This window comes from Bombina bombina, chromosome 4 (genome assembly GCF_027579735.1).
Source record: "Bombina bombina isolate aBomBom1 chromosome 4, aBomBom1.pri, whole genome shotgun sequence".
Taxonomy (NCBI): Eukaryota; Metazoa; Chordata; class Amphibia; order Anura; family Bombinatoridae; genus Bombina; species Bombina bombina.
The window spans coordinates 561,761,724-562,050,081 of NC_069502.1; the positions used below are offsets into that span (position 1 = coordinate 561,761,724).

Here is a 288,358-nt window from a genome sequence, read left to right on the forward strand (position 1 = left end):
ATATATATATATATATATATATATATATATATATATATATATATTTGTTGTTTGTTACAGTGTGTTGTTTTGATTTTTCTGGATAACATGCCAATGGAAATGCAGAACCTCCCCCGATACTAAGATCAGAGACCTGGTAAAGAACGAGTCAATTAAACCAAATGCTAAAGGCAAAGATGGGAATGACCTCAGAATAACCTAGTTACAATACAAATAAATTAGCTAGTTGGGCATAGGAAAATGAAGCATAGTATACTGCTGTAATGGTGAATTTGAAATGCAACATTCTGACTACAAAATGCTTACCTGATAAATTTCTTTCTTTCCTGGCATGGAGAGTCCACAAACCCATTCCAATTACTAGTGGGAATTCAACTCCTGGCCGGCAGGGGGAGGCAAAGAACACCCCAGCAGAGCTGATAAGTGTCATTCCCATTACCCATAATCCCCAGTCATTCAGCTGAAGGAAAATGAAAAAAGAAGATGACACAAGGGTATAGAGGTGCCTGAGGTTTATACAAAAAAGCCATCTAAACTCAAATTAAGGATGGGTCATGGACTCACCATGCCAGGAAAGAAAGAAATTTATCAGATAAGCATAAATTTTGTTTTCTTTCTATTGGCATGGAGAGTCCACTAATCCATTCCAATTACTTATGGGAACCAATACCCAAGCTAGAGGACACAGAATGGAAGGGAGGGAGAACAAGACAGGCAAACCTACACAGAAGGCACCACCGCTTGAAGAACTTTTCTCCCAAAGAAAGTCTCAGCTGAGGCAACAGATCAAATTTGTAGAATTTGGAAAATGTATGCAATGAGAACCAAGTGGTCACCTTGCAGATTAGCTCCACAGAAGCTTAATTTCTGGAAACCCAGGAAGAAGAGACATCCCTAGTGGAATAAGCCATAATTCTCTTAGGAGGTTGTTGTCCAAATAACCGGATAACGCTTCTCAACCAGACAGAAAAAGTAGTAGAAGTGGCTTTCTGACCCTTACCAGCAAAAACAACGAATAGGGCAGAAGATTTCTAAAAAACTTTAGATGCTAGCAGATAAAATTCTAAAGCACGCACAACATCCAGGTTGTGCAACAGATGTTCCTTCTGAGAAGCAAGGTTAGGACAAAAGGAAGGAAAAACAATTTCTTGATTGTCGTTGCGATCCAACACTACCTTAGTAAGAAATCCTAACTTAGTACAAAGGACCGCTTTATCCGCATGAAAAATAAGGAAAGGAGAATTACATTGTAGAGCTGAAAGTTCAGAGACTCTACGAGGAGAAGAAATAGCGAGGATAAATAAAACTTTCCAGGATAGTAAATTAATATCAACCAAATGCATAGGCTCAAACGGAGCCTGAGATAAAACTCTAAGAACAAGGATAAGACTCCATAGAGGATCAACAGGATTAAACACAGGCCTGATTCTGACCAAGGCCTGTACAAAAAATTAAACCTCTGGCAGATCTGCCAAACGTTTGTAAAAAAGAATAGACATTGCAGAAATCTGACACTTTAGAGTACTGACTGACAAACCTTTCTCCAGACCATCCTGAAGAAAAGATAAAATGTGGGGGATCCTCACCTAACTTCACACCAATAAAGGTATTTACACCATTCAATATGGTAAATCATACACGTAACAGGTTTACAAGCTTGGAGCATGGTATCAAAGACCTGATCAGAAAAACCATGCCTATCTAAGACTAGGCATTCAATCTCCAAGCATTCAGCTTCAAAGAATCTAGATTTGGGTGGAGGAAGGGACACTGAAGAGAAAGTCCTTCTGCAGAAGCAACCTCTAAGGGGGAAGAGATGACATCTTCACCAGATTCACAAATCAGATCCTGCAAGACCAGGTAGGAGCTATTAGAATCACAGGCGCCATTTCCTGTTTGATACAAGCAATTACTCGAGGTAAGAAGGATAAAGGGAGCAAATTAGAATGCTAAATCGAAGTCCTAAGGAATGCTTGAGGATCTCTAGATCTTGACCCATACCTTGGAAGCTTGGCGTTTAGACGAGTTGCCATCAGATTCAACTCCGTAACCCCCACCTGAGGGACATCATTGTGAATACTTCCGGATGGAGAGCCCACTCCCATGGATGAGAGGACTGCCTGCTCAGAAAATCCGCTTCAAAGTAATCCATCCCAGGGAAGTGGAAGGCAGAAAAGTGACAAACGAGAGATTCCATCTACTGGAGAATGCGAGTCACCTCCTTTATATTTAAATAACTCAGAGAATCTCCATAGTGGTTGATAAACACCACTGAGGTGATGTTGTCCGACTGAAATCTGATAAATTGGACCGAACCTAGTTGAGGCCAAGCTATAGAGCATTGAAGATTGCTCTCAGTTCCAAGATGTTTATTGGGAGAGAAGATTCCACTGGGGTCTTCTCGGGTCCCTGAGTCTTGAAAGAACCTAAAACTGCTCGAGACGCTGGCATCCGTGGTCACAGTCTCCCAAGATGGACTCAGGAAACAAGTGCCCTGAGACAAATGATCCTAAGAAATGCACCAAGATAGTCTATCTATATTTCTATCATCAATGCTACCCCTTTAATAGAAAACCAGAGTTGGTTACTCTGTTTTTCTTTTTTCATAATGTCATTGTCAGAGATCGGCTGAGTCTGGCATACCTGACACACTGCTTCTGCCCTGCAGCTGAAGCTCCTAAAGGTAAGTGCTTTTATTCCTTCTAGGTGAGAAGGCCCAAGCACTTTGTGGGTTAATTCCCTCTCCTTTTTAGATGTAGCTGGGTATGTTAGAAATCTCCTCATGATTGGGATTTATAGAAGGGCAGTAAGTATTGGGCAGCCAATCGGATTTAACTTGATTCTGATTGGCTGATTCCATCAGCCAATCAGAATATTCCTACCTTAATTCCGATTGGCTGATAGAATCCTATCAGCCAATCGGAATTCGAGGGACGCCATCTTGGATGACGTCATTTAAAGGAACCGTCATTCGTCGTTCAGTCGTCGGCCAGGATGGATGTTCCGCGTCGGAGGTCTTCAGGATGCTGCCGCTCCGCTCCGGATGGATGACTATAGAAGATCCCGCTTGGATGAAGACTTCAATCGGATGGAAGACCTCTTCTGCCCCGCTTGGATGAAGACTTCTACCGGATGGAGGACCTCTTCTTGCTCCGCTTGGATCAAGACTTCAGACCCTCTTCTGGACCGATCGCTGAACCCGGTGAGGTGAAGACAAGGTAGGGAGATCTTCAGGGGCTTAGTGTTAGGTTTATTTAAGGGGGGTTTGGGTTAGATTAGGGGTATGTGGGTGGTGGGTTGTAATGTTGGGGGGGGTATTGTATGTTTTTTTTTTACAGGCAAAAGAGCTGAACTTCTTGGGGCATGCCCCGCAAAGGGCCCTGTTCAGGGCTGGTAAGGTAAAAGAGCTTTGAACTTTAGTAATCTAGAATAGGGTAGGGCATTTTTTTATTTTGGGGGGCTTTGTTATTTTATTAGGGGGCTTAGAGTAGGTGTAATTAGTTTAAAATTGTTGTAATTTTTTTCTTATGTTTGTAAATATTTTTTTATTTTTTGTAACTTAGTTCTTTTTTATTTTTTGTACTTTAGTTAGTTTATTTCATTGTAGTTATTTGTAGGCATTGTATTTAATTTATTTATTGATAGTGTAGTGTTAGGTTTAATTGTAGGTAATTGTAGGTATTTTATTTAATTAATTTATTGATAGTGTAGTGTTAGGTTTAATTGTAACTTAGGTTAGGATTTATTTTACAGGTAAATTTGTAATTATTTTAACTATTTTAGCTATTAAATAGTTCTTAACTATTTAATAGCTATTGTACCTGGTTAAAATAAATACAAAGTTACCTGTAAAATAAATATTAATCCTAAAATAGCTATAATATAATTATAATTTATGTTGTAGCTATATTAGGATTTATTTTACAGGTAAGTATTTAGCTTTAAATAGGAATAATTTATTTAATAAGAGTTAATTAATTTCGTTAGATGTAAATTATATTTAACTTAGGGGGGTGTTAGTGTTAGGGTTAGACTTAACTTTAGGGGTTAATACATTTATTAGAATAGTGGCGAGATTCGGTCGGCAGATTAGGGGTTAATAATTGAAGTTAGGTGTCGGCAATGTTAGGGAGGGCAGGTTAGGGGTTAATAAATATAATATAGGGGTTGGCGGTGTTAGGGGCAGCAGATTAGGGGTACATAAGGATAGCGTAGGTGGCGGTCGGCAGATTAGGGGTTAAAAAAAATTAATCGAGTTGCGGCGATGTGGGGGGACCTCGGTTTAGGGGTACATAGGTAGTTTATGGGTGTTAGTGTACTTTAGAGTACAGTAGTTAAGAGCTTTATGAACCGGCGTTAGCCCAGAAAGCTCTTAACTACTGACTTTTTTCTGTGGCTGGAGTTTGGTCGTTAGATTTCTAACGCTCACTTCAGCCACGACTCTAAATACCGGAGTTAGAAAAATCCCATTGAAAAGATAGGATACGCAATTTACGTAAGGGGATCTGCGGTATGGAAAAGTCGCGGCTGAAAAGTGAGCGTTAGACCCTTTTTTGAGTGACTCCAAATACCGGAGGTAGCCTAAAACCAGCGTTAGGAGCCTCTAACGCTGGTTTTCACGGCTACCGCCAAACTCCAAATCTAGGCCTAAGTGCATGAAAAATTGATTACTATACTATATATATATATATATATGTATGTATGTAGAGACTGCACTCACTGAATTTTACAGTTAAAAAAACAAAACATGGATTGTGCACCTAAATGAATCACATTTGTGCTTTTTCAACTGTAAAATCCAGTGAGTGGGGTTTCTACTTATTGTTATTTAGATACTTTAGCAGCACCCTGGTAGCTGTTCCCGTTTTGTTTGTGAGAGTGCAGATCACTGTGGGCGATAATACATCTAGAAAATAAATGTGTGTATTAAGCATATGTTTGACATCCTGTCAGTAAACAGATGTTTTATTTCAATAAGTTGTAAATGAGCTAACAACAATAATGCTCACTTTTTTAAAATAAAATTGTGAAACTGACACCTTATTGAAAGAAATCAGAACACTCATCATGTATATAGTATTCTGATTATTTTTTTAATGCAAAACCCCTTCTAAAATGTTTAAAAAACATAGGCCTAGATTATGAGTGAAGCACAAAACTGCGCTTTCGGGAGCGCAATATTTGCGCTACACTCAGTAATAACAGCGCTCGCAAGTTAAGTGCAATGCAAATGCGACCTTGAGTTCACATTGCCTGGAAGCTTTGTGCTTAATAGAGCACGCTTCAATAGGCTCCAATGGGAGCCTCGTTCTGATGCTGTGAGACATGACAAAGAACCGAGCTCAGCGCAGGGGGTAAGTCGCGCAGCAAATTAAAAATATATATATGTATATGAATATATACATATATGTTTATGTGAAACAAAACAATATATACATTTGCTTAAATCACAATCCAATAAACAGAAACACAAAAACAATGTGATAGTGCACAAAAGGATATGTACAAGATGTCCCAAAGGTGGCAACTGCTGCTGATGTTTCCAGACAAAACCTTAGGGAAAAGGAGGAAAGTCCTGCTAATTACTAGCTCATAGTTAAAGGGACACTGAACCCATATTTTTCCTTTCGTGATTCAGATAGAGCATTCAATTTTAAGCAACTTTCTAATTTACTCCTATTATTATTTTTTCTTCGTTCTCTTTCTATCTTTATTTGAAAAAGAAGGCATCTAAGCTAAGGATCCAGCCAATGTTTGGTTCAGTACACTGGACAGCACTTAATTATTGGTGCGTGAATTTATCCAGCAATCAGCAAGAACAACCCAGGTTGTTCACCAAAAATGGGCCGGCATCTAAACTTACATTCTTGCTTTTCAAATAAAGATACCAAGAGAATGAAAATAATTTGATAATAGGAGTAAATTAGAAAGTAGCTTAAAATTGCATGCTCTATCTGAATCATGAAAGAAATAATTTGGTGTTCAGTGTCTCTTTAAAGCAGAGAGGTACTCACATACTCTAGAGCTTCAAAATCAAGCTTTCCAGACACAGGAAGACTCCAATTGTGGTGACATCACACAATAGGCGGGGTCTTGTGCCATACTGAACCGAAAAACTGCATTCATAAGATATTGTGAAAACACGTTCTTTGATTGTGCTAGTTGTTTGCTTTGCACAGTCTCTTATTAATGCCTTGTGGCCTTAATAATCCGCTATAAACAAATTGTTCATTTTTTATCCACTTCTGAGTCCTTCCATTCGGAGCTTTAACCTATTTGGGACTTCAGTCTTTGCCTTCGTCTCCAACTTGGAGTCTTCCTGTGTCTGGAAATCTAGAGCTTGATTTTGAAGCTCTAGAGTATGTGAGTACCTTTCTGCTTTAACTATAGGCTATTAATTATTAGCAGGACTTCACTATCTGTGTTTTTTCCTTCTTTTCCCTGGAAACATCAACAGCAGTTGCCACCTTTGGGACATCTTGTACATATCCTTTTGTGCACTATCACATTGTTTTTTGTATATATGTTTATGTGTTTATATGTGTATATACACATACTAACACATAAATATGTATGTATATAAGCATACACATATATATTTCAAGTAAAAAGACAGTCCACATAGACCACAATGTAAAGGCACTTTTCATTCCCTTTTTTATTTCAATCACCCCACATCCCCTAACTTTAACCCCTTATAACTGCTTGTACAGTTATTTTTTTTAAAAAAAAGATGCTCATATTTTTTATTTTATAATAGTACACTTTATTTTGGGAGCAATCACGGGAACATTAAGCAGCCACTTGTTATTTCATAAGCGCCTGTAAACGGGCAAATTTAAAATAGCGCTCCTCTTGTAATCTAGCCCAAAATTTATAAATCATCATAAAATGTTTAATTTTTTTCCTGTAAATAAAATTAGAATTTTAGATGTGCAACTAATTAAATACTGTGCCAGTCACAGTTATAGGATTCTCTTAGAGTCTAGCGGAGATGCCTCTAGTCAGAATCTGCAATCCTGTTTAATTCCGTAGTATTACTTTGCTCTTATTTATTATTGAATTTGCTATAAAAAGCTCACACAGTGTTAATTAAATCTAAGGTAAGCAGTATGTGAAATAACACTTTTTTTTTACACTTTTTTTTTTTTGAATGGTATTAACACTGAGCTAGATTACAAGTTTGTGCGTTTGTCTTCTAACGCTGAAAATATGGTATATTCAGTGTTAAAACAGCACCGCAGCCATTACAAGTCTTGTCAGAATAGGTGTAACGCAAGCTTTTTAGCCTGTAACGCAACATCAGTACCGCACACATAAAAATTGCTTTTTTTTCATGGGATTCCCATAGTGCCAGTATTACGAGTTTTGCGGCCAGGGTAAAAAGCGAGCATTACAGTCTAATACGACAAGCTCTGTACCGCCATCTAAAGTCAGTAGTTATGAGTTTTGCGGTCAGGGTAAAAAGCGAGCATTACAGTCTAAAATGACAAGCTCTGTACCGCCATCTAAAGTCAGTAGTTATGAGTTTTGCGGTCAGGGTAAAAAGCGAGCATTACAGTCTAAAATGACAAGATCCGTACCGCCATCTAAAGTCAGTAGTTATGAGTTTTACGCTACAAATCTGTAACATAAAACTCATAACTAAACTGCTACAAAGTGCACTAAACACCCATAAACTACCTAATAACTCCTAAACCAAGACCCACCCGCATTGCAAATACTATAATAAATTTGTTAACCCCTAATCTGCCACTCCCGACATCTCCGCCACAAATTTTTTTTATTAACCCCTATTCCGCCGCTCCCCGACATTGTCACCACTATACTAAAGTTATTAACCCCTAAACCGCCGCCCTCCCACATCGCAAACACTATTTAAATATTATTAACCACTAATCTGCAGTCCGCCCACATCGCCCCCACTATACTAAAGTTATTAAGCCCTACACTGCCACCACTATAATAAACCTCTTAACCCCTAAACCGAAAGCCCCCCACAACGAAATATAATAAATTAAACTATTAACCCTAAACCAAAAGCCCCCCACATTGCAATAAACTAATTTAAACTAGTAACCCCTAAACCTAGCCCCCCCAACGTTATATTAAAATTAAAATTTTCCTATCTTAAATTAAATTTTAACTTACCTAAACTAAAAATTAAACTAACAATTAAACTAATATAATTATTAAACTAAAATTAAACTAACTACCAATTAAATAAACTAAACTACACATTAAAAAATCCTAACACTACTCTAAAAATTACAAACTAATTAAAAAAAAAAAAACTGCATTACAAAAAATAACAAACACTAAATTACGGAAAATAACAATCGAAATGATCAAAAATAAAAAAGAATTACACCTAATCTAATAGCCCTATCAAAATTAAAAATCCCACCCAAAATAAAAAAAACCTAGTCTGCAATAAACTTCCAATGGTCCTTAAAAGGGCCTTTTGTAGGGCATTGCCCTAAGTTAAACAATTCTTTTACCTGTAAAAAAAAATTACAAAGATCCCCCCAAACAGTAACACCCACCACCCAACCATCCCCCCAAAATAAAAAACCTAATTCTAAAAAATAATAAGCTACCCATTGCCCTGAAAAATGCATTTGGATGGGCATTGCCTTTAAAAGGGCATTTAGCTCTTTTACATGCCCAAACCCTAATCTAAAAATAAAACCCACCCACAAAACTCTTAAAGAAACCTAACACTAACCCCCGAAGATCAACTTAAAGTTTTTGAAGTCCCGCTTGAATGATCTTCATCCCAGCGGAGAAATTCTCATCCAGGCGGCGAGAAGTCTTCATCCAGATGGCCTCTTCAATCTTCATCCCGGCTGCGAAGTCCTCATCCAAGCAGTGAGTAGTCTTCATCCAGACGGTCTCTTCAACCTTCATCCAGACGGCATCTTCTATCTTGATCCCGGCGGCGTGGAGCGGGTTCATCCTGAAGACATCCTCTTCATACGGTCGCCGCCATACAGTGAATCTTCAATGCAAGGTATGCGATCCAAGATGGCATCCCTTGCATTCCTATTGGCTGAAAAATTTGAATCAGCCAATAGGAATTTGAGCTGCTAAAATCCTACTGGTTGTTCAAATCAGCCAATAGGATTTAAGCAGCTCTAATTCTATTGGATGATGAATCAGCCAATAGAATGAGAGCTGCTTAAATCCTGCTGGCTGATTTTAATAGCTAATAGGATTTTAGCCGCTTTTATTCCTATTGGCTGATTCAAATGTTTCAGCCAATAGGAATGCAAGGGATGCCATTTTGGATCGTGTACCTTGCATTGAAGATTTAGTATACGGCGGCGACCGTATGAAGAGGATGCTTCATGCTCGATGTCTTCAGGATGGACCTGCTCCGCACCGCCGGGATCAAGATAGAAAATGCCCCCTGGATGAAGATTGAAGAGGCCGTCTGGATGAAGACTTCTCGCAGCATGGATGAGGACTTCTCTGCCAGGATGAAGATTGAAGAGACCGTCTGGATGAAGACTTCTCCACTGGGATGAAGATCGTTCAAGTGGGACTTCAAAAACTGTAAGTGGATCATCTTAGGGTTAGTGTTAGGTTTTTTTAAGGTTTTTTTTGGGTGGGTTTTATTTTTAGATTAGGGTTTGGGCAGTAAAGAGCTAAATGCCCATCCAAATGCCCTTTTCAGGGCAATGAATAGCTTAGGTTTTATAGATAGTTTTTTTATTTTGTGGGTTTGGAGGGGTGGGGGTTTGTAATGTGAGTGGGTATTTGTATTTTTTTTTTCACCAAAAGAGCTGATATTTTTAGGCCAATCCCCTACAAAAGGCCCTTTTAAGGGCCATTGGTAGTTTATTCTAGATTTGTTTTTTTATTTTGAGGGTTTTTTTTAATGGGTATTAGAGTAGGAATAATTTTTATAATTTTTTTATGGGGTGTTTGTTTTTCATTTGTAGGAAAAGAGCTATTATCTTTAAGGCAATGCCCTACAAAAGGCCCTTTTAATGGCCCCCAAAAGGCTGTTTTAAGAACCCTTGGTAGTTTGTTTTAGATTAGTATTCTTTAGTTTGGGGTGTTTTTTTTTTTTTTTTTTTTTTTTAAAGGGTATTAGAATAGGAATAATGTTTGTTTTCTGTAATGGTAGTTTTTTTTTGTAATGGTAGGTTTTTTTATTTTTTTGTCATTTTAGGTTATAGCGTTCAAAACTCGTAATCTAGACGTTTGATTTTAGACCCTTTAATGTTTCTTCATTTATTCCTAAATTTTAATTTTAGTAATAAAATAAAAACATACATTGCTTGTTTTGTTAAAGGGATAGGAAAGTTAACATTAAACTTGTATTATTCAGATAGAGCATGTTATTTTAAGACACTTATTTTCAAATATACTTTGTTCTCTTGGTATCTAGTGTTGAAAAATAATATGTACATATCCTACACTAGAAACAACAATATATACTGGTGCTCTTTTCATAAGAGACTAACGCCTAGATTACGAGTCTTGCATTAGCCTTAAAAAGCAGCATTGAGGGGTCCCAACGCTGCTTTTTAACGTCCGCTGGTATTAGGAGTCAGGCAGGTACAGGTGTACCGCTCACTTTTTTTCCGCGATTTTCGCATACCGCAAATCCCCTTACGTCAATTGTGTATCTGGTATTACGATTTTTGGAAAAAGTGAGCTGTATACCCTCTCCTGTCCAGACTCTTACCGCATTTAAAAGTCAGTAGTTAAGAGTTTTATGGGCTAATGCCGTAACATAAAACTCTTAACTAAAGTGCTACAAAGTAAACTAACACCCATAAACTACCTATTAACCCCTAAACCGAGCCCCCCCCCCCCACATCGCAAACACTTAATTAAAATTTGTAACCCCTAATATGCCGACCGGACATCGCCGCCACTGTAATAAATATATTAACCCCTAAACCGCCGCACTCCCGCCTCACAAACACTAGTTAAATTTTATTAACCCCTAATATGCCATCCCTAACATCGCCGACACCTATCTACATTTATTAAACCCTAATCTGCCGCCCCCAACATCGCCGCTACTATATTCAATTTAATAACCCTAAAGCTAAGTCTAACCCTAAGTCTAACCCCCCTAACTTAAATATAATTTAAATAAATAAAATTACTACTATTAAATAAATTAATCCTATTTAAAACTAAATACTTACCGATAACATAAACCCTAAAATAGCTACAATATAACTAATAGCTACATTGTAGCTAGCTTAGGATTTATATTTATTTTACAGGCAACTTTGTTATTAAATAGTTATTAACTATTTAATAGCTACCTAGTTAAAATAAGTACAAATTTACCTGTAAAATAAATCCTAACCTAAATTACAATTACACCTAACACTACACTATCATTAAATTAATTACATAAACTATCTACAATTAACTACAATTAAATTAAATAATCTAAAGTACAAAAAAACAAAACACTAAATTACAGAAAATAAAAATATAATTACAATTTTTTAAAGCTAATTACACCTACTCTAATCCCCCTAATAAAATAAAAAAGCCCCCCAAAATAATAAAATTCCCTACCCTATACTAAATTACAAATAGCCCTTAAAAGGGCGTTTTGCGGGGCATTGCTCCAAAGTAATCAGCTCTTTTACCTGTAAAAAAAAAATACAATACCCCCCAACATTACAACCCACCACCCACACACCCCTACTCTAAAACCCACCCAATCCCCCCTTAAAAAAACCTAACACTACCCCCTTGAAGATCACCCTACCTTGAGACGTCCACCCAGCCAGGCACAAGTGGACCTCCAGAGGGGCAGAAGTCTTCATCCGATCCGGCCAGAAGAGGACATCCAGACCGGCAGAAGTCTTCATCCAGGCAGCATCTTCTATCTTTTTCCATCCGGAGCGGGTCCATCTTGAAGACATCTGACGTGGAGCATCCTCTTCCATCCGACAGCGACTGAAGAATGAAGGTTCCTTTAAGTGACGTCATCCAAGATGGCATCCCTTCAATTCCGATTGGCTGATAGAATCCTATCAGCCAATCGGAATTAAGGTAGGAAAAATCGTATTGGCTAATAAAATAAAAAAAGCCCCCCAAAATAATAAAATTCCCTACCCTACACTAAATTACAAATAGCTCTTAAAAGGGCCTTTTGTGGGGCATTGCCCCAAAGTAATCAGTTCTTTTACCAGCCCTTAAAAGGGCCTTTTGCGGGGCATTGCCCCAAAGTAATCAGCTCTTTTACCTGTAAAAACAAAAAATACAATACCCCCCCAAAATTACAACCCACCACCCACACACCCCTACTCTAAAACCCACCCAATCCCCCCTTAAAAAAACCTAGCACTAACCACCTGAAGATCACCCTACCTTGAGCCGGGCCGAACTCTTCATCCAATCCGGCAAGAAGAGGTCTTCCAGAGGGTCTGAAGTCTTCATCCTATCCGGGCAGAAGAGGACATCCAGACCGGAAGAAATCTTCATCCAAGCGGCATCTTCTTTCTTCATCCTTCCGGAGCGGAGCGGCACCATCTTGAAGACCTCCGACGCAGAACATCCTCCTTGCCCGACGACTAGACGACGAATGACGGTTCCTTTAAATGAGGTCATCCAAGATGGCATCCCTCGAATTCCGATTGGCTGATAGGATTCTATCAGCCAATTGGAATTAAGGTAGGAAAAATCCTATTGGCTGATTCAATCAGCCAATCGGATTGAAGTTCAATCCGATTGGCTGATCCAATCAGCCAATCGGATTGACCTTGCATTCTATTGGCTGTTCCGATCATCCAATAGAATGCAAGGTCAATCCGATTGGCTGATTGGATCAGCCAATCGGATTTTTCTTACCTTAATTTCGAATGGCTGATAGAATCCTATCAGCCAATCAGAATTCGAGGGACACCATCTTAGATGACGTCATTTAAAGGAACCACCATTCGTCGTCTAGTCATCGGGCAAGGAGGATGTTCCACGTCGGAGGTCTTCAAGATGGTGCCGCTCCACTCCGGAAGGATGAAGAAAGAAGATGCTGCTTGGATGAAGATTTCTTCCAGTCTGAATGTCCTCTTCTGCCCGGATAGGATGAAGACTTTTTGTTAGTGATTTTTAAGGGGGGATTGGGTGGGTTTTAGAGTAGGGGTATGTGGGTGCTGGGTTTTACTGTTGGGGGGTATTGTATTTTTTTACAGGTAAAAGAGCTGATTACTTTGGGGCAATGCCCCGCAAAAGGCCCTTTTAAGGGCTATTTGTAATTTAGTGTGGGGTAGGGAATTTTATTATTTTGGGGGGATTTTTTATTTTATTAGGGGGATTAGAATAGGTGTAATTAGTTTAAAATATTGTAATTTCTTTTTTTTCTGTAATTTAGTGTTTTTTTCGTAATTTAATTTAATTGTATTTATTTGTAGGTAGTTTAGGTAATTAATTTGAATTATAGAGTAGTATTAGGTGTAATTGTAACTTAGGTTAGGGTTTATTTTACAGGTATATTTGTATTTATTTTATCTAGGTATTTATTAAATAGTTAATAACTATTTAATAACTATTGTGCTTAGTTAAAATAAATACAAAGTAAAATAAAAATAAATACTAAAATAGCTACAATGTAACTATTAGTTATATTGTAGCTATATTAGGGTTTATTTTACAGGTAAGTATTTAGTTTTAAATAGGAATAATTTATTTAATTATAGTAATTTTATTTAGATTTATTAAAAATAGATTTAAGTTAGGGGGGTGTTAGGGTTAGACTTAGGTTTAGGGGTTAATAACTTTATTATAGTTATAGCGGAGAAGTTGGGGTCGGAAGATTAGGGGTTAATAATTGTAGGTAGGTGGCGGCGACATTGGGGGCGGCAGATTAGGGGTTAATAAATATAATGTAGGTGTCGGCGATGTTCGGTCAGCAGATTAGGGGTTAAATAATTTTATTATAGTGTTTGCGATGTTGGGGGGCCTTGGTTTAGGGGTTTATAGGTAGTTTATGGGTGTTAGTGTACTTTTTAGCACTTTAGTTAAGAGCTTTATGTTGCGGCGTTAGCCCATAAAACTCTTAACTGCTGACTTTTATATGCGGTAGAAGTCTTGGAGGTAGAGGCTGTACCGCTCACTTCTTCCAAGACTTGTAATACCAGCGTTAGCCAAATCCCATTAAAAAATAGGATACGCAATTGACGTAAGGGGATTTGCGGTATGGAAAAGTCGTGGAAGAAAAGTGAGCGGTACACCTGTACCTGCCAAACTTGTAATACCAGCGGGCATTAAAAAGCAGCGTTAGGACCCCTTAACGCTGCTTTTTAAGGCTAACGCCGAACTCGTAATCTAGCCGTTAGGGTTTATTTTACAGATAAGTATTTTTTTTTAAATAGGAAAAATTTAGTTAATTATAGTAAATTTAATTTAGATGTATTTAAATTATATTTAAGTTAGGGGGGTGTTAGGGTTAGACTTAGGTTTAGGGGTTAATAAATTTATTATAGTGGCGGCGACAGATTAGGGGTTAATAAATAAAATGTAGGGTTCGGCGATGTTGGGGGCATCAGATTAAGGGTTCATAAGTATAATGTAGGTGGCGGCGGTGTCCGGAGCGGCAGATTAGGGGTTAATAATATAATGTAGGTGGCGACGATGTTGGGGGCAGCATATTAGGGGTTAATAAGTGTAATATTAGGGGTGTTTAGACTCAGGGTTCATATTAGAATGTTAGGTGTAGACATAACTTTTATTTCCCCATAGGAAACAATGGGGCTGCGTTAGGAGCTGAACGCTGCTTTTTTGCAGGTGTTAGGCTTTTTTCAGCCAGCTCAGCCCCATTGTTTCCTATGGGGAAATTGAGCACAAGCACGTTTAGCCAGCTCACGGCTGACTTAAGCAACGCTGGTATTGAGGTGAGATGTGGAGCTAAATTTTGCTCAATGCTCACTTTTCCGAGGCTAATCCTGGCTTGCAGAAAACTCGTAATACCAGCGTTGTCTTAAGTGAGCGGTGAGAAAAAAAGCTTGTTAGCCCCGCACACCATTACCGACAAAAACTCGTAATCTAGCCATAAGTATTTTATATGAATTTATAGGTAAACAGAGAGTCCCTTTTGGAGGAGTCTTTTAGTAAATATAATCGTCGTGAAAACTGTGCAAGGGGCTCCAAAACAACAGTTTACTTAGTCCCAAATGGATAAAGTACTTTTCTCCAGCGGATAGTGCTGTTGCTGCAAGGCAGCTAGGTGAACACGTCTGCGTTATCTCCTCCTTGTTTGTGGGGCTGAAAGAAGATCCGGACAACTTCTGAGGGTGAGATTCGTAAGGCGAGAAACCCTCCCAAGATTCTCCTCCAGGGAATGTGCCAGGGTAAAACCAACTTCTCAATACTGATCATAGTAGCTTGTCTGTGCTGTCTCAGCTCCACATAAAATGTACAATGATTCCTCGTCTGCTCCGAGGTTCTGGCGTCAGCTGTTCAATACACCTATGATAGGCTCAGGAGGAGGGTATATATAATCTGTAATATGCAAGGAATTTACAGGTAGCGTCCGCTGTATAGGAGAATAGTGAGGGGTCTAATGGCTCAAGCGGTAATTCCGTCCGCTATACAAAGCAATAATTAAAGACAAAAAAGAGCCACAAAAGATCCGTTCTTGATAAGCAAAGAATGTTCTTATTTATTCAGAGGTGTGGTATCAGGTACTTACAAAAGAATACCTGACGTGTTTCACGCATGTGTGCATGCGCTTCATCAGAGGCTAGTGATTCACAAGGTGTGGAGACTTTTCAAGAGCGGAGTGGCCAATCAGGATTTATAGTGTACTAACCAATCAGGTATTGTAAAACCCTAATTAGATGGCCTATCCTCTCTCTTTGTACTCCAATTCATTGTAAAAGTCAATAGGCATAATCATTGTATAGCTGTATATGATATATATGGTATATAATTTTAACATATAGCAACATAAATAACAGCATGAAAATAAAATAAAATAATCCTACACTAGTGGAAGCTAGCTGGTGATTGGTGCCTGCATACATTTGTATTTTGTGATTGGCTGACTAGATGTGTTCAGCAAAGGTTATCAAGGGAAATAAGCAGATTTGATAATTGAAGTAAATTGGAAAGTTGTTTAAAATCACATGCTCTATCTAAATCCTGAAAGAAAAAAATTGGGTTAATTTCCCATTTCGAAATAATGAGTAGATTCTATTATTTTTGTGTTTAAAAAGTCTCAAATCAAGTACAAATCAAGCTCACGTACATAAAACAATGTTGAACAAAGGATGTCAATCAGAAAACATTCAACCTATCATTATTTAACAAAAAGTAATATTATGTTTTAAACTTGCCACATTCACCAGGAACATTTGTTTTGTTTTGAAGGTGAATGGAGTAAAAATATTGTTTGGAGGATATAGTTTTATTACGAATGCTTACAATTTAAAGAGACAGTGTAGTCAAAATTAAACTTTCAGATAGGGCATGCAATTTTTAACTACTTCCAAATGTACTTTTATCATCAAATTTCCTTTGTTATCTTGGTATACTTTGTTGAAAGATAAACCTAGGTAGGCTCATATGCTAACTTCTAAGCCCTTGAAGGCCACCTCTTATCTCAGTGCACTTTTGACAGTTTTTCAAAGGTAGGCAGCACTAGTTTATGTGTGCCATATAGATAACATTGTGCTCACCGTGGAGTTACCAACGAGTCAGCACTGATTGGCTAAAGTGCATGTCTGTCAAAATAACTGCAATAAGGAGGCAGTCTGCAGAGGCTTAGACCCAAGGTAATCAAAGAGGTAAATAGTATAATAATGTAACAGTGTTTGTTATGCAAAACAGGGGGATGGGTAATAAAGGGATGATGAATCTTATTAAACAATAAAAATTCTGGAACAGACTGTTCCTGTCCCTTTAATAATGTTTTTTTTTTTATCAGGGATATTAACAATTTTTATTAGCTACTGACACATATTTTGATGCAGAAGAAATTCTGCATAAAGCTTGCTTCTTATACAACATTATGCTAGTAATGCATCTGTAGTTTAATGTTGAAATGTTATAATATTATTATATTATACTGCCATGTTTATGTTTGTCTGCTCCTAATAAGAAGGATTGCCGGGGGAAATGCCTGTCAATGAAGTGGCTGAACTTTATGGAATTTTGTGGCTGTACATCACAGTGCTGAACTAATATGTGGGAGATCACGTGTTTTGGATGAAAGTAATATTCCTGACATTGAAATTCTAGCACTTTGACTTTGAGGTATCGCAATGTGATTGAGCCATAAGGTTTCTTAAGGCATATGCATTTGTGATTAGTTTTTATTGGGATCTTTAACTGGCAGCTGCTATCTGTAATCACTACTGTACAACAGTAATTACTCTCACGTTTGCTTCAGTCTCTTATACTACTTGGACAGTTACAGCCAATGGAATTACATTTATTATTAATCATAGAACTCTTCATGCCAGTCTGACCTCTACACTGACTCCCTCATAAAATGACACTGCAAAAATCCAAACTTTGCATTTTTGACATTGTAATATTACTAAGTAATTTCTGACATATTATTCAGATGTGACACAGTTATTTGCAATCTTGAGTTCACTTTACCTTTAGACATCATGGTAAAAGCTATTAGACTGTTGTGAAATATCCTACGGACAGTAGTGTTATGTTTGCACTTACTTTAATGGTATTGATACTATTTTAAGGTGATAGTGTGATTTTTATATACAGTATATTTGTGTGTGACTAAACTGCACTTAGTCACTCTCAAATGTTTACAAACCTATGTATTTACTGCCAATTTCCATACTCCGATTGTGCTGAATTCATACACAATCCTTTCTATTCATGAATAGGTTTTATATTTTTATGGATGTCTGAACCAGTATTTTGTTACAATCTATATGAAATATAACTTTGGAGCAACAGCACCTTTCTTTTTTGATCTATTATTAGTGTAATTTATTTTCTTTCTAATTGTATCTCATGACTTTGCACTACGCAGAACAATCACATTATCTGCATTAAGAACTATACCTACCTGTATTCCAATAAGTGTTCACATGATTATTGGATATATTTAATTGAGCAGCTTTACCATTTGGATGCCCATTTTAACCCATTTCTCATTAAAATAGATTTTTAAAAATGTTTTGTGCAGGCTCGGTTCACATTATATTAAAGGGACATGCCACCCACATTTTTTCTTTTATGATTTAGAAAGAGAATGTTAAACATCTTTGTAATTTACTTATATTATCTAATTTGTTTTATTCTCTTGATATTCTTTGATGAAAAGCATATCTAGATATGCTCACTAGCTGCTGATTGGTTGCTGCACATAGAAGCATCATGTGATTGGCTCACCATGTACATTGCTTTTTCGTCAAATAAGGATATTTTAAAAATGAAGCAAAATAAATTATGGAAGTAAATTGGAATGTTGTTTAAATTTCTATTCTCTATCTGAATCATGAAAGAAAGATGTTTTGGTTTAGTGGCCCTTTAAACATCATCATATGCTAAAAAATAAAAATATTACTTGAATCCCCCCTAAAAATGATCATGTGAATTCTCAAGCATGTATACAATTAAGGGCTAAATTACAAGTAGCGTGTTATTCGAGCGTAAACATAGCTAGAAGTAATCTTTTTATGTGCGCAGGTTGGTGCGCGTATTACAAGTTGAAAGTATATTTTTTGTGAGCAAGCTAAACCCAACACATACTAACTTCAGGAATTCAGATATTGTGACCACATTACCTTATTCTTCCCATAGGATTTTTCTTCTGCACTCTCCATTGAAGTCTAACACTTATCGCTTGTGCACTAACCCGACAGGAGTTATACATATTTCTCATTCCAATGTTCTTCACATACAAGAAAATGTTATTTTTATTTGAAATACATATATATATATATATATATACCATTTTAATCAACTTTCCAGTTTACTTCTATTATCAAATTTGTTTAATTATCTTGGTATCATTTGTTGAAGGAGCAGCAATGTTCTACTGGTTTCTAACTGGACACATGGGTGAGCCAATCACTATCAGTATATATATGCAGCTACCAATCAACAGCTAGAACCTAGGTTCTTTGCTGCTCCTGAGCTTACCTAGATAAACCTTTCAGCAAAGCGTAACAAGAGAAGGAAGCAAATTAAATAATAGAAGTAAATTGGAAAGTTGTTTAAAATTGTATGTTGTCTCAATCATAAAAAAAAAAAATAACTTGTGTTTCATGTTCCTTTAAGGAGCATTATGGTAACATTAAATATTGAAAAATCTAACACCTAGATTATGAGTTTTGCGTTAGAGGCTGTGCGGTGCTAAAGAGCAGTTTATGCTCACCGCTCACTTGCAGACAGCACTGGTATTACGGGTTTTTACAAACCCGGCGTTAGCCGCAAAAAAAGTGAGCGTAGAGCAAAATTTAGCTGTACATCTCACCTCAATACCAGCGCTGCTTACGTTAGTGGTGAGCTGGTAAAACATGCTCATGCACGATTTCCCCATAGGAATCAATGGGGGAGAGTTGGCTGAAAAAAAACCTAACACCTGCAAAAAAAGCAGCGTAACGCTCCTAACGCAGCCCCATTGATTTCTATGGGGAAATAAAATGTATGTCTACACCTAACACCCTAACATGAACCCCGAGTCTAAACACCCCTAATATTACACTTATTAACCCCTAATCTGCCGCCCCCGACATTGCTGACACCTATATTATACTTATGAACCCCTAATCTGCCGCCCCCAACATCGCCGACACCTACATTTTATTTATTAAGCCCTAATCTGCCGCCCCCTATGTCGTCGCAACCTACCTACATTTATTAACCCCTAATCTGCCGCCCCTAACGTTGCCGCCACTATAATAAAGTTATTAACCCCTAAACCTAAGTCTAACCCTAACACCCCCTAACTTAAATATAATTTCAATAAATCTAAATAAAATTACTACAATCAACTAAATAATTCCTATTTAAAACTAAATACTTACCTATAAAATAAAACCTAAGCTAGCTACAATATAACTAATAGTTACATTGTAGCTATCTTAGGGTTTATTTTTATTTTACAGGCAACTTTGTATTTATTTTAAATACTGTAGGTAGAATAGTTATTAAATAGTTATTAACTATTTAATAACTACCTAGCTAAAATAAATACAAATTTACCTGTAAAATAAAACCTAACCTAAGTGACAATTACACCTAACACTACACTACAATTAAATTAATTACCTAAATTAAATACAATTAATTACAATTAAATAAAATTATCTAAAGTACGAAACCCCCCCCACTAAATTACAGAAAATAATAAACAAATTACAAGATTTTTAAACTAATTACACCTACTCTAATCCCCCTAACAAAATAAAAATGCCCCCAAAATAAAAAAAGCCCTACCCTACACTAAATTACAAATAGCCCTTAAAAGAGCCTTTTGCAGAGCATTGCCCCAAAGTAATCAGCTCTTTTACCTGTTAAAAAAGTATAAATACCCTCCAACATTAAAACCCACCACCCACACAACCAACCCTATTCTAAAACCGACCCAATCCCCCCTTAAAAAAAATTAACACTAACCCCTTGAAGATCACCTTACCGGGAGACATCTTCACCCGACTGGCAGAAGTGGTCCTCCAGACGGGCAGAAGTCTTCATCCAACTGGGCAGAAGTGGTCCTCCAGACGGGCAGAAGTCTTCATCCAGACGGCATCTTCTATCTTCATCCATCCGACGCGGAGCGGGTCCATCTTCAAGACATCCGACGCGGAGCATCCTCTTCTTTACACGGCTTCTTGTTGAATGAAGGTTCCTTTAAATGACGTCATCCAAGATGGCATCCCTTCAATTCCGTTTGGCTGATAGAATTCTATCAGGCAATAGGAATTAAGGTAGAAAAAATCCTATTGGCTGATGCAAGTGTAAAACTCTTAACTACTGACTTTTAAATGTGGTACCAGGCTTGACAGGAGAGAGTGTACCGCTTTTGTTCAGACTCGTAATACCGGCGCTATGCAAGTCCCATTGAAAATATAGGATACGCAATTGACGTAAGTGAATTTACGGTATTTCCGAGTCTGGCCAAAAAAGTGAGCGGTACACCTGTATATACCAGCGGGAGTTAAAAAGCAGCGTTAGGACCTCTTAACGCTGCATTTTAACCCTAACGCACAACTCGTAATCTAGGCCTATGTTTTTAGAAATTAAGTTCTGCCTCCCACTGTGCATCAGAGAATACATATGCAATTTCCGAATTTCACCCAGGAATTAAAATGATAAACGAGAAATGCATATAAACCAGACTTGATTACTAATCTTTGCTATACCCTTCTATAGGAATGAGGAATCCTCCTAGAATCTTCCTAGAATCTCTTGATTAGTAATGTAGTCTGGTTTATATGCATTTTTCATTTATCATTTGAATTCCTGGGTGAAATTCTGAAATGGCATATGTATTTTCTGACGCACAGTGGGAGGCAGAACTTAAGAAATCGCTAACTAAAAGTAGCGGCTCAGAAAACATAGACATAGAAGATCAATTTTTTTTTTGGTTTTAATAAAATACAGAAACAATTTAACTAGACAAATTAAAATTAGAGCTAAGAATTCCATCTTAACTAGGGGCCTGTGGTTACATTTGGATCCCGGGCCCAGTACAAAATAAGACGAGGAGGTAGTAAATTTATTAGTGAGTGGAACAATAAACTTTTAAAGGATACATTGGATTTGATGGGGATGTTAATTAAGAGAAATAACAAACGGCTAGAGAAATTGAAGGAAGATATTGACAAAACATTAGAGGATGTAAACAAGTTTGAAAGTGACCCCAACTTTAGCAAACTAAATGATGAAACAAAAACTATCATTGCAAGGTTGCAGGCTGAGATTAAAACAAGGAAGGTCAGAAAGTTACATAGAGACCAGGACGATTATAAGCAACAAAAGGTGTACACATATTGGTCTCAGAAAGGGCTATGATTCAGGGACAGATGCTTCTGAATCTGAAGGGGAAGGAGTGAGTAGGACCCAAAGCTCAAATTTTCAGCAGTGAGATATAGAGGATGGGGGAGGAGGAGAGGGGGTAGAAAGAGCAAGAGACAGAACAAATATAACTTCAGAAGAGAGGATGTACCCCACGAGACAACAATGGGGGAGACAGTCTTATCAGATGCAGGACAGATTCGCAAACAGGGGGAGGTCCAAGAGATGGTTTCACAGGGGATACTAGGCAGACATACAGATGAAGAATTACAGATAGTTAATTGCTCTTCTTTAGCTTAAATCAGGCACATATTTCACTTTTAAAAAGAGGTTTATCTTATTGTCCGATGAATCAAATGGATAAATTTGAGGTCATTAAGGATCTCTATATGTTTGCTCAAAAACTTGTGCTTTCTCAGACAATGGGAAAAACCTCAGATGGAAGTGAGGGTTTTGATAAGGAGGATAAAGAGACATTGGATGTCTTAGAGACATTGTAAGTGAGGGATCAGAACTTGATTCTGAAAGTAAAATATCTCAAGTTATTAACTCTCACTTCAAATTAAGGTCTTCCTTTATGCTGATTTTGTCCCAGGTACCGGTGGTAAATATATTTGTCAAAACAATAGAGAAAGAAATAGAAAATCTACAAGTTAACACTGCTACAGGGGACAATTTGACAAAAAGTGAAAGAAGGGCCCTCAATGAATTATCTAGGGCCACAAACCTGATAATAAACCTTGTATTACTAGATGAAACAAACTATATTATGGAGGTGTTACGCCAGCTGGGTATGAGAGACCAATATAAAAGGCTGGCAGGCAATCCATTAATAAAAATTCAGAATGAATTATTTAAGGTTTTCAATGAGGCTAGAAGAGGAGGGCTGATCTCAAATCAAGAGTTTGCCTATTTGTATCCTAAATTTCCTGTACTACCGGTATTTTATACCAAAATTACATAAAAACATGAAAATACCCCCAGGTAGGCCTATAGTCTCGGGCATAGGGAGTGCGACTGAGAAAATTGGCCAATATGTGGACTTTGTATTATGCCCCTTTTTGTTCTCCCTCCCTTCCTATATCAAGGATACAACAGATTTGTTGAAAAAGCTGGATGGCATAAGGGTATCAGATAACACTATTTTAGCATCCCTAGATGTTGAAAGTCTGTATAGCTTGATTCCCCATGAGTTAGGCATTAGAGTGATAAGGTCCTTTTTGGATACCAGGGATAGGAAATTTGATAAACATACTGACTTTGTAATCCAATTGTTGAGATTCATTCTCGAATAATGTTTTTTCATTTTAAAACAAAATATACAGGCAGATCAGAGGTACGGCTATGGGGGCGGTTTGCGCCCCAAACTATGCTTGTCTCCATTTAGGAGCTTGGGAAATGTTTGATGTGTATGAGGAACATATCGATACCTATGATCAGCATGTGTTGTTATGGGTCAGATATGTTGACGATATTCTGGTACTCTGGGATGGTCCTGAAGAGGTACTCAGAAGTTTTGTCTCTGAACTTAAAGGGACAGTTTATTATAAAATTGCTTTTCCAATTAGTTTTTTTACCATCTGCAGAGTATAAAATGTATGAGAATTGCTTTTTAAGGGTTATTTGTGCACATGAATTAGCTGATTTTGTGTTTTGAAGCCACAACCTAATAAAATGGGTTGAGCTTGTAGGTATAATCAGATCTCATTACTTTATCACATTGTGTACGTATACCTGCTTCTTTATCTTATATCTGTCCATAAACAATGGAAATTTAACATTTTATTACTTTATCTCTTCTATACCCCACAGGGAGTGCAATTTCTTCTACTGGCTGTGTTAACACAGTATACATGACTAAGGTCATAAGACAGACCTGAAACGTTGTATGTTTTTGTTCTCTGGACCCCATGTGAAACAATAAAGGTCTTTTTTATCTTGGAGGCTGGAATATACTTTTTGTTACTGGATTACAATTGGACTTGGCAAGTCCTGCATTCTGTGCCACTCAACAAAAGATTGGTGTGCTGTTTTCCAAACTTTTTTGAAGTTTACACAGCTTGGCCTTGAGGCCAAAAACTTTCAGGATGTGTGGGGATACCACAGGCTAAATAAACTATTTCAAATGCCAATATAAGGGTAATGGAAATACTTGTAAAAAATGTAATACACTCCAGCAGGTAAAGTGGATAATTGTGAACAAATTAAAGGGGAGAATTTTTTGGGGGTAAACTGTCCCTTTAACAACAATCAAATAAATATTTTTCTGACCTTAGAAACAAGCTTCACAGATCTTCCCTTTTTAGATAGAATCGGGAAGGAAGGTGGAGCAATCGTGACAAAAAAAAATAACAGAAAACAAATAGCGACAAATAGTATATTAGAAGCCTCAAGTTCTCATCCGTCAGCACTGGTAAAGGGTATCCCTGTAGGTCAATTCCTAAGACTTTGGAGAGATTGCTCTTAGATTGCAAAATTTGATAAGCATGCAACCTTAATGAAAGATAGGTTCCACAAAAGAGGATTCTCAAATAAATGCGTGAACAAAGCTCTGTCTAGAGCAAGACATAAAAGCAGGGATGATCTGCTATACAGCAAAAAAGTTGTAGAAAAACAAAATGCAATAAGGTTTATCTCCACATATAATAATACATGGGTAGATTTAAGGTTTATACTGAAAAAGAATTGGCATATCTTGCACTTCGATGAAAGGGTTGGAAAATCAGTAGGTGATTACTCCCTACTTTTAGAGAGAAAGGATCCTAGTTTGACAGATAGGCTTTGGAAAAGCAGGTTCATAAGAAGCCCCTTAATTTCAGATAGCCTAGATAGTTTAGATGGCCTAGAAAGGATAGAGGAGTTAAAGGAAGCCACCATTGTGGCAAATGTGTATATTGCCCGTATATGGAAAGAAAACATGCCATGGTAATAGGCAAAAGTGTTATGATATAAGATTCTTTATGACTTGTGATTCAGTTGGGGTGATATACATGTTGCACTGCTCATGTCCTCATTTCTATATTGAGAAAACAAAGCAGTTTCTTAAGGACAAAATACAGGAGCATCGTGATGATGTAACGAATAATAAGGATACAAATGTAGCAAGACACGTGAGGGTAAGTGGGTAATCGCAGCTGTAGCGTCCTCGGAGTGAACCGGAAGTGCAAACCTCGAGAAGAGGTCACTGAAAAGTCCCCAGGATACTCACGGAGTGCCGTAGCCAAAGAACGGAGGATTAGCCCGTGAAGCAATACCGAAGAAGAGGAGGCGGCAGGCACTACTTATCAGACCCACAAACGTAAGTAGTAAAAAACAAAAGTCTTTATTGAAGGCACTTGGCCATATTTAAAAGGCAGACTGACAGGCAGGGGAAACAGAACAACAAGGTCTTACGCGTTTCGCGCCCCCTAGTGGCGCTTACTCATAGACTGTTGTCTATGTTACAACCTTAACAATTTATAGGCTAAACAGGAAAAAGGTTAACCCTTCAGCAGCCAAATAAAAACAGGTTAAAAACATAGATAGTACTGGGTATATACAGGACAATTGTGATTAACAGTTGATAAACAGAGTTACAAAGTACACAGTCACAAAATGTAAGAGCTAATAATGGAGCTACTAAATGCATCAAGATACAAAATTCAAAAACCAAGTATTATGAAGTTAAGCAAAAAGAAAAATATATATATATTTTCTTTAAGATGAAGAAATGTGCACCATTGATTAGAAAAAGGATTAATTTGTATGGTTTTCTATATTTTTGCTGGCAGAAAAAACTAATGTGAAACATTGTACAGTTAGCTAATGCACAGTAATATTAAGCTAAAAAAGGAAAAGCAAATAAGCTGAAAGTACAAGCCATAGATATCAAGCATTGATAATTTAACATAATCTAGTTATCAATAAAATAACTGATATCACATTCCCTATTCATGCCAATGGGATGGCGTGTTTTGAGTTTTAAAATCCAATATAATTCTTTCTTCTCTAATATCTTGGATTTATTACCTCCTCTAGGGGGAACTATAGCTATGTCTATGATTTGCAGAGCCAATTCTGCTTGATTAAAGATTGCAATAACAATGAAATGGGTCTAAAATTTACTGGGGTCTTTAGTAGAGTAAGTGTGAATTACTTGGACTTAACCCTTCAAATTATTGATAATCATATAGTGACCAAAACATTCAGAAAGACCACAGCTGGCAACACAATACTTCACGCCACCTCTCAACACCCACAACACCTTATTGAATCTATACCCAAATCACAATTTTTAAGACTCAGACGCAATACCAAATCTGATGAGATCTATGAACAGCAGTCCATAGAACTCAGAAATAGATTAACTAGAAGAGGATATAAGTTTCAGAAGTTAGAAAAATGTAGAAAAATGGTTAGTACTCATCATCAAAATGTTCTACACACTAGGCCAAAGGAAAATAGCTTTGAAGACTCAATAGTATTTACGACTGAATACAGTCAGCAATATCAGGATATAATAAACATCTTAAAAAAGCATTTACCAATACTGGCCACAGATGATGTACTTGATGAACACATTCACAAATTCAAATTTGTCCCTAAAAAGTCTAAAACACTGGGACAAATACTGTCTCCTAGTATGGTTAAGAATATATCCCAAGGTACACCAAAAAACTGGCTGTCCAAAAAAGGTACTTATAAATGTGGGGCCAAAATTTGTTATGCGTGTCCTAACATCCTACAGGGTGACACTTTTCACTGCTCTGCTGATAACAACACTTATAATATAGACTTTTATGCCAACTGTTCTACTCAATATGCAGTTTATTTACTTACATGCAAACTTTGTTTCTGCCAATATGTAGGCATGACATCACGCCATGTCAGAACTAGATTCAATGAACATATTAGGGATACTAAAAATTATGAATCTGACTCTGCTGTTGCTAACCATTTTAATTATGTTCATTTCTCTAATCAAGCAGAATTGGCTCTGCAAATCATAGACATAGCTATAGTTCCCCCTAGAGGAGGTAATAAATCCAAGATATTAGAGAAGAAAGAATTATATTGGATTTTAAAACTCAAAACACGCCATCCCATTGGCATGAATAGGGAATGTGATATCAGTTATTTTATTGATAACTAGATTATGTTAAATTATCAATGCTTGATATCTATGGCTTGTACTTTCAGCTTATTTGCTTTTCCTTTTTTAGCTTAATATTACTGTGCATTAGCTAACTGTACAATGTTTCACATTAGTTTTTTCTGCCAGCAAAAATATAGAAAACCATACAAATTAATCCTTTTTCTAATCAATGGTGCACATTTCTTCATCTTAAAGAAAATATATATATATTTTTCTTTTTGCTTAACTTCATAATACTTGGTTTTTGAATTTTGTATCTTGATGCATTTAGTAGCTCCATTATTAGCTCTTACATTTTGTGACTGTGTACTTTGTAACTCTGTTTATCAACTGTTAATCACAATTGTCCTGTATCTACCCAGTACTATCTATGTTTTTAACCTGTTTTTATTTGGCTGCTGAAGGGCTAACCTTTTTCCTGTTTAGCCTATAAATTGTTAAGGTTGTAACATAGACAACAGTCTATGAGTAAGCGCCACTAGGGGGCGCGAAACGCGTAAGACCTTGTTGTTCTGTTTCCCCTGCCTGTCAGTCTGCCTTTTAAATATGGCCAAGTGCCTTCAATAAAGACTTTTGTTTTTTACTACTTACGTTTGTGGGTCTGATAAGTAGTGCCTGCCGCCTCCTCTTCAAATGTAGCAAGACACTTTGGGGCATATGTATCAAGCTCCATATGGAGCTTGATGCCCCGTGTTTCTGGCCAGCCTGCAGGTTCGCCAGAAACACCAGTTATGAAGCAGCGGTCACAAAGACCACTGCTCCATAACCTGTCTGCCTGCTCTGAGCAGGCGGACACACATCGCCGGATATCAACCCGATCGAGTACGATTGGGTTGATTGACAGCCCCCTGCTGGCGGCCCATTGGCTGCGAGTCTGCAGGGGGCGGCGTTGCACCAACAGCTCTTGTGAGCTACTGGTGCAATGCTGAATACGGCGAGCGTATTGCTCGCCGTATTCAGCGATGTCTGTCGGACCTGATCCGCACTGTCGGATCAGATCCAACAGACATTTTAACTAGGGGCCTTTGGCTCTTTCCATAACAGTGAAGTATCAAGCCTTAAATTTGTGGCGATTGATAAGGGTGATCCCCATGGCAGGGGAGGAAATTTTAACAGGATCCTGATACAGAAAGAGGCAAAATGGATCGTCAAGCTTAGGACTAGACACCCACTGGGTCTAAATGACAAAATGGACTTTGCTTGTTTTGTATAATGAAACATTTAAAGTTGTCTCTGTGAATATTGACTAGTGAAATGAAACATTAAAATGTAAATGTAAATAATTACATGTAATCTATGCCCTGAAATACGTATAAGAATGTTAATCTAGGTTTGTACATATACCTTTCAGTGCCAATTGAGATTAGATTAAGATTTGTAATTTAACACATATAATGTGTAACATATAGATTGTGTGTAGGTAAATGTCCCTTTAAGAGAGAAAGAAGGTGATGAGTTGTTGAGGGTTGGGCCTAAGATGTATAAAGGAAAGCACACAGGTGTCAAGCAACACAGCCCTGATGAGGGCCCCAGTTTGATGATTTTGAAGGGGTGAAATGTACATGGTGTTGGCTTGCTAAAGATCTTGTAAATATTATTGATGGCACGTTGATATACTTATCATCCAACTGCTGAGCCGAGGACCTGAGCTCCTGTATACACATTATTGTATTGGGCATATGAATTGCTTTAAACTCCAATGGATTGTATCGCATGCACTGTTTGCTAATGCTACACTTGAGCACAGTGACAGAGGCAGCGACATCAGACAGCCTGTTTAATCTGAGGATACGCTGAAGCAACCTGTTTGTGAGAGAGGCCAGGTAAATCCTGCTATGAGAGCGGTTGGTGTTCGGAGAGCTAATATACTGACCATACCAAACTGTGAGCGAGTTCGACTGAATGAGAGTAGTGTGACCTTAAGAGCGGTTGTATACCGCGGTCGTAGGCTACATTTTTCAAGCCGGATAAATTACATTCCTAAACAGCCAAGTTAAAGTGGAATACTCATATGCTAATATGGCTCTGAATGATATTAGAGCATTACAAGGAACTGTGAAAAAGGCTCATTGTGAAGCATTGTGTTTTCTTTAAAACATATGGATAGACAATCCTTAAGTATAATCTTTGGAAGCTATAACAAGAATATGATACATGGACTATTTAAAATGTGCCTATTGAATAATATTGTAAGGTCTTAAAGGGACATATTACAAGTTGACATGTTCAGTGGTTAGCTTTCAAAAGAATTGTTGAGAACTATTTAATTGAGATATTGGTGAAATTTTTACGTGGGAATTCCTCTGTGTCTGGGAAATGCATATATATGGATAATAAATATCTAATGGTTTGAAATGAAAAGAGTGCTGTTTTCCCTTACTTTTTGGAAAGAGGTTTAACTGTGCCCCTTTCATTTGTCTCTCCTGTCCTTTGGTAATAATAATAATAATAATAATATATATATATATATATATATATATATATATATATATATATATATGTATAATAACATTTTAGTGTACGTGAACAACATTGGAATGAGAAATATAAACAGAAAATACATAGTAAAACAACACATTATTAAATACTAATATTGAATATTTAGATTTTTCATGTTTTCAGGTATTTGACTGCAAAGCACTCCAATGCATGTGTGTGTGTGTGTGTTTATATGTATATATGTATATATATATATATACACACATATTTAGATATGTATGTATATATACAATATAGCCCTTTGCAGTAAAACATCTAGTCATATACCATATACCTTTGTGCCCTTAAAACTTAAAAATATTTATATGAATACTTTTTATCAGAGAGTATTTATATAAGAGTAACTGTAATTTTAAATGTATCTATGTTGTGTTTAGTGAGACTTTTTTTTAACTTACTACCAAATTGTTCAGTTGGGTTAACCTGACAAGCATTAAATGCGATTGTGTTTACTTCCAACTTGTAATATGAGGGGTCTTTAACTTGTGTGCAAAAACCTAATGTTGCTCACACGCAAATATGAGCGCGCCACTTGTTGTCTAGCCTTAGTATTTAGACACAAAATAATATGGAAATGCTAATCTGAACATCATGAACTAGTAAAAAAACAAAAAAAACTACAATTAAACACATAAGACAGTCATCGTTAATATTGAATCAATTTGTTTGTCATGATTTGCTTTGGCATTGGCTGTGTATATTTTGTTCCCTTGTAAAAAGTCCTGAAGAAAGATTGTTTATTTTGTAGTTTTACATACATTTACAGCTGCACCTCAAATAGGATAACTAATTCAAATAAGCATAATACTAATGGATTGGCATGACACAGATAAAGAAGAAAAACATTTCTATGTTGTATTCAACATTTTTGCTGGGCAAAATCTAATAGATTTGAAAGGGGACATTATGGGGTAGATTTATCATACCCAGGCGGACATGATTCACTATAGCAAATCATGTCTGCCCTGCATCACTAAATGCTGTCGGCATTTAACATTGCACAAGCAGTTCTGGTGAACTGTTTGTGCAATGCTGCCCCTTGCAGATTTGCGGCCTATCGGCTCCTAGCAGGGGTAGTCAATCAACCCGATCGTATTCGATCAGGCGGATTGATGTCCACAGCCTAAGAGGCAGCGGACGAGTTAAGGAGCAGTGGTCTTAAGACCGCTGCTTCTTAACTCCTGTTTCCGGAAAACATGAAGGCTCATGTGGAAATAGGTGCATTAGGCACTATATGGGGCATGTTAAATCAGACCCTATGAGTTAAACGAGCATTTTAACACACCTACAGCCAAATCTACTAAATGGAGAAAGCCTAATATAAGTTACTATATAACACATGAATTTGAGGAACATTTATGGAGGGTTATGACTGGACTCATAGATTAATTATGACATTTCCATTGTTAGCTCTTAAACTGGGCATTTCCCAGCTAACACAATAAAATTATATATTAATGCAATGTTTCTATCACTCAAGAAATTGCATTATTCCCCCTCTATTTAAGATTCCAGAACTATGTTTGTCTCATAGGATAAATAAGATTTCTTCAGGAATCAGTATTGTATATTGGGGATGCTAAGATAAAAAAAACAAAAGCCGGTTTTGTAAAATGGGAGGGAGGTGAAAAATATGTTTGTAAAAGCCTTAGCTTCATCATCTTGATAATTACCAGATAATTTTAGTTGACTGCATATTTTATTGTGATGGCTCAATAAACTACTGAAAAGTAAAGAACAGGTTTACTTAACACATTGTAATCACGACAAAATAAGGCACTAAACATATTATCGTTTGAATAAATAACTGTTTAATTACATAGTATAAATAAAATATGATATGGTAGTTTTACATTGTTAATATTACAGAAATACACTTTCCTACAGAGAGTGAAAATACTTTGAAAGACAATTATACTAGTACTTGTGTACATTGTTTGAAACAGGTTACTGAACAAAATATATTGTAGCAGTTACACAGGGTGTTACTAGTTCAACAAACATCAAAATACATACTATTTTGCTCAAACAAAGTGTAATGTTTGAGCCACGTACAATATTGAATAGTCATCAAGATTCACCAAAATTCATTGCAAGACATCAGAACCCAATTGAACACATTAATACAAATATCATATAAAGAGTATTGTGCAAGTGATAAAATGCAATGATGTTTTATGAATCTTGTCCAATGTTTACACAGCCATTGGATTTATAGTTTGGCTATTTAATTTGTTTTATCAGTTTTATTGAAGAACAGGCTTTAGTTTTACTAAGTGCTTTTAGCAGGCCTACATAAAGCAACTGGTCAAAAGACACAGCACCATTTTTTATCAGTCCAATCCTTTAAGTAATACTCGTAGTCTCAAAAAAAATATGTCTCACATATTTACATACATTCATTTCTCTAAGAGCAAATAACTAGTATGTCCACCAAAGTCCATTTCAACAGTTTTATCAAAAGGCCAGTTTAAAGAAAACATTTACAGCAACTGCAATAACAGAAGAATTTCTATATGATACAAATATACATTTTAGAATATTTAGATTTTACCTTTACACAATATATGATCAGTTTGTATGGACAATTAACATTTTTAATAACATAATTGTAACTAGTACACTTCTTATAAATGTAAAGTCATAATATGGTTAGGTGTAGACACAAAACACTACGATTTGTTTTTACTATTATTTTTAGAAAGGTGTATTCTCTTTTACTATTGTATGCTGAGCAGCTCATCTGCATTATTTAATGTTTGCATTCAAAGAAGTGTGATTAAACTAATTCATGATTATGGTTGACTGAAATCTTCACTAACCTAATTAGAGCACTCCACAGAGTAACCATAACAACTTGCATATTATGTAGTTCACTTTAAGAAAATATGCCCCAAGGTAAAATGTACGCAATTAAATTTAAGAAATTAAAAAGCAAATGTTAAACACTAATAATTAAATATGACAATATATCTGTTGTCCTGATTTCATTTTGTACACTTTGTTGACTTTCACAGAATAAATATGGAGATACTAATACTTTGTCAATTTTGTTTCTAATATACCATGACCAAGTTATTTTCCAGCTTTATATAATGTGTTGTATAGCTGCAGAGGAACAGATGACAAGTAAAGGTAGTACCTACTCAAGACTGAGTAAATGTATGTTGCAAACTGCCTTGACACTGCTAAAATTCTCCAATCTATTCTGCTTTAACATTCACTAAAGACTAAACTGATGAAGCTTTTGAGGATGATGATACTGGAGAAGCTAGTAAAGCTGAAAACACTTCTGAAAACACAAATCTGTCTTTTTTATCATTTGCTTAAAAAGGAACTCAGTGATCAGAAGGTTTAGAAGTTAAAACTACTCAGTTAACTATTAAAAGGTATAACACTGTGTCCTAAAATGCCAGCTATTGCATCATGAAGGCCAGGGTTTTAGTGCATGTTGGGTGTGCACATGTGTATGTTATTTAGTTAGACAGTCTGTCAGGTCTATCTGACAACATCCTGGCTAAGTTTTTGCTAAGGGCCTGAATACTGCTAGTAAAAGTAAACACACCTTTAAAACATCTAAACAAATGGAATAAAATGTTAACAAGAAAATCCAAAGAAAAGTTAAAAATGTCCTATTTTGCATTTTACTATAATAATGAAAATGTTTATTATATTTTGTAAGACCCTGGGTCCTAATCTTTAAACAACACTCAACTAATTTACATATACACATCTATGATGCACCATTAGGTATGATAATGAGTCTCAGGGCCTTTGCACAGGGTGTTTATGGAAGCTTTACGGAAGCAACCATAGAGGAAAAGGGAAACAAAGTACAATGATACATGCAAATTGCTAATGAAGAGATACAATACATTTTCACAGAATGGTATTATATATCACGTGAATAAGCACTATTTTAGTGCTAGACAGCCCCATTGTCCCGTGATTTATTAAATACAAGTTAAATCTTAATTGTATAAAACAACCTGTAAAAGTTTGTTGCTTGTACAAGAAAACAGTTTCAAAAATGGCTCTTATTGGGTTTTTCAATTTGCTTTAAGAATTCCAAGCAGGCTATTAAGCAATTCACTTAATAAATTTATAATCCATCTAAGAATGCCATTTCTAATAACTTAGACTGAAGAAAAAAAATGAAGTGCAAACCATTTCAATGGTTAGTAAAACCATGCTCTATTAAAATGATTCATTTTTTTATGAATTATTTTTTAATAATATATTGTGCTTTTTTGTATATTCAAGTAACATTACTTAGAATTTGTATGCTGCTCCATTTGTATGTCTATATATTTCAGAATTGGATTAGGTATCAACATATTTTAAGACAGGGATACACAGAGAAAAATGTTGCAAGTTAAGTTCATAAATCTGTATACAAGTTATTTGTAAATGAATTATCTTCTAATTGAGATTCTATGTACTGCTTTATAGTGAAATAAAAAGTCATCCCACATTTTTTTAAGAGGGTTTTGATAATAAAATAAATGCATTTGTACTGTAAAGATTCACAGTGTTGTTGCAAATTCCAAATTAATCAAAGGATAATGTGACCACACTTCTTCTAGAAGTTTAAAGTGTTAAAAATGTACCTGTTAACCCTTTAAGGACACAGCTTTCAGTTTTATGACGAAAAATTCCGTCATATGTCCTTAAGAGGTTAAATTAATGATCAACATGTTTGTTTACTCTTCTTTAATGCATTAATTACATCAAGTGAACATCATTTCATCAAATATATTAAATATATCTGGTAATATGCATAACGTTTTCAAAATGAATGATATTCTAAAAATCATAAGCATACATATGCCATTTATCAATGTTTTATAACACTGATTTAGAAATATGTGTACAACTTCAATTCAGATTCTAATAAGTTAAAAGGAAATTATTACAAAAAAACAAAACAAATTGCAATTTATTTCAGTAAAATAAAGAACACTTGCTTTGTAATATGGTAAATGAATGATGCTTTGAAAAACAATTAAAAATTTATTTAGGATTCTGTATGCCGGGAAGGCATTATCAGAATATTACATTTCTGTTCAAATTCTAAATCAGTCTTAACATTTAATTTTTTTTATATAATTTATCATTTAAAATGATGAAAAACCTACATAATTTGAATGTTTCTATTGCACTTTCGCTTCAAAGCCAAGACAATAATGTCTGTAAAGCCCCTGTAATACCATATTCATTCTGTCAAATTTTGCCAGCTAAGTAGCTTGTTTCAGGTTTTAAATAGTGGACCAGTTTTTGTTTTTTTAGCTGCAATTTTTGCACTAGTGATGTAGTAAAACTGGATTTATTTTGCAATACAAAACCCTTTTCTCCATTAACTTTATACAATTATGACTTTTTCTCTGTGAATACTAGGCTGATTGATACAGCATTATTTTACATTAAAGTGAGCTTTGCTCTCAAGTAATACTTAATGTAACAGCATTAAAAATGTAATGCTCTGAAAAATAATACCTTGGTAGAACTCAATTTTAGAAACTGAATTCATGTGCAAAGAGTGCAACAAGAGCTATAAGTTATATTTAGTCATAGTTAGCGGTCACTATTAAATGCTATGACCAATTTATTTACAATATCTATGAACAATTAGACATGCACATTACATTAATGTACGCACACAAAAAACACTGTTAGCTCTGACAATACTTTGAACCTCATCAAAAAAGATTTACCTTTTGTTGATAAAATGTGATATTCTGCATATATAGCACACTTAGGATACCAGTATCTACTGGCTTAAATCTACTCCTTAGTAAGAACATGAAATCACTATGATACGGTTACATCATGTTATGTACCATTATACAGTTTATATGGGCCGTCATTTCTCATAGTTCTAAAATCCAAAGTGGAATTTCCTAAAAAGTCCTTGGCCCTTTATAACACAACTCAGTAGATGTTCCCATGTGATATTTAGCACAAGATACAATTAAGCAAGAGATCTAAAATTGTAAGCAGTGGTGCACTTCACTAGTATTGTAAATGCAGTACTATAATCAACCTCATCCCCTACAATAAGTTCATGTGCACACATAGATTTCCTTTAAAGGTAACCATAAACATCTTGTAAGAAATCAAATTCCTTATTCACCAGTAGACTAGATAACTTTATACATTTACTCCAATACATTTTAAAAGAGTAGATGTCATGCGAAGTGTGAGGTATAGAAAGTGCTTCCAATGAAAGCTAAACATATTTCAATGTGACATTTACAAAACATATTGTAACCAATCAGAAGAGGTCTAAAAGGACAACACAAAATATCCCAGAGACTATGAACAACGCTATAAAAATGTAAATCTATATCAGAATTGCGTAATACATTTCTTAAAATAAATTAAACTATATAATTAAAAATATTCTTGTATAATAAAATGAGTGCTTTTATATTTTGTTTCTAAAATCAAGGGTTCTCATGAAGAGTTATAATTCAAGAACACACACACGCATATATACCGGTATATATATATATATATATATATATATATATATATATATTTAATATGTGTGTTCTTTATTTATAAAGCACACACAGACACCATATATATATATATATATATATATATATATATACAGATATATTTATATATATATATGTCTGTGTGTATGTGTGTATATATATATATTATATATATATATATATATATATATATATATATATATATACATATATATATATATTAAATCATTGAAGTGTTTTGTTTTTTTAATCAATTTTTGCTGAATGGTTACATATTTATTATCTTTAATGAAGCCTACTGACTTGGAAGGAATAAACTCCTTCATATATTCCGTTAAATCAATATCAACTTACACTGCCTCAGCAGTTGTATCTGTAGAAACAGACATGGTCACTTTGGCGATTTTAACAGTGCTTTTAATGCAGCTCTCAGCTGCCCTGTGGACATTACTATTATTTGCATGTCTATTCTGGAAGTCAGATTCCATGCTGTTATCAAGGGGTTGTGACGTCCCCTCACATGCAGGAAACATGCTACAGAAAGCATTTCTTAAGTCTTGGCTCCTTAGAGCATATATTATGGGATTCACAGTTGAATTAAGCAAGCAAAGCATGCAGCAAAAGGCAAACACAGTCTTTATGAGCTTGTTCATTTTTCCAAAGACATCATAGACCATAATTGCAAGAAGAGGACCCCAACAGATTATTAGCACTACTAAAATAAGGACCAGTGTCTTTGCTAATCTAATATCCATACGAGTTTGATCCGGTCTAGTGATGTGTACTTTTCCATCTTCTGATGTGTGAACAATGATGCTCTTTTGTGTACCACGCTGCAGCATCCTTACAGCATGGGTGTGAGCTTTCCATAAAATATATACATAGGCATAAACTATAAATAACAATAAAACACTAGTAACCCCAATCCAAAACATTAGATATGTTTCATCAATAAGAGGGAAAATATCTGAGCACACTGAGTTAAGTTTCTTGCAATTCCACCCCAGAAGAGGAAGTACTGCAATGATAATAGCTATTGTCCACATCATGCAAAATGCTATTACTGCTTTTGTCCTTGTGACTATTCGTTTATATGACAAAGGTCTGTGTATAGAGATATATCTGTCTATTGCAGTTAAGAAAAGACTTCCAACTGAGGCTGTAAAAGAGGCTGTCACTCCACCCAGTTTAAAAAGAAAAACATTTGGGCTGTCCTTTCGATGAAACACATGAAAATCTACAAAACTGTAAACAAAAATGACACTGCCAAGGAGATCAGCAACTGCCAAGCTGCCAATAAAGTGGTATGAAGGCCTACACCGTAAGCTGCGAGAGTGCAATATAACACAAAGCACAAGCATGTTCTCCAAGACAGTAAATGTACCCAAGATTATTGAGAGTGCTGCTATGGCTAGTTGTTGGCTTGGGTTAAGAATCATAAAGCACTCCATATCCATGAAGTTTTCCCCACATTGTGCACTGTTCTCATGATTTTTGAAAGAAGGAATTGAATTGTTGTAAAGCGCAGTTGCGTTTATTTGATTCAGGGGACTGGCATTTAATAAGGTATTGTCTATTATTAGGAATTTTTCTTGACCTGCCCTTACGGAGGACAAAGGTAGCTTCTGTGGGAAATATCCCAGTTTGGATATATCTCCCTTAGTGTCTTCATACTGTACATCATTTGATCCCATGTTTAAAAGGTCAGTTGTGATTGTTCGGAATGTAGTATCCGCTAGGCCATCCAGAATTGACTTCATTACCCCAGGTTTTTATGGAACAGTAAAGATGAAATCAAAGAAAATGTAAAGGAGATCCTGCAGTGAAAGAAACAGAAAAGTGTGATAAGAAACAAGAAGCAATTATGTCTCTAAATGTAATTATCTATGTATTAGAAACAGTAACACAATTATGGCAATACATTTTTACTCAATAACTGAAAAAAAAAAAAACACTTTACATCTGTACACCTAATAAACTGTGTTCTGAAAATATTTTAGTACTAATGAAGACTTTAAGAAAATGTAACTGCACAAAAATTTCAATAAAAAGGAAAACAGTAATTAAATCATTCAAAGATACTAAACTTAAAATTAAATTTAGTGGTATTTTAGTTAACACTTTGGTTCTACATATGTATTGCGTTAATGACAAAATTTCCAAATAATATTTTGGTGAGCATTCTCTACAGTAAGGAGGGCTCATGTACAGCCAAACCAAGATTAACATTTAAATTAAGCAATTATTATAAAGAGGATGGTTAAGTAAGGGTCTCTATAATTTAACAGACTTAATACCCATTGATTTCAGCCTAATTTCTTCATGAATTTTTATCATAGCTTATTCTGTATCTTTGAATTATTTAAAACCACTGTGCTGCCCTATACACTATATTCCTGAATATTATCCAGTTTCATCCAATTAGAACAAAGCACACATGAAACTCAATATCAAAGACACTAGACTACATCAGAGGATTTTTTTATCCTCCTAGATGCATCCCGTGGGCGTGGTAATGTTGGCAAAAGCATTATCAGCTGAAATGAAAAAATAAATTAGGATATTTACAATGTAATCACTGTTCTTTTATAATTCACAAAAAGCAAACAGAAAGATTTTAGTACACTTGGTAATATAAGTATTTAATGATAATTTCCCATCGATTCTTGAAATGTATTGATATAAGAAAACTATATCGGCAGAGATCAAATGCATGTCATAAAGGCAATTTTTCAATTGCTGTAAAACCTACATTTAGCTAAAAAAGAAAACACAAATCACTCACTAATAAACAGCATAAATATATATGCTTATTTGTGAGCATTGCAGTATCTCTTTATGGATATTCTTCTATTCCAAACATGATAACATATATACAGTGATTTGTGCTACCTCTGTAATCTATTTATACTTTAACATAAGGATGCAAACATCATAGACAAGCAACATTCATACATTTTGTTCTTTTGTAATCTTAAAATGATTAACTTTATATTTCAATTAAAAAAAAAACTTTCCTCTTGAAACAGGTAATATCAACCACATTACTGGTACAGCCATATATTCTTGAAATAATCCTCACTATTAATATTTCAATCAGGTCAGGGTATTATATTTATTTTAAGAAATAGATCCAGAAAATACTTTCAGAGGAATCCTGCAATAACGCTAACAATTTTCTTGTACAGCTCTAACCCTAGAAAATGCCATTAATCTTATTCTATCCTTAGATATGGCCTGATAACAGTATTCAGCATAAAAATATTCACTTTTTGTTCAATGAATTTTATTTTTTCATGTTCAGTTTTCTGTTTTCTTCAGTATCTTAACACAAATAGTCTAAAACCACAATTTTTGGATAGTGACTACAAGGAGAGACTATATGAGTAAAAAGTCAAAAATCCTATCTTACAGTAATTATAAATCCTGTCTAGTTAGAGTATACAAAGCACTAAATAGGCAGATAGATTGTAGTTGACCATTACAGGTAGATTGCTCAGTGCATCAATCAGAAATTATATTAAGTTGACATAACTAATTTTAAACTGCTTGCTTAAATGGACAGTCTGGTCAAAATTAAACATTCATGATTCAGATAGGGTATGTCATTTTAATCATCAAATTTGCTTTGTTTTCTTGTTATTATTTGTTGAAATCTAAATCTAGGTAGGCTCATGCTCTAATTTCTAAGCGCTTGATGGCCACCTCTTATCTCAGTGCATTTCAACAGTTTTTCACAAATAGACAGTGCTAGTTCATGTGCGCTATATAGATAACATTGTGCTCACTCCGTGGAGTTATTTAAGAGTCAGCACTGATTGGCTAAAATGTCAAAAGAACTGAAATAAGGGGGCAGTCTGCAGAGGCTTAGATATAAGGTAATCACAGAGGTAAAAGGTGTATTAATATAACCATGTTGGTTATTCTAAACGGAGAAATGGGTAATAAAGGGATTATCTATCATTTTAAGCAATACAAATTCTAGAGTAGACTGTCCGTTTAAGTCATGTTAATAAAAATCTATATTTAAGAATATCTCATGCTGCTACTGGAGGACTTGGTAATGAATGGATGAAGAATGTACTGATAACCCTTCTAATGATGACAAGAATATTTCAAGTAAAGAGCATGTTGTAAGCAGCTTTATCCTCAAAGGAAATATAATTAAGGAAATATGACAAAGAAAAATCAACAGTTTTCAGCAGCACTTAAAATGTGGTAAACTGTCCTTAATAAATAAAATTTATTACACAAAATAACACCTCTTAAGACTTCTTCAATCCTGTAGAAAAAGTTATCAATTTATTTATCTACAAACATTCTCATAGGGCTCCATTTATCAAGCAGCGGATGCTGCTTCAAAGAACCATCATTTCAGACTCATAGTTGCTAGTACAGACTCTATTTTCTCTAACATTTCCATTTGTATTGACAAAATCCTCAATCCCTTGGCATCTGTCCAAAAATCATATTTAAATCACACTGGTGATTTTTGGATAAACTAGCACACACATCTAGTGAGAATAGTGATATACTCTTTACTCTTGACATTGTTAGCCTTTATACTTGCATCCCCCATGAGGCAGATATACAATCAGCATTAGAATTAACAAAACAAGAAACTTCTATATTGCAATGTATTTTATTGAAGACATGTTGAATATACTGTTGTATCTCAAGTATTTCTTCTTTCAAGATACTTTCTACTTACAAAAGAAAGGGACCGCCATGGGTTCTAATATGGCCCCTTCATACACCAACATCTTTGTCAGCCAAAAAGGGACAGAATCAGCAGCCACAAATCCTCAATTAGGTGTGAGGACAAGTCCCTTCCTGTTTCATCACATGTTATTGAAATGGGACACACGGTCAGTCAATTAAGATTTCAGATAATTGACCACATTCCAAAACTAAGGAGAGATGGTAATGGGAGCTAGAGCTCAAAAAAAGAGAGGTTTAGGGAATTAAACACCTTAAAACTTTGCATCCAATAGACCTTAATAAAGATTATGATCTCCATTTGTTTTTATAAGTAATTCTTTATGTAACTTTTTTCTTTTAAATGTTGCAATATTTTAATTATATTGCATGGTTTTAATCTTGCTATGTATCACTTTCTGCTAGCATATAATCTGTGTTAGAGATAATAATTTTCTTTAGGTATTATGTTAATTTTTTGTCAGTAGATGGCAGTGTTGTAATGTCATATGATAGTATTCAAGACCTCAAAGGGTTAATGATTAGTATTTAAGACACAGGTGCTATATAAGGCAGTGTTTCATAGCATTCCATAGCATGACTAAGGGTCTGTGGGACCCAACATTGCTGTTCCTCTATGTCACAATAAAGATGCTTGTTTAACTAAAGAAGCAGTGCTGACGCCATCTTTGTTCCTTTAGATATACATATTTGAGGAGTTGCAGGACCCTCAGATGGACGTGCACTTAATATATGGGCTTGAATTGCCTTTGTACATACTGGTGCTGAACCTACTACTACCTTTGTATGTAAGCACATACATATATATTTACAGGGTACACACAGTTCTCCATAGACCACAATGTAAAGAAACTTTTCAGTGACATTTTTTTCTAACATCCCGGCAACTTTAACCCCTAAAAACTGCTTTGTTCAGTTTTTTTTATTAAAAAAATAAGCTATATTTTTTTAGATAAAAAAAATACAATATACTTTATTTTGGGGGCAATTGGCTCACTTTTTGAAAATTAACCAGAGATCTGATCTCTGGTTAATATTCAGAGGGATAACTGCTACCGCAAGTTTGTGAATTTTACCATTTACAGGCGCGCAATAAATTAGTGCTCCACTTGTAATCTAGCCCTGTGTATCTCAAGATACTATATACAACGGTTTATATGGGACTCTTTCTTATTGGTGTCCAGCTATATTTAAAAAAAAAATACTCAGTAAGAAAAAGTTGTCAAAAGTATGAAATGCAGCAATTTTAAGTTGTTTTAAAGCAAATCTATTGTTAGAAAGGGGACTATTTTAAAAGTAAAATCCTTATACACTAGCCTTGTTAGCCTTGAGTTGAAAGTCTACTTGTACTAAAGACTGGGTGATGAAATATGTTAATATAGTGATCATTTTAAGTATATTATCTGTTATTATTGTATAAGCTTTTGTTACTGTATCTTGCTTGAAATGTGATAATGATTTGTCATCTGTAAATACTTGGATAATAAATAAAAACATTTTTTAAATGAAACCAACGTTGCTCAACTTGAAAATCTTCAGATTTTGACAGACTTGTTCACTGACTTGTCTGAGCTTAAATCTGATTATCTTCAAAACCTCTCTACCACATCAGATGTAACAAAGTTAAATCATCCCAGATTGATTTGTCCTGGGTGATTCACAAGCCCTGCTCTTATATGATTTGCTGATTAAGAAAATGGGTTGTGGTTGCACAAGCATTTGCTAGTTTAATAATAAATGTGGACAGCAAATGCTGTTTATTCGCTCCAAATGAAGGTAGACAGGTTTCTAGGCTAGGAACCTTGTCAGACCACAGGTTGATAAATGAAGTCCATTAACTGAAAAATATTGACTCTTGTATTTAAGTGGCTCTTGGGCCTAGAGTTGGCCTGCCCAGTTCTGGTCTGTATAGCATAAAATAAAAGTACTGTAAAGGTGATATATTTAAAGGACAACTAAGAAAAAAAGAAAATATGAAAGGCTAGCAAAGAAAGAGCATTAATAGTTTACCAACAATAGGCCAGATTACCAGAGGAGAATATTTAACACTCCCGCTTGCATGCTTACTCCACTAGAAATAAGATTTGTGTGCGTCGAGTACCGCTCGTATTACAAGTTGAAAGTAAAACGTTGCTCTCTCAATAGCGTGAAAAAAACCCTAGCATCCTACTTGCACGCAAGTAATTAATATTTCCCATTCCAATGTTCTTAACATAGCAGATTATGTTATATTTATTCATACATAAACACACATTATATATATACACACGTTATTATATATAGGTATAGATATAACGTAGCAGGGATGTGCACTCTCGCCTTGAAAACATCTACCAGGGTGCTAGTGAATAATTATGAACAGCATAAAAGAAAACTTGCACTCACTGTATTTTTAAACTTGATTTTTACTGTGACCGTGTGACATTTCGGGGATAATATATCCCCTTCCTCAGGTCTGAGGAAGGGGATATATTATTCCCGAAACGTCACACGGTCACAGTAAAAATCAAGTTTAAAAATACAGTGAGTGCAAGTTTTCTTTTATGCTAGGTATAGATATATAGGAATATCTATTTATAAATACTTAGAAAATATTCTGCTATGTGCAAAACATTGGAATGTGACATACATAGTTAAACACTTTATTAAATATGAATATTGCAAAAACATTCTTTTTCATGTTTTAATCTACTTGACTGTAAAGGGCTCCAATGCATAAATACATAATATATATATATATATATATATATATATATATATATATATATATATATATATATATATATATATAAAATTGTATATATGTATATTTAGAGATGTATATATATGTATCTCTATGTTAAATCCCATTGTATTTTTTCTGACTTCTGAGACCTCATATATTTGAGCCCTTATAACTTTTTTGTGCAATATTTCTTTAAAATAATTTTTATTAGATGTGGTTTTTATGAGTGTAACTATACTTTGTAATGCATTTTTAATGTGTCTTGTGACACTTTTTTGTCCCAAGTAACAGTTAACCAGAGCTCTGAAGTCGCGATATCCCAGCACATTTACATTCAACTCGTAATAAGCTCCCTACTTCCAACGTGCGTAAAGAGCCGCAATAAACCCCCTTTTGCTTGTGTGCAACAGTTAGCAAGCCACTCATAGAAACATAGAAACATAGATATTGACGGCAGATAAGAGCCATAGGCCCAGCAAGTCTGCCCCACCTTACCTAACAGTATAAACTTATCTAGTTCGTAGGATAGCCCTATGCTTGTCCCATTAATCTAGCTCTTAATGTACTAAGTGGACAACTTTGTACAGAGCTGGTAAAATGTTTCATGTTAAAAATTATAAGCCTGTCTTAAAAAAGCCACATTCATTAAATATAAATTAATTAAAAAGCACATTGTACAGTAGCATTTTTCTACTTTAATGTGTTTCTAAATATCCATTTGTTGATTTTTTTCCTGCTGGTCTGTACTTATTTGTTTCCCAATAGCTAATTTACCTTTATTCTGTTATTGGAATTAGCTGTTTATGCCTGTTGAATCTGCAACCTATTCAGAAAATATCAATAGCGCAGAACCGACTATAGAAAAAATATATAAACAAGAGCCAGCAGCAGAAATCAACCCATGATTGGGGGAGATGTTAAAGAGAGCCAGCCATATGAATGGATGTTCCTGCATCCTATAATGAACTCAGTTTGCCTTTAACTATGGCTTGTGTATATAAGATATTTGTTACTATTATATACATTATCTGTACATGAAAATAAAATAAAACATAATTACCAGCAGCATTGTTGACACATAGAAAATGATCTTTCACACATTGTAATTAAGGTTATATTAACAAGCCTTAAAATATGCTCTCACAATGTATATGCCAGGACTTTATGTAATATAACACTTATCTTTTCAACAAATAAATCATGCACATTTATAAAAAGAAAGCCATTTAATATTCTGAATTTCTGAAGATACTGCCTTTTCTGATAGCCTTAAAATGTTAGCATTTTTAAAATTTAAAATAAAGTAAGAGTGCCAGTATCATGTTTCCAAAGTCTAAACAGGGAAGCATGTCTCCATCTAAGGCACTTAAAACAGAAAAGACTACACTGATCAAAATAGCTAACCGGTTGAAATGTACCAGAGGCAAGTGAGGTTTTTTTATTGTTTTTTTTTTTAATACACTTTGGGCTAGATTACTATTGTTAGCTTGAGTCACGATAAGCAATATTGCGACCAGGGTAACTTGGGCCTGTATTACAAGTTGAAATTAAATGCGTTTAGTTGAGCGCAAACAAGATTTGTGCTTTTCAGGTTAGCGCAACTGTGTAAATGCTAAGGGTTAAAAAATAATGTGCCCCAAACACAACATAAATACATTAAAATAAACTGTTATATGTACACTATGTGAAAAAAATATTCATATAAATATTAATATTTTTTTTTATAAGGGTTAAAAGTTATAGCTATATATGTGTGTATAAATATATATATATATATATATATATATATATATATTATATGTATATATGTATTTACACACACACACATATATATATATATATATATGCACACTGGCTGTAATGTGCAATGATAAATGCGGACCACTAGATGCGATGCTGGGCAGAGAGGGGTGAAGGTGTATGCCCTATCTGCCAGGTCTTTGTTAAATCTGGGTCATAGTAGAAAATGTTCTTAGTATAAATATATATATATATATATATATATATATATATATATATATATATATATATATTCCCATTTACATGTTACATTTTTTAGTATACCTGGGTGACTAGGAATAGAATGACTAAGGCCAATTCCCTTAGTCATTCATCACAATGGGTAAAACCACGGAATATAGCTGGGATGTGTGGCAAAAGGTTGTTGAGCTTCACAAAATGGGAAGTGACTATAAGAAATTAGCAAAAGCATTGAAAATGGCAATTTCCACCATCAGGGCAATAATGAAGAACTTCACAGAGAGCACACAGAGAGGTAGCCATATGGAAAAGTAACTCATGCCTATGGTTAATTATAGTGGTTATCCTCTAATATTTTGGGGCTGTTTTCCTGCCTAGACTCTATCAAATATCAACAGATATTAAATGAAAACCTGACTAACTCTGCCAGAAAGCTTAAAATGGGCCATTGTTGGATTATCAAGCAGGACAATTATACAAAACATACATCAAAATCAACACAAAAATTGTTTACTGACAACAAAAGTCCTTCCTTGGCCATCCCAGTCCCCTGACTTGAACTCCATAAAAAAACTGTGGGGTGAACTGAAGAGGAGGGTCCACCAGCGTCAACCTCAAAATGTTAAGGATCTGGAGAGATTTTGTATGGAGGAATGGTCTCAGAACCCTTGCCATGTATTCTCAAACCTCATCAGGCATTATAGGGGAAGACTCAGAGCTGTTATCTTGGCAAAAGGAGGTAGCCAAAGTATTGACTAAAAGGGTGCCAATAATTGTGCCACACATATATTTAACAAAGATTATTTTTTTTTTATAAACCTGTGTTGTGTTTGCAATTTTTTGATATCCATGAGAGCAGAGTATTTTTGGGTATTTTTTGAACCAAATATCAAAAGGTTAACCAATGAGGATAATTTTTCACAGCCTTCATTGCTCATAATTACCAAGGGCGCCAATATTAGTGGAGGACACTGTATCTGCACCTCTATATATTCATATAGATATACTGTATATTTAAAATATCTCTCTCTCTCTCTCTCTCTCTCTCTCTCTCTCTCTCTATATATATATATATATATATATATATATATATATAGAGAGAGAGAGAGAGAGAGAGAGAGAGAGAGAGAAAGAGAGAGAGAGAGAGAGAGAGAGAGAGATATTTAAAAATAAAAATAATATTTTCTTCTATGTGAAGAACATTCGGATGTGAAATATTATTATTATCAGGTATTTGTAGAGCGCCAACAGATTCTGCAGCGCTATGACATAGGTGGTTTACAAAATAATATTTACAGGGGTCAAGTGGGTAGAGGTCAAGTGGATAGAGGGCCCTGCCGAGAGTTGTTCTGTTGTTGTCCACTCTTATGAATGTGAACTACAAACAGCTGGGCTCATAGGCTTACATGCTATGGTGTGTAAGGGGATAGCAGTGGAGATATCAAGGTTAATGTAGGTTGTATATATCTCTGAATAGTATAGTCTTCAGGGAGTGCTTCAAGCTTTCAAAGCTAGGGGAGAGTCTTGTGGAGCAAGGCAGAGAGTTCCATAAGATGGGAGCCAGTCTGGAAAAGTCTTGTAAACGGGAATGTGAGGAGGTAACAAGAGGGGAGGAGAGTAGGAGATCATGAGCAGAGTGAAGGGGACGGGAGGGAGAGTATCTAGAGACAACGTCTGAGATGTAGAAGGTATTCATAACTACCTTCGGGCTTAGCTCTGTAGGTCTAATGCGATATGTGCTATATTTTTAACAGTGTGCTCTATTAAAGTCTATCAGAGAAGGAGTAAATGCAGCACTTGTATTACATGTGCTAATCAGCCCATGTAAAAATTTACTTCCAGATGTGTTTGCACACAAGTAAAAGTGCTAAATAACCTACCAGTTATAATCTGGCGTATTGTGCTTGTCTACATTGTATACTGGCAGTATTATGTGAATACAATTTTAATTGTTTTATTTGGAGCAGCTAAGAAAATGCCATAATTAAAAAAAAAAAAATACTCAACATCAGTATATTTTTCCAAAGAAAAGTTGCAGTCATAGGAAAAAATAACATTTAATAAAAGTAGTGATTTCATTGAAAAAATATATATCAGTGGCAATAAAGTTTCAAGCATATAAATAAACGTTTTCTTGCCATTCATTAAAACACGTTTTAGCCATTTTTTATATATACAAAATTAAATACATTCGCCTAGATTACGAGTCTTGCGGTAGCCTTAAAAAGCAGTGTTGAGAGGTCCCAAATGCTGATTTTTAACACCCGCTGGTATTACGAGTCTGGCAGGTACAGGTGTACCGCTCACTTTTTTTCCGCAACTCGAGCATACCGCAATTCCACTTACATCAATTGAATATCCCATCTTTTCAATGGGACTTGCATAACGCCGGTATTGCGAGTCTTGCAAAAAGTGAGCGGTACAGCCTCTCCTGTCAAGACTGATACCACATTTAACTAACGCCGTAGTATAAAACTCTTAACTAAAGTGCTAAAAAGTACACTAACACCCATAAACTACCTATTAACCCCTAAACCGAGGCCCCCCCCACATCGCAAACACTATATTAAAAATTTTAACCCCTAATCTGCCTAACCGGACATAGCCGCCACTTCAATTAAATGTATTAAACCCTAAACTGCCGCACTCCCGCCTCGCAAACACTAGTTAAATATTATTAATCCCTAATCTGCCGTCCCTAACATCGCCGACACCTACCTACATTTATTAACCCCTAATCTGCCAACCCCAACGTCGCCGCCACTATATTAAATTTATTAACCCCAAAATCTAAGTCTAACCCTAACCCTAACACCCCCTAACTTAAATATAATTTAAATAAATCAAAATAAAATTACTACAATTAAAAAAATTATTCCTTTTTAAAACTAAATACTTACCTATAAAATAAACCCTAAAATAGCTACAATATAACTAATATTTACATTGTAGCTAGCTTAGGGTTTATTTGTATTTTACAGGCAACTTTGTATTTATTTTAACTAGGTACAATAGTTATTAAATAGTTATTAACTATTTAATAACTTCCTAATTAAAATAAATACAAATATATCTGTAAAATAAATCCTAACCTAAGTTACAATTACACCTAACACTACACTATAATGAAATAAATTACCTAAATTAACTACAATTAATTACAATTAAATTAAATAAACTAAATTATGAAAAAAAACAAATACTAAATTACATAAAATAATAAAATAATTACAAGTTTGTTAAATTAATTACACCTATTCTAATCCCCCTAATAAAATAAAAAAGCCCCCCAAAATAATAAAAATCCCTACCCTATACTAAATTACAAATAGCCCTTAAAAGGGCTTTTTGCAAGGCATTGCCCCAAAGTAATCAGCTCTTTTACCTGTAAAAAAAAGACAATACCCCCCAACATTACAACCCACCACCCACACAACCAACCCTACTCTATAACCCACCCAATCCCCCCTTAATAAAACCTAACACTACCCCCTTGAAGATCACCCTACCTTGAGACGTCTTCACCCAACCGGGCAGAAGTGGTAATCCAGACAGTCCGAAGTCTTCATCCTATCCGGGCAGAAGAGGTCCTCCAGACGGGAAGAAGTCTTCATCCAGGCGGCATCTTCTATCTTCATCCATCCGGAGCGGGTCCATCTTCAAGACATCTGATGCAGAGCATCCTCTTCCATCGATGGCGACTGGAACAATGACGGGTCCTTTAAATGATGTCATTCAAGATGGCATCCCTTCAATTCCGATTGGCTGATAGAATTCTATCAGCCAATCAGAATTAAGGTAGAAAAAATCCTATTGGCTGATCCAATCAGCCAATAGGATTGAAGTTCAATCCTATTGGCTGATTAGAACAGCCAATAGGATTGATCTTGTGTACTATTGGCTGATTGGAACAGCCAATAGAATGCGAACTCAATCTTATTGGCTGATTGGATCAGTCAATAGGATTTTTTCTACCTTAATTCCGATTGGCTGATAGAATTCTATCAGCCAATCGGAATTGAAGGGACGCCATCTTGGATGATGGCATTTAAAGGACCCGTCATTGTTCCAGTCGCCGTCGATGGAAGAGGATGCTCTGCGTCCGATGTCTTGAAGATGGACCCGTTCCGCTCCGGATGGATGAAGATAGAAGATGCCGCCTGGATGAAGACTTCTGTCCATCTGGAGAAAACTTCTGCCCAGTTGGGTGAAGACTTCTTAAAGTAGGGTGATCTTCAAGGGGGTAGTGTTAGGTTTTATTAAGGGGGGATTGGGTGGGTTTTAGAGTAGGGTTGGGTGTGTGGGTGGTGGGTTGTAATGTTGGTGGGTTTTGTCTTTTTTTTTACAGGTAAAAGAGCTGATTACTTTGGGGCAATGTCCCGCAAAAAGCCCTTTTAAGGGCTATTTTTAATTTAGTATAGGGTAGGGATTTTTATCATTTTGGGGGGCTTTTTTATTTTATTAGGGGGATTAGATTAGGTGTAATTAGTTTAAAAAACTTGTAATTATTTTATTATTTTCTGTAATTGAGTGTTTGTTTTCGTAATTTAGTTTATTTAATTTAATTGTAATTAATTGTAGTTAATTTAGGTAATTTATTTCATTATAGTGTAGTGTTAGGTGTAATTGTAACTTAGGTTAGGATTTATTTTACAGGTATATTTGTATTTTTTTTAACTAGGAAGTTATTCAATAGTTAATAACTATTTAATAACTATTGTACCTAGTTAAAAGAAAAACAAAGTTGCCTGTAAAATAAAAATAAATCCTAAGCTAGCTACAATTTAACTATTAGTTATATTGTAGCTATCTTAGGGTTTATTTTATAGGTAAGTATTTAGTTTTAAATAGGAATATTTTATTTAATAATAGTAATTTTATTTAGATTTATTTAAATTATTTTTAAGTTAGGGGGTGTTAGGGTTAGAGTTAGACTTAGGTTTAGGGGTTAATAACTTTATTATAGTGGCGGCGATGTTGGGGGCGGCAGATTAGGGGTTAATAATTGTAGGTAGGTTGCAACAACATTGGGGAAGGCAGAATAGGGGTTAATAACTATAATGTAGGTGTCGGCGATGTTGGGGGCAACAGATTAGGGGTTCATAAGTATAATGTAGGTGGCGGCGGTGTCCGGAGCGGCAGATTAGGGGTTAATAATATAATGTAGGTTGCGGCGATGTCGGGGGCGGCAGATTAGGGGTTAATAAGTGTAAGATTAGGGGTGTTTAGACTCGGGGTTCATGTTAGGGTGTTAGGTGTAGGCATAAAAAGTCTTTCCCCATAGAAATTAAATGGGGCTGCATTAGCAGCTGAACGCTGCTTTTTTGCAGGTGTTAGACTTTTATTTCAGCTGAATCAGCCCTATTGATTCCTATGGGGAAATCGTGCATGAGCATGTTTTTCCAGCTTACCGCTACGGTAAGCAGCGCTGTTATTGAGGTGAGATGTGGAGCTAAATTTTGCTCTACACTCACTTTTTTGCGGCTAACGCCGGGTTTCTAAAGACCCGTAATACCAGCGCTGTCTGGGGTGAGCGGTAAGGAAAAACTGTGCGTTAGCACCGCACACAATTACCGACAAAAACTCGTAATCTAGGTGATTGTTTTGACATAAGCATTCCGATACTAGTTGCACACACATATAACAAGATTCAAGCATGTACCGATACCCTAGATCTGTCTAACATAAATTTTATGTTTTGAAATCATACTCTTGTGGAAAATTGAATGTTACTTATATAAGTTAGCACTCCATATCCATCCCTTTTGTAAAAACCTCCCTATTACTTGAGGCAATTAGCTTTTTCAGTCTGATTCTAGTAACATGTTTGTCAGTTCAATGTAAATTACCCAATATCTCACTAGTAAACTGGATTATTTTGGAATCATTACAGAAAAGGTTGAAGGGTCAGTCTAGGCAAAAAAAAACTTTCATGATTCAGATAGGGCATGTAATTTTAAACAATTTTCAATTTACTTTTATCACCAAGTTTGCTTTGTCTCTTGGTATTCTTAGTTGAAAGCTTAACCTAGGAGGTTCATATGCTAATTTCTTAGACCTTGAAGGCCACCTCATTTCAAAATGCATTTTAACTGTTTTTCACCACTAGAGGGTGTTAGTTCATGTGTTTCATATAGATAACACTGTGCTCGTGCACGTGAAGTTATCTGGGAGCAGGCACTGATTGGCTAAACTGCAAGTCTGTCAAAAGAACTGAAATAAAGGAGCAGTTTGCAGAGGCTTAGATACAAGATAATCACAGAGGTTAAAAGTATATTAATATAACTGTGTTGGTTATGCAAAACTGGGGAATGGGTAATAAAGGGATTATCTATCTTTTAAAACAATAAAAATTCTGGTGTAGACTGTCCCTTTAATTCTTAAAAAATTGGCAACAATGTAACAGACTATAAAACAGAATTTTGATAAGCAGATTGATGGTATTTCAGGTGCCTTACATTTTACTAAAGTGTTAAAACGTGTAAATAAATCACAATAAAAAATGTGAACAATAATGTGATATCTAACAAACAAATAATATATAATAATGTCACTATGCTTCAACCTTTATAGAAAGATAGAAATAAATGAGATTCAATAGTGATAGTTACCCATCACCTTTTCATAAACAATTAAAAACCAACATAGCTCCTCTCACAAAAATAAAAAGTTAGACAAAGAAAAAAATCATGAGTGTAGGGGGTTCAACCAAGGTTCAACCAAAACCTCTATCAAAATAAGCATGTGGGAAAACCACTTAGTGCAGACAATGTTCCATTTACAAGCAGTATGACTATTCCAAATCTTTTACAAGCAGATATAATACAAAATATATTGTTAAAATCACTTGAGAAAGCAGAGAGTCAAATTGCATTATTTAAACATCCTACTTCATGGATTGTATTTTATTAGGTTTGAATACTGGTTATCCCTGTTGATTATTGTTGGATAGTATTTCATTTGTTGTCATCTCCATGCAAAAACGGTAAAGAATGGTCACATATAACATATTATAATTATATATTAGTATTATCTATTATTTTTTTCGCTATCACATTTTATTAAAATGTGTGTATCTTTTATTTAGTTATAGAGGATTCAAATATGAACATGATGCCTGATAAAACAGCACTTATAGCTGAGAAACGCGTTGCAGTTTTGTTATATCACAGAGGGTAACTTTGTTGTTCCCTTAATGTGTTTTTAAGTTGTAATAAAATTTTTAAAATGGAGGCACGACTGATTCCTGTGTACCTTGAACTGGTAGCTGCTGTTGTTGATTATTCCACCTGGAGATGGTGTATACTGAACCGGCAGCTGCTGTGTGTAATTACCGGTGCTCTGACAAAATGCAGAAGGACATTTGGCAGAAGGACATTTGGCCGACAGACATTTGGCCGACGGACATTTGGCTGACAGACAGAAAGCTAAAGAATGTTCCGATTTCGGCCGAGGGCAGATACGTTCCAGAGTGCTCTGTTCTAATCTGAGCCTCGGGCGCCGCAACAGCCTCTGGGAACCTTACCATGGGTCCCAGGCCGCACGTTTTGTAATTCTCTGTCTGGGAAATTATCTATCTATCAAATCTATCTATTTATCTATCAAATCTATCCATCTATCGTATCTATCAAATGTATCTATTGCATCTATTGATCTATATATCTAATCTATGTATCTATCTATCAAATTTATCTATCTCGTGGCCGGACTGTTATCTGACAGCCACTTGTGTTTCGGCCAAATGTCCGTCGGCCAAATGTCTGTCGGCCAAGTGTCCGTCGGCCAAGTGTCCGTCGGCTAAAAGTCCGGCCACGGTAATTACCACTACATGGTGTTAGTGAGCTGGTGTTAGTGAGCTGGGACACTGAAAGTTCCCAGACTATGTGAATCACCACAACTGAGTGCTGCCGGCTTTGTGAGTACATATCTTTATGCACTGAAATAGTTTGGAGCTGAATATTACAGTATTGCACTAGGAGGCGCCTTCTGTTGTTTCTGTATTTCAGAGTGGAAGTGGAGTCTTTTAACCCTAAGAAGAGGGACCTTGGTGGAACATATGGACTGTTTATTAGAACTATTTGGACATTAGTTCTTAATTGTGACTCTTGCCTTTGTGAAATAGAATATCATTATAGACTTTATTGTTATTCTGTGCACCCCCTAATACCTAGAGTGTTGTGTTCTTTTTGATTAACTGCTTATTTTTGTTTTCCCTATCCTCTTCTGAGCCAGTGTGATTTAATTTTTTTATAGACTGTATTTTTTTTCTTAACTGCATGTGCTACTTTAAAACCATATTGGCTTTTTTTTTTTACTTTTACAAACAAGCCTAATACTCGGCTAGATTACGAGTTTTGCGTTATGAGGGAAAAAGCTTCATAACGCTGCTTTTTCACTAAGGCTGCTATTACGAGTCTTGTAGGTATAGCTGTACCGCACACTTTTTTGGCTGTCAAGCAACGTAACTACCGCACCTTTCAAAAAGTCCTTTTTCAATAGGAATTCCATAGTGCTGGTATTACAAATTTTGCCTATCCGGCCAAAAAATGAGCAGTACAGCCTATATCGGCAAGATTAGTGCCGTCATCTAAAGTCAGTAGTTATGGGTTTTGCGCTACAAAGCTGTAGCATAAAACTCAAAGTATACTAACACCCATAAACTACCTATTAATCAATAAACCGAGGCCCTCCTGCATCGCAAACACTAAAATAAAAATATTAACCCCTAATCTGCCGCTCTGGACATCGCCGCCACTATAATAAACATATTAACCCCTAAACCGCCACACTCCCACATCGCAAACACTAGTAAAATATTATTAACCCCTAATCTGCTGCCCCCAATGTCGCCGCCACCAACATACATTTATTAAACCCTAATCTGCCGCCCCCAACGTTACCGCCGCCACTATACTAAAGTTATTAACCCCTAAACCTAACCCTAACACCCCTAACTTTAATATAATTAATATAAATCTAAATAAAACTTACTGTAATTGCATAAATAATTCCTATTTAAAACTAAATACTTACCAGTAAAATAAACCCTAAGCTAGCTACACTATAACTAATAGTTACATTGTAGCTATCTTAGGCCTAGATTTAGAGTTTTGTCAGTAACGACCTGCGTAGCTAACGCTGGCTTTTTCTGGCTGCACCTTTTAAATACCTCTGGTATTGAGAGTTCACAGAATGGCTGCGTTATGCTCCAAAAAGGGAGCGTACAGGCATATTTAACGCCACTGCAACTCTCGATACCAGAGTTGCTTACGGACGCGGCCAGCTTCAAAAATGTGCTCGTGCATGATTCCCCAATAGAAAACAATGGGGCTGTTTGAGCTGAAAAAAAACCTAACACCTGCAAAAAAGCTGCGTTCAGCTCCTAACGCAGCCCCATTGTTTGCTATGGGGAAACACTTCCTACGTCTGCACCTAACACTCTAACATGTACCCCTAGTCTAAACACCCCTAACCTTACACTTATTAACCCCTAATCTGCCGACCCCGCTATCGCTGACCCCTGCATATTATTATTAACCCCTAATCTGCCGCTCCGTAAACCGCCGCTACTTACATTATCCCTATGTACCCCTAATCTGCTGCCCTAACATCGCCGACCCCTATATTATATTTATTAACCCCTAATCTGCCCCCCACAATGTCGCCTCCACCTGCCTACACTTATTAACCCCTAATCTGCCGAGCGGACCGCACCGCTATTATAATAAAGTTATTAACCACTAATCCGCCTCACTAACCCTATAATAAATAGTATTAACCCCTAATCTGCCCTCCCTAACATCGCCGACACCTAACTTCAAACATTAACCCCTAATCTGCCGACTGGAGCTCACCGCTATTCTAATAAATGTATTAACCCCTAAAGCTAAGTCTAACCCTAACACTAACACCCCCCTAAGTTAAATATAATTTAAATCTAACAAAATTAATTAACTCTTATTAAATAAATTATTCCTATTTAAAGCTAAATACTTACCTGTAAAATAAATCCTAATATAGCTACAATATAAATTATATTTATATTATAGCTATTTTAGGATTTATATTTATTTTACAGATAACTTTGTATTTATTTTAACCAGGTACAATAGCTATTAAATAGTTAAGAATTATTTAATAGCTAAAATAGTTAAAATAATTACAAAATTACCTGTAAAATAAATCCTAACCTAAGTTACAATTAAACCTAACACTACACTATCAATAAATAAATTAAATAAACTACCTACAATTATCTACAATTAAACCTAACACTAAACTATCAATACATTAATTAAATACAATACCTACAAATAACTACAATGAAATAAACTAACTAAAGTACAAAAAATAAAAAAGAACTAAGTTACAAAAAATAAAAAAATATTTACAAACATCAGAAAAATATTACAACAATTTTAAACTAATTACACCTACTCTAAGCCCCCTAATAAAATAACAAAGCCCCCCAAAATAAAAAAATGCCCTACCCTATTCTAAATTACTAAAGTTCAAAGCTCTTTTACCTTACCAGCCCTGAACAGGGCCCTTTGCGGGGCATGCCCCAAAGAATTCAGCTCTTTTGCCTGTAAAAAAAACACATACAATACCCCCCCAACATTACATCCCACCACCCACATACCCCTAATCTAACCCAAACCCCCCTTAAATAAACCTAACACTAAGCCCCTGAAGATCTTCCTACCTTATCTTCACCATACCAGGTTCACCGATCGATCCAAAAGAGCTCCTCCGATGTCTTGATCCAAGCCCAAGCGGGGGGCTGAAGATGTCCATGATCTGGCTGAAGTCTTCATCCAAGCAGGAGCTGAAGAGGTCCATGATCCGGCTGAAGTCTTCTATCAACGGCATCTTCAATCTTCTTTCTTCCAGATCCATCTTGCAGACCTCCGACGCGGAACATCCTGCTGGCCCGACGGACTACCGACGAATGAAGGCTCCTTTAAGGGACGTCATCCAAGATGGTTTTTCTCGAATTCCGATTGGCTGATAGGATTCTATCAGCCAATCGGAATTAAGGTAGGAATATTCTGATTGGCTGATGGAATCAGCCAATCAGAATCAAGTTCAATCCGATTGGCTGATCCGATCAGCCAATCAGATTGAGCTCGCATTCTATTGGCTGTTCCGGCTGTTCTGATTGTTCCGATCAGCCAATAGAATGTGAGCTCAATCTGATTGGCTGATCAGATCGGCCAATCGGATTGAACTTGATTCTGATTGGCTGATTCCATCAGCCAATCAGAATATTCCTACCTTAATTCCGATTGGCTGATAGAATCCTATCAGCCAATCGGAATTCGAGGGACGCCATCTTGGATGACGTCCCTTAAAGGAGCCTTCATTCGTCGGTAGTCTGTCAGGCCAGCAGGATGTTCCGCGTGGGAGGTCTGCAAGATGGATCCGGAAGAAAGAAGATTGAAGATGCCGTTGATAGAAGACTTCAGCCGGATCATGGACCTCTTCAGCTCCCGCTTGGATGAAGACTTCAGCCAGATCATGGACATATTCAGCCCCCCGCTTGGGCTTGGATCAAGACATCGGAGGAGCTCTTCTGGATCGATCGGTGAACCTGGTATGGTGAAGATAAAGTAGGAAGATCTTCAGGGGCTTAGTGTTAGGTTTATTTAAGTGGGGGTTTGGGTTAGATTAGGGGGTGGTGGGTTGTAATGTTGGGGGGGGTATTGTATGTGTTTTTTTTACAGAGCTGAATTCTTTGGGGCATGCCCCGCAAAGGGCCCTGTTCAGGGCTGGTAAGGTTTTATTTTACAGGTAATTTTGTAATTATTTTAACTATTTTAGCTATTAAATAGTTCTTAACTATTTAATAGCTATTGTACCTGGTTAAAATAAATACAAAGTTACCTGTAAAATAAATATAAATCCTAAAATAGCTATAATATAAATATAATTTATATTGTAGCTATATTAGGATTTATTTTACAGGTAAGTATTTAGCTTTAAATAGGAATAATTTATTTAATAAGAGTTAATTAATTTTGTTAGATTTAAATTATATTTAACTTAGGGGGGTGTTAGTGTTAGGGTTAGACTTAGCTTTAGGGGTTAATACATTTATTAGAATAGCGGTGAGCTCCAAGTCGGCAGATTAGGGGTTAATGTTTGAAGTTAGGTGTTGGCGATGTTAGGGAGGGCAGATTAGGGGTTAATACTATTTATTATAGGGTTAGTGAGGCAGATTAGGGGTTAATAACTTTATTATAATAGCGGTGCGGTCCGCTCGGCAGTTTAGGGGTTAATAAGTGTAGGCAGGTGGAGGCGACGTTGTTGGGGGGCAGATTTGGGGTTAATAAATATAATATAGGGGTCGGCGGTGTTAGGGGCAGCAGATTAGGGGTACATAAGGATAACGTAAGTAGCGGCGCTTTGCGGTCGGCAGATTAGGGGTTAATTATTGTAGGTAGCTGGCGGCGACGTTGTGGGGGGCAGGTTAGGGGTTAATAAATATAATATAGGGGTCGGCGGTGTTAGGGGCAGCAGATTAGGGGTACATAAGGATAACGTAGGTGGCGGTCGGCAGATTAGGGGTTAAAAAAATTTAATAGAGTGGCGGCGATGTGGGGGGACCTCGGTTTAGGGGTACATAGCTAGTTTATGGGTGTTAGTGTACTTTAGAGCACAGTAGTTAAGGGCTTTATGAACCGGCGTTAGCCCAGAAAGCTCTTAACTACTGACTTTTTTCTGCGGCTGGAGTTTTGTCGTTAGAATTCTAACGCTCACTTCAGACACGACTCTAAATACCGGAGTTAGAAAGATCTGATTTAAAAGATAGGATACGTAATTGACGTAAGGGGATCTGCGGTATGGAAAAGTCGCGGCTGAAAAGTGAGCGTTAGACCCTTTCCTGACTGACTCCAAATACCGGCAGTAGCCTAAAACCAGTGTTAGGAGCCTCTAACGCTGGTTTTCACGGCTACCGACAAACTCTAAATCTAGGCCTTAGGTTTTATTTTTATTTCACAGCTAAGTTTGTATTTATTTTAACTAGGTAGACTAGTTAGCAAATAGTTATTAACTATTTACTAACTATCTAGTTAAAATAAATACAAATTTACCTGCAAAATAAAACCTAACCTGAGTTACAAGAACACCTAACATTACACTAAAATTAAATAAATTACATTAATTAAATACAATTCACTAAATTACAAAAAAAAATGAACACTAAATTATACAAAATAAAAAAGAAATTATCAAACATTTAAACTAATTACACCTAATCTAATAGCCCTATCAAAATAAAAAAGCCCACCCAAAATAAAAAAAAAACCTAGCCTACACTAAACTACCAATAGCCCTTAAAAGGGCCTTTTTGAGGGGCATTGCCCCAAAGAAATCAGCTCTTTTACCTGTAAAAAAAAATACAAACAACCCCCCAACAGTAAAACCCACCACCCACTCAACCAAACCCCCCCCAAATAAAATCCTATCTAAAAAAACCTAAGCTCCCCATTGCCCTGAAAAGGGCATTTGGATGGGCATTGCCCTTAAAAAAGAAAAAGCCCACCAAAATAAAAAAAAAAACCTAGCCTACACTAAACTGCCAATAGCCCATAAAAGGGCCTTTTTGCGGGGAATTTCCCCAAAGAAATCAGCTTTTACCTGTAAAAAAAAATACAAACAACCCCCCAACAGTAAAACCCACCACCCACACAACCAAACCCCCCAAATAAAATCCTATCTAAAAAACCTAATCTCCCCATTGCCCTGAAAAGGGCATTTGGATGGGCATTGCCCTTAAAAGGGCATTAAGCTCTTTTTCGGTGCCCAAAACCCTAATCTAAAAATAAAACCCACCCAATAAACCCTTAATAAAACCTAACACTAACCCCCGAAGATCCACTTACAGTTTTTGAAGACTGGACATCCATCCTCATCCACCCGGGAGAAGTCTTCATCCAAGTGGGCAGAAGTCCTCAACTAAGCTGGGAGAAGTCTTCATCCAAGCGGCAAGAAGTCATCCTCAAGGCGGCAGAAGTTTTCATCCAGACGGCATCTTCTATCTTCATCCTTCTGACGTGGAGCAGGTCCATCTTCAAGACATCCGGCGCAGAGCATCCTCTTCTTTCGCTGGCTATTGAAGAATGAAGTTTCCTTTAAATTATGTCATCCAAGATGGCGTCCCTTGAATTCCGATTGGCTGATATAATTCTATCAGCCAATCAGAATTAAAGGGTAAAATATCTATTGGCTGATTGGAACAGTCAATGGAACAGCCAATGGAACAGTCAATAGAATTCAAGCTCAATCCTATTGGCTGATTGGATCAGCCGATAGGATTGAAGCTCAATCCTATTGGCTGATTGCATCAGCCAATAGGATTTTTTACCCTTTAAATCGGATTGGCTGATAGAATTCTATCAGCCAATCAGAATTCAAGGACACCATCTTGAATGATGTAATTTAAAAGAAACTTCATTCTTCATTAGCCAGCGAAAGAAGAGGATGCTCTGCGCCAGATGTCTTGAAGATGGACCTGCTCCGTGTCAGAAGGATGAAGATAGAAGATGCCATCTGGATGAAGACTTCTTCCCGTCTTGAGGACGACTTCTTGCCGCTTGGATGAAGACTTCTCCCGGCATCGTTGAGGACTTCTGCCTGTTTGGATGAAGACTTCTCCCAGCTGGATGAGGATAGATGTCCGGTCTTCAAAAATTGTAAGTGGATCTTCGGGGGTTAGCGTTAGGTTTTATTTAGGTTTTATTGGGTGGGTTTTATTTTTAGATTAGGGTTTTAGGCACTGAAAAAGAGCTAAATGCCCTTTTAAGGGCAATGCCCATCCAAATGCCCTTTTCAGGGCAATGGGGAGATTAGGTTTTTTAGATAGGATTTTATTTGGGGGGTTTGGTTGTGTGGGTGGTGGGTTTTACTGTTGGGGGGTTGTTTGTATTTTTTTTTACAGGTAAAAGCTGATTTCTTTGGGGAAATTCCCCGCAAAAAGGCCCTTTTATGGGCTATTGGCAGTTTAGTGTAGGCTAGGTTTTTTTTTTTTTTTTGGTGGGCTTTTTTATTTTGATAGAGCTATTTGGTGTAATTAGTTTAAATATTTGATAATTTCTTTTTTATTTTGTGTAATTTAGTGTTTATTTTTTTGTAATTTAGTTAATTGTATTTAATTAATGTAATTTATTTAATTTTAGTGTAATGTTAGGTGTTATTGTAACTCAGGTTAGGTTTTATTTTACAGGTAAGTTTGTATTTATTTTAACTAAATAGTTAGAAAATAGTTAATAACATTTTTACTAACTAGTCTACCTAGTTAAAATAAATACAAACTTAGCTGTGAAATAAAAATAAAACCTAAGATAGCTACAATGTAACTATTATTTATATTGTAGCTAGCTTAGGGTTTATTTTATAGTATTTTGTTTTAAATAGGAATTATTTAGGTAAAGATAGTAATTTTTATTTAGATTTATTTTAATTATATTAAAGTTAGGGGTGTTTAGGGGTTAATATTTGTATTTCGTGTAAGTGATGTGGGAGGCCAGAGGTTTAGGGGTTAATAACTTTAGTATAGTGGTGGCGGCGACATTGGGGGCGGCAGATTAGGGCTTAATAAGTGTAGTTAGGTGGCAGCGACATTGGGGGCTGCAGATTAAGGGTTAATAAGTGTAGGTAGGTGGCGGCGATATCGGGGCAGCAGATTAGGGGTTAATAACATTATGCAGGTGTCGGCGATGTCAGGGGCAGCAGATCAGGGGTGTTTAGACTTGGGGGTTTATGTTAGGGTGTTAGGTTTAAACATACATTTTGTTTCCCCATAGCAATTAATGGGGCTGTGTTATGGAGCTTTACGCTCCGTTATTGCAGGTGTTAGACTTTTTTTTAGCCGGCTCTCCCCATTGATGACTATGGGGAAATCGTGCACGAGCATGTAAAACCAGATCAAAGCAGCGCTGGTATTTGTGTGCGGTATGGAGCTTAAAGCCATATTGCCCGCTAATGCAAGTTTTTGGAAAAATTGTAATAGCAGTGCTATTAAAGGTGAGCAGTGGAAATAACTTGCAAGTTATTACCGAGCCGCTCATAACGCAAAACTCGTAATCTGGCCGACTGTGTTAAGTTGCATCTAAAATAGCATTCTTAAAATATTCTCACTGTTTTTTCACTTCTGTAATCTGTGCCTTCCCTTTTATATAAAAATGTAGGTATCTGCCCATTTAAGAAAAATCAGTCTTTCTAAAATCTAAAACTTTACTATGGTTGCACAATACATTTGCATGAATATTAAACCATACAGACTGATGATTACTAGTAATTACCCACAGACACTTCAGATACTATATCACTTTTTGTAAGTACAAAATCTAATATAGCTTGTTTATGTTTTGTTGTTCAAGAGATTCTTCTTGCAAAGTTTACAGTATATACTTACTTTTAGTTGATTTAGGAACTGGTACCTCACAGTCTACATCAGGCATATTAAAGTACCCCACAACTATAACCTAGCCATTCATTGTCATTTTGACAATGCCATCAGTCAATAGTTGATCTAATACTTCATCCTGTAATGAAGGCCTATATACTACCCCTATTCAAAACATTGGTTTCCCTTCAGTTTCTATAGATGCTTAAACACTGATGATTACTACAATTTTAGATACTTTAATATTTTCTTTCACGTACAGAGTCACCCCCTCCATTTTTCCTACTCTGATTTTTTTCAACAAAATGTAACCAGGTTACATTCTCTGGTTATTCAGTTTTACTACTGACTTTTAATATCAATTTATATGCTAATCCTAATGCGGTCAAGTGATATTGACAGCGCACCCTGCGTTTTTGATAGTGCTCAACTTGTAATATAGGCAAATATGTTTATAGTGAAGTTATTTGAAAGAACCTCAGAATTTTGGATGCTACACAAGGCACAAAGTGTTTTCCTTTCAGCTGAATGAGGCCACTGTGGGACCTTGTGACATATATATATACACCAAAATAGCAATTGAGCAATAATACTTTTTTTATTAGACTAACTATACATTTATAAGCAGACAAGCTTTTGGAAAAATTCCTTCCTTTCTCAAGTCCGAAGTAATACTGACCAATTCAATGGAATTTACAGATATCTTGGAACATAGGATGGCTAAAAGGACAAAGTGTCACATAGGTCTGAGTGCAAGGAAAGGAGCGGCGTCATAAAAATCATGAGGGTGGCTTAAGTGACAGAGGCAGACTGCATCCAGTGTAGGAGAACAGACAATGGGTAATATTTATGAAGCTCCGTACGGAAGCCTTAAGGCTCGCCGGAAACAGAAGTTATGAAGCAGCGGTCTAAAGACCGCTGCTCCATAACCTGTCTGCCTGCTCTGAGGCGGAGGACAGAAATCAACCCGATCGAATACAATCGGGATTGACACCCCCTGCTAGCAGCTGATTGGCCGTGAATCTGCAGGGGGCGGCATTGCACCAGCAGTTCACTAGAACTGCTGGTGCAATGATAAATGCCGAAAGTGTATAACAATATCGGATCATGTTCGCTCACACCATCATAAATAGGCCCCAATATAGTTTTACATAGAGCATATACTGACATAAATTTATATATCCACATGGAATCAATATGTATTAAAATGTGTTATTGTGTATACAGAGAGAATTTAAAATAATCAAAAAAGAAGAAATGGAAAAAAAAGGAAATAATAATAATGGCAAAAGTGTGGACATAAGTTTATCTGTGTCCCTATGTATAAAGAGTGTGGAATATATAATGTAACTGACTATATGAAAGTAAATTACAAAAGAATTTGCTAATATGTGTTGAGAGTCAGCATTTAGTTAAAAATTTAGCAAGTTGAAATGTATTATCATTTTCATTTCAAATGTTTTTCTTTCCATGCTGTTTTTGAAGTTGTCTCTGAGAATATATATAGTTCATTTGTGGTAAATAAAATAATGCTATACATAGTTGGCTTCCTAAATAGTATCGGCTAGATTACGAGTCTTGCGTTAGCCTTAAAAGCAGCATTGAGTGGTCCCAACACTGCTTTTTAACGCCCGCTGGTATTACGAGTCTTGAAATGACAGGCTCACCGCTCACTTTTTTGGTCAGACTCGAAAATACAGCAAATCCACTTACGTCAATTGCGTATCCTATATTTTCAATGGGACTTGCATAATGCCGGTATTACGAGTCTTCTAAAAAGTGAGCAGTACAGCCTCTCCTGTCAAGACTGATACAGAATTTAAAAGTCAGTAGTTAAAAGTTTTATGGGCTAATGCCGTAGTATAAACTCTTAACTAAAGTGCTAAAAAGTACACTAACACCATAAACTACCTATTAACCCCTAAACCGAGGCCCCCCTCACATCGCAAAAACGTAAAAATATTTTTTAACCCCTAATCTGCCGAACTGGACATCGCAGCCACTATAAAAATATATTAATCCCTAATCCGCCGCCCTCCCGCATTGCAAACACTAGTTACATTTTATTAACCCCTATTCTGCCGTCCCTAACATCGCCGACACCTACCTACATTTATTAACCCCTAATCTGCCGCCCCCAACATCGCCGCAACTATATTAAATGTATTAACCCCTAAACCTAAGTCTAACCCTAACACCCCCTAACTTAAATATAATTTAAATATATCTAAATAAAATTACTACAATTCACTAAATTATTCCTATTTAAAACTAAATACTTACCTATAAAATAAAACCTAAGCTAGCTACAATATAACAAATATATTTTACAGGCAAGTTTGTATTTATTTTAACTAGGTAGAATAGTTATTAAATAGTTATTAACTATTTAATAGCTACCTAGTTAAAATAAATTCAAATTTACCTGTAAAATAAATCCTAACCTAAGTTACAATTACACCTAAGACTACACTATAATTAAATGAATTACCTAAACTAAATACAATTAAATACAATTTAAAAAATTAAGTACGAAAAAAACAAACACTAAATTACAGAAAATAATAAAATAATTACAAGTTTTTTAAACTAATTACACTTAATCTAATCCCCCTAACAAAATAAAAAAGCTCCACAAAAAAATAAAAAGCCCTACCCTATGCTAAATTACAAATAGCCCTTAAAAGGGCCTTTTGCTGGGAATTGCCCCAAAGTAATCAGCTCTTTTACCTGTAAAAAAAAGTACAATACCCCCCAACATTAAAACCCACCACCCACACACCCAACCCTACTCTAAAACCCACCCAATACCCCTTAATAAAACCTAACACTAACCCCTTGAAGATCACCCTACCTTGAGAAGTCTTCACCCAACCGGGCTGAAGTCCTCAACGAAGCCAGGTGAAGTGGTCCTCCAGACGGGCAGAAGTCTTCACCCAGGGGGCATCTTCTATCTTCATCCATCCGGCATGGAGCGGCTCCATCTTCAAGACATCCGATGTGGAGCATCCGCTTAAAACGAAGCTCAACTGAAGAATGAAGGTTCCTTTAAATGACGTCATCCAAGATGGCGTCCCTTGAATTCCGATTGGCTGATAGAATTCTATCAGCCAATCGGAATTAAGGTAGAAAAAATCCTATTGGCTGATGCAATCAGCCAATAGGATTGAAGTTCAATCCTATTGGCTGATCCAATCAGAAAATAGGATTGAGCTTGCATTCTATTGGCTGATTGCTCCGCGTCGGATGTCTTGAAGATGGAGCCGCTCTGCGCCGGATGGATGAAGATAGAAGATGCTGCCTGGATGAAGACTTCTGCACGTCTGGAGGACCACTTCTTCCCAGCTTGGAGTAAGACTTCTGCCCATCTGGAGGACCACTTTGCCCGGCTTCGTTGAGGACTTCGGCCCGGTTGGGTGAAGACTTCTTAAGGTAGGGTGATCTTCAAGGGGTTAGTGTTAGGTTCTATTAAGGGGTATTGGGTGGGTTTTAGAGTAGGGTTGGGTGTGTGGGTTTTAATGTTGAGGGGGTATTGTACTTTTTTTACAGGTAAAAGAGCTGATTACTTTGGGGCAATGCCCCGCAAAAGACCCTTTTAAGGGCTATTTGTAATTTAGTATAGGGTAGGGCTTTTTATTATTTTGGGGGGCTTTTTATTTTATTAGGGGGATTAGATTAAGTGTAATTAATTTTAAAAACGTAATTATTTTATTATTTTCTGTAATTTAGTGGGGGGGTTTTCCGTACTTTAGATAATTTTTTTAAATTGTATTTAATTTAGGTAATTAATTTAATTATAGTGTAGTGTTAGGTGTAATTGTAACTTAGGTTAGGATTTATTTTAAAGGTAAATTTGAATTTATAGGTAGCTATTAAATAGTTAATAACTATTTAATAACTATTCTACCTAGTTAAAATAAATACAAACTTGACTGTAAAATAAAAATAAACCCTAAGCTAGCTACGATGTAACTATTAGTTATATTGTAGCTAGTTTAAGGTTAATTTTATAGGTAAGTATTTAGTTTTAAATAGGAATTATTTAGTTAATGATAGGAATATTTATTTAGATATATTTAAATTATATTTATGTTAGGGGGAGTTAGGTTTAGGGTTAGACTTAGGTTTATGGGTTAATACATTTAATATAGTGGCAGCGACATTGGGGGCGGCAGATTAGGGGTTAATAAATATAATGTAGGGCTTGGCGATGTTGGGGGCAGCAGATTAGGGGTTAATAAGTATAATGTAGGTGGCGGCGGTGTCCGGAGCGGCAGATTAGGGGTTAATAATATTATGCAGGTGTCGGCGATGTTGGGGGCTGCAAATTAGGGGTTAATAAGTGTAATATTAGGGGTGTTTAGACTCGGGGTTCATGTTAGGGTGTTAGGTGTAGACATAAAATGTAGTGTAGTGTTAGGTGTAATTGTAACTTAGGTTAGGATTTATTTTAAAGGTAAATTTGAATTTATAGGTAGCTATTAAATAGTTAATAACTATTTAATAACTATTCTACCTAGTTAAAATAAATACAAACTTGCCTGTAAAATAAAAATAAACCCTAAGCTAGCTACGATGTAACTATTAGTTATATTGTAGCTAGTTTAAGGTTAATTTTATAGGTAAGTATTTAGTTTTAAATAGGAATTATTTAGTTAATGATAGGAATATTTATTTAGATATATTTAAATTATATTTATGTTAGGGGGAGTTAGGTTTAGGGTTAATACATTTAATATAGTGGCAGCGACATTGGGGGCGGCAGATTAGGGGTTAATAAATATAATGTAGGGCTTGGCGATGTTGGGGGCAGCAGATTAGGGGTTAATAAGTATAATGTAGGTGGCGGCGGTGTCCGGAGCGGCAGATTAGGGGTTAATAATATTATGCAGGTGTCGGCGATGTTGGGGGCTGCAAATTAGGGGTTAATAAGTGTAATATTAGGGGTGTTTAGACTCTGGGTTCATGTTAGGGTGTTAGGTGTAGACATAAAATGTATTTCCCCATAGGAATCAATGGGGCTGCGTTAAGAGCTTTACGCTGCTTTTTTGCAGGTGTTAGGTTTTTTCAGCCGGCTCTTCCCCATTGATTCCTATGGGGAAATTGTGCACGAGCACGTTTTGCCAGCTCACCGCTACTGTAAGCAGCGCTGGTATTGAGGTGAGATGTGGAGCTAAATTTTGCTCTCCGCTCACTTTTATGCGGCTAATGCCGGGTTTCTAAAAACCCGTAATACCAGCGTTGTCTCTAGGTGAGTGGTGAGGGAAAACTGCTCGTTAGCACCGCACCCCTGTTAATGCAAAACTCGTAATCTAGGTGTATGTTTCTACACTGGTAAATAAAAGGAGGATTCATTTACACAACCACTAAATTCAAAATGAAACATTCATGATTCATTTAGAGCACAAAATTTCCAATTACTTTCCAATTAATATACATTATCTAAATATGTACAATATTTTCATATGCACACTTTCTGAGGCAACAGCTCCTACTGAGCATGTTCAAAATTCACAAAATATACGTATATGGATTTTATAATTGACTGATGGCTGTTACATGATGCAGTGGGAAGGAAAATAAAACCAAATTTGAAATAATCTATGAGTTATGTGAAATTCAAAGTGTTTTTGCATTGACTATTTATTATGCATTTATTGATTATGCTATTCTACTTTGTTTAATGGTCTCTTAAGACATATTCCTTGTGCCAACTAACTAGTACACATATCCCAGCAAGAAGATGATCTTTATACCATAAAGAAATGTAAATTACCAATACTTGTAAGGATAACTCACTGCTACATATCCACCAAAATAATTCCTCCTATAAAGGATCTGTAGAGACCAGACTAGGGTATTGTGTAAGATGTAACATTTAGGAAATTTCAGCTCATCATACACTAAAATGTTTCCTACATGTAAAGCCAATAAGGCCAGACAATGCATAGTTCTTTCAATGTAGGTCATGCCTACTAAATGATAGAGGCCAAGACTGAAGCTCCAAAATAATATGCTGCTGATTTCTAAGATTTCCGATCAGTGAACTAGCAAGCACAATTTACAGCAGATCATAGTTTCCAGATAGCAGTCACTAAACTAATGGGAGAAGCCATAAACTCAAATAGTTTGTGTGAAGCAGAATTGGTTTGCTGTTAATCAGAATCCCCTAAGTGTAACCCCATCTGAGGACCTGCAATCAGCCACAGGCCCAAGATCCCTGATGTCTTCTTCATGGCAAGGACTGAATGTCTAACTGGGTGACTCTCCTCTACTAGTGTGTCCGACTAATTCATCCAAGAAATCAGATTTGATTAAGGTATCGTCACACAAACAGAACAGTAATTCTGATTAACTTTATATTTCTAGATTAAGGCAAGAGGAACAATTACTTAAAACATGCTGATCTAACTAAAATGAATAAAAGTTACCTGTATATAGACTTTTAGTTTATCTATTGTTTTATAGATATTTTTTAAAGTTCATCAAAATAATTCTACATTTTAAATATAATTGTGTGTCTATTGCAGCTGAGTTGATCATTGGTGATGGTGGTATGCACAAAACAAGTGTTGCTGCTAAGCAACATGCTCTGAAATGCTAATTTTATTCTAAGAACACATTTATGACCAAATGTAATACATTTAATACCTAGCAAGTATTTCTGTCCAAGTAAAGTGGAATGAGAAAGAATGTAAACCTAGTGAAAAAACAGAAGCTGATATCACTTTACACCACCTAAAAAGTTTAAAACTTGGAGCCTTGAAATTAACTCCAAATACACAAATGTTTACTTACTGTAATACAGATAGAATGTATAAAAATTGACAATCAACAAGTAGAATGCAATATATAAAGTCTTTGTTTTTAATTAAATTTCTTTTTTTAATATTCCTAATTCCCCATAACTGTTCAAAAGAGTCCACATGAGGGAAGGACAGCAGTAGAAGTAGGGTATGGGATTGTAGAGGGCAGCAAATCTATCTATGCCTACATAGCTTGCACCAGCCCTGTGTGCAAAATAAAAAGCAATGGAGAGCTAATGTGTAGCTCCCACATCTTAGTTTGGGAACAAAGGCTATTGTCTAATGCTTCTACTACTCAGGTGAATCTATTTTTTATTTTTGCTGCACTCCATTTACTTTATTTACAAAGCCATATTATATTGCCTATTTGAACAATAATTACATTACCATACTGCAGGATTGAACGTTATCATGCTTGACTCATCAATCAATTTATTTCCATAATCACTTTTTTTCTTTTTGAGCAGAGTCTTTAGGTAGCAGTCATCTTTAGCTTGACACAGTAACACTCTTGTTTTCACCTTTCTCCTCAGAAAATATATAATAAATGGTTCAATGATAATACAAATATCATCAAAACAGTTCTGGTATGTTTCCCATGCATAACTTGCTTTATTTATTGTTACATTCTCATCAAGTTCTTCAACATTATTCCCTTCTGGGGTTCTCCTAAGAATCTGCTAGCAACTTTTATTTCCTGGCTTGCCTCTATCATTCAGTTTAGTAACACTTCCTCTGAGCTCAGGTTTACTTCTGATAACATCCATATAATCTCACAACACAATTTGAAATATAAGTAAAATTCATGTTACACTCCTAATGGTATATGATATTACTTGGTGATAGATCAGCCCATACATTTCTAGTATCATATAAAGCTTAGATTAAAATCACTTAAGGACAAACCACTCTTAATTGTCTCTATGTGCAATGATATTTATTTATACTGCTGTGTTATTACCATTGTGAACCACAGAACAACTTAATGTATAATCTACTCTGGCTATCAGTTTAGATATGTTGGATAGGTTATACAAGCATGGAAGGACTAGTATGTTATGCAGTTAAAAGTTAAAGTATATATATATATATATATATATATATATATATATATATATATATATATATATACAGTATATAAATATATATAAAAATAAAGAGTCGATTATCCATGAAAACCCCACAGAATTTGGTAGATAAGCATTAGATAAACTTCTCTAAAGTTTTTTGAGCAACGCCTACATATTTCAGGAAAAATAAATAATGAAAAGTGCCCTGCTCATTCCTTAATATGCACTATCAACAATATTATAGGGAGTATAATTTTGAGTTTAATTTTCATTTCTTGCTCATTGAAGGACCAGTCAATACAGTAGATTTGCATAATCAACAAATGCATGATAAGAAGACAATGCAATAGCACAAAGGGGCCTATTTAAGAACGAGCCAGCGGACATGATGCGATATTGCAGATCATGTCCACTGCACATCGATAAATGCTGACAGCATACGCTCTCGGCATTTATCATTGCACCAGCAGTTCTTGTGAACTGCTGGTGCAATACCGTCCCCTGCAGATTCACGGCCAATCGGTCGCTAGCAGAGGGTGTCAATCAACCCGATCGTATTGGATCGGGTTGATTTCCGGCGATTTCTGTCCGCCGCCTCAGAGCAGGCGGACAGGTTATGGAGCAGTGGTCTTTAGACCGCTGCTTCATAACTTGTGTTTCTGGCGAGCCTGAAGTCTCACCAGAAACACGGGGCATCAAGCTCCATACGTCAATTGAGTAGTAGATTTTTTTTAAATAAATTACAAAGTTATGTATCATGTGACAACCATCAGCTAATCACAAATGCATATATGTATATACTGTGAACTCTTGCTAATGCTCAGTAGGAGTTGGTGACTCAAAAAGTGTAAATATTAAAAGACTGTGCTCATTTTGTTAATGGAAGTAAATTGGAAAGTTGTTTAAAATTGCATGCTCTATCTGAATTATGAAGTTTAATTTTGACTTGAGTGTCTCTTTAACTGTCCTTTGGAAACTGTGAGATGCAAGACCCTATTTGAATCCTTTAATCTAGCTGAAACCACATTATTTATAGAGTTTTAGAATAATTTGTTGTTTGTATCTGCCAGCCCCACACCTCAGTAATCTTTGAAAATAGTGAGTTTCTCTGTTTATCACCTGTTCATATCTCATTTCATCTTAGCAAATACATTTTAGGACTGAATCTGTTTAAATATTCCTAATCCCCACACACACACACACACACTATTGCATGCAATGGTCTTAATTGTGAATGGATGGTAAATTTTCTTGAAGAAAAAAACAACAACAAAAAAACAGTATTTACCCTGAAAGGGGGACTTATAAGGTCCAGTGATCAGCTTTATTTTGATTATTAAACAGGTGTTAATATGACAAATTGGGCTGGATTCACAAATGCTCATGAGGTTGACTAGGGACTCATTTTAAAGGTAAGATCATGTTAAATCATAGAACCACCCATCACCTATCTTATTGAGCATATTGTTAGTGGACCTTCCTGCCATTAGCATTATGGTTGTGATAAGTGCCAAATACATAAAACTTGCATATCAAATGAGAACTTTTCACTAAGCAGTTAAAACAAATACAACTGCAACAATTTAAGAAGCATACATGAAATATATTAAATGTCTTAAAATTTTTATCTTACATTGCTTTTTTCAGCAAGATATTAGTTTCATTAACATGTTTTAATGGATCTAGACTATTAAGTATCATCATCTGGTTTTGAAATAATTACAATTCAGATATTGAGATCCAGTCTCTAGTACTGTAATTCATGCTCACTATTCTTTTACTATTCATTTTTGTTATGGGTGATTTATATGGGTTTATGGAGCGGGCATCATTTCTTTATGTATATCTATAGTCCTCCGTCTCCTGCAGGGCTGGATCTCAATCAACGTGAGGTAAACGCTTGACAGAAGGTGGGCATGGTGCTGAATTTCCTTTTGCTGTTCCAACTGATGTGGAAAAAAAGACTAGTTAGTCATAGAAATAATAAATGTCCTAGACACACAGATGGATCTTTTAATTGATCTTCCTAATTGATCCCCTTGGTATCCATAGCAGTATATTTAGCTGTTTGCATTTAAGTAACGGCCTACCACTTTGACAATAAGCAGAGAATTACAACTGGCTAATACTACTACTGGTACATTCTGTTTATTGGCACTGTAACAGGAAGTATGGCTGCTGCCTGATTGGCTGTACTGCCCAATGTGTTCAAAATATATATATATATATATATATATATATATATATATATATATATATATATATATATATATACTGTATATATATATATATATATATAGCCAGGTGATGAGGTAATTATGAACCTTCAGTGGACATAAAAAACAAAACTACTAACTATTGAAGACCTGGGTGACCGAATAAGCATGATGAATTAAAGGCATTAAAGGGCCACTAAGGTCAAAATGAAAGTTACATGATTCAAATAAAGCACACAATTTAAAAAAAAAACAACAACTTTCCAATATACAGTACTTCTATTATCAAAATGTGCACATTCTTCTTATGTAGGCTCCAGCTCCTACTGAGTGTGTGTAAAAGTGCACAGTATATATGTATATGAATTTTGTAATTGTCTGATGGCTGTCACGTGATACAGGGGAGTGAAAATTGGATTAATTTGAAATTTGCCAGAAAATATTCTACTGCTCATTTCAAATTCAAAGTGGTATTGCATTGTCTGTTTGTTGTTTATTATTCAATGCTACTGTATTTAGTGGTTCGTTAAGTAAATGTTACTGAAATTAAAAGATTTAGTGGGATATTTATCAAAGCCTCAACTATGCCTAACGTCACGGGCGCGGACCTTAATACGCTCTCCATATTTATAAAAAAGCCGGCAAAAAGCCGTGCACCAAGTACGGGGCGATGAGCATTGGACTGTTGTTGACTAACAGTCATCATTCTCGCTGCTATTTGGCTTTTTACCAACTTTATTTATACCCTGTCACTAAACGCCACCACTATACTAAAATGTTTAACCCCTATCCCACCGCTCCTGGACCCCGCCGCAACTGTAATAAAGTTATTAACCCCATCCCACCGCTCCCGGACCCATGCTGCAACTAAATAAGAGTATTAACCCCTAAACCTCTGGCCTCCCACATCACTACATTAACTAAACCTATTAACCCCTAAACCGCCAGCTCCCCACATCGCCATAAACTAAATTAAGCTATTAACCCCTAAACCTAACAACCCGCTAACTTTACATTAAAATGACCACATCCCTATCTTAAAATAAATTTAAGAAAAGTCAGAAATTGCCCAAGCACCAAGGGTGTAGCAAAACTATTGGACCTGCACCAAGGTCCCAAGAAAACAGTCCAAAAATAATAGTATAGCTGCACCACCAATTGTATTAAAACATCATGTTTTTATTTAGCCACTTTAAAACAGACAACGTTTCGGACCCATGTCTTTATTCATGTCTGACATGAATAAGGACATGGGTCCGAAACGTTGTCTGTTTTAAAGTGGCTAAATAAAAACATGATGTTTTAATACAATTGGTGGTGCAGCTATACTATTATTTTTAAAATAAATTTAAACTTACCTGTAGAATTAAAATAAACTATATTGTATGTATGTATGTAAATATTGGGTACTTGTAAAGTGTGGCTAATCACCTGTAAGGGTCTCAAGGCGCTGCTCAATTTTATCGCCCTCGGAAGGATAAAAGGCTGAGTGCACCTCACCGGGGATCGAACCTGCAACCCTTGAGTTGCTACAGAGCTCAGCCACAGTGCCTTAGCATGCTAAAAAGGGCATTTGTATGGGAATTGACCTTAAAAGGGCATTTAGCTCTTTTACCTGCCCAGACCCTACTCTAAAAATAAAACCCACCCAAAAAACCCTTAAATAAACCTAACCCCCGACGATCCACTTACAGATGGAGTTCTCATCCTATTGGCTGATTGGAACAGCCAATAGGATGAAAGCTGCTCAAATCCTATTGGCCAATTAGAGCAGCCATTAGGATTTTAGCAGCTCTAATCCTATTGGCTGATAGGAACCTTAGCTCCAGGGTGGCTGATTGAACAGCCATTAGGATTTTAGCAGCTCTAATCCTATTGGCTGATAGGAACCTTAGGAAGTGTTTCCCCATAGGAAAACAATGGGGCTGCGTTAGGAGCTGAACGCTGCTTTTTTGCAGGTGTTAGTTTTTTTTCAGCTCAAACTGCCCCATTGTTTCCTATGGGGGAATCGTGCACGTTTTTGAAGCTGGCCGCGTCCGTAAGCACCGCTGGTATTGAGAGTTGCAGTGGCGGTAAATTATGCTATACGCTCCCTTTTTGGAGCCTAACGCAGCCCTTCTGTGAACTCTAAATACCAGCGGTATTTAAAAGGTGCGGGGGGGAAAAAGCATGCGTAGCTAATGCACCCCTTTGGCTGCAGAACTCTAAATCTAGCCAATAGTTATTTTAATTCTACAGGTAAGTTTAAATTTATTATAAGATAGGGATGTTGTAATTTTAATGTAAAGTTAGCGAGTTGTTAGGTTTAGGGGTTAATAGATTAATTTAGTTTATGGCGATGTGGGGGGCTGGCGGTTTAGGGGTTAATAGGTTTAGTTAATGGTAGTGATGTGGGAGGCCAGAGGTTTAGGGGTTAATAACTTTATTTAGGTTGCAGCGGGGTCCGGGAGCAGGGAAATAGGGGTTAATAATTTTATGTAGGTTGCAGCAATGTCGGGGGGTGGCAGATTAGGGGTGTTTAGACTCGGGCTTATGTTAGGCTGTTAGGTGTAAACGTTACTGGTTTTCTACCATAGAAACCAATGGGATATCTGGCAGCATCGAACATAAGGTTTTGCTGCTTTCAGACTCCCATTGATTCCTATGGCATACGCGGCCTCCAGGGTGGCTGATTGAAAACCAGATACGTTGGGCCGTAATAGCCGCGAGCGTACCAGTTAACTGTTTGATAACTTTTAAAAAGTGTCAAATAGTGCCGAATGTGTAATGATGCAAGCATCAATCTGTGTCGGATTGAAACCGGCGGATCGTATGTTACGTCACAGATTTCAACTTTTGCCAGTCTGTAGGGTTTGATAACTAGGTTGAATCAAGCTCGCCACAATTACACTGCAGAATTCCGGCGTACTACACCCATCATTACTGATATTCAAATATTTCATTTTTTCAATACTATGTGTGTAAACCTTTATTTTTGAGCTGCACAAATTTCTGGAGAGATGTGCTATTCAATTACATCTATTTTCAGCTGCTCTTTGCTAGGGAGGTTGTGTTGCTCTACATTTCTCTTTAAAATACCTCAAAGCTGTTCTATTGGATTCAAGTCCGGCGACATACTTGGACAAGTCATAGTTTTCACCTTTTCTTCTTTAGAAACTCTTTAGTGATTTTGGCAGTGTTCTTTGGATAGTAATCATGCTTGAATATTCTTCTTTTGCCAAGCTTCTGGAGACTGGGAGTTGTCTTGTCAGCTAGTATTTTGGTATATCCACAGGCATTTATAAATTACATTTCCCAAACACCTTTTGCACTCATGCAGTCCAATAGCATCACACTCCCAACTCTGTGCTTCACTGTTGGGACTATATATTCACTGTAATAATGCTGGACCCCATCTGAGCTGAATAAATTTAACTTGGCCTCATCTGACTTTTCATTTTGTGTAGCAAAGTTGAATCTTGCAGTTTTGTGCCAAAGAGCAAGCAAGGGTTAGTTTCTTGGATGCCGTCCATAAAGGTTGACATTATGCAATGTCCTTTGAACTGTCTGAGCTGCCAAAGAATCTATCATTTCCATTGATAACCCCTGAGCTAAGTCTGAAGCACTTGCCCGTCTGTTTCTCAGAGCTAGATTGTGCACATAGCATACTGTCCGTGGCATCATTTTAGGAGGAGAGCCACACCGGCTCTGATTAGTGGAACTATTACTCATTCTATACCTTCTAATTTCCTTCTGCCACTGTGTTTTGTCTGATTTTTAGTTTGTCACCAATCTTTTGTCACTGATTTTTTAATTCCTCTGGCAATTATTTTCCATGTAAAGCCATAATGCAGACATGCAGATACACACAGCCCACAGGACCACATTGAGAAAGTTCTGGTGTTCACAGGTTCTTTTTTAACCATGCTCATGCAATTAGGCTAATTGGAAATTACAGGTGTACTCAATTTTGTTTCAATGATCTAACTTTTGTGTCAGTGATCACAAGTGTATTTACTTTTGTTGCACTGAGTTTCTACTTTTCAATATAGTATAAAGTATTTGTTTTTGATTCTTAATAGAAGGAATTATTTAACATTTAAGTGATATTGTTGTATATATATATATCTATATATATCTATATATATATATATATATACTGTATATATATATATATATATATATAAATAAATAAATATATATATATATAATATATATATCACTCACTTCACAAAAACAGCTTCCGGGGTGCACTTTAAAAGCTGAAATATTTACTACCAAAGAAAGGCACTATGCATAAAGTGTTATCTTGCAAAAAATGGAGAGTGCCTTTCTTTGAGATATATATAAGGGGGGGGGTGTTGTTGTGATGGATCGCACACAATATGTAAATGAGGCCTTACGCCAATTAAATGATCACAACATATACAAAATCTTGACACAAAATCCTGTTGCTGAGTTCCAAAATGAGCTTGGGCAGATTTTGGACTATGGAGTTTATTTGGGCATCATGGATCAACAAACGGCTGACACATTATTTGTCAGTCACCCTATAACTCCCATCTTCCATCATCTCCCTAAAGTTCATAAAAGTTTAATCGACATTAAAGGTCGTCCCATTGTATCAGGCATAGGCTCCTTGTTGGAGCCCCTATGCGACTGGGTAGATAGGATTTTACAACCATTCGTCCAAACCCTTCCAAGTTATATCAGAGACACTACACATGTGTTAGGCATATTATACAATGTGGAGTGGAATGAGGAATACAGCTGGCTCACTATTGATGTGGTCTCCCTGTATTCCAACATCCCCCACCATATGGGGTTGGAGGCCTTAAAATTCTTTCTTAGGATGAATCAAGATATAAATGAACTCACTATCAACTATCTCTTACGTGTCACACAGTTCCTTTTGAAACATAATTATTTCCTCTTTGAGGGGGTGTATTACTTGCAGAAAAAAAGGCACAGCAATGGGGCAAAATTTGCCCCCTCCTTTGCAAATGTATTCATGGTCTGGCTTGAACGGATGTTTCTGTATAATGAGAATAACCCCTTCAGACATGAAATATTTCTTTACCGACGGTTCATAGACGACCTTATTTTTATTTGGTCGTCTACCGAATCAAGAGCCATAGAATTTGTCAGGTACTTGAATGACAGTGACAATGGACTTACCTTTACATTTGAATGGCACAAAGATGTTGTGTACTTTCTTGACATCACTTTATGTGGTGACAAGAGAGAGAAGAAAATTAACTCAAAACTCTCCAGGAAACCAATCTCTGGGAACACTATTCTCCATAAAAAAGTGCCCACCCCTCACATGTGTTTAAAGGAATTGCTAGAAGTCCATTTCTAAGGGCAAGGAGAATATGTAGCCAGGATATGGATTTCAAACAAGAAAGTACTAACATCAAAAAGAGATTTAAATCAAGAGGCTATCCATCTAGATTACTTAATCGTTTAGCTCAAAAAACCCTAGACGAAGGTAGACCCTCAACACATAACTATGTCGAGAAAAAGACGGAAGACGGGTTTATCATTTATTAGGCAATACTCTTCTGATTTCTCATTGGTATGTAACATTGTTAAGAAATATTTCCCTATTCTTCTTGGGGATACTGGCCTTCCAAACAGTATGTAGGTATGGCTAGTAGAGATATTAGAACTCGTATTCGAGAACATTTAGGCTACATCAAATACGAAAAGCCATGTTCAGCCTTATCAAGACATTTCCTTGAGGTTCACAACAAAGACGTAAAGTCCTTTAAATGGCGAGCAATTAAGTCTGTAAGACTACCTGCCAGAGGTGGTAACAGGGACCAACTCTTGGCTAGGCAAGAAATTTATTGGATTATGAAATTGCAAACTCAAGTACCATTCAGATTTAATTCCAAATATGGCGTAATTAATCATTGGAAATGAATTGTTTATAACACATAGGAGATCTAATCCTTATTGTTTGCTTTTCTATTTTGTTCGCTCTAATTAATTACTTGTGTTCTCTCGGTGTACCAGTAGAAAGTTTATACAACAGAGATATACAAGTTTTAAAATGGCATACAACATAAAGGTAATTCTAAGTAATGGTATCTATGACTTTTATAGTTTACCCAGACTAGGGACGGATACTATTATTATTACTATTTATGATAGATATGTGTGTATAATCTGATACAAAAAAAGAAAGCTTCATGGAAACAATTATTTTTGAAATTCCTTACAAATTCATTTATTTCTTTATATGCTATATGTTAAGTGATTCTATTTTGTTTTATTTCATCTTAATTCAATGTATAGCTGTTGTACCATATCCTCACCACAGCATGTGCTTAAGTGTTTTTGCGTACATACACAGATCACGACCTTGTTTCCTGTATATTCAATTACTCATCATGTCTAATCTGGGTGGTATTGTGTTAATGAATTTGGAGGTGTGTCAACACCAACCAATGAACTACCGGTATATGCTTTTTAAGTTCACATTATCAGATGTACTAACAGGTTTATGACTACGGCTAACGCCGAAACGCGTAAGACCTGTTTCTGTTTTACCTTGTGTCACTCCATGTCGGCTATTTAATGGATCAATAAGAGCTTACGTTTTATATTTAAGCCTATGGGAATTAACTCTTTATTTTTTGTATATATATATATATATATATATATATATATATATATATATATATACATATATACATTAGAATAATGTAAATGATGTAATACTATATTTAATTTATTACCAAGATTATATCAAGTCTCAAGACATAGGTAGTTCTCCAAAAGGGGATCATATTGAAACCTGCATTTTTATGTGTGAGGTGGAAAGGTCTAAAAACAGAATTAAATGGGAAACAACATGTAGACATTTATGAATGATTAATTATTATTGCTATTAATTTGTATCTTTAATATCACTCTGAAATTTTAAAGGGGGAACATATTTTACAAAATCTTTATGAAACTGCCATTTTGACTTTGAAATATCTACTGTGTATGTATAGTTACAGTTTAGGTAGCAATCAATGGGATTTATTCACTTTGTTGTTTCTGTTTTTATTTTGATGAATGGAACGTTATTTATGTCTTTTAAGTTATGACATACACATATTTTATTTACAGGTATGAATTCTTACAATATATTTTTAGGAGAATTGTGTTGATATATTAGTTGAAAATATAAATGCACCATATTCTTAAGAGCAAATAACATATTGTTAAACAAGTGTGTTAGCTTTTGTACTCTTTCTCACTTGCCCAATTGATTAGTCATTTCCTTGTAAATGTATGCATCACCTTTCTGGTTTCATGTATGTTTTTTTTCCCCTATATATGTTCTCTACTAATCTTTTATGCTTGGATAGTATACCAGTATCAGGTCCAAGATCAGGCAGTTTATATATTATTAGTTCAATAAAGGGACATAAAACCCACATTTTTTTCTTTCAACATGTGATTTTTACAAATTTTCCAATTTACTTGAAGTAAATTGAAAAGTTGTTTAAAATCATATCCTCTCTGAACCATTAAAGCAAAAAAATAGGTTTCATGTCCCTTTAACATCAACATATTTTGTAAAGCAAGTCAGCTATGTTGTTGTTTTTTAAGTAGAGAGTATGGGTTATTCACTAGGCTAAAGGTGTCAAGCCACTCAAAAATGCAACCCATTCTATGCTGGATAAGAAAATATCAACCTTAATACAAAAGTAATGAGGGCGCAGATGCTTAAGATACAGGTAAAATTAAATTAATAACATTTATTATAGACATATAGCATATAAATCAAGCATAATTAATACAAACTTAGACGTCAGCATGTATGAAATTCTAAAATTACAGTAATTACCGCAACTTAATACATAGCATTGCAGCAACTAGGACTATGGTAGTAATAATAGTAGCCTGCTGCAAAAACCTTTTAGAAGGAAGGAGGCTCAAAGTATCAAGCCACTCATAAATCTAACCCCTTCTATGCTGGATAAGAAAGAGGCTGAATTAATCTATATGTTCAACACTCTGTTTCCTAAAGGATTGAATTCTTAATTAGACCTGTCTCCATTTCTTTTAGATTAATAGGGATTATTCTCTTTTGCTCATATAATTGTATAATGTGTATATCTATACATACATTCTGAATCAAATATAGGATTTAGATATTGAATTATGATTAGATTAAGAATATGTAAGAATACCACCTTAAAAAGAATAACATAGATAATACCACCTTAAATGTAAATTGGTAATTGATTCACCAATCAGAAGGACCGTTATGGCTTTATAAAGAATCAGAGAGACTGCCAAAACTTATCTTGAAAAAGTCCACTATCACGTTGAAGTTTGAGCAGTTTTTAACTAAGTCTTCCACTATCATCCATATATTTCCCTGCATGTGAAACACTAAAGAGGTGGGTGCAGAGTAAAACTCTCCAAAGATCTGGGATATACAACCTACAAAAGCTTGATAGATGGATTTGGATGTCATATAGCGACACAACTACTGAAGGAAAGAAATACCTAAGAGTCAACTGAGAAAGAAATTCACCTGTGTGACGTATAAGCAAGTCACGTGATCAAACGGCGCATTCAAGACAGAACGCCGAGAGGAAGCGGGTATGTAAGCCACGAGCTCTAAAAAACTCTGGGAACCTAAGGTACTGTGATCGCATATATAAACACTCACTAGAAGCATATTTATGGAAATGAATGCATAAGGATATTTGGCGGCATATCTATCAAGCTCTGGATAGAGCTTGAGGCCCCGTGTTCAGTTATGAAACAGCGGTCTAAAGACTGCTGCTTCATAACCTGTCCGCCTGCTCTGAGCAGGCGGACAGACATTGCCGCAATTCAACCCGATCAAGTACGATCAAGTTGATTGACACCCCCCTGCTGGCGGCCGATTGGCCACGATTCTGCAGGGGGCGGCGTTGCACCAGCAGCTCTTATGAGCTGCTGGTGCAATGCTGAATACGGAGAGCGTATTGCTCTCCGCATTCAGCGAGGTTTGGCGGACCTGATCCGCACTGTCGGATCAGGTCCGCCAGACTTTGATAAATAGAGGCCATAGTCACTACCCAATTCAGATATTGAGCACTAGGAGCACTATATACGCCACAAGAAACCTTCTAAGGTGGAATTCCAGTCTAAGCATTGCTTACTTTCTTTCAACATTATAATACTGGACTTTTTAAATCAACGGATTTTATGTTTTTTTAAGTGTTTTTTTTTTAATTGTTTTTAGTAGCCATAGTTGCTGCAATCCTATGTACTAAATTGCAGTAATTACTGTGATTTTAGAATTTCATACTTGTAGACGTCCAAGTTTGTTATTTATTAAGTTTCATTTATATGCTATATTTCTATAATAAATTTTATGAATTTCATTTTACCTGTATCTTAACCCCTTAAGGACCAGCGACGTACCCTGTATGTCGCTGGCCTTTTTTTGGGACTTGATTGTTTTAAAGCGCGGTCTTGCCACCAGCGTTGCGACTGCTCTATTCCACAAAGCCTTCTGAAGGGAGGGCATTAATAGCGTGTTCTTGCTAGACTTGTGCTATTATGTCCTGAAAAAACCCTTAACGACCAGTGACATACAGGGTACATTGTGGTCATTAAGGGGTTAAGCATCTGTGCCCTCATTACTTTTGTATTATGTTGGGGTTTTTTTTTCTCACACTAATTAGTAATCTGTAATTTGTTCAATACAATGATAACATATTATTGTCAGTATGTCAAGATATTTTTCCTTTTTGTTTACATAAAATCTGTTTCTGAATGAAGATGGAACTCTAGTTGAGTTTAATCCATGTGATGTCATATATCATGCCTAAATTTAGCTATAACACTTTAACAGACAATTGTTATTGTAATATTACACATTATAATCTCTGCCAAACTTATTTACAGTTATTTGGCAACCAATATAACCAAATGCTGTGAGTATGTAATGGCTTATCCACAACTGAACTAAACAGTAAAAACCTTGAGATTGTAGTGTCAAATATTTAATCATGCACAGTACAACAACTTTGCAGTATACTTTCATTATGTATTTTACCCCATTTTCATGTAATTTAAGAGTGAAAATGGTATGTTTTCCAGTTCTAAGAACTCAAAGTGAATATGGCAGCTTTTAACAAGCCTTGCCCTGTCACATATCTGTCCCTAATTGGCTTAAGCAGAGGTAAGACCAGAAATGCAAAATAAATTAAAAAAAAGTGTTGCTAACAAGTGACAGTGGCTAGTTGTGTCTAATTCAGTAACAAGCCTGGATTGGATCCGCTAATAAGGCAAATTATTGGTGTTTTTGTAAAAACAATTGCAGAAAACATGGGGATAATTCACTTAAAAATGTTTACATTCACCAAATATGTTATTTTATTGCACAACTGCAGGAAAAATGTGAACTTACAAGGTGTTTACTTTCCCTTTTAATGTGTTATTGACATATTATATAAAGTGTACTTATCTTAGCTTTAACATTGTCTAATTACTAGTTGATGCATTTCAACTTAGTTGATTGGCATATCTGATGTTTCTACGGGTACATCATTTTATAGAATAGAATCCACAGAGACAAAAGTAACCAATATTTTATGTGGGGGTCTTACTTTCCTAATTATCATCATATTTGTAGAGAGCTCTGTCTTTCAGAATGAACTTCTAGATGCATCCAGAAAAGAAGTCTGTCAACTTGGGTATGAGCATATTTTTAAATAAAATTTGACAGACTCGTTGATCCTGATACTTTATACAATTTTTAAAGTTTTAATTGCTTCCTTCCTTTATTCTTAATGGATGGAGAGTTCAAAAGTAAATGTAAGATTCCAAAATGCTATTAATTCAATAAAGGATATTGTGTATGGTTAGACTGTAATATTTTTTATTAAAGAAACAAATCATAAGTCATATGCATGATGCATAGTATAGTCTTTCTTTAATTAAAATGCTTTTTAAATAGATGCAATAACTTAATTAGCCCAAAAAATGAGAATTTGAATTTCGTGGTTTTATCTATCAAAGGGATAAACACAAAATAGTGGCTGGAACATCAAAATTAACCCATGAAGTTCAAATGTATAAGTTTTGTCTGTATTTTACTCACCCTGTATTGAATAATTAATACTCAAAAAAATGTTGTTTACAAGTCATTTTTACAATACTTTTATTTTACAATGGAAAAACACACATAAAAACATAATGCATGTAGAAACAAAACCATATTTATATATAAGTAAATATATAGATATATATATACATAAAAGCTTGACAGATACAGGGGAAGATGCGTATAGAGTTTTCTTTATTCTAAATAGTACTTTTTATCAGTTCCTTCCTATTATACTATTGTAATGAACAATTATTTATATGATACATTACATATTATTTTAAAAGAAGTTGAGAAAACAATATAATAGAATTCATAAATGATAAAATACCACACAAGCTTTATTAATAATTTAGAGGCTTTTGGAATTACATGTTTGTGTTCTATTTTTGCTTCCTCTCTTTTTATGGTGGAAAAGAGAGAACATGCACAGTTAGGAATTAGTTAAATCTTTTAAATGGAAATACAAATCCCTGAAGTCTGGGATCAGCTATGTAGTAAAAAATGTTTATTTATATGGATTCCATGAGTGCACGAGCTTTTATATACAAAAAGAGAAGCAATCTGCCAGGAACAAACAACAGCTCAGTAGCTCATTCTTTGGTCCAATTACCATCTAGGAGTAGCTCCTTTAAGCCCAATTGTGCTTTTCACAGACAATGGTTTCACCTCCTTTGGGCCTCACCAGTGAGGTTTCTCCATGGTCATAATACAAATATATATGTTTGGGATATCACAATATTACACAACATTTTTTATTTTCTATTACTTGCATAAATAAATTATAAGGGCTCAAAGATATGTGGCCTCAGGTGTTAGAAATAAAAGACATGCAAGCGGTTTTAACATAGAGATACATACATGTCTAAATATGTATGTATGTATGTATGTGTCTGTGTATATATATATATATATATATATATATATATATATTTATATGCTGTACATATGTATTTGCAGACATATAGACACATACATACTGGACATATGCATACATATATAGACATATTAATATATATATATATATATATATATATATATATATATATATATATATATATAAAAGTGCATTGGAGCCCTTTGCAGTAATGTAGAGCAAAAATCATATTTATACAATTTTCATATTTAATATTTAATAAAGTGTTATACTGTGTATTTACTGTAAATATTTCACATTCCAATGTTCTGCACATTCTCAATGTATTTTTAAATACATATTCCTATATATATATATATATATATATATATATATATATATATATATATATATATATATATACTGTATATACCTATCTATCTATCTATATATCTATCTATCTATCTATCTATATATATTAGTTAGTTATTTTTTTCAGATGAAAGTTTTAAATGTAATATTTTAATTACATTAACCATTCATGAATGAACTATATTTCCATAGAAACACAAATTTCGCATTACATGTGGTTAAGAGATTCAGTTTCTTCACATCTTTTATCAGTCCATTATAAAGCTTTTTAGTAGGATTATGTTTATAATTAGTTTCTAATTAAAATAAGACAAAAGTAGACTTAGCCATTTTGTTATTTGTTAATCTTTTTTTTTTCCAGATGAGGTGATTTAGTGAAATAAAATCAATGTTTTATTTCTATATCAGAACAAAGTAAAGTCTTCTATATGTTTTCAAGATAACTCTGCTACTAACAATTTAACTCTTTATGAAATCTCCATAAAAGGATCATCTGGTCACATGTATCAGTAAAATAGAGCTTTAACTAATTTTATTAAAAAAAGATTCACAGTTTAAAAAATGGCTACTAATTGTCTAAAAAGGCAATACTTAACAAAACAATGTATAACCTTAGCTCCAACAAATCCTTATTAATTTCCCCATTTTTAGTGAAGCTGTTGCTACACAAAGCTCACATGTATTGCTAATACTTTAGCAAACTTTATATTTTTAGTAACTGCTTTTAATTTGTAGCTATAATATAAAATGGCTAAATGTCACAACACAGAAATATGGGATTTTAATAAGTGTGTAACAAATAATAGCATTTTTTTCCTAAACGTGATTAAATGTTTATAGCTACACATTTTGCATTTGTTATCCTTTCAGAACACTAATATTTAGAATTCTATGCTAATGTTTTTTAATTGAAAGAGTTGTACCATCCTGCCGAAAAGTATTTGTAATAAAAAAAATTAACAATTCAATACTATACATTTTAAACAGAATCTCAGCAAAAATGGAATAAAATAGCAAAACAATAAACATACATAAATAAAAGGACTTTTTGTTGGTCTTCCATAAAATAATGGGCAAGACAAATTGTATTGTGGTTTCTGAAAATTATTACTGTTTGCATTTTTTTTGGGGGGGGGGGTATAATGACTGATTAGCCCTAATGAAAGTGTCAAAACAAAATAAAACTATTAAAATAACATTAACATTACATCTATATGTCTATGAATCTTTATTATATAAGACTCAGCTTTTAAATCTATTATTCTACTTCTGAGGGTGAGGACAAACGCTTTTTCAGAATCAAGGACTAAAAATAAAATAAAAGTCCTGTAGAACAATTGTCATTGCAATGACAACCACCTAACAACTGAGATGACACAGAACATTTAATTTGAAACACTGGTATAATTTCTTTCAATGCATCATTTCACTCTCGTCCATATGGGTTAGAGACAGGGAATCATTCCAATTCATCCCAAATGTGTTAAGTGAGGTTGAGATCAGGGCTCTGTGCAGGCCACATGAATTCCTCCACACAAAACTCATCAAATCATGTTTTTTTAGACCTCACTTTGTGCACAGGCACAGTTATGCTGGAACAAAAAATGCCCTTCTCCAAACTGTTGCCACAAAGTTGGAAGCAGCCAATTGCCTAAAATGTCTTTGTATCCTGTAGCATTAAGATGACCCTTCACTGGAATGAAGGGGCCAAGCCCAAGCCCTGAAAAAAAGCCCCATACCAGCATCCCTCCTCCATCAAACTTTACATTAGGCATTATGCATTACAGTAGGTAGCATTTTCAATAACACTCAGATTCTCAATCCGACTGCCAGATAGTGAAGCCTGATTCATCACTCCAGAGAACACATTTCCACTGCTCCAGATTCCAGTGGTAGTGTGTTTGGCATTGCACATGTTGTAGTGAGGCTTGTGTTTTGCTGCTCGGCCATGGAAACCTATTTAATTGAGCTCCTTATGCACAGTTGTCATGCTGATGTTTCTTCCAGAGGCCATTTGGAACTCTGTAATTAGTGATGCAACAGATTATTGGGGACTTTTAGACTCTATGGGCTTCAGCACTCTGCAGTCCCTTTCTGTGAATTTTCTTGGTCTACCATTTTGTGGCTGGGCTGTTGTTTCTCCTAGACACTTCCACTATACTAAATAATAGTACTTACAGTTGTCTAGGGCAAATCTAGTAGGACAGAAACTTCATGAACTGACGTGGCAAAAGTGGCATCCTATGAAAGTGCTACTTTTAAAGTCACTGAGCTCTTCAGTAAAAACCATTGTAGTGCCAGTACTTGTCTGGAGATTTCATGGCTATGTGCTGGATTTTATGCGATGTATGTGGATGAAGCGCCTGAACTAAATAATTGAAGTTGAGATGTTCACATATAGTTTATGTAAATAAGTAACAAGAATTTGGATTGTGATCTTAAAAACAGGACTGGCTCATGTTAATATATGCAAAATAGAAAACAGTCGCACTCAAATGAATGTCTTTTAAAAAATTGAAAAGCCTTTATTTAATGATCCATAAAAAAAACAAATATACACCATGGAGTTCCATAATGCATGTTACACGTTTCAAACCCTGATGCGGTGCTTACTCATAGATAGCTTCATCTTTATGCTGCTCAACTTTTTAACACTTCATAACCAATCAAATTTTACAATTAATATATGTACAATAATGATACAAATATTTAATTAGTTTAAAATAGCATGATTATACTAAAGCATGGAATGTCAAAAATGCAGGTAAAAAATAATGCAAAACCATATAAAATATAATACTTAATTGTAATACATACACTACCTTTGACATTTTGTAAGCACAGTACAAAACCAATATTTTTAAAACAAAAACTCCATAGTTTAAAATTCTAGCAGTCAAATCATAACATATTAACAAAAATAATATGTATCTACTCTACAAAGTAACTAATATCTCATTCCTGATTGATATTATTTGGACCCCTAGTCTGTGATTTATAAATCCAAAAAAGTTATCTTATTTATGAACTTATATTTATTTCCACCTCTAACTGGCAACATTACTCTATCTATAACCAACACCATCAGATTTAGTACATTGGTTAACCGTAAAAGATTAAAATGACATGCAACTGCTGAATCCTTATCACATTGCTTTATATCAGAAAGATGTTCACCAAACCTGGACCACAAGACCCTTGTTGTTTGACCAACATACTGCATATGACATAATCTGCATTCTAGCAAATAAACTACAAAACTTGTACCATAGTTAGCATAACTTTTAAACTCATATTTCTCACCAGTGGCCCTACTCTGTAACGTGGAACCTGTGCAAATATAACTTTATGTGTGCTATATCTGCCAACACATGAAGCTTCCTTTGGTAGTTAACTATGTATCACATGTAAGCAATGTCCAGCGCTAAAACACCTAAAGCTGTGATGATCCTTGTTTGGTGTATGCACAAACCGGTCCTATTTGTCTCCTTGGACACCATAAAGAAACCATTAATCTAGACATTGTTCCCTCACCAATGTTCCCACTCATCCTAGGCCTCCCCTGGCTTCAAATCCATAATCCAGTTATCAATTGGGTTAAAGGTACCCTCACCTTCTCCTCTACCTTTTGTACTACCACTTGTCTGAACAAGACCCCATTACAAATATCCACTATGTTCTCTGAGCCCTCAGTCAGTCTACCTGATAAATATAAAGAGTTCCAAGACGTCTTTAACAAGAAAAGTGCTGATCAGTTACCTCCTAGACGCCCATATGATTGTCCAATTGACCTACTTCCGGGCGCTTCTATAACTTATGGGTGCATATTTCCTTTATCTAAGCTGAACTTAAACAGGAATACATCTCTGAAAGCTTAACTAAAGGCTTCATCCGGCCTTCAACGTCTCCAGCAGGGGCAGGTATCTTTTTTGTTGACAAGAAAGATGGAGGTCTTTATCCCTGTATTGATTACCGTGCTTTAAATAGTATCACCATAAAAAACGATAACCCCTACTGTTGAAACCAGAACTCCTAGCTAGACTAAGAAAAGCAAACATCTTTACGAAAATAGATTTGCGGGGTGCATATAACCTAGTCAGTGTACGAGAGGGGAACAAATGGAAGACCATCTTTAGAACTCGTTATGGACACTTTGATTACCTTGTTATGCCCTTTGTGCTCTGTAACACCCATGCCACGTTCCATAACTTCCTGAATGATGTTTTTCAGGACATTTTGGATTCCTTTGTAATTATTTATTTAGATGACATCCTAGTTTTTTCCTTTTCTCCTGCTGAACACCTTCAACACATGAAGAGGGTACTGCTTGGTCTCCATGAACATGTATTATACTCTAAACTGGAAAAATGCATATATGATACGGAGTCTGTAGAATTCCTGGGCTACATCATCACTCCTTGACAGATCCAAATTGATCCCTGCAAAATCACAACTATTTTGGAATGGCCCGTACCTAAAGATAAGAAATCTCTACAATGTTTTCTAGGGTTCGCAAACTTTTACAGACGCTTTATCAGAGGTTTCTCCCAAATATGCTCTCCCATAACCACCTTGACTAAGAAACATGATAAATTTCTATGGACAACTTAAGCCCAAGAGGCCTTCAAAAACGAAAGAAATTATTTACCCGTACAACCAGACACTACCAAAGCTTTCTATCTTGAGGAAGATGCCTCTGACATTGCTGTTGGGGGTATCTTTCTCAAAGAGGGGAAAAGGATGAGCGGCTACATCCGGTACCATTCTACTCTCAAAAACTCCTCCCTGCGGAGAGGAATTATGATGTAGGTGAGAGGGAACTTCTTGCAATTAAAGGGACTTTAGAAGAATGGCGTCATCTATTAGAGGGATCTCCCATACTTGTTACGGTTTATACGGACCACCATAATCTAAAGTATCTTCGCGCTGCTAAAAGATTACACCCTTGTCAAGCCCACTGGGCTTTGTTCTTTTCTAGATTCAATCTACAAATCAGAAAAAAAATGTTGGAGGGATGAAACCCACCTAATTATACACAAATAGCACTCCAGAGTCGTCCAGAAAAAATTAAATTCTACAAAATTATGTTGCGCAAAAGGACAATTGGTCAAATGATCTGTGACAGGTACTAAGACTAAAATATTAAAATATAACTTTTAATGGAATTGAACTAAAAAACAGGGTGCAAATTAAAATTACGACCAGGGGCTGAGTAAGCGTGATAGAAGATAGCTAATGCTGAAGATACAGAGGTGTGTGATGGTTGATTTAGAAATTATTGACTTTATAAATGACCAATAATTATGCCTAACTAAAAGGACATCACTAGCAGCCGTATAAAGCTAGAGATATGATAATACCTTCAGTGGTAGGCAAGAGTAACGATTGGGCTCAATTAATTTGCACCTAATCGGTACAGCATCCACACATTAACACTGTGGTGGTTATGCTGAGGAGAGTTAAACTCAAAGTTAACACAGTCAAATATAAATCACTGTTATATATCAGTGATGTGTTTAAGTAAAATATAATTACTCTCAACATATCCTCATCATTGAAGTGTCGGATCTTAATAATTGAATGGTACACATAAAAGTGATCTCTTGATGTAGCCGCAAAATGCTAGTCGGCAATTACTGAATAAGTGCACAATATAAATATTGTAGAAAACAACTTTTAATATTAGATGCAATATATAAGGATTAGTATATAACTCAAAAGTGAATTATTATTGGTACATAACTACATAAACCAGCATTGATAATTGGTGTATGCAATACTAAGTTGAATTGCAGTATTAATATATGAGTGTCCCAAACCTTTAGGCATGTGTTTGATTCAACATTGTGATTAAATCCCTAGCAACGTTGTATTGTTAGAGACATGGTTGGTGCATAAAACATTACGGCAAAGAGAGAGGTAAGCTAGTGTTGGAGTACCAGTGGTTAATACCAAATGGTCCGGCCTTCTGCTGCCAAGACTGCCTCCTTGTTTCTACAAAATATCTACTGCCTGCATGGATTGCCTCAGTCAATAATCACTGACCGAGGTTCTCAGTTCACCTCCCGTTTCTGGTCCCATTTTTGCAGTCATCTCAAATTCCAACGTTGCTTATAAGCTTATCACCCCCAGACCAATGGGCAGACTGAGCGTATCAGACTTTGGAGCAATACCACTGTTGCTTTACCACATACCTTCAAGATGACTGGCTGTCTTTACTGCCTACAGCAGAATTCTCTTACAATAATCGCATGCATCATTCTATTAAGGTCATGCTTTTTTATGCCAACTACAGTTTCCATCCATGTGCCTTCATCGAGTTGCCATGTACCAACACAGTACCTGATGTGGCCTTGCGTTTAAATAAACTTAAACAACAAAGGCAGATACTAATTGATATCTTATAGATGGCACAACAATGTTATAAAGGATATGCCGACCAAAAGAGGTCCCCAACACCTACCTATGTGCTGGGGGATAAGGTCTGGCTATCCACACAGAATTTGCGTATATCCTGTCCTTTGTGGAAATTAGGACCACGCTACATAGGGCCTTTTTCATTGACCAAAGATTTTCTCCAGTGACTATTCGTTTGGATCTCCCTGCCTCCTACCAGTTACATCCGGTGTTTCATGTGTCTCTGCTGAAGTCTTGGAGACCCAATCATTTACCATCACATGTTGCCGCTCTGCCTATTACAGTGGTTCAGAAGAGTTTGAGGTCCAAGAGATTCTTGACTCCAGGCGTTGTAGGGGATGCATGGAATATCTCATCCACTGGAAAGGGTATGGTCCTGAGGAGCGATCCTGGGAGTCGGCCAAGAATGTCCATGCTCCTGCAAAATTCAAAACCTTTCATCTGAGACATCCTGGTCGGCCAACTCCTTTTTTCTCGCCCTGAGGTTGCGTATGAGGAGGGGGCTCTGTCATGGCACGGCCGGTCACTTAAACGCTCCTGGCTTCCAGTGGCATACTAGAGGTGACAGTTTCTGCATCCCAGGCCTCCTATCGCCGGCCTGAGACTGTCTTCCCCTCTCCTTCTCGTTGCAGAGTTTTGCGGCAAGTGTACCGTCGCGGTAGAATGGGTCATGCGAACTCAGCGTTTGAGCATAGGAAGCCCCTGGTCTCCTCTTATTGACTCTGCCGGCTCCAGTTACTGGGGGCAGGTGACTGGTCACATGACTTAGTTTCCCTATAAAATCTCAGCATGCCCCCCAGTCAGTGCTTGGTTATTTTCCTTGCTTCCTGGTTCTGGAGTTCTTCCCTTGTATTTCATCTGTGTTAACTTTGATTTCGTTATACAGATTTCCTGGTACCTGACTTCGGATTGTCCTTGTTTCCTTGCTTGCTTGCTGCCTGCCCTGACTTTGGATTGTGTCTCTGTCTTTGCCCTTTAATTATTAAAGGCCTCCATGCCACCACTGAACTTTCAGGGATCCTGTTCCCAAATCCAGGATTTACTGAGGGTTGTGATTGTAAGGAAGTGCTGTTCCACTGCAACTGGGTTTAAATATAAAAATCAAGACCCTTTGGGGGTTGTCACAAGACCAGAGGAGGATTTGTATTTTTTAGTAGTTAGGTCTGAGAATTGATATATCTCATACTATTTTCACTGTATTAACCTTGAAGATACAGCCAAAGGTTTTTCGGCCACAAATTTGAATTTATCTAATTCAGGCACCAAAACTGTAGCAGCTTTTTGTCTAATCACTATTTATACACCATGGAAGGTGAACGTGCATGTTATAAAGTATCACTGTTTAATTTGCAATTAAGAAAACAATATTTATATACTATTTTTTTTAGCTCTCAAGATGGAGGTGGTTTGCCAAAAAAATTCAAGGGCCAGTTTTCTCAATTAGAAAAGATTTTTATTAATGGACTTATGACTTATATGGGACATTGTGATAATCCATCATTATGTGGATGTAAATAGAATCCCTCATGGATTGCATATTAAAAAGTATCTGCCCTATGATTTGGTTGATCAAGACCTAATGGATAAATGGAACAATTCATTGATCACAGGTTCTATTACATTATTGGAAGTTCTTATAAAGAGTAAAGAAAGAAAGAAAGTATTACCAGGTAATCCTACCAATCTCTTTAAGTGCAAACTTGAGACACTTTTAGAGAAAGGTATCTATTTGGGTATTTTTTTGAGAGAATCAGCAAAATATTTGGTACCAGAGTTTCCATTAACTCCTATTTTTCACTATTCACCTAAGACATATAAAACCCGAGACAGACCTCCAGGGCATCCCATACTTTCTGTCTTTGGCTTCTTATTGGAGTCACTGTCAGAATGGGTGGATGCTGTATTACAGGTTTTTCTTTGTTAAGGGGTGGAGTTCCTACTCACCCACAATTATTTTATGTTTGATGGAGAATATTTTCTTCAGTATTGTGGTACGATAATGGGCGCTAAATTTGCACCATTGTTTGCAAATTTATTTGTGGGTTGGTGAGAACTCCACCATCTATATGACCCTGTGAACAGTTTAATGGAAAACATTATCTTCTACATGTATTTTATAAATGATTTAATCTTTGTTTTACAGGAAACTTTTGAAGTTTTTTTGAGTTTCCTAAACAGCAAAGATTAATTAAAGGTTAACTTGGTTTATGCAAGGTAGGTCTGTTGATTTTATGGATCTTTATCTGGAGGGGATAGTAGAAGGTAAGGATGAAGGGCTTATTAGAACGAGTACATATAGGAAACCATTAACTAGGAACACTTTATTACATGTCGATTAATGTCATCCTAAACACCTTATTAGATCACTTCCTAAAAGTACATTTTTGAGAATTAGGAGAAATACTAACTCTGACATTACATTTAATGCTCATGCTGAAAAGTTGATACAGAGACTGTCTAATAGAAATTATGATTTAGATAATTTATATCAAATTTTAGAAGAAGTCAAGATGCATTTCAAAACCCAAGAGGTCATTTACACAACAGATGATAATTTTGTCCACTAAAAATATACCACAGTTTGATTACATTTGTAAAATTTTAAAGAGCAATCTTCACATTGTAAGGAATGATGAAGTTTTGGTGTCTGAATTAGATAAATGCTAATATGTGGCCAAAAAAACATATTATCTTCAAAGTTAGCTCCTAATTTAATGGCTAGTGGAAGAAGGGCAGATGATACAAGGTAAATACTAAAGGAAGCTTCACATGTGGACAGAAATTGCCACACATGTACTTTTATTTGCACAGGATCATTGTTTAGGAGTAGGGCCGCTGGGGAATATGAGTTTAAATTTTATGATAACTGTGTCTTGCAGTCCAGGGTTGGTGCATATCTTTGTGATATATATAGCAATATGATAAGGATTCAGCAGTTGCATGTCATTTTAATCTTTTACGTTTAAGTAATGTACCAAACCTGATAGTGTTGGTTATAGACAGAGTAATATTGCCAGCTAGAGGTGAACATAAATATAAGGTATTAAACAAGAGAGAACTTTTTTGATTTATAAATTACAGACTAGGGCCATTATTTATCAATGCCCAGACGGAAAACGTTTGCTACCAGGAATCTGTCTACCCGCGATCACCACAAGCGGGCAGCAGTATGTGGCCTGCATTTAACATTGCACATTGGCTGCTAGAATTTTAAACTATTATGAGTTTTGTTTTAAAAATATTGGTTTTGCAATATTACCACATTTCATACTGCACTTACATATTTTCAGTGGTAGTGTACGTATTACATTTAACTATTATATTTATTATGGTTTTGTATTATTTTTTACCTGCATTTTTGACATTCCAAACTTTAGCATAATCATGCTATTTTTAACTGATTTGTTATTATTATATATTGTATATATATTCATTGTAAAATTTGATTGGTTATGAAATGGTTAAATGTTTAGCTGCATGAAGATGAAGTCATCTATGAGTAAGCTCTGCATCAGGGTGTGAAACACATAAGAAGTACTATGGAACTCTGTGGTGTATATTATTATCCATTTTTTAAAAAAAAAAAACACATTTACTTGAGTGAGTTTACTTTTTCTATTTTGCATATATTTCTGGTTTTGTCCACCGCAGTTGTCGGCACCATGCTTAAAGGGCCACTAAACCCAAAATCTTTCTTTCATGATTCAGATAGAGAATAGAAATTTAAACAACATTACAATTTACTTCTATTATTTATTTTGCTTCATTTTTTAGATATCCTTAGTTGAAGAAAAAGCAATGCACATGGTGAGCCAATCACACGAGGCTTCTATGTGCAGCAACCAATCAGCAGCTACTGAGCATATCTAGATATGCTTTTCAGCAAAGAATATCAAGAGAATAAAACAAATTAGATAATAGAAGTAAATTAGAAAGATGTTTAAAATTGCATTCTATTTCTAAATTATGAAAGAAAAAAATGTGGGTCTCATGTCCCTTTAAGTGTGGAGTTTGAGGTTCTCTACTACTATGAGCGGGATCACTGAATCAGCTTTGTAGCTTCCAGATCTTTTGTTGTTTCATGTTAATATATAATTTTTGATAAAGTAAAAAAGTGCTGCCAATAAATAATGAAAATGGCTGATTGTGATCATGTTGACATAGAAAATGGTTCATGGCTGCCATTACCATGCTTATAATGATCAAATGTTATGTTGTGATCAAGTGTGGTTGATTTCAATCATCCCAATATGATCAGGATGATTGACAGCTCTAGGTGATTGTACAGCAGCAGCCCTATGACAGTGGCTACCCTTGTTATCTATTGATGATTAAATCCCAGATTGACTCCTCCTCCATATAAGGTATTTATTGTCTCTTTAACAGTCAGATATAAAAAAGCAATAAAAGAGGCTTTCCAAACAACCAAACAAGGTGCCTTGTTTGCACAAACTATATTTTATTGCCTGATTTATATCTGAAGACAGAGATAAATAAAAAAAAACTAGTTCAAACATGGCAGCCCCCATTACTTTATAGAAACTAAACTACTTTAAAAAAAACTATGGGCTACATTACAAGTGGAGCACTAATTTATCACATGCCCGTAAAAATATCTTCAATATTTGAACAACAAATATAATTGTAAGAGAAAATGGATCTACAAATTAGTCTAATGCTAATCTTTGCTTTGAGTACTTTATTATGTCTAGCATGTATGAACTGTTTAATATCCCTTTAAATATGTAATAGATAATATAGACATGTATTTCAGTTGTTACAAATGCCTAGAAAGTGTTTCCAAATTGCTTTTTAAAATAGCTAGACAAGACGGTCTAATAATCAAGAACAACATTAAAATAGAATGTTAATGTACAGGAAGTATAGGAAAGATAAACAAATTAGAGATGTTGAAAGAACTAGCAGTAAGGAAATAATATGATAAAGACAAGTAAATTGGCTTTTTTAACCTGAATATTTAATGCTTTAAGTATTACAAATAAGAAAACATTTCAATGTAAAATTCGCAATTTTTTCATGATATAATGAAAAAAATATGCTCTATTATTTCCAAATGTCATAAAGAGGGTTGCTTATACTTCATAATTCTGCAGAGTTTGCAGTTCCTCAGAGAAGGCTAAAGTAATTATAATCACACAAGAATGAGGAATACTATTTCAAATGTTATTTTTTTAATTTATACCATCATTTTTTTACTTAAAATATTCTAAATGACCATTACATATACTACTAAGGGCTATATTATGAGTGGTGCGCTAACAGTTGCGCACAAACGAAAAGGGGTTTATTGCAGCTCTTAGGGAGCAATAGAAGTAGCACAAATAGTACAGGTTAAAAGTAAATGCGTTTCCTCGAGCACAATTTAATTTAATGTGGGTCGGGTTAGCGAGACTTCGGAGCTCTGGTTAACTTTTACACTCGACTAAAAAGTTGCACAAAACACATCGAAAATACAATTAAAAGTACATGTACACTCATAATAACACTATCTAATAAAATGATTAAAAAGAAATTGCATGAAAAAGTTATAAAGGCTCAAAAATATGAAGTCGCAGGTGTCGAAAAAAGGACCACAAAGGGCTTTAACATAGAGATACTTACATATACATGTCTAAATATGTATATGTTAGCGCTGCGGAACCTGTTGGCGCTCTACAAATACCTGATAATAATAATATGTATGTATATTTATATATGTATATATGTGTGTACATATGTATTTATGTATTTATATGTGAATACGTATATTTTCAGACATACATACACATCTAAACTCATAAATACATATGTATATATAAGTGCACTGTAGCCCTTTGCAGTCAAGTAGCTGAAACTATGAAAAATCATATTATGCCATATTCATATTTAATAAAGTGTTTAACAGTGTATTTCCTGTAAATATTTCACATGCAAGTGTTCTTTACATAGGGTATTATATGCTCTAAGCTTTTTTAAATTGATATTCCTATATATAAATATATATCTATATATATATATATATATATACAGAGAGAGAGAGAGAGAGAGAGAGAGAGAGAAGTATTCATATTTTATGTTGGATTAGCACACTTGTTTAAACACAATCAAGTTTTGCAGGACTTGTTAGGTGTAAGGTTTTTTACACTTTTTGCGCTCCATAGAATTCTATAATGGAATACGTTAATGAGGTCACAATATTCGAAATTTGGCTTTTTGTGTGCATCGGGTTAGCACTTGTACGAAATCTTTCAACTTGTACTACGCATGCTACTTGACACATGCAAAAAGCTTATTTCTAGCGGAGTTAACACATGAGTGGGAGTGATAGCGCTCCACTCATAATCTAGCCCTAAATGAGAATGTTCAATCTAAGGAAGGGTGATGACAGTATAGTCCTACAATGCTTTTTATCTGTCCCTACTCTGTTATCCCACACTACACTGCTACATGTACCCATTAAGTAAGATACAGAATCCTGTCTTGTATATTCTGAATTTTTGTTAAAACACGTTTATTTAACTTATCTTGCTAGATAATTGTATATTTTGTTTTCATACAAAGAGTATTTTTATTTTAATTAGTAAAATTCATAAACATCAAAGGATCTTAAGTTGAAACACTGCAATACACAACGCTGCATGTGACAATAGCCCTGATTTTAAAATATTCTCCAGCTTGGAAACAAAAATGTAGTTCAGACTTCACAGGGGCTGAACTAACTGAATACTCAAAAGAAAAAGCACTACTAGCTCCCCAATAATGTGAGATCTCTAGAAAAGAAAAAAGACAAGCGCAACCGCGATTCATTGTATCGGCTTTATTTTAGTCAGAGCCCTGACTACAAAAAATCACACTTACAAGATGCAGGATTAAAATGTGCCCATAATGTCAATAACGCCTCACTGATGTTCTGGTCTGGCTTACAGTTCTCTGTCAGTCCGTTAATGGAGTGCTGTTATCAATATCTCCCCAATACTGGATAGAACTACCGGGCAGAGGGTGGTCTTTACACCGACAATGGTATACAGTCTTTAAGGATATCACTAATCACCTGAATGCGTTTCATTTACTCACAGGTAAACTTTTTCAACAGGAAGTGAATGGATCTTCAACATACTATAGGTCTTTAAATTTACCGGGCTTTGATATCATTGGTCTGTGTCAAATAACCATTAACGCCCTAAAAATAGTAACAAATGCATATAACAAGACTTTCAGCTCTCCTTAGATATAGGAGACGATTATTGATTTTATAACTTATATTCTCTAAAACCTTAAACCTAATACCAGTACTATTGCAATGATGTTTAACTTTACAGTGATTGGACACGCTATGCGTGTTGCGTTTGTCTTTTTTCTATTCTAGTTTTGTTTGAGAAGATCTGACAACAATCAAGATCTTATAGTCAGCAGCACCGGAACGATTCGGGAAAACACCTGCAAAGTGCTCACTATTTAAGTGGACAGAGCATTGATCCCGGTTTATCATAATATCCCATCCTGAAAGTGATTGACTGGGACATCTGAAATTAACCCATGACATTACGGTGATAATATTCCATTTACATATCAGTTGTGAATCCAGTCATAGGACTACTTACAAGTTATGGGACTTTTTGAGATTTTAGTATTTATTTATTAGATTGTAATATTATTTTAATTAAGAATTTTAGTATTTTTAAATTTATTGTAAAATTGGTTAACATCAGGCAAGCAGTGCCACATATTGCTTAACTTAATTGTTTATATTAGGCTATTCCTCCTCTTGTCTACCATTTAGTTGCGCTGCTAGTTGTAGATATTGAGTTTTATACATTAGGTTGTGGTAGCAGCTGCTATTATGGCTGATTTAGAGGTTACAGCTGACATTACCATCATTGATAATCTGTGCAGAGAATCTAATATTAATCATAACAGGAACGTAAATTGATTTGATTTAAACACTCCGTGCACCGATGACCCTCAAAATTTACTAAAAGGGTTTGAAAAACTTCTATCTTCTGATACTAAGGATTGGCAGATATCTTGCTAGATAACTACATTAAACACAATATTATCCCTAGAGGATTATGAGTGCACAAACATCCAGTCTTTGAATTGAAGGAAGTGGAATTCTCCACTGAATGGGTGCATTACACACTTGTTCAGTTACATTAATTAACATTTTAATTAAGTACTGAGAGTTTAAATTGGATAAATCGAAACTAAAAATCACAAATATTCTCAGTAAAATACAACCTTTAAGAAGTGAGGAGAAATGGGATAAACAATTTAATAATTTTATTAAAAGGAATATGGAACTAGAGAAAGAACTAGTGGAACATAAAGCTGAAAAATTAAGAAAGTATAAAGAAGATTATGCTACAGATAAAATGCATACATATAATAAAATTAATAATAAGGTACGTTACAATAAACCCAATTTTCCTAATATGAATTTTCCTAATAAGAATTATGGAAATATGCCCCCCACAAAGGAATCCAAAATCATTACTAGTAAGAATGGAAATATACCTAAACAAGGGAGTAATTATATCAATGTTCCACCTGCTAATAGCAATAGATTTGGCCCTTTAAGTAAGGAAACTGAATATAGAAATCATTCATCCCCTAAATGGGACAAAGAAGGTGCAAAACCTAAAGGAGGAAATGACCAACACCTTGAGGGACCACCTAGAACTTCACATAAACAATACTATAATGAGAATAATTTTTTATATGAAAGGAATGTTCAGCCCAGACCCCCACCGCATTCACAGAATATACATGTGAAACCATCAGAACAGAGCTGGTGGGGGAATCAAAATCAAAGAGTTGTAAAACGAGGGTGGGAACAAAGTGAGGGTGTAGAGGAGGCATCACACTCAGGGAGAAACAAACAAGAAGATGTAACTAGAAACAGCTAAGAATGACATTTTTAATCTATAAGATAGAGTTCTTAAGGATGAGGAAGTTAGTTTATTGGCTAAGGGATTGAAATTTGCCCCTAAAAAAGCTCCAAGTAAGTTTGATACATATATCGATTTACAAAAATTCATTAGAAAACTTATCCTTAAAAGGTATTATGTTAAGGAATACAATAGCAACTTACAAAAGATAAATACTGTTAGTTTGAATCTAGATGATATTATAGCGATTAATAGTCTAAAACAGTTGGAAAAAGATAACTATAGAGATGACTATAGTCTTCCAGATATTAAAGAAAGTGATTTGTTGGATTTGAGTGTATACGATACAGACAATGAAATTAGACATAGTGGATTAAAACCTCAGTCAACGTTCTATCCACTCCATGCACAGGGGACCTCAATTCTTTTTTTGATAAACAACAGAAAAAAATTGTTAATAAGTATAATGATAATTTAAGTTTCTTGGAAAGGAAGGCTTAAAGGATTAAAACCTCAGTCAACGTTCTATCCACTCCATGCACAGGGGGAACATATATATATATATATATATATATATATATATATAAAATAAATTAGTCACTGAGGACCTCAATTCTTTTTTTGATAAACAACAGAAAAAAATTGTTAATAAGTATAATGATAATTTAAGTTTCTTGGAAAGGAAGGCATTACAGGAATTAACCCTAGATAAAACGATTGTCATATGCCAGGCTGATAAGGGGGAAGGGGTTGTAGTACAAAATAGATGCGACTATTTAAAGGAGACTTTTGTATTATTAGGGGATCATAAAGTATATTCTATTCTGAAACTAAATCCTACAGAGAAATTTAGGAAAGAATTGCATGTATTATTAACAGAAGCTAAGGAAAATAATATTATAGATAATGAGGAATTCAATTTCATATATAGACCTACTCCTAATATCCTCATTTTTTACCATATCCCTAAAATCAACAAATATTGTAAAAACCCACCTGGGCGACCAATCGTTTTAGGGATTGGTTCAGTTAGTAGTAACTTGTCTATATATGTAGATTGATATCTCCAGCCCATGGCCAAAAGCGTAAAATCTTACCTCAAGGATACAACCCACACAATCAAATTATTTGAAGGATTAGAATGGCAGCAGGAGTATTTATGGATATCATGCAATGTCTATTCATTATATACTAAGTTCCCCAATGAACAAGGTGTAGAAGCTTTTAAAACGTTATGTACTACTTGGAATATTCCTGATATACATGTTGATTTCCTTGCCAGGAGCATATTATATATATTAACACATAATTATTTTGCATTTGAGGGGAAGTTTTACAAACAAATTCAAGGTATAGCCATGGGTACCGATTGTTATCCCATGCTTATATCATTTGTGTTTTCATTTCAGCCATTATGAAACAGAGTCCCAGCACTACAGGTGTGTCCAGCTGGGTCCGGAGCTATCTGTTCTGCCCTCGGCTGTACTGAACACATTTCTTCCACTTTGATCACTGATACTGTTTTGTAATTATAGAATTTAATTGTATATGATGTACGGGTACAGCTTATTATCTCCTATCGTTCATTATCGTTTAGTAATTATGTAGCACTTACTTTCTTGTTTCAATTGTATTTTTATTCTGTTTTAAGTGTATTCACAGTATGCTGTATTTGGTGTGTTACCCTGTGCGTCCCCAGGTGTCGTTGGCTACGTAACTCAACACCCATTGGAGGATTATTTGGGGGGAGTGTTCCCATCCACCAATGGGATGACTAGCTACTATTTTTAAGTTCACCTCACTGTGTTTTAGTCAGGTAATGAGTAAGGCTGTAAGCTGAAATGCGTATACCTGTTTTCCTACTAGCTAGTCTCCTTGTTTTGTCAGTATTTACCCCGGGGGGTTATTTCTCCCCTCTCACCGTTTTGTATATTGTTTGACAAACGTGTTTGTTTTTCTTCACTCAGAGCGCCAATGTGCGCTATGTTTACTGTTTGCAAGTAAATAAATTCTTTGTGCATAGATTTGCTGCTCGTGCTCCTTTTTTCTATTTTGTTTACCAACATGGCCCCCTCTTATGCAAATATTTATATGGATTATTTTGAAAATGCAATGATTTGGAGTGACCATCAATTTAAGTCTAATATACATCGATGCTATAGATATATTAACAATATTATTATGATTTGGAAAGGCACTCAAAATGAAACAGAAGACTTCATAAAATATATAAATAATAATGTATATAACCTTCAATTTACAAGTAATATCTCGGTTAGTGAAATAGAATTTTTAGATCTAATACTATATGTAGATGAATGGAATAAGGTAGCTACAAAAATTTTTAGGAAATCAACTGATAAAAATATTTTCCTTCATGCCTCCAGTGGCCATTTGCCAGCATGGAAAAAATAATATTCCAGGAGGCCAATTTAGGCGCATACATAGAAACAGGATGATTATATACATGAGGCAGATATACTCAGTAAGACATTTATACAAAAAGGTTATAAGGAAGTTCTAATTGAAGAATCAAAACAAATAGGGCAAGATTGTGATAGAAGATCACTGTTGGGTGACAAAAAAGATAAGTTATCTAAAACGGAAGAAAAGAAAAATAGGATTAAATTCATTTCTACATATAGTGAAGATGCAAATGGCATAAAGTCTATTTTAAATAAGCATTGGAAAATTCTGCAAGCTAACCCCCTTATGGTAGGACTTATTGATGAAGGCCTGCTATAGTCTATAAGAAAAATAGGGACCTTAGGACTTTAATTGCCCCTTCCAAATTAAAACCGTTGGTAGGTAATAATGAGGGAACAATATACAACTGGCTCTCTTTAAAACCAGGCACCTATAAATGTGGTAAGAAAGATTGTTGCATGTGCCTTATCATTTATACGTGTTCTGAATGAGGAATAGAACAAATAAGTTTGTTATTAATCATAGGGCTACATGCAACTCCGCATATGTAGTTTACCAGCTGACATGTGTTTGTGTGATGATTTACATTGGGCGTACAAAAAGGAAAAGAAAAAGAAGGATATATGAACATTTGACCAATATTCAAAATGGGCTTAAAGGGCATAGCGTGTCCAATCACTTTAAAGTTAAACATCATTGCAATAGTACTGGTATTAAGTTTAAGGTTTTAGAGCATATAAATTGTAAAATCAATAATCGTCTCCTATATCTAAGGAAAGCTGAAACTAAGTGGATACATTTACTAGAAAGCTTAACACCCAAAGGTCTAAATATAGACATAGATTTGCAAGCCTTTATGGTGTAATCTGGAATTTATATAGACTCGGTAATATCTATGAGATATCAGGAGGTATTTTTATACTGGTGAATGATAGTTGTATATTAGCAATATATCTGTTTATATTAGCAGCATTTCTATTTAATGGATACAGGAGTATCCCTAAATATTTTTCATCTAGGTGGTCCTATGTTAAGAACATATTGATTTGATTTTAGTAGCATTTATTCTTGCTAAAACATCTATGCATGTGATAGTTTATTAGCTATATACTTATATATAGGAAGGGAGAGATATAGATTTCAATGAATTAGAATGTTTTTAATGAAACGTTTTAGAAGAATTTGGTATTTTTATATATTGTATTGTGTGTATCTTTTCTATATATATTGTATATTTATTTTAATATGTGGCATTTATAGGCGTGTGTGTATATTTAGAAGCATTGTATATGTTTGTTATATTGTAAGTCTTGTTATATTTGTTACTATTTTTAGGGCATTAGTGGTCATTTGACACTGAACAATGATATCAAAGCCTGGTAAATTTAAAGATCTATAGTATGTTGAAGATCCATTCACTTCCTGTTGAAAACGTTTACCCATGAGTAAATGAAACGCATACAGGTGATTAGTGATATCCTGAAAGACTGTATACCATTGTCGGTGTAAAGCCCACCCTCTTCCTGGTAGATCTATCCAGTATCGGGGAAATATCGATAACAGCACTCCATTAACGAAATGACAGAGAACTGTAAGCCGGACCGGAACATCAGTGAGACGTTATTGACATTATGGGCACATTTTGATCTGCATCTTGTAAGTGTGAATTTTTGTAGTCAAGGCTCTGACTGAAATAAAGCTGATACAGTGAATCACGGTTGCACTTGTCTTTTTTCTGTTCTAGTTTTGTTTGAGAAGATCTGACAACAATCAAGATCTTATAGTCAGCAGCACCGGAACGATTCGGGAAAACACCTGCAAAGTGCTCACTATTTAAGTGGACAGAGCATTGATCCCGTCCTGAAAGTGATTGACTGGGACATCTGAAATGAACCCATGAAATTACGGTGATAATATTCCATTTACATATATGTTGTGAATCCAGTCACAGGACTACTTACAGGTTATGGGACTTTTTGGGATTTTAGTATTTATTTATTAGATTGTAATATTATTTTAATTAAGCATTTTAGTATTTTTAAATTTATTGTAAAATTGGTTAACATCAGGCAAACAGTGCCACATATTGCTTAACTTAATTGTTTATATTAGGCTATTCCTCCTCTTGTCTACAATTTAGTTGTGCTGCTAGTTGTAGATATTGAATGTGAGATCTCTATTATTTCTGTATCTGAAGGAGAGACACAAGAAGCCCAGTGCAATATAGCACTGCATGATATTAGAATTTCATTACACTTACACTTTGTGTATTGTATTTTATATTACTTTACGCTTTCAGTATAATTGCATTTAAACTTTCTCTTTTATATTTTAATACATTTAGTTTAGTTTAATACATTTAGATTTAGATCCAGCAGTGATTTTACAAATTTTGATTATTTGAACTTGAAAGTTTCTGTGTTACTTTAACACATTAGGATCATATTTTTTATATTTCCATGTATATTTTACAAATTACATTGCACTTTGTATTTGCTCCATTGTAAACTAAAATTACCAATTTCAGAAAATGGTAGGGACAGGGCAGTTACCTGAGCTGAACAGAGGTTCCCAAGGTGTGTCTGAAGCTCTCTTATAATTATTGGGAAATTATGGTAGCGTTTTAAACAAGCTGGTCTCACTGATTTATCTGTGACAATATCATTTATATCAGGTGTGGTATCAATACAGAGATATTATATTATATATAATTATGGCTAAAGTCCAATTTCTTCTTGTTTTACAAATGTCCCTTGTTACAAGGAAAACACTAAAAGCAACAGTCATATATTGATATGGTGGCTTTTCTTAGTGAGAAAAAAAAGAGTGTTTTCTAAGAAATGCATGTTTATGTATTCCAGAAAATGTTGAGTAAAAATTAATATTAAGTTCCTTTCCAACTATAAATTACATCATTTTGAAAAAATGCCAAGTATTGCAAATAACTTTTAGCGTGAAAGTTTCTTCCTTTGGCCCCTTGAAATGTTTGGTAGATTTTTCCAATAGGACATCATCATAAAAAGATGAGACAATTTTTGGGATAATCACAATGCTACTTAGATCATAATATAAGCAAAAGAGGAATATCTAAGATCCCTGTAGGAGGCGCTCAAGTAAAAAAATGATAAATTAATTCTCATGCAATGAAAAACATCAAATAGTTATACTCAACAAATAAATGTATAGTAAAGTCAATCAGACTGGAACATTTACATATACAGAATATGTCTTTCAAACCAAACTATACAGCTGGTATAGATTTATATAAAATGAACCAGTCCCAAAAGCAATCCATTTGTGATAGTGTGGTTTTTAGATGATAACAGGCAGTTTTTGTATAACATCCATTCGGGAAAGGCAGCACTCTAACTTCACCAAAGTAGGCAGTTCTATATATGATAAAGACAAGGAAAGAGGAGCCACATGTGTGAATCAGTATCTCACTAGTTGATATGATGTGACAAACACAGGGTACTCACAAGGTGTAAAGGCACCCACTTGTGCCAGTAGAGACAGGCTGGTTTTCAACAGCAGACCAGCTAGCTGGGACCGGGCAGTATACTGGAATCACAGGCTTGGATGACCTCTGATAACTGACTGGATATAGGCACAGCTTGGATCCCAGAATGACAATCAAAGAGGTAAAGGAGAGGCTATATCAAACCTCCCAAAGTAGTGTAGATGGAAGTATGTACAGAGCACAAAGAGCTATTGATAAAACTTCTCAAATGTAATAAAATAAAAGCAAATTAAAAACAGCTCATGCTCAATTTGTACATACAGTAGATATGCAATGCGTTTCACGGCTATGACCATTTCATCAGGCATAAGTGCATGATAATACCCTTATATAGGGCTACGCTACCTAAGGCAGAAAGAACTCACCCCTCCCCCCTACAATTAGTGTAAACACCATTCAGATTACCCTTTGTCTCATTAGTAGTAGGTTGTCACACCTGTGTATTGAGAGTTGTACTTGATCAAAACAAAAACATCATCATGTCAAAAATTAGAACCAGTGATGCCACTAACGTAATAAAATCTGACCGTTTATTCGATATTTACTATGCACAATCATAAACACGCTGACCCAATATTACAATGACTGGTATTGTTATTATTTGAAATAAATAGGTACTAGTATTTAAACCTTAGTTCTTACCTCTATTTAGAGTATTAAACACTTCCCAGTATGATAAAGAGCTTTAAAGCTGAGCATAGTGCATATGCGTGAACTGTTTACAAACAATGCTAATCCACAGACCTGATTGGGGAATAGTATAAGAACCACTACCAATCCCCTTATGATTTAAGACCACTCCCCTACTGTGTCAAACATGTATTTTGGAGTTGTATGCAGCCCAAGTATGCTGCTAGATGTATAATGCTCAACTTAGCCTCTGACGTATAGGCACATGGGCCAATCAGATTCCTAATTTATTGTCGAGCCTAATAGAGCAGATGTAAACACAACTCGGTAACCTAAGTGATCGCCCAGCTAAAAATGGGCTGAGAATAATATATCCTAATCCTTAATATGTAGAAATGTGATGACTCCGTGTATCACTATATAAAGATGAATTGGTACCTGATTCTATATAAAGAATTAACAAGTAGTGATGTCGCAAACATAAAAATTTGGGTTTGCAAACGGTGAACGTGAACTTCCGCAAATGTTCGGGAACGGGCGAACCGGTCGAAACACCATAGACTTCGATAGGCAGGCGAATTTTAAAACCCACAGGGACTCTTTCTGGCCACAATAGTGATGGAAATGTTGTTTCAAGGGGACTAACACCTGGACTGTGGCATGCCGGAGGGAGATCCATGGCAAAACTCCCATGGAAAATTACATAGTTATTTTCATTATTATCATTTATTTGTATAGCGCCGCCAAATTCTGTAGCGCTGGGTACAATGATAGGGGTATACAATGACAAAGATTTGTGATACAATACAAAACATAACAAGACTAAACAAATCTAGCACAGGAGGAAGAGGGCCTTGCTCCGGAGAGCTCACAGTCTATAGGTTTAGGATGCAGAGACATAAGGTTGGGGTAGCTTGTTACATCGGTTGTATTTGCAGCAGTGAGTCAGGCAGTTCATGTACATGTATTAGCTTGGTTCGGATGCGGGATGGAGGAAAGATGGTAAGCCTCTCTGAATAGGTGGGTTTTCAAGGATCTTCTGAAGCTATACAAGAGACAGTCTGATGGAGCGGGGTAGAGAGTTCCAGAGGACAGGAGCAGCACGTGCGAAGTCTTGTAGGCGGGAGTTGATGCAGAGTCTGGTTTTAATCCATAAAGGGCATAAATCACCTAACATTATAAAATATGAGGAACAAATGGAAAAAAACACACTTTTTCTAACTTTGACCCCCAAAATCTGTTACACATCTAAAACCACCAAAAAACAACCATGCTAAATAGTTTCTAAATTTTGTCCTAAGTTTAGAAATACCCAATGTTAACATGTTCTTTGCTTTTTTTGCAAGTTATAGGGAAAGAAATACAAGAAGCACTTTGCTATATCAAAACCACTTTTTTTCAAAATGAGCGCTAGTTACATTGGAACCCTGATATCTGTCAGGAATACCTGAATATCCATTGACATGTATATATTTTTTTTAGAAGACATCCCAAAGTATTGATCAAGGCCCATTTTGGTATATTTAATGCCACCATTTCACCGCCAAATGCGATCAAATAAAAAAAAATTGTTCACTTTTTCACAAACTTTAGGTTTCTCACAGAAATTATTTACAAACAACTTATGCAATTATGGCATAAATGGTGGTAAATGCTTCTCTGGGATCCCCTTTGTTCTGAAATAGCAGACTTATATGGCTTTGTCGTTTCTTTTTGGTAATTAGCAGGCTGCTAAATGCCACTGCGCACCACACGTGTTGTATGCCCAGCAGTGAAGGGGTTAATTAGGGAGCATGTAGGGAGCTTGTAGAGTTAATTTTAGCTTAAGTGTAGTGTAGTAGACAACCCAAAGTATTGATCTAGGCCCATTTTGGTATATTTCATGCCACCATTTCACCGCCAAATGCGATCAAATAAAAAAAAAATTGCTCACTTTTTCACAAACTTTAGGTTTCTCACAGAAATTATTTACAAACAACTTATGCAATTATGGCATAAATGGTTGTAAATGCTTCTCTGGGATCCCCTTTGTTCAGAAATAGCAGACTTATATGGCTTTGGCTTTGCTTTTTGGTAATTAGAAGGCTGCTAAATGCCACTGCGCACCACACGTGTTTTAAGCCCAGCAGTGAAGAGGTTAATTAGGGAGCATGTAGGGAGCTTGTAGAGTTAATTTTAGCTTAGGTGTAGTGTAGTAGACAACCAAAAGTATTGATCTAGGCCCATTTTGGTATATTTCATGCCACCATTTCACCGCCAAATGCGATCAAATAAAAAAAAAATGTTCACTTTTTCACAAACTTTAGGTTTCTCACAAAAATTATTTACAAACAACTTATGCAATTATGGCATAAATGGTTGTAAATGCTTCTCTGGGATCCCCTTTGTTCAGAAATAGCAGACTTATATGGCTTTGGCTTTGCTTTTTGGTAATTAGAAGGCTGCTAAATGCCACTGCGCACCACAAGTGTTTTATGCCCATCAGTGAAGGGGTTAATTAGGGAGCATGTAGAGTTAATTTTAGCTTAAGTGTAGTGTAGTAGACAACCCAAAGTATTGATCTAGGCCCATTTTGGTATATTTAATGCCACCATTTCACCGCCAAATGCGATCAAATTTTAAAAAAACTTAAATTTTTTCGCAATTTTAGGTTTCTCACTAAAATTATTTACAAACAGCTTGTGCAATTATGGCACAAATGGTTGTAAATGCTTCTCTGGGATCCCCTTTGTTCAGAAATAGCAGACATATATGACTTTGGCGTTGCTTTCTGGTAATTAGAAGGCCGCTTAATGCTGCTGCGCATCACATGTGTATTATGGCTAGCAGTGAAGGGGTTAGTTAGGTAGTTTGTAGGGAGCTTGCAGAGTTAATTTTAGCTTTAGTGTAGAGATCTGCCTCCCACCTGACACATCAGACCCCCTGATCCCTCCCAAACAGCTCCCTTCCCTCCCCCACCCCACAATTGTCCCTGCCATCTTAAGTACTGGCAGAAAGTCTGCCAGTACTAAAATAAAAGGTTTTTAATTTTTCTTTTAGCATATTTACATATGCTGTGGTGTAGCATCCCCCCTTAGCCCCCAACCTCCCTGATCCCCCCCCAAAACAGCTCTCTAACCCTCCCCATCTGCCTTATTGAGTGGCCATCTTGGGTACTGGCAGCTGTCTGCTATTATTTCACAGTCAAAAAAGTGTTGTTGTTTTTTTAAATGTACACTACTGTTACACCAGATATGAGTGGTGGCACTGGGCAAGTGGGCACAGTATACGCTGTGAGCCTGACACACACGCTGGCAGGTAGGCAACTGCAATTAGATTACACAGGAAAAAAAAAAGCAGACTGATGTTCTAGCCCTAAAAAAGGGCTTTTTGGGGTGCTGTCCTTACAGAAGATCAGATGAGTCCTTCAGGACTGTAGTGGACACTGAATACACTAGCCTAGCTATCGATTTCTCTATTAAATCAACAGCAGCTACACTGTCCCTCCTCTCACTAAGAATGCAGCTTCCGAATGAATCTAAAATGGATGCTGTCCAGGAGGTGGGAGGGTCTGGGAGGGAATGTCTGCTGATGATTGGCTGGAATGTGTCTGCTGACTATGAGGTACAGGGTCAAAGTTTACTCAATGATGACGAATAGGGGGCAGACCGAAAATCGCATATGTTCGCCCGCCGCGGCGAACGTGAACATGCTATGTTCGCCGGGAACTATTCGCCGGCGAACTATTCATGACATCTCTATTAACAAGGTGAAAAGGGCCGAGTAACATAATGATAGGGGAATAAGAAACCAATAACAATGTATGGTAATAAGAATAAAATTATATCACAGCTAGTTTAGAAGATAGATATAATTGCATGGTGAATCCTAAGTGCAGACATGCATGTGATAGTAGAAAGTGTGAGGGTCATTAATAATATTATAAAACCTAATATAAATAACCAAATATTGATATACATCTATTTAATTGATGGTGTTGAGCAAAAAAATAAATAAATCTAAAGTATGAAAAAATATAGGAATATATATATATATATATATATATATATGTGAAAAAACATGCACGCATATATATGTGTATACACATAAATAAACATGTACACATACATGTATACACGCACAAATACACATACATACATACACGCATATGCATGCACAAAAACCTATAGGTGTATGTGGGTAAATGACATTCATGTCAATAAATCTCCCCTAAATATAGTGTTAAATATAACTAATGTTATATCAAGTGACCATTGTCTATAACTATAGTGATTAATTGCAGATAAATGATACTAAAAAAAGTGAGTACAAATAAATATTTGACTATACAGGCCAATATAATAAGTGGATCTTATAAACAGAAGTGACTAAGTATTACAAAAAAGGTCTATAATAAAAATAATAATAATGTGAACAGGGGGGCAATAGACAAAAATTATATAAGAATATACAGGGAGTGCAGAATTATTAGGCAAATTAGTATTTTGACCACATCATCCTCTTTATGCATGTTGTCTTACTCCAAGCTGTATAGGCTCGAAAGCCTACTACCAATTAAGCATATTAGGTGATGTGCATCTCTGTAATGAGAAGGGGTGTGGTCTAATGACATCAACACCCTATATCAGGTGTGCATAATTATTAGGCAACTTCCTTTCCTTTGGCAAAATGGGTCAAAAGAAGGACTTGACAGGCTCAGAAAAGTCAAAAATAGTGAGATATCTTGCAGAGGGATGCAGCACTCTTAAAATTGCAAAGCTTCTGAAGCGTGATCATCGAACAATCAAGCGTTTCATTCAAAATAGTCAACAGGGTCGCAAGAAGCGTGTGGAAAAACCAAGGTGCAAAATAACTGCCCATGAACTGAGAAAAGTCAAGCGTGCAGCTGCCAAGATGCCACTTGCCACCAGTTTGGCCATATTTCAGAGCTGCAACATCACTGGAGTGCCCAAAAGCACAAGGTGTGCAATACTCAGAGACATGGCCAAGGTAAGAAAGGCTGAAAGACGACCACCACTGAACAAGACACACAAGCTGAAACGTCAAGACTGGGCCAAGAAATATCTCAAGACTGATTTTTCTAAGGTTTTATGGACTGATGAAATGAGAGTGAGTCTTGATGGGCCAGATGGATGGGCCCGTAGCTGGATTGGTAAAGGGCAGAGAGCTCCAGTCCGACTCAGACGCCAGCAAGGTGGATGTGGAGTACTGGTTTGGGCTGGTATCATCAAAGATGAGCTTGTGGGGCCTTTTCGGGTTGAGGATGGAGTCAAGCTCAACTCCCAGTCCTACTGCCAGTTTCTGGAAGACACCTTCTTCAAGCAGTGGTACAGGAAGAAGTCTGCATCCTTCAAGAAAAACATGATTTTCATGCAGGACAATGCTCCATCACACGCGTCCAAGTACTCCACAGCATGGCTGGCAAGAAAGGGTATAAAAGAAGAAAATCTAATGACATGGCCTCCTTGTTCACCTGATCTGAACCCCATTGAGAACCTGTGGTCCATCATCAAATGTGAGATTTACAAGGAGGGAAAACAGTACACCTCTCTGAACAGTGTCTGGGAGGCTGTGGTTGCTGCTGCACGCAATGTTGATGGTGAACAGATCAAAACACTGACAGAATCCATGGATGGCAGGCTTTTGAGTGTCCTTGCAAAGAAAGGTGGCTATATTGGTCACTGATTTGTTTTTGTTTTGTTTTTGAATGTCAGAAATGTAAATTTGTGAATGTTGAGATGTTATATAGGTTTCACTGGTAAAAATAAATAATTGAAATGGGTATATATTTGTTTTTTGTTAAGTTGCCTAATAATTATGCACAGTAATAGTCACCTGCACACACAGATATCCCCCTAAAATAGCTATAACTAAAAACAAACTAAAAACTACTTCCAAAACTATTCAGCTATGATATTAATGAGTTTTTTGGGTTCATTGAGAACATGGTTGTTGTTCAATAATAAAATGAATCCTCAAAAATACAACTTGCCTAATAATTCTGCACTCCCTGTATAATATGTAGTGCCTAGGGGCAAGGTTCCACTGAACCCAAAGTAAATTATAGTGTTTATTAATATATAAATATGTCAATATAAACCAACATCTAGAACCAGTATTACCTAGTCAATGGTAACATGGGCTGGCGTGAAAATCTACAATCAAAACATGGCCAAATGGACCAATTTAAAACTGGGTGACAACCTTACCATGAGACTCTGTTTTACAAAAATTCTCAAACACAATAACACCAGGATGGACCCCCCCACATGATCCAAACTTACACTAGACATTCACCTGGGGAGGGATACTCTCAAGTAGGGTGATCATTGTGTTACAAGTTCCTGGTGTATGTTCTTGACAGATGTGTCTAGGTACACTATGTTTGAGAGATTTGGCCTTAATGTTTCTAAGGTGCTCACTCCAACGTACCCTAACTTTCCTACAGGTTCTTCCAATATATTGAAGGCCACATTCACACGTTAGAATGTAGACTACATATGGAGTTTCACAGAATAATCTGTTCACAATGGGATACTGTATTCCGGTGGTATTCAATGTAATGTTAGTTTTACCATGTGTGATGTATCTACACATGTAGCATCATTTCTTACCACATCTAAAGTTCCCTTTCCTTAAAGAACCAGCTAGGTTATATTCAACATGTCTCCTGTTTACATTTCCAACTTTATTTTTGTTCCTTCTTGACATCACCACTTTGCTGGGTGCTAATCTCTGTTTGAGAGTTGGTCTGTGGATTAGCGTTGTTTGTAAACAGTTCACTCATACGCGCTACGCTCAGCTTTAAAGCTCCGTATCATACTGGGAAGTGTTTAATACTTTAAATATAGGTAAGAACTAAGGTTTAAATACTAGTACCTATTTATTTCAAATAATAACAATACCAGTCATTGTAATATTGGGTCGGCGTGTTTATGATCGTGCATAGTAAATATAGAATAAACAGTCAGATTTTATTACGTTAGCGGCATCACTGGTTCTAATTTTTGACATGATGATGTTTTTGTTTTGATCAAGTACAACTCTCAATACACAGGTGTGACAACCTACTACTAACGAGACAAAGGGTAATCTGATTGGTGTTTACACTAATTGTAGGGGGGAGGGGTGAGTTCTTTCTGCCTTAGGTAGCGTAGCCCTATATAAGGGTAAAACACTTATCATGTACTTATGCCTGATGAAATGGTGATAGCCGTGAAACGTGTTGCATATCTACTGTATGTACAAATTGAGCATGAGCTGTTTTTAATTTGCTTTTATTTTATTAAATTTGAGAAGTTTTCTTAATAGCTCTTTGTGCTCTGTACATACTTCCATCTACACTACCTTGGGAGGTTTGATATAGCCTCTCCTTTACCTCTTTGATCGTCATTCTGGGATCCAAGCTGTACCTGTATCCAGTCAGTTATCAGAGGTCATCCAAGCCTGTGATTCCAGTATACTGCCCGGTCCCAGCCAGCTGGTCTGCTGTTAAAAACCAGCCTGTCTCTACTGGCACAAGTGGTTTCCTTTACACCTTGTGAGTACCCTGTGTTTGTCACATTAGATCATAATATGCCTTTGTGGATAATGATGTTATAAAAGTGGCAGGGGGATTATTTTTTAGAACATTTAACTAACATACCGTATGTACTGGACATAAAATAACAGAAATAGCTGTGTGTTTCTAATTTATAATTTGTATGATATATTGGAGATTTTTAACAGGAGGGCATTTATAAATAACAAAGCACAAGGTAATGTCTTATGATCGCTTATGGCAAAGAATAAAGTAAAGAAACCAGGCTTTGTAATCTATAACATTTTGTATACTATTACATGTAATCATACTGCTCTTAGCCGTAATCCATGTCCATGTAGTATTTAGTGATTGACACATCTAAGATTAGGGACCATTCCTCTTAACTGGACAGGTTCAAAGACAGAACTGCCTTTTAGAAGCACAGGTCAAGTGTAAGAAACCAGGGTAAAAATAATATACCCCAAGAAAGGGGTCTAGGTAATTAGTTACTTAATACTTATAAAGTTTCATTGCTAGATATTCTCAGTGCACCAGTATTTTAAATACTGCAGCTGCTTGGAGCACCAGTGGGGCTTGTATCATGTTAGAAATTAACAAATGTAATTATTACTAGATGGTACAAGCACCTAAGGCTCTCTGAGCATGTGCAGTGTTTAAAATGCTGATGCACGGTGCATACTTAAATACACTTTTGAAACAACTAAAGCTTTTATTAGAAGCAGTTTTTTGCTAATTCATGTATATTGCTAAAAGTGCTTCTATTCAAAAGTGAAATGCATCCATGTGGATTTCAATTTTGACTGGAGTGTCCCTTTAACTTAAAGGAAAAGGGGCAAACTAAATAAAGAAAACATACTGCAAAGTGTTGACTACATATAATTAAGCATATTAAGTCTAAACATGTTTTGTCCCTTTAAAGGCTATGGAAGCTTGTAATGACAACCCATTTTCTGAAATGTACTAGCTCTTGCAACAAGGTTATTAGTCTGGAATGTAATCAGATTTTACTGGGTGAATAATTACATGCTTTTAAGCAGATGCATTCATGTCTGGGTTCAAATAAAATGGCTGCATTATAATGAGTTTCAACAATATTTTAGAAGTGCATTATGGAAACCATTTTACTAAATCAAATTAGATGATATGGCAGGAATAAAACTATTGTTTTACTGTATTGTCAATATAATCATCTCTTCATATGCAATATAAGTTTAGGTTTTTTTCAGTGCTGAAGTGTGTTATTTAATACATGGATTATGCGTAAACGTGGCAGATATTTTAAGAAATAATAACCATTGGGAGACTATAATTTTAGATTTGTTTCTTTTATTGCTCAGTTGTGTAATAGAATAATTTGAGGGTTTTTTAGTTGGAGACTGGATCTGGATTTTGGTTTTAAACTCACTCCTCCTTTTACCTGTGGTCAGTTTACTAAAGAGGCTACAAGTAACATTTCTGTTGATGAACATCTTATAGTCCCAATTCTATAAGAAATGCAGAAATTCCCTTCCAATCTATTTATCTACAGTAAAGAATTTAACCCAGTGGTTCTTTATGGAAATGTATACTTGGTGAAGGGGAAGTTTAAAGAATAAAATGGTCTTCTACAAACCTTTCATTCTGCGATTTCTAGGTACTAGGAGATGGTCTGTTCAACTTGGTTGCCATGGATATTTGAATGCTTGGAATGGTGTATTAATCATATTTCTTTCCCTAATACCCAAGTAATGAGTTCCTGCTACGGGAGGTGACCTTGCTGGGCAGCTTATAAGTCCTGGTCTGCTGTGTTTGCACTCTGTGTGCTATTGACAAATGTTAATTTGCAATTTATTGTATATTAAGAGTCTATCACGTCTTGTTTTGCTGTGCAGCACCATGAGGTGCCTCTTATTTATCATATATATATATATATATATATATATATATATATATATATATATATATAAATAGGATTATATGAGGATTTTTATAACATCCAGTTGGAGTGCTGTCTCATCACGCCGGTGTACAGTATTTTGGATTATCTGGGGCTTTATTGTATCATATATTGTTATTTGTATCTCATTGTTTGTGTGCACTCTTAATTTGATTGGATCCCTCCATGATTGGTTTTAGAGGTAGCTCCCAGTAGTGCACATTCAATCCCGAGCCTACCTAGGTATGCTTTGTATGCTTTTCAACAAAGGATATAAATAAAACAATGCAAATGGTAATAGAAGTAAATTGGAAAGTTGTTTACAATTGCGTGTGGTATCTGAATCATGAAAGTTTAGCTTTGACTTTACAGTCCCTTTAAGGTTCAGCTGTACACCAACGCTTCCTGCTATCTTCAAAATATGTTTTAAAAAAAAAATACAATTGTAACTTAACTTTCCTTTTTTGCATAAAAAATATATCCATTAGATAATTTTCTAGAGTTTAATTCCTATTAATATGATTTGATGATTATTATTTTCATCTTATCATATTATTAAATCAAACATTTTAATCAAGTTTATCTCTCAATATGTGCATTATATAAAATAATGTGATACCTCCAAACCTGTAATAAAATTGGTATCACAGCATATACATTTTAATATATTATGTAAATTCTTATAGTATTAATATAAATTCTAAATTTTAATACTTTATTCCCCCCTCCCTCCACCAAAGTATAATTTATTCAAGGTTTGTTTGATTAATTTGTTTGAGCATAATCCAAAAAAGGGGTTGGAAGGCATTGTCACTTCTTTCTTATATATGTATGTCCTGTGTTTGTAATTTTCATGTAATGCTTTATATTATTTAAATATAATGACATTAATACTACTAATAATAATACTAATATTAATAATAATGATCTATTTCTGCTGCTCACATTATTTATAATACTTGCCTTTTTATTAATAAAAGCAAATGTATTACTATTTTGTTAAAGCTATAATTATTAAATGTCTAAAGATATTAAAAATGATGAGCAAAAATATCTTCTAGGGAAAAAAACAATTTAATATTTAATATCTTCATAGATTCAGCATTTACCATCTATTACTTTTCCTTTTACTGTTTTATCATTCTTTCACCAAATCATTTTCTGTATTCCTCATATATCAAAACCCATACAATAAATCCCTCATCTCCCTTTGCTTCAAAAAACATTCATTACTCAAAATACTATTTTTGTGTGTGTCAAATATCTACTGGCTGATCAGTGATTATATTTCTTTCCGCACATGCTGATTTCACAAATGAATAAACATTACTTTTGTAAAATAGAACATATAAAACATAGCTCAAATTCTAGATTGAAACTATGAAGTAAATAACATACAATTACGATAATGATAATTAATTATTGCAATGAAATAATTGGACAATTAAACATGCTAATTATAAAATTAATAAAAATCAAATTGAGATAACATTATTAATTGGATATATATCACAAATGAACTCTTTGTAATGCATTCAGCCGTATTAAAACAGACATCAACCATTCTGAATTAATTAATTAATCACCATCATCTTGTTTTTGTGAAAATTAGTGAAAACCCAAGCAAAAATCCCCTCAAATGGAATGTTATACCCATGTATTTTTTATCTACATTTTACTTTAAAAATTCTTTCTTCAGGCTAGTGATATTAACTTCAAGCATGTAAAATTAGTACATTACTTGAAGTAGCCAGCTGAAGTCAACTTTCGAATACATTTGGTAGATAAAGTAGCAATATTAATAAGTATTTCCCAATATTTCACCATTTAAAAATATGATTTGAATACTAAAGCAGATTTCAGTCCTTCTGAGGTTTAGGAATTTTGTAATAACCTTATAGCAATCCATGACCTCTTAAGTTATATTGTTTTAACCATATATAACCATAGACTTCAGACTCTCGATTGATAAAGTCCTGCTAAAAGCAAAGCTTGTAAAATTTACCTCTTTCCTTGAACACTCACAATGTACACGTAAACTTATATCTTTATACAAGCTTATTTTTGCAAAACAACTACACCCCCTTAAATCTTATCTTGTCCTGATCTGGATTCTGCTTTATGTTTCATGAGACAGTGCCTATCTTAATATAAAATTAGAAGTTTCTGAAGGGCCTTGACAAATAGCAATGTACTTTCAGGTTTAAAATGATTTCTTAAGTTAACTAAAATAAACACATATCACAGATCTTTCTGTATGACAACATCACAAATCTAAAGATAAGTCAAGGAGTGAGGATACCCATATAACTTTTGACATTAGGCAACAAAAACCTGTGATTTCCTTGTTGTTTTGAGTGGAGGTCAACTTTTACTACTGCTGGATTTTACCTGTGTTAATGTTGATAAATATTATCCCAGCATAGATTTCCTTGGTTCTACAGTTAACAAATACAGGGCCAGATTACCAGTGGAGCGCTAATTAACGCTCCCGCTCGAGCATTAATTGCATTACAAGTAAGCTTTTTGTGCTTGTTGGGTTGCGCTTGCATTATGAGTTATTATGCTTGTGCGCTAACCTGACGAGCGCAAAAAGCCAGTTAGAATATTGCACGTGCGTTCACATATTCTCCCAAATAAGTCAATTGAGAAAACAAAAATGCGCAAACCTGATAGCATATTCTCAAGTGCGCTAACCCAACATGAAAATATGAATATTTCACATTCCAATGTTCTTCACATAGAATATGTTCTATTTATTCGTAAATAAATATTTCTACATATATCTGATGGTTTGTTTGTACAATGTATATCTATACCTATATATATACATGATTATATATAGGTAAAGATATATATATATATATATATATATATATATATACAGATATATATATATATATATATATATATATATATATATATATATATATATATATAGGAGTATCTATTTAGAAATGCTTAGAACATATTTTGATATGTGCAGAACATTGGAATGTGACATATTTACACTAAATACACAGTTAAAACCTTTATTAAATGTGAATAGTGCATACATATGCTTTAACATGTTTTTATCTACTTGACTGCTTAAGTTCTCCAATGCACTTATATACACATTAATACATTATACACATATATATATATATATATATATATATATATATGTGTGTCTGTAAATACATACATATATATATATATATATATACATATAAATGCATAAATACATATGTATACATATATAGACATATATCTATATATACAAACAAACATATACATCTTTAGAGATGTACTGTATATGTATGCATGTCTATGTTACATTCCTTTGGCTGGCTTTTTTTTCTAACACCTGTGATCTCATATTTTTGAGCCCTTATAACTTTTTTGTGCAATATTTTATTTTAATAAGTTTTATTAGATGGTGTTAATATGAGTGTAACTGTATAGTGTAATGTATTTTTAATGTGTTTTGTCACACTGCAGCAGGTAAAATTGATCATTGGAGTGCGCAGGTGTGGGAGTTCCTATAAAAGGCGATTCAGTACCTCACTCTGTACTGGGTTATTGCCTTGGAAGGTCCTTTTTCCTGCTCCTCTGCTGATACTTGTGTATGCCTGTCCTTCTGCTGAGACCAAAGACCTCTGCTATGATACCTGGGTATGCTTATCCCACTGCTGATACCAAAGACCTCTGCTGTGATACTTGGGTATGTGGATACTACTGCTGAGACCAAAGACCTCGCTGTGATACTTGGGTATGCTTATACTACTGCTGAGACCAAACACCTCTGCCGTGATACTTTTGTATGCTTATACTTCTACTGAGACCAAAGACCTCTGCTTGATACTTATGTATGCTTATACTATTGCTGAGACCAAAGACCTCTGCCGTGATACTGTGGTATGCTTATACTACTGCTGTGACCAAAGACCTCTGCTGTGATACTTGGGTATGCTTATACTACTGCTGAGACCAAAGACCTCTGCCATGATACTGGTGTATGCTTATACTACTGCTGTGACCAGACCTCTGCTGTGATACTTGGTTATGCTTATATTACTGCTGAGACCAAAGACCTCTGCCATGATACTTGTGTATGCTTATACTACTGCTGTGACCAAAGACGTCTGTTGAGATACTTGTGTATGCTTATACTACTGCTGAGATGTACTGTATATGTATGCATGTCTATGTTACATTCCTTTGGCTGGCTTTTTTTTCTAACACCTGTGATCTCATATTTTGGAGCCCTTATAACTTTTTTGTGCAATATTTTATTTTAATAAGTTTTATTAGATGGTGTTAATATGAGTGTAACTGTATTGTGTAATGTATTTTTAATGTGTTTTGTCACACTGCAGCAGGTAAAATTGATCATTGGAGTGCGCAGGTGTGGGAGTTCCTATAAAAGGCGATTCAGTACCTCACTCTGTACTGGGTTATTGCCTTGGAAGGTCCTTTTTCCTGCTCCTCTGCTGATACTTGTGTATGCCTGTCCTTCTGCTGAGACCAAAGACCTCTGCTATGATACCTGGGTATGCTTATCCCACTGCTGATACCAAAGACCTCTGCTGTGATACTTGGGTATGTGGATACTACTGCTGAGACCAAAGACCTCGCTGTGATACTTGGGTATGCTTATACTACTGCTGAGACCAAAGACCTCTGCCGTGATACTTTTGTATGCTTATACTTCTACTGAGACCAAAGACCTCTGCTTGATACTTATGTATGCTTATACTATTGCTGAGACCAAAGACCTCTGCCGTGATACTGTGGTATGCTTATACTACTGCTGTGACCAAAGACCTCTGCTGTGATACTTGGGTATGCTTATACTACTGCTGAGACCAAAGACCTCTGCCATGATACTGGTGTATGCTTATACTACTGCTGTGACCAGACCTCTGCTGTGATACTTGGTTATGCTTATATTACTGCTGAGACCAAAGACCTCTGCCATGATACTTGTGTATGCTTATACTACTGCTGTGACCAAAGACGTCTGTTGAGATACTTGTGTATGCTTATACTACTGCTGAGATGTACTGTATATGTATGCATGTCTATGTTACATTCCTTTGGCTGGCTTTTTTTTCTAACACCTGTGATCTCATATTTTTGAGCCCTTATAACTTTTTTGTGCAATATTTTATTTTAATAAGTTTTATTAGATGGTGTTAATATGAGTGTAACTGTATTGTGTAATGTATTTTTAATGTGTTTTGTCACACTGCAGCAGGTAAAATTGATCATTGGAGTGCGCAGGTGTGGGAGTTCCTATAAAAGGCGATTCAGTACCTCACTCTGTACTGGGTTATTGCCTTGGAAGGTCCTTTTTCCTGCTCCTCTGCTGATACTTGTGTATGCCTGTCCTTCTGCTGAGACCAAAGACCTCTGCTATGATACCTGGGTATGCTTATCCCACTGCTGATACCAAAGACCTCTGCTGTGATACTTGGGTATGTGGATACTACTGCTGAGACCAAAGACCTCGCTGTGATACTTGGGTATGCTTATACTACTGCTGAGACCAAAGACCTCTGCCGTGATACTTTTGTATGCTTATACTTCTACTGAGACCAAAGACCTCTGCTTGATACTTATGTATGCTTATACTATTGCTGAGACCAAAGACCTCTGCCGTGATACTGTGGTATGCTTATACTACTGCTGTGACCAAAGACCTCTGCTGTGATACTTGGGTATGCTTATACTACTGCTGAGACCAAAGACCTCTGCCATGATACTGGTGTATGCTTATACTACTGCTGTGACCAGACCTCTGCTGTGATACTTGGTTATGCTTATATTACTGCTGAGACCAAAGACCTCTGCCATGATACTTGTGTATGCTTATACTACTGCTGTGACCAAAGACGTCTGTTGAGATACTTGTGTATGCTTATACTACTGCTGAGACCAAAGACCTCTGCTGTGATACTTGGTTATGCTTATATTACTGATGAGACCAAATACCTCTGCCATGATACTTGTGTATGCTTATACAACTGCTGTGACCAAAGACGTCTGTTGAGATACTTGTGTATGCTTATACTACTGCTGAGACCAAAGACATCTGCTGTGCTCTCTGAGAGACTTGTGCTAACTTATGCATGCCCTCTTGTTACTGGACATTCCTCACCAACAGTACCCACTGGGTTCTGTGCTTGTTGAGAGACTTGTGCTTAATTATATATGCTCTCTTGTTCCTGGACATTTGCTTACTTATATATACCCTCTTGTTCATGGATATTCCTCATCAACAGTACCCACTGGGTTCTATGCTTGCTGAGAGACTTGTGCTTACTTATTTATACCCTCTTGTTCATGGACATTCCTCACCAACAGTACCCGCTGGGTTCTGTGCTTGCTGAGAGACTTGTGCTTGAAGTTTTCGTTGTAAAAACTTATCTGTTTCAATATTGACCTTAATTTGTTTTACATGTTTCTGCATTACATTTCTTTAGTAAAGTTTATTCAAGAAAGACTTTCTTTGTTTTGGTTTTCCATTCCTGCATACTGAGTTCCAGACACCTCCCTCATCTTCACAGATAGAAAGATTAGATAAATAGATAGGTAGATAAGGATAGATACAGGTTTACCCAGGCAGAGAACCACATAACGTGTGGGGTGGGACCTATGGTTATGTTCCCAGAGAAGGTTGTGGCACCCGAAGCGCTGATTAGAGCACTCTGGAGTGTATCTGCCCTCGGCCGAACTCGGGAACATAGTCTCTCAGACATATGTTTGACGGACAAATGTGCTTCGGCATTCTGTCCGTCGGCATTCTGTCCGAGAACCACTTCAGCAGAGGCTTAGCACATCATTGGCATAGCACATGAGAGAGAGCCAACGTGAGTTTTTCAGTGAGCCCCCGTAGAAGCCTATTATGCGAGGTATTTAGCGCACTCGCACTATCCAACATCAAGATGTTTGTGCCCTCTAGATTATCGCTCAAGTAATAAAATATTATTTTTAACTTTTAATATGAGCAGAAAATTAGAAGCACTATTGATTTAACTTGAACTATTTATGGTATAATACTGAAATCCAGCCAAAAATGTGACACTAGTAATACCAGTAGCAATCATGTTTGTTTGTTTTTTACAATGAAAAAGCTAATGTTTAAAGGCTAATTTGAAAACACAATGGGCCAGATTACAAGTGGAGCATTATTTAAAGCTCCCGCTCTCGCACTAACTCCACTATGTTGGGTAGCTCTTGTAATACAAGTTGAAAGAAAAAAAATTTCACTCGTCCATTAACCCAATGCACGCAAAAAAACTAACTTTGAATATCGCAATCACGTTAACGTATTCCCTCATAATAGTCAAAGGAGCAAAAAAAGTAGAAAAAACTAACACCCTACTCGCACGCAAACCCAATTGCATATTCTCAAGTGCACTAACCCAACATGGAAATATGAATATTAGAACATATTCTACTATGTGAAGAACATTGAAATGGTATTTTGATACAATATATATCTATACCTTTATATATACATGACTATATATAGGTATAGATAAATACATATATATATATATATATATATATTTACAAATACTTAGAACATATTATCCTATGTGAAGAACATTGGAATGTGAAATATTTACAGTAAATACACACTATAACAAAGGGCTCCAATGCACTTATATATGTCTATATGTGTGTACATATGTAGTTATGTAGTTATGTGTTTATATGTGTATATATGTTTGTAACTACATATATACACATATAAATACATATGTACACACATATAAACACACACACACATATATATATATATATATATATATATATATATACGTATTTACATACATATATTTATTTAAAAATGTGTATGTATGTATCATATTTTATAAATTTTTTGTGCACATTTTTTACAAATAATTTTTGTTAGTGTGAGTGTAACTGTATTTTTTAATTGCACTCACGCATTTACTTTCAACTTGTAATTAACCCAACGCTTTCCCATGCCCGCAATAAAACCCTTTTCACTTGCGCATAACTGTTAGCGTGCTACTCGTAATCTGGCCCAATATGTTTTCATCTGTTATATTATCATACAATGTATGGAAAGCAATATACATTTTACAGATATAGCATTCATTTGCTAGACAATAATATTTACATTATTAATATTATTAAAACCTTAAAGGGACATTCTGCAAAAGTAGCAGGCTCTAATTGATAGAGAATGCTCCCAAACAGAAAAAAGCTAGTGATTGGTGCAACTGCTGATCCTGATTAGTTGCTTCAGGGCTTTGAATAGAGGTATTATCAGACTAGTGGACATGAGTGTTTTTGTTGGTTTACTGATTTCACCCCAATTGTTTGCAGTACTCAGTCAAAAAGTGTTGTCAGGAGTTTATCAAGTCCTTTCAGTTGTGGGAATTAAACAATTGTTTTAATGTTCCTTAAATGGGTGGCAAATGTTTTTAGTTTTTTTATATCCTTGACAATATTAACAACAATATAAATAGTGTGCTATAACTTTCAAAATCTAAATCCCATTATTGATTGTATTTCTTCAAAAATGATCTGAACATTATCATAACATAAAATGATACACACTTAAATTATTTGAGGTATGACATAATACATATTTGTGAATGTAATAAAATGTGTGTTCAAAAGGAACATTATTTGTTCAAAGGCTAGATAAAAAGTATGCATTTCCCCTATGTCAGCTTTTTTATCACAGCAAAAATCTTGAAAATAAAAACAAGATTAAAGGGACATAAAACCCAAAATGTTTTTTTCATGATTCAGAGCGTGTACTTTTAAACAACTTTCCAATTTACTTCTATATTCAAATTTTCTTAATTATCTTTGTATTCTTTGTTTAAAGGGACAGTCAACCATAGAATTGTTATTGTTTTAAAAGATAGATAATCCCTTTATTACTCATTCCCCAGTTTTGCATAACCAACACAGTTATATTAATGTACTTTTTACCTCTGTGATTACCTTGTATCTAGGAATCTTCTTCAAGCCCCCCTGATCATATGACTGTGACTGTTTATTATCTATTGTCTTAAATTTAGCATTGTTTTGTGCTAAATCTTAAATAACTTTCTGTGCCTGAACACAGTGTTATCTATATGGCCCATGTGTACTTTCTGTCTCTTTGTGTTGAAAAGAGATTTAAAAAGCTTGTGATAAGAGGCAGCCCTCAAAGGCTTAGAAATTAGCATATGAGCCTACCTATGTTTAGTTTAAACTACGAATACCAAGAGAAAAAAGCAAATTTGATGATAAAAGTAAATTGGAAAGTCGATTAAAATTAAAAGTCCTATCTGAATAATGAAAGTTTAATTTATACTTGACTGTCCCTTTAAGTAGCGGGAAGGCATTAGTGGGAGCTAGCTGAACACATTAGGTAAACCAATGAAAAGAGGCCTACCTAGGTATTCTTTGAAACAAAAGATAACAATAGAACAAAGCAAATTAGATAATAGAAACAAATTGGGAAGTTGTTTAAAATTGGATGCTCTATTTGAATCATGAAGGAAACATAGTGGGCTTCATATCCCTTTAATTTGCTATTTTATAGTCAATAAAAGTTGTTGCTTGACAGTCTCATGTGCTCTTTTGAACGATAAGTACATAAGAACAAGGTCTGTTCTGTTTATTCACTTTAGAATATCATATAGACTGACCAATAAACATGTTTACCTAATGTAGCAAGCATTAATGAAACAATGCAAAAAATATAAATAAATCTCAGCCACATTTCATTTTTTGCCTAAGAAAAACGAGACACACTCTTGGGATATTTATATAAAGTATTGAACTTTGGTCCTGAAGAAATTAATGTGATAGCACATGATATTGTAACACTGTATAAGAGAACCTGTTTTCAAACAGATGGTACTGAAATCATTTTGTCCCAAATCTCCCACTTCTCATGCATTTATTTAAAGCCTATGTATAGGCATTTAAAGAAAGGGGATTACTTAGGTTACTAAATTATTTGACACTAATATTACAAGTTGCACCAAAAATCAGACACTATTATTTTTTTAAGAAAAATGAGAAGCCAGTCAAATTATTTTGGCAACTGTTGTATTAAAGGTTTTTTTTTTTAAAAAAAAAAATAATAACTAACATTACTTTTTAAAAAAAGAAACAAACTACCATTACCAAAATTTAAAAAAAGTAACATTACTTAAAAAAAACCTAACATTAAAAAAACAAACAAATAACATTACCAACAAAAAAAACAATTACCAAAAATAATAAAAAGTTATGCCTATCCTAAACCTTCCCTCCCCAAAATAAAAAAAAAACTATTCTAAACCTAAACTATAAAGAGCCCTTAAAAGGGCCTTTTGTAGGGCATTGTCCAAAAGTGAACCAGCTCTTTTTTTGGGGAAAAAAGACTATATGAAAAAAGCCTACTCTAAAAATTGCCCTAAAAAGGGCATTTGGTTGGGCATTAACCTTAAAATGGTATTTAGCTCTTTTACTGCCCAGAAAAAAAAAAAAAAAAAAAAATCCCTAATCTTAAAAAAAAAAAACACACCCAAAAACATCAAACCTAACACTAAATCCCAAGATGATACTAGCCAAAGATGAATCCCGGGCAGCGGCATTCCATCTTCATCCCAGCAGTGGTCCATCTTCTTATCTTCATTGTGTCGGTGGCAGTCTTCATCCATGGTTTATCCATAGTGTAAAGAGGTAGTTTGCTATTTGGGGGGGGGGTCAGTTTAGGGGTTCAAAGTGTAGTTTAGTAAAACTGTTTCCTCCAGTCAAACTCTTTACGCAAACTTTCAGTTTGAATAAAAAGTTTGAGCAGTAAATGTGATTGCGTTTGCGCGATTACATTTACTTTCAACTTGTAATATCAGCGCACATTACCACTCAACGCTACCCATTGAAAATATGGGGAGTGCTATTACCGCGATTTTGTGCAAAATAATTTGCGGTAATTTGAACAGTGCGCTACATGTAATATGGATTTGAGCATAAAGAACACCGTAATCTTGTGATTAGATTTACGCTCCTCACGCTAATGATAGCGCTCCACTCGTAATCTGGTCCTTAGTAATATCCCACAAAGAAGATGAGAAAATGTTGAACATTTAAATGAAACAGATAACTAATATTTACTTTATCTGATATCTGGCTATCTCTATTCATCAGTCTCTTCCAGCCTTCAGTAACACAAATCCTCTTTTTCTTGACACAGCCAAAGCTTTAGTTGTTTTTAGGGGCTTCCTCCTACATTAAAAAAAACCCACAATCCTGATTGGTTATTAAGATTATGAATGGGTGGGGTCGCTGTCAGAATTGAGCTCACCCATCTTCTAATTAGTAATCAAAATAAAGTATCAAATAAAAGAGGACCTATTATTCTTCAAATTGACTTTAAGTTATTGGTCACTTTATTTATTTTTTCCATTAAGGTCTTTTTATTATTTTAAAATTTGTGGATAGGATAAGGAACTTACAATGGGGGAGGGATTGTCTAAGGGGGTTTACCAATTAAGGGCATGTATAATGGTTTCATGTATGGTGTATATTTGCAATGGGTGAATTAGCGGTGAGAGGCTCTTATAAATAGAGGCTATGGGCGCCATGTACTAAATGGCGGGCGGACAGCTTCTTAACTCGTGAAGCTGTCCGCCCGCCTTCGCTACACACGGGCAGCGGATCTATTGATCCGCTTGCCCATATGTATCATTACACACTCATCGGAGTGTGTAATGCCCGCCCCTTCAATCGCGTGACCAATCACGTGACTGAAGGGGCTGTCAATCACCAAGAGCGAGCGTGCTCTCTGTGATTTTGTTTCGCCACCTAAGAGGTGGCGTAGGGTGTAGGAAGCAGCGGTCTAATGACCGCTGCTTCTTACATTGCGAGAAGCAGGCTCGCATATGCGAACCTGCCCCGCAAAGGCTCCGGAGCAGCTTTCGCTGCTTCGTACATGAGTAGATCATTTGGATGGCTTTTGAGTGTTGTGCAGTACTGAAGGGAGTAGAAGGTAAGGCAAAGGGCTAATAGCATAGGGTTAGGGTTTCAGAGTTAATACTGATGGGAAATAGTGGAGAAAAAACGCAGCTATAATTTATTTGCAGTGGGCATTTCCTCAATGCTAATGATAATCTCTTTTTGATTCTATTTATTGCTATTTATCTGTCTAAAAGCTGTTGAACAACATGTAAAAGAAGGTGTTCTACTAATTTTAGTTGTCATTCCAAATTATGGGTTTGTGAGAAAACTGTGCATAGTAAATATCTGTATTTAACCTTATTAAAATGAGCAGAAGAATTACTTGTAAGCAAAAATGCAAATTCCATAGCACAAATCCAACATGGTATTGCCAAACAGAAATGAGGAACGTATGCACATGGGTTTAACACCAAAACCTCTTACTTTCATAAATTGCAGTCTTCTCCTCTGATCTCAGCTTCTACCAATTTCTTTATTTTATCTCTTTGTCTTTACCTTTAGCTTATTTCCAGTCTCCTACTTGTTGTCAGGATGACTCAATTAAGCACTAATTACATTGAAAGAGATGATCTTCTGGCTTATTTTTATTTATCTATGATACAAAGTATCTTACAGTTTCCATGGTTTATTTCAGTTGCTTTTACACAATATATTTAGATGAGTATGCTTACAATGACGTCTAACAGGGAAAGTCTGCAGACTTTAGCTAAACCACATGGTCATCATTTTCTATTACTACTTATTTTCCTACTCCCACATACTAAATAGACGTGACTTTAGCTATTACAATATTTTTCAGAAGAAAGCTAAATAATTATTGAATTATTATGGGCCAGATTACTCGTGGAATTCAAACGTTTGCTCGCAAGCGATATTGGGTTTTCATGCAATTGTTTATGTGCAGATTAAATTGCACTGCTATTACAAGTTGAAAGTAAACACGATCGCTTGAGCACATTTGCAATTTACGCTAGAATGATTACCGCGTCCTCAGAGCTCTGGTTAACTGTTTTGCAAAACAAAAAAGTGTCACAAAACTCATCAAAAATACATTACAAAGTACACTTAAACTCATAATAACACTATCTAATAAAAAGTATTCAAAAAATATTGCACATGAAAGTTATAAGGGCTCAAAGATATAATATATTTGGTGTTAAAAAAAAAAAGGCAGGCAAAGGGCTTTAACACTGAGATACATACATATACATCTCTAAATATGTATATGTATGTATGTGTATATATATTTATATATGTGTGTGTGTGTACTTATGTATTTATATGTGTATGTAATTACAGACATACGTACACATATAAAAACATAAATACATATGTATATATAGATAAACATATATAGAAGTATATTAGAGCCCTTTGCAGTTAAGTAAATGAAAACATGAAAAAGCATATGTATGCAAACTTCATATTTAATAAAGGTTTTAACTATGTATTTACTGTCAATATTTCACATTCAAATGTTTTGCACATAGCAGAATATGTTCTATGTATTTATAAATAGATATTCATATATATATATATATATATATATATATATATATATATATATATATATATATATATATATACATATATTGGTGTAGCTATATATTGTACCAAAAGTCATCAGATATATGTAGAAATAATGACTTATGAATAAATAGAACATATTCTGCAATGTGCAGAACATTGGAATGTGAAATATTCATATTTTCATGTTGGTTTAACGCACATGAGAATAAGCAATAGGGTTTGAACGAGAGTGTGGTGTTAGGTTATTTTTCCACTTTTTTTCTTTGTTGACTTCTATTGGGGAATAGGTTATCGCATACTTACAACTTGTAATACCAACGCAACCCGAATTGCGCAAAAAGTTAAATACTAGCACAATTAGCCCTATAGCGAAAGCGTTAACTAGCTCTCCACTGGGACTATATGTTTTGTCACTAGTTTGTGGTGTGGATTTAAAGAGTGAAATTTCGCTTATGAAAAACAGATTTACATCAAAAAGGTACATCATTTAGTTATGCAAATCTCTAACCTATAAATTACTGCATGTTCTATATTCTCTACTTTCTCTGCCAAAAAAAGTATTGAATGCCAATAATCATTTTGGTTCGCTGTTTCTCTAATCTTTAAACATATACCTGTTTGCCTTAAATTTCAGTTGTTGAATACCAATATTAGATTTGTGGCTCCTGTTCTCAATTTACACTTCCTATCATTAAAAAAATGATAAACTGGTTTGTCTACCAGTGTAATCTTTAAAATCCTACCAACTTAATCTGCCTCTTCTCACCAAAATATCACTTCCCTTTTAAATAATTATTTTTAACTGTGACTATCACTTACCTGCCTAAAACTCTACGTTTTAAGATCTGAAATACTACTCTACTGCTTCTAATTGCTGATATATCCTTCATTTTTCTTATCACACCTCATTTTAAGCAATATAATACTCCTAGGGTCTAACTTTGTTTTTGATCAAAGAAGAAAAACCCTCCATTCACCATATAGTGCTCCAATGCCATCATTTACATGTAACCTTCCTATCCTTAAAGGTCCCTTTAAGAATTAAATTAAAAGCCATGCATATTAAAGGGACAGTAAACACCAGAATTTTTATTGTTTAAAAAGGTAGATAATCCCTTTATTACCCTTTCCCCAATTTTGCATAACCAACACAGTTATAATAATATATTTTTTACCTCTGTGATTACCTTGTATCTATGTCTCTGCAAACTGCCCCCTTAATTCAGTTATTTTGACAGACTTGCATTTTTAGCCAATCAGTGCTTGCTCCTAGGAGCTTCACGTGCCTGAGCTCAATGTTATCTATATGAAACACATGAACTAACGCCCTCTAGTGGTGGAAAACTGTCAAATGCTTTCAGATTAGAGGTGGCCTTCAAGGTCTAAGAAATTAGCATATGAACCTCCTAGATTTAGCATTCAACTAAGAATACCATGAGAACAAAGCAAAATTGGTAATAAAAGTAAATTGAAAAGTTGTTTAAAATTATGAAAGTTTTTTTTTTTTACTTGACTGTCCCTTTAAAGTCAATTCTCTTTAAATCTTCCCCTACATGCATTTCTGCATCATTCAACACCTAAGCTGCACCATATATTTGTTTTGTACTTATATATTTTAACTTCTATCCACACTTCCATCTAAAGTTCTCCAAGTCTCTTATGCTTTAAGCCAATTTGTGAAAGCCTTCCTGCTTAACCAAAGCCTACTAGCATAGCTACAAACCCAAATAACTTCTCAGCCATTTTAGGAGAGGGCTAACCATTAGAGCTTTAGGCTTGTTCTTCATCTCAACATAATAACAGAAAAATAAACTGTGCTACAAGAATGCATTATTTGTTAAGTATAATGTGATCACTCCACATTTATTGATGACACTTCTTTTCAGACACTTTCTTCTGATCTACATTATTTTTTTTAGAAAGCTGTAATTTTACCCCTTACTCCATCATCTGCTCTATTGTTTATACTTTCCCAAACTCTAGAGTTCTCTACTTGATTACATACCTTTTCTATTCATTATGTGCTTCAATATAGCAAATAATAAGTTTGCTGAATTATCAGTGCTATGGAAAGTGGGAGATCTTTAAATAACAGTATCTCTATAAACTAATTATTACAGTCAGAAATTATAATCAAAATTATCATAATCATTGATATATCATCATTGAAAGAAGTTGAAGAATAATTATTACAAGAACTTCTGGTGCTTATATTTTACTATTTTTTTTTTTTTATTTCTCTTCTCTCTTATGTATTCTTTTTTTCCATTGGCTCATTAATGTCATCGGGCAATATTTTAGTGCCACTGCAAAAAAAATTAAAATACAAAAAAATAAAAAGGAATTTGCTGTATTGTATATACCTTGCTTACTTCATGGATTTTTGCCCTAGACTACCAAAGCAAAAGCAATGTATACAGATATATTCAAGCAAAATAAAGTCAACAAATACATTTTTTCTTTCTTTCTTTTTTATTTACATATTTTCTTTTTTATTATTATATTTTTGATGCTATTAATCTCTGTAAGATATTACAACACAAGTGTTACATACCTGCCTATTGCTCATAGCGGGGGGAGATGTCTGCCTTCCTCTGGTTAGAAACAGGATTTTCAGAGTACACTAACTTATATTGCTAGTGTAATAACCAACGTTAGTTGTTCACGAAATATAAACCATACAGTTCTCCTTTCTTTGCAGCATAATGCTGTAACAGCAACATAATACATGTTTTATGGCTTTCAACACAATAGTTCCAAAGGATGTCCAAACATGAATTCAGTGGTGAATTAATAGCACTGACTAATGCAACAGAAGTCAAACCAAAGTATATAGATATTATGTGTGTGTGTGTGTGGGGGGGGGGTTATCCAGGAAATTGCAAGATATATTTAGTGTTTCTATTGCTAGGCAAAATGATATTTTAATTGCTGCTGTATACTCTTCAATAATATTGCACTTTGAAGACATGAAAACCTAAGTTAATGTACATAACTGAGATAAAAAGGGATATAATTGAGCAATAATACAATACTCTAATTAATTTAAATATTATGTATTTGTGTACAAATGCATGCATATAATAATATATTTATCCCCACAAAGGGATTAATTAAATGGCTAATGGTCCACATCAGGTGTGCTGTAGTGCTGGTCCTGAACAGGACACAGACAGTGATTGGTAACTATATATGAAATGATGCTACTTATTGGCTCACTGGCCAAGTCCACTTCAGTCAGAAGTGGCAATGTTTTGCAGCTCCTAATCTAACTTGAATTATGTGTTTAACCCCTTACTATATGCTATAGTGAGACTTTTTGGATCTCATGCTATATATTCTTAATCTTGCTGTGGTGAAAACACTGTATTCTACATATATAAATCGTGCAGTTATTAAAGTCAATAATCATGCAATAGGAAATGCTACTGTGTTTCTGAAATAGAGATTAAATGTTTACAAAAGTTGAATGAGTTGCATCATTTGCCAATGAGGACCAATGTATATGTGCTGTCAGTTTGATCATTATCCCCTACATGTAAAAAAACACAAACACAAGCAAATATATGGAATACAAACAATTATTGCACAAGGTAATGCATTACAAACACCAGCAATGCATCATTTGTCGAAGAGAAACAATATATACAGGATGCCTAATTGATCATTACACATTAAAATTAAAATGACAAGAAAACAAACAAAAACATGGTTTATTGCAAAAAGGTAATGCATTACAAACAGCCACAATGTATATATGGGTAAAAAAAAAGAAGCATTTTTTACACCTAACATACCAAAACCATAGTCTCTTATATACATCATGACACCATGATAAGAAAATAAAAAGACAAGAAACAAAAAAAGTTTTTTGAGCAGTGCTTAAATACCCACAATCTCTTTATAAAATGATGTACCAAGTATAAGCTAAGTGGGAAAGCATGAGACTTTTTTTTATTCTTTTATTCTAAAAATCAATCAGTCTTGGGAATTACAATACTTGGCTTCCTATCTGAGCCGGTTACTCCTCAAGGCAGTTTCTATATTTTAGATATTTTGTGAAATTTGCTTTTATTTATTCATTCCTTTAGGCCACAACTACAGCAATCTATCACTCTGAAGTTATCTTGGGAGTAATATGTTTCAGAGTCCCACAGAGAACTAGTGTTAAAGAATAGCCTCTGCTCTATTTCCTAGACATCTGCCATATCAAATAAATGAATAGACTCTTGTTCACTGTATATACAGTACCTATTCTATATAATGCATGCTATCTATTTAATTCTAATATCATCACAGTCTGGAAAACAATATATTACATTAACCTTAGTCACAAATTGTGTAATATGAAGACTTACTGTTATCAACAAGGAAAACAAATGTTTTAATAATAAAGATAAAAAATAAATAAAACTATTTCTTCTTTTATGCCAGAGAGATTTTCCCATCTGATACATCCTAAGCAGAATTTTTCCAGCAGTTGTCTTTAGTTCCAATCTGTTGCTCAGATACGGATAATTATTATTATGAAAACAGAATGAAATAATCTTTCTTTTTCAGCCAACCATACTGAACTGTCATAAAAAGGTGGATAAACGCTTTTTTGGACATCCAAAGTACATCTAAAGTCAATGAGAATTAAAAATTCATATCACATTCATTATTCCATTGCTTCTAATAGCAAGATAATAACTCACACCCACAATGTGTACTTTGCAGACTTCCCGTAGGCATTGCCATGGCAGAATCCACAGGGACCATTTTACTGATTCTTTCTCAGACAATTTGAAAACATTATGCTCTGTATGGTCAAAGAGTCATTTTTCCTAAATAAACAAAAGTTTCCCTTAATACAAAATAAGGTCATAACAAATAAGATCATGCAAATGTTTACTGAATTACCTATGCACTGGTTATATTTAAACCAAGAACTAAGAATCTTTAATCTGAAAATAAATCCCAATACAGATACCTACTGGAGTTAGAACTAGAAATTCATAAAACATTATGCCTTCCTAATTTTTAAGTTAGCTGTATGCTTTTTAAAATAGTTTGAAATGTATGCTTAAAAAATACATACCCAAATAAATAAAAGCCTCAGACAGTTATATTTAAGTTTATTAATGTTAGTATTTGAGAATTTGTGGTAGACAGAGTTATAATAACTGGTTTACATCATCCAAATATATATGGGAGATCATATTTCAATTCAAAGCTAACATTCCAAGTTGCCAAAACTTGTCAAAAAAAGGAAATCAAGTTTTTATAAATATATTTGATAGTCACTAGTTGGCATGTTGCTTTGGAAGGTTTTTATATTTTATTTCTGAGACAATGTAGATACTGCTGGTCCAAGGAGGATGATAATTATCTTTTTTTTTTACATTTTTATTTTTATTTTAGAATTGTTCTAAGTTCTTGTCTAGTTGTGGTTGATTGCATTGAGTTAGCGGTTGATTGCAGTTAGTTAGCTGCCATAGATTCAAACAAAGTTTGTTTTTACAAAATTATTTGTTTATCTTTCCAAGTATAACGAGTAGATTATTCACCAAAACACTTTAAAAGTACTATTTATTTGACAACTAAGGGTAACACTGTTACATAATGAATGACTTATGAAAATGTTTTATTGCTATGCTATCATATTTATCAATTAAATATTACCTAGATATATGGTACAAATGTGCCAGCAGACTTTAAAAATAGGGAAGAAGGCTGTTTATTAAATTACATTGAAATATTGCCTTTCCAATTCTAATAAAAGAAACTGATCTCCCTCCAGTAACTACATTCTGACTCCCTACATAAAATTGCAAGTACGCATAGATACCATTATTCATTGACAACAAGAATGATTGTTTACCTAATTTATTGTTTAACATATCCATTGCAATTATATAAACAGGCCCGCCAAAGGCTAAATTGATTACAGTATAATTTAGGTATGTGACAAAAAAAAAATCCCAGAACATATAGTTTAATGTGAGCATGACTTGAACAAGTTTTCATTGGTTTCACAATTTTTTGCTGGATCAGTACTATGTACCCAACTTTGCAACTAATTTGAGAAATATCTCTGTGGAAGGTTGGCAGTAAGACAGTTGTCAATATCATACATCGATTAAATTAAACTCAAAATGTCTGTTATATAAGCCTAATTTAGAATTATTACTTAAATAGAAGTCCAGTTAAAAACAAAACTGTATTGTATATCAAAAATTACAAAGCCAAATGCAAGTTAATCAGGCAATTTGGGTCCATTTTAAAGACACAAAAATGTATATTAAGAGAGACATTTGTAAGTTAGAAAATATATTTTTTTTTTACTTTCCTTGGATACATCATAATGCTACATTTGGGAATGGTTGCATTATAATTTAACTATTTAATAATCTATTAAATACTGTGCCAACACTCAACAAAACATCAAGCAACAGCCTGTTGCTTTATTGCAGCCATCTAGTAGATTATCTAACTGTCTGATAATTTATAACATACTGTAACTTTGCATGGCCAAATTATCAGAGCACAGCAAAGCTGTTAGTATAGTTTTGACCCTTTACAAAAGGTCAATGACAGATGATTTTATGTACAGTTCATTATTACAGAAAAAAAAACAGCAGTTAAACTTGTTAGCTCTAAATTTACTTCATAAGATCTAAAGCATGTATATGCTGATGTAGGTCTAGTTGTTTTGGACCAGCTGCAAGACCTTATGTTGAGGAATTATGAAGCAAATATTAATGTATTAATCAGCATTAAACTATGATATAATTCAGTGTTAAAGGACTTAAATAAAGCTAACTTCAAATAAATAAATAAGATACTCTGGATATGAATGTTTAAATGACCAATGTGCACTAGTTTGCTGGGTGAGAGATATTTTACATTAGGTAAAGCTCACATTGAGTAGATTAAATCAGAGAAATTTGAAAATATTAATACAATAATGTATTCTGTTTTAATTTTGAAATGACCCCCAGAAATTGCTTTCAATTTTTTTGTTCAAGAATGTAAATACTATAATTAAACAAGCAACATATAAGAATATTTTAAATATATTTTATAAATATATCATTCTATTTAGAAAGATCCGAAGATTATCTCTGCATACATGCCAGACTTGTTGGTAGGGAAGGGAATGATTTTACTACAGCACAAAATCAGAACCAAACATTCTTTGTTTTTATGCTTTAGGACCTAATAGGAGATATATATTTTCTTATAGCTAAGTAGTTTGGTACATTTATGACTTGGTCAATACACAAATGATTATTATGTTCCTATAAATGTTAGTAAATTGGTGTGTTTGTTTTTTGTTTTTGAAATCTTAATACTATGTAGCACTGTATAGAGTGGTGCACTATGAGAAAATGAGCACTGAAATATTTTTTATGGACCCAAAATATTTTTCTATATTGTGAATCACAAAGACAATACACAAATTATGTTTTAAACTGAATAAAAAAGAAATGACTTGCTAGCTAAATTACATTTGTTTTTTTGTACAAAATCATTCAATAAATAAAGATCAATCGCAAATATATTTGTGATATGGGAAGAATTCCTTTTCTTGCTTCACATCATTGCCCTTAAGCAGTTCACTATGCTTTGCTTAGCAAGCATCAAAGCCATAGTGTTTAATTGATATCATTTTAAATATTGAAATTGCGCAGAAACTGGTTAAAAGCAGTCATCTATATGTGACAGGGATGAACTAATATGTATACAAAACTGTAATTTTAAACAGGACTACCACTGCATTACCAACTTGCATGCAACTGCACAGTATTGCAAACTGCATTGTATTTTTTGGATATGTATACATTATAAACTTTGGGAGGAATGACCTTGTATTTTTAGTGTTACTGCATTTCAAAAAGAACTGTGTAACATAAGCCTAGGGTGAAAGGGTAATTCATAAACTCTTATGGAAGCTTACATATAGCTACAGCATAACATATCAAAAGATTCCAAAGCCATCCCTTTTTGAAGCAGTACCATTAATTGTGGATATAATTAAAATATTACCTGTAATATGTATTGTGACCTTGTACACAATTCAAAAAAAGACAGATGTCTTTCTTCTAATTTCTATGTAGTCAAAATCTAATAATTAATTCTAATGTCATATTTTCAATTAGGTTTATACAGCATACATGTATATCATCATGTACGTAATATGATTAAATCAAAACACAGTAATGAACCATGGTGCTGCCTGGATGCAGATGTATTGTTTTATTTTTATATATATTTTTTTTTATAAATTCTATGTATTTTCAGATTGTCTAGGTGCATGAGTGCAGAGATAGTCACACTTCTAAAATATTAGCATGCTCATGTATAATGTATTAATCTATTATTTGCTTATGTTTAATTGTTGATATATAGTATGGTGTTTTACAGCATGGGACAGTAAAATAAAAAATAAAGGATATAGATAATAAGTACTTTAAATTGATTTGCTTATTCAATTGTAACAGTTTATATTACACATCTACAGTTAAAGGTTAACTTATACAATTTAAATTGAAGAGCAGATTTTAATACCTTATACGAAATTAAGCTATGATAAATATATACATGTCATTAAGAGTTGTTCTTATGTTCAAGTAAGACACGTGAGTTTTACTTGCCTAATTATATATTTCAAAATGTTGCTGGTGCAAATGTTCTTACTGTCACCTATTGAAGTACAAAGGAAAGCAAGCCATCTGATAACATTGCATATGCAAAAATACAACTTTAACCATGTCCTGGTGTTTATTTGTAATGTGTACGCAGTGGGAGTTATTAAAGGTTACAACAACGACATGCACATTAATTAGAATAAAGGATCTATGATTAGTTGGTTACAATGCAAGAACAATCTATGTAACATCCACATAAAGTGATATCTCAGAATGTAAATGGTATATTGTGATCAGAAACCAACTCAAACACTGAACAGTGTGCTCTTGCTCTACATTATTTAAATTTTTTATTTTTTTATTTCTTCTAATTTAAACAAACTTTTTTTTATTTAAAATATACATCGCCAAATAAAAATGCTAACTGTTGCTTTAGAGGTAACCAAACAAATGAATGCATATTATTTGTAAGACACGCGAGTATTTCATGCATGTAAATGTTCCAAATAAATGTACTGCAAAATTATCGCGTGACTCTTCACTGCAATATGTCTGTTATTATCTCATATGTGTTTATCCATTTAGCATGGCTGGAAAAGTCTTTGCATTTGCTTTCCACACATAACTAATACAATGTGTTGCAATCTGCATAAAACAATTCAAGAGGAAAATGTAATCTATTTTGTGCATAAAAGTGCCCTGGAGGGCTTGGCAGGACATACCATGTATTAACAATCGGTGTACTGCTTACCCTTTACATGCCACCGACTGACTTCCCTCTCCGGGATAGGCTCTCACAGAGCTTGGTCTAATGCAGCGGGGAGATTGGTCTCTGGAGAACTTGTTACTGAGGCTGTAGCACGAGCGCTGTCCACTAACGTGGTGCTGAACTGCAGCCCCCAACAGGGAGCAAGGGAGGCCGGTGCCCTAAGCAGATGCCCGGACAGGGGTAGGAGGAGGGTGTTGGGTACAGTTTGCTGCTAGCTTCAGATGAGCACACACACAGTCGTCTCACCCGCAGGATTGGTACAAGAAGGGGGAGTTTTGTCTCCACTTCATGTATCTCTGGTGCACATCATGCGACCGCCCTGCTGGAAATCTGATCAAGATAATGAGACGTGATCTCCAAATGTTCCTGTTAACATCCCCGGTTCCTTTAATGATATGGCAAGATGGGAGCCCTGTGATTGCATATATGAGCTCTTTGTCTTGATCTCATTATTCTTCATCTATCCTCTGATTTGGGTAGGTTGTTTAACGCTGCGTTTGCCCCAATCTTCTAACAAAGTCTTTGCACACAGAGCTTCAGATTTTTGCAGCCTGGTGTATTTTTTTCTTTAGTCCCGCTGCTCTCTGGTCCCATTTATCAAGCAACTCCTCATCACGTGCTAATCTGTTTTAGTCCTGGCACCAGCACAATTACCACCAGAGATGATGATACCAACAATGGACTATGGAAGGAAAGCAATCAACTACTACTGCAACACTGACTGCAAAACGCAAGCAACAGAGACACACATGACTGCAGGCGTAGTGTTAATATAAGACTAATAGATTTGTTATCTTCATCTCATGTAGTCATTTAAATAATGTTGCTATCTATATCTTATTAGAGCTTTAATATGTAACTATACTGGACAGCTCTTCTTTAATACACTAACCTCCTGTGCTTGCAAATGGAAACAATCTAGCACTGTATAAGTCTCTAACTATGACATACCTAATCTGGTCAATCAGATCTGAGCAAAAAGGAAAAAACAGAAAGGGGAGGAAGCAGTAAAATAGAATGAAGGAGGAACGCGCCACTCCTACAAACTCCTTCGGGATTTGTTTTTTTCTTCAGTTCCTCGGGTTAGCTCCATTTTGAGTGATAACTACAGTCTAACGTGTTAGAAATTGGTTGTTTTGTACAAGACAGCTACAAACCACTACAAGTGTTTGAGCAGTAACTGTCTGATTGACATATAAATCAAATGTGTCTGTCTTTTATCTAGAGAAATAAATCTTGACCGAGGTCGGATGCACTATTGCATGTCACAGGCAGAGGGCGCGCTGCATCACAATTACCCTAAAGGGAAATTGTTTGCTGAAAATGTCTCGTTAACAGATTTCTTGCTTCACTTGTACTATAGCTGCAGTAGTACTAGTAGCAGCAATAATAACAGTTACTTAAGCAAACCTTATAAGCTAGACTAATTTACTAGAACCTACTGTTCAATGTTTACAAATACACATGTATGCTATTTTCTGTTACTCTAATAGGTTACCCAGTCTTTTTATGTATTTATTATATCTCCCAGTTTTGTTGTTTCTGGTATAAATGGAGAGAACAATATAAAGTAGCACTATAATATAATATATTCCTTTTAAACAAATTGCTTAACATGGTATTGTCAAATAATTTTGTGTTATATTATTTTAAACCTAGTTTTCTTTCTTATTTTCTTTTGCAAAGTATATATCAATTCACCAAATAGAAGGAATCAGTGTTCTTGAAAACACTTTAAACTTGAAAATGATTTCAGGTCGCACATATCTGGTAAGTAATATGAATTGCTAATATTTTTGCAGCACTCCTGGAGTTTTAAGTGAAAGCAAAATCACATCCACATAATGTTTTAAAAAGCATTGCTATAATATATCACATTGCTATAATATCCATTTACAGTTTACATCAGTGCTGCTAATAGATGTATATAACACATTCCTCTGCTGCAAAATTATTTTTAACATGGAATTCTTCTTTCGCCCTTCAGGTTCCCTTTCACAGTTACATAACTAAAACATATTTAATTAAACTGAATTTCTAGTCTACTGCTTCCTTGCAATGTTCAACAACTGTACATTTCTTTTTGGTACCTATATTTTACTACCATTACCATTGATAACTGTATTCACTTTAAGATACTGTTACTGATTTACTATATACCAAGATCATTATTTTCACTATGTTTGCAGTTTCTTCTTCTTATGTTTATTTATCAACAACTGAAAATGCATTTAAAATTTTTTTTAAAATGTGATATGTGCTAGAATTGATGTTCGTTTTTTATGTTACTCAAATAAATAATTCAAGTATGCAGTGTATTTTCTTTTCAATTCAATTCATATTTTAAAATAGAACATAGTGTACAGTTAGAGGTCATGGTAACTATTATTTTTTATTGTAAGTCGTTTTTATTGTAAGTCTAAAGAACTATCTGTACCTTTGTTATTAAAACACATTAAAATGTGTACGTAACGTTTAAAAGAATAGTAGAAATAGTTCAGTATGGGGCACAGAGTCTACCAAGGAAACATGTAAAAAATGCAATATTCTAGATATGTGCAGCGTTGAAAAATTCGGGTCGGTTCGGTTTGGATCGATTCGGGCCGAGTCGAATTTCGGTTCGGATCGATTCGAATTCGGAAGAAATCGAATGAATTTGTTTCGGATTCATTCGGATTCTTTCGGATTTGTGGGAAATTCGGTTCGATTCGGTTCGATTCGGTTCGAATCGATTCGGAATTTCGGAATTTCGGTCAGTGTTAAGTGGGATGTGCTGTGCATTACACTTGTATAATGTACAATACTAGTGTAATACACGGCCATCCGAATCTACCGAATAAATTCGAATCGATTCGGATTTATTTGGTAGATTCGGCACTACCGCAATTCGGAAATTTGAATCGATCCGAATCTCCGAATTCAACAAATTCGTCCGAATTGCGATTCGGACCAAACCGAATCGCACATGTCTACAATATACTATTATTTATACATCTCAAATTTGTGTCTGTACAACAAGTTTATGTTTCTCTAAAAAAAATGATGTTGCACCATGAGTACACATTAGTTCTTGTGCAATGAATTGGCTCCTGTTAGAAACAAATCTCAATAACTTATAGATAGATGAAATTAAACAACTGACTCCAGCCTACATCCAAAAAAAGTTACACAATGAAATGTGAGAGAACTCCATCTAAGTAAACACAATGGGGAATATTGAATGCTACTACTAATTAGTTTTAAAAACATGTTCTGATTCAGCACAATTTCTTATTACTAACTATAATTTAAATCATGACAAAACTCAAAAACAATGAGGGCGGATTACAAGTGGAGCGGTATTTGCTCAAGCGTTAATTAAACTACAAGTAAACTTTTTGCGTGCGTCGGGTAGCGCTCGTATTACAAGTTGTAGGTAAACTGTTTTCACTAGCGCATTAATCTTTTTAAACTGGTGTGCGTAAAAAGCGTGGGCAATAACGTATTCCCCCATAGAGGTCAGTGGAGCAAAAAGTGGGGGGAAAAAACCTTACACCTTACTTGTGCGCAAAACCGATCACATATTCTTAAGTGTGCTAACCCAACATGAAATATGAATATTTCACATTCCAATGTTCTTCACATAGAAGAATATGTTCTATTTATTCATAAATACATATACATATATATATATATATATATATATATATATATATATATATATATATATATATATATACAGTATATATATATACAGTATATATATAATGTTTTTTGCACACATAAATATTTTTACTTATACATCTATATATGATTATATATAGGTACAGTTATATACTGATATATAGAACATATATCATAGAACATATTCTGCTATGTGAAGAACATTGGGATGTAAAATATTTTCAGTAATTACACAGTATGGGATAGAGACAAAATATAATAAAATGTACTTTATTTAGTTTACCTGCAAATTTATACTGCAGTGCCTCTCCATTAACCCTTTATTTTAAGTTTTTGAATTGTACATTCTCACTCCCCCCACAGAATTCCTTCTATGGCTGCATCTATATCCACCTTTGATTTGGTAGAATGCAGACTTTTACACTCATTGGGGTAGATTTACTGAGCAGCAGATGCTGCTATCTACCCTCGTACTTTCCGGCTCACTGGAAAATGTAAGTTAAGAAGCAGCGGTCATTAACTCGCCTGCCATAGTGCCACCTCTGAGGCGTTGGACAGCATTCAGCCCGATCGTATATGATCGGGTTGATTGACACCCCCTGCTAGTGGACGATTGGCCGCAAATGTTTAGGGGGCGGCATTGCACAAGCATTTAATTAGAAATGCTTGTGCAATGATAAATGCCGACAGCATATGCTGTCAGCATTTATGGATGTCCGCCCACACATTGATAAATCTACCCATTATCTGCTGGAGAATGCCTAGAGTGAAATAAGCAGCTGTAAACTCAGTTGAAATACAATGCCTGTGTGCTTGATGGAAAACACTGATAAGGGGGTAAGGGTGGATCAGACTACTTCAGACAGAATGGCTATGTAACTAATTTTGCTTATTTTCAAAAAATTATTTTAAAATACTTGCTAGCAATTTTTAAACTATTTTTTATGCAAACTATTTTCACTTAATTAGCCCTTTTAGGATATGCACAGATTTCAACATGTTTTATGGCACTTTAAAGTTCAGATTAAGTACTATTGCATTGCCTTTTTATCATGCATTTGTTGATTATGCAAATCTACTTTATTTACTCGTCCTTTGAATAAGATGCTTTGCAAGACTGGATTAGGCCCCAAAAAAGTTTTATGTTGTGCCATACTAACACTTATCCTTAGACATATCTACAATATATCCCTTTCTCTATATAAATCACAGTTTTCTCAGAGAAACAAACAAGCAAACAAAAAGACAATTTCACTGACCATATGAAGCATTTTTGCAGGCATTCTAATCTACTACCTGTCCCCACTTCACTTCATCATGACTATGTGTGATTGTGTATGTCAGAATCATCTTTATCACTCACCACTCACCTATAATCGCTCTCCTAGACCTCCAGAAAACAATTCAAACGTTTGACAGGAACGTACAAATCCAAGAAAACCATTGTATCTCCCTGGGTTCTGCAAATGTTGATTCATTTTTCAACTTAAGTCTGACAAGGCAAGATTTTTACAATTCTGAGAATCGGAAGTACACACTGTTGACTTCACAAACCTAACCCTGCTACAGATCTGTCCCTAATTGGCCTTAGCAGCAGTGATAAGATACTGCAAACACTGCTGGTTTTACAAATAAATTGACAGTGGCTACGCTTTTGTACTGTAGTAACAAGTTTGTATTGGCCTCTCCAAGTAACACAAGTGGTGGACGATGTTTGGACTTTGAAAAGCAATTTAAACAATGTGTTAATATATTCAGAACATTTTCACACCCAGCTGGAATGTTTATTGTAATACTACATAATAGTATTGTAAGTACAAGGTGTTTTATGTCCCTTGAATGTAAATATTAATTTGTTATTAACATATAGAGCACATTTTTTTTATAGAATGTGTTTCTGCAACCAGAAAAGTGGTTGGGGGCATCATATATTTAATCATAATATACTATAAACTTTTGAAGAATACTCAAATCTGTTGTTGCAACACTAAGAGGTGATGGCTTGCAAATAATAAAACGTTAATATAGTAGTACTTTGTCTAGGTTAGAGTTCATAGGTTCATGAGAATAAAGCTAAGTGAACCTTGCTAAGCTCATGAGATTCATAAAGAAAAAGGGCCGAACTTCAAATTGAGTAGTGGGAGTTGGAAGCTCAGGCTGCTGGGAAATAATGGGCTTCTTATTCTTCATCCAGTAAGGACTGCTTGTTGGTTGCAATTTTTTTTTTTCAAAAGAGCTTTATTGAAACATTTAGTGAACAGTTAGCTGGTCAATATACAATTTGCATATACAGAAATGAGCGCCCGAGATTTAACAAAGATAACATTTTTATATCACATTGGCAACTAGTGGAGCGTTGCAAAGACTCAATATGTCTTGTACAAGCGAGACAGGGTCCCACTCAGTGCAAAATGTCTATTTCTGGCAGCTCTCTATAAATTAGGTCAACATCAGTAACTTGTTTACAATCAACTATAAACAAAAAAACAAGTGAATTTTAGTATATCTACATGTAGCATCTTGCACACAAAAAACTAAATGTGCATCAGTCACAGGTTTGCTTCAAATAAGTACAGTTGATTTATTTTTATGCACATATGTGTACCAGAGTGTATATAGGGGTGAATAATGGGTGTATACTAATGCGAAACAATCTATTCCGTGGGGTGTTACAACAGGGAAATATCATGATATAGGTAAATGGGTGCTCTAAATTACTGAAACAACGGTTCAGTTAGTACGTAATCGGGCTTGTAGGTACTCTTCCCATATGAAGCATATTGAATAATAATCCTCTGTGCATTTTGTATGAGTGTAGTGGCATTTTTCTAAATTAAGTGTGTGATATACCAGGTTGCTCCAAACAGAGATATTTGGGAGTTCTGTTTTCTTCCAATTTAAGGGAAATCGTCTCTTGGCAGTATTGATCATAATTGTTAGTAGTGTGGATCTAAGTTTGCATTTGATTTTTGGGAGAGAGTTAAAGAGGAAGGTCCATATTGTGAAGGGGAGAGGAATATCTAAAACACGTGTGATTTCAATGGTGATTAGTCTCCAGAAATGTTCAGCTATGGGGTAGGACCACCATATATGAGTGGGGGTACCTAAATCTGAACAGCCTCTCCAGCACTCGTCAGGTGTGCCAGCAGGGAATAACTGGTGTAAGCGGTGTGGTGTGTAGTACCATCTGCTTAGAAGCTTCAGGTTCATCACTAGCGTTGAGATAGAAAATGAGGACTTGCTCATGCTGGCAAAAATATGCAGCCATTCTTTGTTGGTGCAGGAGTCACCTATTTAAATTTCCCACTTTTTAACGTAAGATGGTAGAGTAGAAGCGTAGGATGAAAGGATCTGTTGATGTATAAGCGATAGTATACTTTTATTGGGGAAAGTGTGTATACACATGTTTTCAAAGGTTGTAAAAGGGCGGGTTAGAGATTTTTTATAGGGATGCGTCTGCAGGTAATGCGTTAATTAAGTTAAGTATGTAAACCAATTATTGAATCGGGGTTCGAGTAAGGTAACAATTTAATTGTGTGGTTTCGGTTTGCCATTGTGATGTAGTGTGTGTATCGGGACCATTTCTATCATGGTGAGATTGTCTGTTATATGTAAAAGAGAGTGAAGTGGGAACAGGGTATTTCCTACTAGTGGTGTTAACTGAGAGTATGTGCTAGAAAAATTGGGAGATCTTTTGATGTGTTTATGCCACTGTTTGAATGTTTCCTTCACAGTTATGGGAGCATTGAGGGGCAGACGTCTGATATCGGCAGGAAGCCAGCAGTGGCCTCCCAGATGGGAGTCTTTAGAAAGAGTGCGCTCAAGCATAACCCACTCTTTCGTGCTCCTGTGTTTGCACCAATTAACTATTCTAGTTAAAAAAGCAGCCAATCTATAGTATTGCAAATTGGGTGCTCCTATGCCTCCTAGGTCTTTGGGATAGTATAAGGTGCTTTTAGCTATACAGGGTCTTTTATAGGACCATATAAAGGAGTTTAGCAATTTTTGAACTTGGAAGATTAGTGTATCTGGAATAGGAATAGGCAACTTTTGAAAAAGATACAAAATCTTGGGAAGTATTATCATTTTAATTGCATTTATTCTTCCATACCAAAAGAGGGGCTTAGTTGCCCAGGATTGTAACATTGAGCTGATATTGTTCTTTAAGGTTTTAAAGTTTAGGGAGATTATATCTTCAGTTTTTGGTGAAATTTGCACTCCTAAATATTTTATCGCCTTATGTTGGGTTCGGAAACAGAATTGTTGTTTGACTGTCTCTAATGTGGTATTGGGCAGTGCTATACTTAAGAGTTCGGATTTTGCAATATTAATACTAAAGTTAGAGTAGAGGCCATAAGTATGTAGTGTTGGGATTAGTGAGGGGACAGAGTTAACTGGGTCAGTGATGGTCATGAATATGTCGTCCGCATAAAGAGTGTTTTGCCCTATTCGGAATCCAGTAATTGTTGTTTGTTTCCTGATGTACGTGGCTAAAACCTCCATGGCTAAGATAAACAATAGAGGTGAGAGGGGGCTCCCCTGTCTCGTGCCATTTGTGATCTGGAAAGGATGAGATGTGGAATTGTTTAATCTTATTTTTGCTTGTGGCCTGTTATATAGGGCAAAGATTCACCCTATAAACTTTTGATCAAATCCAAATTTAGCCATTGTATGTTTAAGGAAAAGCCAATTCAGCCTATCAAAGGCTTTTTCCGCGTCCATTGAAATGAACACAGAGGGGATTTGGTGTTGATTTGCATGTTCCATAAGAGTTAGTATTTTGGTTGTGTTATCTCTAGACTCTCACATGGGTGTAAACCCAGCCTGGTTAGGGTGGATTATGAATGGGAGTATAGAGTTAATTCTGGATGCGAGTATTTTAGCGAAGACTTTGATATCAACATTCAGTAAAGAGATAAGGCGAAAATTTGCTGGATTTGTAGGTGGCTTGTTTGGCTTAGGTATTACTGTTACATGGGCCTCTAGCATAGAAGGTGGAAAGGGGTGTTTGTCAGTGGCCTAGTTGAAAATGTAAGATGTGGGGCTAAGATATAAGAAAATGCTCGATAATATTTGGAGGAGAAGCAATCTGGGCTTGGACTTTTTCCATGTTTAAGGGTAGTTATGGCAGATATGGTTTCTTGGATGGTTATTGGCCTATTTAAATGTGATTTTTGTTCATCAGTGATTGAAGGTAGTGGACAATTCGCTATGTATGTTGAGAGATCATGGAGATGTTCCGGTGTGGGGGGGGGGGGTCTTCATGTATATTGTAGAGTTTTGTATAATATTCTTGAAAGGCCAGTAAAATTTCCGACGTAGTCTTAAGCAACTTTTTTTGTGGAGTAGTGATTTCATAGATATAGGATTTAAATCTTTTTTTTTTAAGGCACGAGCTAGCAGTTTACCAGCTCTATTACTTTTGTAATAGAACATGCTATTAGTTTTGGTTCGTAGAGTTTGGTACTCAATGTCTAGAAATTTGTCTAGGGCTGTTCTAGCGGCCTGTAGATCTTTCTCTATATTAGAATTAGTGGGATCTTTTTTTAGTGCTATGTCTAGTTTAAAAAAGGTATCTGTTAGTTCTTTGTATTGTGTACGATTTGCTTGTTGATTTTGAGATTTAATTTTAATTCATGCTCCCCTTAACACACATTTGTGTGCTTCCCAAATTTTAAAATTGTCAGTGATAGAGTTGGAGTTGTTTGTAAAGTATTCAGAGATGGTTTTGGATAATGTGGTTAGTGTGCCAGGATTATTTAGGAGAGACTCATCTAGTTTCCAGGAATATGGTTCTGAAGGTGTTTCGGGCCAGGAAATTTTTATTTTAACAGCTGAGTGGTCTGACCACGATGTGGGTGAGATATCACTGTGATGTAAGTGTGTTAGCCCTTTTTGGTTTGTAAGTACATAATCCAGTCTACTATAAAATTTATTTGGATGCGAGAAAAAGGTGTAGTCTCTTTTATCATGGTGAATGAATCTCCATGTGTCATATAGGTTAAGGTCCTTCAGACCATTCCACAAAGTGGTGGTAACTTTTTTGGATATTTGTATGTTAGGGTTGGAACTATCTTTTAGGGGTTGCAGTAGGGTGTTGAAGTCTCTGGCTGGATACAATGGGCCTTTAGTGATATCCAGTGTTCTCTTGAATATGTTTTTAAAGGAAGTGGTTTGATTTGTGTGCGGAGCATAAATATTAATTAAGGTGATGGGTCTGCCGTACAGAAGGCCCATCAAACCCAAAAAACGCCCCTCTCCATCTCTGGAAAGTTGTATCAAGGTAAAAGGGAGAGATTTTTTAAACAGTATGCTCACCCCGTTTTTCTTTTCTAGGCCTGAACTGTGGTAGTGTGTGGTGTAAGTTTTCCCTAAGTATTTTGGTTCTTTATTTCGTTTAAAGTGTGTTTCTTGCAAGAAAATTATGTCTATTTGTCTCTTTGCTAGGTCTGCAAGTGCCTTGGACCTTTTATGGGGGGAGGTTGGTTGCAATTTTTATTGAAGTGGAACATTGCTTAAAATAAAATACAAAATATGAAGTATTGATTGAATAAAACTCTAATAGTATTAAATACTTTATTTGACAAAAAGTAATTCAAATGTATTAATTTTAGATGTTATGTTTTCTAATTTGTGATACCATATGTCACAAAACAAATTTAGTTAGATATAATAAAAGTTTCTAACCTTTACTAAGTTACACGCAAAACCCAAAGAGGCCTATTTATCAAAGGTCTGTCGGACCTGATCCGACAGTGCGGATCAGGTCCGACAGACCTCGCTGAATGCGGAGAGCAATACACTCTCCGTATCCAGCATTGCACCTTGTGAGCTGCTGGTGCAACGCCGCCCCCTGCAGATTTGCGGCCAATCGACTGCCAGCCAGGGGGTGTCAATCAACCCGATCGTACTTGATCGGGTTGAATTGTGGCGATGTCTGTCCGCCTGCTCAGGCGGACAGGGTTATGGAGCAGTGGTCTTTAGCTCGCCAGAAACACGGGCCCTCAAGCTCCGTTCGGAGCTTGATAAATGGACCTCAAAGTCTAAAATTAATAAAACACAGATCTGGGCTTGTTATTATTATTATTATTATTATTATTATTATTTTAGAAATCCCTGGCTTTGGTGCTGCTTTAGAAAGGAGCTAATGTAATGAGGTTAATGGCAGTCCCGGTTGGGAACCATACACTCAGTAGTGATACAACCAAACAAACTGCACATTGGATTAGGCCCAGGATGTGACACACAGGATAGGTGATTGACTTGAGAATTAATTATCATAGTCACACATGGAGGGCAAGCAACAGTACAAGATAATAACAAGTCCAGGGACTAACTGAAGAACGGGCAGAATCAGCAGACAAATCTTGAAAAAGGAAAAGAGGCTCCAGCCTGGGCAGATAGGTAAAAGAAAAACCTTTATTATTCCATGGTCCACAAGAAAAACAACATTTCAGACCCATACAAGGTCCTTAGTCAGACATGACTAAGGACCTTGTATAGGGCTGAAATGTTGTTTTTCTTGTAGACCATGAAATAATATAGGTATTTCTTTGAACTATCTGCCCAGGCTGGAGCCTCTTTTCCTTTTTCAAGATTTGTCATTAGAGGGGTGACTGACCCCTTGCTCCTGTGCCTAATTGTTTGGGTGCTGTTCCCCATACTCTCAGAATCAGCAGACAGTAAGGTAGTCAAGAACCAGCAAAAGTCAGAAACTGGATATCAAAATGTAGCAACAATGAAGCAGACTGAGGAAATACAGTTAAAGGGACACTGAACCCAATTTTTTTCTTTCATGATTCTGATGGAGCATGAAATTTTAAGCAACTTTCTAATTTACTCCTATTATCAATTTTTCTTCGTTCTCTTGCTATCTTTATTTTAAAAGCAGGAATATAAATCTTAGCAGCCAGCCCATTTTAGGTTCAGCACCATAGACAGCGCTTGATTATTGGAGGCTTACATTTACCCACCAATAAGCAAGCATAACCCAGGTTCTCAAAAAAAATGCTTTTTAACTAAAGATAGCAAGAGATCGAAGAAAAATTTGATAATAGGAGTAAATTGAGAAAGTTGCTTAAAATTACATGCTCTATCTGAATTATGAAAGAAAACATTTGGGTTTAGTGTCCCTTTAACAAAAGTGTAAATATGGCTACAGTGCATGTCAATAAAATGCTTGGGTGGTGGAAAAAAAACAATTAACTGTATAACTAAAAATTACACAATGCAAATGAAAAAATGGTATGAAGCAAAAACACTGTGCCAAAAAAATGATGCAATGGCTTCCCTAAGAAAACAAATGATTGCTAAGCAACCTCATTGTGTGACGCTGAACTGTTGCATTGCACTGTTGTTAGAATGCACCTATTTGTTATAACATTTTTGTTTCTTAATGTCATTAAAAAGAACATTAATAAATGATACAATGTAATAGTATAAATTGTTTTTTACAAAAAGCAATAACAAGCAATAAGCAATAACCACCCTCTAAATAAAGTAATTTATTAAATAATTTAATATATACTGTAATTAGAGTAGTTCCATGTTTCCTGTTGATCAGATAATACTTCTTATGTGTGCTTCTAAAAATAGTAGGTTCCATGCTCTAAGTAGCCTATAGAATGTACTCTAAATGAGAGAACAATGTAAGGATATCTCTGGTGAAATATGTCAAGGAAAATAAAAATGACATTGTCATTTTACTTACAAATAAATGAAGGTACATAACAATATTGGAGCATTTAACATTATGATTAAAGACAAGAGACAAAATTCCTAAAATGATTACTTAGAATATCCATATCTACCAACTGCAATGTTTTACATTGTTTGTTCTCTATATGGTTTATTTTTGTGAACAAGATCTAATTGCACAAATAATAGCCTCTCATTGCCAATTGCAGACTCAGAAAAATAAGCTCCTACTCTGCTGTGTCATAAATGTTCACAATTAATATTTCTAGGCTCAACTGGACAATACTTATAATCTTTTATAGTCTGTTACTCATAGTGCCTGTTAATGATCGCAACAATTTCAACTGTTTTTTCTTCCTATTACTTTTAGTGACCACAGGGTAGATTATGTTCAAGTTAAAAATGTTATCAAATAAGTTATTGACAAACAAAAGCTTGTAAAGTTTAATGGAGGTTTTTATTTTTGTTAAAAAAAAATTATCTCCAGGCTTTAAAGTAAAAAAAAAAGTATTTTTGTCTTTCTCACTTGTCTTTGAGTCTCTTATTCAGGTCGCTGTTTTATATATACAGATTCAGTGATTTTGCATAACTATAATATATTTTCTTATGTTGTATATTTCCATGTTAATACTTACCTGGTTTCAGTGTTGTGTAAGGGATAAGCTCACTGCATAGGACAAATTTAGTTATAATTATGTACAAAAACAGTGTTTACACAATCTGCAGATAATGAAACTGAATGCTACAATTAATTAATACAAAACTTGCACCGCTGAAGTCCAAATAAGCCAAATAATTTAATTAGCAATATTGTTATTTATGTATGGCCTCTTTTGATAATATTATGAATATCACATAATAATTCTATGATTGTTTCAGTGCTATTCCATCGCACTTTGACTGCTTATGAGATTTAAAGTGATGGTAAATGCAAGCATCACTAAAAATCAAGGGGAGTTTCATTGATCAAACCCGTACAAAAGGGTGCTAAACTCAATCTTCCTGTATGATTGCACATCGCTAAATTCAGCGGCTCCGGCCACCCACAGCTCAACGATTTCCTTCAATGAGGTTAAACGCTTGGATTTACTTTAACATTAAAGGGTCATAAAGATCAACATTTTTCTTTCATGATAGAGCATAACATTTTAATCAACTTTCCTGATTGCTTCTATTATCACATTTGTTTAATTTTCTTGGCATCCTTTGTTAAGGGAGCAGGAATGCACTATTAGGAGCTAGCTGAAGGGATAGGATGCTACACTAAGGAAAAATGGGAATCAGAGGGGGCCCTATATAATGATCATGGGGGGGGAGGAGGGTGGACCCTAAACTACAGAAAAACCAAAAACCTATTAACTGGGTACTGGCAGACAGCTGCCAGTACCTAAGATGTCCCCAACTAGTGGGCGGGAGGAGTTTTAGAGAGTTGTTTGGGAAGGATCAGTGAGGTGGGAGGGTTGAGGGGGCATCACTACACAGCAAATAAACAAAAAGAAATATGAAAAACTGCGTACTGACAGACTGTCTGTCAGTAACTAAGATGGTGGTAAGGAGTGGGGGGAGAGCTGTTTTGGAGGGATCAGGCAGGTATCAGGGAGGTGGGAGATGTCAGGTGGGAGGGTAATCCTTAGACAAGAATAATATTACCTTTGTCAGCTAACTAATTAACACCATCACTGCTGGGAATTTCAGGAGTAAGGTGCGAAGCAGCAATTAGCAGCCTTCTAATTATCAAAAAGCAATGGCTAAGCCATGCATGCCTTTTATCTCTGAACAAAGGGGATCCAAGAGATGCTTTTACAACCATTTGTGTTAGGATTGCACAAGTAAATAATTTCAGTGAAAAACCCAAAGTTTGTGAAAAAGTTAACAATTTTTTTGGTGGTGACATGGTGTCATGAAATATACCAAATTGGCCTAGATCAATACCTTGGTTTGTCTACTTAAAATACATAAATAGTTTTGACAGGTAGATAAAAAGCTCTATTTCTGTTTAAATGGAGTGATAGCAAAAATGCTGGTACTTTGAGCAAGTTTTCTCTGAAATTCCCAGTACTGAAAGGGTTAGAATGCTATCTGTGACACATTGTGTGTTGTATTATGTTAAATATTGCCAGTATATTCTTGATAGTACAATTTAAAAAAAAAATATTTAGATTGTGCATTACATCAAGAGTCAAGGATGTCCAAAACATAAAAAAAAAAGTTTGAGAACCACTGGTTTACATGAATACTTGTTGAATGGGTTTTAATTTTTCAATCAGCTAGAATTATACCTGTGATTTTAACAGTCCTGTTTAGGTTAATCCCTCTTCAATCAGAAGCTTAATTAACCTTAGCACTGCATACATTTATTGAGAGAATCATTCACATTAAAGGTAATGAATTTGATGTTGCTGTAAGAAGCTGTGATGAGCTCAGGTGTTTTAGCCCCATCAATATCAGGCACATAAATTCTAGCACATAGCCATGGAATCTTCATAGACAAACATTCACCTAGCTTACAAGTTGTGCGCTAAACCGGGGGTGTAAAGAACACGAAACAATTAGCGTTATCGCACTTTCCATAGCGCTGCCATTACAAGTTACTGAAAACCTCCTTGTGCTGTACGTTATGGTGCGATAAGCTCCATACCGCACAAAAGTCAAGGGCTGAGTTTACATGCTCGTGTACGCTTTCCCCCATGTCTATGGAGAAAAGAAAGTTACGTTTACACCCTAAAATAAAAGTTACACCCTAAAATAAACCCATAGTCCTAAATACCCTTACTCTGCCGCGCCCCAACGATCGATTACACTAATTAAAGTTATTAACCCCGAAACCGGCCGCCCCCAACATCCATGACACTAAATAAAATGATAAACCCCTAAACCTCCGGCCTCCCACATCAGTACTAATAAACTAAACCTATTAACCCCTAAAACGCCGCCCCCCCCCCACATCGTCACAATAAACTAAACCTATTAACCCCTAAACTGCCGCCCCCACATCGCAAATCACTAAATTAAACTATTAACCCCTAAACCTAACACCCCCCTAATTTATAATTCAACTTACAATATAACTATCTTTAAATAAATAAAAAACTTACCTGTCAAATAAAAAAAAAAAACTACGTTTAAATTATAAATTAAACTAACATTACTATTTTAAATAAATACAAATAAACGGAAAAAAAACCATTACAATATTATAAAATCCTAACACTACGAATAAAAAAAAACCCCAAATAAACATTACAAAAAATAGTAAACACTAACATTGCGAAAAAATAAAAATAATCTAAGATTACAAAAAATAATAAACAAAATTATCCAAAATAATAAAAATTACACCTACTCTAATAGCCCTATAAAAACAAAAAAGCCCCCCGAAAATAAAAACACCCCTTACGTAACAATAAACCTGCCAATAGCCTTTTGTAGGGAATTGCCCTAAGTTAAACAGCTCTTTTACCTATAAAAAATGACAAAGTACCCCCAACAGTAAAACCCCCCACCCCAACCAACCTCCCTAAATAAAAAAAACCCAAGTCTAAAAACGCTACCTTTTGTCCCTAAAGGGGCATTATGATGGGCATTGCCCTTAAAAGGGCATTCAGCTCTTTTAACTGTCCATCCCTAATCTTAAAATAAAACACCCCAAAAAATAAAAATAAAACCTAACACTAACCCTAGAAATCTACTCACCGTTCCCTGAAGTCCGGACATCCATCTTCATCCAGCAGCGAGAAGTCTTCATCCAGGCAGCAACAACTTGATCCATCTCGGGGCATCTTCTATCTTCATCCCAGTGGCGCGGAGCTGTGGAGGTGTGGCACTGTGAAGGCACGGAGCATCTTTGCCGGTGGCACGGACATCCAGAGTGGAGGATCATCTTCATAAGATCACCACTGTACACTGAAGCTTGCACGCTAACTGACTGCGTTTACCAAGTGCAGTAAATCCAACATAAATTAAGAATATTTTACATTCTAATGGTCTTCACATAGAATAAATGTTATATTTATTTTAAATGTATATATATATATATATATATATATATATATATATATATATATATATATATATATACTGTATATAACAGTACATAAAAGATCAGCACTCACCAACTGTTACAACCACCAAATGCTTATTTGGCATTAAATTGGTGATGCATTAACCTCTGGTGCTGGCTTCTTTTGTCGTGGGATCACACGGATCAACACTGGGTCCTGTCCTACTTCAGTGTGAATTACATTATATATATATATATATATATATATATATATATATATATATATATACAGTATATACTGTATATATATATATATATATATATATATATATATATATATACAATATCTGTTAACCCTTATAAATTTATATTAAAATTTATCTGAATAATTTTATCAGATAGTGTTTATATGAGTGTATACATAAATATATAGACCCATACACATATTTAAGCATTTCCAGTCAAATATCTTGTCATATACCATGTACGATTTACCCTTTTCATCCTTATAAAAAAAATGTCAGCTTGCTTGAGACATATGCTAACAATAGAGGCACCACTTGTAATCTAGTCCACTGTATATATTAGTTGTGATTTTCAGTTTGGTATCTATAGAAATATAAATAGCTTTGCATTAGCCCTTTTCAATCATATGCTTTTTCATATGAACATTTTCATGTAATGTCCTTTTGATGATAATGTTAAACATCAACAGCTAGATAGTCTGTTATAGATAGTCATATCTGTTCTTTTTTCTTTCTTTCTAGTCAGACAGGTTTGACATTTATGAATTGATAACATTTAGGATTTATATTTATTTTTAGTACATTTAATAATATTACTAGTACTTATAACATTGGTTCCTGAATCAGGACCAGAAAAGTAAAAACAAAACAAAAAAAAAAAAACAGCTTCTGTTGTTTTTAACACTTAAAAAAGGGTGACTAAGATTTAAAGGGTTATCACAAGAATAAGAAGTGAAGTAAGGTACTTACTGTAAAATGTGATATTTCATTTTTGACAGCTATAGTTAAAGGAAATCTCTTTAACCAAATGGCATGTACTTTATGCCCTGCTTAATATATTCTTACAGTATTATTATTAAGTAAAAATATATACAGTACTGCAAAAAGAAAAAAAAAAGAAAAAAAAATATCTATAATTTAGCACTGCTAGCAGTTCAAACTATATAGTTCTCCACAATCAGCATCTCTGGAGTGAGCTGCCTGCAGAAAGCCTGAGGTTCCTTTGTCCTGAGAGACTTTTTTTTTTTTACAGAGAGCCTTGAGCAGAGAAGCTGGTGAGGAGAATGCTTCTAACGTGGGCCCTATTCCAATCCATTAGAGATTGTCATGTAAAAACGTCAAATTAATTTCAGATGTTTTGTGGCTCTGTTAGGTTTTTCCAATTCAACAGAAGTGGCACTGTTCTAATGAGCTAAGTTGCCCAAATTACAAATACCTGTACAAATATTTCAAGATCAATCCGTTGATATGCAGTTCGCTAAAGGCACAAATACTTATGTGTTTGTGTGTGATAGTTAATATTTTTATTAGCGTTTTCTTATACTTTTGTGGCAGGGCATTTTAAGATGTAATCATCAAAAACAATTATACTTTGACCTACCTTTTTTTAAAAGCTGTATATGAGCTAAATTATCTCTGCATTATGCATATTTATATAGTGTGTGTGTGTGTGTGTATCCTATTGGTATTTGTTATTAGCTTTTCTCAGCTTTTTGTGGAAGGAACCTTTGAGGCATAGGGCCCCATGTATTAAAAGGCGGGCAGACAGCTTCTCAACTTGCAAAGCTGTCCTCTATGCCTTCTCTGCATACGGGCAGCGGATCTGTTTGTCCGCTGACCCGTATGTATCATTACACACTCCGATGAGTGTGTAATGCCTGCCACTTCATTCACCGCGACCAATCGCCGCGAGTGAAGGGACTTTGAATCACTGTAAGGCCTGTAAATTTTATAGCTGCAGGAGAAAGAGAGAGAGTTAAAGGAGAAGAGAGAGAGAGAGTGAGAGGAGAGAGAGTGATAGGGCAGAGAGTGAGAGGAGAGAGAGTGAGAGGAGAGAGAGAAGGAAAGAAGTGAGGAGAGAGAGTGGAGAGGAGAGAGAGATAAAGAGTGAGGGGAGAGCGAGAGAAAGAGAGAGAGAGAGAGAGAGGGGGGGGGGAGAGAGGGACAGAGAGAGTAGGGGGACAGAGAGTGGGGACAGAGAGTAAGGGGGAGAAAAATAGAGAGGAGTGGGTCAGTGAAGAAAATGGAAAGATGAGAGTTTTGGAGACTGATGAAAGTTTGATTCCAAACATAACAGCTTCCAAACACAACAGTCTCAGCTATAGTAAGTGATTCTTAGTTAGCCAGGATATAAATTGAGCTATGTAGCATTAAGTATTGCGATCAGTTAAAGATGACAGCCCAGGTAAGTAAAAAGAGCTTCACTTTATTGCCACATATCGTTTGCATAAAAGCATAAAAAAGCCACTCAGGGGTCTGGGACAATTTTTAGGGACAAACACCAATTTGCTGTTTGCAGCTCAAAACACAACATACAAGGCAGTCCATGTAGTATACGGGTTTGTCTTGTTAGTAATGTCCTTAGCTAAAATAATCCGCCCCTCCTTGTGACATAATGGTGTTGACCAATTTGATATACATTTCGTCTGTTGGCATTTGTCAAGGATGTAGCCATCCTCCTGCTTGTATAGTCCTTTTCAGTTCCTGATTGACTTTCCAAGTTGCGCTACCTGAAAATGAATTAATCAGTCAGTATTTTGACTACATATAACTTTGCAGTAGACTTTAAAATACAATATTAAAAGGGAAGTATAGATGGATATCTTTCATATATAAACAATTAATATATACAAATTTATATAATGCATATGTGGTAGCAAAAAATTCAAAGTTAAAAACTTTTGCTTAGATTACGAGTCTTGAGAGGTCCCAACGCTGCTTTTTAACGCCCGCTGGTATTACGAGTCTGGCAGGTACAGGTGTATTGCTCACTTTTTTACTGCGACTCGAGCATACTGCAAATCTACTTACGTAAATTGCGTATCCTATCTTTTAATGGGATTTTCCTAACGCCGGTATTACGAGTCTTGGAAAAAGTGAGCGGTAGACCCTCTCCTGTCAAGACTCCTACCGCATTCAAAAGTCAGTAGTTAAGAGTTTTATGGGCTAACGCCGTAACATAAAACTCTTAACTAAAGTGCTAAAAAGTACACTAACACCAATAAACTACATATTAACCTCTAAACCGAGGCCCCCCCCACATCGCAAACACTTAAATAAATTTTTTAACCCCTAATCTGCAGACCGGACATCGCCGCGACTTCAATAAATATATTAAGCCCTAAACCGCCGCACTTCCACCTCGCAAACATTAGTTAAATTTTATTAACCCCAAATCTGCCGAACCCTAACATCGCCGACACCTACCTACATTTATTAACCCCTAATTTTTATTTAATTTAATTGTAATTAATTGTAGTTAATTTAGTTAATTTATTTAATGATAGTGTAGTGTTAGGTGTAATTGTAGCATAGGTTAGGTTTTATTTTACAGGTATATGTGTACTTATTTTAGCTAGGTAGCTATTAAAGTAGTTAATAACTATTTAATAACTATTGTACCTAGTTAAAATAAATACAAAGTTGCCTGTAAAATAATATAAACCCTAAGATAGCTACAATGTAACAATTAGTTATATTGTAAGCTAGCTTAGGGGTGGTATTTTATAGTTAAGTATTTAGTTTTAAATAGGAAAATTTAGTTAAATGTAGTACTTTTATTTAGATTATTTTAAATTATATTTAAGTTAGGGGGGTGTTATGGTTAGGGTTAGACTTAGGTTTAGGGGTAATAACTTTATTATAGTGGCTGCGACGTTGTGGGTGGAAGATTAGGGGTTAATAAATTATAGTTAGGTTGCAGCAAGCATTGGGGGCAGCAGATTAGGGTTATTAAATATAATGTAGGGTTCGGGCGATGCTGGGAGACAGATTAGGGTTATAAGTATAATGGTAGGTGGCGACGGGTGTCAGGAGCGGCAGATTAGGGGTTAGATAATATTATGCAGGTGGCGATGATGTCGGGACGGCAGATTAGGGGTTAATAAGTGTAAGATTAGGGGTGTTTAAACTCGGGGTTCATGTTAGGGTGTTAGGTGTAGACATAAAATGTATTTCCCCATAGGAATCAATGGGGCTGCGTTAGGAGCTGAACGCTGCTTTTTTGCAGGTGTTAGTTTTTTTCAGCCGAATCTGCCCCATTGTTTCCTATGGGGAAATCGTGCATGAGCAGCATGTTGCCAGCTCACCTCTACCGTAAGCAGCACTGGTATTGAGGTGAGATTGTGAGCTAAATTTTTGCTCTACGCTCCTTTTTTGCGGCTAACGCTGGTGTTAAAAAATCGTAATACCAGTGTTGTCTGTAGGTGAGCGGTGAGCTGAGAACTGCTCATTAGCCCCGCAAGCCTTACCGACAAAAACTCGTAATCTAGCCGTTTAGTAAATTATAAAATTTTTAATTTTAAAAAATGGAATATTATATAAATATGGGGATCTTGTGGATTGATTCAGGTACTAAATCATAGCCTTAACTTCACCATATGAGATACAATATTCAGCTATTTAAATTTCAGATATCAAAGATATCATTGAGATGTAAAACTTATATTTATATATGGTTAAACATATTATCAATCAAATAAACTTATACAAAAAGTCTCTTATATTATACCAATTCTCTCATATTTTTAAAATTCTTTATCATTTTTTAGCAAGAGCTTTTAAGGAAAAAAAGCATGTTAACAGCAAAGCCCAGTGATAACATCAACCAATAGAGAAAAATAGCATATGTTGTCACAAATGCACTTGATAAAATGTCAACTTAATATGCATGAAAACTAAAATGCCAAAAAAACAAAATATGCTATTAAAATAAGTCAAAAAGTGTTTTACAAGAAGTCAAGTACAGAGTTTCTTGTATAGAGTTTTCTGAAGGATTGAAATACACCATCCAAATGCTCTCAAGGAAAAATGATAGTAGAGATTATGTCAAGAGCAACACAAAAACATAGAAAAACTGGAATATCATATGGAAAGATTTGGCATTGAATTTTAAAAACAAAAGTATAGAAAAGAGCATGCACAATTTTAGCAGGCAAGGAATGATAGAGCTACCAGCTCCATTTACTGACACAAGACATTCCTGATTGTTATAATTAAAATCTGACTGTTTATTTCTTTCATTGCATGGGGTCCTCAGATAGAGACAAGGTTTAAATGCTACTACTGGCTTGTTAACCAGTGCCCAATGAAATGCAAGAAATAAAGGTCTGGTTTTATTGTACAGTAACATGATTGGAACTTGTGATTTTTTTATTGAACTTTAAAACCTTGTGAAAACCCATGCAAAGCTCTTCACATGAGTCTTCTGTTGGCCTGGAATAGACTCCATGATATGTTCATAAAGCTGTAATTATATTACAGTGCTACAAGTCCTATGAGTGTTAATATATAGAAAGCTTGTAAGCATATATTTAGCATGGAATAAAGGCTGATTTGTGCACACTAATGCGCTTTTGTTTTCTTTCAGGTATACACACAGATCTTCTAATTACACCTAAGTGGTTATTTGGCCCTGCTCCTTTGTACAATAACTGGCACTGCAGAAGGTTGGAGCAGTGTTTATAGCTTCTATATGTTTGACAGCATTAAGGGCTTTTATTTTTTAATTTTACAGCTATTTGCAGAATAGATCTTACTGTTGAATATGTTATATCGCAGATGTTTTGACTGGGGGTTTTGCTAAGTTTGGTAACAAAATTTCTTCAATAATAATAATAGTTTGTAACTCACTTGGAAGTAACTTCTTCATATTCAGCACATAGAAATGAGAGAGTGTAGAGAAGTTTAAAAAAAATAATCTTTATTAAGGTTTTAAGCATATGATAACAGATAATATTCACCATATCAAAGTACAAGGAGTTACAAAGATAAATTTCCAAACATAATAATGACATTGTCCCTCTACATGCAAAGCAAATATACATGAAACCTCTATTTTAACTTAAAACCTCTATTTGGATAGGAAACCACTCTTGCACAACCAACATTGTTATATTAATATACTTTATAACCTTTAAACCTCTAGATGTCTGCCTGTTTCTAAGCCCCTAAGACAGACAACCTCTTATCTCATGCTTTTTTTATTAGCTTTTTAGAACAGGGGGACTGCTAGTTCATGTGAGCTATATAGATAACATTTTACTCATGCCCGTGGCTTGTGGCAGACACTGCAGTAATTGGATAAAATGCAAGTCAATAGATAATAAATAAAAAGTCATGTCATCAAGGGGCTGTCAGAAAAAGGCTTAGATACAAGGTAATCACTGAGGTAAAAAGTGTATTAATATAACCATGTTGGCTATGCAAAACTGGGGAATGGGTAAAAAAAGAGATTATCTTTTTAAACAATAAAAATTTTTTGAGTGTGACTGTCCCTTTAAGTATTCCGTGTAAGGGGAAAGCAGGGGAAATGTAACAGCAGAAGACCACTTTTTGGGTCTGTAAGGAGAAAAACAATCTATTTGTCAGGACAATTAAACAGTTTTTAGTTATAGCGCCCTGAAACAGAGGATGTAAAGCAAGAAAGATCTGATTAGAATTATAAGTCATATTGACTTAGGTATGATGAATAACTGAGTAGTTAGATGAACATCAAGTAACTAACAGAATTAATACACATAGTAAGTAATACCATATAATATAATGAAGAATGAACTTTTACATTTGTGCCAGTGGAAAACAAGAGAATTAGGAATGAACATTCAAGATTTAGGGTTCCTGAAAACACCTTAAAGTCACTTTGGACCTTACTTCTGAGATACAAATTATAGTACAAGAGAGCCCGTGTACAAGTCATATCTTGTAAGCCCCTATGAAACCTAAAATATGTTCAATAGTTTGATATTGCACGCAAGACAAATAGGATGAACATTGATTAACGACAGTGTATTTTTTTTAGAGGTAAACATAATAATGACAAAATGTATAATTGTAAGGCTATATCAGTGAGTTTAACTTGAGAATAGTACTACCTAGTCACCTCATCATATTCTATAGTCAGGCTCAAATGATTTTGCAATGGAGTTTCACGATAAAGAAAACCAGGCTTAGGCTGATATGGCAGTGAATTAAGCAGTCAACAATTATAGAGGGGAGCCAGAGTATGTTAAATAGCTGAGTGGGGATACTTACACTACGTAAGGGATCTTTATTATAACAACAAAGGGTGAGCAGGTGTATATAAAAAGAAGAAAACAAAACAAAACAAAATTCACGGTCAGAATTTACTGAGTTAAATAGACTCCCGTGGACAGTAGCTGAGAGGGTGGGTTCAAAACACTTTGACCTAGATAAAAAGTAGCACGTGTTATGGCTTTTTCTCAGTTTGCATAGCGCTGGGCCATTCGAATTTTATAAAAAAATTTATTAACCTGCGCTTTATGCCACATACTGCGCATAAACCAAGTTCCGTATTCCAAATTGAAGTCTATGGAGAAAAAAAAATGGATCAAAAACCTAACGACCCTATCATGAAGTCCCTAGTATAATAACCCCAATCGCCATCCCCTCACATTGCAAACACTACATACATATATTACCCCGAAACCACCATCCCCCCATATTGCAAAATATCTAAACACTACATACAGTATATTAACCCCTAAACCGCCATCCCCCACACCGCAAAATTATTAAAATAATAACTAACCCCTAACTTTACTTAACCCCAATTAAAATACACATAAATTAAAAAAATATATAACTAACTACCTAAAAAAAAAAATATCCTTTAAAAAAAAATTACAAAAAATAAAAATCCTACATTACAAAAATAAACCAACTTTACAAAAATTAAAAAAAAATACCCATTACTGAAAATAAATAAATTCTTCAAATTCAAACCAGCCAGTAGGAATGCAAGGGTACCCTGATATGAAAGGGCTACCTTGCATTCAATCTTCTGTGTACGGCTGGAGATCGCATAAAGAGGAGCTCCCTGTCGATGCTCTGAAGAGGACCACCAATGTCACAGCCGTCCTCGCCAAAGACTTTACAGCCGTCACCGGGATGAAGATAGAAGATAGACCGCTGCCTGGATGAAGATTGAAGAAGATGGTCCTGCAATGGATGAAGATGGAGCGCCACAGGGATGGAGATTGAGCGCTGCCCTTCAACATTAGTGATAACCAATTTTGGGGTTAGTTTTTTGTTTTGTTTTTTAGGGCTTTTTATTTTTAATGGGCAGAAAAGAAAAAGCTGAATGTCCTTTTAAGGGCATTGCCCATCCAAATGGCCTTATCGGGGGAATGAGTAGATTAGTTTTTTTTTAGTGAGGATTTTTTTATTTTGGGTGGTGGGGGGTTGTAATGTTAGGCGGTAATTGTTTTATTTTTTATGCAAAAGAGCTGTTAGCTTTGGGGCAATGCCCTAAAAAAGGTAATTTTTAATGGCTTTGGTAGTTTATTTGTAGATTAGGGTTTTTTTATTTAGGGGTGTGTTTTTTTAGGGGTATTAGAATAGGAATATTTTTTTTTTATTTGGATAATTAAGTTTTTTATTTTTTGTAAGGGTAGGTTTTTGATTTCTGTAATGGTAGGATTTTTTATTTTTTGTAATGTTTGTTTATTTTTGTAATGTAGGATTTTTATTTTTTGTAATTTTTTTAAGTAATGTAATTTTTTTAGTTTAAGCTTAGGTTTTAATTTTCTTTTACAGGTAAGTTTTTATTTTTTTAAGGTAGTTAGTATATTTTTAATTTAATTTATGTGTATTTTAATTGGGGTTAAATTGGGGGGTGTTAGGTTAGGGGTTTAGTTATTAGATTAATACTTTGCGATGTGGGGGGATGGCGTTAGGTGTTAATAGTTTTATTTAGTGTTTGCGATGTGGGGGATGGCAGTTTAGGGGTTACTAGTTTATTTAGATACTTTGCGATGTGGGAGGATGGCGTTTTCGGGGTTAATAGTTTTATTTAGTGTTTGCGATGTGGGGTGATGGTGGTTTAGGGGTAAAGAGTTTTCTTTAGTATTTGCGATGTGGGGGGATGGTGGATTAGCGGTTAATAGTTTTATTTAGTGTTTGCAATGTGGGGGAATGGTGGTTTATGTGGTTAATAGTTTTATTTAGTGTTTGCGATGTGGGGGATGGCAGTTTAGGGGTTAATAGTTTTATTTAATGTTTGCGATGTGGGGTGATGGCGGTACTTTGTAAGGTATTTTGATGTTTTTTGTGAAACTTTTTTGTTTAGCAAAATACATAACTACATCTCTTTTAGAGATGGTTTGTTGTGGAACAGACCATATTGCACGCGGGAAAGACAGAACGCACAACTTGTAAACTAGGTCTTTGTTAGTTAGCCCATATTAATCTATTGGACCTACTGTGTTTAAACAGTAGAAATCTGGGTACTGTTATAGTAGGCTCCCCTAACATGTAGACCTAAAGAAAAAAGGTAAAAGCCTGATTTATGTGAGCATGAATGAAACAGAGTGGACACAGGAAAGATTGAGATGTACAGTATGTTACTCAGGAAACAGTACATGCTGGCATACATAAGGAGGTCCAATACTCATCCAAATTGTGTAGGGGATATCTTATATTTGATAGTAGGACCTTGGGAGAGTGTCGAGGCTTATAATATTACAGCCAATTCCCGCTATTTCCCGTTGAAAAAGCCAGCAGATACAGCTCATGACCCTCAGAAGTGAGGATGATGTAAAAACATCAGCAGCTGTGTCGAAGGGACAGTGTCTACGGCTCACCCGTCTTCACCCACTATCTTGGCAGACTCTCAGAACCCTGGGAACTGTTATTCATAGAGTGTGAGCTCCCCATAGTTACCTGTACACTCAATACCAGGTATTACAGATATACTGTAAGCAGCGGTGTTAGGTCTGATTGGTAGAGTTTATCAAGTCGATCCGCTGATACTCCGTGAACTATCCAGTATCTCTGAAGCAAGTTATCATGTAGGAGGGTGTCCCTGGGCTGATCCAGCAATTCCATAACTTCTCTTTTCAGGAGGAGAACGAATAAAAAAAAAAAGTATGAGCAGGCAAACGCCCACCTCTTTCTCCAGAGGGCCAGCCTCATCCCCCTGAGAAGGAGCTGAGAGGAGAGGATGAGGGAGTTCTCTTTATCTCAGCGGCAGACTGACTTGGTCCTCCACTGGGGGTATTTGACTTCTGGGTGAACGCATAGCTTCCCCTCTTGGGTCCACTAGTTCCAAAAAATCTGTCACTGCGTATTCAGAACCATTCCTCTCAATTCTAGTAGATTCAATAAGACTATGGAGGCTATCAAATCTGGATATCATCCGGTATTCAAAGACTTTTAAGAGCATGCAGGGTGGTATAGATTTCAGCTATATTTGCAGCTACACTGTAGCCGCATAACCCGGGTTGCCTGGGTGGGGTGTTAATTGCTCTCGTTAGGCCACTGCCTAGTCACCTAACGGTCCAGATCAGGGCAACAAGGACACTAATACAGCAAAATTGTTATATGATTCTGTTGCGGAGCATCCTCTTCTTACGACGACTCCCGACGAATGAAGGTTCCTTTAAATGACGTCATCCAATATGGCGTCCCTTAGATTCCGATTGGCTGATAGAATTCTATCAGCCAATCGGAATTAAGGTTGATCCAATCAGCCAATAGGATTGAGCTTGCATTCTATTGGCTGATTGGAATAGCCAATAGAATGCAAGCTCAATCCAATTGGCTGATTGCATCAGCCAATAGGATTTTTTCAACCTTAATTGTGATTGGCTGATAAAATTCTATCAGCTAATTGTAATCTAAGGGACGCCATCTTGGATTACGTCATTTAAAAGAACCTTCATTCGTCGGGAGTCAGAGTAAAAAGAGGATGCTCTGCGCCAGATGTCTTGAAGATTGAGCCGCTCCGAGCCGGATGGATGAAGATAGAAGATGCCATCTGGATGAAGACTTCTGCCCGTCTGGAGGACCACTTCTGCCGGCTTGGATGAAGAATTCTCCCAGCTTCATTGAGGACTTCTTGCCACTTTCTCTGAGGACTTCTCCCGGCTTCGTTGAGTATGGATGTCGGCTCTTCAAAACTGTAAGTGGATCTTCGGGGGTTAGTGTTAGGTTTTTTTAAGGGTTTATTGGGTAGGTTTTATAATTAGGTTAGGGTTTGGGCAGCAATAGAGCTAAATGCCATTTTAAGGGCAATGCCCATCCAAATGCCCTTTTCAGGGCAATGGGGAGCTTAGGATTTTTTAGTTAGGGTTTTATTTGTGGGGATTGGTTGTGTGGGTGGTGGGTTTTACTGTTGGGGGGTTGTTTGTATTTTTTTTTACTGCTTAAAGAGCTGATTTCTTTGGGGCAATGCCCCGCAAAAGGACACTTTAAGGGCTATTGGTAGTTTAGTTTAGGCTAGGGTTTTTTTTTTATTTTTTTGGGGGGGCTTTTTTATTTTGATAGGGCTATGAGATTAGGTGTAATTAGTTTAAATATCTTGTAATTTGTTTTTTTTTATTTTGTGTAATTTAGTGTTTGTTTTTTTGTAATTTAGGTAATTTTATTTAATTTAGGTAATTTATTTAATTGTAGTGTAAGGTTAGGTGTTAATGTAAGGCAGGTTTGGTTTTATTTGACAGGTAAATTTGTATTTATTTTAGCTAGGTAGTTATTAAATAGTTAATAACTATTAAGTAACTATTCTACCTAGTTAAAATAAATACAAACTTGCCTGTAAAATAAAAATAAAACCTGAGATAGATACAATGTAACTTAGTTATATTGTAGCTAGTTTAGGGTTTATTTTATAGGTATTTAGTTTTAAATAGGTATTATTTAGTTATTAATAGTAAGTTTGATTTAGATTTAATTTAATTAAATTTAAGTTATGGGTGTTAGGGTTAGGGTAAGACTTAGGGTTAGGGGTTAATAACTTAAGTAAAGTGGTGGCGACGTTGGGGGCAGCAGATTAGGGGTTAATAACAGTAATGTAGGTGGCGGCGAGGTTAGGGACAGCAGATTAGGGGTTAATACTATTTAACTAGTGTTTGCGATGTGGGAGTATGGCGGTTTAGGGGTTAATATGTTTATTATAGTGGCGGCGATGTCCGGAGCAGCAGATTAGGGGTTAATAATTTTATTATAGTGTTTGCGATGCAGGATGGCCTTGGGTTAAGGGTTAATAGGTAGTTTATGGGTGTTAGTGTACTTTTAGCACTTTAGTTATGAGTTTTATGCTATAGCTTTGTAGTGTAAAACTCATAACTACTGACTTTAGAGTGCGTTACGAATCTTGACGGGATAGGGTGTACCGCTCACTTTTTGGCCTCCCAGGAAAAGCTTGTAAAAGCTTGTAATATCGGCGCAATTTGAGTAAGTTGATTTGCGTTATGGCCAAAAAATGATATTTCTTTTATGATCCTTTCAACAGTTTTGCATAACCAACAAGGTTATATTAATATACTTTTTACCTCTGTGATTACCTTGTATCTAAACCTCTGCAGACTGCCCCCCTTATTTTAGTTCTTTTGACAGACTTGCATTTTAGCCAGACATTGCTGACTCCTAGGTAACTCCACATGCATGAGCACAATGTTATCTACATGGCAAACATGAACTAGCTGTGAAAAACTGTCAAATGCATTCAGATAAGAGGCGGCTTTCAAGGCCTTAGAAACTAGCATATGAGCCTACCTAGGTTTAGCTTTCAACAAAGAATAGCAAAAGAAACAAAGCAAATTTGATGATAAAAGTAAATTGGAAAGTTGTTTAAAATTGCATGCCCTATCTGAATCATGAAAGTTTAATTTTTACTAGACTGTCCCTAGTAAAAATTTTCTGTAATGCCTCCCCCTGCACATTCTCAGCCAATCAGCCATTAGCAGGTTGTGTCAATCATCCTGATCGTATCTGATTGGGATGATTGCAGTCCACCACCTAAAAAGTCCTATGACCGCTGCTTGAAAAATCGGGCGGAGCAAGCAGCATCGGCTGCTTGATAAATCTTCCCTCTCAGATTTAGTTTTTTTGTTTTTAATTTTAGTATTTTAGATGATCCAAAATTATTTACTCTGATGAGACAACGAAGCCTATTTATCAAGCTGTCAATCGCAAATACTCTGGATTTCCGCAGCGTAATTGTGGCAAGCTTATCAAAGCCTACAGACCGGCAAAAGTTGAAATTTGTGATGTAACATAAGATCCGCCAGTCTCAGTCGGACACAGATCGATGCTTACGACATTACAGATGTTCCGAATACACATTCGGCACTATCTGTCAACTTTTGCAAGTTATCAAACTTCTAACAGGTACACTCGCCACTATTCCGGCCCAGCGTACCTGGTTTTCAATCCGCCACCCTGGAGGCCGCGGATGCCATAGGAATCAATGGGAGTCTGAAAGCCAATATGATGAAAGCTCAGTCCTATTGGCTGATTGCAACAGCCAATAGGATTTTTTCCAGCTTAATTCCTATTGGCTGATAGATTTCTATCATCCAATCGGAATCTAAGAGACGCCATCTTGGATGACGTCATTTAAAGGAAACTTCATTCTTCAGCGGCGACCGTAAGAAGAGGATGCTCGTGCCAGATGTCTTTAAGATGGAGCCGATCCGCGCTGGATGGATGAAGATAGAAGATGCCGTCTGAATGAAGACTTCTGCCCGGTTGGATGAAGACTTCGGCCTGCTTGGATGAAGACTTCTACCGGCTTTGCTGAGGACTTCTGCCGCTTGAATGAGGATGGATGTCCGGTCTTCGAAAACTGTAAGTGGATCTTCGGGGGTTAGTGTTAGGTTTTTTAAGGGTTTATTGGGTGGGTTTTAATTTTAGGTTAGGGACTTTGGGTGGAATAAGAGCTAAATGCCCTTTTAAGGGCAATGCCAATTCAAATGCCCCTTTCAGGGCAATAGGGAGCTTAGGTTTTTATTTGGGGAGTTTGGTTGTGTGGGTGGTGGGTTTTACTTTTGGGGGGTGTATTTTATTTTACAGGTAAAAGAGCTGATTTATTTGGGGCAATGCCCTGCAAAAAGGCCCTTTTAAGGGCCATTGGTAGTTTATTGTAGGCTAGGGTTTTTATTTTGGAGGGCTTTTTTATTTTGATAGGGCTATTAGATTATTTTTTGTAACTTAGTGTTTTTTATTTTGTGTAACTTAGTAATTCTGTATTGCAGATTTAAATAATTTGAGTAGGGATAGGTTTTTAAATGTGTAATATAGTTAATTTAATTGTTAGTTTAATGTTATTTTAGTATAATAGTTAGGGTAGGTTAATTAGTAGTTTAATATAGTTTAATGTAATTTTAGTATAATAGTTAGGGTAGGTTAACTAATAGTTTAATATAGTTTAATGTAATTGTAAGATAATAGTTAAGGTAGGTTCATTAGTAGTTTAATAAGTGGTAGTGATGTGAGAGGCCAGGGGTTTAGGGGTTAATACATTTATTTTGTTGCGGTTGGCTTTGGGATCGGCGGGATAGGGGTTAATATATTTAGGTAGTTGTGGCGGTGTCAGGGAGCGGCGGGATAGGGGTTAATAACTTTATTTTGTTGCGGCGGGGTCCGGGAGCAGCGGGATAAGAGTTAATAACTTTATTTAGTTGTGGAAGGGTCCGGGAGCAGCGGGATAGGGGTTAATAACTTTATTTAGTTGCGACCGGGTCCGGGAGCGGCAGGATAGGGGTTAAACATTTTAGTATAGTGGTGGTGTTTAGTGACAGGGTATAAATAAAGTTGGGAAAAAGCCGAATAGCAGCGAGATCGATGACTGCTCATCACCCCGTACTTGGTGCACGGCTTTTTGACAGCTTTTTTGATAAATAAGGAGAGCGTATTCAGGTCCACTGTCAGGATGTTAGGCGATGTTAGGCAAGCGTACTGGTGCCGGCGAATGCAGCACAGTTGACGGCTTGATAAATAGGCCTCAACATCTTAACTTTCAAAATCAACAAATCAAGTTTGCACTCAGTGATTAGACATTAAATGTGACAAGGCGTAAGCAGCCACAATAAATATTATTTTTAAGCTATAAAAAAGACTTTGGGTTCAATGTACTAAGCAGCATACAATGCTTTTGAGTCCTTGGCACGGCAGGCATGCTCTTGCGGTCTAATGATCACTTTAATGTTAAACACAAAAGAAGAGCAAATGGTTAACTGCGCAAAAAAAGAAAGAAACCTATTAAACCTGTGGTGATTAAGAGGAAACTCCCAACCTCTATTGATAAAGTGGGATAAAGAGAATAATATGGAATCTAAAAAGAAACCATAAGATTCAAAAAACACAGGCGCTAAGCAGCTTAAAATAGAAAAAAAATATAATGATAGCTTATTGAGCATATGACGCCAAATATATGTGCAAATAATAACACCTGGTGCGAATTGGATCAACCAAGAAAGTGCTAACAACAAAGAAATATAAAATGTATAAATTTAATTACATATGTGAAACAAATAAAATACAATATATTTTGCAAACACGATAGCGCTGATCAGGCGCAATATTGAAGTGTAGTATACAAATAGCAACAATGTGGTATAATATACAATACAAATGTATCAATATGAAGAGTGTGATTGTAATCGATTTCCTGATAAGATTCGATGTGGTGGTTTTTGAATTAGCCCAGATTTTGAAGGAGGATTTTGATCTTCAATGAGAGCTGGAACGAGATGAGGGAGACCAATAAAACGACAGAAAAGGCAACAGCATAAGGTTATCACTTATACTTACACCAGAGATCGGTGGTTGGATCCTATATGTTCCTCTCAGTGGCATAAAACTCCAAACCGCAGGAAGCAGAAAATTCAGCCCAGCAAGGAGAGTTGCAAACACCTTTACACGCAGGTAACTGGGAAACTGCACCTACGGAGGCTGGAGAGAGACAAAAACAGAACAGAACAGAGCAACGCGTTTCAACCCGTAAACAGGGTCTTTTTCAAGCTCCCAACAATAGGTAAGTATACTATATATAGCCGATGCAATTGGGCTATTGGTTAATTTGCTTCAGTGGGCGTATGTATTCGGAAATCTTTTTTTTTTCAAAGTTTTTTATTGGATGAAAAAATGAAACATTACAAGAAAATGCAGTTAATATCACATTGATTACAGATCATCATGCCTGTCTGTGCTTTACATAGGTTTAACATCCTGTATTTTAACTCGTCTTTTATTACTTGAGATATAACTCATATCACTAACAAAGAAAATAAAACAAAACATTTCAAAGGTTGGTCACCTTCGTTGTGCAGAAGCCAAAGGTTCTTTTGCCCTTTTCGACAGAGGGGTGTATTTACTTATATATGTGATATCTATTTGGTTGCCCTAGGGACTTCTCTCTCCCATTTGCTATGATGTTTCTTATATCATAAAACAGTATTCAATGTGTGTGCAATCGTGTTTCCCAGTAAAACTTTATGTTGTTAAACATCTCCATATCTTTTCTTATAAAATAGCCATACTCCTCCAACTGAATCATATGGTCCATTGACGTCTCCCAGGCCCTATACGTGGGAACCACCTGTGATTTCCAATTAGAGGCTATCAGGGACTTGGCTGTATTTAGGGCCAGTTGTATCAATTTCCTCCTAATTTTGCATTTACAGTTTGGGAGTAAATTTAGTAATGCTGTCGTGGGTTGGATGTGATACTCGGTGTTTTGGTTGCTAATTGACTTAATAAAATCTCCTATTTGTACCCAGAAGGGTTGAAGCTTATCGCAGGACCACCAGATGTGTATCATGGTGCCCCTTTTACCGCACCCCCTCCAACACATATCAGAGGCTGTCGGATAGATTGTCTTAATTCTCGTAGGGGTGAGGTACCATCTTGTCAGGACCTTGAAATTTAATTCCAAAGTCCTGGCCGCAGTCGAGGATTTTCTAGTGTTCTGTGTGATATGTTTCCATTCCTGTTCACTTAGTTCCTTCCCTAAGTCCCTGTGCCATCTACTCCTATAGTTAGGGGCCACATTCAACTCACTGAGCGATAGTGCCCTCTTTGCCCACGCCAGGGTATGGCATAGTGGTTGGTTGCTAAGACACTGTTGTTCAAACATAGTAGGCTGTCTAATTAGCTTTTCTCTGTCTGGGGACGTGGCCAGAAAGTGTTGGAGCTGAAAATACTTCAGCCATTTCGTGAAGGCACCCCCCACTTCACCGCTAAGGTCAGATCTCTGCTTTAGTTTACCATTAGTTAGGAATTTGGTTATGGGTAACGTGTAGCCTATTTCCCAATCAAGCTGTCTAATTAGTTTTTGTTCCAGGCCCCCGTGTAATTCAGCATTAGGGGAAACTGGAGACATCGGGGATCTCAGGGATGATATTTGGCTATTACCTGCTATAATGTTGTCCCAGATATCAAAAGTATGCTGATATAGTGGGTATGTCCTGACCCATGGAGGGCGACTCTTTTTTTCTATCCAGCACAACACCCCAGGGGAAGGGGTCCTCAAGATATGGGAATCCAGTGTCACCCAGGCTTTATTTTCCATATTTCGGTGCCAATCTAGTATTTTTTGTAGGCATTTTGCTTTATAATACATTTCAATATTGGGGAGTCCCAATCCACCATTTTGTGTAGTTCTATACATTGTAGATTTAATGATTCTCGGCTTTATTCTTCCCCAAATGTAATTATTCAACAATTTCTGAAGCTTAGTGCGGAATGAAATAGGTAACGCGATTGGCACCGTTTGGAGCATATAAAGAATTTTGGGTAACACAGTCATTTTTACTGCCTGTATACGCCCCCACCACGAAATCAATTTGTCACTCCACCTATTGAGGTCTTTAATTAGCTCATTATATAGGTTTTGGTAATTTTTCACAAATAGGGTACTAGGTCTGGGCGACAGATAGATCCCCAAATACCTGATGGCCTTTTTTTGGGGTATAAATGGGCACTTTTTTAGTAATTCAGAGTATTCTTTTTTCGGCATAGAGATATTTAAGATTTCTGATTTTTGGTCATTTAGTAGGAAGTTGGAGAACATCCCGAACTCCCCGAACTCCTTCAACACTGCTGGGATAGATACTGCGGGGTTAGACAATGTAAGCAGCACATCATCGGCGTAAAGTGACAATTTATAGTTATTTTGCCCTATTATAATACCTGAGATTTGCGCGTTTTGTCTAATTTTATGGGCCAGGATTTCCATACTCAACACAAATAAAAGGGGGGACAGTGGACATCCTTGTCGTGTTCCATTTTGGATGACAAACTTATCTGACAGAATATTATTTGCTTTTACCTTAGCTGAGGGGTTTTGATACAGACTAAAGATTCTTTTTATAATAATTTCCCCAAATCCCATTTTACGTAGTGTTGCTTGCAGAAAGCGCCAATCTAAGCGATCGAACGCCTTTTCAGCGTCAGCGGAGACAACTACCATTCCTAATTTGTTTATTTTAGCATAGTCAATTAATTGTAGTGTTCTAATGGTGTTGTCTCTCGCTTCTCTCCCTGGGACAAAACCTGCTTGGTCAAGGTGTACAATCTGTGGTAGTATTTTATTGATGCGCCCTGCTAAAATCTTCGCATAAAGTTTGAGATCTGTGTTGAGTAGCGATATGGGTCTGTAACTGCTTGGTAGATTACCTGGTTTATTTGGTTTGGGGAGCACTGAGATGTAAGCCTCCAAGCATTCTGCTGGAAAACTGCCTAAATCATCTATGTGTTGGAAGGCTGTTAATAGGTGTGGTGCTATTAGGGCTTTGTAAGTTTTATAATAATCATTGGAGTATCCATCTGGGCCTGGGCTCTTATTGTTGGGTAATGACTCTATGGCCTTTAATATTTCTTGTAGTGTAAAAGGGGAATCTAGGGTGTCTGCCTCTTGTGTAGAGATGCTTGGGACATCTACTGAGTCTAGGTATTGGGTAAGGGTGCCTGAATTTCCAGATCTTCCCTGATTTGAAATGTTGTATAGTTTAGCATAATAATCCCCAAACACATTTGCTATTTTTTTTGGTTCTATCTCGGTCTGTCCTTTATCGTTATCTATTTTAAAAATGTGAGCCTGATACTTTTTTTTTGCTAAAGTTTTCGCCAGCCACGTGCCTGCTTTATTACTATTATGGAAATACATTTTTTTTAGGTAGAATGCTTTTTTGTTAGCATCTCTTTGCAGGTGGAGTCGAAAGGCCGTCCTGGCCCCACACACCAACTGTGTTAGGTTGTCATCTGTAGGATTAAGTTTATGTCGCTGTTCCGCTAGCTTTAATGCAGAGAGTAGTTTTTTGTACTCTGTGTCATATTGTTTACGTCGGATTGCTCTTTGTTTAATTAACTCTCCCCTAATAGTAGCTTTATGTGCTAACCAATTATTAATCTGATTTGTATCCACTGAGGTGTTGTGCTGGAAAAATTCTTTAATATGCTCCCCTATGTGGCGTTTAATAAGTGGGTTATGTAGTAGGGTGGGGTCCAAGCGCCACAAAGATTGGCGTAAGGGCATTGAGGGCCACCTAAGCTCTAACGTGATAGACGCATGGTCCGACCATGATATTGGCAATATCTCTGTGTCTGTGGCACTGGCTATATTATTATGGTCTAATAACCAGTAATCTATTCTGGAATAGGAGTGACCCGGGTGTGAATAAAAAGTGTAACTTCGGGTTCTAGGATGGTTTAATCTCCAGACATCTATTAATAAGAGGGTGTCTAATTTTTGGGTAATACTTATCCTATTTCTCTGTGTTATTTGACTCTTTCCTGTGGAGCAGTCCATGAGGGGATTCAATGTGATATTGAAATCGCCGCCCACTATTACTACGCCTCTCTGCATGTCTCCCAGTTTGGTTAAAGCTTTATTATAGAAGGAGGTTTGATTTGTGTTGGGCGCGTATATGTTCATTAAAGTTAGCTGAGTATTATATAATGTACCCACTAATATTAAGACCCTGCCATCTTCATCCGAGAATTGGTCTAAAATTTGGAATGGGACATCTTTACTTATCAGTATACCAACCCCATTCTTCTTTTTGGAATTTGAGTTAAAAATTTGTTGGGTGTAAATTTTAGAATATAGTTTTGGTTCTTTATGCTTGAGGAAATGAGTTTCTTGTAGAAACACTATTGATCCCTGTGATTTTTTAAACCACGTCATTGCAATTGACCTCTTGGTAGGGGAGTTCAGACCCTTACAGTTTTGTGAAATCAACTTTATGTCATAGTACATTGATTAAGAATTTAGTCTGCATTTGCTCTTTACTAATCATTATCTCTGTCGAGCGGACAATATGACAATACCTTGCATGCGAAAGTGACCAAAAATACAAAAAATTCAAGCTTGTCATAATAAACATATATGACAATAACAACAATAGAACTAGAACTCCAATTATCAAGACTATCCTCTCCATGGAGAGTTAAAAACAAAGAAAAAGTTAGGGGGATTCAAAGACCTCTATAGGTCTAGACACAGTTAGGGGAACATAGTATTAACATTACATTTATCACATTGGCATGTTATTCTTCTTTTATATTTTTTTTTTTTTTTTTTTTTTTTTTTTTTTTTGGTAAGATATTTTTAAATTTTTCAATACATGTCTTAGACAAGTGATCATCATGCATCATTAGTTTTATTAGGTCACCATAGGTGTAAAGTCTTTCAACGTTGCTAAAATGTGCGAGCTATATTAAAGCTTATTTCCAGTGCTCAGTCTTTGGTGAATCAGTTCAATGTCTATTTCTTAGGGGACTCCAAGCATCATAAAAAAGAACAATAACTAACTACATTACCTGATCAGATGCGAGGTCCCCTCTCCAAGCCCTAGATAGACCCAAAACTCACTTCTGGGTCCTGATTTTCACTATAAAGTCCATATTCTGTACCGGTTGCTGGATCAGCCATCATCAGATTCGTGGGCTATTGAAAGGTCAGTTGTGGCGGGGGTTCTTGGGCGCTTTCGTTGGATTGTCTGCCAACGTGATCTTTGCTGTAGTGGGTTGTTTGCTGTTGGTGTCTTTGGTTCATGTAGAGACGGTAAGGTGGGTTGCGGTATTCCCAATTGGGTACAAAAGTCTTCCAGGTCCTCCAGTGTTTTGTAGACATAAATTCGGTTATTTTTCAGCACTTTAATGCTAAAGGGGAACCCCCATCTGTAGGCGATTCTGTTGTCTTGGAGGTGCTGTGTCAAAAACCTTGTTTCTCTTCTATTCTGTAGCGTGAGTGGGCTGAGATCGGCGTAGAGCTGTAATTGATGTTCCTGATAAGATATTGATTGTTGTTGCCTTGAGGCTTTCATAATCTTTTCTTTGTCCAAATATTTATGGAATTTTATAATTACATCCCTTGGGGGATCTTTCTCTTTGGGTTGGGGCCTCAAAGCCCTATGGGCTCTGTCAAGTGGTATTTCGGTGTATTCAGTTTCTTTTAGTATAGTCTTAAACAGATCTTGGAGGGAGGAGTGCAGATTTTCAGGGGTGATTCTTTCTGGTAGGCCTCTAATCCTTATATTCTGCCTCCTCCCTCTGTTGTCCAGATCCTCTAATTTTTCCTGAAGGAAAGTAATTTGGGATTCTTGAGACAGGAGTTTTCTATTCATTAGGTCCATATCAGATGTTTGTGACTCTGACTGTTCTTCCAGGTATACTACTTTATTTCCCAATTCGTTAACCTCTTTCCTCACCTCCGCCAGTCCATCTTTAATCATGCGGCCCACCTGCTGTATGAATGAGGTGAAGTCTCCCTTTGTAGGAAGATCCTTTAAATCAGCTCTTGTGAGTGGGGTGTCCGCTGTTGTTTCTTGAGGAGTGTCTGTTTCTTCTGTGGTCTGGGATGTATCCTCATCATCCATTGTCAACGCCTGTGAAGTTTTGAAAAACATACTCATCTTATTTGGGTTGTTTTTTGCGTTTTTGTCACCTTTGCCTGATTTCCTTGCAGCCATTTTAAAGGCTGCAGTGAATATTTAATAGGGTGTATTCTTTCCCAGGGCTTAGGGTCCCTGCCTGCAGCGTGTAGCTTATATTTGTTTATACAAAGAGGCTTTATTCAGATATTTATCGACTTTCCCTCCTGCTCTTTTTCTGTTTGTGACCCTCTCAGATTTATTTAAAGTTTATTTATTTTCTTGTGACTAATGGTGTATAGTGAGGGGGGGGGGGTGCGGTACTGCGAGTCTCTATACTTCTTATTTCCTGAGTTTGTCTACCCCCACACCTCTCACTCTGAGCCCAGCAACAGAGGCCTAACTGAGAAGACCGTTGTTTGAAATTGCACTGTAGGAGAGTGAGTTTCGAACACTTGTGCTGTTATGCAATTGTCCTGTGCCACGTGGTCAGAGTTTACGGGATCTCTGTTGTGCCTGTTATTTATGTGTGGTCCCCAGCGATCTCTGTCGCAATCTGTTCAGCAGCGGTGTGTACTCCCCCACCCGGTGTGGACACCGGTCAATGCTGTGTGGTCCGGGTTTTATGTAGTGGCGATGTGGGTCTGATTCATTACTTATGTGCGTAACATGTTAAAAAAAAAACATGGCGCTCACCTGTACATTGCGCCACTGTTATTCCTGGCTGCCTCCTTCATCCGGCTACTGTGTCAGCGCACTCAATAAGCGCTCGGGTGGTTGTTTATCCCCTAGGGTGGATCCGAGTCTGAGTTGCGGAGGGCAAATTTGGCACTATAGCGGCTTTTCTCTTCAAGTGATTAGTGCCGATCCTTGCTTGAGTCTGATGGCGCTCCTTCAAGTGCAGTGTTAATGCACTCTTCACTCCTCTTATTACAAGTTGTCTCGCTGCTTAAATAAGCGCCATAGTCCCAGAGCATCTTTTTGTAATAAAAATTGTTAATAAAAAAGGCTTTATTCCCTAACTGTGTCTAAGAATTTCAGAGCTTCACAGCTATGCGGCCATTTCAGTCCATGGTCGGCTCCGCCCCCGTATTCGGAAATCTTTTACCAACCATATTATTCGTATATCACAGTTAACTCAGTGCTTTAACATGTGCTGTATCATACTTAAAAAACAATTTCATGTATACATATGCGCGTCTTTTAAGATGCACAACTCTGGTTATATCCAATCCGCATCAAGGGCTCCTTGAACATACAAAAAAACATCATGCTCAATGCAAAAACGTTGCCAGGAACTGAATAATGTTTTAAAAAATCGCCAGAACAGGCACATAATGTAAAATAGATAAAATATATATATAAAAAAAAATTTTTTTTAAAGATATATATAAAAATATATATATAAAAAATATAAAAATAGGCACATAAAAATATAAAAAATATATATATAAAAAATTGAAAGATATATATAAAAAATATATATAAAGTATAAAAAAATATAAAATATATATATATATATATTAGTGACAATGGAGAGGATATATTTAGAGGGAGAACAGCAAATGACCCTAGAAAGATATATAAAATATATATAAAAAATATATATAAGCTGGATTTATAGATAGAATAGGAGGTCAGTCGTTTAGGAAGCAGCCAATATCAAAATCGACATTCAGACCTAGGGGTTGTAAAGTTTTTAGATCAAAAATCCATTTACTTTCTCTTTTTAAAAGATCATTAATTATATTTCCTCCTCTCCATTTCTTTTTAACTTTTTCTATTCCTAGAAAGGAGAAATGGCTTAAATTCCCATTATTGCAAATGCCAAAGTGTTTAGCAATTGGTAGGTCTTTATTTCTTTTTAGTGTGAAATTTTCTATAGACCACATGTGTTCCCTAATACGCGTACGTAGGGGTCTAGAGGTCTCGCCTGTATATTGCAAACCACATTTGCACTGGATGATGTAAATAATATTACTATCCGAGCATCTAATAAGATCTTTTATCTTGTATGATTTTCCTGTTACATTTGATTTGAATTCTCTGCATTTACTTGAATGCTCATAAGACTTACAAGTTAAACAAGGATAAAAACCAAAAAGACTATTGCCTTTTATGTCAAGTTGGTTAACACTATTCACAGAATTCTTTGTACTATGTGTAGGTGCCAAAATGGTCTTAAGATTTCTAGCTTTTTTATACACTACTTGTGGTCTTGGTGGAAGAACAGGACCTAGTATTTCATCATTTTTCAGTAACTTCCAATGCTTATTCAGAATTTTCTCTACAGATTTTTATTTTGGCTGTAATTTGTGATAAACGGAATGAATGTCTGCTCATTCCCCTCTCTAGCTTTGTTAATGGTGTATGCAGTCTGTTTACGTTTGGGGATTAATAAGGAATTTCTGTCGACTAGTCGGACCTCATTAAGAGTTTTGTCTATATCACTTTCCCCATAACTTCTCTCTATAAATTTTTGTTTGACCAAACTTGACTGATTTTCAAAATCTGTCAGGTTTGTGCAGTTTTTGCGAATACGCAAAAACTGCCCTTTGGGGATATTGTCCAACCATTTATTGTGGTGGCAACTTGTGTAATGTATGTAGCTATTAGCATCAACTTTTTTGAAAAAGGTCCTAGCATTTAATTCATTGTCTTTGACAAAAATTTCTAAGTCAAGAAAATTGATAGTGGTTTTATCACGTGTATGGGTAAATTTAAGATTAATATCATTGGAGTTCATGTCTTCAACAAATCTATCTAGTGATGGACAATCTCCTCGCCAGGTAATTAAAATATCGTTGATATATCTTTTGAAGGATTTTTATCAATAGTGGTTGGGAGTTTCCTCTTAATCACCACAGGTTTAATAGGTTTCTTTCTTTTTTTGCGCAGTTAACCCTTTGCTCTTCTTTTGTGTTTTTCAATTATCACTAACTCTCACCTTTTAGGATTAACTGCTGCAGAAACCATGACTGATTCTAATCTACTAAAATATAGGGAGGACATTTATAAAGGTATTTATGATATTTTTTCTGGGGGACAGCCGGTAACTCTTGAAAATTCTGGTGGTTTATTTAAACTTATGAAAGAATTGGAGGACACACTTTTATCTGAATTAAAACATAGATTTGAGTTTATTTTCATTGAAAAATATATAGAACAAAAAAGAGTACCACGTGGTCTTAGAATCAAGAAAGAATGTGCTTTTAAAATAGATGATATCAATTTTAAAAAAAAGTGGAATGAAATTTTAGAAGAAGCTTCTTTTAATTTACTTAGACTAATCAAGGACCATAGAAATGGAATTTTGACTAAATTAGAACAAGAAATCAAAGATTTAGAAGTCCAATTAAAAATTTATGAAAATAGCACAGAATATATTGAATTAGAAAGAGATATTAAGAAAACTATTAATAACACTAAAGAAGATATCCTTAAAGTAAAAGTTAAAAAATTTGAAAGAAATAGAGAAGACTATCTCTCTCACATCAAAAACCCAAATTGGGATAACTATATCTCACACAGATGGAGAAGTGATGTGAAAACATCAAATGATGAAAGTACAAGAGACATTTCTAATACACATATGTTACATACACCCAGGTAAACAATAGACACCAGGGGAGTTTTTACGCAAATAGGTCTCATACTAACAATTATACTAATAGAGAAAGAGATAGAGAAAATTATTCTAGGCCAGTCCAAAGACAATTAGAAAAAGACAAAAATAGTTATTATCAAAATTCCAATAGAAGACAGGTCTTGGACAACAAGCATGATCTTGATCAAAATAAGTCAGAACTCAAAATAAGTCAGATTTACATAATCAACATACAACTATAGATGAAACATATTCAAATACCTCTAATGTCCATGCACAATCTCACTTTCTTCCTAGAAGATCAAATGTTCAGCATATTGAATACAGAAACTCCAATGCTTCAACCAGAAATTATGAACATACACATCAATCTAATAGACATTCAGATTACGATTTAAGATTGTCAAATAGATTTTCTCCGTTGTCTAATCATGTGGACACTGACTATAAAAGATCTGATTCTTACAACGGATCTCCACAATTTTTGGGGAACCGTTTTTTTAGGCCATGGCTCAAATTCTCAACCAAGCCCCTTACCACAAAGAATGGTGCGAAAAAGAAGAGCTTCAGAAAGCGAGGCAACAGGGGAGGACATAGGCGAAACAAAAAAGTCAAGGGTATAACTAGTATAGAAATTAAAAAGAGTCCAAATATAGGTATTTTTAATCTTAGTAAAGAACCCCTAAGTGAAAAACATGAGGAAATTCTAAATAAAGGATTGTCTTTTGCCCCAACAAGTAGTCTAAATAGATTCAATATGTTTGTGGATGCCCACAAATTTGTACGAAAATTAACAGTAAAAAAATGGTTTATGAAATCTAGTGCAGAGAAAGCAGCCTCCAACTGTTTGATACCCGATAAATTTATTCATACTAATTTAAAAGAAAAATCTAAATTTTACCCAAAGAATGAAAAGGGACCTATTATTGAATCCTTTGAGAAACTGATACTCAGAGACATCGAAAATTTGTCTGAAAAAACACTTAAAAATGCTCATAATAATACAACTAAAAAACAACTAAAAGTAATCAAAGAATTGGAGTTTAATAAAAACATCACGATCAAGCCCGCCAACAAGGGCGGTGGGATTGTGGTTATGGATAGTTGCAATTATCAGAAAATGTGTAATGATATAGTCACAGATGAATTAACTTACAAAAAGTTACAGTTTGATCCTACAGAGAAATATAAATTAAGTTTAATATCTATTCTCAATAAGGCCAAAGAGGAAGGAATCCTAAATGTAAAAGAATGTGAATACCTTCTCCCTAAGTATCCAAGAATTTCTCTGCTATATTGTCTGCCCAAAATACATAAAAGCATGATAGATCCCCCAGGCAGGCCAATCATCTCAGGCTTAGGTTCTTTAACAGCCAATTTATCTGAATATTTGGATGTCTTTTTGCAAAAGTTTGTAAAACTACTTCCATCCTTTTTAAAGGACTCAACAGACGTATTGAATCTTATTGGGGATGTATCATGGCAGGATGATTATTTGCTGGCATCCTGTGATGTTGCATCTCTATATACGTGTATTGATCATAAAGATGGACTAAAAGCTATTAATTTCTATTTAGAACAAGATATATCTATGAAATATGAACAAAAGACTTTTATTTTAGAAGCTATTGAGTTCATTTTGACACATAATTTCTTTTTTTATGAAGGACACTTTTATAATCAAGAGAGGGGTACAGCGATGGGCACCAGGTTTGCCCCAAGCTATGCCAATCTATTTATGGGGTATTGGGAACATCAATTTCTACCAAATTACCCACTTGGGGCAACCCTGGTGTCCTTCAAAAGATATATCGACGATATTTTAATTATCTGGCGAGGAGATTGTCCATCACTAGATAGATTTGTTGAAGACATGAACTCCAATGATATTAATCTTAAATTTACCCATACACGTGATAAAACCACTATCAATTTTCTTGACTTAGAAATTTTTGTCAAAGACAATGAATTGAATGCTAGGACCTTTTTCAAAAAAGTTGATGCTAATAGCTACATACATTACACAATTTGCCACCACAAAAAATGGTTGGACAATATCCCCAAAGGGCAGTTTTTGCGTATTCGCAAAAACTGCACAAACCTGACAGATTTTGAAAATCAGTCAAGTTTGGTCAAACAAAAATTTATAGAGAGAGGTTATGGGGAAAGTGATATAGACAAAACTCTTAATGAGGTCCGACTAGTCGACAGAAATTCCTTATTAATCCCCAAACGTAAACAGACTGCATACACCATTAACAAAGCTAGAGAGGGGAATGAGCAGACATTCATTCCGTTTATCACAAATTACAGCCAAAATAAAAATCTGCTAGAGAAAATTCTGAATAAGCATTGGAAGTTACTGAAAAATGATGAAATACTAGGTCCTGTTCTTCCACCAAGACCACAAGTAGTGTATAAAAAAGCTAGAAATCTTAAGACCATTTTGGCACCTACACATAGTACAAAGAATTCTGTGAATAGTGTTAACCAACTTGACATAAAAGGCAATAGTCTTTTTTGGTTTTTATCCTTGTTTAACTTGTAAGTCTTGTGAGCAGTCAAGTAAATGCAGAGAATTCAAATCAAATGTAACAGGAAAATCATACAAGATAAAAGATCTTATTAGATGCTCGGATAGTAATATTATTTACATCATCCAGTGCAAATGTGGTTTGCAATATACAGGCGAGACCTCTAGACCCCTACGTACGTGTATTAGGGAACACATGTGGTCTATAGAAAATTTCACACTAAAAAGAAATAAAGACCTACCAATTGCTAAACACTTTGGCGTTTGCAATAATGGGAATTTAAGCCATTTCTCCTTTCTAGGAATAGAAAAAGTTAAAAAGAAATGGAGAGGAGGAAATATAATTAATGATCTTTTAAAAAGAGAAAGTAAATGGATTTTTGATCTAAAAACTTTACAACCCCTAGGTCTGAATGTCGATTTTGATATTGGCTGCTTCCTAAACGACTGACCTCCTATTCTATCTATAAATCCAGCTTATATATATATTTTTATATATATTTTATATATCTTTCTAGGGTCATTTGCTGTTCTCCCTCTAAATATATCCTCTCCATTGTCACTAATATATATATATATATATATATATTTTTTATATATTTTTATACTTTATATATATTTTTTATATATATCTTTCAATTTTTTATATATATATTTTTTATATTTTTATATTTTTTATATATATATTTTTATATATATCTTTCAAATTTTTTTTTATTTTTTTTTATATATATATTTTATCTATTTTACATTATGTGCCTGTTCTGGCGATTTTTTAAAACATTATTCAGTTCCTGGCAAAGTTTTTGCATTGAGCATGATTTTTTTTTGTATGTTTAAGGAGCCCTTGATGCGGATTGGATATAACCAGAGTTGTGCATCTTAAAAGACGCGCATATGTATACATGAAATAGTTTTTTAAGTATGATACAGCATATGTTAAAGCACTGAGTTAACTGTGATATACGAATAATATTGTTGGTAAAAGATTTCCGAATACATACGCCCATGAAGCAAATTAACCAATAGCCCAATTGCATCGGCTATATATAGTATACTTACCTATTGTTGGGAGCTTGAAAAAGACCCTGTTTACGGGTTGAAACGCGTTGCTCTGTTCTGTTCTGTTTTTGTCTCTCTCCAGCCTCCATAGGTGCAGTTTCCCAGTTACCTGTGTGTAAAGGTGTTTGCAACTCTCCTTGCTGGGCTGAATTTTCTGCTTCCTGCGGTTTGGAGTTTTATGCCACTGAGAGGAACATATAGGATCCAACCACTGATCTCCGGTGTAAGTATAAGTGATAACCTTATGCTGTTGCCTTTTCTGTCGTTTTATTGGTCTCCCTCATCTCGTTCCAGCTCTCATTGAAGATCAAAATCCTCCTTCAAAATCTGGGCTAATTCAAAAACCACTACATCGAATCTTATCAGGAAATCAATTACAATCACACTCTTCATATTGATACATTTGTATTGTATATTATACCACATTGTTGCTATTTGTATACTACACTTCAATATTGCGCCTGATCAGCGCTATCGTGTTTGCAAAATATATTGTATTTTATTTGTTTCACATATGTAATTAAATTTATACATTTTATATTTCTTTGTTGTTAGCACTTTCTTGGTTGATCCAATTCGCACCAGGTGTTATTATTTGCACATATATTTGGCGTCATATGCTCAATAAGATATCATTATATTTTTGTCTATTTTAAGCTGCTTAGCGCCTGTATTTTTTAAATCTTATGGTTTCTTTTTAGATTCCATATTATACTCTTTATCTCACTTTAATGTTAACCTTTTGGCAATAAGAAATTGCTACAACACTTTGCATAGCACTTTGCCACACTCTTCTATTCAGAGGGTAAATCGTTTTTGTTTTTTTTTTAAATTTAGAAGCACAAATTTTATTTTGAGACATCTTTATGTTGCTATGTAGTGTTCTTTATGTGAAACGTAGACTCCTACATTACAATACAAGGTCTAAAAAAATCCCAGATTTTGTTTGATTTCTCTTCATGCTGGCAATGTTTTGACTGTCAGGCCAACAAACAAGTCCAGCACAATCTGCAGATGGGTGCACGCTCCAAAGGTCCTGCCAAACAACCTTAAATAGAAATAAAAAATCCAAGCAGGAGCAGCACCACCAAGGAAGCAATTCAATCTTTTCTTTATTGGGACATCATATAATCAAGCAACACGACGTTTCGGTCAGATAGACCGAAACGTCGTGTTGTTTGATTATATGATGTCCCAATAAAGAAAAGATTGAATTGCTTCCTTGGTGGTGCTGCTCCTGCTTGCATTTTTTATTTGACTGTCAGAGTGTCAGGCCCTCAGAGAGAAACCAACTAATATGATATACTGTAATATTTTTAGCAGATTATAGACAATAGTGTGCCTGTGTTTTTTTCTAAACTCCTGAAGAAAAAAAGAAGGGGTTAGCCTCTTATAAACAGGGGATTTTTTTGTATAGTTATATAACTTTGATGTGTATGTAGGAGCTCCCATGAGCCTCTACGCAAATAAATGCACATTTATATATGCTAGGTGGTCACTATTACTGCAGTGATCACCTGACTATTAAAACCTATAAAAAGGCTTAATTTTAGAGGGGTTTTTAGTCTTTAAGATAAGGGGTGTCTAAGCCTTTTTTATGAGCTTTTTCATGTGCCTAGAGATCAACTTATTTAAAAAAAGTATGTATTTTTTACTTTTTGTTTAGTTGTAATTTTTTTGTTTAATTGAAATCTTGGGGTTTTCCAGGGCTTAAGGGACCTGAGATCAAGGGGTTTCAATACTTACCTCACATTCAGCTCCCTTAAGCTCTTTCAAGTACTTATTAGTGCTAACAACAATTGGTGCTTGTGACGAACCAAGGTTACCCAACCCTGCACCAGTCACTTATTTGGCACAGAAAGGGTTATCAGCCCCTTCTGCTGTCACTAATATATCACAATCTAGCCACACCAGGCAAGCTTTTGATTCAGTTCAGTGGGTGCAAGGGTTAACAACACTCTCCAGTCTGTACTAGACGTAAGAGAAATACCCCAAAACTTCCCTTTAATGCCACCCACACTAAACTAATTATAGCTAGCTGCCACCACTTAGAATTTATTAAAGGGAAAATCCTAAGAAAACCCCCAGATTTACACATTAACTTGCAGAATACAATTTAGCAGAAAATGACCATTATACAGTTCTAATATTCAATTGAACGTGGTTCAATTATTAGACAAAGGCCAAACTTAATAAAAGGATTATTTATTATGCCAAAAATATTATGCACAATGCATTATTAATAAAAAGTTGTTACAAATAAAATTACACACGCAAACAGATTAAAATAAAAAGGGAGAAAAACAGACTGAATACTTTTCTAGTTCCAAGATCTGTGCCAGGGGCTGGCATGAAAGCAATGGTCCTTACCCTGTAGAACAGCTCCCCTTGTAAGAATGACAATCTTATATTTAAAAAATAAGATTCTTATACCTATTTTCCATAGATCAGGTTGCCTGATCACACCCTCCTGGGCGGGCTAAGAAACCCCCTTGTCTTTATGACCTTCAATAAATTCAAGCCTAGATTTAGAGTTTGGCGGTAGCCGTCAAAACCAGCGTTAGATGCTCCTAACGCTGTTTTTTTCCGCCCTCCGGTATTTAGAGTTTAGTTACCGACACTCCAAAATCTCCCAACGCACAAATCTCTACCGACAGCTCAGACCCAGTAGTTAACATCTACCGACAAAATAAACATCCACGAATCACAAAACAAATATTACACAAAGTACACTTACACTCATACAAACACTACACTATATTATTTTCAGATTTAATATTTTTTCTTCGAAATTGAAAGGATAAAAAAGTTGCGAGATCTCGGTGTGTTAGAGAAAAAAACAACACAAATCCATTTTGCCATTGACTAACATTGAACACACGGGGAAAACACACTCATATAGCTACATCTAACTAATAATATTATCACAAACATACACTCATCGATGCATACAAAAAATATACACCACATTACATACACAAACAAGTTATTTATTACAAAATGAATACGATTTAGCTACTTTTTCACACAAGACCATGACGTCACTTTACGAGGAAAACCAGTCTTTGAATTTTTTTTTACCAAAATTTTGAGCCTCCATTGACTTCAGATTTCCCTAACGCACGCAAAAAGCGTAGACCAAAAAACTCCAAATACCAGCGCTAGAAATCGGAAAAAAAAACATGCTTTTCTGCGTTAGACCCAGCTATGACAAATAGATCAAGAAATGACTATTTCCCTATGGTGGACTTATGGATTTTACTTATTGAATATTCAAAACAGCATTAAATTGTTTCATACTTTTACATTACATCAACTACAAATCAACATCACTAGTAACAAACATTTTTAAAAATAAAATCACATTTAAACGGACACAAAAATAATTATAACATTTCAGGATTCACAAACAGTACACAATGGGAAACACCTTTCATTTACCTTTATTATTGCATTTCATTTATTCAACTCATATGCTTGCAGCAACAGCATATCTACATAGGCTTAACACATGATCCTTCATGGATGCACATACATTACTTTTATCATTCACTCATACATGTGCATTCAAATGATGGGGGAAAAAACACATTACATTCTCTCTAGGAATCACAAAACAGAACATATGGATTTTACTGTACTTTTAACATCATGATTCCATCACAATAAACCATTAGGAATTACGTACAAGAAGAACATCATTACACCAGATAACAGCTGTCACTTTATGGGAAGGAACAACAATGCCAGACCGCTATATAGAAGTCAGCATATGTGAGACACAATCACAATATATACGTATATGTACATAACACGCATCACGCAACCACAAAGCACACATTTATATTTTATTCAGCACACAATAACAATGTAGCACAATACAACAACACAATGAGGATTTCAAAACTACATAGGCAGGTTAATAATATGATGACGTCATTAGAAGATTCAACCATACACATTACAGATTCACGACTGTACCGCCCCTTTCAGAACTTTAGCACTCAATACTACAATACAACATATACGTAAACAACAGTTTGGAACAGCATTATTAGGGCGATTTGAATGGGACAATTAATAAATATTGTCAGCTCGCAAATCACTTAGATATATAATACTACAGATGACAGCCGGAAGTTCTTCAGTATTAGTGCCATTTTAATGGGACGCATACAATATTGACAGTTCGGCAATCACTTATATATACAATACTACGGATGGCAGACGGGAAGTTCTGAATTATTATTGCGATTTTAAAGGGACGCATACAATATTGACATCTCGGCAATCACTTATATATACAATACTACAGATGACAGCCGGAAGTTATTCAGTATTAGTGCGATTTGAATGGGACGCATACAATATTGACAGCTCGGCAATCACTTATATATACAATACTACAGATGGCAGACAGGAAGCTCTGAATTATTATTGCGATTTTAAAGGGACGCATACAATATTGACATCTCGGCAATCACTTATATATAAAATACTACAGATGACAGCCGGAAGTTCTTCAGTATTAGTGCAATTTGAATGGGACGCATACAATATTGACAGCTCAGCAATCACTTATATATACAATACTACAGATGGCAGACGGGAAGTTCTGAATTATTATTGCGATTTTAAAGGGACGCATACAATATTGACATCTCGGCAATCACTTATATATACAATACTACAGATGACAGCTGGAAGTTCTTCAGTATTAGTGCGATTTGAATGGGACGCATACAATATTGACATCTCGGCAATCACTTATATATACAATACTACAGATGGCAGATGTTACTTTATCGTTTACAAACAATGTTGCAGCAACATTGATCGATCACATTCGATGCACATTATACACAACTATGCACTTTCATTCATGTTTGCCTGGACGTGTGCTTTTTACTATAAGATCGCGTTTAAGAAATATTGATTACGCATATGATCAAACATTACAAACATGCACTGTATGTGTGATATTTGACACTTTCACATTGAGATTCATTGGGGGAAAACAACATTTCAGCAAACACCAAAAAAACGCCCACTGTGAAAGCATTCGCGCCGCTCACATACAAACAAGTGAATACAATTAGCAATCATTACAAACTCACTACCATTGGACTAATTGTACTATAAATCCCCCAAACAACATGGCCAAAGCATCCCTTGTGATCCACATCAGATCAATTTGCATACCTTGTTACGCCTTGCTCTGCTGTTTGGAAAGATGGATGATGATGACATGGTAGACGCTGCTGGTGCTGCTATTGGCGAACTAGCTGTTGATAGAATCAGGCAGCCTCGGCGGCTCCGAGTGAGACGAAGGGCTCGCCTGGTTCGAGGTCCTCGTGTCTACAGGGTGAGACCCACCTTGGAAAACATGAGCGACTTTGAGGTTTATGATAAGTATCGGCTCAATCGCAAACAGCTCATTGGCCTTTACGATCTTCTTAAACCTCATTTGGAGCCACGTATAAGAATAAGGACTGCTGTTCCCGGCATGAGTAAGATGCTAAGTTGTCTATACATCCTGGCCTCCGGGAGTTTTCAATACGGAGAAATGTACATGCATGGCCTGTCTCAAGGTACATTCTCTGTGGTGTTTGATAACTTTCTGGACGCCATGGTACGTATCAGTAAGCATTACATAGGATTCCCACAGAATGATGGTGATTGGAGGCGCCTGAAGCGGGAATTATTTGCTATTGCTGAATTGCCCAATGTCTTGGGAGCCATAGATTGTACCCACATTGCGCTGCGTGCTCCAATTGATGACTTGCCCTTCAGAAATCGCAAACATTTTCATAGCCTCAACGTGCAGTATGTTTGTGACGCACAGATGAGGATTATGCATGTGTGTGCAAATTTTGGAGGGGCTTGTCATGATGCCCGCATCCTCTCTCTGTCCACCCTGTGGCGGCAGTTTGAGAAAAGACAAATGCCCCCTGGTTATCTCGTTGGTGAGTATTTGTGCACAACATGGTTAATTAGTTAGACAATTGCCACTGTAGTTTTAAAATGTTAGCGTAATGTTCAGCTATAGGATGCAATTTAACCATTTATTTATATTTCCGCAAATGTCTACTTTTAGTTCAATGCAGATATGTAGCATGTCTTACCTTAAATGCTCAGAGAATGCAATGTAACCATTTAGTTGGTATTTTACACAAGGTCTGGTTTAGGAGAAATACGCATATGTAGCATGTCTTAGCTGAAATGGGAAGATAGCAGCAAATGCAATTTAACCATGTCATTGTCTCTTTCCGCTAATGTCTACTTTTAGTTCAATGCAGATATGTAGCATGTCTTACCTTAAATGCTCAGATAGAGAATGCAATGTAACCATTTGGTTGGTATTTTACACAAGGTCTGGTTTAGGAGAAATACGCATATGTAGCATGTCTTAGCTGAAATGGGAAGATAGCAGCCAATGCAATTTAACCATGTCATTGTCTCTATCCGCTAATGTCTACTTTTAGTTCAATGCAGATATGTAGCATGTCTTACCTTAAATGCTCAGATAGAGAATGCAATGTAACCATTTAGTTGGTATTTTACACAAGGTCTGGTTTAGGAGAAATACGCATATGTAGCATGTCTTAGCTGAAATTGGAAGATAGCAGCCAATGCAATTTAACCATGTCATTGTCTCTTTCCGCTAATGTCTACTTTTAGTTCAATGCAGATATGTAGCATGTCTTACCTTAAATGCTCAGATAGAGAATGCAATGTAACCATTTAGTTGGTATTTTACACAAAGTCTGGTTTAGGAGAAATACGCATATGTAGCATGTCTTATCAGAAATGGGAAGATAGAGAATAATATTGAACTAGATTATTCTTTTAAAATATAAACATTTGTTAGTGGATTATCGTGTACACAAACTTTTTTTGGAATCAAAATACAATTTTGAGGATTCAGTTTGAATTATGTTCTGTTCATAATTTACAGGTGATTCTGGTTACATGAGCCGTCCTTGGCTTATTACTCCCTTACGTAGCCCTACTGATGTGGCTGAGGAGGGCTACAATAGGGCTCATAAGAGAACCAGGGCGGTGGTTGAACGAATGTTCAGGCTCCTGAAGATGAGGTTCAGATGCCTTGACAGGTCGGGAGGAGCCCTCCAGTACAACCCAAAGAAGGTGGCTAAGATCGTTATAGCCTGTAGTGTCCTGCATAATATTGCACAGCGGCTGGGATGCTGCAGGCCGTCCAGGCGCACCGAAACCTCCTCAGAGATGAGGAGGACGATCCAGTTCTAGAGGGGCCATTCTGGGATGAGGGGCTCAATGTCAGAGCAGACATCATCAACCGCAACTTTAGACGGTAAATAATAGAAGTTAGATTGGAGTATTGTCAATAGATGTGAACTCTAGGGAAATGACAAGTAGAGAATTGTGCAAACATGTTAGGATTGTTCATCAAATGCTAAAAATGTGTTTCATTTATTAATATAGGTAATGCTCTGGTCATTGGGTCCTGTAGCGAGTCTTTGCCACCTGGTTTTTAAAGAGGACATCAGCTGGTAAGTATAAATGTATGGACTGTTGCTGGCATGAATTGTACACAAATACATCATATGGCATACATTTTCAAAACTAGTATTTAGTTTACACATTACTTAAAATGTAAATACTCAGAAAGGGATCCTCTAGCATAACTATCCTCTAGCATGACTATGGTTCAAAGTCACACATTAGAGGTTCGTTCTGCTCAATATGACTCATCTTCACACTTGATAGAACATAACACAAGATGCTACACACGCTTAGTAAGCTAGTGACAGAAATTGATTCAGAAATGGGGGGTGGGAGAGGGGTACAGAACTGATTCCCACACTTGTAGTAGTAATTTTAATAAACCTTTTCATGCTATTAGGGAGATGACTTCATGTAAAGACTGAAAGGGAAGAATTTGAAGAATGACAGTGAAGATTGCCCAGACTGACAGTGGAAAAAGACAAGATTGAAATTGAAGAATACCAATGGGATCATGTCTGGCATTATCTTTCAAATCTGCTGACCTTGAAAACCATACAAAGACATGTTCACATGGTAAGTGCCAACTATTTGATAGAATAAGGCTGTGGAGGCATCCTATTGGAGACACTTAGATTATTTTTTAATTTTTAGATGGTATTTCACAGTTCTCTATTTTTGAAATGATGAATAAGACACCTATTGAAGATCAACTGTTTTCTCCAGAATTGACTTTCAAAGACCATGCATTATCCAGGTTGGTTTACCAATGCATGATAGTTAAGAATCACAGGAAGAAATAGAATATTAGTAGCTTACATACATTAGTCATACTTTGTTCATAATTAGATATTTCGGTATCACAATCAGACACTTAGATTATTTTTTAATTTTTAGATGTTTTTTCAGTCCTCTATTTTTGAAATGATGAATAAGACACCTATTGAAGATCAACAGTTTTCTCCAGAATTGACTTTCAAAGACCATGCATTATCCAGGTTGGTTTACCAATGCATGATAGTTAAGAATCACAGGAAGAATGTAGAATATTAGTAGCTTACATACATTAGTCATACTTTGTTCATAATTAGATATTTCGGTATCACAATCAGACGCTTAGATTATTTTTTAATTTTTAGATGGTTTTTCAGTCCTCTATTTTTGAAATGATGAATAAGACACCTATTGAAGATCAACTGTTTTCTCCAGAATTGACTTTCAAAGACCATGCATTATCCAGGTTGGTTTACAATGCATGATAGTTAAGAATCACAGGAAGAATGTAGAATATTAGTAGCTTACATACATTAGTCATACTTTGTTCATAATTAGATATTTAGGTATCACAATCAGACTAAGGAATACATATTATAGTTGATATAGAGGTATTTGAATGGACATGAAATATTACATTTATGTTCAGCATACATATATATTTATTATTTAAATGTGATATACATTATTATGTATAATTAGAAATGCTGATATTTAAATGTAATTTTGATTGCACAATATAATGGTGTATGTTTTTTTTGGTTTTTAATCCAAAAATTTAATTAATAAATATCTTGATAAAATGTTGCACAAAGTTAGAGCATAGACACAAGATGATTGTAAATGTATTTTATGAATATTTTACGTGTGTATTAACTTTGTAAAATATGTTTTTTTATTTTCAGATTTTCATCTGATGACTTCCAGGAATATTTTTGTTTTTGTTTTTGTTTAAATGGTAATAATCAACATTTTATTATTAAATACCCTCTTTTGAAAAGATTATAAAAAATATCCATATAATCTGTCAATAAAAAACAATTTGACTCCCATGACTGGTAGTTGTCTATTTGACAAGCACATGCATAAGATCAAATTAGGCATCATGTATATAGCATTAATTTTAGAAAATCCACTGATTAATTGGGGAGTGAAATCCATCAATGCTTTTATTGTGTAATTTTTAGATGTTAAAATATTTTCGGATATGTAGTCAGAATTTGACATAAATTTATTTGTTTCACTTTTAAGAAGGGGAAGTGGTTCACTTACATTAAAGTGACAGTGTTGTTGAATGTACAATTTATTTTATAAGATCTTGTATCTTCCTTAGGTATCTAAAAACATTATTTTAATAAATTTATATTTTTTAAATTTAAAAATGGTAGGTCAGTTAACTTCATATTTTGCACAAGCTAGTTATTGGATGCCATGTTAATAGATGTTATTTTCTAGTGGAGTCATTTAAAGGGTCATTTAACTATAGTTATTAATATTATGTAGTTTTTAAAATCTTAGCTCTTGGGTTAGACATCACATATCTATATATATTTTTCATTCCCCTTTATTTTCTTTCGACAATGTTAAAACAACATTCCGAATGTTTTGGTCCTTAAAGGGACATTCACAAAATATATTGTGTATTGAATTTTAAACAATCATAAAAGAATTTTAACATATTTATAAAGTACTATAGAATTACATTCAGTCTTTAAATATACTTAGAAAAAGATACATCAATGCACATATCTTAGACAATTACATAAGGCATCTATGTGCAACCAACAATCAGCATCAAAATAGCCTATGTAGATATGTATTTAATCCAAGAATATATATAATTAAAATCTAATGATCGAATAACAAAACATATTAAGTTGTTCAAATATTATAATCTTATCCAAAATGCATAAATAACATATAGCTTAATGTCCCTCTAAGCTGAAGACTGCGAAATACATCCATTACAATATATATTTCAGTCAGTGTGTAAAACAATCCAGAAGTTAATCTAAATATGCTTTACTCATATGTTATACTAATTTTGCCAAAGGAAGGTGCCTAGGTTTATGATATTTCAAGCATTATTGTGAAATGTCTCCTTAAAGGGACATGAACTCAAAATATACTTAAAGGGAGACAGTAAAAAAATTAATTATTTATACATTTCTGAACGAGTATTCTATTTAAGCAACTTTATAAATTGACTCATATTATCAATGTTCCTCGTGATGTTGCTATCATTACTTTAAAAATAAGGCATTAAACTGATAATTTATTTGCTTCAGTACTCTGGACAGAATTTTTTTTTTTTGGGTGGATTAATTTATCCAACAATCATCAAGGACAACCAAGGTTTTTCGCCAAAAATTGTCCGTAATATAAAATATCATTATTGATTTGCAAAGAAAGATAACAATATAATTCTTAACATTTGAGAATCGGATTAAATTATAAAGTTGCTTAACATGTCATGCTCAATCTGAATCACGAACGCTAAATTTGTTTGGACAGTGTCCCTTTAAGAGATTTAAAGAGTGTATTTACTTCTCTTCTTATCTTGACATACTTTGCTTGAAAAGCATATCGAGATAGGCTCAGTAGATGAAGATTGGTGGATGCACAGAGATGCCTTATGTGATTGGCTCAACCATGTGCATTTAAATTTCTTCTGTTGAGGATATCTAAATACAAAGATAAATTGAGTTACATTTTAAAGTCTAAACAATTTTTTATCTCTACAGATCATTTGATACAATTGTTTGGTTGTAATGTCTATTTAAAAATAAAGACGCCATTGCACAATAACATATATGAGCAGTTCAGACAAATACAAGCTCAAGGTTTATTTATTAATAACAAACAAACCTGTAGTTTAACATCTATAAACAGATTATCCAAGTTACTGACATTATAACCTGAATTTGAACATTCAGAAATGTTGCGTGGGAAACGGATCTTGAAACACCAGATTTGCATCTTTAAACATTAGAGTCTAATGTCACGCAATAGCACACAATCAATGTGCATTATAAATACATTTAATAGAGCAATGTCAATACTTCACAATAAGTCACCAAATTGATTTTATGAACAATAATGACATACAATATTAAATGTGTATTTGTATTAAAGAAACAGACCGTTATTAAACCGAAAAATGTCTACAACATTTAATAATGTGACAGTATTAGATTTTAAAGAGAATTTAAACATTAATATTTAACGGATCACGGATATTAAATCTGCGTCACACATATCCGCATGACAGGCCCATGAGTTACAAATAAGTCTACATGAAAAATGAAGTAACAGCACCACCAGGAGGTATGTGTATGGAAGTTGCTAAGATGTGAAACATTAAGGAACGGCCAATCAGAGTTCATCACACAAACACAACTTGAGTCAAGATGGTCTCACAGAAATTCTAACAATATTTCAAACTTTTATCCAATCAGATGTACAGATAACTTGTCCCATGGTGCATCTCATGTTTACTTCACCATATAAAAGTCCATTACACGTTGCCATCTTTGTCAGTTCTCTAATGCCTGCAGCCAGTTTATATTATTATTAGTCTTATAATATATTCTACAACCCAGCAGGCATGAAACCTCCCAGGTTCACCAAGCAGGAGAGTGCTGCACTGGTCCACGCCATCAAGGACTTTTATCCCCAGCTGTTTGGGAACAAGAGGAGGTCGACAGATGCGCCTGTTAAGAAGGCCCTCTGGGAGTCTATCACCAATGCGGTTCAATTGGTGTGTGGCGTCCAGAGGAGCCAGGATCAGATCATGCGGAGATTCAGAGATATGAGGTTGCGCTTGACAAAAAAAGTCAACCTCATAAGGGAGTGGATACAAGCCCGTAAAAGAGGGGGCAAAAGAGAGGCCCTGCGGAAACTCTACCTACTCCCTTATGAGGTGACTTTATGCGAGCTCCTCACTCTCCGGGTCCCCAAAAGATTTAGATCCTCGCCATCCTCGGCCTCCTCTTCTTCCCTCCCAGCTGCTGGATCTGAAAGTCCTGACCCGGGGGCCAGGGCAGCTGCTTCTCCGTCCGGTGGCCTGGGAGGAGCTGATAGAGAATCTGAACCAGGTAACTATCCAACTTCATATAATATATTAATATTTGATTAGATTTTTTAAAAATGTGTATATAGTCAGATACTAAACCTATATAGATCTCACAACATACGCTACATATGATGTTTAGATATCTGATTTTAGATTAGTGACACATGAAATAGGAATGATGTTTCTTGCGCTCTACAGAATATGCGTCACAGAGCGAAAATTGAATTGCGCATACACGTTAACATGGGTTTGCTGTAAGTGGCATTGCTTTACACATGTTGGTCAAATGACGGATGCGTAATTCCGCTTGGAATCATTGCGCAATGATCGCGAACATTAGAATTGCGCATACACGTTAACATGGGTTTGCTGTAAGTGGCATTGCTTTACACATGTTGGTCAAATGACGGATGCGTAATTCCGCTTGGAATCATTGCGCAATGATCCCGAAAATTAGAATTGCGCATACACCTTAACATGGGTTTGATGTAAGTGGCATTGCTTTACACATGTTGGTCAAATGACGGATGCGTAATTCCGCTTGGAATCATTGCGCAATGATCGCGAAAATTAGAATTGCGCATACACGTTAACATGGGTTTGCTGTAAGGGGCATTGCTTTACACATGTTGGTCAAATGACGGATGCATAATTCCACTTGGAATCATTGCGCAATGATCCCGAAAATTAGAATTGCGCATACACCTTAACATGGGTTTGCTGTAAGGGGCATTGCTTTACACATGTTGGTCAAATGACGGATGCATAATTCCACTTGGAATCATTGCGCAATGATCCCGAAAATTAGGATTGTGCATACACGTTAACATGGGTTTGCTGTAAGTGGCATTGCTTTACACATGTTGGTCAAAATGAAATGTGAATTATTATATATGTGAAGAATACAGTATTCTTATTTTCAATATTATACATAATAAAAAAAAGAATAGCAGAATCAAAATAAATAATAACATATGTCCATCAATTGATGAGAATGAAATAACACAAAAAATTAATTAAAGCTACAGTAAACAACACAACTGATTGAAAATAAGAGTACAGGATATATTTATCATGAATTTAATTGAGGAAACTATTAACTCATGGGACTACCAAAAGATTAATATTTTTTAATTGATTTGGTAATAATTTAAAGATTTTAAACATGGCATGATTTGTATTAATGATATCCAATCCTCATTTAATATATTACAGATCTGGATGTTGGTGCTGGAACCTCAAGCCAGGGCTTGGCACAGTATGGTATGTCTCATTTTAATTGACATTTGTCTTAGAAACATGGACAGAACATTACATACTAAATCCACATTGTTCAATATTGATATGCATCTGCAAAATGGATTAGTAAAATATTTACAAATAAGAATAAAAAAAAAAACCAAACATAGGATTACATTGTAATACTAATCTGAATTTTTTTCGAATTTAAGATATCTCATCTATTCTTGATATCTTCCTTTTAATGTAAGATTCTTTGAATGTCCAATTTATATTCTTCCCCTGTGTATTGCTTAATCTTATTTGGATACATTTTGACAAAATTCACACACTTTTGCATATGTTTTGATTTTAAAAATATAGATTCAATTTTTGAAATTGATCACGTCATTTAAGGGACATGCCAACTAAATTTTACATTGAATGATTTGGAAGCGTGATTTTATTGTTTTGTTTAAACATTTTATGAGCTACATTGGTTCAGTCTATTGTTTTAGTTCTTCTAAAAACATATTGATTTTGGTTTAGGTTAAACAATGCATTACTGGTATTATCCGGCTGTTTTTTTATGCATAAATTGGCATTTTGTCAAAAGTTAAAATCATGTGTTCAGATAACAGTAGTACATAGTTTCAAAAAGTATACAATTACACATTTTGAGCTTCATGTCCCTTTAATAGAGGAAAATTAAATAATTCTTAGGATATCCTTAACTAACATATTAGATTGTAATTGCATGCTCCATCCCATTCATTACATCAACATATGGAGTAGAGAATTCATTAACAGCAACATTGTCAAATCAATATATTTTTATATTAAAGGGACACTGAGCTAAAATTATTAATGTTGTCATTCAGATAGAGCATGCAATATTAATCAACATTTAAATATAATACTATAATCATATTTGAAATATTCTATTGCTAAATGTATTTTAAAATCAAGAATGTACGTTTATCTGCAGCTCCATTTTGGTTGACCAACCTGGGTTTTTATTGATGATTGGTGGATACCTTCAACAAACAATATTTATTGAATCCAATATTGCTTATCTGCCTTTAAGATTAAAATGTAGCAAAATTAAAATTATAATAGGAGTCAATATTAAATCATTTGTAACAGTTTGAACAGTGAAATCAATTATTGAAATAAATCATGTCAGTGTCCCTTTAATAAACAATAGATTCATTAATCCTTACATTCTTTGGATTAGACAATATTGATATATAATTCACATATTCACTGTTGGAGTTACTTTATAGATATAAGCATACTCTAACAGCACCATGATTACATATTTGTACTAATCAATTTGGTTTGGTATTGTGATCAATATGTGTTGTGTCCTAAACAAGATTACTGTACATTGCACAAATGGCTCGATGGGCCACATGTCAACAGCTGTTATTCAAAATGTGGTTTGTGTGTATTCTTTTAAGAACATTGATCAATGGGTATATTTAGATATGCAATAGCATCGTATGAGATGAGTTTGATGTCTAATATAGTCAGAAATTAAACATATGTTAAATACATAATTTTTTACAGAATCCCCTTGATTCAATCAAGCATTATTTTTTCTAATGACTGCTCTATTCTTCACATTTTGAAGTTGATTATTCTTATAAATCGATACAGATGTGATTTAGTGCTATCCCAAATGTGTTCACTAATATATATCTATATCATTCATAGAGAGAGTTGTTGTGGGGAGCCCAGAGGGATCCAGCACCAACACAGAGCTGCCTTTGCCGTCTTCTGGTAAGTCCATTGACTCATTTATATTTCATTGAAGGTGTATTGGTAATCAATATTATGAGCATGATTCTGATGAAGCATAACATTTGAAACAAACATATAATTTACTCCTCTGATTATATATTAATTTTATTTTTATATTTAAAGATTAAGAATTAAAACTTTCTTAATCTACACCTTTGTTATTCAGAAGATGTATAGCATATGTTTGTTTCCATGTTCAATTTTGACAACAATCATCAAGTAATACACACATGAGAAATCTTAAATGTTCAATGTACTATGCTTTTATGATTTTTTAAATTAATACAAACAATAAATCGAAAATCTGAATCATTGAGAATAACAAATCTAATGTCATTTGTATGCTCCATCAAAATGATGTAAATCATAACTTTGGGTGTGTATATCTTTAATGCAACATTGATGTGTGTCTTTGAGCAACAGTAACATATGTTATAATATCTGATCTTAACGTGTACACAACATGTTATGTTTTACAGATATTGATTTAACATGTGGGATGGAGGAGGAAGAGGCTCCCTTGAAGTCTGATGGTATGTGAAATATATCTAACATGTATCCAACATGTTTCTTTATTGGAAATAATTTTATTGAAGACATTCAAAGTCTACAGCTTTTGCACTTTAAAAAGCAATATTATTTGTCTGTTCAAATACACTACTGCCCCCTTTATATATCAGGCAGCATGAAGATATGCTTGGATTTGTTTAAATATTTGGATTTCTAATTCATGCCATCATGATGTCACATGCATATTCCAGGCCAAACCACAATAATAATTTTATAATTGTACAGACAGTCATTGCTATTCATCTGTGTGCCTATATGCATACCATATCCTCATGTCATCATTGTTTAGAAATTCAAACACACTTCTAAGTATATTGCAAACATAATCAAGTTGAAATGCGTTGATTTGATTTCATGATGTATGAGATGTTAATATATTTTTATTATTTTTTTCAGATGCTCCTCTTCTGGTCATCAGTTTTCCGCCCCTGCCCAATCCCCTGCCCAATCCCCTGCCCAGTCCCCTGCCCAGTCCCCTGCCCCTCTCCACAGACCACAGACCCTCCCGGCCCTTCACATTTTTCCTATCCTGTCCCTCCCAAAAAACGCCCCTTCCTCCCCCTTCGCCGCTCTCCCCATCTTTTGGCCCGTACAGCTACCCCAGCTGCCCAGCCCCCAACTCACCACTCCCCAGCTGTACGGGCTACCCCAGAGCAGCAGCCCATCCCTCCCCAACCCAATCCCATCCCTCCCCCCTGTCTCAACCTTCATTGTCCTGGGTGTCGGATTGTCCTTCCCAGGCACAGCTGTAAGTATCATTCAAAATCAACATTATAAGATACTTAAAGGTACACTGAAGGCAAATTGTTTCTATTGTGATTCAAATAGAGCATGCAATGTTAATCAAATGTATAATTTACTACTCTTATCAATTATTCTTCATTCTCTTGCTATCTTTATTGAAACAAAGAAATGCCTCTAATTATTTTTTATTAAAACAAAATCTGGACATCATTTCTTTATTGTTGGATGAATGTATCCATCAATCAGCAGGGACAACCAAAGTTGATAACCAAAAATGGCCTGCCCTATAAACTTACATTCTTGCATTTAAAATATAGCTAGAGAATTCAAACATTTAAAGAATTCAATTCAATTAATAATTCTTTTTAATGTCATGCTCTATCTGAATCAGTAACTAAAATATTTAGGTTTAGTGTCCCTTTAATTTGATATCACTACATATACCAATCACCACTACTTGGATCCAACAATTTATGTACAAATGTTCATACATTATCTCTTGTATAACCCAGTGGGAATGTAATTTCTTCTGGTTGCTATGTTAACACAGCTTGTCCTCAACGCCAAAATGTTTAAGGATAGGTGTGCCTACCACAGTATAACTAAAATATTTAAATTGCTAATGTAAGTACAATGTAAATCCTTTTGCAAGATTTTAGACACTCAAGCTGTAAAAGTGGATCATCAAAAACCAATTAAAGGGGACAACATGTTGGAGTAAAATGTCCCTTTAATGGTTTAGGTCTGTCTGAATAACATATTTCATGTGTAAATAATCAATGTCAACAAATTAAGAATTATTTGTCTTTATGCTGACAATGTATCTTTGCTTATTTTTTGTCTGTTGTGTAATTATCATTAATATTTTATTTTTTATTTATTTTAGGCTGTGACTCAACATGGCTCACGCTAGAAGGTCTAGCACGCGTAGAGCAGGCCGTGTTGAGGAACGCAGCTGTCCTGAGAGGGATGAGCGACACCATGCAGGCCCAGCTACAGGTTCAGCATTTGACTCTACATCAGATGAGGCGGTGGAATTCAATGCTTGAATCTGTAGCTAGACAGGCACAGGACGATGAAGGGGATGACCAGTAAGTGGAGGATCTGGAGATGCTCCAAGGGCGCAGATAAGAATCCTCCGTCCACATGTTGATGTTTAGTTTTATGGTTGCCATTTGGCCTTTTTTTCTTGTTATTGTTGTGCCTGTTGCACTCTTTTACCTTGTCATATGGCTCCAATGGGGCTATGCTGGCCCTTGGCAACTCTCTTCATGGACTGTGATGCACTCTGTTACCTTGTCATATGGCTCCAATGGGGCTATGCTGGCCCTTGGCAACTCTCTTCATGGACTGTGATGCACTTTGTTACCTTGTCATATGGCTCCAATGGGGCTATGCTGGCCCTTGGCTACTCTCTTCATGGACTGTGATGCACTCTGTTACCTTGTCATATGGCTCCAATGGGGCTATGCTGGCCCTTGGCAACTCTCTTCGTGGACTGTGATGCACTCTGTTACCTTGTCATATGGCTCCAATGGGGCTATGCTGGCCCTTGGCAACTCTCTTCGTGGACTGTGATGCACTCTGTTACCTTGTCATATGGCTACAATGGGGCTATGATGGCCCTTGGCTACTCTCTTCGTGGACTGTGATGCACTCTGTTACCTTGTCATATGGCTCCAATGGGGCTATGCTGGCCCTTGGCAACTCTCTTCATGGACTGTGATGCACTCTGTTACCTTGTCATATGGCTCCAATGGGGCTATGCTGGCCCTTGGCAACTCTCTTCATGGACTGTGATGCACTCTGTTACCTTGTCATATGGCTCCAATGGGGCTATGCTGGCCCTTGGCAACTCTCTTCATGGACTGTGATGCACTCTGTTACCTTGTCATATGGCTCCAATGGGGCTATGCTGGCCCTTGGCAACTCTCTTCATGGACTGTGATGCACTCTGTTACCTTGTCATATGGCTCCAATGGGGCTATGCTGGCCCTTGGCTACTCTCTTCATGGACTGTGATGCACTCTGTTATCTTGTCAAATGGCTCCAATGGGGCTATGCTGGCCCTTGGCAACTCTCTTCATGGACTGTGATGCACTCTGTTACCTTGTCATATGGCTCCAATGGGGCTATGCTGGCCCTTGGCAACTCTCTTCATGGACTGTGATGCACTCTGTTACCTTGTCATATGGCTACAATGGGGCTATGCTGGCCCTTGGCAACTCTCTTCATGGACTGTGATGCACTCTGTTACCTTGTCATATGGCTCCAATTTTCCTGATCTTTAAAAGATTATTTATAAACGTTGTTGATGTTTTCTGACATACTAATAAAAGACATGTCATTGCACGATTCTTTGTCCTCTTTATTCATGTCATTGATTGAAATCTCTAGTTTGTCTGGTTGATCCTTAAAGGGACCTTAGCAAAAATAATGGTGTTTCCAGAATCATATATGTAATACAATTGTAAATGACTTTAAGATTAACATATCCAATGTAATTTTATTATTTGTCTTTATATATTTTTCGTAAAGCTTTATCATTGCATGATTATGATTAGCATAGTAATTCTTTTATATATGTATATATAGATTGTTATTTGTGTATATATATGTATATTGCAAATTTCACATCCATGTGTGTATTTATAAACTCTGCATGAATTGATGCACCTTTAACAAATGATCTGAGGATTGATACAATCATATAATCCCTGTAAAGTGTTCATTTTATTGAAATAGTATTGTCTCTGTGTATCCTCTTTTTAAAAATAAAAATCATGTCCCTTTAAGTGATGCTGAGCACAATTGTTAATGAATGGATTTCCATTTCTAAAGCGTTTTTGTCCTTTTTACATGAACAAGGACATATAATCTTATTAATAAACAATCTTATTGTAATGTTGACAGCACATGTATTTCATTTTCAATTCTATCTTATTGTAGTAGTGTAACCAAATCAATCTCTGTGTGTAATGCGCATATTTTAGATGAGGAATATGTTTTTCCAAATATTTGAAAAAAATACTTCTCCTCCCATATATGGCTATAGGTAGGCTGACCATATTTCAACTTGAATAAATGACACGTTTGATCAATACATGTGTCATTATTGTTATTCCAAAACAATCTAAACATATCTTAAAACATCAATGGCATATGTATTTCTCATGTGTATCTTTTAAATGTTAAAGATATACACCATAGCTATAGTTAAAGGGACAGTCAAGTCCGAAAAGATGATTCATGATTTCGTGACATTCCTAGATAGCAATATAGACACATACTAGTTACTAAAATATAAATACGTTTCTTATTGTTATGCCAAGCTGTCAACTGAGTCCTTGTATTGGCTGCGGTTTTTCAGCGATCTCGGATGCGTCATGTTGCTTAAGACATCACCTGCCAGGCTGTCCAATGATTCCTTGTATTGACTGACGTTTTTACGTGATCAAGGATGCACCTTTTATTGGATGGCGTTTTATGCGATCAAGGATGCGCCTTTTTTTGGATTGCGTTCTTAAGACGTCACATGCAAAGGTGTAAAAAAACGTCTGATTGTATTACGTAGTCCCGCAATATTTGTTTGTGCACGTTACACACGTTTGTGAATGAGAAGACAAGTTTAAAAACATGGCGAATATGGATTGTTTGCATCATGTTACATTGTTGACCCATAGCTGATAAAGACCACCACATTCTCTTTTGCTGGATGTCTGGTTGAATAACTAACGAAAGCAAAATGTTTTCATGCATAAGATATTTCGAGGCAAGTGCAAATCTCTATAGTCCATCTTGTTTAATATGTTTGTCAACAATATGTTCCTATTTATGAAAAATGACTGTTGTGTTTAATGTTAAAGATATCTAATTCATAAATATGCGCTATTGTATTAGAATAAAGTAATCAATATGCATTTATGTTTATCATATGCTAAATATATGATGCCGACTTCTTCTAAATGTAATTTCTTCGTATATTTTATTAAAGGTTCATTAGACACTCACATTAAAAACCAAAATATTTTATTTGGTCTCTAGTTATACAGTCCATTGTTTACCAAATACATGTCTACTTTTGCTTCTGTTCAAATAAAATTTAAGTAATTTTCAGACTCCTCGCCAAGCCTCAAAGTTTCATGTGAGTACCATCTCCAGCTTTCTCCTGTTTGTGTAAAGGGTCTTTTCATATGTTAATGATGGGGTATTGTCTTGTTTTACGGTTGTAATGGGGGTTCATCTATCTTTTCAATAGAGATAACCCGATTTTATTTGAAAGTGTTTAAAGCTTTTTAATATTGATTTTGATATCAGTATATGTTAATCTTGTTGTTTCTAGTAGTGTCTATTACATGCAGTTCTGTTAAAAAGATAGTATACTGTCCCTCTAATGCAAATGTTGATTTTTGTATCATGTATGAGTTCCACATTAGTTAATCTCCAAATATATTATTATTAGCATTTTTTTCACTCCTAAAAGGACTTTAAACCATATTCATTGTTAAAACAAATGTCTTTCTAAAAAAAAATAAACACAATAATGTCTCTTTAAGAAAATAGACTTTATTTAACACGTCAATATAAATCTTTTTTCAATATTTCTTGTTTGAACAAGTACATGTAGATATACCAACAATCACCAAATATTATATGTTAGCATATGTAATTTTGTTAAAGGGACAGTTTAGAAAACAAATAATGTTTTGCATTATTAAAAAAGTCAATTTTGTAATATCAATGATATCAAAGGTTTCTCAACAATTAATCATTTGTCTGTGTTTATTTTAATTTGCTAGCTAAACCTATGAGGTTCGTGTGCTCATTTCTTAGAGCTTGAAGAGTGCATGTAATCAGAATGCAATTTGACCACTAGAGGGCATTTGGATAGCATTTGTATATCTAAAACCTTGAGCTCATACAGCATATTTACCATGTATTGATCATTGATTGTGTAAAATGTTGTTATGTCAGAACAACAAATAAGTGGTCATTTTTCATAGGCATAGATACAAGGGTAAGCACATAAGTCACACGTATTTCTCCATATTTTGTTGTTTCAAACTTGATAATGCGTAATACAGTGTTTTCTTTGTAATCAATAATGTTCTGACTGTCCCTTTAAGCTGTGTTATTGGCATTCAAACAGTATTATGCCATCATTGATAATTGTAATGGTAATTTTGTTTGCGATTCGGGAAACAGTTTGGACATCACATCACAGAAACCAATCAATATCATGAACAAGGATAGGTATGTGATGTGGTTTTCACACACTTATAACCCACACTCTGCAAACAATCTGCCTCCATGGACCCAGTCCCATAGAAGTAGATTATATACAGAGTGTGGTCCACAAGTGTATGAAAACCACATCATCACATACCTATCCATTACACATTAAATAAAAAATAATTAAACATGAAAACAAATACTTACTTCCTCTTCCTTCTCCTCTTCCCACGGGGCTGAGGCTCTGGGAGGGTCAACTGCCGACTCCGACGAGTTCTCATTGGAGATGTTGTGGGAAGAGTGGAAGGAAGAGTACTGGGATGACCAAGGTGAGGAGGAGGAGATGGCCGAGGAGATGGCCCGGCAGGAGGAGATGGCCCGGCAGGAAAAGATGGCCCGGCAGGAGAAGATGGCCCGGCAGGAGGCCCAGCAGCAGGAGGCCCAGCAGATGGTGGCCCAGGAGCAGGAGGCCGAGCAGATGGCAGCCCAGGAGCAGGAGGCCCAGCAGCAGGAGGCCCAGCAGCAGGAGGCCCAGCAGATGGTGGCCCAGCAGCAGGAGGCCCAGTAGCAGGAGGCCCAGCAGCAGGAGGCCCAGCAGATGGCGGCCCAGGAGCAGGAGGCCCAGCAGATGGCGGCCCAGGAGCAGGAGGCCCAGCAGATGGCAGCCCAGGAGCAGGAGGCAGACCAGCATGCGCCTCCCGGAAGAAATTAAACATCTCTTGTTGGAGTCTAAAGGTTCTGTTTTGGCCTTCTTCTATTCGAGTAAGGAGGTGTATGATTTGGGTTTGGCCTTCAATGATTTTGTTTTGTCCTTCAATAATTCTATTTCTGCCTTCTATATTTTGGATCCGGGAGTTACGCATCTGGTCAATGTAGTCTAGTAGAACCCACACCTCCGCTATTTCCTCTTGTTGTGCACGGCGGGGTGCCAGTGCACGGAGGCCTGCTGGTGCACGGCGGCCTGCTGGTGCACGGCGGCCTGCTGGTGCACGGCGGCCTGCTGGTCCTTGAGGGGCCTCTGCTTCCGCGGCCTCTTCCTCTGCTTCTGGGGCCTCTTCGTCAAGGGGGGCTCTTCGTCAAGGGGGGCATCTTCGTCAAGGGGGGCCTCTTCCCTCCGAGGTGGAGATTCATCCCCACCACTCTCATCCCGGGGAAAAGGAGGAGCCTGTAGTTGCTGTGCTGCCTCCTCCCCAGACTCTGTATATTTGAAAAAGAAATAAATGTATATATTAGCATATTTCCAAATAAAGCTTTAAATTACTTAGCTTACGATGCAATTACAAATGCAGCCTCATTAATCCACATTGAAATCTAACAATCAATACGATGTCCGCATTTTCTAAACCTTGTTTGTGATATCTCTGGTCAATCTGAATGTTTTAGCGTTTGTTTTCAGTCTGTTTAAATGCACACCTAACCTATAGCCTAGATACTAATGTAACCGCAAAGTAATTGTGAATGCGTGTAAACAACGTAATAGCATTAATCTGATCCTTAAAGGGACATGAAACCCAATGTTTTATCTTTCATGATTTAGAAGCATACAATTATAATCAACTTTCTAATGTACTTTTCTTATCTAATTTGCTTCATTCTCTGGATATTCTTTGCTGAAAAGCATATCTAGATATGCTTAGAAGCTGCTGATTGGTAGCTGCATATAGCTGCCTCCTGTGATTGGTTCACCGTGTGCATGGCTATTTCTTCATTAAAGTATATCTAAAGAATTAATCAAATTAGGTAATATAAGTAAATTGGAATGTTGTTTCAAATTGTATTCTCTACCTTAATCATGAAAGGAAAGGTTTTCGTATAGTGTCCCTTGAAATACATTTGTATGTTAATTTATTCTTAAATGAGCTTACCGTCAGATGAGAATGGCAGGTTCCCGGTATCAATTCCTCCGATACCGACTATATCCACCTCGGAGATGCTGGGACGCAACATTTCCTCCCATTGGCAGTAATCAATTTCCAGTGCAGGGCCGACACCGGTTCCTGCAGCATGTTGGGCCTCCCGGGTTAACTTTTTCTTAAGATCCATCTTGCAGTCCCAGTAGCGATGTTTAATAGAGTCCATATCTCTGTTCTGGCCACCCACTGCATTGACTGCATTCCTTATCTCCAGCCAGAGCTTCCTCTTCTTAGTCGGGGTGGTCTTCTGATGCTGCAGCCTCCTATACCTGGCCATATAGGCTTCTACGAGGGCCTCCTTCTCCTCCATCGAAAACCTTGCCTCCCTAGTCACCTTGGCCTTCCCCTGTGACGATGCCCTCTGTTTCCCGGACTGTGAAGCCCTACTCTGTCCGCCACTGGGCCCAGCCACTTGTTCATCTTGAACCAAGTGGCTGGGTCCACCCACCGCTTCCACCCCCGCTTCCTGCCCCCCTTCCTGCCCTGTTCCTCTCCCCTCCCTCTCCTCCCCCCTCTACCTCTCCCCTGCCTGCCCTCCATCTCTTCCCTAAACTAAACCCCAAATAAGCCAACAAAAAGTGAGTATGATCAAATGAAAGGGGGTCAAAATAAAGAACTAAAAAGACCAACAAAAGTGCAGAAAGTGTGAAAGGGATATAAATAAAAGAGGGTAAGGAGTATTTAAATGAACAAAATGAAGAAGAAGACTAAAAGGAGGATATGTAAACTAAATGTAACTAGGGGATGGTGATGGGATGGGGATGGGGTATGGGATAAGAGTAAATGGGAATACAGGGAATGGGACTACAGGGAATGGGGTATGGAGTGTAGTATGAGAGGGTATGGGGTATGGAGTGTATGTAGTATTATTGATAAGTGTATGTATGTATTGAATGTGTTTGCGTGTAAATGTGTTAAGTGTACAGAAAAAGCACTCGCACACTCACCCAAACCAACTGTCGCTCACTAACTCACACTAGCACTAACTCTCTATCTCACACTACCACTAACTCTCTAACTCACACTACCACTAACTCTCTAACTCACACTACCACTAACTCACTCACGATAACACTAACTGACTCACAATAATGCCCAAAATCTATAAGCTCCAATCTCCAAAAACCCACCAGAAACACAGTGAAAGAAGCCATGTTTGTGTGGTGCTTATATACCCTGTGTAAATGTTTAATGATGTACCGGTTTGCGTTGTAAATTGTGTTCAGGTGTGCTTTATTATTACTTATTATTTGTACAATGTGTATTAGGTGTGTGAATTTGCGCATGCTCATTTGGAGTTAGTATTTGTGGAATGTGTAGAATGCGATGATGTCATAGTGCTCGTTTTCTATAACATTGACCAATAGTATTATGGTTAAATGTGAATTTGCAATGGTGTGGTATTAGTGAAGTGTTGTATATGTATGTTTGTCCTAATATATAGTAATATTGAATGCGAGTATTTTGCTAGTGTATGATTGTGATTTTTTTTTCCTTGTTGTTATTTTCCGTATTTCCGCATCTTAAATGATATGCGTATTCCCTGTTTTTTATTTAATTAAATTTCCCCCCGCTTCTGAATGTGTAATGCTTATGTGCTTTGTTTAGTGATTGTTGTTGTGACATTTGCGGCGTGTTATTGTTGTGCATTATGTGGTATGCGTCATATGACCGAGCTGTGCGTATTTCTCGTGAGATCGAGTGTTAGATGAAAAAAGCGTGTTTGTTTGCTTTTCCATTGATCTCTATGGGAGACTGTCTAACGTGGGCAGGATTCCGCGTGTGAAATACACGCGTTAGGAGTATCGTTAGAAGGTTGTTTTTCAACTCTAAATACCCGCGTTAAAAAACGCAGTGCGTTAGACATAAACCACGCGTAGCTATCGCACCCCATCTACCGCAAAACTCCAAATCTAGCCGTCAGTTTTTGCATGACAGCATAGAACCCATTATAATTTCTGCTAGGTAACTCTATTTCCATATACTGTATACTGTATATATATCGGGAATCTCTTAATTTCATTGGGAGAATCAATTTGATACCAGATATGACAGATTTCCCTTCATTTAATGTCATAACAGTTTTAAACACATATATACATAATACCAATGTCCTTTTAGTGACCTTATCAGTTTCTGTGACTGAGGCCCTGTTTTCTATCATGTATTCTACTGACAGTCTAAGCCATAAAACTCTATCCTTTGTATCTCTGGAACTAAAAGCTTAAGTGGCTTTTTGATTTAATGTATACACAATAATATCTGGAGGAGTGAGCCTTAGAAACTAATTATGAGGCTCCTGGAACTTCAAAGAAAACACAAACACATGACACAATTCTTCTTGAAAAGCAAATAACTGTTTTTTAGCTCACAAACTGAACAGAATTAACCCCTTCTCAGCTAAATCCTGAGGTATTCGTGACACCTCCCCCAATAAGAGACGCAAAAGGGGGTGGCTACGAGCCACTCCTGATGCGTATCAAAGGGAGCTTGCCCTTGCAGTGATAACACTACAGTATTTCCAGACAAATTGCACATAGCAGTTTGGCCAGCAGGATGCCCTCCTTTTAAAATTGACATACTAGTTGTTCTACCCAACTGATTTAATATATTGCAGGGCCCCTCCCATGAAGCCTGTAGCTGGTTCTGCCTCATGGGTGTTAGTACTAGAACATTTTGCCCCATCTCATATACTCCCTCTCTGGCAGTAAAATCCTGCAACTGTTCTTGTGGGAATATGGCATCTCTGGGTTTCGCAGGTACTTTCCCCAATAAGGCTTGCATATTATCCCTGAATAACACATCATCCCCTTTTTCAGAGGTGCCTGTGAAGCCTAGGGTCTTGCTACCTATTGTGTGCTCCCTGAACATATTGTGTGCTGTCAGTTGCTGCTTAACTACCACAGGCTCTTGCCCTCCCACTGGAGTAGAATTCCTGTACTCCTGCTCTCTGTTATGGTTGGTAGGGGGTTGACTAACTGCCCCTTCCTCTCCACTGTGGATCCTAGCTGCTGAGCCTGCTGGGGGATCTGATGCTGCACACCTCTCAGTGTATTTGCTGAATGGCACTGTGGGGCTGTGTAAATACACTTCTTTGTACTCCACCCCCCCTGTGTCTGCAGTCTGTGTCAGTCTCTGTCCCCTAGCCTGTGCAGTCTGTTTATAGGTCACAGCTGAGGTTACTGGGGTCTCTGTCACCCACAATCTCTCACACTCACTCTGGGGGTCCCTCAAAGAGTATCCTGTACCCTCCTCCCCCATACACTCTGGATTCTGTGGCTCTACTGCTTCTGTTATAGTGGTGGCTACATTCTCCCCCTGCTCTCTCTCTCACAGTCAGTCTCACTTCCTTCTATAGAATCCACCAATTCAATCACAGACAGACACTCACCACTCTGCCTCCTCTCACAAACAGTTTCTCCCTGTACAGTTAAACTCGGTTCAGGCACAGACAGACCCACACAGTCTATCTGCCTTTCTCCCCCATCAGTCTCTCCTCGTACAGGTTCAGATCTCAGCACAGACACCCCCAGTTCAGACACAGCACTTTGCATACATGCACTCTGTCCTCTCTCCTGGTCATAATGTCTCTGAGCATTTTAACACACAGCCCTTTTCACATAAGGGTCTACAACAGACAGACACTCGCCACTCATCTGCCTCCTTTAACAAACAGTTTCTCCCTGTACAGTTAAACTCGGTTCAGGCACAAACAGACCCACACAGTCTATCTGCCTTTCTCCCCCATCAGTCTCCCCTCGTACATGTTCACATCTCAGCACAGACACCCCCAGTTCAGGCACAGCACTATGCACACATGCACTCTGTCCTCTCTCCTGGTCATAATGTCTCTGAGCATTTTCAGACACAGCCCTTTTCACATAAGGGTCTACAACTAATGTCCCTAGGTCACATGTAGCATTGTCAGGCACATAAAGAGATAACAATCTACCCAAATCAGTACCCAGTAAAAAATCATTAGGAATATTTTCAGATACCCCACATTTCTTAAACCTTTCCCCGCTCCCCAATCAAGATATACACGTGCCATAGACACTGCAAGTTTCATTCCCCAATCCCTTTAACTGCTAGAGTCTTTCCAGGGATAATGTTCTCAGAGTTCACTAGCTTTGGATGCACAATAGTCACTTCTGCACCCTTGTCCCGAAGCCCCAATGTTACCTTATATCCAACAGTCACAGGTTGCAAGTTCTCATGGTTGTTTTCCTCTGGACGGGTAACAAACAAAACAGATGCTGGTACTTCTGAGGGATTACCCCCTCCAGCTGATTGCACCAAATTAATCCTCTCTGGGCAAGTGGAGCTGATGTGGCCCACTTTGTTGCAAGCAAAACACCTGCGGGTATCCCCCTGCCCAGATGCAGCACTCGCCCCTCCTTTTCCAGAGGGAACAGACACATAAAAAAAGGCACAGCAGGTTTTGTGAAGGGGGGTCGTGCAGCAGCTCCTTTCCAGGTGGATCCCCCCTTAGAAAAGGATTTTCTCCCATTCCCTGGTGACCTGTTGGCTGTGTAAAAATCAGCCAGCTCACCAGCTTCCAATGCTGTTATGGGTTTACGGTCCAAAACCCATTCTTGAACTTCTGCTGGGCACAGCTGCATAAATTGCTCCTTCACGATCAAATCTTCCAGCTCCTCCATAGTGGCAACTTTTAATCCTTTGACCCACTGTTTAAAGGCTGTCATCAAGTTACCAACAGCTGCAGTATAGCTCTCTGACAAACCTTTCTGCAGAGAACGGAATTTCTTCCTGTACACCTCAGGAGTAAGATTATACCTCCTCTGCAGTGCAACTTTAATGGAATCATAGTCCTGATCAAACTCTGGGGGTAGTTCAGCAAAAGCCTCCAGTGCAGGACCTTTCAGGCCAGGGGTAAAGTACTTGGCCCACTGCTCCCTTGGCAGCTGGAACTGTCTGCAAACTTTCTCTGTACGCAGGAATACATCCACATCTCCATCTTTCTCCAGAGTGGGAAAATTCACTGCACGCTCTCTGGGAGTCGGTGGGTCTCTAGGTTCGCTAACAACAGGTGAGACCATCCCTCTCTCCAACCGTACAAGCTGTAGATGATATTCTCTCTCAGCCTGTCGTTCAGCAGCCTGTCTCTCATAAAATTTTGCAATCAGCTCCATGCGTAAACTTGCATCCACGGAGCCCATATGTTTCAGAGCAGTTTGCAAATAACAGTCCAATGGATCCTCAGATCCTGATGAATCACTACTCACAGCTGCTGATACCTCTCCTGAGGCGGCTTGGCTGTTATCATATTCCAAAAGAGCTTGTATTAGTCCATCTTTGTTCTTTCCACATGTTGGAATATCACGCTCCTGGCATAACAGTGCCAACACTTCTTTAGTCTGCTGCTCATATGACTCCATAGCAAAAATAAAATAGAAAAGAAAAGCAGAGAATAGGGAAGGGGACTATTTGCAATATGTGACTATATAATGCACTGGGTTTTAGCCTTTGAAAATTGTAAGAAACAATTTCTTTTAGTACCGGGATTTTCACACTAGCAAATCCACAAGCACTAAAATCTAATAAAAAAAATTATCTACACCACTGCCCACCAATTTGTGATGAACCAAGGTTACCCAACACTGCGCCAGTCACTTATTTGGCACAGAGAGAGTTATCAGCCCCCTCTGCTGTCACTAATATATCACAATCTAGCCACACCAGGCAAGCTTGTGATTCAGTTCAGTGGGTGCAAGGGTTAACAACACTCTCCAGTCTGTACTAGACGTAAAAGAAATGCCCCAAAACTTCCCTTTAATGCCACCCACACTAAACTAATTATAGCTAGCTGCCACCACTTAGAATTTATTAAAGGGAAAATCCTAAGAAAACCCCCCAGATTTACACATTAACTTGCAGAATACAATTTAGCAGAAAATGACCTAAATTATACAGTTCTAATATTCCAGTCTCTTCAGTAACGTGGCTCAATTATTAGACAAAGGCCAAACTTAATAAAAGGATTATTTATTATACCAAAAATATTATGCACAATGCATTATTAATAAAAAGTTGTTACAAATAAAATTACACACGCAAACAGATTAAAATAAAAAGGGAGAAAAACAGACTGAATACTTTCCTAGTTCCAAGATCTGTGCCAGGGGCTGGCATGAAAGCAATGATCCTTACCCTGTAGAGCAGCTCCCCTTGTAAGAATGACAATCTTATATTTAAAAAATAAGATTCTTATACCTATTTTCCATAGATCAGGTTGCCTGACCACACCCTCCTGGCCGGGCTAAGAAGAAACCCCCCTGTCTTTATGACCTTTAATAAAGTAAGTTTTTTTGCCTGACAGCATAGAACCCATTATAATTTCTGCTAGGTAACTCTATTTCCATATATATATATATATATATATATATATATATATATATATATATATATATATATATATATATATATATATATATATATATATATATATATATATAACAGATTTCCCTTCATTTAATGTCATAACAGTTTTAAACACATATATATATATAATACCAATGTCATCATGTATTCTACTGACACTCTAAGCCATAAAACTCTATCCTGTGTATCTCTGGAACTAAAAGCTTGAGTGGCTTTATGATTCAATGTATACACAATAACATCTGGAGGAGTGAGCCTTAGAAACTAATTATGAGGCTCCTGGCACTTTAAAGAAAACACAAACGCAGGACACAATTCTTCTTGAAAAGCAAATAACTGTTTTTTAGCTCACAAACTGAACAGAATTAACCCCTTCTCAGCTAAATCCTGAGGTATTGCTGACAGTGTTAACAACAACACAGCACACTGCTTTTTGCTTTTAATCTTTGCTGAGTGCTTGCAAGTGAGTGCTAGACTTTTTCTGTGTGCTGTGTTAATTTGTTTTGTAGTTTTCCCTATGAGACTTGTACCCAGACCTGTCTGGGGTTAACTGCCTGGGACTCTGGGGATGGGGCAGATACCTGTGAGTGCTATTGAGCACACAGGGCTGTGCATGTTGGTCAAAGAATTTGCATCCAGTCCAGTCTGAGAGTGCAGTCCCTTTCTGTGTTTCGTATTTGTCTAGGTTAAATACATAAGCCTGTGCACCCTTGACTTGTTCCTAGTTTGTTTGATTGTGAGCTTGCATTGTTTAGCTGTATTAGGGACCCAGGTTTTGGGAGAGACTTTGATGTGGTACATGGGCTTGTCCCATTGTGCCAGATGAGGTAACTAACTCTTCCATTTTTGCTGTTAATATTTGCTGAGTGCTTGCAAGTGAGTGCTAGACTTCCTCTGTGTGCTGTGTTAATTTGCTTTGTAATTTTCCCAATGGGCCTTGAACCCAGACCTGTCTGGGGTTAACTGCCTGATACTCTGCGTGTGCAGAGACAGTGCAGCTACCTGTGAGTGTTATTGAGCACCCAGGGCTGTGCATGTTGCAGGATCATAGGATGTGTACCCAGTCTTGTCTGAGAGTGCAGTCCCCTTCTGTGTTTTGTATATGTCTTGGCTGATTACATAAGCCTGTGCACCCTTGACTTGCTTCCAGTTTGTTTTATTGAGAGCTTACATTGTTTGACTGTATTGGGACCCAGGTTGTGGGAGAGACCTTAACGTGGTACCTGGGCTTGTCCCATTTGTCCAGATGTGGTAACTAACTCTTCCATTTTTGCTTTTAATCTTTGCTAAGTGCTTGCAAGTGAGTGCAAGCCTTTCCCTGTGTGCTGTATATATATATATATATATATATATATATACCGTATATATATTTATATACACATACACAGGGTTGGATTGGGCCACCGGGATACCAGGAAAAATTGGGAAGTCAGTTGCTGGGCTGGGGGCACTACAGTATTTCCAGACAAATTGCACATAGCAGTTTGGCCAGCAGGATGCCCTCCTTTTAAAATTGACATACTAGTTGCTCTACCCAACTGATTTAATATATTGCAGGGCCCCTCCCATGAAGCCTGTAGCTGGTTCTGCCTCATGGGTGTTAGTACTAGAACATTTTGCCCCATCTCATATATATATATACACACACACACACTTTGGAGCCCTTCCCACTTAAATACATTTAAACATGAAAAAAAAAAAAAGTAATCAATTTTATTATTTTTAATATGTTTTACTATGTTTTTACTGTAAATATTTTGCACTTAAATGTACTTCACTACTTTACATTCCTGAATATATATTTTTAAACCTGACATTACTCAAGCGGCTGTGGGTAAAGCCGGTTGGAATATAATTCCCCCATCTACACAATTTTTTTTGCTTATGTCTGGGGGGTTTAAGGAAGGCACCCGCTGATCCTCTGGCATCCACACCAAGTGAACATTGGGGTATGAGGTTTACAAGGGGGGCTTTGTCCCCCTTGAACCCCCAGACAGTGGCAAAAAAGATAGTGAAGATGTACGAATTACAGTGCATCGTAAAAAAAATATATTTGATGCAGTGACTCAATGTACTCTGAGAAGATTTATTATGTTACATCAGGCTTTACCCACAGCCAATTGGGTAATGTCAAGTTTACCCGGGTGATGCTATGATTACCCAATTTCCTACTTTACCCGCAACATACAGTATATATATATATATAATTTATTTTTTATCATATATATATATATATATATATATATATATATATATATATATATATATATATATATATATATATACACAGGTATATATAAATCTATTTAAAAATAAAGAGAAAATTGGAATGGAAAATATGCATAACTAATTTTGGTTTTAGTGCAGTTAGTCTAATGTATGTCAAGTTAGTGCGCTGCTACTTAACCTATCTGTGACACTTTAGGTGGTAAAAAGCAATCAACTCGATCCGACCGGTTTGGGATGATTGACAGCCCCCTCTTGCACAGGATTGGCCATGTGCAAAGGGGGCTGGCATTGCTCAATCAGCGAATTCTGCAGTGTAAACTGCGGGCAGCATACTGCTGCCAACTCACCACAAAGCTAGACAGATGAGGTTCAAGACAGAGAGCCTGGTCTGCCCGGCCTTTGATAAATAGAACCCTATACATTACTCATATGTCTTATGAAGGATATCTAATTAAAAAAAAAAATCATTAAAGTCAAACATAATTTTAAAAAGAGCAATGATTGAAAAGTGATAATTTGACTTGGATTTAGACAAAAGTACAAATGATGGCATGTAAGAAAAAGATACATACTTGTTTTTTGGTTACTCTAAAGGCTTCAAACTGTTCAAATGTGCATATTTAGAGAGTGATGATCATAAACATGCTGACATGGAGAGAAATCATACAGAATCTAAGGGGGCTTTTTTGAACATTATGTTGCAATTTTTGTATCTGTCCTTCACATACAAGAACCTACATAGTTCTAGAGCTAAAATTTGCCTTTCTCTGACAGACGTTATATACAGATAAACCGGGTGAGTCTCAAGGCATATTGTAGTATAAAAATCTTGCAGCTTTATTTGAAACCAATTTTCATTTACAGGATAAATGGATTCATTCTCTTTAAAAACAGATAAATTTCATAAGATCAGCCGGAGCAGTACTGTCTTACGCGTTTCGGCTTGGTATCAGCCTTACTCATAGACATATTGATGTGGATAAAAGCCGGGCTTAAATAGCCCTGCGTCAACCATAACCAACTGCTCCAGCTGTACATAATTAAATGTCATAGTTACACTCATGAGATGTATTTACAGAGTCAGAGCAAACAAAAATGAAACTTCATAGATAGATACATTTCATGATAAAAGAGGATTAATTAAGGATGAGGTTATTTCAGGCATGGCCATATATATATTTAAATTTAAACAACCTCATGTTGGTAATATGGGTGATTATAGTCAGCACTTTTATCGTCAAAATCTTCTTTGAGGATTTACATATTTTATAATTATAAGCGATTATTGGGTTAATTTTAGATGATTCTTAGTGATCTCATAAAACGTATGAATCATTGTGAACCATTTTTGTACATACAATGTTTTGTTGTGCTAATCCCAATAAAATAAAATATGTCAACTTGATTAATTTAACAAACAAGTTAAATCGTCCAAAGTCTGAAATCAGAAAGAGATTATATATAATAACGATAAATTGCTGACTTACCCATTTATACCAACATTGTGGATTTGCAAACACTATCTAAGTTTGAATTCATCATACTGATTTCCCAAAATAATTGTAAGAGTACACTTTAATTACATTTACGCTAAGTTGTGCTCCTTATTTATATATATGTATCTATCTATGAAGTTTCATTTTTGTTTGGTCTGACTCTGTAAATACATCTCATGAGTGTAACTATGACATTTAATTATGTACAGCTGGAGCAGTTGGTTATGGTTGACGCAGGGCTATTTAAGCCCGGCGTTTATCCACATCAATATGTCTATGAGTAAGGCTGCTACCACGCCGAAATGCATAAGGCAGTACTGCTCCAGCTGATCTTATGAAATGTATCTGTTTTTAAAGAGAATTAATCCATTTATCCTGTAAATGAAAATTGGTTTCAAATAAAGCTGCAAGATTTTTATACTACAATATGCCTTGAGACTCACCCGGTTTATCTGTATATAACTTTGGTGAAGCTTACCGGGTTGGATTTCGGCATATAGGAGGTCACAATAGTGCCAGGGGCTATGGATACGTAGCAGGGGATCCCATTAGTTGAACGGCTCGACACAGACCAGAAGTACGCGATACGGAGGCTTATCCTAGCCGTGCAACATCTCAACAGACGCCGAAGGCAGTAGAAAGTTTTTACGGAGGAGCAAGGCCCTTTGAGAGGCAGGGGTAAGCGAGTGATTGGATGGAGGGATTGAAAACACCCTGGTGAGTTGTAACTCTTTTCCGCTTCTTGAACCGCTACCACATATGCTCTACCCGCAAGACGTGACTATTGACAAGCTTTGAAATCCTGGTATTTCTAACAGTCTACTTATATTTACTCGATGTTGGCACACTATATCCATATATACTGATATTTCCACACACAACTTTTACTGGGATCCCTCCCCATACACCTTGAGCCTCACTTGGAAGAGCATCTACACTTGTTTTCTCTGACAGACCTCACAGAATTGACACGATATATAAGATAATCTTGACAGAGACAGTTTTAAATCACAGAGCTGCTAGTGTAGTATATTTTGCAGGACAATAAATCTGGTAACTATATAACATAGGTAGTAATGTTATTGAAGCTGGGTTCAGAAATTTTATAATGGTTATTGCATCCATATGGAACCACCGTTAAATGACTTGCACATTACAATTGCAAACTGTCACTAAATAATACAAATGTGCTTGTGATCTTATTGCAGAAATAATGACAGTTAAAAAAAAATAGTTGTAGGTTTTTTTTCAATTACTCAACTATGTCCAAGATTGAGAACAAACCTTTTGGTCTGAAGAAGAAAATTTCTAATTATTTTTGGGGCAAGTTACTAATATTACGGTAGCCATCACAGTATATTGTTTAGTAGACTAAATTTAGATTGGTGCACATGCTATCAATATATAGCACACATGTATATTAGTATATTAAAAAAAAAACACAGCTGGTAGACATAGTGCACTCCCTGCACTGTACTAATAATGAACGTTTCAAAAAAGTACTTCACCTTTGTAAATACATATTATATTTGTAAACTCAAATCAAACCCTTGTATATAGTTTATCACACTACAATATGATTTTTGATAGCTAGAATCATTAATTGAAAGCATGATTATCTCCTCATAATCCGTCAATGAGTAAAATAAAATTATTAAATAATAGCTGGTTAGTTACCAAAAAAGTAATAACAAATGTATATAAACAGGCTTAATTTTAAGCTATTGTAATTGGAAAGACAGTTACAATTTTATCTTCAGCAGCGTTCCCAATGGCACTGACTTGCTCATTATATTGTGTCCTCTAAGGCAACAATGATGGGCTGGAGACAGATTACATCAATAATGTGATGCACAGGTCATCCCAAGATCTATTCCATTTGTCTCCTCATTAACACTTGTTATACTATCCAACACATTTCATCCAAGTGCACAGCAATCCACAAGCTGTATAAACCATTCTAATAGATATTTGAAGTGTTTTTTTGTTACCTTTTCACATTTGTTTTGCTCTACTATAGAAAAGAAAGCAAGTAATGTATATTTTATCCTACAGCAGTATAATTTGTTACAGTAATATGAATTCACAAATATCTAACATATTACCCTCAATGATTTTAATATTATTCTGAAAAATATTCTAAAATATAAAGATACATAAAATATTTATAACTAAAGTAATATAAAAATTCATTTTTAAACCATATTTAACTTTTAACTCTCTCTTCTTTGTGCATATTAATTATGTGCTTCTCTTTACTCAAAATTACATTTATATTTTTTGTTTTCAAGTAATTTTATATTTTATTGAGAATGTTCTCTTTTATAAAGTTACATCAGCAAAATACAGGAATACACATCACCAATTGATGTCTTGGGAGGGATGCTTTGACCCAAAATAAAAAAAAAAACTCAAAGGATGGGAGTAGCATATCTACATCTGATGCCTCATGTGAGACATCATACTTTATCAGCATGCTTTTCTTCAGGTAATGAGGGAAGTAGAAAAACACTTTACTTCTTATGTCTTTGGCTAATGGTTATATACCTGGGTTGGCTACGGTGTTTATTTGCATACAAATTATGGTCTCTGGTAATCATCAGTTGTCTTCAGGTATTCTTAACAGAATATCTCAGTCTGCCCTTTTAATGATGCTGAGTTGTTTCCTTACTACTGTGAGAGTATTTTTCTAGTGGTTTATTTCCTTTATCAATACCCTTGAGGATTGAAAAATCATGTGCATACAGAATGTCAATACAGTGTTCCCTGTAGGTACTCATAACTCAAATCCTTCTTCACTCTTTTTTCTGGAACAAGACAAGTTTAAAAATTCAAACTACAATGAAAGCTGCACTCTCTTGTAGAAAAGTGAGAAAACGTTATTTTACAAGTAGCAACATTTCAGAGCTAGTTTATGAGTGGAGCAGAAATTAGGGCTCCCCATAAAGGGATAGCATCGCTCGATGGAGACTTTTTGTGCACGTCAGGTTGCGCTTGTATTATGAGTTGAAAGTAAAAAAGTTAGCGCAAGAGCGAAAATCTTTTAATATTGCGACCGCATTAATGCATTACCCCATAAACTTCAATGAACTGCAAAAACTGTAGAAAAAAAAACAACTAACACTCATACTCATGCACTAACCCAAACGCGTTTGTTCAAGAGTGCTAAACCCAACATGAAATAGGAATATTTCACATTTCAATGTACTTCACATGCATCTGTTCTATTTATTCTTAAATTAATTAATATATAGATATATATGTATGTATATATATATATATGGAATGGGAGTCCCTATGAGCAAATCAAAGCTATATAAAAATAAACCCTTTGTTGATAAGACTCTCTTGTTTCTAGCGTGACTCCTTTTTGCCACATTATTGTCTATCTTAATGGTTGGGAGTACCGTTATTTGTCCACTAGACTACTCACTGGAACTTTTTCTTCTATGTGAGGAGCCTCCCCCCACCCTTCTTCCAATAGCCTATTACATTTGAGCTTCACTTGTGACACACCAGGAAGTCTCTGACCGGGAACACGCTCACTGCAATCAGCATGCCATTCACAGGACGCCCAGACCGGACCTGCTCCAGAGGAGTTTCATTGCTCGTTTGGATTAGATGTCTGGCGTAAGTCCAGACACCCCATTGATTACACAGCACTTTGGGGAAAGTGGAAGCAGCACCAAGGAGGTTTACTCACCTGACTGGTTCTGGATTACATTGCCACTCTCCAAAGCATCATACTTACAGGCAGAAGCGGAGGTACATTTAGGGGGGAAGGCATATGATGGACCCGCTCCGCTCTGGAAGGATGAAGATAGAAGATGCCGCCTGGATGAAGATTTCTATCATCTGGAGGACCTCTTATGCCCCGATCGGATGAAGACTTCGGACCCTCTGGAGGACCACTTGTGCCCGGCTGAGTGAAGACGGCTCAAGGTAGGGTGATCTTCAGGGGGTTAGTGTTAGTTTTTTTTTAAGGGGGGATTGGGTGGGTTTTAGAGTAGGGGTGTGTGGGTGGTGGGTTGTAATGATGGGGGGTATTGTATTTTTTTTTACAGGTAAAAGAGCTGATTACTTTGGGGCAATGCCCCGCAAAAGGCCCTTTTAAGGGCTATTTGTAATTTAGTATAGGGTAGGGAATTTTTTCTATTTTGGGGGGCTTTTTTATTTTATTTGGGGGATTAGATTAGGTGTAATTAGTTTAAAATTCTTGCAATTCTTTTTTTTTTCTGTAATTTAGTGTTTGTTTGTTTTTGGTAATTTAGTATATTTAATTTAATTGTATTTAATTGTAGGTAGTTTAGGTACTATATTTAATTATAGTGTAGTGTTAGGTGTAATTGTAAGGTTAGGATTTATTTTACAGGTAAATTTGTACTTATTTTAGCTAGGTAGTTATTAAATAGTTAATAACTATTTAATAACTATTGTACCTAGTTAAAATAAATACAAACTTGCCTGTAAAATAAAAATAAACCCTAAGATAGCTACAATGTAACTATTAGTTATATTGTAGCTAGCTTAGGGTTTATTTTATAGGTAAGTATTTAGTTTTAAATAGGATTAATTTATTTACTTATGTTAAATTTATTTTGTTTTATTTAAATTATATTTAAGTTAGGGGGGGTTAGACTTAGGGTTAGACTTAGATTTAGGGGTTAATAAATTTATTATAGTAGCGCCGACATTGGGGTCGGAAGATTAGGGGTTAATAAATGTAGGTAGGCGTCAGCGACGTTGGGGGGGCAGATTAGGGGTTAATAAAATGTAACTAGTGTTTGCGATGCGGGAGTGCAGCGGTTTAGGGGTTAATACATTTATTAAGTGGCGGCGATGTCCGGTCGGCAGATTAGGGGTTAATAATTGTAGGTAGGTGGCAGCAACGTTGGGGGTGGCAGATTAGGGGTTAATAAATATAATGTAGGTGTCGGCGATGTTAGGGGCAGCAGATTAAGGGTTCATAGGTATAATGTAGGTGGCGGCGATGTCCGGTCGGCAGATTAGGGGTTAAAAATGTTTATTTTAGTGTTTGCGATGTGGGGGGGGCTTGGTTTAGAGGTTAATAGGTAGTTTATGGGTGTTAGTGTACTTTTAGCACTTTAGTTAAGAGTTTTATGTTCCGGCGTTAGCCCATAAAACTCTTAACTACTGACTTAACTACTTCCAAGACTTGTAATACCAGCATTAGGCAAATCCCATTAGAAAGATAGGATACGCAATTGACGTAAGGGGATTTTCGGTAGCCTCGAGTCATGGAAGAAAAGTGAGCGGTAGACCCTTTCCTGCCTGACTCGTAATACTAACGTTTGGAAAAAAGCAGCGTTGGGACCTCTCAACGCTGCTTTTTAAGGCTAACGCCAAACTCGTAATCTAGGCGTATGAGTTTGCAAATTGCTTTACTTTTAGAATAAAATGCACACATTGTGGGCTAAAATACAAGTTGTGATAACCAATATTGTGACTGCGGTAACTTGCGTGAGTATTACAAGTTAAAAGTAAACACGTTTGTGTGAGTTGCAGACCTAGGACTCCATTTATTAAGCAGCGGATGCTGCTTTGGAGCCCCATTGTTTCAGGTCCGTCTGAAACAGAAAATAAGAAGCAGCGATCATAAGACAGCGGCAGACTGAAATCATCCCGATCCGATATGATCGGGATGATAGATGGCCCCTGCTAGCGGCTGATTGGCTGCCAGTGAGCAGGGGGCGGCATTGCACAAGCATTTCACTAGAAATGCTTGTGCAATGTTAAATGCCAACAGCGTATGTTGTCGGCATTTAGTGAGGTCGAGCGGACATGATTTGCTACAGCAAATCATGTCTGCTCGACCTTTGTTAAATTAAACCCCTAATGCAAAGTGTAAGGGTGAAAAAAAAGTTGCACCAAGCACAAAATAAGTACATTAAAATAAAGTGTTACTCTCATATATAAACACTATCGGATAAAAATGATTAATGTACCCCTATTTGGTGGTCATGCCCCCAGCTGAACGCTTTCTGGACCTCCTTGGAGAGGACCCTGAGTTCTCTTTTCGGTCCATCATTCAAACTCACACCCAAGATAGTCTTATTTAAAGGGACACTGTACCCAAAATTTTTCTTTCGTGATTCAGATTGAGCATGAAATTTTAAGCAATTTTCTAATTTACTCCTATTATCAAATTTTCTTCATTCTCTTGGTATCTTTATTTGAAAAGCAAGAATGTAAGTTTAGATGCCGGCCCGCTTTTGGTGAACAACCTCGGTTGTCCTTGCTGATTGGTGGATAAATTAATCCACCAATAAAAAAGTGCTGTCCAGAGTACTGAAACCAAAAAAGAAGCTTAGATGCCTTCTTTTTCAAATAATGATAGCAAGAGAACAAAGAAAAAGTTGCTTAAAATTGCATGCTCTTTCTGAATTACAAAAGAAAAAATTTGGGTTCAGTGTCCCTTTAAGAATAGACCCAGACGTACATGTAGACAACAATCACAACTCCTCCAACTCTGCATGAATGTAGCAAAATCCCTAATTGTTAGGAACTGGAAGACTAACAAAATACCTACTCAACTAGAATGGAGGAAAAGAACACAAGAATTACTAGCGTTGGAAGAATACTCTTATTATAAAACAAACAGACTAGACATGTTTCACAACATTGAATTTTATTGGAATACGCTAAACTCACAAAATGCAGACTTACCAACCCCAGTCTAACGGAATTATACAATGAACCCCTACCTCCATGAACCCCCAACATTAATTGCCCTCTACCTTGACCGATTCTCCCCCTTTCCCTTTCTTCCTACTTCTATTCTTTTATCTTTTTTCTTTCCTCTCCTGAGGCTCTAGGAATATACAGTATCTCACAAAAGTGAGTACACCCCTAACATTTTTGTAAATATTTCATTATTTCTTTTCATGTGACAACACTAAAGAAATGACACTTTGCTACAATTTAAAGTAGTGAGTGTACAACCTGTATAACAGTGTAAAATTGCTGTCCCCTCAAAATAACTCAACACACAGCCATTAATGTCTAAACCATTGGTAACAAAAGTGAGTACTCCCCTAAGTGAAAATGTCCAAATTGGGCCCAAATAGCCATTTTCCTTCCCTGGTGTCATGTGACTCATTAGTGTTACAAGGTCTCACGTGTGAATGGGGAGCAGGTGTGTTAAATTTGGTGTTATCGCTCTCACACTCTCTCATACTGGTCACTGGAAGTTCAACATGGCACCTCATGGCAAAGAGCTCTCTGAGGATCTGAAAAAAAGAATTGTTGCTATACTTAAAGATGGCTTAGGCTATAAGAAGATTGCCAAGACCCTGAAACTGAGCTGCTGCACAGTGGGCAAGACCATAGAGCGGTTTCACAGGACAGGTTCCACTCAGAACAGGCCTCGCCATGGTCGACCAAAGAAGTTGAGTGCACGTGCTCAGAGTCATATCCAGAGGTTGTCTTTGGGAAATAGACATATGAGTGCTGCCAGAAATGCTGCAGAAGTTGAAGGGGTGGGGTTTCAGCCTGTAAGTGCTCAGACCATACGCCGCACACTGCATCAAACTGCTCTGCATGGCTGTCGTCCCAGAAGGAAGCCTCTTCTAAAGATGATGCACAAGAAAGCCAGCAAATAGTTTGCTGGAGACAAGAAGACTAAGGACATGGATTACTGGAACCATGTTTTGAGACCAAGATAAACGTATTTGATTCAGATGGTGTCAAGTGTGTGTGGTGGCAACCAGTTGAGGAGTGCAAAGACAAGTGTGTCTTGCCTACAGTCAAGCATGGTGGTGGGAGTGTCATGGTCTGGGCCTGCATGAGTGCTGCCGGCACTGGGGAGCTATAGTTCACTGAGGGAACATGTACTGTGACATATTGAAGCAGAGCATGATCCCCTCACTTCGGAGACTGGGCCGCAGGGCAGTATTCCAACATGATAACGACCCAAAACACACCTCTAAGACGACCACTGCCTTGCTAAAAAAGCTGAGGGTAAAGGTGATGGACTGGCCAAGCATGTCTCCAGACTAAACCCTATTGAGCGTTTGTGGGGCATCCTCAAACAAAAGGTGGGGGAATGCAAGGTCTCTAACATCCACTAACTCTGTGATGTTGTCATGGAGGAGTGGAAGAGGACATCAGTGGCAAGTTGTGAAGATCTGGTGAGCTCCATGCCCAAGAGGGTTAAGGCAGTGCTGGAACATAATGCTGGCCACACAAAATATTGACCCTTTGGGCCCAATTTGGACATTTCCACTAAGGGGTGTACTCACTTTTCTTGCCAATAGTTTAGACATTAAAGGGACAGTCCAGTATAAATTAAACTGTCATTATTCAGATAGGACTTTTAATTTTAATCAACTTTCCAATTTATTTTTATCATCAAATTTGCGTTTTTTCTCTTGGTATTCTTAGTTTAAACTAAATATAGGTAGACTCATATGCTAATTTCTAAGCCTTTGATGGCTACCTCTTATCACATGCTTTTAAAATCTATTTTCAACACAAAGAGACAGAAAGTATACGTGGGCCATATAGATAACACTGTGTTCAGGCACAGAAAGTTATTTAAAGGGACAGTCTAGTCCAAAATAAACTTTCATGATTCAGATAGGGCATGTCATTTTAAACAATTTTCCAATTTACTTTTATCACCAATTTTGCTTTGCTCTCTTGGTATTCTTAGTTGAAAGCTTAACCTAGGAGATTCATATGCTAATTTCTTAGACCTTGAAGGCCACCTCTTTTCAGAATGCATGTTAACAGTTTTTCACCACTAGAGGGTGTTAGTTCATGTGTTTCATATAGATAACACTGTGCTCAAGCACGTGAAGTTATCTGGGAGCAGGCACTGATTGGCTAAACTGCAAGTCTGTCAAAAGAACTGAAATAAAGGGGCAGTTTGCAGAGGCTTAGATACAAGATAATTACAGAGGTTAAAAGTATATTAATATAACTGTGTTGGTTATGCAAAACTGGGGAATGGGTAATAAAGGGATTATCTATCTTTTAAAACAATAACAATTCTGGTGTAGACTGTCCCTTTAAGATTTAGCACAATACAATGCTAAATTTAAGACAATAGATAATAAACAGTCACAGTCATGTGATCAGGGGGCTGGAAGAAGGTTCCTAGATACAAGGTAATCACAAAGGTAAAAAGTATATTAATATAACTGTGTTGGTTATGCAAAACAGGGGAATGGGTAATAAAGGGATTATTTATCTTTTAAAACAATAACAATTCTATGGTAGACTGTCCCTTTAATGGCTGTGTGTTGAGTTATTTTCAGGGGACAGCAAATTTACACTGTTATACAGGCTGTACACTCACTACTTTACATTGTAGCAAAGTGTCATTTCTTCAGTGTTATCACATAAAAAGATATAATAAAATAGCTACAAAAATGTGAGGGGGGTACTCACTTTTGTGAGATATTGTATGCATTGGATCACAATCTCAAGCTGTAAAGACTTAAGAGACTGACTTGCTCTCTTTCCATGCGTCTCCAGTACATTTGCCACTAAGTGTGCTACATCTGCAATATCAGTAGCACGGTTCCAACTCACAACAAGCAGTGTACATTCACATATATAAATTTCTTGCATGAGAAGTCTCCTAGGCTGTAAAACCTAACAATATTTTCTGTAAATGAAACAAAAAAAGAAAGGGCGCCTCCTAGTGTAGCCAGTATATATAAGGATAAATAGAATGAGATATAGATTTTGTACTCACATGTAGTGAAGGCAAAGATAATGCCTAGATAAGCAGTCTGGAAACTTATCAGTGTCCCAGTTGACTGTGCATTAGAATGCTAGGGCAGCTCCTCTTAGTAGATTTCCAAAATCATCTGAAAAGTAAGAAGATATACAGAGGGCGACTCCTAGTGTGGAATTAGTAAGCAGAGTGTGAACCCACCAGCTTTACCCTTCAGAGATATACTCACAAAGTATAGAGCACACTGTAGTGCTAATGAAGCAAGCTGGGTATATTAAAAGTGGCCCAGCGCACATACCACTCCGGTGAAAGATGGTCCAATGTATTCAGAAGGTTCAGATAAAAAATTCAGGAGACTCCAGATATATATAAAAAACACTTTATATAAAAATATAACAGTGTACAATAAAAATCAGTAGAATTCGCTACGCGTTTCTCAGAGCTACCACTCTGTTTCCTCAGGCAAGTTATACTGATCTAAAACTGAAGTCTCCTATTTATACATCCTCAAATAAATTAAAACATTGGTCACACCCAATCTACCAATTACTTATGCAAATGTTGCTATGGTGACCTTCACAATACAAACTGACTTTTCTTGATACCAGTATGTGAATATATAACCCATTGTATGCATGTACTTTAACATATACAGCTAGTATCAAAACAAGTATGTAGCAGATATTACAATATATCTCATAAACATTTCGGAAGAAAACATATATAGTATGCACAATAGTGTTTCAGCAAAAAAACAAATACAGCACTCATATAGTTGGTTTAATGAACCAACTATATGAGTGCTGTATTTGTTTTTTTGCTGAAACACTATTGTGCATACTATATATGTTTTCTTCCGAAATGTTTATGAGATATATTGTACACTGTTATATTTTTATATAAAGTGTTTTTTATATATATCTGGAGTCTCCTGAATTTTTTATCTGAACCTTCTGAATACATTGGACCATCTTTCACCGGAGTGGTATGTGCGCTGGGCCACTTTTAATATACCCAGCTTGCTTCATTAGCACTACAGTGTGCTCTATACTTTGTGAGTATATCTCTGAAGGGTAAAGCTGGTGGGTTCACACTCTGCTTACTAATTCCACACTAGGAGTCGCCCTCTGTATATCTTCTTAATATTTTCTGTAAGATTATGTATTTTGCCTTTATCTTTTCCTTTTTCTCTTTTCCATGTAAAGTTCTTAATAAATAAACATTAAAAAAAAAGATTAATGTAAATATTATACATTTTTTAAAAGGGTTAAAAGATATGTATGGCATATGACAAGGTATTTTACTGGAAAAAATTATATATGTATATATATCTATACCTATATATTCATATATATACCTGTATATATACAGGTGTAGATATATATTTTACAAACAAATAATCAGAGAAATATAGAAATTTATAATATATTTTAAAATAAAAAGAACAGTTTCATTCATGTGAAGAACATTGAAATGGGAAATACTACCTTCGGGTTTAGCACTCTAGGTCTAATGCGGTGTTGGGATAGCACGCAAGCGATAGGTGTTAAGGTTTTTTTTTGAACAGCGTACTCCATTAAAGTCTGGGGGAGAAGAAGGTAAGTCCTGAAAATAGCGTGCATCAGGTTTTGCTTGTGTGCAAACAATTTACTTTCTACTTGTAATACACACGCTAACCCACCCACGTTAAAAGTTTACTTTGAGCAGTGTTTGCACATGAGCGAATAAAAATGTAGCAAGCCAGTTGCAATCTGGCCCTATATTTGTTTAACTAAAAAACAAATATCTTATTTTAGTCTTTACGTTTTACTTTATCATGTTCCTTTTACATTGAACACAAATCGATATATTATTAGTAAAAATGTAAACATGTAGGGAAGCCAATTTGGTTCAAGACACATGTATGTGCTTAAAATATAATATATTAATTTCTTATTTTTATTTTGCTCAATGCACACTTTATAAATATAAATGTGTAGGAAAAACAACTTATAATAAATTAGCAGCAAAACATAAATAATGCATTTATGTTCTCTCCATATATACATGGTACAACTGTGTCTATATGTTGCTCCATATGTAGCATGGTAAAACACATGAAGTGATGCATAAAGCTAAAAACACATGAAGTGATGCATAAAGCTAAATACACATGAAGTGATGCATAAAGCTAAATACACATGAAGTGATGCATAAAGCTAAATACACATGAAGTGATGCATAAAGCTAAATACACATGAAGTGATGCATAAAGCTAAAAACACATGAAATGATGCATAAAGCTAAATACACATGAAGTGATGCATAAAGCTAAATACACATGAAGTGATGCATAAAGCTAAAAACACATGAAGTGATGCATAAAGCTAAATACACATGAAGTGATGCATAAAGCTAAATACACATGAAGTGATGCATAAAGCTAAATACACATGAAGTGATGCATAAAGCTAAAAACACATGAAGTGATGCATAAATCTAAATACACATGAAGTGATGCATAAAGCTAAAAACACATGAAGTGAGGCATAAAGCTAAATGCATATGTTGTGTGCATATTATTAAAGATATCATTAAATTGTGATTTGTTTTTGTTTCCCACAATCTGACAGCACCTGCCTGTTTTCTAAATTTTAGCTCTCTGGGGCCCCAATGTTCAAAACATCGAAATATAAAAAAAAGAGGCGTGTCTGAGCTATGCCGGCGAGCGGCGATGTCTCTCCCATAAACAGCGCCGCTCTTCTGCATTTTACTGCGGGAGAGGGCCCTATTTGAAGTGGGCCTACATGACTGTGTGCTCACTGAAACTAAAAATAGTTTATGTGTGGGCAAACTTCAAATATTCGCCAGCAAAAGAAATACACTGCGATCCTCCAAAGTGAGTATAAGTATTTTAATATCCATAGATTAAAACATCTTAATTGGCAACAGGGTTATTAAGATCAAGAAAATAAGCAGAACATTTTCAGGAACTGGTCTGTCCTACATGTTTCGGTCAATTCCTTAATCATGAACATGACCTGTTATCCCTCCTTCCTGCCTCTTAAACCTGAAGGTAATTTCCTATTGGTTCCTCATTCTATTATGATTAACCCCTTGTAGTTCAGCTGTTAATTGCTTTTGTATGTGCTCTATCCCTGTTAATTAATGTGAAAGAAATTTTAAAGAGATTTTATTAAAGGTGCTATAAGTACATTCCCTCAAATTACCATATATGTATATTATCTCAGCTGTCTTCAAATTTAAATGGCTGATGTCATTAAGCCCATTTGTAAGGTACATTTATCCCTTAACAATTGTTTATTAATTTTAGCTCAATTAACTCTTATAACATCAAAGGAATATACTTATCTGACATCAGATTCTTATATCTCAGCACTATATATGTGTATATTATATTTAATGGGTAGGCTATTACTGCTATACTGACTTATAAGGGGACCCTAAGATTTTAAAGGAGGACTTCTATCTCTTCCAGAAGTTTATCACATCCCCCTCTATATTGAAGCCTTGTGGCCTTCTTGTCTTCATTTTGAATATCCAAAATGCTTCACGTAACATCAGGCGTGCTGCTCTATCTCCCCCTCTAGGGGGATTTCGTACACATTCTATCACCTGCCATGAGAGCGAAGTAACATCGCCCCCATGCACAGAGATAAAATGTTGTGAGAGGCCTGAGCTATCTTTGTCATGAGAGATGTCATTTAGATGCTCTCTGATCCTGGAGCGAACCTCTCTTGTTGTGCACCCTATGTACTGCCCATTACATTGGGAACAATCTACCAAGTATACAACAAAGGGGGTTCTACAATTTGTGCAATTTGCCAAATTGAATACCCGTCTTGTTGTTGCTGATTGGAACGTAGTCGTCACTCTGCTATGCTTACAAGCTATACATTTGGAGAAGTGGCATTTAAAATGCCCTTTTACACTTAGCCAACTGCTGTTGGCTCTCTCTTTGTCCTTTAGTACACTTGGTGCCACTAAGTTACCTATTGTGCATGCTCTCTTAGACACAAAGTTGCACCCTTTGGACACATAGTCCTTCAAACTGTCTTCAGCTGTGAGTATTGGGAGATGTTTGCTGACTATATTGGTAATCTCCTTAAACTGCGGGCTGTAGGTAGTAACCAAAGTAGGCCTATTTAAATCATAGCCATTCCTTGTCCTGTTGTTACCCCTCAATATCTCACTTCTACTCATCCTAGTCACCTCCAAATGTGCTCTGTTGATGACTTTGCGTGAGTAACCTCTCTCAGAGAGGAGACACTTCAGTGTCTCACTCTCCTTTGCAAAGTCTTCTTCCAAGGAGCAGTTCCGCTTGATCCTCATGAACTGCCCCTTGGCCACCCCAAACCCCGTATGTCAGGGATGGTTACTCCTAGCATGAAGTAAGGAGTTGGAAGTGATAGGCTTACGGTATAGGGATGTAGAGACCTTCCCACTTAGAGGATCCCCCCTAAGTTCAACATCCAAATATGGTATCGTGTTTGTTCCTGTTTGGGCAGTGAATTCCAAACCTACCCTGTTAGAATTGAGGTAACTCAGGAAATTCTGCACTTCAGCAGTCTCCCCCACCCAGATGAAAAGGAGATCATCTATAAAACGCTTATAGGATCTAATCCTGTCTCTGAATGGGTTATTATCTCCAAAGACGTGGGACAGCTCCCACCAACCCATAAAGAGGTTGGCATATGATGGGGCAAATTTAGCCCCCATCGCTGTCCCACGTCTCTGGAGATAAAAAGTACGCTCAAATTTAAAATAGTTATGCGTCAGGAGGAAAGTGAGGGCCTCAACTACAAATTCAATTAGATCCTCATGATAATTACTAAAGTTTCGTAGCATATACCTCACGGCTTCAATTCCAAACTCATGAGGAATGGCCGAATAGAGGCCAACCACATCAACTGTTAGCCATGTACAATTTTCCTCCCATATGACACTATCCATTGCCTTTATAAGATGCGTAGTATCTTTCAGATAGGATGGCAAAAAGTGGATTACTGGTTGCAGAAGGGACTCAATCCAACCTGAGAGTTTTTCAAAAAGGGACCCTATACCTGAGACAATTGGTCTACCTTTCACCTCCTCCAAGGTCTTATGGACCTTGGGGAGGTGATGAAAAATAGGAATAACAGGTTTTAGTACCATCAGATATTCAAATGTCTCTTGGTCAATGTGTCCCCTCATCAATCCATCATCCAAAAGATGTCTTAGTTCCATCCCAAACCTTTCCGTGGGATTATAGCTAAGCTCCTTATAAACCTGGGTGTCTGTCAACTGTCTCAAGGCCTCTCCAATGTATTTGTCTCTCCCCATCACCACTATGCAGCCCCCCTTGTCCGCTTGTTTGATGACTATATCATCTTTCTTGCCTAGCTGTTCCAATGCCACTTTTTGGGTTGGACTCAAATTGTATGTAACCTTATTATTCTTTTCTGAAAGTTTGACTAAATCCTCCTCAACCCTGCGATGGAAGGCTTCGATAAAGGGTCCTCTGGTTCTAGTGGGGTAAAAAATAAATTGGGGCCTAAACCCTGTATGATTCCTCTTAACAGGGATATCTGGATGGGAACTTAAAGTCCCCAATTCATGTAAGGTCAGATAATCAATCCCTTCTTTAAAGTCAATAATATCAGTGATATTGGGGAGAATCTCACTAGTTCCTTGTGAGTCAGTGCTAATTTCATTTTCCAAGCCTCCCTCCTGGTTACTAGATCCCCAAAAAAACTTTTTAAGGGTCAAATCCCTAACCAGTCTATTTATATCAACAATGGTTTCAAATAGATCAAATTTATTAGTTGGAACAAATCCCAAGCCCAGGCTAAGCACCTCAATCTGTGGGTCTGTTAATACAATATCAGATAAATTAATGACAGTCATATTTTGTATTTGTTGCGTGCATTTCTTCTTGGCTGGGCCCTGGCTTTTCCCCTTTCTCCTTGGCCTGTGTCTCCGCCTCCTTCTATTCCTTTGGGGTCTAACTGAAAAACCTGTTCCTGGCTAGTATCCATGGTTTTAGGTATAAATGCAGATGGTCTAACATCACCCTCACTATCACTGAGGAACTCCTGCTGTCTCTCATTCACACTAATGTTATTCTTTTTAGTGCTTGCTACCCTACCATCATTTCCAGCCTTTTTCTGACCTGAACCATGCGCTGTTACTGTCTTCTTTAAGACACTCTTTGGTACTGCTGCCTGCACTTCATCACCTGAGTTCCTACTAGAGTCACCTGCGCCATACTCATCTGACCTGTAATCATTATCCTCATCCGTACTATCTTTATCTGAAAAGGTCACTTTTTTACCTTCTCCTCCTGATCCCATTTTAGAAGTGTTCCTATTTTTCCTAAACTTAGGTCTATTTGTTCTAGAACCAGATCTACTCTGCCAAGTGTAAACTTTATTATTGGTATAATCATTATTGTCCCTCACAAATTTCCTTAGTTTAAAGTTGTCAATCTCACTCCTAAATTTGATGATTGTTTCACCTAACAGCTTATCAAATTCTTTGTATATAGGGTGCTCTAAAAATTAATTTAACTGCACCTGTATCTTATTCAATTCTTCTCTGATTTTCACCAATTGACATTGCTTAAACTTTATAATTAATTGCATAAGTCTCTTGGAACAGTCACTCAAGATATCATTCCATTCTTGCAGAAAATCAGGGTCATCAACCTGGAAAGTGGGAAATTTGCGCATTCTCAGCCCCTGGGAATTAAATCCAGGGTCAAATATTTCTCCAGTGCTCTTTGATCCCACCATATCCTATATTCTTTAATTAAGGTGCGCTCCATAGCCAGAAATACATCACTAATGGAAAATAGTTCAGTCTGTTTAACAAACGTGTCCTCAAGGGTTAATCTTTCTGAGTCCAAATCAGAAATTGATTTCAGTGAAAACAACCCTGTTGCCATTTTATCAGATATCAATAGGTCACGTAAATGTAAGTGTACCAAATATATGGGTATAAATTTACTGAGAACAGTTACAATCCGAGTCCCAGAGAGATATAAAGCAAAAACTTCAATGCTAATCCATACAGTGATTCCCTCTGTGGTCTCAAGAAATTGCGCTCAATAGAATAAACACATGCATATGTTGTTAGTAGTAAGACACTGATAATGACAACCAGTCCTCAAACGTTTATGAATCCACTCGCAGTTAAATCCACATTAAAGCCTATGTGACACGTATTATATCAAGCCGTAGACATTCTGGGAGACATGTGTAGAAACTGCGGGTTGCTCACTTAAACTTCATGCTCTCAACTCGCATATTTCAGGCTTACCCGCTTCCTCTGTCTCCTAGTCTGGGCCGTGTCTAAGCTCCTGTGGACCGCTGCCGGATTCAAGTCCTAGATGTGTCCGGGAACCAGTCTGCTCCTCATCGATTCACGCTGTTTGGCGTGTGACGTCAGACGTAGTCGTGTCACATCCGGGCATCCGTAGTTGACAATCAGCCGCTCCAGCTCCGTGCCCAACACTTGGCTCCGGTGTTCAGTGTCCTATCCGGCTCTGTCCTCTTCCTCAAGGATCAAGCAGTGTGTGAATATAAAACATGCCAGCAAAAGAAATACACTGGGATCCTCCAAAGTGAGTATAAGTATTTTAATATCCATAGATTAAAACATCTTAATTGGCAACAGGGTTATTAAGATCAAGAAAATAAGCAGAACATTTTCAGGAACTGGTCTGTCCTACATGTTTCGGTCAATTCCTTAATCATGAACATGACCTGTTATCCCTCCTTCCTGCCTCTTAAAACTTCAAATATTGCCATGGGGACCTAAGTTTAATTACACCTACACTAATTAGCTCAGGCGATGTTGTCTCCGCAGCTGATAGCTAGTGAGACAAAAATGGCCCTCCTTGCAACCCACACTTCGCTGCTTTGAACATATTGATATTCTGTCAATGTTTCCAAAGCAAAGTGCTACTTCCTCTCCACTGACTGCCTACACCTACGTCACACCTAACCTAACCTACACAGCCCGGAACGCCCAGCTAAGTCCCTAATACTGCCTACACTGAAGTCATCTGTAAACAAGACTCCCCTGAAATGCCCCAGTTAACTGACTACTGTCCACAAAATAACTCACTATAATAAACTATACTATTAATCATAAATTTCCCTATTATACCTATAGAGCTAAAATTATCATCAATGTTCAAATAATGTGTCTCAAAGATGCGCTAAAACGCTGGTGAAAAAAAGCCAAAGGACTGTCAAAACCTCTCTAGCCTATCTGGGCTCCTGGAACTCAACACTGGAGCGGAATTAAGCCCTGGTTCGCTGTTTCTTAAAAGGGATGTTGATCGAGTAGGGTCAAGAGATCAAGTTAGTCTTTTAGTATGTTGTCGGCAATTTGATGAGGCACCAAGGATACCACTTGTTTGGGGGTATTACCTTCTGGAAGAATGGGGGACACTTCAAATCTGGTCCCCCATTCCTCCCAGAAGGTAGCATGTGTTATACTGCATATTTGAACCAGATGTCATCTTACCTGTTTTGTTCCATTTGCCTGTGCGGCTTATCCTGATTACTAGTCTGTACTTGACCACTGATCCATTTTTGCCTAATCTCAATCTCAGCATGCACCAGACTAATGAAATTGTGTTTTTGGCTTGATATGAACTATGATCACTTAACCTGTGAAATCTGTCCTTACCTTTAGCATTTGTGTAGCTATTAACATTAGCCAACTGCCCTAAAACGTTCCTTTGCTTTTGTCTGCCTTAGTTGCCTGCACTCTCTTTTATATTGCCTAGTTCTCCCGCCTTATCAAAATATAATAGTTAAAGGGACAGTCAAGTCCAAAAAAAACTTTCATTTTTCAAATAAGGCATGTAATTTTAAACAACTTTTCAATTTACTTTTATCTCTTGGTATTCTAGTTGAAAGCAAACATAGGAAGGCACATATGATAATTTCTAAGCCCTTGAAGACTGCCTCTATTTTATTTACTTTTCACAGCAGGGGAGAGCAAGCTCATGTAGGCCATATAGATAGCATTGTGATCACGCTCGTTGCTAATGGCAGACACTGCACTAATTGTCTAAAATGCAAGTCAATAGATAATGACTAAAAGTCATGTGATTAGGGGCGGTCAGAAGATGCTTAGATACAAGTTAGTCACAGAAGTAAAAAGTGTATTAACCCCTTGATGACAACTGACATACCAGGTACGTCATGCAAAAACTAACAATTAATGAAAATGGACGTACCTGGTACGTCAGTTGTCTAACAGAGTACTGGAAGCAATCACAAATGCTTCCAGCAGCTCTGAGGGTATTGCAGTGATGCCTCGATATGGAGGCATCCTGCAATACCACTTTACAAGCCTCCGATGCAGAGAGAGCCACTCTGTGGCCCTCTCTGCACCGGTAGCGATGGTGCCAGTGTCCGGTAGTGCACTGTCCGGGCGTGAGGGTGCGTGCGCGCGTGCATGATGCGCGTGCACATGCACGAGAGTGAGTGTGCACGTGAACGTGCGTGAGCGCGTGCACGGGACGCGCGTGCACGTGCGCACATTAGCCACACTGCCACCAATGAATAAGGGCAGAAAGAGACAAAAAGGTAAAAAAAAAATTTCAAATATAAAAGGATCTGGGAGGGGGAGGGGGTGGCAGTATTGTGGGGGGGCTGCTACACTACAGAAATAGTTTTAAAGTTAAAAATAAAATAAAAATACTTTTTGGGGGGGTTTTGGGGCCAAACTGGGTACTGGCAGACAGCTGCCAGTACCCAAGATGGCGGTAATTAGGTAGGGGAGAGGGTTAGAGAGCTGGAGGGGGGATCAGGGAGGTTGGGGCTAAGGCAGGGGTCCATCACAGCTAAAATATTTTATTATTTTTATTTAAAAAAAAAAAAAAAAACTCTTTTATTTAGTACTGGCAGACTTTCTGCCAGTACTTAAGATGGCGGTAACAATTGTGGGGCGGGGGAGGGAAGAGAGCTGTTTGGGAGGGATCAGGGGGTGGGATGTGTCAGGTGGGAGGCTGATCTCTAAAATTAACCCTGCAAGCTCCCTACAAGCTACCTAATTTAACCCCTTCACTGCTGGGCATAATTAACGTGTGGTGCGCAGCAGCATTTAGCGGCCTTCTAATTACCAAAAAGCAGCGCCAAAGCCATATAAGTCTGCTATTTCTGAACAAAGGGGATCCCAGAGAAGCTTTTACAACAATTTCTGCCATAATAGCACAATCTGTTTGTAAATAATTTCAGTGAGAAACCTAAAATTGTGAAAAATGTAATGTTTTTTTTTTTTTTTTGCTCGCATTTGGCGGTGAAATGGTGGCATAAAATATACCAAAATGGGCCTAGATCAATACTTGGGGTTGTCTACTACACTACACTAAAGCTAAAATTAACCCTACAAGCTCCCTACAAGCTCCCTAATTAACCCCTTCACTCCTGGGCATAAAACGTGTGGTGCGCAGCAGCATTTAGCGGCCTTCTAATTACCAAAAAGCAACCACAAAGCCATATAAGTCTGCTATTTCTGAAAAAAGGGGATCCCAGAGAAGCATTTACAACCATTTGTGCCATAATTGCAGAAGCTGTTTATAAATAATTTCAGTGGGAAACCTAAAGTTTGTGACAAATTTTGTGAAAAAGTTAACTTTTTTTTTTTTTATCGCATTTGGCGGTAAAATGGTGGCATGAAATATACCAAAATGGGCCTAGATCAATACTTTGGGTTGTCTTCTAAAAAAAAATATGTACATGTCAAGGGATATTCAGGTATTCCTGACAGATATCAGGGTTCCAATGTAACTAGCGCTAATTTTGAAAAAAAGTGGTTTGGAAATAGCGAAGTGCTACTTGTATTTATTGCCCTATAAATTGCAAAAAAAGAAAAGAACGTTTAAACATTGGGTATTTCTAAACTCAGGACAAAATTTAGAAACTATTTAGCATGGGTGTTTTTTGTTGATTGTAGATGTGTAACATATTTTGGGGGTCAAAGTTAGAAAAAGTGTGTTTTTTTCCATTTTTTCCTCATATTTTATAATTTATTTTTTTTTTAGTAAATTATAAGACATGATGAAAATAATGGTATCTTTAGAAAGTCCATTTAATGGCGAGAAAAACGGTATATAATATGTGTGGGTACAGTAAATGAGTAAGAGGAAAATTACAGCTAAACACAAACACTGCAGAAATGTAAAAATAGCCATTGTCATTAAGGGTAAGAAAATTGAAAAATGGTCCGGTCATTAAGGGGTTAATATAACAGTGTTGGTTTTGCAAAACTGGGGAATGGGTAATAAAGGGATTATCTATCTTTTTAAACAGCAAAAATTCTGGTGTTGACTGTCCCTTTAAAGGAAGTCTCAGGTAATTATAATTAATTATTTATAAAGTTCCAACATTTTACAGAACACTTTACAAAGATAAAGTACACCAGCCTATTTAACCTCACTTCCCCCTAGTAACTTTGCTTGATTATTCTGGTCATATTGCCTACAGCTGGAATACCTCTCAGCACTATTCTGAATTGTGAATTTTCAAGCTAACTTTTCATTTTGTACTCTGGCAGACACATTCTCTGTCCTTTTTTCCTTGTGCAATTACTACGGATTTCCCTGAACTCGACTGCAGCAGCTCACAGCACAACGCCTTCCAGCCTTTACTGCATAAGAAACCGCAAGTACTTTTTACCTCTGATACTGGTAACATTTTAAAACTCTGTTGTCTTTTTTGTTATACTATTAACCACCTGTTTGCTGTAATTATCAAGTTAACTGCAAGAACTTTTGGCTAGATTACGAGTTTTGCTGTAAGAGGGGTGCGGTACTAACTTGCACGTTATTGTCACCGCTCACTTACCTACAGCGCTGGTATTACAGGTTTTCCTAAACCCGACGTTATTAGGCAAGAAGTGAGCATAGAGCAAAATTGTGCTCCATACCGCACTCCAATACCAGCGCTGCTTAAGTCAGAGGTGAGCTGGTTGTACGTGCTCGTGCACGATTTCCCCATAGACATCAATGGGGAGAGCCGGCTGAAAAAAAGCCTAACACCTGCAATAAAGCAGCGTAAAGCTCCGTAACGCAGCCCCATTGATTCCTATGGGGAAACTAAATTTATGTTTACACTTAACAGCCTAACATGAACCCTGAGTCTAAACATCCCTAATCTTACACTTATTAACCCCTAATCTGCTGCCCCCAACATCGCCGACACCTAGATTATATTTATTAACCCTAATCTCCCGCCCCAATGTCGCCGCAACCTACCTACATTTATCAACCCCTAATCTGCTGCCCCCAACGTCGCTGCCACTATAATAAACATATTAACCCCTAAACCGCGGCACTCCCGCATCGCAAACACCAGTTAAATATTATTAACCCTTAATCTGCCGCCCCTAACATTGCCGCCACCTACCTACATTTATTAACCTCTAATTTGCCACCCCCAACGTCGCCGCCACTATAACTAAATTTATTAACCCCTAAACCTAATTCTAACCCTAACACCCCCTAACTTAAATATAATTAAAAGAAATCTAAATAAAAATTCCTATCATTACCTAAATAATACCTATTTAAAACTAAATACTTACCTGTAAAATAAACCCTAATCTAGCTACAATATAACTAATAGTTACATTGTATCTAGATTAGGGTTTATTTTTATTTCACAGGCAAGTTTGTATTTATTTTAGCTAGGTAGAATAGTTACTAATAGTGATGTCGCGAACTGTTCGCTGGAGAACAGTTCCCGGCGATCTTAGCTTGTTTGCGTTCGCCGCGGCTGGCGAACATATGCGATGTTCGATCCGCCCCCTATTAGTCATCATTGATGAAACTTTGACCCTGTGTCTCAGTCTGATGACACATTTCAGCCAATCAGCAGCAGACACTTCCTCCCAGACCCTCCCAGCTACTGGGCAGCAGCCATTTTAGAGTCATAATGATCCTGCTGTCTTAGTGAGAGGAGGTTTAGTGCTGCTGCTGTTGATATTATAGGGAAATAGATAGCTAGGCTAGTGTCCACTACAGTCCTGAAGGACTCATCTAGTCTCTGCTGTAAGGACAGCACCCCAAAAAGCCCTTTTTAGGGCTAGAACTTCAGCCCAAAAAGCCCTTTTTAGGGCTATAACTTCAGTCGTTTTTTTTGGTAATTTTATTTGCATTTGCCTGCCTGTCAGCCTGTGGCTCACAGAATATACTGTGATTAATTCTTCTGTGCCACCACTTATATCTGCTTAATATTAGTGTAAATTTTAAAAAAAAACTTTTACCTCATTTTGCTAGTGTAATCTAATTTCATTTTCCATCAGGCCTGTGTGTCAGGTACACAGCATATATTGTGCCTAATTGCTCTGTTTTCCACCACTTATATCTGGTGTAACATTAGTGTAAATTAAAAAAAAAAAAAAAACTTTTACATCATTTTGCTAGTGTAATCTAATAGCTCTGTTTTCCACCACTTATATCTGGTGTAACATTATATCTGGTGTAATTTTAGTTGCCAGGCCAGCGTGCCACTAGTGCCAGCCTGTGTGTCAGACTCCCAGCATATACTGTGCTTACTTCCATCCTGAGTGCCACCAATCATTAGTTTAATTTTTTTTTAATAAACTTTTACATTAGTCTGCTAGTGTTATTTAGTCGCAATTGCCTGCCTGCCAGCGTGTGTGCCAGGCCCACTTTCCAACTAGTGCCACCAATCATATTTGTTATAACAGTAGTGTAAATATTTTAAATAAAAACTTTTTTGACTGTGAAACATCAGTCTGCTAGTGTAATCTAATTGCAGTTGCCTGCCTACCAGCGTGTGTGCCAGGCCCACTTGCCAAGTTAGTGGCACCACTCATATTTGTTGTAACAGTACTTTAAATATTTAAAATAAAAACTTTTTTGACTGTGAATCATCAGTCTGCTAGTGCAATTGAATTGCAGTTGCCTGCCAGCGTGTGTGCCAGGCCCACTTGCCAACTAGTGCCACCAATCATATTTGTTATAACAGTATTGTAAATATTAAAAAAAAAAAAAAATTTGACTGTGAAATATCAGTCAGCTAGTATAATCTAATTACAGTTGCCTGCCTGCCAGCGTGTGTGCCAGGCCCACTTGCCAAGTTAGTGTCACCAATCATATTTGTTATAACAGTAGTGTAAATATTTTTTAAAAAAACTTTTTTGACTGTGAAACATCAGTCTGCTAGTGTAATCTAATTGCAGTTGCCTGCCTGCCAGCGTGTGTGCCAGGCCCACTTGCCAACTAGTGCCACCAATCATATTTGTTATAACAGTAGTGTAAATATTTTTTAAAAAAATCTTTTTTGACTGTGAAACATCAGTCTGCTAGTGTAATCTAATTGCAGTTGCCTGCCTGCCAGCGTGTGTGCCAGGCCCACTTGCCAACTAGTGCCACCAATCATATTTGTTATTACAGTAGTGTAAATATTTTTAAAAAAATCTTTTTTGACTGTGAAACATCAGTCTGCTAGTGTAATCTAATTGCAGTTGCCTGCCTGCCAGCGTGTGTGCCAGGCCCACTTGCCAAGTTAGTGCCACCACTCATATTTGTTGTAACAGTAGTGTAAATATTTAATATTTTAGACCTTGAAGCCCACCTCTTTCAGATTGCATTTTAACAGTTTTTCACCACTAGAGGGTGTTAGTTCACGTATTTCACATAGATAACACTGTGCTCGTGGGAGCAGGCACTGATTGGCAAGACTGCATGTCTCTCAAAAGAACTGAAAAAAGGGGCAGTTTGCAGAGGCTTAGATACAAGATAATCACAGAGGGTAAAAGTATATTATTATAAATGTGTTAGTTATGCAAAACTGGGAAATGGGTAATAAAGGGATTATCTATCTTTTAAAACAATAAAAATTCTGGTGTAGACTGTACCTTTAAATGGGGAGTTTGGTCTGTCACTGTGAAGCGGGTGTAACCCTTGTTTTAAAGCACATTACAGGGAGTGCAGAATTATTAGGCAAGTTGTATTTTTGAGGATTAATTTTATTATTGAACAACAACCATGTTCTCAATGAACCCAAAAAACTCATTAATATCAAAGCTGAATAGTTTTGGAAGTAGTTTTTAGTTTGTTTTTAGTTATAACTATTTTAGGGGGATATCTGTGTGTGCAGGTGACTATTACTGTGCATAATTATTAGGCAACTTAACAAAAAACAAATATATACCCATTTCAATTATTTATTTTTACCAGTGAAACCAATATAACATCTCAACATTCACAAATATACATTTCTGACATTCAAAAACAAAACAAAAACAAATCAGTGACCAATATAGCCACCTTTCTTTGCAAGGACACTCAAAAGCCTGCCATCCATGGATTCTGTCAGTGTTTTGATCTGTTCACCATCAACATTGCGTGCAGCAGCAACCACAGCCTCCCAGACACTGTTCAGAGAGGTGTACTGTTTTCCCTCCTTGTAAATCTCACATTTGATGATGGACCACAGGTTCTCAATGGGGTTCAGATCAGGTGAACAAGGAGGCCATGTCATTAGATTTTCTTCTTTTATACCCTTTCTTGCCAGCCATGCTGTGGAGTACTTGGATGCGTGTGATGGAGCATTGTCCTGCATGAAAATCATGTTTTTCCTGAAGGATGCAGACATCTTCCTGTACCACTGCTTAAAGAAGGTGTCTTCCAGAAACTGGCAGTAGGACTGGGAGTTGAGCTTGACTCCATCCTCAACCCGAAAAGGCCCCACAAGCTCATCTTTGATGATACCAGCCCAAACCAGTACTCCACCTCCACCTTGCTGGCGTCTGAGTCGGACTGGCGCTCTCTGCCCTTTACCAATCCAGCCACGGGCCCATCCATCTGGCCCATCAAGACTCACTCTCATTTCATCAGTCCATAAAACCTTAGAAAAATCAGTCTTGAGATATTTCTTGGCCCAGTCTTGACGTTTCAGCTTGTGTGTCTTGTTCAGTGGTGGTCGTCTTTCAGCCTTTCTTACCTTGGCCATGTCTCTGAGTATTGCACACCTTGTGCTTTTGGGCACTCCAGTGATGTTGCAGCTCTGAAATATGGCCAAACTGGTGGCAACTGGCATCTTGGCAGCTGCACGCTTGACTTTTCTCAGTTCATGGGCAGTTATTTTGCGCCTTGGTTTTTCCACACGCTTCTTGGGACCCTGTTGACTATTTTGAATGAAACGCTTGATTGTTCGATGATCACGCTTCAGAAGCTTTGCAATTTTAAGAGTGCTGCATCCCTCTGCAAGATATCTCACTATTTTTGACTTTTCTGAGCCTGGCAAGTCCTTCTTTTGACCCATTTTGCCAAAGGAAAGGAAGTTGCCTAATAATTATGCACACCTGATATAGGGTGTTGATGTCATTAGACCACACCCCTTCTCATTACAGAGATGCACATCACTTAATATGCTTAATTGGTAGTAGGCTTTCGGGCCTATACAGCTTGGAGTAAGACAACATGCATAAAGAGGATGTGGTCAAAATACTCATTTGCCTAATAATTCTGCACTCCCTGTATTCCAAACAATTTAGGAATGCTAGGTGATTTATGCCATTTATGGCTTAAAACCAGATTCTGCATCAACTATGTAGTTTTCCATGGGAGTTTTGCCATGAATCCCCCTCCGGCATGCCACAGTCCAGGTGTTAGTCCCCTTGAAACAACTTTTCCATCACTATTGTGGCCAGAAAGAGTCCCTGTTGGTTTTAATGTTCGCCTGCCTATTGAAGTCAATGTTTTAGGTTCGCGACATCACTAGTTACTAAATAGTTATTAACTATTTACTAACTACCTAACTAAAATAAATACAAATTTACATGTAAAATAAAACCTAGCCTAAGTTACACTAAAACCTAACCTTACACTACAATTAAATACAATTACCTAAATTACAAAAACAAACAAACACTAAATTACACAAAATAAAAAAACAAATTATCAGATATTTAAACTAATTACACCTAATCTAATAGCCCTATCAAAATAAAAAAGCCCCCCAAAATAAAAAAACCCTAGCCTAAACTAAACTACCAATAGCCCTTAAAAGGGCCTTTTGTGGGGCATTGCCCCAAAGAAATCAGCTCTTTTACCTGTAAAAAAAAAATACAAACAAAAAAGCAATAAAAAGCTAACTAAAAAACCTAAGCTCCCCATTGCCCTGAAAAGGGCATTTGGATGGGCATTGCCCTTAAAAGGACATTTAGCTCTATTGCTGCCCAAACCCTAACCTAAAAAAACCCCACCCAATAAACTCTTAAAAAACCTAACACTAACCCCTGAAGAGCCACTTACAGTTTTGAAGAGCCGATATCCATCCTCAGCGAATCTGGGAGAAGTCCTCAACGAAGCAGCAAGAAGTCCTCAATGAAGCCAGCAGAAATGGTCCTCCAGATGGGCAGAAGTCTACATCCAGATGGCATCTTCTATATTTATCCATTCGGCGAGGAGCGGATTCATCTTCAAGAAATCCGGCTCGGAGCATCCTCTTCAAATGAATTCTTCTTCCTGAATGAATGCTTCTTTAAGTGACGTCATCCAAGATGGCGTCCCTTGAATTCCGATTCGCTGATAGAATTCTATCAGCCAATCGGAATTAAAGGTGAAAAAATCCTATTGGCTGATGCAATCAGCCAATAGGATTGAGCTTCAATCCTATTGGCTGATCCAATTCCAATAGGATTTTTTCACCTTTAATTCCGATTGGCTGATAGAATTCTATCAGTCAATCGGAATTCAAGGGACACCATCTTGGATCATTCGGGAAGAAGACTTCATTTGAAGAGGATGCTCCGCCACGGATGTCTTGAAGATGGACCCGCTCCTCGCCGGATGGATAAAGATAGAAGATGCTGTCTGGATGAAGACTTCTGCCCGTCTGGAGAACCACTTCTGCTGGCTTGGATCAAGACTTCTCCCGGCTTCATTGAGGACTTCTCCCGGCTTCATTGAGGATGGATGTCGGCTCTTCAAAACTGTAAGTGGATCTTCAGGGGTTAGTGTTAGGTTTTTTTAAGGGTTTAAGGGTTTTATTTTTAGATTAGGGTTGGACAGTAAAAGAGCTAAATGCCCTTTTTCAGGGCAATGGGGAGCATAGGTTTTTTTAGTTAGCTTTTTATTTGGGGGGTTGGTTGTGTGGGTGGTGGGTTTTACTTTTTGTGGGGTTGTTTATATAAAAGCAGCATTAAGGCTCATAACGCTGCTTTTTCACTACCGCTCGTATTAGGAGTCTTATAGGTACAGCTGTCCCACACACTTTTTTGGCCGTACCGCAAATTAACTTACGCAATTTGTGTAAAGTCTTTTTTCAATGGGACTTTTTTTTTTTTTTTTTAAGGGTTTATTGGGTGGGTTTTCTTTTTAGGTTAGGGTTTGGCCAGCAATAGAGCTAAATGCCCTTTTAAGGGCAATGCCCATCCAAATGCCCTTTTCAGGGCAATGGGGAGCTTAGGATTTTTAGTTAGCTTTTTATTTGGAGGGGTTGGTTGTGTGGGTGGTGGGTTTTACTGTTAGGGGTCAATATGTTTATTATAGTGGCGGCGATGTCGGGAGCGGCAGATTAGGGGTTAATAATTTTAGTGCGAGAGGGCCTCGGTTTAGGGGTTAATAGGTAGTTTATGAGTGTTAGTATACTTTTTAGCACTTTAGTTATGAGTTTTATGGTACAGCTTTGTAGTGTAAAACTCATAACTACTGACTTTAGAATGCATTACGAATCTTGCAGGATAGGCTGTACCCCTCACTTTTTGGCCCCCCCAAAAAAGCTTGTAATACCGGCACTATGGAAGTCCCATTGAAAAAAAGACTTTACACAAATTGCGTAAGTTAATTTGCGGTACGGCCAAAAAGTTGCTGTCCAACCCTAACCTAAAAATAAAACCCACCCAATAAACCCTTAAAAAAAACCTAACACTCACCCCTGAAGATCCACTTACAGTTTTGAAGAGCCGACATCCATCCTCAACGAAGTCGGGAGAAGTCCTCAATGAAGCGGCAAGAAGTCCTCAACGAAGCCAAGAGAAGTCTTCACCCGAGCCGGCAGAAGTGGTCCTCCAGACGGGCAGAAGTCTTCATCCAGACGCAATCTTCAAGACACCCGGCGCGGAGCATCCTCTTCAAATAAAGTCTTCTTCCTGAATGAATGTTTCTTTAAGTGACGTCATCCAAGATGGCGTCCCTTGAATTCCGATTGGCTGATAGAATTCTATTAGCCAATTGAAATTAAAGGTGAAAAAACCCTATTGAAGACAACTTAAATGTAATAAATTGTAGGACTATTGTCATCAAAAGTCCAAAATAATCCAAATTATTGAAAATGTCCAAAAGAGAGAAAATTCCAGGGACGTCTCCCAAAAACGCCAAAAAACAAATACCACCTTAAAAATACGGCCTAAAAAAATACTCTATTTTAAAAGATAGCCTTGAGAATAAAGCCAAAAGTTTTGGGGATAATATGTGTTCAAGCTAAAAAAAGGTGTTGATTATTGGCGACATCGCAGTTGCTATTGAATCACCTCATAAATATATGTGAATAGACAGCGTCACCACTATATATATGCTACTCCTGGTACACAAAACACGTTACATGTGTGTATACTGTTCATAGAGATGAAAGCACTTTTGCAGTCGCATAAGTGGTTAGTGTTAACAACCCTTACTCACTATTCTGTGACAGATAGAAAGTCTCCTCCAGACAAGATGATGCAAACTCGCACTTAGTGCAATATTGCACGCAGGTAGCCTGTCAGTTCTTGAGTGGCTTATTACTTCTTAGCTGCCTCAGGCAGATGATATTACCGATAGGCGTTCAGGTCACAATGGGCGGTCTCCTCCGGATTCCAGATACGGTCTGCACTTGATGCAATTTGCACGCAGGTAACTTGTCAGTTCACAGGTAGCTCTTTTTCTCTAAAGTGGATATTATTAATGGGTGACACACAAGTCACAAGTTTGGCCAAACTCTTATAACAAAGCTGCAACCCACTATGCTCGCAGGACAGGGTATATATGGATACAAACAAGCTGGTAAGCTTCAACGCATTTCACCCGTCATTTGGGCTTTCAAGATAGTTTAACCAGCTGTTTATGATTGTTCTCTTGTACCTGTGCTCCTCTTTCTGTTGGTTGATCTCAAATACAAAGAATAAAGGTGGTATTTTACTTGAGTGGTTTAAGGAGGTAAAAAAAAAAAAAAAAAGGATCCCATTTAAATTATTTCTTTGTTTTCGGCATTTGTAATCCTTGGTTGTTAGTGTAAACAATCTAAAGATGGTATTTTCACTTATAGGTGGTTTTGGCATACAGTAAACAGGACTGTATAAAATACAGATAATATAAATTTATAGAAAAAACTATATTATTCTACAGTAATTTCTAAAATTAGAGTAATATATCTGAATATATACTGTATATATTTCTCTCTTTTGGACATTTTCATTATTTTGGATTATTTTGGACTTTTGATGAAAATAGTCCTACAATTTATTACATTTAAGTTGTCTATGTATATATTTTGATTGTCAATTTTATTCTTTTTTATGTTCGATATCTGAGTTTGATTTCTTTAAGATTTAATTTTTGCAGCTGCACCGATTGTTCCTTCCATATATGCTTAGAAAATATTTTTATAATATATCTGTTACAAAGTATTTTCATGCTACCAGCTTTCTATGATCCAATTTAGCGTCTTCTCAACCTATATGTAACCAAGTTTATTCCATATCTAGTATGCTAGATAGTATTTATACGCAACCGTTTTTTTTTTATCTAATTCAGATTATTAGCTTTCATTAAGATTTTATGCTGCTTTGTTACTTGTAACTATTAAAACACTATTTATATATACACGGAGTTTCGGTTTCTGATCTGTACAATTCACTGCTTAATAGCAGACCACTACTGAGTACTATATACACTCTAATCATATTTTCTTTATTAATTCTCAATTATAACACTCAAGCATATTGAGCTTACACCTCGCATTACTTTAAGTTTCTCTATTACACTCTACTAGAGCACCCCCCTTTTTTCTGTTCTGTATTTAAACTTTGGTTATCCCTGTGGAGGGGTCCCCTAGGAGAGGCAGTGGGTGTACAGTCTACCGCAGCACTTTTTTCTGTTTTCACTTTGCACCGATCCACTACTTGTGTTTAGTGATGTCGCGAACCTAAAATTTTCGGTTCGCGAACAGCGGACTCGAACTTCCGGTATTGTTCGCGAACGCGCGCCATTGAATTCAATAGGCAGGCGAACTTTAAAACCTACAAGGACTCTTTCTGGCCACAATAGTGATGGAAAAGTTGTTTCAAGGGTACTAACACCTGGACTGTGGCATGCTGGAGGGGGATCCCTGGCAAAACTCCCATGGAAAATTACATAGTTGATGCAGAGTCTGCTTTTAAGCCATAATGGGTCTAAATCAACTAACATTCCCAAAGTGGCTGTCTCAAAACATCCCGGACAGAAGATAGATTGATAGTGATAGATAGGATAGATAGATATACATAGATTGATAGTTAGATCGAATCGATAGAAGAGAAATAGATAGATTTGTTAGATATATAATTACCCTAATAAATTCTAATAATCAAACATGCGTTCTTGGACCCAACTAGCTTGTGTCAATTAGTACTTTTCTTAGCACTTTATTCCCTGTCCCCCCCCCCCTATCGGGGGAGTTCTATATGGCCTGTCAGATTACCCTGAAAAATTATAATAAGACATGTGGTCTGCTACCTATTTTAACGAGGTTGTGTTTTAAGTACTACCATTCTTAGCACTTTATTCTCTGTAACTCCCCCTATTTGGTGAGGTCTATACGGCCTGGATGATTACTCATACAAAATATAATAATAAGACATCTGCTCTTGGTCTGCGACCCATGGTAACTATGTTGTGTTAATTTGTAATGTCCTTCGCATTTTAATAGCTGTTACTCATACTCACCCTATCGGTGGAGGTCTATATGGCCTGCATGATTACCCTTACAAAATATAACAACCAAACATATGCTCTGGGACCCATGGTAAGTAGGTTGTGTTAAGTAGTACTGTTCTTTGCATTTTCATACCTGTTACAACACCAAATGGTGGCAGGTCTATCTGGCCTTCATGATTAGCTGCACCCAAACCCAAAAAAAAGCAGAGTTGTCTTAGACTAACACCCATGGCTAACTCAGTTGTTTCAATTAGTACTATTCTTACCACTTTCATCCCTGTTACGGGCGGTCTACATGTCCATCATGATTAGCCGAACAAAATACTACAATCCAACCTTTGCTCAGTCTTCATAGGCCCTTCATTGTCTGTATTTTTTTTTTCCAAATAATTTTTATTGAGGTTAACAACAACAGTTGACATCAAGTTTGCACAAAACAGAAAGAATGGCATGTCTCAGTAAAACAGGAAGGGCTTAGGCAGTTACCTGCACATCAGCATATCAAAGTACAAATCAATATATCCAGTCCGTGCAGGCCTGACTTTATATTCTAGGTTGGCCACTCTTGGACCTTTAGGGTATCCAAATATCTAACAAGCCCCCTAAGATTAACACATTAATATTACAAAATGCAATGCCATTTATGGTTCAAAAACAGGAAGCAAAAATTTAGGGTGCAAACTACAACAAACCTCTTTTACTTTATAATATGCTAACATAGACACAGCATAACATAGCAAAATAGTAGTGTGGGACCTAGTTTTCGTATCCTAACTCTAAAGGAAAAGACATAGGTCTTTATGTGTCTATAACATAACTAATAAGTAAGAAGTGTAATATTCTAAATATGCATAGTGCAGTACATAATAAGAGGACATAGGTAAGATACAGCTCTACGTATGCAGGGCCTCCCCAAATTACCAGTAAATATATGTCAGACTAAATATATTATGTGAACTGTCTCGGCCGCAGACAGCACATTAGAAAACCCTGAAGAGTTCTATAAGGCGTAAAAACCCAGCTAAAGCTAAACTTCACCAACAGGGGTGCAAATTTAGAAGGTCAAACTTAGTTAGACTACAGCACAGGGAGGCCCCTGGCACAGACTAAGTACTTTGTGAAGGTTTATGTAGAGACTAAATGTTATAGTATCTAGGGAGACATTCTTATGATATCTAAGGATAAGTACATGCAACTAATTAAGACAAGTGCTGTAGTCTCTAGTGTCTCATGTCATTCCCACCTTAGGTCTTCATATATGGTTTCAATGACTTAAATATACATCAGAGCATATCTTAACATCCTCATAACAGAAATACAATATTATCTGCACCAGAACAACATATATAGATATCTAGGGATATGTACATATTATGGAATACTGCATACATTTCTGAGAAATATCCCAGCATGTGAGCTGATCTATGGACTGCTAATTAAATTTAATGGAACAGTGACATTAATATATACAATAATCTCCCGCTTTGTAAAGCAGCCTGGAACAATGGAGAGCTGGACGCTAATTGGCATGGGAGGATCTCGCCTGGCAGCACATTTCTAAGTTTTTAGATGAGATAGAACCAGGTTCACCCACCCACCCCTTCCATAAGTCACACAGCAAGTTTATCAGTGAATTATGCGGTTATAACATGTAACAGTAGGGTACATAAGTCACACAGCAAGTTTATCGTTAAATTATGTGGTTATAACCTGTAACAGTAGGTTACATTACAGCCCCGCTACAGTTCAGCCAGTCAGATAGGGCTATTGCTGCAATGTTGCTCGGCCTTGCATAAAAGTAGGAAGATATCCAGCTTTAACAACCCCCTCTGCAGAGTCTAGAGAGCCTGGAAACTGCCGCAGGGCCACAGTCAAAATGTTCAGGTTTCTTACCCGACCCCAGTTCTCAGAACCGCCAGCTGATAGAGGGCCTCAGGTCCCAAGGAATTCTCTGGTGTCCGACCAACCTGAACCAACACTGGGATCGAGTCGCCTCTTGCTGTCTCCAGACAGCAAGCATTTAAGGGATGCGTAGGCGCTTGCAAAACCGCCTCGGTATACTCAGCCATTTCACCTCGAGCGATCTCAGTAAGGCACACACTAGCCGGTTGCTCAGCCTCGGAGGTTGGAGATTGCTCCATAATCACAGGCATAGGGCAGATCGCCGCACACTCATCCAAATATAGGTTAGGGGAGGCATCTCGTACCCATACCTGGCGTGTCTCCATATTCTTCCCTTCTGTTTCTGGCTTCACCGAGTCCAAACACCGTACTTCTGCCTCGAAATCTGTATTCCTCCAGCTGCCGCCATGTTGCGCAGCAGGCTCTAGTATGATGCGATCTATCCTCTCGCCAAACCTCTTCTCCTGATCCTCTAGCAAAGCCTGTATGAAAGCAAGGAGCTCCTCCATAATGATAGCATAAAGGGAATGAAATGTGTCGTTATTCACTCGAGACCCCGGATCCCCGGGGGGGGGGGGTGTTGGAGGCTATCCCACACTGGGCCGCCAAAGCCTGCAACGGGTCAGTCCGGAAAGTTCAGGATACTATAAATAAATATATTTTTATGTCCAGCACACTTTCAGCTTTCATCTACAGTAAAATATCTTGCTGGATGGCTTCCCTAAAGTGAGATACACGGCGGATTGCATATCTTTATTCCTGAGCTCCCAGAATAGTCGCCATCTTGGGCCATAGCCCGGACACGCCCCCCCATTGTCTGTATTTTGATAGTACAGTTCTTATTATTTTTATAACTGATACAACTTCGAATGGTGGCAGCTCTATATGGCCTGCATGATTAGCCGCACCCAATACAAAAATAAATCCAAGCGGTCTTGGATTAACACCCATGGCTAACTCTGTTGTTTCAAGTAGTACTATTCTTAGCACTTTCATCTCATCATCCCTGTTACTTCCAGGACTCTCTGTGGTGGTGGTCTACATGGCCATCATGATTAGCCTAACCAAAAACTACAATCCAACCTTGGCTCAGTCTTCCTAAGGCCCTTCATTGGCTGTATTTTGGTAGTACTGTTCTTATTAGTTTAATAGCTGATACAACACCGAATGTTGTCAGCTCTATATGGCCTGCATGACAAGCCGCACCCAAAGCCAAAAAAAGCCAAGCGGTTTTGCACTTACACCCATGGCTAACTCTGTTGTTTCAAGTTCTACTATTCTTAGCTCTTTCATCTCATCATCCCTGTTACTTCCAGGACTCTCGGTGGTGGTGGTGGTCTACATGGCCATCATGATTAGCCTAACCAAATACTACAATCCAACCTTGGCTCAGTCTTCCTAAGGCCCTTCATTGGCTGTATTTTGGTAGTACTGTTCTTATTAGTTTAATAGCTGATACGACACCGAATGTTGTCAGCTCTATATGTCCTGCATGAATAGCCGCACCCAAAGCCAAAAAAAAGTCAAGCGGTTTTGCACTAACACCCATGGCTAACTCTGTTGTTTCAAGTTCTACTATTCTTAGCTCTTTCATCTCATCATCCCTGTTACTTCCAGGACTCTTGGTGGTGGTTATCTACATGGTCATCATGATTAGCCTAACCAAATACTACAATCCAACCTTGGCTCAGTCTTCCTAAGGCCCTTCATTAGCTGTATCTTGGTAGTACTGTTCTTATTAGTTTAATAGCTGATACGACACCGAATGTTGTCAGCTCTATATGGCCTGCATGAATAGCCGCACCCAAAGCCAAAAAAAAGCCAAGCGGTTTTGCACTAACACCCATGGCTAACTCTGTTGTTTCAAGTTCTACTATTCTTAGCTCTTTCATCTCATCATCCCTGTTACTTCCAGGACTCTTGGTGGTGGTCTACATGGCCATCATGATTAGCCTAACCAAATACTGCAATCCAACCTTGGCTCAGTCTTCCTAAGGCCCTTCATTGGCTGTATTTTGGTAGTACTGTCATCCTTTTGAATAATAGATTACAGGAAAGGCATTGATTTTAGAATCCCAGAGATCATTTATATGACCCGTGAAATAAAAAAAAAAAATCATTAGATACCCGTGACACTTATTTATGCTCAGGCCTTTTTAATACGAGGGTCCCGGAGCCTGAACCGAAACAACAGCATGAAAGAGGAGATATGTCATCCTTTTGAATAAAAGATTACAGGAAAGGCATTGATTTTAGAAACCCACAGATCATTATTTGCAACCGTGAAATAGAAAAAAACATTGATTACACACCCGTGACACTTATTTATCCTCAGGCCTTTTTAATACGAGGGTCCCGGAGCCTGAACCGAAACAACAGCATGAAAGAAGGGATATGTCATCCTTTTGAATAAAAGATTACAGTAAAGGCATTGATTTTAGAAAACCACAGATCATTATTTGCAACCGTGAAATTAGAAAAAAACATTGATTACACACCCGTGACACTTATTTATCCTCAGGCCTTTTTAATACGAGGGTCCCGGAGCCTGAACCGAAACAACAGCATGAAAGAGGAGATATGTCATCCTTTTGAATAAAAGATTACAGTAAAGGCATTGATTTTAGAAACCCACAGATCATTATTTGCAACCGTGAAATTAGAAAAAAACATTGATCACACACCCGTGACACTTATTTATGCTCAGGCCTTTTTAATTCGAGGGTCCCGGAGCCTCAACCGAAACAACAGCATGAAAGAGGAGATATGTCATCCTTTTGAATAAAAGATTACAGTAAAGGCATTGATTTTAGAAACCCACAGATCATTATTTGCAACCGTGAAATTAGAAAAAAACATTGATTAGACAGCCGTGACACTTATTTATGCTCAGGCCTTTTTAATACGAGGGTCCTGGAGCCTGAACCGAAACAACAGCATGAAAGAGGAGACATGTCATCCTTTTGAATATAAGATTACAGTAAAGGCATTGATTTTAGAAACCCACAGATCATTATTTCCAACCGTGAAATTAGAAAAAAACATTGATTACACACCTGTGACACTTATTTATGCTCAGGCCTTTTTAATACGAGGGTCCTGGAGCCTCAACCGAAACAACAGCATGAAAGAGGAGATATGTCATCCTTTTGAATAAAAGATTACAGTAAAGGCATTGATTTTAGAAACCCACAGATCATCATTTGCAACCGTGAAATAGAAAAAAACATCGATTACACACCCGTGACACTTATTTATGCTCAGGCCTTTTTAATACGAGGGTCCCGGAGCCTGAACCGAAACAACAGCATCAAAGAGGAGATATGTCATCCTTTTGAATAAAAGATTACAGGAAAGGCATTGATTTTAGAAACACTGAGATAATTACTTGCAACCGGGAAATAAAAAAAAACATTGAACAGACACCCAGTACACTTTATTATCCATAGGCCTTTTCAGCAGAGGCTCCAGGACCCTCAACAAAAACAAGAGCAGGGAGCTGGGCATAGGAGTACAATGGAGTGTGACAATAATAATCTGAAGGTGAAGATCGCATAGTTGTGGCATTTTAATTTTGTTATCGTGGGAACTTAGTACTTGCAATGACCTTGCTCTGGTGAATCCATATCGCAAATGTGTTATTTAAGGCACTGTTTGTCTATTTTTTTGAATATCAGCATTTGGTAAATGAAGCTCAACTTAAGGCTGGTGAGAAACAACCTTTCTTCTGGCTGTTTGCAAATGTTGTGGCTCTGGACAAACATGTGAATAAGGGGCCATCAGCCATATTCTGCACGCAACCCCTTTGATGATTGACGATAAACATGTGTCACCTGCAAGCAGAGCTTGTTCCTTCTGTCTAAATCATCTTCCTGGTATGGACAGGCCACTGTTTCCCACAGCAAGTACGAATTTTGAAATACAAGATTGTCTTGAGTATGGTAGGAAACCAAAGTTTATTTAATTCTGTGCTATCTATCACCACAAAAAATGAACTTCTTGAAGCAACAAAAATGCCAGCAATTTCATGTGCTTATGGATGACAAGGACGTCATGTCCTTTGGTGCACAGAGATGGAGACGATTTTTGCCCTCCCTGTACACTACTCAGATGTCTCAAACATCACCAGAAACTCAATACAGCCACTCTTGTGAAGTTCCTGGAGTGTTCCGGTAGCCATCTCTTTGCGCTCCTAAAGGAATACTTTATCATTGTTTTTGTATACATCCGACAACAGCTTCGGAGACTGTGGTGACGCACATGTTATTTACTGTTGTTCCAGCTGTGGCAATATCAATTGGCATGAAAAAGTTAAGATTTGTGGGTTGGGGAGCCTATAGCTGTTGCGGTAGGACATGTGTTTGAGGAGCTCCAGGTCTTACAAGTTACTTTGGAGTTAGTTTTCAACCTTAATTTAATTTTCTTTTTGGGATTCATAGTCACACTTTCTGGGGCTATCCAAGAGGAGCCTGGTAAAAGAAGTAGTAGTCACCCCTTATATCAACGGGTACCGAGACCTGTTTTTTGCCTTTCCAATATTGCGCCGTACCCCAAACTAATCCTGAATGAAAAAAAAAAAAAATTTGGACTAGTGACGCACATTTTATGCACGCTGTGGCAATTGCAATTTGCAATAAAAATAATCTGCTAACAACAACCACTACCTACGACCACACCTGACTCCTGAAGTCATGCTTCAGTTATTAAGTCAAGTTAAATATTTTTTATTTTTTTTTTATGCTCAGCAGAGGCTCCAGGACCCTCGACAAAACCAGCAGCAGGAAAGAGGACATATGGCATCCTTTTAAAAAAATTATTATAGGAAAGGCATTGATTTCAGAAACACAGAGATCATTAGTTGCAAATGGTAGATAGAAAAAAAAAAATTGATTAGACACCCAGTACACTTCTTTATCCTTAGGCCTTTTAAGCATAGGCTCCAGGACCCTCCACAAAACCAGCAGCTTGAAAGAGGACATATGGCAATCTTTAGAAAATTAGATTACAGGAAAGGCATTGATTTTAGAAACACAGAGATCATTAGTTGCAACCGTGAAATCACAAAAAACTTCGATTATACACCAAGTACACTTATTTATCCTTAGGCCTTTTTAGCAGGGGCTCCAGGACCCTCCACAAGACCAGCAGCCAGAAAGAGGACATATGGCATCCTTTAGAAAATTAGATTACAGGAAAGGCATTGATTTTAGAAACACAGAGATCATTAGTTGCAACCGTGAAATCACAAAAAACTTCGATTATACACCAAGTACACTTATTTATCCTTAGGCCTTTTTAGCAGAGGCTCCAGGACCCTCCACAAAACCAGCAGCATGAAAGAGGACATATGGCATCCTTTAGAAAATTAGATTACAGGAAAGGCATTGATTTTAGAAACACAGAGATCATTAGTTGCAACCGTGAAATCTAAAAAAAACATAGATTATACACCCATTACACTTCTTTATCCTTAGGCCTTTTTAGAAGAGTGTCCCGGAGCCTCAACAGAAAGAACAGCATGAAAGAGGACATATGGCATCCTTTTGAAAAATAGATTACAGGAAAGGCATTGATTTTAGAAAAACAGAAAAAATTTGTTACAAACGGGAAATCTAAAAAAACATTGAATAGACACCCAGTACACTTCTTTATCCTTCGGCCTTTTTAGCAGAGGCTCCAGGACACTCAACAAAACCAGCAGTAGGAAAGAGGACATATGGCATCCTTTGTGAAAAAAAGATTATAGGAAAGGCATTGATTTTAGAAACCCGGGGATAATTTGTTGCAACCGTGAACTTGAATCAAAAAATGATTGGATGGACACCCAGTACAATTCTTTCTCCCTAGGCCTTTTTATAAGAGGGTCCAGGACCCTCAAACAAAAAACCAGCAGGAAAGAGGACATATGGCATACTTTTGAACAATAGAGTAAACCCATAGAATTTTTTTTTTAAATGGAAATTTGAATAAAAAAAATGATTCGATGGACAGCCAGTACACCTTTCTCCTTAGCCCTTTTTATAAGAGGGTCCTGGACCCTCAAAAAAAAACACCAGCAGGAAAGAGTACGTATGGCATCCTTTTGAACAATAGAGTACAGCTACAGCATTGATTTTACAAACCCAGAGATCATTTTGGTCAATTGTTAAATAGAAAAATAAAAATGAGTGGCCAACCAGTACACCTCTTTCTCCTTAGGCCTTTTTATAAGAGGGTCCTGGACACTCCAAAAAAAAACACCAGCAGGAAAGAGGACATATGGCATCCTTTTGAACAATAGAGTACAGGTACGGCATTGATTTTACAAAACCAGAGATAATTTTGGTCAAATGAGAAATAGAAAATAAAAATGAGTGGACACCCAGTACACCTCTTTCACCTCAGGCCTTTTTATAAGAGTTTCCAGGACCCTCAAACAAAATACCAGCAGGAAAGAGAACATATGGCATACTTTGGAACAATAGAGTACTGGTACGGCATTGATTTGTGAAACCCACAGATAATTGTTTGTAAAAGTGAAATTGCCCCAAAAACCATGCTTGGACTCCCACTCCAGGTCGTTCTCCTTCAGCTTTTTTATAAGAGGGTCCAGCACCCTCAACAGAAACAACTGCAGGAAACACCACCACATATGCCATCCTTTTGCACAAGCGAGTACAGGTATGGCATCCATTTTAGAAACACAAAGATAATTGAGAGGAACCAGGAACATTTTTCTAAAAACTGGATGGGGCACCCATTACTACAGCTCGTTCTCCTTCAGCCTTTTTATATCATGGGCCACGACCCGCAACAGGCACAACAGCATGAAACACAACATATGCCACCCTTTTGCACAATAGAGTACAGGTATGGCATAGATGGAACACAGAGATAATTTAGAGCAATCAAGAGACAGATAAAGATTCTTGGTCGGTCCTACTCTTTCAAATTTGTTGCATTTTGCGTTCAATTGAATGGTCCACCAGATATGAGTGGTGTGTAAAGTTGTACAATTCGTAACAGTTTAATCACTAGTGTTATGTGCCTTATTTTTTTTATTTGAGTTTTGTACCCACAGAGATGCAGCAGAGGCCAGAAAAATTAGGAATGTACAAATGACTGAAAAATTGGGGTATTGCTGTAGCAACGGCAAGAAAAATCGATGTTTGTAAAACATTTATAAAGTGCCCTAAAAGCGTGTGGCTTGAACACTAGTTGTTGGCGGATAAGTCAAGCAAGTCCTCCGTCTTTATAACCAAAAAAAAAAAGGCCAGCCTGTGTACCAGTTGTAGCCCAAGCCAGCTCATATCATCAGTAGTTTTTTATTCAAATGTATCGCCCAATGTCAGTCCCTTCGGGATCCAGCCCTCATTCATTTTTATAAAAGTGAGATAGTCAAGGCTTTTTTGACCTAGGCGACTTCTCTTCTCAGTGACAAAACCTCCTGCTGCACTAAAAGTCCTTTCGGACAGGACACTTGAAGCGGGGCAGGCCAGAAGTTCCATTGCAAATTGAGATAGCTCAGGCCACAAGTCCAGCCTGCACACCCAGTAGTCAAGGGGTCCATCGCTCCTGAGAGTGTTGAGATCCACAGTTAAAGCTAGGTAGTCTGCTACATGTCGGTTGAGTCTTTCTCTAAGGCTGGATCCCGAAAGGCTCTGATGGTGCATGGGAGTTAAAAAGGTACGCATGTCCTCCATCAACAAGACGTCAGGAAAGTGCCCGGTCCTTGCCGCCGTGGTCGTGGGAGGAGGAGGATTAATTTCATCTCTTCCCCTGTTACATTCCCGTGGTGCTGTGACATCACCCTTATACGCTGTGTAAAGCATAGTTTTTAATTTAGTATGAAAATGCTTCATCCTTTCCGACTTGCGGGAATTTGGTAACATTTCAGGCACTTTATGCTTATACCGGGGGTCGAGGAGCGTGGACACCCAGTACAGGTCGTTCTCCTTCAGCTTTTTTATACGAGGGTCCCTCAACAGGCATGACAGCATGAAAGAACCCATTTGAACAAGGTTGGATGCTGAGCTAATCATGTCGCGTTCCTCCTCCTCACTGATGGTATCTTCTTCCCCCCAGCCACGTACAACACCACGGGTACCAGAGAGGTGACAACAACGAGCACCCTGGGATGACTGTTGTGCTCGGTCTTCCTCCTCCTCATCCTCCCCAAAGCCACATTCCTCCTCTGACTCCTCTTCCTCACAAAACTCTTCCTGCGTTGCCGCAGGTCCAGCAAGCAATGCTGATTCGGCTGTTTGCGGGGGTGATGGACACCACAACTCTCCCGCTTCCTCTTCACGCTCATCTACTGCCTGATCCAGCACTCTACGCAGGGCACGCTCCAGGAAGAAAACAAATGGTATGATGTCGCTGATGGTGCCTTTGGTGCGACTGACAAGGTTTGTCACCTCCTCAAAAGGACGCATGAGCCTACAGGCATTGCGCATGAGCGTCCAGTAATTTGGCAAAAATATCCCCAGCTCCCCAGAGGCTGTCATAGCACCCCGGTCATACAAATACTCATTAACAGCTTTTTCTTGTTGGAGCAGGCGGTCAAACTTTAGGAGTGTTGAATTCCACCGCGTCGGGCTGTCGCAAATCAAGCGCCTCACTGGCAGGTTGTTTCGATGCTGGATATCAGACAAGTGCGCCATGGCCGTGTAGGAATGCCTGAAATGGCCACACACCTTCCTGGCCTGCTTCAGGACGTCCTGTAAGCCTGGGTACTTATGGACAAATCGTTGTACAATTAGATTACACACATGTGCCATGCACAGCACATGTGTCAACTTGCCCAATTTCAATGCCGCCACCAAATTACTTCCATTGTCAGAAACAACCTTGCCAATCTCCAGTTGGTGCGGAGTCAGCCACTGATCCACCTGTGTGTTCAGGGCGGTCAGGAGTGCTGGTGCGGTGTGACTCTCCGCTTTCAGGCAAGTCAACCCCAAGACGGCGTAACACTGCCGTACCCGGGATGTAGCATAGTACCTGGGGAGCTGGGGGGGTGCCATAGATGTGTAGCAAGATGCAGAAGTTGAAGAGGACTCAGCCGAGGAAGAGGTTATGGAAGAGGATGGAGTAGGATGAGTAGAGGAGGTAGCAGCAGGCCTGCCTGCTAGTCGTGGCGGTGTCACCAACTCTTCTGCAGAGCCACGCATTCCATGCTTGTCAGAAGTCAGCAGGTTTACCCAATGCGCAGTGTAGGTGATATACCTGCCAACTCTTCTGCAGAGCCACGCATTCCATGCTTGTCAGAGGTCAGCAGGTTTACCCAATGCGCAGTGTAGGTGATATACCTGCCCTGACCATGCTTTGAAGACCAGCTATCCATGGTCATATGGACCCTTGCCCCAACGCTGTGTGCCAGACATGCCATAACTTCCTTTCTCACAACAGAGTACAGGTTTGGGATTGCCTTTTGTGAAAAGAAATTTCTGCCAGGTACCTTCCACTGCGGTGTCCCAATAGATACAAATTTTTTGAAAGCATCAGACTCCACCAGCTTGTATGGTAAAAGCTGGCGGGCTAAGAGTTCAGACAAGCCAGCTGTCAGACGCCGGGCAAGGGGGTGACTTTGAGAAATTGGCTTCTTACACTCAAGCATGTCCTTGACAGACACCTGACTGTGGGCAGATGACCAGGAACTGCTACGTAAGAGAGACTGAGTGGAGGATGGTTGAGAGGGTGCAAGGAGGACAGCACTGGTTGACGTGGCTGAAGATGCTGGAGCAGGAGGAGGAGGGCGGCTTTCACTTTGTGTGCTGCTTCTACTCATGTGTTTTTCCCATCGGCCTTTGTGATGGGAGACCATGTGCCTTCGCAAAGCAGTTGTACCTAGGTGGCTGTTGGACTTCCCATGACTCAGTTTCTTTTGGCACAGGTTGCAAATGGCATCGCTGTTGTCAGAGGCAGACACACACAAAAAAATGCCACACTGCTGAGCTCTGCGATGACGGCATTCTGGTGGTGGCAACAGCATGCGTTGATGGGCATCGGCGTGCTGTCTGGCTGACCCCTGGTGACGATGCATGCTGTCTGACTGTGCCACTAGCTCCTTGAGACGACCTCCCCGTGCTTCCAAATAGTCTCCTCCTCCTCCTCTCTGTCTCCCCATCTGAACTTTCCCCCTCTTCTTCTTCTCTTCTAGCAGGCACCCACGTGACATCCACCGACACATCATCATCAACCGCTTCACTTGTATCTGAAACATCAAGAAAGGAAGCAGCAGCGGGTACATCATCATCATCATCATCACACCGTACCTCCATGTCGGTAATGCTGCCTGACTGAGACTGATCACTATTATCTACATCCTCTGTCAATGATGGTTGCGCATCACTCATTTCTTCCAAATGATGTGTCAATAACTCCTGTGACAGATCAAGTGAAGCGGCTGTGGTGCTGGTGTTGGTGGTGGCGACAGGCGGCGGAGTGGCACTGGTCACTTAAGACCTGCCCAAAGCACAGCTGGACTTAGATGGTGCGTCAAGGTTAGGAGGACTAGCAGCGGAAGCTGAAGAAGATTGGGTTTCCTGTGTTAGCCATTCAACTAGGTCCTCCTCAGAAGTTTTTGCATCCCCCCTGGCACCCGGCATCTGAACAATGTGCATATTTGTAGGGTCTAAAGGAATCACAGCACCACGACCACGACCACGGAACCTGCGGGGTGGCCTGCCTCTGCCTGTCATTTTTTTTTAAATGGACACTAACAATACTATTACACCAATTGAGTGGTGGCACTGTGAAAGTGGGCACAGTATACGCTGTGAGACTGACAACAACAAAAAAGACAGATATTTTAAAAATCAAAAATTGTTAATTTTTTTAAATATTACTAGTACTGTGGCAACAAATATGATTGTTTGGCACTATTTGGCAAATGGGCTTGTCTGGCACACACGCTGGGAGAAAGGAAACTGCAATTCAATGGCACTAGGAGACTGAAGAATCACAGTCAAAACAGTTATGATTAACAAAAATTCCAATCCTGTTACAATAAAAATGAGTGGTGGCACTAATTGGCTAGTTGGGACTGGCACACAGGCAGGCAGGAGGAAAATACAATTCAAGGGCACTAGTAGACTGCAGATTGACAGTCAAAACAGTGTTGATTGACAAATGTTGCAATACTGTTAAAAGAAATATGATTGCTAGCACTAATTGGATAGTTGGGCCTGGCACACAGGCTGGCAGGCAGTAGAAAAGTGCAATTCAATGGCACAAGCAAAAAGAGGATTAAGATCAACAATCAAGATTTTTTTAATTTTAATTAGTAACTACACTGTGACAAAAAATTAGGATTGGTGTAAATAGTTGGCAAGACGGCCTGGCACAAAAGGATGGCAGGCAGGAGGTACATGAAATTCAAGGACACTAGGAGACTGATTACTGACAGTCTAAACAGTGATGATTGACAATTTTTGCAATAATGAAAACAGAAATATGATTGCTGACAACAATTGGCTAGGTGGGGGCCTGGCTCACAGCAGGCTGCAAGGCAGGAGGAAAGTGCTATTCAATGGCACCAGCAAACTGAGGATTCAAATCACAGCAACTTTTACCAAAAATTTTAATTTTTAATTATTAGAATACTGTCACAACAAATATGATTGGTGTAAATATTTTTTAAGTAGGCCTGGCACACAGGCTTGAAGGCTGTAGAAAAGTGCAATTCAAAGGCACGAGCAAACTGAGGATTCAGATCATCAACAATCAAGATTTTTTTAATTTTAATTAGTAACTATACTGTGACAAAAATTAGGATTGGTGTAAATAGTTGGCAAGACAGCCTGGCACAAAAGGATGGCAGGCAGGAGGTACATGCAATTCAATGACACTAGGAGACTGATTACTGACAGTCTAAACAGTGATGATTGACAATTTTTTCAATACTGTTAACAGAAATATGATTGCTGATAACAATTGGCTAGGTGGGGGCCTGGCTCACAGCAGGCTGCAAGGCAGGAGGAAAGTGCTATTCAATGGCACCAGCAAACTGAGGATTCAAATCACAGCAACGTTTACCAAAAATTTTAATTTTAATTATTAGAATACTGTCACAACAAATATGATTGGTGTAAATATTTTTTAAGTAGGCCTGGCACACAGGCTTGGAAGGCTGTAGAAAAGTGCAATTCAAAGGCACGAGCAAACTGAGGATTAAGATCAACACTAAAAAAGTTTTTTTATTTAAATTAATAACTATACTGTCTGACTGTGACAACAATTATGATTGGTGTAAATAGTTGGCTAGACGGCCTGGCACAAAAGGCTGGCAGTGGCAGGCAGGAGGTAAATGAAATTCAATGGCACTAGGAGACTGAATATTTGCAGTCCAAAAAATTATGATTTTTTTTATTTTTTTATTACTGTTACAAGAATTGTGATTGGTGCCACTAATTGGCTACTTGGGCCTGGCAGACAGGCTGGCAGATATGAGTCGTGGATGGTAGGTAGGGCAACAATTTAACACAGTATTCTGTGTAAGTTACAAAAACACAGGACTGATAGAAAATTAAGTTACATTACACTAGCAAAATATTTTAAAATTTTAGATTTTAATATTAAAATTATGTTAAGAAGTGCAATGCACATATGACTCTATGAGTGGTCGCACTGGCTGGCTGCTACGTAGAGCAGCAATTATAACAACAGTATGCTGTGTAAGTCAGACAGTTAGACACAGGCCTGATAGAAAATACAATTAGATTACACTAGCATAATAATTTAAAGACTTTTTTTTTGGAAATTTTAAGAAAAAGGTTAAGCACATACATATGAGTCGTGGCTGATAGCCTTGGAAGGGCAGCTATTAAAAACAGTAGGCTCTGTATGTCGGATACACACACGCCTGATAGAAAATACTATTAGATTACACTAGAAAAATGATTGAAATTATTTTTTTGGGGGGGGAATTAAAAAAAGGTTAAACACATATGAGTCGTGGCTCATAGACTAGGGAGGGCAGCAAGTAAACACAGTAGGCTCTCTATGGCCTAGATTTGGAGTTTGGCGTTAGCCGTGAAAACCAGCGTTAGAGGCTCCTAACGCTGGTTTTAGGCTACCTCCGGTATTTGGAGTCAGTCAGGAAAGGGTCTAACGCTCACTTTTCAGCCGTGACTTTTCCATACTGCAGATCCCCTTACGTAAATTGCGTATCCTATCTTTTCAATGGGATTTTTCTAACTCCGGTATTTAGAGTCGTGTCTGAAGTGAGCGTTAGAAATCTCACGACAAAACTCCAGCCGCAGGAAAAAAGTCAGTAGTTAAGAGCTTTCTGGGCTAACGCCGGTTTATAAAGCTCTTAACTACTGTACTCTAAAGTACACTAACACCCATAAACTACCTATGTACCCCTAAACCGAGGTCCCCCGCCACTCGATTAAATTTTTTTTAACCCCTAATCTGCCGACCACCAACTACGTTATACTTATGTACCCCTAATCTGCTGCCCCTAACACCGCCGACCCCTATATTATATTTATTAACCCCTAACCTGCCCCCCACAACATCGCCGCCACCTACCTACACTTATTAACCCCTAATCTGCCGACAGCAAAGCGCCGCCACCTACGTTATCCTTATTCTATCAGCCAATCAGAATTAAGGTAGGAATATTCTGATTGGCTGATGGAACCAGCCAATCAGATTTAGCTCGCATTCTATTGGCTGATCGGAACAGCCAATAGAATGCAAGCTCAATCTGATTGGCTGATTGGATCAGCCAATCGGATTGAACTTGATTCTGATTGGCTGATTCCATCAGCCAATCAGAATATTCCTACCTTAATTCCGATTGGCTGATAGAATAAGGATAACGTAGGTGGCGGCGCTTTGCGGTCGGCAGATTAGGGGTTAATAAGTGTAGGTAGCTGGCGGCGATGTTGTGGGGGGCAGGTTAGGGGTTAATAAATATAATATAGGGGTCGGCAGTGTTAGGGGCAGCAGATTAGAATCCTATCAGCCAATCGGAATTTGAGGGACGCCATCTTGGATGACGTCATTTAAAGGAACCGTCATTCGTCGTTCAGTCGTCGGCCAGGATGGATGTTCCGCGTCGGAGGTCTTCAGGATGCTGCCGCTCCGCTCCAGATGGATGTCGATAGAAGATGCCGCCTGAATGAAGACTTCAATCAGATGGAAGATCTCTTCTGCCCCACTTGGATGAAGACTTCAATCGGATGGAAGACCTCTTCTGCCCCGCTTGGATGAAGACTTCTACCGGATCATGGACATCTTCAGCCCCCCGCTTGGGCTTGGATCAGGACATCGGAGGAGCTCTTCAGGACGGATCGGTGAACCTGGCATGGTGAAGATAAGGTAGGCAGATCTTCAAGGGCTTAGTGTTAGGTTTATTTAAGGGGGGTTTGGGTTAGATTAGGGGTATGTGGGTGGTGGGTTGTAATGTTAGGGGGGGGTGTTGTATGTTTTTTTTACAGGCAAAAGAGCTGAACTTCTTGGGGCATGCCCCGCAAAGGGCCCTGTTCAGGGCTGGTACGGTAAAAGAGCTTTTAACTTTAGTAATTTAGAATAGGGTAGGGCATTTTTTATTTTGGGGGGCTTTGTTGTTTTATTAGGGGGCTTAGAGTAGGTGTAATTAGTTTAAAATTGTTGTAATATTTTTCTTATGTTTGTAGATATTTTTTTTATTTTTTGTAACTAAGTTCTTTTTTATTTTTTGTACTTTAGTTAGTTTATTTCATTGTAGTTATTTGTAGATATTGTATTTTATTAATGTATTGATAGTGTAGTGTTTAATTGTAGGTAATTGTAGGTATTTTATTTAATTAATTTAATGATAGTATAGTGTTAGGTTTAATTGTAACTTAGGTTAGGATTTATTTTACAGGTAATTTTGTAATTATTTTAACTAGGTAACTATTAAATAGTTCTTAACTATTTAGTAGCTATTGTACCTGGTTAAAATAATTACGAAGTTGCCTGTAAAATAAATATTAATCCTAAAATAGCTACAATGTAATTATAATTTATATTGTAGCTATATTAGGGTTTATTTTACAGGTAAGTATTTAGCTTTAAATAGGAATAATTTATTTAATAAGAGTTAATTAATTTCGTTAGATTAAAATTATATTTAATTTAGGGGGGTGTTAGTGTTAGGGTTAGACTTAGCTTTAGGGGTTAATACATTTATTAGAATAGCGGTGAGCTCCGGTCGGCAGATTAGGGGTTAATAATTGAAGTTAGGTGTCAGCGATGTTAGGGAGGGCAGATTAGGGGTTAATACTATTTATTATAGGGTTAGTGAGGCGGATTAGGGGTTAATAACTTTATTATAGTAGCGCTCAGGTCCGCTCGGCTTATTAGGGGTTAATAAGTGTAGGCAGGTGGAGGCGACGTTGTGGGGGGCAGATTAGGGGTTAATAAATATAATATAGGGGTCGGCGATGTTAGGGCAGCAGATTAGGGGTACATAAGGATAATGTAAGTAGCGGCGGTTTACGGAGCGGCAGATTAGGGGTTAATAATAATATGCAGGGGTCAGCGATAGCGGGGGCGGCAGATTAGGGGTTAATAAGTGTAAGGTTAGGGGTGTTTAGACTCGGGGTACAAGTTAGAGTGTTAGGTGCAGACGTAGGAAGTGTTTCCGCATAGCAAACCATGGGGCTGCGTTAGGAGCTGAACGCAGCTTTTTGCAGGTGTTAGGTTTTTTCAGCTCAAACAGCCGCATTGTTTTCTGTGGGGGAATCGTGCACGAGCACGTTTTTGAGGCTGGCCGCTTGCGTAAGCAACTCTGGTATCGAGAGTTGAAGCTGCGTTAAAAATGCTCTATGCTCCTTTTTTGGAGCCTAACGCAGCCTTTATGTGGACTCTCAATACCAGAGTTATTTTTATGGTGCGGCCAGAAAAAAGCCGGCGTTAGATACGCGGGTCCTTACCAACAAAACTCTAAATCTAGGCCTATGTCAGCAAAACACACAGGCCGGATAGAAAATTATATTACATTACACTAGCAAACAAATTTAAACTTTTTTTTTTTATATATTAAAATTAAAGTGAAAGAAAAAATAGATATGAGTGCTGGGTGGCTGCCTGGCACAGACCAATTAACCAAAAGACTGAAAAAAAAGAGGTATATTAATGCTGAGTGAGCCTGACAGACACAGGCATGATAGTAAATGTAATTAGATTACACTAGCGAAATATTTTTTTTTTTTTAATTTAAAATAATGTTATAAACGGATATTAACACTGGTGGCTGCTGGCTGGCACAGAGCAATGAACCAGAGTATATGCTGTGTGACACTGGCCTAATAGAAAATGAAAAAAAATTACACTAGAAAAATAATTATATTTTTGGGTTAGTTAAATTTAAACTAATGTTGTTAGGGAGATATCAGTGGTGGCAGTAGTCACAGCATATGCTGTGAGCCTTAAACACACAGCTGAAAGCCAGGCAAATAGAAATTACCAAAAATATGATGAAACCCCAAGTTTCAATAGACAAGGAGGTTTTAGGCAACCATTAGGTGATAGATTTGGTAGTAGGAATACAAATAGGATTTACGAAAAACATGATATAGGAAGATTCAACCAACGGGATAGATTTAGAGATGGGAATACATCTTACAACTCAAGATATGAAGATAGACCAATACCTTATAAACATGACCAACAATATAAGAAAGATCAAATTATCCTAATCAATTTGGGTATCAATCAAATGATTATTATTATTATAATCATAGGTCACAACCAAACAGATTTCATTCAACTGATTATTTTAATAATAGATACCAGTCCAATAGATATCAGATGAATGGATATACTAACAGACACCATAATGAATTCATAAACAATAGACACACAGAAAGAGAAATTAATGAGTGGCATATTGATACACAGAATAGATTTCTGCCGCTTGATTCCAACACAAGAGAACTTACAACAGAAGAGAATTCTTTTTTAGCCAACAGCCCTCTCAAAGAGGGCACATCCAGAGATCTTATAGGATCAGAGAGAAAAGGGGTGAATGGAAGAAAAAGAGGATTTGATGGAAGAGTGGAGGAAGGACTAGGACAAGAGCTCAAAAAACACAAATAGATATAGCAAAATCAGGAGTTATTAAGTTCAGAACCACTCAGTGAGGATGAAACAAGAGTACTTGGCCTAGGTTTAAGTTTTGCACCTACTACTAGGCTCAATAAATTCAAAACACATATTAATGTAAAACAATTTGTAAGGAAAATTACATTTAAAAGATATTTTTTTTAAGCATCCAACTGAACATAATCTATACGCAACCTATAAACACCCCAATTCGACTGGGATAATAAAACATACTGATCTTAAACCTAGGTCTAAGTTTTACCTGATCCAAGATGAGGGTAGTAATATAGATATTTTTGAGAGAGCTGTATTGAGACATCAAACAAGATAACACTGTCAGGAAAGTACACTATAATTTAAATAAAAAAGAGAGAGATACTCTAGATACCCTAAAGAGGAATGATAAGATCATCATAAAACCAGCTAATAAGGGAGGGATTGTGTTAATGGACAAAGACAAATGTCAAAGAAGCAGATAGATTGTTGGGAGAGAAGAGAACTTATGAAAAACTTAGTCTTGATCCTACCAATGCTTTTTCTTCAAAATTGACCAAATATAGGCAAACGCAATGATATCTTAAATAGAAAAGAATACTCTTTCTTAGTCCCAGAATATCCCAAAATTCCAATTTTCTATTTTTTGCCTAAGATACACAAAGATCTAAACAACCCCCCAGGAAGGCCAATCATATCAGGCATTAACTCTTTAACATCAAACTTGTCGCAATATGTCGACAGGTTTTTGCAAAAATATGTACAGAAACTTGATTCCTACATTAAAGATTCCACACACATATTAAGAATATTAAAAGATATCCCCATTAGTGAAAATATTATTTTGACATCCTGTGATGTCTCCTCTCTTTATACCTCTATTGATCATAAATTAGGTATTGAAGCAATAAATAGCTATCTAGAGAAAGATCCAGATATCCACACAGATCAGAAGAAGTTCGTACTTGATAGTATACTTTTTATTCTGGAACATAATTATTTCTCATTTAATGGAAACTATTTCCTCCAAATAGAGGGAACCGCTATGGGGACGAGATTCGCGCCGAGCTATGCCAACCTATTTATGGGTTATTGGGAAGAAAGTTTCTTCCCGTTGGTAGAGCCCGGCGTGAATCTCATCCTATTTAAGAGATATATAGACGATATCCTTATTGTATTGCAGGGGAGTGAGTTAGAACTCATAAACCTATTTGATACCATGAACATGAACAATAGGGGCCTTAATTTTACCTATCAATATAGTGCTAATACTATCACATTTTTAGATTTGGAAATCTCTTTAGAAGAAAATAAGTTTGAAACAAAAACATTTTATAAACCTGTTGATTCAAACAATTATATTCATGGAAAAAGTTGCAATTTAAATAAATGGATTGACAATATTCCCTTTCGGTCAATTCCTTAGGATTAAGAAAAATTGTTCAAAAATAAGTGACTATGATACCCAAGTAGCAATACTTGAAAAAAGATTTTAAGAAAGAAGTTATGAACAAAATAATATAGATATAGCAAAAACAAGGGCAGGTCAGATAGAGAGAGATACTCTCATAAATTATAAAAGACCCGCTACTAGAGACAATCAAGAAACCATAAATGTACCATTTATTATACAATATAATAGTAATTATAGAACAATAAGAAAAATTATTAGTAGACATTGGCACCTTGTCAAATCTGACCCCATTATTGGGGACAAAATAACACCTTTTCCACAAATTATTTATAGAAGGGCTAATAATCTAAAGTCAAATTTAGCACCCAGTGAGTTTAAAAAGAGCCAAAATAGACTAAGAGATGTCGATCTAAATGGACATAATGTAAGAGGTTTATACCCTTGCTTTACATGTAGAGCATGTAGATTCATTATGAAACTTAAGAAATTCCTGGTCCCCAATACAGGGAAGGAGTTTACTATAAGAGACACTATAAGATGTACCCAAAAAGGAGTTGTCTATATGCTTAAATGCTCATGTAACCTTATTTATTTGGGCGAAACCACCAGAAGCCTCAGACAGAATTTGCGAGTACCTGTACTGTATAGAGAAGGGGAGTCTTGATACACATTTATATAGTCACTTCCAGGAGGTCCATAAAAATAATCCTAAAAACCTACAATATTGGGGTTTTTGTATAGTACGCCCAGATTGGAAAGGGGGGGATTACGAACTAAAATTATTAAGAAAAGAAACTGGGTTGATTTATTACATCGATGCACTGTACCCAAATGGGCTCAACTCCGGATTAGATCTCTCACCTTTTCTCTGAGGCTAAACTAGAAGTTGTTTTCTTAAACAAGATCTAATACGAAAATATTTGGAATAACAGAATCATTCTCTCTATATTAAAGAATTCCAGGTGCAGGTCCAGCCTTCATATTATTTATGGTAGTATAAACAACCTGTCTGCTCCCATGTATTTCTATTAGATTCAGTATATGATTATAAAATTATGAAATATATGGTGACATTTCATTTGAAAAATTAGTTTATTATAAACTTTAAGAGTTTATGAAGAAGACTGATATTAGTCTAACTCAAAACTCAAAAATATATGATTATTAAGATACAGAAAATTCTTATATTACCAGTTTTTTAAACATGTTCTCTAAATAAAAACTGGTAGAATATGTAGTGTAAATATATTAATTAGTCCATTATCACTGAAGTTGTCTATTAATTTTTTGAATTTTGACTGAAAAACTATCTTTCAAAAAAATGTATAACATCTAAGAGTTTGGATATTGACAGTGTAATTCATACACAAACTAGTGTATTGAAAATATTCAGAGATACTGTATAACTCTAATTTTAGAAATTACTGTAGAATAATATAGTTCTTTCTATAAATTTATATTATCTGTATTTTATACAGTCCTATACTCGATTTACTGTATGCCAAAACCACCTATAAGTGAAAATACCACCTTTAGATTGTATACTCTAACAACCAAGGATTATTTTGATTACCTCCTTAAACCACTCAAGTAAAATACCACCTTTATTATTTGTATTTGAGATCAACCAATAGAAAGACGAGCACAGGTACAAGAGAACAATCTAACAACAACAATCTGGTTAAACTATCTTGAGAAAGCCCAACTGTCGGGTGAAACGCGTTGAAGCTTGCCAGCTTGTTTGTATCCATATATACCCTGTCTCGTGAACATAGTGGGTTGCAGCTTTGTTATAAGAGTTTGGCCAAACTTGTGACTTGTATGTCACCCATTAATAATATCCACTTAAGAGAAAAAGAGCTACCTGTGAACTGACAAGTTACCTGCGTGCAAATTGCACTAAGTGCAGACCGTATCTGGAATACGGAGGAGACCGCCCATTGTGACCTGAACGCCAATCTGTAATATCATCTGCCTGAGACGGCTAAGAAGTAATAAGCCACTCAAGAACTGACAGGCTACCTGCGTGCAATATTGCACTAAGCGCGAGTTTGCATCATCTTGTCTGGAGGAGACTTTCCATCTGTCACAGAATAGTGAGTATGGGTTGTTACCACTAACCACTTATGCAACTGCAAAAGTGCTTTCATCTCTATGAACAGTATATACACATGTAACCTGTTTTGTGTACCAGGAGTTACATATATATAGTTACGCTGTCTATTCACATATATTTAGGAGGTGATTCAATATCAACTGTAATATCGCCAATAATCAACACCTTTTTCTAGCTTGAACACATAATATTATCCCCAAAACTTTTGGCTTTATTCTCAAAGCTATCTTTTTAAATATAGTATTTTTTAGGGCGTATTTTTAAGGGGGTATTTGTTTTTTGGTGCTTTTGGGAGACGTCCCTGGAATTTTCTCTCTTTTTGACATTTTCATTATTTTGGATTATTTTGGATTTTTGATGACAATAGTCCTACAATTTATTACATTTAAGTTGTCTATGTATGTATTTTAATTGTCAATTTTATTCTTTTTTATATTCAATATCTGAGTTTGATTTTTTTTTGCAGCTGCACCGATAGTTCCTTCCATATATGCTTAGAAAATATTTTTATAATATATCTGTTACAAAGTATTTTCATGCTACCAGCTTTCTATGATCCAATTTACCATCTTCTCAACCTATATGTAACCAAGTTTATTCCATATTTAGTATGCTTAGAAGTATTTATACGCAACAGTTTTTTTTTTATCTAATTCAGATTATTAGCTTTCATTAAGATTTTATGTTTCTTTCGGCTAGATTACAAGTTTTGCGTTATGAGTGAAAAACCCTCATAACGCTGCTTTTTCACTACGAGTCTTATTATGCGTCTTGCAGGTATAGCTGTACCGCACACTTTTTTGGCCGTAACGCAACGTAACTACCGCACCTTTCAAAAAGTCCTTTTTTTAATGGGACTTCCATAGCGCCGGTATCATGAGTTTTGCCTGGGAGGCCAAAAAGTGAGCGGTACAGCCTATACCGTCAAGATTCGTTCCGCCATCTAAAGTCAGTAGTTATGGGTTTTATGCTACAAAGCTGTAGCATAAAAATCATAACTAAAGTGTTAAAAAGTACACTAACAAGTTGCAAAGAGAGGAGTTTAAGCGCTTAGGGTAACCTGCTTCTGTCGCTCAAATATAAGGGTGTTCTAGCTCACCATAAAATGAATCACACTAGCCAAACTATTCAAGCGCCTAGGAAGAGGTATAGAACAAACTTACTTTAATAAAAACCCTGTACATATAAATAAATGGCCAATAATAAAAATCTATATGGTGATAACTCACGTTATCTAATGCCTTAAAACCTTCCAAATATAATAGAATGCTGTATACTATGGTAAAAAAAAAACATATACTTAATGCCCGTCCAAATGGGTCAGTCTAAAAGACTAGGTGCACCTAGACTGTAAAAATATTATCGAATCCAAGTTGGATATAGAACATACCGAAATTGCAATAATTCACATCCAAATGTATCACATTCAAATAAATCACATTCAAATAAATGCCTTACCGGTTGCCCAGGAGTCCAAACGGTATAGTCCCAAATCCAACATTCTGGTTGATATCCAATAAATCCAATTATGTGTAATTAGTCGCCGTGTATATTTTGCAAATCAAACAGTGAAAAAAAGCAAAATATGGGTGTGATGAAGAAAAAATATAAAAGTGAAAAAGGTGAAAAAATGAAAACTAAATACTTACCTGTAAAATAAACCCTAAGCTAGCTACAATATAACTAATAGTTACATTGTAGCTATCTTAGGTTTTATTTTTACTTCACAGCTAAGTTTGTATTTATATTAACTAGGTAGAATAGTTAGTAAATAGTTATTAACTATTAATTAACTACCTAGTTAAAATAAATTCAAATTTACCTGTAAAATAAAACCTAGCCTGCCTCACACTAACACCTAACATTACACTAAAATTTAAAAAATTACATTAATTAAATACAATTAACTAAATTACAAAAAATAAACACTAAATTACACAAAATTAAAAAAAAAAAAAATATTTAAACTAATTACACCTAATCTAATAGCCCTATCAAGATTAAAAAACAAAACAAATTAAAATAAACCCTAGCCTAAACTAAACTGCCAATAGCCCTTAAAAGGGCCTTCCTTTTGCGGAGCATTACCCCAAAGAAATCAGTTTTTACCTGTAAAAAAAAATACAAACAACCCACCCAACATTAAAACCCATCACCCACACAACCAAACCCCCAAAATAAAACCCTATCTAAAGAAACCTAAGCTCCCCATTGCCCTGAAAAGGGAATTTGGATGGGCATTGCCCTTAAAAGGGCATTAAGCTCTTTTTCCTTGCCCAAACTAATAATCTAAAAATAAAACCCACACAATAAACCCTTAAAAATACCTAACACTAACCCCCGAAGATCCACTTACAGTTTTTGAAGACGAGACATCCATCCTCAACGAAGCTGGGAGAAGTCTTCATCCAAGCGGCAAGAAGTCCTTAATGAAGCCAGGAGAATTCTTCATTCAAGTGGCAAGAAGTCGTCCTCCAGGCGGGCAGAAGTCTTCATCCAGACGGCATCTTCTATCTTCATCCTTTCGACGGGGAGCGGCTCCATCTTCAAGACATCCGGGGCGGAGCATCCTCTTCTTTCGCTGGCTCTTCAAGAATGAATTTTCCTTTAAATTACGTCATCCAAGATGGCCTCCCTTGAATTCCAATTGGCTGATAGAATTCTATCAGCCAATTGGAATTAAGGGTGAAAATAATCCTATTGGCTGATGCAATCAGCTAATAGGATTGAGCTTCAATCCTATTGGCTGATCCAGTCGGCCAATAGGATTGAGCTCGCATTCTATTGGCTGTTCCAATCAGCCAATAGAATGCAAGCTCAATCCTATTGTCTGATCCCCATTGATGTCTATCGGGAAATCATGCATGAGCACGTAAAACCAGCTCAAAGCAGCGCTGGTATTTGTGTGCGGTATGGAGCTCAACACTGCCATATTGCCTGCTAACGCCGGGCTTTTGCAAACCTGTAATAGCAGTGCTATAGGGAGGTGAGCGGTGGAAATAACTTGCAAGTTAGTACCGAGCCACTCATAACGCAAAACTCGTAATCTGGCCATTTGTTACTTGTAACTATTAAAACACTATTTATATATACACGGAGTTTCGGTTTCTGATCTGTACAAATCACTGCTTAAAGGGACACTGAACCCAATTTTTTTCTTTTGTAATTCAGAAAGAGCATGCAATTTTAAGCAACTTTCTAATTTACTCCTATTATCAATTTTTCTTCGTTCTCTTGCTATCATTATTTGAAAAAGAAGGCATCTAAGCTTTTTTTTGGTTTCAGTACTCTGCACAGCATTTTTTTATTGGTGGATGAATTTATCCACCAATCAGCAAGGACAACCCAGGTTGTTCACCAAAAATGGGCCGGCATCTAAACTTACATTCTTGCATTTGAAATAAAGATACAAAGAGAATGAAGAAAATTTGATAATAGGAGTACATTAGAAAGTTGATTAAAATGTCATGCTCAATCTGAATCACAAAAGAAACATTTTGGGTACAGTGTCCCTTTAATAGCAGACCACTACTGAGTATTATATACACTCTAATCATATTTTCTTTATTAATTCTAAATTATAACACTCAAGCATATTGTGCTTACACCTCACATTACTTTAAGTTTTCTCTATTACACTCCGCTAGAGCGCTCTCCTTTCTTCTGTTCTGTATCTAAACCAGAAAACCTGGCCTTTTGGGGAGGCCTGAGGACAGGTTTGAAAACCAAGGATAAACATATCACACCCAAGGGGAAAGAGAAAGGGAAGAGATACAGTATAATATTATCTAAATGTCTGGGGATGTGTTATTGCTGTAGACAATGTAAAATATAAAGCATCTGTGTGGGATGACATGGGGTGTTTATTTTATTACATGAATTGTGACAATTGCACCTTGTTAAAATTAAAATATGTTGTTATATAACTGTGTAAACATAAAGGAGTCATTTGTGCAGAAAGTGCTTGTAAAATTCTTCAATTATTAGGATTAGTGAACGTTTGATTCAATGGAAGTGAAAATAAAAAGTGATATAGCACTGAATAAGGATATCAAATCCTGGGATCTTCCAATAGAAACAATCCTTAAAAGAAAGGGGAAAGCTAATAATGAAGTCCTGCAGGATAAACAATGAATAAGTGGAATGTACTGTATTCACACTATGACTTAGCTCTCAGTGAAAACGCTCATGTAAAACAATTCTAAAGTAAAGATGAACCAGGAAACATCAGGTAAATAAAAGCATTTATTAAAACTCACAGTTCACTCTGATTCTTTTCCTTTGTCAGTAATAACCAAACTCCCAAACGCTACTCTGCCGGTAAACAACAGCATGTGCGATGCGATCAGCTCCTTGAAAAAGCTGACTGTGACTGGTGAAAAGTGTGCTGGATTGGACATTTGGGTCTCTGACGTCACTAAGAGGGTTTTTACTTGGACTCTGAACACAGCTGATGTCATCGCACATGTTGTTTACTGGCAGAGAAGCGTTTGAGAGTGTGATTCTTTTTCTTTGTCTAAAATAACCAGAGTGACCTCTGCATTTTAACAAAGGCTTTTACTTACCTGATGTTCATCTTTACTGTGGAAATTTATACATGAGCGTTTTCACTGAGAGCTAAGTCATAGCTCTATCAAGTGTGAGTACAGTACACTCCACTTATTCATTGTTTATCCTGCAGGACTTCACTATTTACTTTTCTCTTTCTTTTAAGGGCTGTTTCTATTGAAAGGTCCCGGGGTTTGATATCCTTATTCAGTGCTATATCACTTTTATTTTCATTTGTTCACATTTTTTTTAAATATATTTTTCTTTATTAATTTTCCAAAATTATACAAACAATACAGAAATCAGAGATGAGCATACAGTTTGGTGTCGATATACCCATACACTTCTTTTACACCCTTTTCATTAGCTTTTAGAGTCTCTTAAATTCTTTGTACAGGCTTGTGCTTCTTACAATAAAGTCTTTAACATATAAGTCCATATCTCCTTAGTGAGTCTGTACTGTCTTAAACAAAGTATATTGTCTTACAACATCGCATTTCTAACAACATTTTAACAAAAATAGAAGAAAAACAAGTAATAACAATGTCATTGGAATTTTTGTTAATATCTAAAATATTGATGTGGCCCACTTAGGGCAAATCAAAAACCCTAAAGAAAGGAAAAACAAGAGATTAACACTAGATTAGTCATACCATAACAGTTTGTGTATACGATTCCCAATTGAAGACATATCTCTGTAAATATTATTTTTTTCCCATTTTCCAATAATAAAATCTCTCTAGTGTAAGAATTGTTTCGACTAGTGAATGCCAATCTTTCAAGGTGGGTATATTTGGTGATTTCCAATTTCTTTGAATTAACTGTTTTGCTGCATTGAGGAGCATGAAAAAAGTTTTTTTTTTTTAATTTCGCAGGAGATTTCTAGGTTACTGAATAATAATGTTATTTTGGGTGTAAGTTTCAATTGAATATTCAAGGTGTTATTTATTTAAATGGAGATTTGTGTCCAGAATGATTGTATTTTTTTACATTCCCACCATATATGTATCATGTGTCCACAGCCTCTCCAGCATCTATCATTAGCTGACAGGAATAAGTGTTTAATTTTTTGTTGGTGTTAAGTACCATCTTGTTATCACTTTGATGTTAGTTTCTAGGGCCTTGGCTGAGTGTGCAAATTTTGCTAGGAATTTAAATCTACTTTTCCAAGTTTTTTTTAATATCTTTCTTGTCTTAGTTCTTTTTCCCATCCTTTGACATAGTTTGGGAGGAATGGAGATTGACATTTCAGGATCAATTTGTAGAGTATGGAAATACATTTTTTTAATTGGTTCATTTTTTGTACATATGGTTTCAAAGGCTGTTTGTGACCTAATAAGATCTTTTTTTAAATTTTGTGTAAATATATAATGTGAAATCTGATGGCGCAAAAACCAACGCTTAGATTACGAGTCTTGCGTCAGGCAGGTACAGGTCTACCGCTCATTTTTTTTCTCCGATTTTAGCATACCGCAAATCCCCTTACGTCAATTGCGTATCCTATCTTTTTAATGGGATTTGCCTAACGCCGGTATTACGATTGCAGGAAAAAGTGAGCGGTAGACCCTCTCCTGTCCAGACTCCTATTGCATTTAAAAGTCAGTAGTTAGGAGTTTTATGGGCTAGTGCCGTAACAAAAAACGCTTAACTAAAGTGCTAAAAGTACACTAACACCCATAAACTACCTATTAACCCCTAAACCAAGCCCCCCCCACATCGCAAACACAACTAAAATTTTTAACCCCTAATCTGCCGACCGGACTTCGCCACCACTTTAACCCTTTGAGTGCTAAGTACTTTCTCACCTGGGTGCTAATATTTTCTAAGGTTTTTTAAATTTTTTTAATTTTTGAAAAAACATTTTTTAGCTTTTTTTTTTTTTTTTGCAGACCCCCAAGACTTACACTGTTGGAAAGGTTAGGTGAGTCCCTTTCCAACAGTGGGTCTTGGGGATCTGTAGCTAAGCAGCATGCCCCCTCCTCCTATACTTAACATTGTTAAGTATAAATAAAGATGTGCAGGGACATCATCACGTTAATGCGCGTGACCTCACCGCGCATCATGTGAAGCCCCGGCGATGCCTGTCACTCTACAGGCAACGATCGCTGGGGTTGGAGCAGTTAGGAGCCCCCAGATCTCCCTCAAGGTGAGAGAGTGCTCATGACGGCTCTGAGCCGTCATTAGCACCAGAGTGAGAAACTCTCTGACGGCTCAGAGCCGTCATTAGCACTCAAAGGGTTAGTAAATATATTAACCCCTAAACCGCTGCACTCCCACCTCGCAAACACTAGTTAAATGTTATTAGCCCCTAACATCGCCGTCACCTACCTACATTTATTAACCCCTAATCTGCCACCCCAACGTCGCGGATACTATATTAAATGTATTAACCCCTAAATCTAAATCTAACCCTAGCCCTAACACCCCCTTAACTTAAATATAATTTTAAAAAATATAAATAAAATGACTACAATTAATTAAATTATTCCTATTTAAAACTAAATACTTACCTGTAAAATAAACCCTAAGATAGCTACAATATAACTAATAGTTACATTGTAGCTATCTCAGGGTTTATTTTTATTTTACAGGCAACTTTGTATTTATTTTAACTAGGTAGAATAGCTATTAAATAGTTATTAACTATTTAATAACTACCTAGCTAAAATAAGTACAAATTTACCTGTAAAATAAACCCTAACCTAAATTACAATTACACCTAACACTACACTATAATTAAATTAATTACCTAAACTAACTACAATTAATTACAATTAAATTAAATAAACTAAATTACAGAAAATAAAAAAGAAATTAAAAATTTTTAAACTAATTACACCTAATCTAATCCCCCTAATAAAATAAAAAAGCCCCCCAAAATAAAAAAATCCCTACCCTATACTAAATTACAAATACCCCTTAAAAGGGCTTTTTGCGGGGCATTGTCTCTTTTACCTGTAAAAAAATATACAATACCCCCCTAACATTAAAACCCACCACCCACATACCCAACCCTACTCTAAAACCCAATCCCCCCTTAATAAAACATAACACTACCTACTACAAAGTTGCCTGTAAGATAAATATAAATCCTAAGATGGCTACAATGTAACTATTAGTTATATTGTAGCTATCTTAGGGTTTATTTACAGGTAAGTATTAAGTTTTAAATAGGAATAATTTAGTTAATTATAGTAAATTTATTTAGAAGTACTTTATTTAAATTATATTTTAGTTAGGAGGGTGTTAGGGTAAGGATTAGACTTAGATTTAGGGGTTAATACATTTATTATAGTGGTGGTGACGTTGGCGGCGGCAGATTAGGGGTTAATAAATTTAATATAAATGTGGAGATGTTGGGGGGGCAGATTAGGGATTAATAAATAAAATGTAGGGTTCGGCGATGTTGGGTGCATCAGATTAGGGGTTCATAAGTATAATGTAGGTGGCGGCGGTGTCCGGAGCGGCAGATTAGGGGTTAATAATATAATGTAGGTGGCGAAGATGTTGGGGGCAGCAGATTAGGGGTTAATATGTGTAATATTAGGGGTGCTTAGACTCGGGGTTCATGTTAGGGTGTTAGGTGTAAACGTAAAAAAATGTTCCCCATAGGAAACAATGGGGCTGCGTTAGGAGCTGAACGTTGCTTTTTTGCAGGTGTTAGGTTTTTTTTCAGCCAGCTCAGCCCCATTGTTTCCTATGGGGAAATCATGCACGAGCACGTTTAGCCAGCTTACCGCTACCGTAAGCAGCTCTGGTATTGAGATGAGATGTGGAGCTAAATTTTTCTCAACGCTCACTTTTCTGAGGCTAACGCCGGCTTGCAGATAACTCGTAATTCCAGCGTTGTCTTAAGTGAGCGGTGAGAAAAAAAGGAGCATTAGCACCGCACAGCCTTACCGACAAAAACTCGTAATTTAGCTGCAAGATTGTAAATATTTATTGCCTATTTGATCTAATTAATCTTTAGGTAGGAGTTTCCCTTCGTGGATTAGATGGAATATAGGGAGTGTTTTTTTTAAGTCAGTTATGTCTGCTGGGTTGAACTTTTTACCAACTAGGAATTTGTTATTATTAATTAGCGGGTTGAGAGGTGAATATTTAGTTGTTATGGATGGGTATTTGTTGCGGATTTTAATCCAGTCTGTCCAAGTTGTGTTGATAATAGTGGAAGGGATAGAAAGCATTTCCTTGGAATCTGGATCTGGGTTCCAAATAGCCAATCCTAGGTGTGGTAAACCTGATAGATGGGTCTCCAATTCTATCCATCTTTTACATGATTCTTCACTATATTTGGAAGATTTGACTGTTCTCTGTGGCTTGTGTTAGTGTCTGTTTTGACAGCCTACGGGGCCTACATCTCCAAATATAGTCATTTATTGTTTGCTGTAGAGAGATAATTTCCTTAGTTACATATATATGATATAGGAAGTTTGGAAAATATAAAGAACTTTGGATAATAGCATCATCTTCACCGCATGTATTCTTCCCAGCCATGTAAGATTTTTTTGGGAGCCAAGTATTTATTTGGCGAAATTCTTCTAATAACTTCCCATAATTATACTTGTGTAGAATTATTTGGTCAGTCGATATATGTATGCCAAGATATTTCAGAGCAAGTTTTTATAGTTTAAAAGGGCTTTTTGTGTTAAATTAGAGAGTTTTATAGGGGGGATGTTTATTGGTAAGATTTCTAATTTGGAGATATTTAGATGCTAAACCGTATGTTGCAAGTTTGTCTTGTACCGCCGGGAGAGATTCAAGTGGGTAAGAGAGTCAATTTGTATATCTGATGTCTAATTTGTATTCCTTGAATTTTAGGGTTAAGTCTAAGTTTGATGTCAAGAGGTTAAAGTGCTAATATGAATAGAAGGAGCGATAGAGGGCATCCCTGGCGCGATCCATTTCTAATTTCAAATGATTCTGAAAGATATCCATTAACCTTAATACATGCTGAGGGGTTATCATATAAAGCGAATATTTTTTTAATAAACATGATAGGGAATCCAAAGTGTGTTAAGGTGGTATGTATAAAGGTCCAATCTAGACGATTGAACGCCTTCTCTGCGTCAGTTGATAAGTATATTGCTTTGGTTTTATTTGCTAAAAGTGAGTCTAAGAGATCTAATTCCTTAATGGTATTATCTTTTGCTTCCCTTTGTGGAACGAAGCCAACCTGGTTGTGGTGTATAATGTGTGGTAAGATCGGGCTTAATCTATTTGCAATGATTTTTACGTATATTTTCAAGTCAACATTAAGTAGGGAAATTGGCTGAAAGTTGACTGGGGTATCCGGCTGTTTACCTGGTTTGGGCAGTACTGACACGTGCTTGCAACATAGTATCTGGAAATTGAGTTTGATCTGGGATTTGGTTAAACAGGTGTGTGAGATGGGGTACTAAAAGGTTATTGAAGGATTTATAGTATAGTCTGGAGAATCCATCAGGTCCTGGAGCTTTGTTAGCTTTCAGATTTTCTATAACTTTACTAACTTCACCTTCCTAAATTGGTTGATCTAAGGTGTCTTTGAGGTCTAGAGGGATATTGGGGACTGGGACATTACGTAGGTACTCTGTATAGATTTGTTTGTGTGCTTCTTCTTGTCTGTTTGGGGTCAAGTTATATAATCTGTGGTAGAATTGTTTACATTCATCCACTATGTTAGTTGTGTCTTCTATATGCTGTCCTTTATTATTTTTAAGAGAGTGCACATAAGTTTTAAGTTGCTGGGTTTTTTTTAAGTTTTTGCTAAGAGCTTTCCTGCTTTATTACTTTCACAATGAAAACACTCTTGCAAAGATAGCAATTGCTGTTGTGTTTTATTATGGAGAAATGTATTCATGTTTGATCTGTAATTGTTCAATTGGGCTAAAAGTGTAGCATCTGAGGTTTTTTTATGTAAGCAATCTGTTTCAGTAATTTTTTGAGCTAGAGTATTATATTCCTCTCTGTTTTTTTTATTTATTGTGCTTTTATTTTAATGAGTTCCCCTCAAATATAGCTCTTATGTGTTTTCCATACAATCCCTGAATTTATTTCTTATGTGGAATTGGGTAGAGAAGAAGATTTCTAGATGTTGTTCTAGATGGGTTTTATGTTTGGGGTCTAAGAGGATGAATTCATCTAGTCTCCAGTGGTAAGGTCTTAAAGGTATTGAGGGCCACTGTATCTGGCACGTGGCCATGGAGTGGTCCGACCATGTTGTGTGCGAGATGTTAGCTTTGGAAATATATGATAGGGCCAGGTGATCTACTAAAATATAGTCCAGCTGGGAATAAATCTTTTGGGGGTTGGAACAGAAGGTATAGTCTTTTTTTTGTGGGTGTAGAAAACTCCAGGTATCATGTTACATAAGGATTTTCAGATTCTCCCATATTGAATTTAAGGCATTCTGTGGGACCCTAGAGCAAGAGGTTGAGCAGTCTATCAATGGATTTAACAAGACATTCAAATCTCCAGCTACCAATAGGGGATCCTTGATTAGGGGGATTATTGTATTTGTTATTTTTTTTAATAAAAACAGCTTGGTTCTTGTTTGGAGCATATAGATTGACTATTGTAATTGGTTTTCCAAAAAATTAGCCCTGTGATACTCAAATATCTGCCCTCTTTATCTCTATCCAAATTTAAGAGTGAGAAAGGGATTTTTTGTTAATAAGAATACTGACTCCATTTGTTTTGTTTTTTGTTGGATTAGTGCTATGATAGTGTTGAGTGAAAGTAGAAGAGAAATATTTTGGTATGTTCTTTGATTTAAAATGTGTCTCTTGTAAAAGTATTATGTCTCCACCCCTTTGTTTGATGTTGATTAGTGACATTCTCCTCTTTGTGAGGCAGTTCAATCCCCTTACATTTTGAGATATTATATTAAGTGTTTGAAACTTGTTAGCTGTCATTTAGGTGCAATATAATTGTGAGTACGCTTTAATATGATTATGTTGATCCCAAGACAAGTACCTAGTGGTTCCAGCAATTTGCATAACCAGCAATGACATAAAAAATACAAAACTGTAGAAAGAAAAATAACATATATAATTGTAAGCATTAACAATAGTGTACAAGGATACTCAAGATCCCCACCATGTAAGTGACCATTCATCAATATATATAAGTAATGTTGTCAGAAAAAGAACATTAAGATATATTCCAAAATGAGAATAAACTATTCACTGCATAACTTAAACATATTTCTCTTGTTAAGTGTATTCAGTACACGGGTCATCCATTACTTATGGGATATATTCCCTTCCCAACAGGAAGTTGCAAGAGGATCACCCAAAGCAGAGCTGCTATATAGCTCCTCCCCTCACATGTCATATCCAGTCATTCTCTTGCAACCCTCAACATAGATGGAGGTCGTGAGAGGAGAGTGGTGTTTTATACTTAATTATTTCTTCAATCAAAAGTTTGTTATTTTTAAATGGCCCCGGAATGTGCTGTTCTTTTCTCAGGCAGTATTTGGAAGAAGAATCTGCCTGCGTTTTCTATGATCTTAGCAGAAGTAACTAAGATCCACTGGCTGTTCTCGCACATTCTGAGGAGTGGGGTAACTTCAGAAAGGGAATAGCATGCGGGGTCTCCTGCAAATAAGGTATGTGCAGTAAAATATTTTTCTAAGGAATGGAATTGACTAAGAAAATAATGCTGATACCGATGTAATGTAAGTAAAGCCTTAAATGCAGTGAAAGCGACTGGTATCAGGCTGATTAATGTATATGCAGTAAAGTAATTTTCTAAGGAATGGAATTTGACTAAGAAAATGCTGCTAATACTGAAGTAATGTAATAAGCCTTAAATGCAGTAGAAGGACTGGTATCAGGCTTATCAATAGAGATACATACTCTTTAAAAAAAGGATGTTTAAAACGTTTGCTGGCATGTTTAATCGTTTTTGTGAGGTACATTGGTGATAAAACTTATTGGGGCATGAATTTTTCCACATGGCTGACTTATATTTCTGCATAAAAACAATTAACTGAGGTTTCCCACTGTTGTAATAATGAGTGGGAGGGGCCTATTTTAGCGCTTTTTTGCGCAGTAAAAATTCAGTCTCAGTCTTCCTGCTTCTTCCTGCATGACCCAGGACGTCTCTAGAGAGCTCAAGGGACTTCAAAAGTTATTTTGAGGGAGGTAATCAGTCACAGCAGACCTGTGACAGTGTGTTTGACTGTGTTAAAAAAATTTTTTTCTCTATTGATTATCCGGTTTGGGTATTAAGGGGTTAATCATCCATTTGCAAGTGGGTGCAATGCTCTGCTAACTTAATACATTTACTGTGAAAATTTGGTTGCTATAACTGATTTGGTTCATTGTTATTTCAACTGTGACAGTTTTTTGCTTCTTAAAGGCGCAGTAGCGTTTTCTATATTGCTTGTAAATTTATTTTAAAGTGTTTTCCAAGCTTGCTAGTCTCATTGCTAGTCTGTTTAAACATGTCTGACACAGATGAATCTGTTTGTTCACTATGTTTGAAGGCCAGTGTGGAGCCCCATAGAAATATGTGTACTAAATGTATTGATTTCACTTTAAATAATAAAGGTCAGTCTTTATCTATAAAAGAATTATCACCAGACGACGAGGGGGAAGTTATGCCGACTAACTCTCCTCATGTGTCAGTACCTTCGCCTCCCGCTCAGGGGGCGCGTGCTAATATGGCGCCAAGTACATCAGGGATGCCCATAGCAATTACTTTACAGGACATGGCTACAATCATGAATAATACCCTGTCAGAAGTATTATCTAGATTGCCAGAATTGAGAGGCAAGCGCGATAGCTCTGGGATTAGAAGAGATGCAGAGTGCGCTGGTGCTGTAAGAGCCATGTCTGATACTGCGTCACAGTTTGCAGAACATGAGGACGGAGATCTTCATTCTGTGGGTGACGGATCTGATCAGGGGAAACCTGATTCAGAGATCTCTCATTTTAAATTTAAGCTTGAGAACCTCCGTGTATTGATTGGGGAGGTTTTAGCTGCTCTGAATGACTGTAACACAGTGGCAATTCCAGAGAAATTGTGTAGGCTGGATAGATACTATGCGGTACCGGTGTGTACTGACGTTTTTCCTATACCTAAAAGGCTTACAGAAATTATTAGCAAGGAGTGGGATAGACCCGGTGTGCCATTTTCCCCACCTCCTATATTTAGGAAGATGTTTCCAATAGACGCCACTACACGGGACTTATGGCAGACGGTCCCTAAGGTGGAGGGAGCAGTTTCTACTTTAGCTAAGCGTACCACTATCCCGGTGGAGGATAGTTGTGCTTTTTTGGATCCAATGGATAAAAAATTAGAAGGTTACCTTAAGAAAATCTTTGTTCAACAAGGTTTTATTTTGCAGCCTCTTGAATGCATTGCGCCTGTCACTGCTGCTGCGGCATTCTGGTTTGAGTCTCTGGAAGAGGCCATTCACACAGCTCCATTGGATGACATTATGGACAAGCTTAAATCACTTAAGCTAGCTAATGCATTTGTTTCTGATGCCATTGTACATTTGACTAAGCTAACGGCTAAGAACTCCGGATTCACCATCCAGGCGCGGAGAGCGCTATGGCTTAAATCCTGGTCAGCTGACGTGACTTCAAAATCAAAATTACTTAATATTCCTTTCAAGGGGCAGACCTTATTCGGGCCCGGCTTGAAAGAAATTATTGCTGACATTACTGGAGGTAAGGGTCATACCCTTCTTTAAGACAGGGCCAAATCAAAGGCCAAACAGTCTAATTTTCGTGCCTTTCGAAATGTCAAGGCAGGAGCAGCATCAACTTCCTCCGCCCCAAAACAGGAAGGAACTGTTGCTCGCTACAGACAGGCCTGGAAAACTAACCAGTCCTGGAACAAGGGCAAGCAGGCCAGAAAACCTACTACTGCCCCCAAGACAGCATGAAGGAATGGCCCCCTATCCGGAAACGGATCTAGTGGGGGGCAGACTTTCTCTCTTCGCCCAGGCATGGGCAAGAGATGTCCAGGATCCCTGGGCGTTGGAGATCATATCTCAGGGATATCTTCTGGACTTCAAAGCTTCTCCTCCTCGAGGGAGATTCCATCTATCAAGGTTATCAGAAAACCAGATAAAGAAAGAGGCATTCCTACGCTGTGTACAAGACCTGCTAGTAATGGGGGTAATCCACCCGGTTCCGCGGACGGAACAAGGACAGGGATTTTACTCAAATCTGTTTGTGGTTCCCAAGAAAGAGGGAACCTTCAGACCAATCTTGGACCTAAAGATCTTAAACAAATTCCTAAGAGTTCCGTCATTCAAAATGGAAACTATTCGAACCATCCTACCCATGATCCAAGAGGGTCAGTACATGACCACAGTGGACTTAAAGGATGCCTATCTTCACATACCTATTCACAAAGATCATTATCGGTACCTGAGATTTGCCTTTCTAGACAGGCATTACCAGTTTGTAGCTCTTCCCTTCGGGTTGGCTACGGCCCCGAGAATCTTTACAAAGGTTCTGGGCTCACTTCTGGCGGTTCTAAGCCCGCGAGGCATAGCGGTGGCTCCGTATCTAGATGACATCCTGATACAGGCGTCAAGCTTTCAAATGGCCAAGTCTTATACAGAGATATTTCTGGCATTTTTGAGGTCGCATGGGTGGAAAGTGAACGTGGAAAAGAGTTCTCTATCACCACTCACAAGAGTCTCCTTCCTAGGGACTCTTATAGATTCTGTAGAGATGAAAATTTACCTGACGGAGTCCAGGTTATCAAAACTTCTAAATGCTTGCCGTGTGTTTCATTCCATTCCACGCCCGTCAGTGGCTCAGTGCATGGAAGTAATCGGCTTAATGGTAGCGGCAATGGACATAGTGCCATTTGCGCGCCTGCATCTCAGACAGCTGCAATTATGCATGCTAAGTCAGTGGAATGGGGATTACTCAGATTTGTCCCCTCTACTAAATCTGGATCAGGAGACCAGAGATTCTCTTCTCTGGTGGCTTTCTCGGGTCCATCTGTCCAAGGGCATGACCTTTCGCAGGCCAGATTGGACGATTGTAACAACAGATGCCAGACTTCTAGGTTGGGGCACAGTCTGGAACTCCCTGAAGGCTCAGGGATCGTGGACCCAGGAGGAGAAACTCCTCCCAATAAATATTCTGGAATTAAGAGCAATATTCAATGCTCTTCTAGCTTGGCCTCAGTTAGCAACACTGAGGTTCATCAGATTTCAGTCGGACAACATCACGACTGTGGCTTACATCAACCATCAAGGGGGAACCAGGAGTTCCCTAGCGATGTTAGAAGTCTCAAAGATAATTCGCTGGGCAGAGTCTCACTCTTGCCACCTGTCAGCGATCCACATCCCAGGCATGGAGAACTGGGAGGCGGACTTTCTAAGTCGCCAGACTTTTCATCCGGGGGAGTGGGAACTTCATCCGAAGGTGTTCGCTCAACTGATTCATCGTTGGGGCAAACCAGAACTGGATCTCATGGCGTCTCGCCAGAACACCAAGCTTCCTCATTACGGATCCAAGTCCAGGGACCCGGGAGCGGCGCTGATAGATGCTCTAGCAGCCCTTTGGGTTTTCAACATAGCTAATGTGTTTCCACCGTTTCTGCTGCTGCCTCGACTGATTGCCAAGATCAAACAGGAGAGAGCATCGATGATTCTGATAGCGCCTGCGTGGCCACGCAGGACCTGGTATGCAAACCTAGTGGACATGTCGTCCTGTCCACCATGGTCTCTGCCCCTGAGGCAGGACCTTC

At 36.6% G+C, this 288,358-nt stretch overlaps 1 protein-coding gene across 2 annotated transcripts; it reads right to left on the minus strand.

Moving 5' to 3' along the window:
* Positions 1-36,458: 36,458 nt before the first annotated feature.
* CNR1 (cannabinoid receptor 1) lies at positions 36,459-138,800 on the minus strand. Of its 2 annotated transcripts, XM_053709097.1 has the most exons (3): positions 138,592-138,800; positions 37,795-37,937; positions 36,459-37,722 (listed from the first exon to the last, which is right to left on the minus strand). In XM_053709097.1, the coding sequence occupies exons 2-3, from the start codon at positions 37,878-37,880 to the stop codon at positions 36,471-36,473; spliced, it is 1,338 nt and encodes a 445-aa protein (XP_053565072.1). In that variant the 5' UTR covers positions 37,881-37,937; positions 138,592-138,800; the 3' UTR covers positions 36,459-36,470. The 2 variants fall into 2 exon arrangements, with proteins under 2 accessions (XP_053565072.1, XP_053565071.1); XM_053709096.1 differs by having other exon boundaries at positions 36,459-37,937.
* Positions 138,801-288,358: the final 149,558 nt, after the last annotated feature.

What these genes read in the sequence shown, in the direction of transcription:
- CNR1 (XM_053709096.1), bottom strand. Translation starts at nt 37,880, where the DNA reads ATGAAGTCAATTCTGGATGGCCTAGCGGATACTACATTCCGAACAATC.